Source organism: Triturus cristatus, chromosome 5_1 (assembly GCF_964204655.1).
Source record: "Triturus cristatus chromosome 5_1, aTriCri1.1, whole genome shotgun sequence".
Taxonomy (NCBI): Eukaryota; Metazoa; Chordata; class Amphibia; order Caudata; family Salamandridae; genus Triturus; species Triturus cristatus.
Window position 1 is genome coordinate 173,272,372 of NC_140587.1, and position 288,358 is coordinate 173,560,729.

At 45.3% G+C, this 288,358-nt stretch overlaps 1 protein-coding gene across 2 annotated transcripts; it reads right to left on the minus strand.

Moving 5' to 3' along the window:
- Positions 1–19,835: 19,835 nt before the first annotated feature.
- Positions 19,836–235,859, minus strand: LOC146830574 (lymphocyte antigen 6E-like). Of its 2 annotated transcripts, none has more exons than XM_085604776.1 (4): positions 235,711–235,859; positions 225,351–225,467; positions 192,932–193,152; positions 19,836–20,456 (listed from the first exon to the last, which is right to left on the minus strand). In XM_085604776.1, exons 1-3 carry the CDS (start codon positions 235,760–235,762, stop codon positions 192,947–192,949), a joined length of 375 nt encoding a protein of 124 aa, XP_085460902.1. In that variant the 5' UTR covers positions 235,763–235,859; the 3' UTR covers positions 19,836–20,456; positions 192,932–192,946. The 2 variants fall into 2 exon arrangements, with proteins under 2 accessions (XP_085460902.1, XP_085460903.1); XM_085604777.1 differs by lacking the exon at positions 19,836–20,456 and adding an exon at positions 106,496–106,616.
- Positions 235,860–288,358: the final 52,499 nt, after the last annotated feature.

A 288,358-nucleotide genomic window follows, 5' to 3' on the forward strand; every position in this document is an offset into this window, starting at 1 on the left:
TGGCTACTTCTAAAATGGTGAATTCCCCCTCTATTCCTGATCTGGGTGCTTATCCTAATTGGGATAATCATACAGATCTGTCCCTTGATGCGTTGCGGTCATACATTACTAATACATCCTTCAATATTTCCAAATTAAATCCGGAAGGATGGTTAACTTTGCAGATGAGCTCAGATTCCTGTCAACATCGTTTTCTGGGTCTGCAACCGGGGAATACGCAGGTTCGCGTAGACCCCCGCTTTGAATCTTCCCATTCAGTTACTACCTACTCTGTAGGGAAGTTATGTCAGAACTGGCTGCAACATTCCACCTTGGCATCTGTTAAACTTCACTTATCTAAATTACATGACAAAATAGTTCTGAATGATTTTGTTTAGGGTCCTGTAGGTAGCAGGTCCAAAAGATGGGTGTATGCTGTTTTTACCGAAGTTTGGAAATTATAGCAAATTGAAGCGGCTTCCAGGTTGAGAGCCATTGATCAATCCAATTTGGAAAACGTACTAGCTGTTATCGATAATAGCATTAACACCATTTCCTCCAGAATTTACACATTAGATCATATTGTTTCATCGGTTGTTGATATTGTGCAGGATGATATGTCTGTTTTGTATCATGGTCAAAATCAATTACGTTCTATAATGCATTTTGCATGGACTTTGCAAACGTTAAAGGCTGGGAAGGTCCCCTGGGACTACATGAATACATCGTCTTTATTCCTTCCCTTTAATCTGACTGTGAAACAACAATTCATGTCCATGAAAGATGCAACATACTCATTACTGCATATTGAAAAATTAGAACCTTTGCCTTTCTCTGTGGCCGAATTGAACTCCGCTGTGTGGCTTATCCATGGGTTAATCACAATACCATTTCCTTTGTTTAAGTTCAGTTTGTGCATGAAACATTATGCCCTAGGTAGATATGAACCGTTGGGTACTGCTTTCCTGCATGAAGTTTGGTCACTCCCATTTACATACAGATGCATGAGAGACGGTAAAGAAGTTTATTTGAAAGGTGAGGACTGCACTTCCACACTTGATCACTCAGTAGTTTGTAGGCACATCCATTTGCATGGAGCGTGCAACGTTCAGGCACCAAATTTAGCATGCGTCCTGAAAGGGATTCCAGTGCCAGCTATTACACCCTCTTTCACGTTGTTAGCTAATGGTAGTTATTTGCTTTTAAATAACGAGTCTTGCTGTGGGATGCTAGTGGGGATTCCCTACATTGTGACTGTATCACAAAGAGTAGTCTGCTGTAAAAATTTCCTTTTCCCGCCCCCGCATGGGCGGCTGGATGTATCCATCTGGCCTTCCATTCCAACCTTGAAAGCAGAGTTCAACAAGATGAGCAGAATAAGGGCTCTATTGTCTCAAAAAGAAGTCGCTCTAACTTCATCCCGTGTAACATTTGTCCTTCACGTAGCAAACACCCGCACTGAGGTGCATGCGCTGTTAAATACTGATCTCCCAATTCATTTCGGTGCCCTGATTCAAACTATATTTAATGTCTCGTCAACAACTGGCTTGGCGCATTTTTTCAAAATTGTGGGCTCCGGCCTTGTGACATTCTTCCAAACTATTTTTGGTGTGATACCGGCATTTTTTCATTCTATTTTTTCCAGCGTCTTTGGTGGGTTCCGCTTGATTCTCGCCCTCACAGCTGGTGTGCTGTTGTTGGTCTGCTTACTGTGCAATGGCTGCACAATTTGTGTAACACGACAGCCTGTGCCGGCTGCTCCATCTTCGTAACCGGATGCTTGAATATTATGCAGGGATTCTGCTCATGCACAGAACTATGCACAGGAAACCAGGACCTCAGTGAATTGCGGTGTACCAAAAATTCACCTCAGTACCTAGAACCCCTATCCGACCAGCATCAGTGTCTCATTCGCTCTTCATACCATATAGAAACTACCAATGATTAGACAACCCAGAACATGCGACTTTAGAGTAGGGAAGGAATAAAGACGATGTATTCATGTAGTCCCAGGGGACTTTCCCAGCCTTTAACGTTTGCAAAGTCCATGCAAACTGCATTATAGAACGTAATTGATTTTGACATGATACAAAACAGACATATCATCCTGCACAATATCAACAACCGATGAAACAATATTATCTAATGTGTAAATTCTGGAGGAAATGGTGTTAATGCTATTATCGATAACAGCTAGTACTTTTACCAAATTGGCTTGATCAATGGCTCTCAACCTGGAAGCAGCTTCAATTTGCGATAATTTCCAAACTTCGTTATAAACAGCATACACCCTTCTTTTGGACCTGCTACCTACAGGACCCTTAACAAAATCATTCAGATCTATTTTGTTATGTAATTTAGATAAGTGAAGTTTAACAGATGCCAAGGTGGAATATTGCAGCCAGTTCGGACATAATTTCCCTACAGAGTAGGTAGTAACTGAATGGGAAGATTCAAAGCGGGGGTCTACGCGAACCTGCGTATACCCCGGTTGCAGACCCAGAAAACGATGTTGACAGCAATCTGAGCTCATCTGCAAAGTTAACCATCCTTCCGGATTTAATTTGGAAATATTGAAGGATGTATTAGTAATGTATGACCCTAACGCATCAAGGGACAGATCTGTATGATTATCCCAATTAGGATAAGCACCCAGATCAGGAATAGAGGGGAAATTCAGCTTTTTAGAAGTAGCCAATCCAAAGCAGGTGGTTTGAAATATAGCAGAATTCAAAAATAGCATGTGGTTTGGGATGAGGCAGGCACGATGCAGAGCTTCTGTTCCTCGTACCTGCCACGGCTTAGAACCCCAAACAGATTAAGATCAATAGTAGCTTTTCACAGATCATAACCCCTGATAGCCAAATCATCCATAAAAGATTTGGAATACAACAATTTAGTGTGTCAGCCTAACCTTCGAGGCAGACTCCTCTGCCACCTTAAAATAAAAGGCGGCAGGTTTTGAAACACTGAAATCAGTAAAATATGCAAATTTGTTCACCAATGTGTTGGAGCTGCCTTGCATTGGCGTCGGACAATGTTCCCATTGCGTATAATTTACAAAATTTCGAAACATTATGGGCCCGATTCACAGAACTAACTTAAGACAAAATCCTAAACTTACTACCATTTTGGTATTCACAGAAGGCACTTACTCATTTTGGTATTCACAGAAGGCACTTACTCATTTCGGTATTCACAGAAGGCATTTAGGAGTCCTAAAGTTAGGAGTCCTAACTATACTACTACTAAACTGAAAAAATCCTAATTTTAAGGCTTTCGGTAGTCACAGAAGGCATTTAGGAGTCCTAAAGTTAGGAGTCCTAAATTTAGGACTACTAAATTGAGAAAAATCCTAATTTTAAGAATTTCGGTATTCACAGAAGGCATTTAGGAGTCCTAAAGTTAGGACTCCTAACTTCTGTGAATACCGAAATGAGTAAGTGCCTTCTGTGAATACCAAAATGAGTAAGTTTAGGATTTTGTCTTAAGTTAGTTCTGTGAATCAGGCCCATTGGCTTTATGTAGGAAATGATTGACATAATGTTGATAGCAAAACAGTTCCCCATAATTAGCAGTGTCTAAATACAAATCTTCAGCATCAAAGGCAGCATAATATTTCAAATCAGAAATGAGTGCCTCTATGGCTGAACATCCCAATCATCAGAGCGGATGTTTTGTTTCACAACATCACCCATAGAAACACGAAGAACATTGGGAACATTAATAACCTCAGTGGGTACATGAATTTGAAATTTAACAGCATCCCACACAATCCCATCTAACACAGGCCAGGCAGTAATATTCACAAAAGTCTGGTCCCTCTTCATGATGTGTGATGAGCAGTGGGGGGCCAAAGTTCCATCAATTAGTCTAATTGTAGATCTTTCCTTCAGGTAGTGTCCATTCACAAGACGAAAAAATACCACCACAAATCCAACGGACATAAACAAAAAAATGCATATGAGCACCAGCCAAATGTAAGTCCAGGGGGGAATTAAAAAAATGTCTTTTAAACCAAACAGCAAAAATAGAAACTTTCGATGGAGCACTGGAAGTCATAGAATTAGTGTCAAAGGAGAAACGTGACTGGTTAACTGCGGTTGATTGTAAAACAGGCAATGATACATCTGTGGGATAAGCATACTCAGTATCTTCAGGTGGACCACCAGCCGGTGGTTTCAAAAAAGGATTAGTAACTGTATGCATCTCGATGGCAATATCAGGCATGGTGAAAGAAGCCAAAGCCAAAACTGAATTTCTCAGCATCGCAGGGCAAGAAACCGCTGGAGTCATACTAAGAAGAATGTGCCACTCGCTGTAGTTTGACATTGGCAATGGAGAAGCACCAGTTATCCTTGTGACCAGGAAGTGGAGGTAAAATGACTGTTGATGTACCCAGCACGCCAAGCACTGGAACCGGTGCACGATAAGAGGGGCCAAACTCCTTCTTGTTCTCCACCTTCTCACGGACCAGGTCACCAACTCGAGGTAGCCAGCCGACTACCGGAATCTGAAGCACAGCATCCAACGTGGAGGGCAAGTGTTCCTTTGCAAGTCTGTCTCTGGTCTCTTGTAGATTCTGTAATACAGCACAGTGATCATCTACGTCAAAGGGTGCAGCTGACGCCGCCATGTCTAGACCATCAAGGCCCGGGACAAACATTTTTATGCCAAAGAGCATCATGTACGGGGTCCGCCCACCCAGAGACCTTCTAGGGAGATTATTAAGTGCACGTTGTATGTTATACAGATGGACTAACCAATTCCTGCCAGTGCCTAAAACCCTAGCTGTCAGGGATTGCTTTAAGTCACGGTTCATGCGCTCCACAACACTATTGCCCTCAGGCAGGTATGGAGATGAAAATTTGACTTGGACCCCCAAAGATATCATGGCTTCTTTGTATGCCTTAGAGGCGAACGCAGGGCCCTGATCAGAATGAAGGGTACCACATGCGAAAATTCTCAAAAAGACTCGCAAATCCCTGATGACAGTACGAGCATCAGCACTCCTTTGTGGCCATACCCAAAGAAAACGTGTGCACAAATCCACTGCAACTAAGACATACTTGTACGCAGTATCAGAGGAGAAAGGACAGCAGTGATTTAGATAAACACACCCAAGTGGTTTATTAGATATGTACAACTGAGTTTGTGGTGAGCACACAGCAGTCGAAGGTTTAATCTGCTGGCAAATGTCACAATCAAGAACATAAGTGCGAGTCTGTTTATACAACCTGCGCCACCAGTAACGCTGTTGTAAGAGAGTAAGAGTAGCTGAAATGCCGGCATGGGCAGAGGCCATACCCTCGTGACCCGCTGTTATCAAGGAAGGCCTGCAGTCTGCGTTGGGAATCAATCTGTCACCAACGTCGTTGATTCTCACATAGGGGACTTTATCAGGACTTAAATGATACGAGTACCGAGAAGGGAAACCTCTCGGGTAATTACTTCCCTTCTCTGTAGCAGCAATAGCTGCCAAGATGTCATCATCGATCTTACTTTTGGATCTTGTAACTGCTGCTACTAGATATGTCGCCACTGCTGTTTTCGCTGCTTCATCAGCTAAGCTGTTGCCGACAGCGTGGACACCAACTCACTGGTGACAAGAGTGTGAATTAGATTCACGAGTGGCAGATGCTGTTTAAGTTCTGCCACCCGAACCCAAAGCATTTTATGCTTGATTGTGCTACCTTTGGAATCGCGATATTCATTCTGAGACTAAAAGAATAGATTGCCGTTAAAAGACTGAACACAGTAAAACGAGTCACTCACTATAAGAGTAGTAACCCGAGGATCAGCAAACTCCAGTGGAAGCACCAGAGCACGGAGCTCTGCCAACTGTGCGGTACAAACACCCAATGACTGTGTATGCACGACATCAGACTTGAATTCTCCATTCATGAAAGTACCCACAACAATTGCGCAGGCCGCTGAATAGGCATGCTTCGATTCCGTCGCCGGTTGCGCCGATCCGTCAGTGTAAATGACACAATGGTAATCCTCAAGCGGGTGCAAAGACAGAGGAGCCGGATGAACTAATTCATACCGCAAGTACTCCTGAGTCTGCAATGAGGCATCAAAGATATAGGTGACATCTGGCGATGTCAAGGAAGTGGCCCATTGTATCCAACGTGGATGCAAAGCTTTAGAATTAGGTACACTGGCTTTCGTCACTGCCTCTAGAGCAGGATATGGTGTAACCACCAACATGCGTTTCCCTTGCGACAGCGCTCGTTCTTTAAGAATCGCCATCTGCACTGCAATCAAAACGTTTTCAACCGTGGAAAAGCGCAGTTCAGCCGAAGTGTACAGGTGTGACTTGTAGGCAATGGGGACTGTGTTGCCCTCATTGAACGTTAAGTACGTGAAACCCACTGCACCAGGCACAATTCTCATTACCAGGTTTGTGTGGTTATCACGTGTCAGTAAGTATTTCGAAGCAAGAAGATCAGCCTGCAAAGATTGCAAGATAGCTGAATGCTCTGGCAGCCAGCTCGATTTGGAAAAAGTAGGTTGTACCAAGGCATATAGCGACTTGATACGCTGGGCATATTAGGGAATGTAAGTATGCCCGAAATTCAGAAAACCCAGCAAAGACTGTATTTTTTTCAGCGTTGTCGGAGCACGCAAGCATGTGCACTTCTCCAATAAGTGAGAGGCTAATCCTCGACCTTCATTGTTGAGCTCGTAGCCTAAAAACAACACTGTATATTCTGGAATGTGAGACTTCGCAAAGTTGAATTTGTAACCGAAGTCTGCAAACATAACAATGATGTGATCAACGCGACACAGATGAAGCCATAACTCGTCGTTCGTGAGACAGATATCATCAACATACGAGTACGCATCAGGGTCAATGCTCTCTAACAGAGAGACAACACGAGCTGCAAAGACGCCAGTGCTGTTTTTATAGCCCATGGCTAATCTCTTAAACTGTTTTTGTTTGCCACCAGAAGTAAACGCTGTCCACTGACTATTAATAGAGGACAGGTTATGGCTGTAAAAGCCATTGGATATGTGAAGTGTGGTCTTAAACCTTTTTCTCACGAGACTATCAACGAGGGAAGAACTGTGGGTATTCTGTACAGCACTCATCCGACAATGAGAGTTCAAATGCCGGTAATCCAAAGCTAGGCAGTACGACCCATCAGGTTTCGTTACAGTGAATATAGGATTATTCATTGGTGACACATGTTTCAATAACACCCTGATATTCTAATTGCTCAAGGATTTCCGCGACGTGAGATCTAGCTTCGCGGGGCATGGGATATTGGGGCTGTGGCTGGGTCATAGACCGTAAAGGAATCTCATGGCTTGGAGACAATTTATCCCACCCAACCTGAGTACGGTATAACGCCGGAGCAAGCACCTGAGCCCACTCTTTGGCAAACCTTTCAGCGTGCTCCTTTGGCACTGTGTGCGCAAAGGACGGGAGGATTACCTCCTCCCTTCTAGGAGCATCCAAAATGAAAGCCGGGGGCCAGTCCGCCTCCGCTAAGAGAATATCATAGGAAGAGGTCAGATTATCCCAAAAAATCCCTTGTATTGTACGTTGTATGTCACCTTCAATTAAGAGGACTATGTCATATAGTCTGTCAGGGGGAGCCACTCTAGTATCAGCAGTTTCTACAGTTATGAACGTATCAGTTGCTGTCACCTCCAGATATGGACGCAGTGCTTGCCGCACTACTGAAACCTCCGCTGCACTGTCGAGCAGCGTTAGTGCCCATGTCAGGTTCCGAAGCTGCGTTCTCACTATTTGTGTCATACCTCGCTGTTAGCGCAGCAACTTTCTTCTTCTGAAACGGGGGACGTTGACGTGCAAACTCGTCCTGCTTGCCTTTACCGTCAGGCTGACGGGGTTGTTCACATCCTTGTTGGGCACATCGACCTTTTCCACGTTCTCCGCCACCGGACTGTGAGGCCGATGTTTCCTGTGAAGAACCAGGAGAACGTTGTTCAGTAACCTGAAATCTATCAGGTGACCTAATACTAGTGTGATCGCGCAAATCATATGTGCTTTTACCAGTCGCCTGTACCGGCGACGCAGGACGAGACCCCTGTTTCTGTTACTGCTTTCCCTGTTTCTTTGTTCTCCAATTTTGTTTAGGAAAAGTTGGACGGTCGTCTTTAACAGACGAACTCACCTTAGTTTGCTGTTGTATGTCTGGAATGACAATAGTAGGGTTAATCCCTAAACTACTGCGGCCAATAGTTCTATAAGCCTCTGCAATAATTTTAGGCAACTCTCTGGGCTTATCGAGTTCGTCAACGGGGGCTAAACCATTAGCCACTTGGAAGTGTACTGAATTTCCCTTGAGGTTACCAAGGATGAGAGTGGCAACTACGTCGAACACACCGACAAGCCGCATTCCCAACTCGACCGCCGCCTCCGGACTGTGTTCATCTTGAACACGCTTGATGACGGAGGGAAGCACGGCCATAGATGGGGTGCCGAAGCACTTCGAGTAGACCGCTGCAAAAACCTTACCCCAGTTGTCACAATCGGACACCTCCGGGACTAAGTCTTTCTGCAAACTAATGGTGAGGATCCTGTGTTTCTCCATAGGAGTAGAGTGCGGAAATACTGCCTCCAGCTGGTCAAATTTCTCAGCAAGCCAATAAGGTAAATCATCCTTATTCTGGGGGCGCTTGCCCGTTATCGAATTACCCATGACGGGACTAATGACAATGCCGGCCGGGCCAGCTGGCTGTCCCGCAACAACGGGTGCCCCCACCTGCACATTTCATGAAACGTATTGCACTAAAGCCCAATATACAGTGATCAGGGCTGTATGGAGGAAACGCAACTCATCCACCGCAACATTCAGATACCGAGGATGAGGTGTAAATCCGGCTAGTACCGGCCAAGTGGCCCCTGGAATTGATAAAGGGCCCACTCGAACCGGTGTAACCGTATGGAGAAGGGCGCCATTAAACCAAATGCGATGCTGCCAAGCTGAAATAGGAATTTCTTGCGTCCTATATGGCGTATAATTTGCTGGGATCCGTGTGGGAGTATAGGTGTGAAACGTGTTATCATCCGCATTCACCGCCATTATAGTCACCCAAGAGTAAAACAACTCGTAGGGGTAAGATGCATCAGCACTCACCACAAAAATAACGGCCATCCCAGTGTTTGGCTATGCGCTGCAATATCGACCGCCATAAGAACACAGAGAAGAACAACAATGTATATTTTAGTAGCACAAGGGTTCAAAAATATAAAAACCTTTTTAATTGACAAGCTTGATTGAACCTATTGTACCAATAGGTAGGTTAAAACCGTCCCTCCCGCTATCCGGAAACAAGAGTGAGGGTGTCGTGGACTAATATAAGCACTACTAAGGCGTCTCAAATCAGAAGACCAAACGTTAGGTGCGCCATGTTGCCACAAACTCATGTTCAATGGGAGACTCTGACTTTACCTTGGGAATAGGGTGGACTGGCAGCGCCAGACTTTTGAGTTTAATTGCTATTGCGGTCAAGCGCATTTTGCACACTACTGCATATGGCTGCCCCCTCCAATGGCATATATAGTAATTTAACATGACATAGGTGTGAGAAAATCAGCCTTTTTGCCTTGATCATCCCAGTTCTTTGACCGATACTGGTGGTAACTGTCTCTGAGTGTGCCCTGGGCTCTGCTAACCAGGCCCAGGGCCAGTGCTCTGAATAAAAGATATAAGGTAATTAGGTATAATTACAATTGATATGATGGATTTAATGCGCTTAAGAGTGTATGGCTGTGCTGTAATGCCTGCTGTCTTTATAAAAGCCAGCCCAGCCTTGCAGGCTGCTTTTAAATTAAAACGATGCCTAATTTCAATTATGGAATTAAGGGTACTTCCAAAGTCTTAAATGACCTTATCTTTACTTATAGTTCACCCCTAACGTCTACCCTAGGTACCCCAGGAGTAGAATACAGTATAATAATAAGCATGAACATGTTAAAAGATGTTTATAAGCTCGGATGAGGGAAAAGCTGCCAATTTTGTTTTTCCCTATTGTAGTACATTAGCTCCATAGGCTAATTTGGGATGACTTTATTAAACTTTAATGAAGTCTAACTATTGAGTGGAGTGATCTCAAAATAAACTTCAAGGAATGAAAATGATAGAATAAATACAACTTGCCAAGGTTATATTTTTTATAACTATATCTAGCTTACCACAATCTACAATGGAGAAAATCCCTAACACGTCCCTTTTAGACGCTCAGATAACTCAGTTACTGGGAATCCTATCTGGCTTGGGGTGCAGGAAGTGGGGGTGAGCCTGGTTTCTGTATTTACAGTGTTTTTCTTTATTTGAATTCCAGTTTGACTTCCCAGCCCCTTTCCTGCCCTTTACTCTGCAGCCACAGATCTCCTCCCACTAGGTGTCCCTTTGTCTGAATGCAGGACACTTCAGAACTCATCAGAGCAGTTTGGCTCAGCCTGTCAATGGCAGGACAGTCAGGAGAGACTGGATTATGGCACATCAGAAAACAAGTTATATAACTTATTTTGTGGCCCATGTACTAACACTATTTTGTGAGTCGCAAATAAATTGTGACTCACAAAATAGTGTTTAGCGACTCGCTATTAGGAAGGGGTGTTCCCTTGCTAATAGCGACCCCACAAGCCATGTATGAATGTTTTGCGACCGCAATTGTGGTCGCAAAACACTAGAAATTTACCGCCCTCTTCAAGAGAGTGGTAATGCAATCGCAAAAGGGAAGGGACCCTTCCTATTTGCAAATGGAAAATATTGTGAGGGGAAGGCAGTGGTCCCAGGGACCACTACCTGCCCTTAAAAAATCGCGTCGCAAATTGCGAGTGCCTCATGAACATTGATGAGGCACTCACAATTTGCTACCCCATTGAGAATCGCAAATGGGTTATCTGACACTGTTGTACATCCCAATTTGCAAGTCACAAATTGTGAGTCGCAATTGCGACGCAATTTGCGAGTCGCAAATTGGGTGGTTGTATATCTGGCCCTTAAAAATCCAACACCAATTCATAAAACTAGGAAATATTTTTATGATTAAAATGACACCAAAAGAACTCAAATCCAATGTAGCAAAGCTGATATATGTATTTCTGGCACTTACAAACCACAGCTATAAATGTATATATCAGCTTTGCTACATTGGATTTGAGTTCTTTTGGTGTCATTTTAATCATAAAAATATTTCCTAGTTTTATGAATTGGTGTTGGATTTTTATAGTGTGTTGTTTCTTACCCATTTAGTGTATTGGTGTTTTTAAATGCATAACACATCTGTCTCCTAAGTTAAGTCTAGCTGCTCGCACCCAGCTACCCAGGGATTAGCGGGGGAATATTGAGACCTTGACTGGGCCTTATATGTGATTGTGTGGAAATGTGTGATATTTTACTCAGCATAAGCGACAGCCATTTTGGCTGTGGTGTCCATTTCGTTTCCTTCGTAATTCTTCCTGACTCAGCTAAAGCAATGTACGTGCTGCGGGTTTGTAGCTGCCAGTGCACCTGGTCTCAGATGTTAACTGTCGACCATTTACTGCTGCCATAAGCATTCCTGCTCCGCCTCCCACTTTGCTGACCACGTAGTTATTCATATGCCCTTGTTTGCTGATAACTATTTCTAAAATGTGTTCTTCCTATTTCTGTTCACATGCTTACATTGCAGAAAACCAGTATAAAAGAGACGATGGTTTGTGAATTCAGTGTACTACCTCCTGCAGCACAGCTGTGTGGATGTGGTCCCACTCATGAGTGATTAATAAACTTGTTATTTATTCCAACTCCAGTGCCGATCTCTATTTTGTTGGTCTCTGGACCCGTGGATAAGAAGTTGACCCTGCACCAGTGTGCCCACTTTTAGGCACATTTCCACAATTGTGGTGTTGATACTAGCTGTAGGATCCACCTGCACCTACTACCAAACCACCTTTCAACAGTAGCACTCCCCAATCCATTGGGGGACCTACTGGGCAGACCCCACGCCGCAGCCAATTAGAGATGGAATCTGTCACGTGCACACAGTTGACAAAATAGGAGGAGCTCCGTAGATGACTGGGTTGCCCAATACTCTGTACAATTCTTGCATCACTTCCTTTAATTCTGTTGACTAAAGATAAAGTTATTCTGCAGAGGTTGACTAAATGGGGAATCCACTCGGTGAGTAAGCTATTCCCTATCATCACATTTTTGGGTTGCCCAAAAGCTGTCCCTGATGGGACACATTCACCTATTTTTGCCTTCGGTCCTTCAGCTTGGAGTACTACTATCTGTTTCCTGAGGCCAAGATATTAACCATGATCTTAAATCAGATGTGCAACTTCCATAGGGCTAAAAGGGCTTTACCCCCACCCCTCACATTTCGTGTGTCTCAGCCCAGGCTGCTACACCTCCAGCTGCTGTGGCATCGGCCGGGGAGTGTCTGGAGTTTAGGCTCCTAAACAACAACAGACGGGTAGAACGCAGGCTGCCACAACATAGAGGTGAGTTGAATCACGCCGGGGAGGTCAACGATTCATATATCCCTCGAGCGGGTCATCATAAAAAGTCCTGTGAGGAGAGGTATCTATAGAACCTCCCAAGAGAGCTTTATTTCGAAGTGGTGGGCAAGAGGAAAAATACCCACAGAAACACGGAGGAATAGATTGTGGGACACGCACGTAAATCAAGTAATAAGGAATGTGCAGATTAAGAAAACAGTTTGTTGAGAAAACCATATCATTTGTCTTGAAGAAGATGGAATAAATTGGAATGACCCATCGAAACGCGTCGACGCAATTTTAACTCACACAATCTCTATTGGAAGATGGTCGGGTTATTGCACAATTAGAAGTGTTTAATGGACCATTCATTCACTGGCATAGATGATGTGTTGTAACAAAGACCAACGATAGTAGTCTGTGTTTTTGTTTTCTCTTTTATTTTATTTTCTCTTTTATGTTTATGTTTGGATATTCATGTACTTGAAAATAATAATTTGTCTTGTATGTCAATATGATTAGTATGTTATGAATTAAGTGTATGTATAAAACAAAAATTGTTTAGGTGTGAATTGATTAATCTTTATGCAATTTGAATTAAAGAAATATATTTTTAATATAACATTTTTATTTGTTGTGTTAAATATTGATCATAGGTTTGGAAAAACGATGTTTATTTTCATGCTGTGCTTGAATGGTGACAATTGTGCTTAAGGATTAGTCCAGAGGGAATTTATATTTCACTTGTTTAGAGTACTCTATCCCTTGTAAGGGGTCTCTCTCTCTTTTACTTACAATGTACCTAGTCCAAACCAGTTCTGATCAGTCCTGGAGCACTTTGTTGACAGGACTCCTTCTTTCCTTTGGCAGGGCAGGCCAGGGACATCAGACGCACCACAGGAGGTGAAGCCAGCATTGTGGAAAGCAGGCACAGCCCTATTCAGACCCAAGTGCCACCCCTCCTATCACTCTCCAGGCAGATATCTCTATTCAGCTATGTGCTGACTCACCCTGTCTCCTGGAATCCCATAGCCCCTGTCAGTCAACTCAAACCCCAGACATGGAATACACAACCTAGCAGAGGCAGGCTTGGATAGTTAGGCAAGAAAATTCCTACGTTCTAAAAGTGGTATTCTGAAACACAGAATGTTAAAACCAACTTCATTAAAATATGTATTTTATCATTCTGAATTCAGGCAAACTAAACTCGAATTTCTACCATGTTCCATGGGTCAGTTAGGATTATAAGGTGTTATAATCAAACTGCCCATTCTGGCCTATGGGGACTGGTAGCCTTGCAATAGTGAAAAACGAAAATGGCTGTAATTCACTATTAGAACATGCCACACACACCAGGGCATGTCCTACCTTTTACCCAACCTGCCCTTGGGCCTACCTTAGGGCTGTCTGATATGCAGAAACGGGAAGGTTTGGGGACTGGCAAGTGGGTGCACTGCCAAGTCAACAGGCAGTACCAGACTGCACACAGGCTCTGCAATGGCAGGCCTGTGACACACTTTACAAGGTGCTCCGGTGGGTGGCATAATCAGTGCTGCAAGCCCACCAGCAGCATTTGATTTACAAGCCCTGGGCACACGCAGTGCACTGTACTAAGGTCTGACAAGTAAACCAAATAAGCCAATCATGGAGTCACTAATCCTTACATCAATTTAACATAGGGAGCACTTGTACTGGGGCACTGTATAGCAGTGGCACAGTGCCCAAAGCATCTAAAACCAGCAAAAACATCATAGGCAACAGCGAACAAATGGAAGGGAGACCCACACCAATAGTGCCAGGTCTAACAATATTCAAGATATTTCCTCCTTTAGTTTGTTGAAGCATTTTGTTTGGGAAGATGTGGCAATATCTCCTGTAAAGACTTCTTACTTCTTCTTACGTTTTGGTGCCGAAGGTGAACCCGCTGGTGAGGATCCATTGAGGGCCCTTTCTGAGTCTGTGGGGCCTGAAGGCACTCTAGAGGTGCTGGGCGACCCAAATATGATGTACATGACCTTAGAAAATTCTTTCAGCTGGGCGGAGGTTGATCTGGAACAGGGAAAGTCATGAAAGCACGGAACGGAGTCTGTCTCAGGCTCTGCTTTAGCGCATGGCCTGGAGGGCCGAGGCTCCCGCGCCTCGCCTGATGACTTAGATCGGTGTGACAAAGTCGAAGATCTCTTCGGCTTCTTGGTTTTCTTCTTGCGTTGGGACTTACCCAACAACTTTGAATGAGATGACGCCCGCTGGGTGCCGCTCGACTGTGATCTTGAGCATCGTGGGGTCATCTGACATCAGATGACGAGGAGATTGAGTGAATACTCCCATAGTGCCTTTGGGTCCTTGGTTCGGCAGTACTCATAGATATTAGAATCATGGTCTTTATCCAAGCACCATAGACAAGCCAAGTGTGGGTCTGTCACAGATATATGCCAGTGACAGGCACCACATGGTTTGTAAATAGTAGGTCTTTTTGGGGATATCCTGTCACACCAGGAGAGAAATCTTTCAAACACTGTTCAGTAAAATACAAGAAAGAAGTCAGAAAGCTACTAGGGTAGCTCTAAATGGATCAGTGGTATCTGGCATGGAAAGGAAAGAACTGAAGTCAGCATGCTGGAGTGCCTCCTATATAGGCTCAGACCATGCAATTTCCGGCGCAGCCAAGGCATAGGCAGAGCAGAATGACGTCACATACCGCCATGCAAGGATACTGCTCAAAATCCTCCAAGTTCAGTCTGACGCTTGGGAAATATTGTAAGGTGAGACATCTGCAGCTAGAAGCCTCTATCAGATACACCAGTTTCTTGTGCCGTTCCCTGCCCTTACCCTTCCCATACACCTTGTTGTTGCTTTTACCTCTTCCACCCTGGCCCTACTCAGTCTGCACCATTCTAATTTCCAATCTCAAAACCCCCCATCTTCCTTTTGGTATTCACTCACATTAGTTCTGATTATGCTTTTATCTTCTACTTGTGCCGTTTTGTATATTTTGCATGTCCCCAGCCATACAAGGCCTAGATGATAATCTGTGTTACATCCTGCCAATAACCTTTGGTTGTTTCTTCTTGATAGCTCCATTCTCTAATTCCACTATTCTGTTCCTTCCCATTACTGGTTGAACACCCATGCACTCTATCCACAAATGATTATTATTTTTTCAGTGTTTGTTCGCCTATTCTGGTTTAACCTTTTGTGAGCCCAGGAGTTTGTCTCTATGCACCTTACTATTATCTCTCCTGATTATACTGCACCAAATTATCACTAAGACATCTTCTTAACAGTGAACCCAGATATATTCCCTCTCTGATCTGTAGGCCTCTCTGAGACTGGCTGCATGGGTCACAGCACCATGGCGTTCAACATCCTTATCAGTGGCTTCTCCCCCTTGCTATGGGTCTCTTGATGCATGTAGCTCAAAGCCCAAGAGACCTACATAGGTTGGATCTCTTTCTCCCCTTGCCCAAGCTAGAGAGTTAACTCTGCAGGACTGAACATATAACATTCAGGTATTAGATTACTTTACATATAAACCTTACAAACCTTTTTTGCAGATCTCAAATCTGCACGGTCTCAGAAACCCGGCTATCTAAATTTAATGCTAGCAACACTAGGGCATCCTTACAGATAACGGTGTCAATTATCTGTTAATTTATCACCATTATCCGTCTGGCGCGGGTGGGCTGCCATTGATCTGACTGCATACCATAAATTTAAAAAAAATAATTTAAAAAAGAATTGGCACCTTCATAAACACTCTGACCTTGAGAATCAGTCCATCCTTCCCTTCCACTGTGAAGCACTCCTTAACTAATCTGTTACCACTACCATTCCAATAGACTCCACTCCCAATTAAATATCATCGAAACTACATTTACCTCTTCTTTCCTCCTATGCTACTCATTCACTAATTGTGTTTTCTGTGCTGGGTAGAAACAGCTATTTAATTCCTGTATCTATAACTATAAAACTACAAATTCTGATTGCTGTTTTCCTCTATTGGAGAAACACAGTTTCCAAAGGAACATAAAGGAAAGGTCATCTAACATCTTCAACCTCAAACAGAGGTGCCTCCATCTATCACAATTTTCAGACAACAGCAAAGCCCATGAAATGACACACAATATCCCAATTTACCATATTAACCAGTAAGTATCAGTACTACTTATCCCTTTCCCAATATTCTAGTTAATCAGATACCTCTGAAGATCAAACAACAATCCAGCATTCAACATTGTAACTTTTCAGTTCTGTCCAGATATAGTTGTTCTTTCCAGTACTCCAAATAAGAATGTTAGACACACCACTGTGGACGATCAAGGGTGCATCATGGCACCACAGACATGCAGGGTATGAAGCTCAAAGCAATTTGCATATGATACCACTAGGTCAACAACTTATAAAAGTTGACAGGAGTACCTGCAATGCTAGCCGTAAACCTGGGATATATCCTGTTACCATATTTTATTAATTTTTGTGGCTGTGTCATTTCTCCTCTAAAGTAATATTAAGCAGGAGCAAAGTGATTTACAGCTGTTAAATAACTATTTCGTGTTCTGTCCATTTGTAAATCTTGCCATTAACATAAATAGAATTGTGAAACAGATCAATAGTATATTAAAAGTTGCCATCTCAACTGCAAATGCACATGAAGCTATTTATTTTTCACCCTCCACCAACAGAACAAACTCCGCACACCAGTTGGTCATCATTTTCTCGAGAAAAGCATTAACGCAATTTTTTGTCTTTAACATCTAAATATTTCATTACCATAGCATGTCTATTCCATATCAGAACCATTTAGAATAAGTGAACCTAAACATGGCAACTGAACTGAAGATTGGATCAGATAGTTCTACCTCAGCCAGGCACTACTGATTAGGTATCACTATTAAACAATGGCAAACACAACACTACAATGTACTATTACAACGTTAATTAATATTCTCATAGCTGAAATGAGCGTACTGTACCAGGAATCGCCACAGGACCATAATAAGAGTAAATGTTCTACAGAGATCCTCATAAACCAGTACAGCACCATAATACACTCTATTAATGTTATGCTGTGTATGCCACATTTAAAATAGAATTTACTGAGGATTCTCAGCTTCTTATTAGTGAATATTCAACCAGCACCTCAACTGTAAAAGATGCAACACTGGATAACTGGCATTGTCTCCCGTTATCACGGGGAAAGGGTATGACAATTGTATGGAGGTCTTTAAGACTAACCATGTTTTGTGTTAAACAGTGAAAGATGTAACTTTTTTTTGTATTTCTTTTTTTATTTGCATTTTCTGTAAAGAACAACAGAGAAGCAGAATTCTGTATAATCATTGAAACAATTTATCATCCCATAAAACTTATCATTCAAGGAGCCACAACATTGAATAAGAGCAAATTCACAGTAACGGCGTCGATGTTCTGTTGGAATGTCTCTTACATAGCCCAATAGACTGACTAGTGGAGTTGGCTATAGTGAGTGACCAGTTATCTGGTGAGTAGTATGATGTATTTCACTCCAATAGTCAGCGATTTTGGGGCACTCCCAGGCTAAGTGTAGGAAGGAGGCCTGGGGTACTGAGCATTGCACACAGCGCGCCTCCCCCAGAAGGCCTATACGATGCATCTGTTCAGGTGTACAATGTAGCCTGTGTAGGAATTTGAAAAATAGGAGTCTAAGTATGTAACTGGACAAAAGAGCCCCCGGTTGTTCGCAAGGTACAGTTTTGGGAAAGAACACAGGCCCTGGGAACCTGATTGGCAGGGACCCAGGGCACATCAAGTCAAAGGACATCAGAAATCTGGCAAAAAGTGAGGGGTTACTGCAACAGAAACCCAGCTTCCTACACTAATGCTTTGAATGGTGATAATACTTAACAGAGTGCAAGATGGTTATATTATTTTTGAAGCAGTTAGGCTTTACTCACACCAACAAATATGACAGCAGCGCAGCAGCGGAAACTTCAATTCAGCTGTTCAAAGAGCTATCTGTAAAGAGCAGCACTACAAGGTCATTCAACCCAGAAAAGAGCAACTTTGGAGGCATGTTTCGATACATTTGCTAACCGTTCAGAAGTGCCTCCAACTGAGGCATTGCTTGTTCTGTGGTACAGATACGTGAGACTGAACGACAACTTCCACACACATTTCAAAAGAGAATTATTGGGGAGAAAGGTATAAACAGACCTACGAATTTGGGCGGGGAAGCCAAGAGGATGGGTTGCTTGTCGGAAATGCGTGCCCAACTGCAAGCTTCAAATGTATTCAGTGGTACGATATGAATTGGCGTTAAATAATTAGGAAAATACTACTCATACTCCAATATAATAACTGAGAAGCTGCTAATATTATAGATATAGGTGCTAGGTTTGGTTTAAGCCAATTAATTACCAATAGTAGCGATGTGCAAAATAAAATGTGTTTGGTTTTTCTACTCTTCTTTTTATTTGATAGTATGACTGCTGGAATCATTATAATATATTTTCCCTTATTCTGATAGACAAGGTTTTTGTGTGCAGATTGTCCATATTACATATCCTATTATTAGAAAACACCAATAGCTATGTATGTCGACTGCTTTCAGGGACCAGGTTGAGGCTCTACTAATACTCCTTACAGATAAGAGCTTCAAAGGCAGGACTCTCTGACTCATAAAACTGAGGATCTAGATGAACATCACTTATTGCAGAGAAGGGTGGGATACACCTGTCTTTTTTCCTGTTCTCTGAAGGTAGTGTGAGAACCAAGTTCTCCTTGGAGTTATGCGATCTTTGTGGGTGCGCCCTGTAATATGGGGGTTCACAACACAGTGCAGTAGGTCCCTGCTGACTACTCGTGGTGGGCTAAACCAATTTTACTCTGGTGGGAACTGACACACTGGTCTGCTTGAGATTATTCAAAAAGGTAATCAGCACCTGACCCTTGTTACTTCCCTAGAGAGCTCGAACCCAGAAGGATGGGAACACCTGGGGGAGGAGGACTAGGCACAATGCACAGTAGCTCAGTAAAGTAAGTGTAGCTATAGCCTGTTCTGTGAAGCGTTAAGTTTTACAAGTGTATAAAACTATTTTTCCTAAGCAAAGTAAAGCAATGGATTGGACGATCAGTAATTGCGCTGCAGGCCAATTGATGACTTCTGGGTTTGCATACCCTCACATTACCTCACTGAGAAGCCCACAACTGCTTGCCATTGCTACAACTGAGAGAGAAGTGTTACAGAGATTGTACTTAGCCCATTTTGCACAGGCAAAGGTTCACTGTACCCCTTTACACCAGCGGCAAATGACCACAGGCCACAGGCACAGTAGCCCCTGCTTGCCCTGTGGCCACCCAAACAGGGTCTGACACAAGAAACACCAAAAAGATTGAACCGAGAACTCTGTCAATCTGAAGAACTTCTATTTATTGACAACCATTGTCGAATGCACTGTTATAGGTAGTTTAGGGAAAAACTTTATTCATCATTGCAACAACAAACATTGGTAAAGTTTCAGGAAAAATAATGTTTTCAATAGTCTTTTCTAATATGCCATGACAAACGAGCCAGGAAGGGAAAGAAATGTGCTGTTCTAAAGGCACAGAGGCCTGCACCATTCTATTAGATGATTTTGCAGAAGTCTAAGGCCCTTGAGTTTCACAAGCTTCCACAAAACTATCACACCTTCCTAGACAACAGCATGATCAATCCTTTGTATCTATTACTACTTCGTCATATATGTATGCATTCTGCCCATCATCTAAATATGATCACTTGGCCCGCCCAAATCAAGGTGAATGCAGTATCCCAAAGTCCATGTTTGTTTTAAATTCTTCATAGGATATTGAAAGGGAGAGGCACAACACATTTCCACAGGTGTTTGCTTCTGGGAAGACATTTGGACGTCGCCATCGCATGCATGCAGAAACTCTATTGATGGTTGAGGAATAAAGCAGAGTGGTGGAACTGTGTTAACGCCAGCCACAAAACACAGAATGTCTTCTAATTTGGCTTCACATGTGAGCTCTAAAAGAAGAAAAAAATATATGTGAGTCAAAGTAGCAAAATTGCAATTATTGCAACAATTTTATTGCATCTGCTAAATGAATACTTCAGTAACGGTTGATACATGAATAATAAAACCACTGATGATTTGCTAGGTTTCATTTCACAAAAAAACTTCAAGAACTGGCATTAGGGTATGACACCATCCCCACAATCCTGCTCGCCTTCCTCTCCCTTTAATAGAAGTTTTCCCATTGTTCAACATGAAGTAAGCATCCGTGTCCATGCTGCTAGGCCTGAATCTGACACCCTCTCTGGGTCTTCACACACACCATTGTTTATACAAACACTGCCGGCAGGCCAATAAACTTATCTCAATACTTGGGACTGGAGGAAGCTGCCATCTCCGCTGTGCAAATGCAATGCTCTATCAGAGACCCACACAGCAGACCCAATCATGCTCTATATCTATTTGTATTACTTTTCCTTGATGCAGTACATGAAGCAGCATTACAATGGGATAGCTACCGTTTTACTGCCATGACACCACAATTAAGCTTGAACAACAATGTTAACAGACATATCGTGGAAAATGAAGAATGAATTAAAGCTGGCACAGACTTTCCAGTTTTGGATGCATTTATACTTTTGTCCTTACAATAGATTTTACACTGTGAAAATAAAACAGGGAGGCATGTCCCTCCTTATCTCTCTTTCGCTACAGTATCTTTAGGAATTCTTAGACACCATGCTTGCCATAATAGGCTGGTTTAAATTATAGTTTTAACGGATTTGTCTCATCATTATTTGAGCTATAACATAATGAAACAATGTAATTTGTATTCGCAAGCTTGGAAATAATCTCTCCGGTAACCAATGATGTATTCTTTCTGTAACCTCTTCCTGTAACCGGTAGTTACTGCCTGATGAACTACATTTAATGTTAAACATTCCATTAATGATATCAATGCCTCTTTAAAAAGTTGTTTATGAATTTCCATGGCCAGAAGTACTCCCAGATGTTTTTAAGCCCTCCTTCAATCAGCAATAAAGAATAAATAATACCTAATTATAATTAGTCAAACTATTGGTCAAATTATAATTTAAAAGTAATTCAAAAATGAATATATGTCAATGACACAGCTAGAGGTCCTTTAATGCCTTATGTTTAAGCTGTTTGTAAAAAGTTGAGTCTAAATAGGGAAATCTGAAGCTAGCAGCTGGAGACCACTGACAGAGGCCAATTTTCGTTCTCCTGGGGTTTTGTGATGATTTCCCAGCTGCAAGGTAGCACACGACCTGCACCTTCTCTTCAAAACATTTAACCAAACCAAGCATGCACATTATTAGAGGGCAAACTGTGGTTTTTCTGAGTCTTTTGGGTGCCAATTTTCAACTTCGAACTGTGGACCCGGTGGAGTCCTTGAATGGGACCTGAGAGACTGTGCATGGACTTTCAGCACGGACTGGCCCACCCTGCATAATACATTTTTATTTGATGCATTCATTAACAAGACCACCTGGGCATGGTGATTTGTAGCTATTAATGTCTTCAGGCTTCACGCTCACATCAACCATGGGAGTTAATTGGAAGGTAGCAGCTGGAAGTGGCAGTAGATGTCAAAGAATTGATTTCCACTCCTAATTCTGGGTGAATCTGTACTCCATAAGCCATCTTATAGAAAGAGTTGTATTTCCAAATATTATTTTTTAATAACCTGTAAAAATATTGTATAGAATGTTGAAATCAAAAATCTAGTCAAGGTAAACATTTAAATGGAAGCGCAGGTTTACTATTCATAGCTCTGCATCTAATTATCTGCACAACATCTATTTATTGATATTGTTTCAGTTGGATGGACAAAATACTACTTATAGCGATAGAATACCTTACAGAGTTTGCAAAAAACCTTTGTGGTAAACAAGCATTGCGATACCAAAGGCAGCTTTCAGTGTCCCTGTTGATCTGCCAACAAAATTTTTTGTATGCAGGAAACACGCATGTGTCAGCTAGCTCACTACGAACCGAGGGAGGGAAGATGGTATCTGAAGTCGAAAAATCTTTTTTGAACATTAGAGAACAGCCTCAAAGAACACTTATTGCGCCAAAAGCTAAAAACATTGGCAGCAAAACTTTGGTCACAATTTGCGACCAGTAATTTTATGATTTTCCGACCGATATGTTGGTTTTTAAAATTCCACTTTAGAGTGGGTCTTAATTTGACGTACATCATGACTATTAAGGAGGTAAATAGAAAACTTCAACTTATTACAATATGTGGCTGTCAAACCATGAACTGATCACCTGGCCAAAAATGTATTGTCCACCAACACAAACTTATGTCGAGCAAAGTAAAAACCAAGACAATGTCCTCCTGGTTATCAAAAGAGTGCAGATCCCTAAAAAGACAGCTGTCCCTTGCTCTACGGCATGGGGATATTTCGACAATTCGGGAACTGAGGAGGCAGTACAAATTGGCCCAAGTGAAGGTCAAGAGGGACTGGGACGAAAGGAGGTGGGCAGAACTTGGCGAGTCCATTTCAAGTCCAGATGCCCGACTGTTCTGGTCACTCGTGGGCAAGGGTAACTACGAAAGGTCCCCACCTCAAGCTAACAACATCCCGGCCCACCTGTGGCAGGTACACTTTGGCTCTCTTTACTCATCCCTCACAAGTTATCCTATGGAAGCTGCAGTTCCTGATCTAATGCAATTACCACACAATCTAACATTTACTAGAGAGGAAATATTGGCCTCACTGGATGCAATTACACCTGCCAAGGCCTCTGGCCCTGCCGGCATTCCAGGTGATCTCTTTAGATCTGACAGGGAAAACTGGGCTACATACATACTAACCCTTGCCAATGATATTGCAGGAGAAGGGAGCATCCCAGAATCTTGGAAACGAGCTGAAGTGATCCCCATTTTCAAAAAGGGCAACAGGTTTATACCTGCAAATTACCGACCGATTAGCCTGATCGACTGTGTCCAGAAAGTTGTCTGTCACTCGGTATTAGCTAAAATCATGGATTGGATGGAAGAAAATTACATTCTTTCTTCCCTCCAAGCGGGCTTCCGGCGAAAAACTGGCACAATCGATCAGGTATTTCGACTGTTTATGCTATACTGGAAAGTGGATTCTGGGCAAAGGGAGCCTGTACATTGCATTTATTGATTTAAAAACTGCATTTGATCTCGTTCCAAGGGACAATTTATGGCGGGTCCTCAGGGAGATGGGCATGCCTCCGGGCATCCTTACACTCCTTATTAAGCTCCATGATGAGAATTTCGCTAGGGTCAGGTGGGGTAGCCAGGGACAGGTCACCAATCCCATCAAGGTCCAGAGGGGAGTCCGCCAAGGAGGTGTCCTTGCCCCAACTCTATTCTCATTGTGCATCAATCAAATTGCAGAGGTTCTATCTGCCATCCCAGTGGATGCCCTGTCCTTAGCAAAGCAAAGAATAACTACCCTCCTATTCGCAGACAACACTCTTCTTGTCTCGAAGACCCCAAAGGGCTTGCAAAAACTATTAGATCACCTCAAGCTCTTTTGCAATAGTAGGGGGCTTGAAATGAATACATCAAAAACCAAGCTTATGCTTTTAAATCCCCATAAGTCCTTCAAGGGCAATCTGCTCCTAGACAATGTTCCATTAGAGAGAGTCAGTTCCTTCGATTACTTGGGAATGAAACTATCCGAGGATATGGCCTGGAAGCACCATCTTAACAAGGCCTTCCTCAAATTCTCCCAGGTAACCGGGGAACTGCGCAAAGAACATCGCCTTTCTCACACCAAGCCTGTTGCACCGGCATTGAAACTATATAGTTGCAAGGCCGTGATCAGTGCACTCTATGGAGCTGAGTTGTGGGGCATGGCAAGAACAAATGACCTAATATCCCTGTAGAACAGGTTCTTCAAAAATCTGGTTTCCTTACCACAGAGTACCCCCACACGCCCAATACTGCTCGACATGGGCATCAAACCAATAAATGACCTAGCCAAGCACCGTCCCTTACTGTTCTGGCAGTGGATAGTGTCCACCCCAGAACAGTCACTCTATGCTGCTGTTTTCCAGCAGATTTGTGCCCTAGACACCATGCGCAAAATCGGTTGGACCAAACATGTCAAAAGTCTTTTATCACACATAGGTCTTGCAGGACACAACACTGGTTGCCCAATACTCCTTGCTAGAAGACAGATCAAATCTCTCTATTGGGAAGGAGTTGAGTGCATCGCCTACTTAGCTGGCAACCAGGTGAGACTGAATGAGGAATTCAGTGACTTTATGCATAGCTGCACCCTCGAAAGTTACCTCGACATCATTAAAGTGCCGGCCGATAGGAAGTTGTACATCCAGTTCAGAGTTGGCAGCCTGCCTATCAATGCATTCACAAATTCTTGGCTGCATAACAAAGCTCAGCCAAAGGGCTGCCCTTGTTGTCCCTGCCCAAAAGAATCCATGCCCCACTTCTTTTTTGCATGTATAGCATACACCAAACCTGGGAAGAGGTGTGGCGCCACGGCCAGGGTGACTGACTACGGAATCTGGGGATCACGGCTCGATCCCAGGCGACAGATTAGCCCAGCACCATGTGACTCTGGGCAATAGCTTGCTTAATCTTCCCGACGGCCCCCAGCGCCTACAGACCCTTACGGTAAATGTTTGTGCTTTACAAATGTGGATTATTATTAGGAGTAGATGGCTTTCTCCTGTCTGCAGAGAACTGGGTACCTGACACTTCAGAGCGGCTCTGCGCATACTAACATCGGATGCAAGACCCCGATTTGTGTGCACAAAGTATTTGGGAAATGCATGGGCAATCTGAAGGAGGGCGTTGACTCCCTCTCGGCTCAGCCCTGTGAGCAGCGTACACGTTTAAATCCCTAGTAAACATATTTGCCACACAGAACAGTAAACTTAGAAATTTAAAGTAATACTTTTTAGTCTTTTTTATATGTTAGTATGAAATGTTTTTAATGTTTCTTTTACATTGACATGAATCCTTTAGCACTTGCCTTTTTGATAACGGCTCTTTGCCAGATTTTGCACACTTATGTTCCACGTGGACATGAACCTGTGATGGAAAAATGACTTGCTTAATTGAAGAATGTAATTTATAGCAGCCAAGGCATCTGCATCAGACTCTGGTTCATGCCAAATTTGTAATCCCAAAGTTTACCTGCACCTTAGCAACGGGACATTGCTAAATTAGCACTTGAACCCTTTTTGCGGGATGGTATTTGTGATGAACACTACGGCCTGTTGCACTGGCGAATATAATTGATGTCATCAAATATGTCTTTACCTCTGAAATGGGACTTTGCTCAGGTTGCATATCTATCCTTCTAGCAGGTATGAACTCGTTATGATAACTGAGACCTACAAAGTATCCGTAGGTCCTAATTTCTTCTTTTTTTTTTTTAACGTCTGCTTGTAAAATTTTTATACCTAATGATATTTTTAGACTTTATTGTTTTTATCATTGAAATGTATTGTCCTATTTATATTGATATGTACGAAACTTATCCTTCGATCCCTTGTGTCTGCTATGGTATTTTTACTGAAATAAAGACTTTAATGATGATGACCTTTAACTAAAGTAAACTTTTTTTGTTTTTTTTTGTTTTAAAGCAGTCCATTTTCTTTAACCCCTTCAGTGCCCGCCCCTTTCCCCGCCCTGTGCCGGCCGTTGCATTAGCGGGCGGGGTCTATGACGAGCTGGACTCGTCATGGGCACAGCGCAACCGCGGCCCATGACGAGTCCAGCTCGTCATGGGCACTGAAGGGGTTAAAGGAAACAGGTAAGTAAAAAAAAAGGTTATTTTTTCCCAAGTCTGTTTGAGATTTAGCAGTGGATCTTCAGCCCACAGCCTACTCTAGAGCAAACCTTTTTTTTAACCTTCACAAAGGGAATCAAGTATTATTGTTGTGAATGAAATACTACCTCTATTTGGGACCCAATAATTTCTCAATGCTTTAAACAGGATTTTATTCAAAAATGTTGAATCATCTCATACAGATTCAGTATTTTGAAGGGACACCTACAATACGCTCCCTCAAAATATCAACTTGGTATGGAATGACAAACCCATTTCAGGAACTAGTACATACTGTTTTATGATATTGAAAACAGTGGTTTGTGACCATAGAAAATGTACATCTTGCTTTTGGTTAGTAGAGTAGCATTGTCAATAAACAACACTGACTTTAAAGTATTTTAACAGTATGACTGAAATTAAATCAAAGTAAATTTGAAGAAATGGGTTTTGGCATTCTGGCAAGACAAACATGAGCCTCTGTGGGCCTAAACTCATCGGTTTGCTTTTGGGAAGCGACTGAGACATCCAGCGTTTGAACTGACTTCATCAAGAATTGACCAAGGCAAAGGGCTCATGAATGTATCTGGATCGAGCAAAGATGACATGTTGATAGTGAAGAACCGGAGTGGGACACACAATATCGCAACAAACATGTCAGGCACCACAGAGTAAGTGCCTCACTCAGCCAAATTATAATGCAGCCAGAGCATGGTCAGCACCTTATTCCCTGGCCTTCGTTCTGCTGACAAGTGATGTTTAGTCACCCTGTCTGCTGGCAGGGGGGACAAGTAGAAAATACCTGGGCTGCAGGCAGCCTATGTCCAACCCTGATAAGATGGGGCCCGGTGGCTGAGTAATGCAGGGCTCTCTGCGGCAGACTGCAGGGGAGAACCCGCTTGGTGGATTGAGGGGACAGATATTTATCATGGCTGGGATCAGCGGTGACCCGAATTGGCTGAACAAAAATATTGTGATGAGGCAAGGCAACCTGGCACAGTGATTGCCCTGAATTAAATCTACAATTTCTTGCCTGCCTGATGCTTCCCTGTAAAACAGATGCAAAAACAACAATTGATGGACAGAATGCAGACTAATGTCATACATTCACCCCAGTACAGATATCTGGGCCTAAATCCATTGTTTTTTTGTTCACCATGCCATTCCAGTTTGAACCCAGCCATATGCAAATCAGTCTTGACCCTGTGACTCATGGCAACAGTCCAGCCGGAACTGCCAAGCCAGGTCCTCCCAGGACTGGAAACAAGCATCCTAGGACCGGTTTCGGGGTTTCACCCCTCTTCAGCCAGGATAGCTTGATCCCAATGGCATGGAGAGCACGGAACCCACGTCTGGGCATACCTGTCCCACTCCGAGTGACAAATGCAAAAACAACAGTTGATGGACAGAATGCAGAACATTGTCATACATTCATTCCCTGAGGCACATGGTCAAGACTGATTTGCATATGGCCAGGTCTAAACTGGGGTGGCATGGTGAGCAAAAGAATGATGGATTTAACCCAGATCTCTTGACTGGGGTTGAATGTTTTGATTTGTTCTGCATTCCGTCCATCAATTGTGTGTCTTTTGCTTTCTCCCCCTGTAGAACAGAACCCTACACGTTTTGATGAGGACATCTGCTTCTGGTGCTGGAGCAAGGGCTCCCCTTAAAAACAAGCTCAGACGGGGGTCCGTTTTGTAACTCACTGACATTGCCGGTCCGACAGGGAATAGCTAATTAGTGGAGAGTTAACACACCCATGTCCTGATACAGAATCTCTTGCCACCTGATAAGGCAATTAAGGAGCTTAAGATGCACAAGGCCCCTGGTGTCAGCGGCATTACAAGTGATTTCTATGAGACATACTCAGCGGTGTTGGTACCAGACTTCACAGCCTTTTTTACTAGTATCGTGCAACATAGCACACTTTCCCAATCAACGTGTGAAGCCCCACTCACACTAATCCCTAAACCCAAGAAAGCTCACAGGCTCTTTGCTTCCTACAGACTGATAGCATTGTTAAATCCTGATGTCAAATTTTACTCTAGAATTCTAGCAGAAAGGCGGAATAACTCCATTTCACAGCACAGTCAGGATTAGTCTAAGTAAGACAGATGCATGATAACATTTGAAGAATTGTCCAGCTTGTGGAAAAGGTCAACAAAAATAAGATCCTTGTCATATGGTAGCCTTAGATCGAGAAAGCCTTCAACTGGGTCTTCCTCGTGAGGATTATAGAGAGGTTTGGTCCCAGATTTATTGCGATGGTTTGGTTGAATTACAAAAATCCTATGTCCCACATCCTAGTGAATTGCAGAAGAAAGAGAGGGTACCAATGGGTAGAGAGACAAGGAAGGGGTACCCATGCTCCCTGCTTCTTTATGCTCTTAGCATAGAACCCTGTGCAGCTCATATCACAGCCGACAAGGAGGTGGGAGGCATAACCTTTGGACAGGAGATTCATAAAGCATTCTTGTTCGCCGATGATGTCCTTTTATCTTTTACTGATCCCTCAAGATCTCTACCTTGAATTGTCGTACTTTGGTATTTGGGACCACGTAGGAGACAGGGCCCTACCCCTGTTTATTCATGTATTAGCAAACCGCGATTGGTCAATGCGGTATTTACAAGCGCTTTGCATAACGTCCCATTGCCAAATGCACTATGTATACGTTATTATACATTGACTCCGTGGGTTCCATCTTGGAGTGGTGGCCATCTTATAAGTTGCCCTCACATAGACAAACACATTATAAGCAAGTACGGGCCTTTAGAATACATGTACTTTCTGCTTGACTTCTCCATGACCTGGGCAGCTGGTCTCCGCTGCCCCAGGTCAGTCCGGTCTCACGAGCTCCCCTTCCTCCGGCCACCTGTGATTAGCATCAGGGCTTGACACACCATAAAGTCCTTTCATCGCACACAAGCCTCCGGCTAATCACTTTCGCACCTGCTTGTTCCTACTTTATGGCCTGTTTCTCAAAACAGGAGATGCTCATGTTTATTGGGGTCAGATGTGGGATCTGAGCCTTGCTGGGTAAATAATTGCGGGCTGGCTGAACTGAAATGTGAGATTGCAATCATGACTCTGCTTGTTCTTTGAAGTAAAATATGTGAATGACCAGCTGCAAGAGAAGGGCGGTGTTGCCCAGAGCATAATATGCATTATAAAAGAGAACACTGGTTTTCGTTCTGGAGACTGCCTCATTCAGTTGCTAAGGCTTCTGTGCGACGTAGTCTCACTCATTTAATGTTTAATAAAGATGTCTTTTTCATATTTCAGCTTCTTCTGCCAGTTTCTTTGTTGCATTACCATGAGAGCGTCTTTTATAATACTACAGCAACAGGATAACCCGAAGTCATAGGGTGCTATCCCTGGCACCGCTGGGGTACTAAAATCCCCGGTACTTCAGTTGGCGCCCGACAGCGTGGCATCAATACAAGTGACTATCTGGAGGAGCGATCTTGTCGGAGGACAGAGATCTACTGGGGAGAACAGGACAGAAATCCACTAAGCAGGTACCGAGGTTCTGGGGGATTCTTTGTCTCTGCGGCCCAGTATATCTCTGATCTTTCTGACTTTGACTCTCCAAAAGATGTCACTCCCGATTAGAACCCTTTTTGGCGTGAGTATTATAAAAGACGTTTTGTTATGAAGAACTTGACAGTTAGAATTTGGATAACCTTTTGATTAATAAAAGTAAGAGTTAAGTATAAATGGGTCGCTCCCAGTCCTTTGGTTCTTTGGGTCTTTAATTTGGTTATCGCAATTACCAAAGCCGAGGGGTTGGTTTCTTGGTTTCTGATTTGGTCATTGCAATTACCAAAACCGAGGGTCTCGCATATTTGCGAGTGTATTGGCAGAGATAACCCCTTGAAGTTTGAAGCTAGATTAGTGAGCTATAAGATGCCTGATCTTAGCAAATTTGGAAATGTAGCTTTTGGTTTGTATAGGTTTTGATATGCGAATTGCAATTTGCGTAGGCAGGTAATGAGGAGATATTTCTCCATTTGGTTTTGATTATAATACTTGCGTTTTCAGCAGTATTTTTGGCATGCCTGTTTTGTAAGCTCACATGGAAAAATTTGTTGCTTTTTGTTTTGAAAGGTACCATAGTGTAGGAAATATCTAAATAGGTAAATTTAAAAACATATTTCTTCCTTGGTGATTTTGTATCCCCAGGGAATTAAAATATGACATAATACAAAACAAGGATCCTTCGTTCTGCGCAGTTTCATGAATGAAGATATGCAGAACGATTTTGTGTGGTGTTCTGCTAGGCAAAGCTAGTGAATTGAGCGCATTCACTACTTCTTGGACATGCATCTGTCTGTGGGGCTGTTTATGCAGCCTTTTGGAACACTATTGAAAAGCGTTGCTTGTAAATATGACCTACAACTAGTATTTGCAAATGGTTTGTTTCAAGTATAGTCTGTGAGCTGTTCTTTCTTTCTGTCATGCGTATTGATTTGTAAGTCAACTGTGTGTTTAAATGTCTGTGGTTTTTTTCATTAGTGCAACTTCCGTAAGTAAATTGCGACGGCGCTATTTATGAAAAATGGCTAAAGCGCGCTGTATTGTCTGTTTGACCCCTTTATGTTTATGTCTGAAATGAGCTCAATATGTGTTTGTGGGTCTTCTGATGTTTTCAGTCTGTTAAGTAAATTGTTGGTTAATTAATATCAAGTAGAAACTTAGAAAAGAAATCCAGAAATGAACCATGTGATGTGCTAAAATAGCTATATGGTGCTCTTTAATTTATAGTATGAGCGTTTGTGCACATATACAAAACTGCCGTTAAATGCTTAAAGGATAAAATTAGAAACACATGCAATAGATATAAACAAGGCCCCAAAAACGAAATTATCTATCAAAATTTATAGCATTTTCCTTAGATGCAGTTTATTAGATGTTCACAGGCAAACTTTTCAGCTGCAGTTAAACACGGGTGGAATTTTGCAGAACCGTCCTTTAAAATGAAAGTGGCGCAAAAATGTGGCGCGTTTCAAATTCGGCTTATGCGCTTAGGCTTGTGAGTTAATGTGTCCAAAATGATAGGCAAGAGATGCAGCTTGTTTTTTATACATGGAATTATCACAAAAACGAATAATTGGGATTTTTTTTAAAAAAAGCATGGAAAAATTATTTTTAAAAAATAAGTGCTTTTCAAAATCGTTTTTTGATATTTATAAAGCTTAATACTCATACTATGAGCTCCTAGCATTAAAATTTGATTTAAGTTGTGTTGCATCACTAAAATGACAAGAATTTGCGCGTACAATTCTCCCTTGGCGCAGGCGCAAACAAGCTCATTTTTATAAAGTATAAGTTATTATTTCCAATGCCTGACTCATGGGTTATGTAATAGACATTCTGGTAATGCATATTATGCAAGAAAATTGTAGGATATTCATTTTTTAATGCTTAAAATATCAAAGTCGAATAAGGGTAAAAAGACTGTATGAATTGCATTTTCTTTTCATTCAGAGTACTGGTTAAAGTGTCTCAGGCTTCAGTAAATGCATACGTTTAGGTTTTGATATATATTTACAGGTTGTGCCTTCTTTTGATTCAATGAGTCAATGTGCCAGTACAAAGGCTTGTTTTAATGTCAGGGTTGAAGGTTCTAACTTTAGCTGTGTCTGTCACAATACTACTGAACACGCTATGAAAAACAGGACCTTTTTAAAACTTTGAGAAATTAAATAAAATATGGCGTCACAACCCGCAACTATTTGATGTTAATAAAAAACGGCCTTAATGGAGTTAGCACCCACATAGAGAAAGAGAAATGGAGAATTGTTTTTTGATGAAGGAAAAAGAGGATGTTTGTGAGCAGGTATGTGATGAAGTCAGTAATGATAGAGGGGTGGAGAAATGTACAACTACGGTTATAGGAACTGGGTAATACATAGGAAGGAGAAGAACAATTGGGAAAATACAATGCCGTGGAGGGAAGAGAGATGATGAAGGGGAGTAATAAAGACATGAAGAGTAGCGTGAGGAAGGTTGTATTGACGAAGGGAATGAAGAGGAATGTGGTACCGGTTTGAGTAAGTAGGAGAGGAAAGATGAGATTGCAGGTTCTAGCAGTAGGGGTGAAAATATTGTAATTACCTGGCGGGAGGCACTGAGTTTCATATGCTAATATAAAAGGGACTAACAGAGCTCGAATAAAGGCAAATGACTAAATGATGAAGAAAATATCAAAACTCATTGTGAATACAATTCACTTAAGGTTGATGAAATGTATACCATTGCATAGGATTACAACAAGCATTTATTCTAAAAACTGGTATGTGTGTTATTAAATTTTGTGAATTATTCACAGTACATGTAGTTTAACAATCTGGGAATAGGGATAATTTTTTTAGCGCCTAAAAAGGAGAAATTATTTTTCAACATAGAGCGAATTATTGCAAGTTAGGAGGGATTAGGAAGGCCTTCTGGCTTTGACGAATTCAGAGTGTCAGAAGCTGGGGGTTGGGAGCTGCAGAGGCTGGCTCGGTCAGGCTGCTGAGATGCTATCTTTAGTGTAAACAATGAGTAGACTGCCACGTTGACTTTTATGACCTTTTAAATTAGGGCCTTGCCTCTGTGGAATGCAGAATGACCTTGCTACACGGGCCTCTAAAGGTGGGGTTTCTGGTTTCTCCATAGCATCACTAAAACTAAAGAACTTAATTCCACCGGGAAAAGGGGTTTTCTTTGAAAGTCCAAACATCATGTTAAATGCTTTGCTGATACATTGGTGCTCTAAAAAAAGAAAATAGAATGATGCCTGCTATAGTTGCTCTTTAACAGAAAACGAAGTGTTGCATTAAGTCTTAGACAGAAAACAAGATGCGGCCTTTTTCTAAAATTTCTTTAAGGCTACATGCCTACGTGAGAATGCATTGCCAATTAAGACTTCTTTTTCACAGTGGAAATTGTAGGTGCCAAATTACTATGGAGTGTCAGTGTAACGATTTTTTATTTCTAGAAATGTAAAACTTAAGTGGCTGGATGTTGAAAGGACTGACAAGAGGGTAACAGTTAAGTAATGCAATTTATTTTTGTGTATTTGGTTCTCTCATGAATTGTTCTTGCTGGTCCTGTATATTAGAAGAGAAACAGTAGAGTTATGTTTGACAGCAGATTTCCATTGCCTGGTGATCTACTGTCAAAAAGGAGGGTAAGTATTTTAAACCTGACAAATTAAACAGGCCCAAATATTGGGTTTTGGGCTGCAGTTTTACAGTGCATAAAGTACATGACATGGTGTTGTGTGTCACCGTTTTTTACAAATGCTATTGTTTTGTCTATGCTTTTTGTGCTTGATATACAGCAAGTATATCTGATGGCTTGATGTTTTGTGCGTTTTTATTATTTTTTGCATGTTTTCGTTGTTTTTGTTGCTGCTTTTTATACTATTACAAGTTTACCTGTGTTGTGAAGGGGATGGTCATGACGATGCCCATCGCTACGCAACAGTTGGTTGAACTTGTTCTGGTTACTAAATTCCACAGCTAATGATATTTCATGCTGTGAACATGAGAGGCAACACTTCACCAGTGCATGTCTAAATTGGCTATAATGGTATTACAGAAAACTAAAAGAGATCTACAGGATCAAAGTGTGTCACCTGTCACCTGTCACGTTATACTGCCCTTCCCTTAAAGGAACAGGCAGCCCTACATTTATGTATCCTTGATTGGACCTAAGGATGAAATTATAGATCTGTGACTCAAGGTGGCTTAATTTCTATATTACATTAGGTAATGGTGTCCTGTCTCCTAAGTAGCATATGGCCTTTGCTTCTTAAAAGGAAACTAGGTTTTCATTTTTCCCTGCAGAAGGAACTGGAACATTAGCTAAGATTACCGTATATGGTGTAGTCGCCAGCGGTAGAGTTAAAACGTATGTGACTTTGGCCTTTTGTGTATCACCCGTACTCTTGGTGATGTCACATGCCTGACTACCACCCAAGTAAATTATTGTCCTTCCTATAGATTTTTATTTTTTATTGCTTTTGTTTCTTCCCTGCCCAATGTCGCATTATGCTTAGTGATTGGGGATTTTAGTTGTGTCCTAGTTCCAATTCCCTTTTCCGTATTCCTTTCATCAGTCAACCCATTTATTATTGTAGGTGTATTGTTCAGGTACATACTTCCAGACTGCAGTGATGCACCAAGAACCCCCATATTATGTACAATTCCCTTTTGTATGACCAGACTGGTTTCCAAGAATTTTCCTTAGGCCTGCTGCAATGTTTTCCAGCCTGACTGTCAGGATAGCGATAGACTGGCTAACTGACTCAATATTATAGTAAGACAAGTTTTCCATACCAATAGGAGATATTTACGTTTACCCTTTTGAACATGACGAATTTTCAATGTCTATTTTTAATGTAGCTTTTACCCTTTTGTTCCTGCTGCTTTAATTTTCGGTGGGATCAGAAGTTTCTAATCATGCAAATATCAGGACCCTCTAGTTCTTGTCTTTTGTTTTTATATCTGACTATTAGCCTGTGTATTGCCTAGTGCACCTGATGTGAAAGGTTTCTACATGCCTATGATAATCTGTATCATGTGATTTCTCTATTGAAATGTCCTAGATAAGGAATTTAGAAACATTTATATGTAATCATTCAGGAAAAAAAATGTGTTTGCCCTATTAGAAAATGCCACCATATGTGAAGACATCCATTTTAGATAGAATTCTCGTGTAGTTATCTACCCTTAGATGATGGAGGCTCTCACACGGAAACCCAATTGAAAAGCTTAGAGGCACTGTTTTGCCTACTGCCTTTTTATTTGTGTTGCTTCCTGAGAAAGACAGTGTATTCTGGACCAAAATTGTCCCATGGCGTGTGGCCCCTCCCTTGAAGGACCGCAGGCCACCTGTTTACAGTCCCCTTGTTATACAACAAACTGTTTAAAGCATCGCACTTGCTTCATCAGAAGGCGTTCAACATCAGAAAGGAAGAAGGAGCTGGTTTTGCCAAGAACCAGAATTTCAGTACAAAAGAGCGCCTGTCATGTGCTGGTAACCTCTGACAGTGTGCAGTCCCTTGAGCCCCTTGGCCTGAGTTTTTGGCCACACACACCCCCTCTTTTCCTTTGCTTCAATGGAAGTGCAGTGCACCGGCGGATCCAAGATTGACAGAAGGCACTACATTCCAGTGCCTATGGAAGAGCAGCCTGAGCGTCCTCTGACACTGAATGACGAGTGTTGGAGTCTGAGAATGGTCCCGAATCTGCACGAGATGACCTGTGCCCTTGATCAATGGAGAGCACACTACCTGTAGGGCCTGCTGCAAAGGAAAGATACTGGCGCACTGCCTTGAAACATTGAGACTCTCGAGTGAGCTGTGAGGGCACTCCAACTAAGCAGTACTTTCTTTTCTCATGAAAGGCTTGAATGAAGAAGCCCATGCCAAAGAAAACAACAGAAGAAGATTTGATGGACAATAGAAGCCTGCCAGTGAGGCTTTTTGAACGGACTCTGGGCATAAGTGGTTTCACGAGAGGTTTCCGTGTGATTGTATAGACTAGGTGTTAGAAGATGTTTGTTTTGCTGGCATTGTCTAGTATAAACAGAATAAAATCCATTTTCTGTGGAAAGGTGCCCCCTTTTCACCTCAGAGCATTGATGAGGGTCACCACTGTTTCACCTGAACATACAAAATGTATAGGAGCCCTAAAATGTTACTAAATATTTCATTTGTAATAGTGGTCGCTACTTTCTCCCGTTGTCTAAATATTCTTAATAACGTGTTTTCTAGTGGGTTTTAAACATGACGTTGTCATTTATGGGTGGGATTGTTTTTCTCTACCCAATTGACTTCTGCACCCGCTTCTCAACCTATGTCTTTTTTCCACTACTGTTTCTTTGCACTCTTTTCCTGAACATGAGCAGGTTAAAAGATTAGAATTCGTAAGCAACTTCTCTATACAGCTTCTGCATCGACACTAGTTAGTAGTGAACATCACTAGATAGAGGTATTGCTTATTTTGGCCTGCCATATGTGGCCTTTGTGCTTCTTCGTGTTCAAGGAGACCTGTCCAGAGAGAGAGTCCAAGTACTAGGATTTTGCTCCATCAGCAACATCTTGATGATCTGGTGAATATAGACCTGGACTAAGATCAGTATGAGTATAGTGATTGCCTATGTAAGGGCAAAAGGAGGGTCTGTCGTACTTTGGTATTTGGGACCACGTAGGAGACAGGGCCCTACCCCTGTTTATTCATGTATTAGCAAACCGCGATTGGTCAATGCGGTATTTACAAGCGCTTTGCATAACGTCCCATTGCCAAATGCACTATGTATACGTTATTATACATTGACTCCATGGGTTCCATCTTGGAGTGGTGGCCATCTTATAAGTTGCCCTCACATAGACAAACACATTATAAGCAAGTACGGGCCTTTAGAATACATGTACTTTCTGCTTGACTTCTCCATGACCTGGGCAGCTGGTCTCCGCTGCCCCAGGTCAGTCCGGTCTCACGAGCTCCCCTTCCTCCGGCCACCTGTGATTAGCATCAGGGCTTGACACACCATAAAGTCCTTTCATCGCACACAAGCCTCCGGCTAATCACTTTCGCACCTGCTTGTTCCTGCTTTATGGCCTGTTTCTCAAAACAGGAGATGCTCATGTTTATTGGGGTCAGATGTGGGATCTGAGCCTTGCTGGGTAAATAATTGCGGGCTGGCTGAACTAAAATGTGAGATTGCAATCATGACTCTGCTTGTTCTTTGAAGTAAAATATGTGAATGACCAACTGCAAGAGAAGGGCGGTGTTGCCCAGAGCATAATATGCATTATAAAAGAGAACACTGGTTTTCGTTCTGGAGACTGCCTCATTCAGTTGCTAAGGCTTCTGTGCGACGTAGTCTCACTCATTTAATGTTTAATAAAGATGTCTTTTTCATATTTCAGCTTCTTCTGCCAGTTTCTTTGTTGCATTACCATGAGAGCGTCTTTTATAATACTACAGCAACAGGATAACCCGAAGTCATAGGGTGCTATCCCTGGCACCGCTGGGGTACTAAAATCCCCGGTACTTCAGAATTCAAAACCTTCTTACTTGCTTTGAGGGGGTATCAGGTTTCAAGGTAAACATAGCAGAGTCAATAATTTTCCACGTTTCACTATCTTGGAGCAAGGTTGATGAACTAGCACTGAACACCCAGTACCAATGGACAAATAAGGCAAGCACATACCTGGGTGTTATACTAACTCATAAGATTGAGGCCCTTTACAAAGCTAACTTTCCACCTCTTCCACAGGTTATTTGAGAGGACGGTCGAAGGTGGTCCTCTTTTACCTATCTTCGTTGTGAAGGCTCAATTCCATTAAGTTAAACTTACATCCTCTCGTTCTCTATATTTTCCAGGCACCTGCTATAATGGTCTGGAGGGAATTGTTGGCCTCCCTCAATCAGTTGAACAGTTGTTTTATTTGGCAGGCACAAATGGCTACACTCTCCTACAAATATGGGGGGCGACTTGTCCTACCAGACTTGACCTAATACTACAGGGTGGCCCAAATGAGGGCGTTACTCAATCAATCAATCAAAACATTTGTAAAGCGCTCTACTCACCCGTGAGGGTCTCAAGGTGCTGGGGGAGGGGGAGCTGCTACTGCTCGAATAGCCAGGTCTTGAGTAGTCTTTTGAAGGTTAGTAGGTCCTGGGTCTGCCGTAGGAGGATGGGGATGGTGTTCCAGGTCTTGGCGGCGAGGTGGGAGAATGATCTGCCACCGGCGATCATTCTTTGGAGGCGGGGGACGGTGTTGAGGGCGAGGTCGGCGGAGCAGAGCTGGCGGTTGGGGGTGTAGAAGGTGAGTCGTCTGTTGAGGTATGCTGGTCCTGTGTTGGGGAGTGCCTTGTGAGCATGGGTGAGGAGCTTGAAGGTGACCCTCTCGTTGACAGGAAGCCAGTGCAGGTCTCTCAGGTGAGGTGTGATGTGGCTGCGGCAAGGGATGTCGAGGATCAGGAGTGCAGAGGCGTTCTGAATGCATTGTAGGCGTTTCAGGAGTTTGGCCGAGGCTCCTGCGTAGAGGGCGTTTACGTAGTCAACCTGCTGCTGATAAGGGCCTGGGCAACAGTTCTTCGTGTTTCGGTGGGGATCCACCTGTAGATCTTGCGGAGCATGCGGAGGGTGTTGAAGCAGGAGGATGAGACAGCGTTGACCTGTTTTGCCATGGAGAGAGTGGAGTCGAGGATGGACCCCAGGTTGTGTGCGTGGTCACTGGGTGTTGGTCCTGTTCCCAGTGCGGTCGGCCACCAGGAGTTGTCCCAGACCAAGGGGGTGGAGCCGAAGATGAGTACTTCTCTCTTGTCCGAGTTTAGCTTCACATGGCTGTTCTTCATCCTCTCGGCGATGGCTTTCATTCCTTCGTGGAGGTTTGTTTTGGCGGTGAGGGGGTCCTTGGTGAGGGAGAGGATCAGCTGGGTGTCATCGACATAGGAGATGGTGTTGAGGTCATGCAGTCAGGCGACGTGGGCGAGCGGTGCCATGTAGATGTTGAATAATGTCAGACTGAGGGATGAGCCGTGGGGTACGCCGCAGATGATCTCGGTGGCTTCGGAGTGGAAAGGGGGTAGGCGGACTCTCTGGGTTCTGCCGGAGAGGAAGGAGGTGGTCCAGTTCAGAGCCTTGTCTAGGATCTCGGCGTCGTGGAGGCTTGTGCGTAGGGTGCGGTGGCAGACAGTGTCGAAGGCAGCTGACAGGTCCAGGAGGATGAGGGCCGCAGTTTCGCTGTTGTCTAGCAGGGCCCTGATGTCATCGGTGGTGGCGATGAGGGAGGTTTCGGTGCTGTGGTTGCTGCGGAACCCGGACTGGGATGGGTCCAGGATGCTGTTCTCCTCGAGGTAGCGGGTCAGTTGTCTGTGACGGTCTTCTCGATGACCTTCGCCGGGAACGGGAGCAGGGAGTTGGGTCGGAAGTTCATGATGTCCTTAGGGTTTTTTGAGTAAGGCGTTGATCTCGGCATGCTTCCAGCTCTCCGGGAAGGTCGCTGTCTCGAAGGAGATGTTGATGGCTTTCCGGAGATGGGGTGCGATGCTGGTGCTGGCTTTGTTAAAGATGTGGTGTGGGCATAAGTCTGACAGAGAGCCGGAGTGTAAGGCGTTTATGATTTTGATGGTGTCGTTGTTATGTTGGTCCAGGAGAGCAGGGGATCGGTGCGGATGGTGGTCGTGGGTGCGTAGGTCTCAGTGGCTGTCGGGGCGGTCGTGACGTTGAAGCTGTCATGGATGTCTACGATCTTGCGATGGAAAAAGGTGGCACGTGAGTTGCACAGGTCTTGCGAGGGTGGGATGTCGTTGGTGTTGGAGCTGGGGTTGGGGTTGGAGAGTTCCTTCACAACATTGAAGGGCTCTTTGCTGTTGTGTACGTTGTTGTCTAGGCAGTCTTTGAAGGAGGGTCTTTTGGAAGATCTGATGAGCTGATGGTGTCTGCGGGTGGTGTTCTTGTGGGCCGCGTAACTGTCCGGTGTCTGTTCGCGGTGCCATTTCTTCTCTAGTTTTCGGCAGGTTTGCTTGGAGGCCTGGAGGTCATTGGTGAACCAGCGGGCTTTTTTGCTGGTGTGTCTGTTGGACGGTTTCTTGATCGGGGCGAGAGTGTTGGTGCAGTCTTCGATCCACTGTTTGAGGTTGCAGGCGGCGGTGTCGGTCGGGTCGGCAGGTGGGCTCCGGGCAAGGGTGGTGGTTAGCTGGTCTTCGGTGACTTTACTCCAGTAGTGGCGGGGGATCTGTTGGGTGCGGTGGTACGTGGTGGGTTTCCGGAAGGTGAAGTGGATGCAGCGATGGTCGGTCCAATGGAGTTCGGTGGTGTGGCTGAAGGAGACATGGGAGCTTGCGGAGAAGATGGGGTCAAGCGTGTGGCCGGCAGTGTGGGTGGGTGTTGTGACGAGCTGTCTGAGTCCGTGGTTTGAAAGGTTGTCAATCAGGGTGGTGGAGTTAGTGTCATTATTGTTCTCGAGATGGAAGTTCAGGTCCCCGAGGAGGATGTAGTCTGTGGAGGCGACGGAGTGTTTACTGATGAAGTCGGCGATGGAGTTGCTGAACTTTGGCCGAGGTCCGGGGGTCTGTAGACGAGGGTTCCTCTGAGGGTGGTGTTGGGATCGGTGTGGATCTGGAAGTGCAGGTGCTCGGTGGTGCTAAGGGTGTCATTGGTACTGGTCGAGACTCAGAGGATTCCTCCACCTGTTCCGTTGGTGCGGTCCCTGCGGGTGATCTTGTAGCCGTCCGGGATGGCTATGGCGATGTCGGGTGCCGAGGAGGCGTTCATCCAGGTCTCCGCCAGGAAGGCGACGTCTGGGGAGGTTGAGTCGAGTAGGTCCCAGAGTTCAACGGCGTGTTTGCGGGCGGAGCGGGTGTTGAGAGGAATGCATCTGAGGTGGTTGCATCCTTTCACGGTGGGTGGATTGGCGGGTCGGATGCTGGTGAAGCTGTAGTTCCGGCAGGAGAAGGGTCCTTGGGTGGGCTTCGGGGCAGACAGGAAGCAGGTGTGGGATCGTCCGGTGTTGCGTGCGAGGAGGGTGCTGGCATTATAGTGGAGATGGGCATTGTGGCGTTCACGGGGGCCAGGGGTTCTGGCGCTGGGCGCGATCCCGGCACGGACGGGTGCAGATGGGCTTGCCATAGGCACGCCTTTGGCGCGCCTTCGGCGTGCCAGCGTCGCGCCCGCTGCACGCGGCCACGCAGGGGCCACCTTAAGAGGGGAGGTGGGAGGGAGCAACAGCTGGTAGACTGGTTGCTCTGAGAAACAGAGAAGCATTGGCCACATATGGAAAGGGTTGTGATCGGATGTGATGGGATGATAGGTGGTGATAGGATGCTACATTTGGGACTGCCCTTTAGAAACCTTATCTCTTTAGTAACTGGTCTTTGGGACTATGTGATCTAGCCAGTGTCGACACTGAGCTGGCACTGATACATTTGAGACTGCTCTTTAGAAACCTTATCTCTTTAGTAACTGGTCTTTGGGACTACGTAATCTAGCCAGTGTCGACACTGATCAGCCACGGATTTCCTCAAACCAAAGCAAGACAAGATTTAAATCCTATGCACTTGTTTATTGCACCAGTTGCATGCCAGCTGTGAGAAACCCAAAATTCACGCCCAGCTCCTGCATGACTCACTTCAATTTATAAATGATAAATTATAATTTATTTATTGTGCTCCCTATGCAACTGTTTCCTCTCCAAGAGCTCTGTAAGGACCTGGACCATCATGTCTTGGGAGTTATTGAGGGATCCCAATACTTGGTCTATGGTGGCCTGGGTGAGAATGAGCCCAGTGACCTCACTTTTCTGGCCCACAGCTTCCCTCCCACGACCCCTACCCTCAGTATCCTGAGCTCTTGACCCAGTGTGTCCCATCCCACTGGGGAGTGACTGAACTAGAGGTGGTGTTGGTGTTAGTGGATCAATAGCAGTCAGCACTGGAGGGGCACAAGATTGGGGTGATGTTGGTTTGGAGACAGGAAGTGGAGGTATCCGTAAGCTGAGGTGTGGTAACAGTTGGGGTGGGAGGTGTGGGTGTGGCTGAGTAAGACTCACTGGAGCGGTCTGCCCAGCCAGACCAGCTAGACCAAACAGCTACTTATCATAAGGCAAAATGTGGAGTCCACAGTGAAGGCTTGCTCCTGGTCTGGAGTGGAGGTATCCTTAGTGGCAGATTGTTGGCCACGTACTCTGGGTGTTGGACCTATTATTAATTACAAAAAATGTTATATTGTCTGGAGTATACATCAAATGAGTCTGAAACCAAAAATTAAGCAACCTAAAAATAAAATAAAAATTAATATAATGATTGTACCTTTCAGTGGTATTATAATATATTACACAAACAGTTTTAATTACACACAAAACTACATTAAACAAAACAGGTAAAAAGATGTCCTGCAAGGAAAACAATCATTAGAATGTACTGGTACTTAGGCTACCCTACTGGACAAATTAGTGATAAGGTCTTATAAACAAACCTTCCGGCTACTCAGATCGGCCTCACCTGCGCAAGTTTGTTTGGAATTTTCATCAACCAAACAGTCACTTGCTAGACCTGCAGCATTTGTTCAGTTCTGCTACAATCTGCGTGCATCTGCCGACGACACGCTGTCTAGGAAAGTTTGGTCTGAAATCAATTTACAACGGGGGAATGGTGCCTACAAGAAATATCTTGAGAACAGCATCAGGATCATAGAATTGGGTGATCTATGGACCTCTAATACATCTGTGCAAGCCTTCAAGAAAATGGTAAAAAAATCGACTATATCGCAAAGTTGGACTGCAGATAAAGAATGATTGACCAGGCATCTACACGGGTGGCTGATGTTGAAATCATATACAACCCTAAGGGAATCATCCATTCTCGCACCTCCCTACCACTGGAAGGTCAAACAGTCATTCTTGGTCCTTAGGCTTAGTGAGATACCCACACTAGATTTTCTGCCAAAATGGAGGAAGGGCGTTCTAGACAAGGACATTAACGGTTGACTGTGCCATCAGGGTATCGAGTCTCTCCAGCATGCCATATCTATCTGTCCAGTACAGGTCATACAATGAAGAAGTCTATTGAGGAGAGAGTTCATCGATTTATTTATTGAGAAGTTTTATATAGCGCTGGCCAGACCCGAGGGTATTGGAGCGCTTTACAAAATATTTAATGCAGGGTAACACAATAGGTCATGGTATATAATATTGTTTCGGAGGTCCCAGCGTGTTGTGCAACATTGAGGTCGGGAAGTCCTAAGAAACCTCAATGAGTGCACGAAGTCTTGGGTTGAACCTCTTTCAGGGAGGAGGGAACGAGGAGGAGGGGAGCGAGGAAGAGGTAGGTTTAAGTAACACAGTGTCAAGATGCTGCAGAGAGCAGGCTTGTGCGCTTTGTCCGCTATTATTGGCTCGGGAAGGCACGATTGAGGAAGAGGTATTTTAGGAGTTTCTTGAATTTGACAAAGGAAGAGGTAGTCCTGATATCGATTGGGATGAAGTTCCAGATTTTGGGTGCATTTCCGGCGAAGGACCGTGCAGCAGTTTTTTGTTTGCGTGTTTTCATGGGGATGAGTAGAAGGGTGTTAGAGCTCCTGAGGTTCCTTGTCTAACCGGCTCTCTTGAGTTTTGAGACTAGGTAGTCGGGTTTCCCGGTGTGCAGGGCTTTGTGCGGGAGGCAAGCAGTTCTGAAGCTGGCACGCATTTCAATGGGGAGCCATTTTAGTTCTCTGAGTGCAGGTGAGATGTGATCATATTTCTTGACTCCGGTGACCATTCTGGCTGCTGTGTTGAGGGTTGTTTTGAGGGGAGCAAGGTGGTCTTTTGTTGTACCAGTAAGGACTGCATTCCCATTGTCGAGTCTGGATAGCACCAAAGATTGAGTGGCTAGTTTGAGGTATTTGGGAGTGATGTATGATTTTATTTTGTTAAGTAGCTTCAGATTGAGGGAGGCACTCTTAGCAGAGTTCTTAATGTGTTTGGCCATGTCAAGTTTTGGGTCTAGGGTGATTCCTAATGATTTAACCAAGTTAGCCAGAGTGAGATTGCCATTGAGGGCGTCTATTGCTTTTAGCCATTCTACGAATTGGGGGTTTTCTTCTTTGTTAGAGATAAGGAGGATTTCTGTTTTGTCTTGGTTGAGTTTTAGGTGGTTTGTTGATAGCCAGTGTTGGACTTCTCTTAGCGTGTCGTTGAGTCTCTGAATGTCATCAATGGAGGAGGTTTCCAGGTAGATCTGGGTGTCATCTGCGTAAAGTTGGAAGGAGATGTTGGCTTTTTTGAGTAGGGTAGTGAGGGGTTCCATGTATATGTTGAACAGTTGAGGAGAGAGCACTGAGCCTTGGGGAACACCTCTGCTGACGGGGTGAAGGTCAGACATAAAGATTTTGATTTTCATACTTTGGGATTGGTTCGATCTGGGAATCAGGTCCTGCAGAACTGCACTGATGGAGTCATTGGACCCATGAAACGTGATGTTGAATATTAGATTAGTGCAGTTCTTGGCTGCTTTTAAAAACCTAATAGGAGTATAGATCTGGTCCTGGGTGGACTCGTGGGGATAGGGGGGTTTTATTATTATTATTTTTTTTTACGGAGTTTCATATAGCCCGAACTTGACCTGAAGGTATCGGGTATCAGAGCGCGTTACAGAGCATCAGTTGTGTTACATGAGGACACATTCATTTTAGATGTGAACTGATAGGCACCAAATGGGTTCATGGATGTGTTGGTACGGGCTGCTAAGAAATTGATAATATGGCCTGGTCAATCCGGTCAGATATTGCTAATAATCATGAATGGGTAAATTGGTGTGTAAGAATGGGCTGCTAGGTTAAGTGATATAAGCTGTTCCTGTAAAGGCATGGTCATATCTGCCTTTCAAGCAGTTATTTTTTTCACATGGGCACTTTATCTGATCTGTAGAACTGCACATTGGCTCTTTCCTGCTTATAACTATGCACACTTGAACTTTATCGGTAGATTTACCATTATCCGTACAGTCAAGTAGATATACTTTCGCTAATCAGGGAAAAAGTTACCTTATGGGGAATTTCTTTAAGATTTGTAGGTAGGTGTTGTTTTGATCCGCTTTATCTGATCCCCAATAGCCTTTTTGTACGCTGGTACTTTCACTGATATGCCCACAAAGGTCTGTAACTTACAGTCAAAAAGTGCAACGGTTGCTTTGATACTTATTAGTTTTTTAAGATCTTTTTTGCTACAAATGTTAAGGTTTCAATTGACTAATAAACTATTTTCATGAAATATGTTATTTGGTGTAAAAACACTAACAAGCACATTATCATGTGAAATGTAATGGAGATTGAAACATGTAATCTTAAATACAACAAACTACATTCAAACAAACAAACAAGACCAAAAAAATGATTCAAATATATTCTGGTTTCTATGTTTCTGAAAGGTGCAAAACACATTAGCAACTGCTAAATAAAAGCAAAAAAATGTTTTGGGGGGGGTGGGGGGGAGTTTTATATATCGCAAACTCAACCCGTAGATATCAGGTATCAGAGTGCTTTACATGAGGACCAGTTTTGTTACCAATGGACGCATTCATTTTTGTTAGGCACAGGGAAATTAAGCGATTTGCCCAGAATCACAGGATGTTGAGCGACATTGCAGAGACTCGAATCCGGTGCCCCAGCTTCGAGGGAGACTGGTCTAACCGATAGGCCACATTCTCTCTGACATTTAGGTTTAGTGACACATTCAAATGTATAACTTACCAGGCTCCACTCCACCAGAGATTACTGTCAAGACTTCAGGATGTAGGATCTGCAAAACCTTTTCCTCTCTGGGAAAATGTTGTAAGGGGGGCTGGGAGAACCACCACCAATCCTCTGGGTCTCCATGTGAAGGTTGGAGGCCAGGGAACACACTCTCCCCCGCAAGCCATTCCACTCCTTCCTAATTTAATTTCCTCCACAGTTTGTTTGATACAGCATTCACTCTGTCAACTATTCTTTTCAGGGCCATGGTTGTATTTTTTACTTGGGCTCCAAACAATTGTGGCTTTACTCTAATAATTTCATCCACCATAACTGACAATTCTCCCTCTGTAAAACGGGTATTTCTTCTCCCTGCCATTATCAAAATCAAAAACATTTAAATAAATTTTATGACCCACAAGAAAATAAATGGAAGAAGAAAAAAGGGACAAGAAACAGAGAAAGCAAAAACAATACCTGACTTCACTGACAAAAGTTCTGCTTGACAATGTTGTGCTTCAGTGGAATGGCAAAGGCTCATGGTCTGACATGGAGTGTGTTTTCTAGGGTGGTATGTAAGTGAAAAGTATTAGCCAAAACACATCAGGTGTGTGATGCTAGCATCCATCAATAAGCCATAGGAATAGTAAAATGTTGAACATCTCCCACAACGGAATCACTCCATCTGCAATCCGCCGGTAGAACAACTCCAGCACAACTGTGAAATCTATATAGGCTTGGCACAATCCTGCCACCCTGACTGCAACGGAGTAATGTAGGGCAGCTCAGAAGTCCGCCGTGTCAACAGCGGTGAACTGTTTAAGCAGCGGTAACAGTCTGACAACGCAGACGGCAGATCAGCCAGCCAACATCTAAATACAGATAGCCGGAATCCCTCAGCTTGATTGAGTACTTGTAAACTTCACCAGGGAGGGATGACTGGAGTCTCACCAAGATCTAAATCAGGCCCTAGGTCTTTTTCTGGCCCTAAATGATTTGATAATGGTGTTGCTCAAGCATTAAGAAATCTAAAGAGATCTTTAAAGGAGAAGCCTAGAGATCCTGCTAGTATTTTGTGTCCTGTCATAGGAAGTACAAGCTTGAAGTCAGTAGTGGAAGAATGGAATAAGGGGCACAGCTTGGGAGCTGCCTAAAGAACAGTGCTAAAATCTGGAACGTCATTAATCAGCTTTGTTTTGCCCCGGATGTTGCGGCCTCACTATCACATCATATCACCGCTGACAGCTGGGTCTCCCATTTTGAAGGAGTCTAAAATGGGGTATTCATTAAGGCACACCCCGATGACACTCTTTCCCTGGTGAGGACCTCGAACTTCCTGTGTACAAGAGGTGAGAAATGGCATACTGGGTCTACCCAGAAATAAGGCTCTGGGTCCTGGCGGGATACCGCCTGACCTTTGTTTGAGTGACATTAAGACCTGGGCGCTTTTATTGACAAACACTCCAAATGCTGCAGTCAGGGTGGGACCCCCTTCCTCATGGGCTACTTCCATCATTGTCCCAGTCTTCAAAAAAGAGAGATAGGGATAACCCTCATGCTACAGACTGATCTCTATGATGGATTCTGTAGTTAAGGCTGTGGGATGGGTTCTCTTGGATAGACTTCTTTCTTGGGCTACCGAACATAATACCATATCTGGCCTTCAGAAAGAATTCAGGCCTGGGAGATCTACTGTTGACCAGTGTCTGAATCTATACATGGTCTTCAGTAAATGCACAGTGGAACATAAAGGCTCCATGTTAGACCAGACTGCCTTAGGGTAGTCTTCCTCCAACTTTTTGCCTGCCTTCCTTCATTTTTCTGAACTCGTCGTTGCTGGCTAAACAGTGCTAAAGTGCTTGTGCTCTCTCCCCTAAACATTGTAATATTGGTTCACCCCAAATTTTCATAATCAATTTGCTTATAAGTCCCTAGTACAGTGCACTCCATGTGTCCTGGGCCTGTAAATTAAATGTCACTAGTGTGCCTGTAGCACTGAATGTGCCACCCACATAAGTAACCCCTTAACCATGTCTCAGGCCTGTTATTGCTGTGTCTGTGTGTGCAGTTTACTACCACTTCAAGGTGGCATTTAAAGCTACTTGCCAAGCCTTAAACTCCTTTTTTATTACACATGAGTCACCTCTAAGGTAGGTCCTAAGTAACCATAAGGGCAGGGTGTTGTGTAAGTAAAAGGTAGGACATGTACTTTTATGGTTTGCATGTCCTAGTATTGACCAACAGCTACATTTGTTTTTCACTGCTTTGAGGCCTACTCCTCTCATGGGTTAACATTTGGTATTCGTTAATGCACTTTTAAGCAGTAATTCCTGTTAAGAAGGGAGTAGCTGCATCATGTTTCATATCTTTGGAATGGTAATGATAAATATTCTTTACTGGTAAAGTTGGATTTAACATTGTTATTTCAGGAATGCCACTTTTAGAAAGTGCACAAAAACACAGATGCCAAGCCTGAATACAAAAAGAAAATGATTAAAAGTTTGTACCTGGTGCCCAGTTTTGCTCTGACAGGAATCCGATATTCAGAAAATTAGGGAGCGTTTTAATTTATATTTAGAACTACTTAGGGGCTTATTGTATTTGCCCTGTGAGGTAGCTCCTGCTTTTGTATACAATGAACTGATGTTTTGATGGATTCATTCCACGTTGAGATATGAATTGATGTATTATTTTGTTAAATGCATGTTGATTTGTGTGTTTAATGTGAGATTATTTATTGTCATATATGTATTATTGTGGGTGGCAGAAATAAATACTGTTCATAATTTGTGTTTGATTCCCTGTGCGACAAAAGTTTTTTTCAAAATAAATTAACTCTGGGTTATAGATACTTGTTAGCAACCGCTGTTATTGACTAAAGCGTGTGCAAGTGAGTGTGGTTTTTGAAAGAGTGTCAGGTTTGGCATCTGTGTTTTTGTGCGTTTTGTAGTGGCTCAGCCAACCTGACGGTAAGAGCCCAAACCCTTGATGTGTTAGACTTTTAGAAAGTGGGCATTTGTCTGCTCTTACTGCTCTGTGTGCCTTGCAGCCTGTCTCCAATACACGTCTGGGGTGGGTGACAGCTACACTTTGTGCCTTCCCTCTAGACAACCACAAACACAGGAAGGGTGGGTGTGTCTAAATAGCCATCTACATAAATCTGCATTCTGATGGCTCTTCCTGGACTTGAAGGGAGGGAAGGGCTGACACTTACACTTCAATAGGTAGTGTTCTGTACTCACAAAAAGGGCTGATTACTCCCCACAGATAGGGGAGCCAGGACAGGGAAGAAAGGACCTGTGTGTGCTCCAGGGACACTTTTTCGAAGTCTTCCCCACTTCAAAGGCACATTTTGGTATAAGTACTGGGACTCTGACCCCCTATAATCGGACCCTTCTGAATTTACAATTGAACCTCTGTCAGAAGAACTGGTGGGCTGCTCAAATGTCTCCTTATTGGACTGCTGATCTGGAAGGTCTGTTTTTATTTTGTACTGCCCTGCTACCTGCTGCTCTTTGACTCTGCTTAAGGAGAGCTGGACTCTGCCTTTACATCTAAGTGTGCTCCAACGGCTTGTTGGTTTGCCTCCTGTTGCTTGAGACTCAGGGATTTCAAAGTGTCTACTCCTGCTCCTTTTCCTGGTTCACTGGAAGTGGACCCAGATACATACATCACACAAATCAACACAACTCCTGTCTGTGTGCAGCAGAACTGGTGTATCAACCCGGTTGCGGGATTAGAACCGGTTCATTGCTCTCGGAACCAACGCTTTGCCTTTGAGGGCCCTGATGCATCAGAACCTTGCATCAACCCCATTGCAGCAGGTAAAGATCGACGCATCCCCACGACTGCGTGGAAAAACCTGGTGCTTCACACTTCAGAACTAACCCATCGCTGCTTGGCTTCTCGTTGTCAGAACCGACACATGCCACCACTGAGGGATCGACATCAAAGCATCACTTGACTGCCCCAGCATCTCACTGTTGCAACCAGGACTAGGTACTTTGTTCACTGGGGCCTGCGTGGGTCCAGTAGCTGGCCTGCGCTCCATTACAGAAGGCCCAAACCTTTGCTACGTTGTCCTGTTCCAGCATGGCCTAAAGTAACCCCCAAAGCGATATTGGCTTCTAAGCCCCGGAACTCTTTTTATTATTTCAAAATTCACATTTCAACTTCTCCGTATTGAAGTTTTGTTGTTTTTGGTCGTTTTAGTTTTAAAATCACTCTTTATTTTTCTGAACTGTTGTGGAGTCTTTTTGTGGTGTTTTCACTGTTTTACTGTTTAAGTGTTGCACAAATACTTGACACATTGCCCCCTAAGTACACTGCTCTGTGCCAAGCTACCAGAATAAGAGCACAGGATAATTTGGTTTATGTAGTGACCTACCTCGACTAGGATTGTGGTTCCTGCTTGGACAGGGTGCATACTCTGAAAACCCTCCATACATCTTACCTTCATGGATCTTACCTCATCTTTCGACCGGGTAAACAGAGACAAATTATGGAGGATTATGCTAGCTATGGGCGCTGATCAGGATATAATTTATTTTCTGAGGGATCTTCACTCCCATACTAACGACTCAATTTGTACGCGCGGTTTTTAATCCGGAAGGGGACCATACAGGGTTGTATTTTGACGCCCTTTCTATTTACTTTATTGATAATTACGCTCAAACAGGTCTTAGTGCATGCCCAAGCAGACTGCCTCAGATAGGAGTCCGTTCCCTGCCCATCCTGCTTTATGTGGGCGATGAAGGGGAGAGGATGTGGCCTAACAGAGAGTGGTTGACTTCGAAGCTGTGGAACTAGGTTTGAGTCTCGGCAGGGAAGCTCAACATCCTGTGATTCTGGGCAAATCACTTAATCTCCCAGTGCCTAACAAAATGAATTTGTCCATCTGTAACGCAACTGATGATCATGTAAAGTGCTCTGATACTTTTGGGTCGAGTTTGCGCTATATAAAACTTCCCAAAAAATGGCAACAATTGCAATGGGTTTGCAAACTCTTCTGGATGCCTTTGCGGTCTTCGTGGATGAACTTGAGCTAAGTATTAATATTAGCAAATCTCATGTGATGGAGGTCGAACCCAGTACAACAAAATCAAAAACTTTTAATGTAGGGTCTCAGACTCTATCTAGGGTGAAAGCATTTTCATATTTGGGTGTCATGTTCAACCTAGACTTGTGTTGCAATCCACTACTAAGTGGAATAAAGATGGATTTGATAAGAACCATTGCGTTCATATCAGCCATGGTCCATGCAAGTAACAGCGGTGAGGAGGGGGATCTGCATGAAGGGGTATTTTGAGAGACGATGCAAAGGGAAAATTAAGTAAATAATTAATTTTCCCTCAGCACCGTCCCTCGAAATGCCCCCTGACGCTGCCCCACCGCTATTACCTGCAAGGACCGTGGATGGTTCATATGGAAGTTTGCCTCTAGATTGAACTGTCCAGTTAGGGCATTTGTGCAGGTTTATTTGACCAAATGTGTCTCCAAAGCTTCATATGGGAGTGACATTTGGGGATATACCAAGCACAGACCTTTACAGTTGATCGAAAACAAATTCTTATGACGTCTTCTTTGTGTTCCTCAATGTTCAGCTGTTCACTCTCTCTTACTCTAGGTAGACATTTGGTCTAAAGGTGGAATTCAGCTGAAAATGGAGGTCTCTTTTAGACTGCCTCTCCTTAAACCATGCCCTCCATATTCCCTGACTCAAACACATCAAAGAATCGCTGCAGAGTTTAAGGAGGGTGGAGCTATTCACAAACCCAATGGGGGGTGTGGGGGTGGTTAAAGCGGACCGGATTTGGGTCATTGTCTTTCGTAAATGCTGCCCTCTGATTATTTATGAGGCTTGTTAGTCCCTCCTTAATATGGCCATGTCGTCATTTGTACCCTTCCTGGAGGATGCTTCCTTCAGGAAGGACTGGTCTCAAATTGCATGGCACTGCACCAGGGACTGGTTGGTGCTCATTATCAAAACCGCCAAGCGCCTCTCCGATGCAATGATCATTGACATCCAGACCACTGAGAGCCACTTTAAGACGATAATCACATCCTTTAAGAAAAAACTGGATGAATCAAACAAAGACCTAAGGAACATTTGACCCAGGCCAAAATCAACAAATTCCAAAAAGACCTAAAAAGATTTGCCTACAACAAAGTGTACCCATATGCGGATGACAACTATACCATTCCGAGCCGGCAAGACACTTCTTCTGACACAAGTGGGGATGACAGGTCACACTCAAGCAGCTCCACATCTGGCAGCACATACAAACGAAAAGGCAGGGGTAGAGCACCTAAATGGCAGCAACAACCCTGGGGCAATTACCAACACCTGGGCCTCAAATATGGCCCACCAGTGTTCAATCACCCCCCACAAAATCCCTTCTTTGGATGGCCACCGTTGTACCCCTCCCACCCCCCGGACAACAAGCCTTTTTCCAACTCAACCAGAGGCCGCCTTTTTTAGGACGAGGCTGCCCTGCATGAGGAAGGAGACGGAACAATCAACAGGTGCATTGGTCAGACGACGAATGACCAGTAGGCACCCACACGAGGAGCAAAACTAAGGAACCTTTACCAGGAACAAGCGGAATGAGACAACCAGTAACAATCAAAAGCACAATCACTGGTCTTCAACCTATCCAACATCACTTTGACCCCCCCAGAGGAAGATGTCCTCACCAAAGGCCTTTCCTTTGTACCGACCACACGCCTGGACAAATTCCAACTTCATGTGGAATTAGCTCAATTCTTTCCTAAGCTGAAACTAAAGGCGTTTTTAAAAAAACAACCACTAACGGAATCCAATGAACAAACCAATGAGACAGGACTGAAAGTTAAATCCTCATTTTGCCCACCACCTTCCTGCATCCCTGTGGAAACCAACACCTTGGAGTAGGCAGTCTATCACTAAATTGAAAATCTTGATCCACCTAAGCCCTTCAACAACCTGACTACCAAAGAAAGAGAGGCCATAAGTAAACTCCAAGAAAACCCCCTCATTGTTATAAAACAAGCTGACAAGGGTGGGGAGATAGTCGTTCATAATAAGACAGACTACACCACAGAGTTTAGGAGGCTACTAAACGACCCTCGGAACTACAAACGCCTGACAGAAGACCCCCACCACCACCTTGTAGGACACTATCATCTCTCTGGTAGAAACTGCAGAGACCAACAACCAGATTTCCAAACAAGAGGCTGATTACCTCTGTGCTAAGAAGGCAAAGGTACCATATTTTTATACGGTCCCTAATATTCATAAAGAGACAAGACCACCACCTGGATGCCCGATAGTATCTGGGATCAATTCCCTCCTAGAAACGCTATCTAGGTTTTGTGATTTTTTCTTAAACCCAATGGTCCAAGTGTCCTCAACATATATAAAGGACACAAAACATCTCCTGAACCTCATCAAGGATACTGATTTTGACCCCACTGTCCAACTCCTAGTAGGTTTGGATATCGAGAGTTTATATACAAGCCTTCCACAGGATGATACCTTACAAATGCTCAGGAATATGCTCTATGAAATGACCTGGGAGCATACGACACCAAGGGAATTTATTCTGCAGTGAGCCACCCTAGCACTTAAACAAAAAAAATTCGAATTTGAAGGAGAGCTCTACTTGCAGACTAATGGGAAGTCTATGGGCAGTGTTTTTGCCCCCAGCTTACCTGGCCTCTACGTATATCAGTTTGAGAAACAACACATCCTGGCAGCTACCAACCCATACAGCACCAACATCCAATTTTGGCGACGCTACATTAATGATCTCCTCATGATATTGATGGAGCGGGTAGAACAAAATTTTGTATACCCCCCTATTCTGCATGAATATACTAATTGAATAATCCATTAATTGTAATATTACTAAATACGTTTGCTTGTTTTTAATCAACATTACTAATATATGAAATATACGTGAGATTTGCATTTCGCATGGCTAATTAACTTCTATAACTAAAATATGTACGCCTATTAACAGTAGTATTGTAGTAAACAGAATACTGCATGATATATGTTGCTTTTGTGACTTTTTCGTTATGTTGCCCTAGATGACATCAAATTGGTGAATATGAACGCTTTAAATGTCGCTATATGCTAGATAATTAGAAGCACATAGAGGGATTAGTAAGGGGTTAACATTTTATTAATTATTTCTATGTATTAATTACTTTTTGTGTTTGTTTCGCTTAAGTTGTCCTTTCGACCTAAATACAAAATGGCTGCCAACGTGACACGACGTGATGGCCACCATTCCACAAGATTTCGGACGAAGTGCGACTGCGCATCAGTTTTTTCCTGTGAACCTCATCATGACCCTTACCACACTGTGGCCGAACAAGGCCACGGTGGGAAGTCATCCAAGTACCAAAACAAATGACATTTACAAGAAACCGGAAAAATCCAAAAACCATTACGTAACCTCTTGTACTGTGTGAAACCTCACCGGATGATCCCAACCGACCAATTAGAAAAGCCCAAAACTTGTAAAATGTTACATCTTGACATTACTTTTATTATAAAAATGACTGTAGAATAGAGAGCATATACACTTTCCCTTTTCCTTCTTCTGACGGAGACGACGGTGACGCTACGCGACGCTACTATCTAGAGTGACTGCTGCGTTCCTGAATCTTTGACAGACTGAATGCTGCCCATTTCCCTGATGAACTGCGGACTTTATAAAATTTATGGGCTTTGATAGATGCTTGCACGTCTCTGGTCCTTGCCCATTCTTGGGACTGTAGCGTGCTGCATGAAGAACTTTTGAATTCTGACTGATTGACAGCTAATTTGTTGACTTAGAGGACGCCCCGCTAGCCAGATTAGGTAAATATGGTGTTCTGTGTTTTACATAAAATGTAATAAACTTTCTAGATGTAAACTTAACTCTTTGCGATATATAGATAAACAAATATTGATTAACAAACAAATGCATTTGTGATTTATTGAAGGAGGGTAGATCAAAATCTTAGATGTGTTTTAGCTGGTTATAAATCACCAATAACTAATCCAACTAAGGGGCCGATTCCGATCCTGTATTCCTGTATTTTTTCTTCCCGTACGACTCATATCGGTAAATTTTTCCATACAAATCGTACAAGTCCCGTCCGACCCATGAAGTGTGATTCGTATGGGAATAACACAACTTTTCCCGATCCGATTTGTACGGATCGGCCCGATCCGTACAAATCGGATCGGGAAAAGTTGTACGAGACGGACCCGGACACTTTTCCGTACAAATTGTAAAAATGCAGTCCGACCGTACTAGTACGATCTGGATCGGCTTTCCTATTTACGATTTGTACGGAAAACGTCCCGTACACGGGGAATGCCATTACCCGCTACGAAGCGAACTTTGTACGACTCGTATCCCGGGAAAAGTTGTTCCCGGGGTGTGTATGTCATACAGGGGTACGAGTCGTACAGGCATACACCCCCATGCGTTGTGTATGTACGGTCCGTACCCCCAGTGCGCATGTACTATGAGTACCCCCAATTTCACGTACCCCATCATTGCGTACCCCAACATCGCTTACCCCAACATTGCGTATGTACGGTGCATACATACGCGATGTTGGGATACGCGATGTTGGGGGTACGCATAGTACATGCGCACTGGGGGTACGCACCGTACATACACAACGCACGGGGGTGTATGCCTGTACGACTCGTACCCCTGGGGACTCTGCTTTTACGGTTGTTTTTGGCTCCTGTAAGAAAAGAGCCGTACGGAGTGCCGTAGGGACGAATCGTACTTGCTGGGCCGGAAACCACTGCTTAAATACATACAGACGTCGCGTACAAGCTGTTCCGGATCAGAATTGTTGGTTTATTTTAGCCGTATGGTCTTTTGTATGATTTGTATGGAAAGAGGCTTTCTGTACGAATCCTACTTCCTAGGTTGTAAGAAAAGTTTACCGGGTACGAGTCGTATGGGAAAAACGCTCCATACAACGATTTGTACAGCCTTTTTCCAGGATTGGAATCGGCCCCCAAATGATCCATTGATCACGTGGGAGGAGTGTCTTGATGTTTAGGATTGAGATCTGTAGGTGTAAGGATATTAGTGTATAGATGTGTAATATAACTTTTCTTCCTATAGGTTATAAGGTATTCATTTCATGTCAGCGCATGAAACACTCTTCTCTCCTGTAACTGCAGACCAGCATTAAGTGATGTGTGAATGTTGGTGTTATGGGCCCCACCAATGACTGCATGAGTGAAAGTGTTAATGTAATATCTGGTCTGTGACGAAGGGAGGATATTTGGTACGGGTTTTGTCCTGTTCCTCGTTACCTAAGTTTCCGCGCTTCAACAGTTTTTCTGGTAGCAGTATGATGGTTTTATTGTTTTGGTTTGGTGATTATTGCTTGTAAATTGATTATTGATTATTGATTAGTATTTGTTTATGTATTAACACTCTATGTTGAGTCGCGTCAGGTTCTATGTTGTTTGCACGGCTTCTGGGATGTAGGAAGTCGGAAGTTTGTAATGGTTCCATAGTAGAGCAGAGGTAAGCGCTGCTCTCGGGAAAGACGGAATTGTTGTTGCCCTGTAGGTACACAGGGGAAACGTGTAACGATTGAAGTTGCACGACGCATTGTCTGGGTTCGATTCGGTGACATCGTCGTGTGTTGCCATTAGAAATATCTCCTGTATGAAAGAAGTGTATGGTAGCGAAGGTCACCTGTGAAATTTTGGTCTTAGGTACCAGGAGTCCAGAAGGAGCTCTGATAACGCTCATCAGTAGAAAGGTAATAGGTATTCCCTAAGCTTGTTAGAAGGATAAAGTAGAGGGAAGTGCTACTTTGTTAACGAGTGTCATGATTCTGTAGTAGGACAGACTGTTCTCTGTTCTCGGGAAAGACAGAATTCTGTGTGAATGAACTACATTTTCCGTGTGAAAGTGCGTGAATGAAAAAGGCATTCAGGTTAATTGCGAAACTCTGGTTTTATTTCTCAGGAGCATTGGGTCTCCAACTAGGTGTCTTAATTCTGGAGAAACAGTTAGCTAATGGTTGATAGAAGGGTAAGGTAGAGGGATGTGCTACTTTATCAACGGAAGTAACGATTCCGTAGTAGGGCAGAGGTAAGCGCTGCTCTCGGGAAAGACGGAATTCTTGTGAAAAAGGTCATTAAATATTCTTTGGTTAGCGAAGCAGACAATGGTGGCGTTTTTATGTAGTTACTAACAGATTTGTAAATTTGAAGAACGTAAAAAGCTTACAGAGAATTTTTTTGTAAAGGAAGGTGTTGAAATTCAAAAGAAAATACGCTCCAATAATGTAAGTCAATAGTCTTTATTCTGGCCATCCGCTCTCACAACAATGAAGGCATCAGCGTCAACATTCTAGGTTCAACTCCCCAGGGTCGTACCATTTGCAGGACAGGGAGGGGGAGGTGGAACATACCAAACCAGGACACATATAATAAGATTACAACACATCTCCCCCTGAAGGGAATACAACTAGGAACATAGTTCACGTAGTGTCTACAACTCTGTCCTTGCTCCATGTTTGTCCATTTTCCAAACTGACTGTGCTTCTTCCTGCTTTTTCCACCCTAAGAGGTACCCCATACTTACTCAACCCTGGTTGCACTTTGCCAGGATTTTTGATCCAAACAGGAGAGTTAGCTTTTACCTCCATACCTTTTGCTCCATGTTTCTCGTCATACCACAACTTGTATTTCTGTTGATGTGCCTCAACTCTCTCTTCACTTTGTCTTAAGTCAGGTGCCACACTCTTACCCCCAACCAACCATCTTGGATTCATTTTGGTGCTGGGTTCCCTTCCTCTGAGAAAAACAAAAGGGGATATCCCCGTGACCCCATTGGGCATGGTGCGATATGCCCAAATGGACTCTCTCACTGAATCCTCCACATTGAACCCATTGGTGATGGCTAGCTGTATGTGTTCCTTGATCATACGATTCACCCATTCTACCAACCCGTAGAGAGCAGTTCTTTCATGCTTTATGTTATGTTCCTCCAAAAATTCTTTCATCGTCTCCGAAACGAACTGCACTCCATTCTCCGTTACCAGGGTGGCAGGGATGCCTTCATACACAAAGATGTTCTGAAGAAATGATATAAGACTGTTCGTTGTGGTGGACGATGTAAACTTAAAGATTACCCAATGGGAAGTGTAATCCACCAGAACGAACATGAACCTCTTCTGAGGCCCTAGAATTTCCATAGGGCCCACGATGTCCATAGCCAGTTTAGTCCATGGAATCGCTGGCACACTGACAGGAGCCAAAGGAGCTTTCTTGTCGCTTCTCGCACAACTGACACACTCTTTTACTTTAAGTTCTACCTTGGAATCCATTTTAGGGAACCAAAAACAGCTCCGCACTTTGTTTTTTGTGAGGCTCCTACCCAAATGTCCTCCATGGGCCAGATCTATGATCTTGTCCCTCAACCCTTCGGGTGGAATGATTTTGTCCCCCCGATGCATGCGACCAGACATGAAAGAGAGTTCCAATCTCACCTCCCAGAAGTCTCTAACCTGGTCGGGAACTTCTGAGATCTTCTCTGACCACCCTTTGACAATGAGATCTTTTAACATGTCCATGGCCTTATCTTCCTTCATGCCCTTGTCCCACTCTGCATCCGTTAGAGAGGGTAGATGCACTGCTAAAATGGGTACATCTAGTGCTTCCTCACTTGGTGTATCTTTGAGTGGTAACCTTGATAGGCAATCTGCAATGACATTTTCTGGACCTGGTAAGTACTCAACTTTGAAGCAGATGTTTTCTAGCCCTAAAACCCACTTGCTTATCCTTGGAGACACGTTTTGTGCATGTCTAGGCGAAAACATAAAAGTTAAGGGTTTGTGGTCCGTATGAATAGTAAAGTTTGTTCCCCACAAAAAATTTTTTAAATGATGTACCGCCCGAAAGCAAGCCAGCGCCTCCCTTTCAATGACTGAGTAGTTGCGTTCTGACTCACTCAAGGTGCGGGATGCAAAAGCTATGACTCTTTCTTCCCCTTCTCCTTTTTGGGATAACATAGCCCCCAACCCCTTGCTTGATGCATCCGTGGTCAAAATCGTTCTCTTTTTGGGATCAAACGACCCCAGTGCTGGTGACTCCAACATGCTCTGTTTTATCACTTCAACCATTTTGCTGTGTCCTTTCTCCCAAACAAATGCAGTGCCTTTCTTTAGAAGGTCACGTAAACCAACACACAAATCTGCAACATTTTTGACAAATTTAGACATGTACTCCACCAACCCCAGGAACGATTTTAGCTCCTCCTTGTTCGATGGATGCGGGGCATCCCTGACTGCCTGAATTAAGCTGTGATTGGGTCTAAACCCATCTTTGGAGATGGTGTGCCCCAAATAGTCGACTGACACAACCTTAATCTTACACTTGTCTAAGTGTACCGTTAACCCTGCATCAGATAGTCTGCGACAAACTGCATTGAGGGTGACATCATGTTCTTCCTCTGTCTCCCCACACATTAGAAGGTCGTCCTATAAACAGAGAGTGTTCTTGACACCCTTAAGCACTTGCTGCATTATTTTTTGAAAAACTGAGGCCGCTGAGGCGAGCCCAAACGGCATCCTTGCAAACATAAATGCCCCGAAAGGCGAAGTGAATGCCGTCAATGGTCTCGACTCAGGATGCAGCTCCACCTGATGGTAGGCCCTGGACAGATCGATTACTGAAAAAAAACAAGCCTTGCCCATGGTACTTATCATCTCATTTATATTGGGGAGCGGAAATCTCTCTACCCAAATATTCTCATTTAAGGAACGAAGGTCCACACATAGGCGAATACCTTTACCATTACCCTTAGATGCCAAAACCAAAGGCGCAAGCCATTCTGTTGCTTCAATGGATTGTATGACTCCTATCTCACACAGTTTATCTAACTCCATCTTAAGTGTCTCTCTAAGGTGGAAAGGTACTGACCGAGTTTTGTGAACTACAGGTTTGGCACCCTGTCTGATTTTAATTTTATGCTGGTAATCCCGTAACTTGCCCAGACTCTCAGTGAAAAGTTCAGGGAACGTATCCTGTAGATCTCTCTCGCTACTGGATCTGTCAACCATAATGACCTGGTTCTCTTTATTGGGATCTAAAATGATTCCCAGCTCTCTTTGATGTTGCGATCCAAGAAGATTGGCGCCTCTCTCTACGATGTACACATTCCCCACTGTGGTCCTACCACTGAAATCAATTTGACTACTCAACATGCCAACCAGATGAATGGGATCTCTCGTGTATACTTCTGGTGTGATATCGGGCGACTCTAATTCTTCTCTGGACCCGCCCAGTGACTCTTCAAAATCATGCACATTTACTAACGTGAAAGGAGAACACGAATCTGCATAAACTTCCAGCGGTCTGCTATTGAATTGTTCAACACATTTAGGATAGTTTTGTTTCCCATCCCCAGCAGTACTTTTTACTTGGAAAACATACTTTGCATGAGATTCCTCGCAAGTACTCACCACACTAACAGTGTTGCTTACCCCTTCTCTGCACACCCTTGCTAGATGACCCCCCCTATTACATTTTTTACACAAGACGCCTCTAGCTGTACAAATCGGGTTATTAACAAGATGGTTGCTACTGCCACATCTAAAACATTTTAAATTATGCATTTCCTTGTTTGATTTATGGACTTGCACATCTTTATTGCTCCATTTGTCTGATACCTTAAGTACATCCTTACTCTGCTCCTCCACTTGTACTGATGCTACTATTTCATCTCTAACTTTCATTTCCTTTACACATTTCGCGGTATGTTCAATGGATTGAGCAATCGCCACTGCATCCTTCAAGGTAGGATTTTTGCCAGAAGTTTCTCTTGTACCCTACTATTGTTTGTACACCTAACTAATTGGTCTCTTATGAGGGAGTCATTTAGATCCCCAAACTCACACAGCTGAGTAAGACCCCTTAGAGCTGCAATGTAATTACTGATCGACTCACACTTCCCTTGCACCCTGCTGAAAAAAACTTATGACGTTCCAGAACTACGTTGATCTTATCTCCAAAATGCGCTTCCAGCTTCATCAATGTGACATCAAATACATCACACTCATCCTCATCATCCAATTCAGGTTCAGAGAGAGTTTCGTATACTTTGCGCCCATGAATGCCCAAATTATGCAGGAGAATGTGCTGTTTCCGCAATGCTGAGAACTTCTCACCACCCATGGCAATGAAATACGATTCAAAAAGCTTAGCCCAATCCTTCCAGTGAATTTCTGGGTCCCCACAGTCTTTTAAAAAGGACGGGTGTTGACTCATGCCTGGCGTGCCCATCGTAAATAGACGGCGTAAGAGCTTCACAGTAAAAGAAAGCACACTCCCTAAACACACTAAACAGGCGTAACAACCCTCTTGGAATACCCCAGATAGCTCCCTGACACGTATCCACATGGAAGTCCACAAAAATTCACTTAAAAAAATAACCGCTATCCCACACTTATGCTCAGAATAAGTGGCCCAGGATGTTCCCCAAACATTAATTTACTTAGCTGCGCCAAATCCTGTCATGTCCCCCAGCATCGATTTATGTCCCGACTGTCTCCTCCACTGTAACACCAGAATAGTAGTGTGAACTCTACTAGTACCCACACTACCGCTCTGATGCAACTGATGTCAGAATTCGCGCCGAGTAGACTCACTGTACCGCACTGCATACAACACGTTCATTCTTGACGCCCCACACACGGCTGGAGCGCCGGACCTCCAAGATGCACACGAACTTCCCTCGTAGCAGCACGGCCCTCAGAAGCTGGCGCGCCGGCCCTTCTGACAGGAAAATTGCCTCATCGACTGGAGCGCCGGACCCCCAGGATGCACTTCCCTCGTAGCAGCGCGGCTCTCAGAAGCTGGCGCGCCGGCCCTTCTGAGAGGAAATTGCCTCACAGGACGTCCGCCTTCGACAGGAACACAAGCCCACAGCAGAGGATACCACTGGAACACGGCTGCACACCCTGCACTCTCCTCAGAACGGGATACCAACACGTCCGCAGAACTGGACCTCCGCCTCTAACCTCTGACTGGGATGTGGCTGCACTGCATTTAGGAACCACTCGGCCTCCTCAGAAGCTTCCGTTATGATCAGGGAGGGTCCGACCACGATAACTCCAGTATCAGCTGACTGGAATGTGGCCACTGTGCCTTCCACCTCCTCTTGAGCAAGGATGACTCCACAGGCAACGGTCATCCACCCAGATTGGGATCTGCTAAGAGGATCTCCTTACGTCCGCAATTTCCCGAAACACTCCAACAGCCTCAATTTTCACCAGGCGCTTGCCTGAAGTAGACAAGAAGGCTCGCAGCACAGCACCCTTGACGCGTGATAACAAGATTTTCACAGAAGAGATTCTCCTGACATTGAGCCACAATCAGTCTTCCGCTTAGAGAGAATACACAGAGGGGAGATGGCCAGCTGCCCCTTCACAGCTCGTCGCCAGTGTTGAAATTCAAAAGAAAATACGCTCCAATAAGGTAAGTCAATAGTCTTTATTCTGGCCATCCGCTCTCACAACAATGAAGGCATCAGCGTCAACATTCTAAGTTCAACTCCCCAGGGTCGTACCATTTGCAGGACAGGGAGGGGGAGGTGGAACATACCAACCCAGGACACATATAATAAGATTACAACAGAGGGGTCAACAGGAGCAGGAGTGGGAGCCGCAACAGCGAGAAAAGCTGACGTCAGAAAAGTCGCGCTGGGATTGGTCAGTCAGTGAGAGACGTAGACGCCCTTGAGTGATGCACTAGTGTATGCCGCGCTAGGAGTGGAGAATTACAAGGTGACGTAGACGTTGCTGATTGGTGCGTAAGTGTGAGACACGCTGGGATTGGAGAATTACAGAAGTGACATAGACGCTCTGGATTGGTGCGTTAGTGTGAGTCGCACTACGATTGGTTAGAACAACAGAACAGTCGAAAGAGAAAAACTAGCGATACACAAAAGACAAAATGATGTATTACGATCCACCAGAAAGGAGAAAAAGTCCTGGTTTCGGAAAATTAAGAAATTGTTTAAAAAGGACAAACCGATTGAGACTAGGGAAGGACAGTTACTTCCACCACCGAAAACTCCCGCATCCTTTATGGTTGCGAAATATGGATATCATACTTGTATTTGGTTAGACAATTGGGTAAAATACACAAAGAATGATGGAGTTTTGGCATTTCCAGAGCATGGTTCGTTTAATTTAGCGGTTTTGAGAAATTTGAGAGAGAAAATGATGAATCTAGAACCAAGACCTAGACCAACACAGTTTGAAGCACTGACAGAATGGGAAGATGAGATGCATGACAGAGAAAGACAGAGGAGTGGCGGAAGATATAGATACATGTTTGGTAGATATGGGCATGAAAATCATGATGACAGAATGAGGAGGTGTCGGAATGCAAGTATGACTGAAGGTTTATTTCCTGTAACAAATGCTGAAGAAGTTGGAGGTAGAAAATGTACGGAAAAGAGACATAATATAGAATCAGGAGGGTATGGAGTGCATGAATCAGAGGATGATGTTCTTGATGACATGTTTTATAAAAATCCACCCCCGTATCAACCAGAATCTGAAAAGTTGACACCAAGTGCTCCAATGAGAGAAACTTTGCGAATCATTAAAACTGAACCAGTACCCCAAGAATTAGGCAAAAATAATTCCTTCAGAGAAATAGAGAGGAAATCAGATGATAAAATGAGTGGTGAAAATTCAACAGAATTAGCAAAAACAACTTTAGAATTAACTGAAAAGATAAGAGAATTGACAAAAAATTTAGAAGCTGTGACTGTTCCAGTGACTATAGGCCCTGTTATGCCTATTTTTGATAAACAGAAAGATAGTGAACATTGTTTAACGGTTCCTTATAACAGTAATAAACAGACTGAGAGGCCAAAGCAAAGCATAGATGAAAATCCAGGGAGACAAACAGTGAGTACGATCGAGCCAAATGCTTAAAAAAACCTGATATTAAGTCCAAATATAGCAGAAAGACATGCAATGACAATGGAATCAGTATTAGAGACTCAAAAAGACTTAGAAAGAAGTAATGTTGAGAAACCAGTGGGTCCTACTTCGGAAGAATTAAGCGAATGGTTGAGAACCTTCCAGAGAAAAGACAAAGAATCTCAATCAATAGATGTGGCCAAGCTACGAATGGTTCTGGAAGAATTAATAGTAGGAACTATTCCTACAGAGAAGTAAAAAACTTATCAGGACGAGGAGTTACTATTTCTGTGTAAAAGTATAACTTGGAGAGCAAAAATCTGCATGAAAGATTAGAAGAAGTAGCAAATGAAATGGGTATAGATATTGAAAAGGTAAAGGCTCTACAAAAACCATATCGAAAAGATTTTACTGAAAAAGATATTGAAAATTTGAATACCACAGGACGAATAAGTCAGATTAAGGAAATAATTATCTTGTTGAGAAAATGGGGAGATGTGGATAAATGGAGAAGCAGGTGGTATCGAAAACGAGATGATGCCTCAGATAAAACTTTTGCAGCTTTCCCTGTAAGAGAAAAAGAAAAAGTAGTAACAGAATGCCCCATGAGAGAAATTCCAGGAGGAGGATATGTACATGTTCCATGGACTTGGCAAGATATTTTGTCATTTACCAATGATTTCTCTCGACTACGCGAAAAGCCTGTCGAGTGGTATAGGCAAGTGGATAGATTTGGGAAATTATCTAAATTATTATGGATTGATCTAAACAGTCTATTTGACATAGTAGTACCAGCAGATTTATGGACAGAGTGCAAACTTATGATAAATTGGCCTACACAAGAATACCCTAGGGATCCAAAGACAGGAGCCCCTGACCCAGAAGTTATGAAGAAATATGAACAGGTTATTGCCTTTCTGAAAAATAAAGTACCTCCCAAAGAAACTGATTGGGTAAAAATTGACAGAACTCATCAGGAAAGTAAAGAGACAGTACATGCATATTACGAGAGATTAATCCTGGCCTTTAAACAGTTCAGTGGTGATGAAAATTTGAGTGAAAAGGATTTGAGCCATTTTGTATACAGATTTGTATATGGTTTACGTCCAGAAATTAGTGAAATGATCAAGCGACATACTGTAGATTCGCAAAACAAGAAAATAGATGAAGTATTAAGACATGCAAAATATTTTAGTGATGAGATTGAAGCCAAACAGCGTAAATTAAAAGAGAAAGCTATGTGGGCACAAGTAAAGGTGGCAGAAAGACAGGAAGCTCAGTTAGTGGAACAAGTGAATAATACAGGACCCAGACCAAAATTAATTCCTGGGAAAGGTAGGGGAAATTTGAATATAGAAGAAGCTAAAAAGAAATTCCCATGTCATAATTGCGGAAGAGCAGGGCATTGGAAATCCGAGTGTAAATTTCCCCCAAGTACTAATAAAGAAAATGCATCATTGAATCCACAGGTGCAGAATGAGGTGAGTGGTCAACCGCAGCGACAGCAGCAGGTTGTTACCCAACAGAATCAGGTGCCAAAACCACCTTTTCCACAAAGCAAAAATTCACAGAAATACAGTAATGAGACTGGATTCTACAAGGAAGAACAGGTAACTAAGCTGCTGCTGCGCGCTAGCGCTGTTTCGCAGTATTGGCTACAATGCGATGCGAGCGAGTCAGAAGAAGGTTATTGACGGTGCCGAGGGGAGGAAGAAGAGTGCGTACTTGGCGCAACTCTAGAAGTAGACCAGACAGGCCCATTTGTGGACGGAAAAATAAATAATGAGAACATTACTTTTCTAGTAGATACTGGTGCCACTCGATCAACTGTTAGGTCAGCTGATGTTAAGAATCTTCCTCTCTCGGATGAAACAATCCAAGTAGTTGGTGTCTCCAACAGACAGATTAAAACTTATCTTACAGAACCAGTGAAAGCTAGCATAGGGAAATTTTCTGAAATGCACCGCTTTGCTGTGTGCGATACAAGTCCTGTGAATTTGTTAGGTAGGGATTTGCTGTGCAAAATGAATTGCACTATTTTCTGTACCCATGATGGTATAGCATTTGAGACCCCTGATGAAGACGTGCTGTATAAAATGACTATGGCAAACAGGGAAACTGAGGTTACTGAAGCTTATGCTGTATTTAACCCTGATGAATTACCTAAAGAATTGAAACAGACTGTAAAGGCAGAAGTCTGGGATTTCACGGGAGAAGATGTGGGACTAATGAGAAATGTGGACCCAGTAAAAATAACAATGAAGGAAGGAATAAGCTATCCAAATGTCCCTCAATATAAATTGACACCTGAGATAATTGAAGGAGTTACTCCTATAATTGAGAAAATGATAAAACAAGGCATTTTGAGAGAAATAATGAGTAGTCCATGTAATTCCCCAATTATGGGACTGAAAAAGCCTAATGGAAAGTTCAGGATAGTGCAAGATTTGAGAAAGATAAACAAAATCGTTGTGTCATGTTGTCCCATTTTACCAAATCCATCTGTAATTTTGTATCAGATTCCCCATGATGCAGAATGGTATTCTGTGATTGACTTATGCCATGCTTTCTTTTCCATTCCATTGCACCATGACAGACAGCAACTTTTTGCGTTTCATTTTGGCAAACGTATTTTGGCTTGGTGCCAAATTCCACAAGGGTATACAGAAAGCCCCTCAATATTTAATCAGATATTGACAAAGTCCTTAGAAAGCCTAGAAATGGCAGATTCAGTGTTAGTACAGCACATCGACGACCTTCTTGTCGCGTCGAAGACTCGTGAAGCTTGTGTAATGGACACTATAGCCTTGCTGAATCATCTGGCAGATGGAGGACTTAAAGTGTTACCATCAAAGTTACAATTTTGCCAAAAAGAAGTACAATATTTAGGCCATAATATCGAAAAGGGACTGAGGAAAATAACAATAGACAGAATCAGGATCAGGATCATAAAAGGAATGAGAGCCCCCATGACGCAAAGAGAGGTGAGAATGTTTCTTGGAATGGTTGGATATTGTCGTCAGTGGATAAGCAATTTCTCCCTGATTGCAAAGCCCTTGGTACGTTTGACAAGAAGTGATGTGAGAGATCCCATTGATTTGAACAAAGAGGAACTGGCAGCTTTTAAATGATTGAGAGATGGTTTGTGTGAAGCGCCAGCATTAGGAATGCCTGATTACGAGAAGGAGTTTGAGTTGTATTGCAGTGAGAGGAATGGATGTGCACTTTCTGTATTAATACAGAAGCATGGAAAACTGAGGAGACCAATTGCATACTTCTCATCAATGCTAGACCCAGTAGCTGTAGCCTTACCTGGGTGCTTGAAAGCAGTGGCTGCTACCTGCAGGAGTTTGGAACAGAGTGAATGAATTGTGATGGGATATCCTGTGAAAGTGTTTGTACCTCATGATGTGGCAATCCTTTTAACAAGGAATCGCACTCAGTTCATGACACATAGTTGGCTGACTAAATATGAGAAAGTCATATTAGGTGCAACAAATGTGAGTCTTGTGAGATGCTTGAACGTGATTCCTTCAACGTTGTTGCCTGATGCAGAGAATTTGGAAGTTAGAGACGAAGCGGATCACGATTGTCTGGATGTACTCGATTTCTGTACCAAACCACGTCCTGACATAAAAGATATACCATTGCCAGAGAGTGATTTTGTAATGTTTGTAGATGAGTCTTGCTTGAGAACAGATAATGGAATGTTGAGTGCAGCATATGCAGTATGCACGTTTGCAGCAGTAATGGAAGCATCGTATCTGAAAGGAGTAAGATCAGCCCAAGTAGCTGAACTTGTTTCTTTGACTAGAGCATGCAAGATTGGAAAGCACGTGAGAGTGACTGTGATAACTGATAGTCAGTACGGTTTTGGTGTGGTGCATGACTTTGGCCAAATATTGCTACAGAAGAGAGGATTTTTGACATCAAGTGGAACTCCCATCAAGAATGCTGAAGTGGTTGGGAAGTTGCTTGAGGCGATACAGCTGCCTAAGCAATTGGCTGTTGTGAAGTGTGCTGCACATAGTCAATCTGGCGATTATACTGCCATCGGCAACAAATACGCCAACGATATGGCCCAATACTGTGCACGTAATCAGAATTCTGTGAATCGGGCGAAGGAGAAAGATATGAATTCTTGCACCTAAATGTTTACTAACATTGTGGGTACCTGGGAGGAAGTGAGGCAATTGCAGGAAGAAGCAGGAGATGAGAAAATGAAGCAGTGGGTAAAAGCAGGATGTGCACCAAGGGAGAAGGATCATGTGTGGGTCTATCGGGATGGGAGACCAGTTATGCCTGATAGCATGGTGTCTGCCATGGCACGGATGTATCATGGACAGGGAACCATAGGGAGAGATGCTATGACAAGGTCATTTAAACAGACTTGGTACAATGCAAAGTTTAGACTTGTAGCAGAAAGTCTTTGTCAAAGATGCCTTATATGTCAACAGTACAACCCTGGAAGAAAAACAGTGGTGAGTCTAGGAACAATAGGTCGAGAAGGAGGGCCTTTCACCAGAATGCAAGTAGATTTCATTGAGATGCCTCCCTGCAACAGGTTGAGGTATGTTCTAGTCGTGGGCTGTTTGTTTTCTAGATGGATAGAAGCATACCCAACAAGAAGTAGTGATGGAATCCCAGTGGCAAAACTGCTTTTGAGGGAATTCATTCCCAGATTCGGGTGTCCAGAAACAATTGAGTCAGATAGAGGAAAACATTTTCATAATGAGATCGTAAAATTGATTTGTGAAGCATTAAATGTACAGCAAAAATGACATTGTGCCTATCGCCCAGAGGCTTCTGGTGTGGTGGAACAAAAGAATGGTACTATCAAAAACAGAATAGGGAAAATGTGTTTAGCCACAGGTATGAAATGGCCTGATGTCTTGCCTCTAGTACTCATGACTATAAGATCAATTCCAGACAGAACTACAGGGTTGAGTCCCCATGAAATTATCATGGGTAGAACAATGCGTCATGTGTTCATACCAGTCAACAAGCTGTTGCCTATAACTGATGACATGGTGTTGGATTACTGTAAAAGTCTGGCTGACGCAGTTCATTCTGTGTTTGATCAGGTTGGAGCGGATGCCACCACCCTTGAAAAGAAGCCAGCTCATGATCTAAGCCCAGGGGACTGGGTGAGAATCAAAGTACACAGAAGGAACTGTTTGGTCCCAAGGTGGGGAAAACCACGACAGGTGATTTTGACTATAACAACAGCTGTGAAGTGTGCTGGAATCAAGAACTGGATTCATGCAAGTCACACATTGAGGATTCCAAATCCAGTGGATAACAAAGAAAGAGAATATTTCGATGAATCAGAATCAAGTTCTGAATCGGATGATGAAGAAACAAGAACAAGAGAAAACCCTGAAAGGGGGGAATCAGAGCCAGATCTAACTTTTATCCCAAGAAGTATTTCCTTGAGAAGAAGGTTACAAATTTCTGATACCAGCTCAGACTAAGAGACTGAACAAGTAACTTTACATTCGAGAAAAGAAAAAGACAGTGAAAAGACAATTAAAGAAATTGTTGATAAAGAAGTTCCAGATGAAAAATTGAGAGAAATTTCACCTGAAATAACAAAAATAGATGGACAGGTGCCAGATACAGAGAGAGAGGGAAAGATTTTTGCGGAAGACCCCCGAGGAGGTGTAGGGAACTCCAACATCCAGTTAGAGGAAGGGACAAGTAGTCAGCAGGAAGATTGTGCGCAGGAAACTCGAGGAGGGACAGAAGTAGGGAAAACGAAAGAAGCAGTAGAAAGAAAAGCTGTTGAAAGTAAAAAGCAAGTTGAAACAGAATCGGAGGAAAGTGAAGACGAAGTACCAGAAGGTCGAGTCTTAAGAAAGAGCATGGAGAACTGAAAAGAATGACAAAGGAAGTAAACTGAAAAGATCAGCAAAAGATGAAGTTTGGCCGAACAAAATAAAGAGGCTGAGATAACGACTGACACGAGTAAATTCACCAAGAGCTGAACAGGTGAATGAAGTAACTAGTCAAGAGAAATCAAAAGACGAAGAAATAATTGTAATAGAGGAAAGCAAAAGAACGAGAAAACCTAACCAGAAGTATAAGTCGCCGGAATGGACGTAAGTGGCCCTGCCTGAAATGAAAGAAGAGGCGTATAGCCAAGAAAATCCAGCAGTGACTGTACCGGAAGTGGTTGAGGAAGACGAAGAATCAGAAAACCTCAAACTTATCTTGTCCGACATTGGAGAAGAAACGGATGTTCAGGAAATTCTGTATTCAGATCATGAGGGAAAGGTGAAGGATGATAAGATGCCAAACTGAATAAGACAAGAATGATGCTAATGGAAAGACAATAAAATACGGGGAAAAGACCAAAACTGGTAGACCCAAGTAGGTGCTTAGAGCCTTGGGTTAGACAAACTAGTTGTGAAGTAGAAGAGGCTAAGTCAAAAGACACTGTTCATTTTTACAAAGATGGCAAACACAGATAGTAGCAAAGATAGATGTATATTCTTGAAGCGATGGTGTAAAATGTGTTGTTGTTGCACAGGATTACTAATGCTTCTGTGGAGTGTACTAGCTCTAATGAACTCATTTAAAGTTACCATTGACACAATAGAAGGACATAGTGAAAACAAAACTAATATAGAAAAGATTAAGAAAGTAGTTCCGACAAAAATAGATAGAAACTATTTGCATAAAGACAGGTCTATAGCTGATTTTTCTAACAATGTATTTTCGAAATTACTGTATGAATATGTAAAGACAATGGACGTAAGGGACTGCTACGTTTGTATGCAGTTACCTGCATCTGTATCGGAGAGAGTGACTTATCACCACCTTCCAGTAACCTATGGAATAACATGTAGTGTAATAGCTAGTTTATTTTACCAAACAGGGAAGTTAGAGTATTATTTCTCAGATGTAGATAACATATTTTCACAAGTACCCTCAATTAACAAGCTAAATGAGGTAAAACCTGCAAAGGTATTAGGTGAATTTTTCTTAGAGACTAAAGAACGAACATTAGAATATATATTTAGAAATAATTTGACTTGCAGTTTAAAGAAAGAAGAAAAGACGTTTTTGGATATGGTTGAAGAAAGGAGATTGAAAATGCAAAGGAAAGCATCTGAGGGAAAAGTGGAAAAGACAGTTTGGGATGTTGAAATGGAAAAACACTTGAAGGGAGAAGCTAGTCCAACTATGGCTTTAGATTGGCCTCAGAAAGGAAAATTGTGTATTAGAAGGAATCAAATGGCATATGATAATTACTTTGTAGGTAACAGCGAGTGCCATGATACATACCGAATCATGGGTGGATGGGGATTTAAAGGAGGAAATGATCCAGTTTTTCCTGGGTTATATTTTATCTGTGGGAGCAAGGCATATTATCGTTTTGCCAGACCATTGGTATGGCACATGTTGTGTAGGCCTGGTTTTCCCAAAGATTTTTCACATGGGAAGAGGAGAAGATGGTGTACATAAGTTAGGTAGTTATTTAGCACGTAGAAAGAGAGAATCTTGGTCAGAAATTGTAGGTGACATCTTTGGAGCATTAATACCAGCAGTGGGAATATATCTGAATGCAAACAAAATTAGAAGACTATCAACAGTAGTGGATCGCTTGTCAACAAGCACCGCTGGAGGATTTTTATTGGTAAATACTGAAATGGTTGCCATGCATGCCATGGTAATGCAGAATCGACTTGCCCTTGATATAATATTGGCAAAAGAGGGTGGAGTCTGTGGAATGCTGAAAGTTCAACATTGTTGTACTTACATTCCAGATGAGAATAAAGATTTGAAAATTTATATTAAAAATATAACTGATCTGCATGATGAAATTGCACTACTGGAGGTTGAAAGTGTTTGGGAAAGATTGGAAAGAAAATATCTTCTATTAAAGATTACCTAGGTAGTACCTTTTTAGGTAAGATCTTATTTCCATTCACGTGTGTGGTTTTCATAGTATTAATATTAAGATTAGGTTGTCTATGTCGCAAAAGAAAGAAAATCCAGAAAAAGTTAAAAAAGAGAAAATTTAAGAAGACAGGATAAGAGACAAGAGAGGGAATTTGAAAAGTAGAATTAGAAGACAGCCAGAAGAGAAGAAATTGGGGAGACAGAGATGTAAAATCAAAGCAAGAATTAATTTCAACTCCATGTAAATTAATAAAAAATGTTATTGGTGTGGTGATAAAATCACCAAAGGGGGGATTGATGGAGCGGGTAGAACATAATTTTGTATACCCTCCCTATTCTGCATGAATATACTAATTGAATAATCCATTCATTGTAATGTTACTAAATAAGTTTGCTTGTTTTTATTTAACATTACTAATATATGAAATATACGTGGGATTTGCATTTCGCATGGCTAATTAACTTCTATAACTAAAATATGTATGCCTATTAACAGTAGTAATGTAGCAAACAGAATACTGCATGATATATGTTGCTTTTGGGACGTTTTTGTTATGTTGCCCCAGATGACATCAAATTGGTGAATATGAACGCTTTAAATGTCGCTATATGCTAGATAATTACAAGCACATAGAGGGATTAGTAAGGGGTTAACATTTTATTCATTATTTCTATGTATTAATTACTTTTTTGTTTCGCCCAAGTTGTCCTTTCGGCCTAAATACAAAATGGCCGCCAACGTGACACGACTTGATGGCCACCATTCCACGAGGTTTCGGACGAAATGCGACTGCGCATCAGTTTGTTCCTGTGGCCTCGTCATGACCCTTGCCACACTGTGCCCGAACAAGGCCACGGTGGGAAGTCATCCAAGTACCAAAACAAAGGACATTTACAAGAAACTGGAAAAATCCAAAAACCATTACGTAACCTCTTGAACTGTGTGAAACCTCACCGGACGATCCCAACCGACCAATTAGAAAAGCCCAAAACTTGTAAAATGTTACATCTTGACATTACTTTTATTATAAAAATGACGGTAGAATAGAGAGCATATACACTTTTCCTTCTGCTGAAGGAGACGACGGTGACGCTACGCGACGTTACTATCTAGAGTGACTACTGCATTCCTGAATCTTTGACAGACTGAATGCTGCCCATTTCCCTGATGAACTGCGAACTTTATAAAATGTATGGGCACTGATAGATGCTTGCACGTCTCTGGTCTTTGCCCATTCTTGGGACTGTAGCGTGCTGCATGAAGAACTTTTGAATTCCGACTGATTGACAGCTAATTTGATGACTTAGAGGACGCCCCGATAGCCAGATTAGGTAAATATGGTGTTCTGTGTTTTACATTAAATTGAATAAACTTTCTAGATGTTAACTTAACTCTTTGCGATAAATAGATAAACAAATATTGATTAACAAACAAATGCATTTTTGATTTATTGAAGGAGGGTAGGTCAAAATCTTAAATGTGTTTTAGCTGGTTCTAAATCACCAATAACTAATCCAACTAAATGATCCATTGATCACGTGGGAGGAGTATCTTGATGTTTAGGATTGAGATCTGTAGGTGTAAGGATATTAGTGTATAGATGTGTAATATAATTTTTCTTCCTATAGGCTATTAGGTATTCCTTTCATGTCAGCGCATGAAACACTCTTCTCTCCTGTAGGTGCAGGCCAGCATTAAGTGATGTGTGAATGTTGGTGTTATGGGCCCCACCAATGACTGCATGAGTGAAAGTGTTAATGTAATATCTGGTCTGTGACGAAGGGAGGATATTTGGTACGGGTTTTGTCCTGTTCCCCGTTACCTAAGTTTCCGCGCTGTAACAATATGGACAGGGCCGATCGACACCCTCGACAATTTCCTGACGTGGCTTAACCAGCGGGATCCCTTCCTACGGTCACCAGTAGTGCTAGCAACTCCAAGATAGGACCTAAACATCGAGGCAACAGAGGGCAAACTACAGACTACCACATATCACAAACCTACTGCACGTAATTCCTTACTGCAGTTCGGTAGCTTCCACCCGAGGCCCCTCGGAGAAAACCTGCCATACGGCCAATTTCTACGGATACGCCATAACTGCCGTCTCACCAGAGACTACAAACATCAATCCTCTGAACTAGCGGATAAACTACGAGCACGCGGGTACCCGGAGAAGATAATCAATACCACCAAAAAGAGGGCCCGCAACCAACAGAAGGACGGCCTCCTAGAGGACACCACACAGGACAACACCATGACACGTTTGGCCTGCGTCACCACCTACAATGTGGCCTCTAATCAAGTAGCCAAGATACTTAACAAGAACTGGCACATTATAAACAGTGGCACCATGAAATAGGAATGCCCACTATTGGCATATAAATAGCGTGTGGCCTTCGAGACCGCCTGGTGTACACCAGACCACCTATACCCAGAACTCCAGCACCTAACACTGTACTTAATGCATGGGGGCTCCCCTGCATTAAATGTCACTACCCCTGCAGTGTCTGCCACCTTACAAAAGCAACTGAAAACTTCAGTCTGGAGATGGGAAAAACGTGGCAACAGCTCTACCACACTAACTGCAACACCAATAATGTCATCTATTTGATCACCTGCTCATGCGGCCTATGTTATGTAGGCATGAAGAGTCGCAAAGTCAGAACCCAAATTGTGAAACATCGCAGCACCATACGGTGTCGAAAAAACATAAGTAAACTGACAGACCACTTCATCCAAGCAAACCACTCCCCAAATGACCTAAACTGGACTGTAATAGAACATATCAACAGCCAGACACTTTCAAATGACAGGATCCTACTACTTAAGGAGCAACGTTGGATCTATCGCCTTTCCACGAATGTCACAGGGTTAAATGACAACTTACCCTGGAATAGCCTGAATCCAACCTGAACCCCAACACCTTGTGTAAAATCTTCCTGCCTTACAAAAAGGCTAACCTGGACATCATATAATCACCTCAGTGTGAGCAACACTGTTTTAACTTCCAAACAGGCCACCCCAAAATGAGAAATTACATAACCAAGAGCACCACGTGACCTAATAAAAGAAACATCCTTTTTTCACATGACAGTGCGAATCCAAGTGTATGTCTACACTACACTCAACCTTTCTTCTCTTTTGTGATATGTTCCAAATTAACACAAAACATTCTCATGTTTTTTCAAGCTAAAATTAGTAGGGACACTTGAATTGAGAATAACAACACCTGCTGAATTTAGCAGTGCATCTGGGTCTTTTATGAGTTAAATTTTATTTTATTTTTCTGCACACACAAGCACTCGACACACCCACAGGGGCATGTCTTTTCTCTATGCCTATTCTCTCCAGCAGACTCATCAGAAGACAGCCTAAACCAGCACCTGAAACCCATTGAACCAGTCACAGCAGTTCCCAATTAACCAAACTTGCTGACACCTGTTGGAACCAGCAGAGTATTTAAACCACCGCCCAGCTCCACTCATTTTCTACTATGGAGCTCCATGGCGGCTGAAGCAGGTACCGAGAAGGGTCCTAGACTTTGATTAAGTAAGTGGAAAAACCTCTTGAAAGGGGTATGCTTTAACACTGCCTCTCCACCCCGATAGTAGCATTCTCTCACGCCCCGAGGGATGGCCAGATGGCGGTTGCCAACCCGGGTCACGTGTCAGAGACTAGAGAACCTGGCGCAGCCCCACAGACTGAGATGTTGGCAGCTAAACTGGATTTGGTGCTGGCCGCGGTGGAGCGGATCGGTTCCACACTCGAGCAGACGAAATCATCGCTGGAGGCCCGCATCGATAAAGTCACGGTCGACTTCACCCTGCTTCACGCAGATCACTGCAAACTGGCGGATAAGGTGATTCTGCAAGGGCAAACTCTTCAGGAAGTTCAGCCTGTAGTGAACACCCACACTGCCGCCTTACAAGACTTAATAGACCGCATCCATGCCTTAGAAGACCGTGTGGACGATGCAGAAGGACGTTCTCGACGCAGTAACGTGCAAGTGGTGGGCCTGCCAGAAGGCGAAGAAGGGCGTCAACCGGAGCACTATGTGGAAGAGTGGCTGCGAACTCTACTCGGACCTGAGAAACTCTCTCCGCAATTTGTAGTGGAACAAGCCCACAGGGTTCCAGCGCAGCGGCCCAGCCCGGGGGCTCGACCCCGACCCTTCCTGTTTAAGCTTCTTAACTATCGAGACAGGGATGTGGTGCTCCGCGAGACCAGGAAGATTGGGGAAATCACTGTGGGCAGTGGAAAGGTGCAATTCTTCCCGGACTATACCGCAATGGTACAAAAGCGCCGAAGCAACTACCTGGCAGTAAAACGTCAACTGCGCCAACTGGAGATCCCGTATACGCTGCTGTTCCCCTCACGTCTACATGTGGCTACCAGTGAAGGCACTCGTTTTTTTTATACCCCATCAGAGGTCTGGGACTGGCTGGAAGAAACCGGGTGCAGCAATGGCCAGCGGCCGCAGGTCTTGGAGCCAGCCACACAGCGAAGCAGGAGATCTCGGCGGCGCAGGGGGAAAGGACCCCGGCGGGAGGAGGGGCCGGGGCTGGGGATAGCTCCCAGTCCGGAGAGGATTAGACTGGAACGCCAGGAAGTGTTGGCAGCGGTGGCCACACTTGGATCCCCTGAGAGTCGGAGAGGGGAGATCACCCGGGATCGGGGTGACCCAGGGACCAGCGGCTCGTCTTCCCCGTCCACTGTGATCTCTGATGACCAACTGATGCCACTGGTGACCCCCCAGACCTCGGAGCATATAATGTAGCATATGGACAAGGGGGAGACTGTGTTTGCTGAGATGTGTAAACCCCCAGAGACAGGCCCTGGAAACTGAAGGGTGGCGCCTCTTGGCTCTAGCTCGTGAGGACAGTGGAGTGGCGAGATGAGGAGAGGAAGGGTCTTGCGGGTGGATCTCTGAGGGGTCGGCAGTGAGGGGGAGATGGGAGGAAGACATGTTAGCACTCATCTGGGGAGGTGCAGGTACCCATGTTAGTGTATGCTCACACCTGTAGGATAAAGTAGCGCGAGCCAAATACTCCCCTGGCGTGCTCTGGGCCACGGTTAAGGGAGTCCCTTACACCACATATACACAGGCACCTTTGTTGGGGAACACCCGCGCGCGGCTAATACCACACGCCAGCCCCACTAGCCACCATTGGGCTTAGTTACACTTTGTGAGCATTGAATCATGGTTTGGATGAATACCCGTAGAGGGGTTTGCCCTGGCGGTTACTTTGGCCTTGTTGGCTTGTTTATGCGCACGGTTCTACGTTTGTGCGTTGTTGATTTGTTGGTTTTTACTGCAGCTCTCTGGATTGACATGCGGAGGCCCTCTGCTCCTCGCCCTGGGGGGGTGTCCCTAGGCACTGCCACAGGTATAAACCCCAAAATTTTCGCATGGCCACCACAAATGTAATTACATGGAATGTTTGAGGTATGCATACACCAGCGCGTAGATACTCCGTCTTTGCCTACTTGCAGCGACACGCAGTGGCCATAGCTCTCCTGCAAGAGACACACATGACACCGAGGGAACTGGACCGGTTGCGCACACGCTGAAGGGGGCAGGTGTATGGCACTACATGTTCGGCGCACGCTAGGGGCACGCTGATATGGGTAAGGGCGGGAACCCCGTTTGTCTGTTTGGAGGCGCTGGTAGACCCAGGCGGGAGATATACCCTAGTACACGGGCGAATTGATGGACAGCAGGTACTGCTGGGCTCCCTCTATGCGCCGAATGTGGAGCAATCCTCCTACCTGACTAGTTTGTCAGCGGTGCTGGTGCCGTGTGCTGGTCTTCACTGGCTCCTGGGGGGAGACTTTAACTCAGTACCTGATGTACACATGGACCGGTCCTTCCCACCGCTGCGGGGCACACAAATGGGATCGAATGCACAAGCTCTGACCACCTGGTTGTCGCACTGGGCTCTGATTGACTTGTGGCGGAGCGTTCACCCTGATGACCGCGTATATTCATACTATTCAGCAGTACACGGCCTCCATGTCCGGTTAGACAGGGTGGTGGGCACCCACTCGGTGCTCCCATGGATGGTTCGTGCAGAATACATGGGCCGGACACACTCGGACCACAATCCCCTCATCATGGGACTCCGGTGGCGACCTGACAGGCCTCCGGTTCCTACGTGGCGCCTTCAGACGGTGGCCCTGGAGGATGCAGAGTTTCGCGCCTCCTTGGGTACGGCGATAGAACAATATTTCGACCTTAATGAGGGCTCCACCGATAGCGAACTGATAGAATGGGACGCCCATAAAGTATACATTAGGGGGCATTGCTTGGGCGCGACATGGAATATTCGAAAGCAGCTGACGAGTGCTCTTGCTGCCCTGGAGTCCCGACTCCTCTCATGCGAATTACACGGGGAAGGTGGGGGTACAGACTCGGACTGCCTGCTGGAACTCCGGGCGCGCCATGCCAAATTACTAGACCGGCTGCGTTGCCTCAATTATGCGGCCCACTCGGCCCGAGTACATGCCACATCAGATAGGGCTGGGAGACTACTGGCCTGGCTGATACGGCGGGAGACTGCTCACGATCCAATAAGCGCTATATGTGGGCCTGACGGATCACTGGTGCACACACAGTGGGAAATCCACCAGACATTAACGGTTCACTATACCTCTTTGTACCGGTCGACGGGAAGGAGACGAGCATGTGACCTGGACGAGTTCTTAGAAGCCGTGGAGCTGCCCGTGGTCCCGGCGGAACACCACGCATCTCTGGAGGGTCACCCCACTCAAGACGAGATAGGGGATGCAATTTCCTCTCTAGCTACGGGGAATGCGCCGTTCCTGGATGGCCTTCCGGCAGAATACTATAAATCTTATAGGGAATCATTGATACCTAAACTCCACACCCTTTACCTGGCCACCCTAGAGGAGGGCGCTCTACCTGAGTCGATGCGTGAGGCCTATCTGATTTCCCTACTCAAGCCTGGACGAGACGCCACTCAGTTGGGGTCCTATTGACCGCTTGCCCTGCTCAATACGGACTATAAAATCCTGGCGAAGATACTGGCGGAGAGGCTGACACCAGTGGTGCCCACGCTGGTACACAGCGATCAAAATGGCTTTGTGCCTAAACGCAGTACCTCTCTTAACTTGCGGAGGTTTTTCCGAGTAGCGGCTGACAGTGTCCAGCGTTGGCCCAGAGCAGGCTGACTGGTCTTGGATCTGGAAAAAGCATTCGATTGTCTGGAATGGGGATATCTGGTGACGACGCTGTCACATTTCGGACTGGGGCTTGGCTTTCTCCAGCTTGCGGCTCTTCTGTATAAGGGCCCTACGGTGCGAGTGAGAACTGGCCCGTACATCTCTAACCCAATCCCGGTCGGCCGCGGCACTAGGCAGGGATGTCCGCTGTCGCCCCTCCTGTTTGCGCTCGCGATGGAGCCATTGGCGGCGACGCTTCGCAAGGAGCTGGCGGATGGCATCCCACTGGGTGATGCGACACACCAGGTGTCCCTCTATGCGGATGACCTCCTGGTGTTTGTCAGAGACGTGTCTTGTGTTCCTGTGGGGCTGGAGCGTATCCTGTCCGACTTTGCAGAGCTCTCGGGGCTTCGAGTAAATGCAGGTAAGTCCTGCCTATACGCATTCGGAGCTGACACTCGAGACCCTGATTACCACCTAGGCGGAGTACAGTGGCAGCCCGACACCTTTCGCTATTTAGGAATCCAGATATATCGCCGCCCGGCGGATCTGGTAGAGGGTAACCTGGGAAGAGCTGTAACTGCGATCAGGTCTCAGATTAAATTCTGGAGCACACTTGCCCTCTCGGTCACCGGCCGAATATCACTGGTAAAAATGGTAGTATTGCCTCGTCTGCTGTACTATTTTGCTAATCTGCCATTATACGTCCCGGCGTCCTTCCTCACGGGCTTCACGCGCTCCCTCTAAGATTTTATATGGGGAACGGCGCGACATAGGGTCGCGCTGCCCAAATTATATCTCCCCGTAGGCCAAGGTGGGCTCGCAATGCCATGCTTTGAACATTACTATCTGGCGGCACAATTGCAGTGGGTAGCTCGCTGGTTGGCAGACAGAAGTCGTGAGGACACGGCGACGGCAGAGGATCCCCCGCTGGCGTTGGCTGAGATACTTAGGATCTTTCACCCGACGGCGGGCGCGTTGAGACCCGCGCCGCTGCTGTTAGTAGTGGCTTGTAAATGTTATCATAGAAGTCTCCGGCTTACCAGCCCTAGGATCCCTTACGCACCAGCTGTACCCTTGAAAGTCTCCCCCAGTGGGCAGGGAGTACTTGGGGCTGTGGAGCTGAGGGATTGGCATGCAGCTGATATTCACACCTTAGCGGACCTTTACAGTGATGGAGCCCTTCTACCATTCACGACCCTTGCAGAAGAGACTGGGCTAGCACGAGGCCAGTTCCTCCGACATCGGGCTCTGGTGGAGACGCTAGCAGGCCACTGGGGAGACCTGCGGGAGGAACCGGAACAGCACTTAGTGGTGCAATATCTTCATGTCATGGGACGTGGGAGACGCCTGATTAAATGGTTTGCCGCAGCCTTACGAACACACGCGGCGCTGAGCCTAGAGACATTGCGTGGGAAATGGGAAGTGGACCTTGCTCACCCTATGACTGATACGGAATGGAAGAGGGTGTTGCAGGGTCCGAGGAGGGTGCCCAGGAACATGAGATTCCGCCAAATACAATTCTTCATCTTACACAGGGCTTCTTCTTTAATTCTATCCAAAATCGCCCCCATCTTGATCCCTCACTTGACCAAAATGTTTAACCTATCACTCTCTCACTCGATGGTTCCGCCACACTGGAAAGAAGCCATCGTTAGACCCATCCTGAAAAAGCCTTCAGCTGACCCAATACAACCGCCGAATTACAGACCCATTTCCCTTCTTCCGATGTTCGGCAAGGTTTTGGAATCCTTGATTAACATCCAACTCACTAAACTCCTGGAGTCTAACAAATTACTAGACCCTTCCCAGTCAGGATTTAGGGCATTCCACAGCACCGAAACAGCCCTACTTGAAATGGTTGACAATATCAGGTTAGCTTTGGATGCTAAACAGTCCGCTATCTTGATATTACTTGACCTATCTGCTGCCTTCGACACCATCTCACACAGCATTCTGATAGAACGGCTGACTGAGATTGGTGTCGAAGGTTCAGCTTTAGCCTGGATTAAAAATTACCTGACTGGACGGAGCTCCAAGGTCCAGATTGGCAAATTTTCGTCAGCAAATCAGGAAGTAGACAAAGGTGTACCGCAAGGCTCCATATTGAGCCCCACGCTTTTTAATCTTTACGTCTCTCCCCTTGCAAGATTAATTAAAGCCTGCGGATTTGAAACCGTGTCCTATGCAGACAACACTCAAATCCTTATCACTCTGGGACCCGACCCCACCAATGCTAAACTAAGGTTCCAAAAATGCATGCTCGCAGTAAAGAATTGGATGTCAAATAACTACCTTTCACTTAATGCGGCCAAAACAGAGATTTTGCTTTTCGGACACGCTCATAGGCATTGGTCAGACGAGTGGTGGCCAGCATCACTGGGGGCTTGCCCCCTTCCCAAAGCAGCAGCCCGCAACCTAGGGATAATACTAGACAATTAACTCACCTTGGCTGACCATATGAACAACATCTCTTATACCAGCTTTGGGCTCATGCGTAACCTAAAGAAAATCTTCAAGTGGATTCCTCTTTCCTCTCGTTTGCCTTTAATCCAGGGACTAATTATTAGTCGGCTGGACTACGGCAATGCTCTCTTTGCCTCTATAAATGAGAATCTTTTGAACAAACTCCAGGTCCTCCAAAATACTGCAGCCAGGATGGCTCTTGATCTCCCCTTTCGTACCCCTTCCGCTCCTTGCCTGAAGTCGCTCCACTGGCTTCCCCTTAAAAAGCGCATCAAGTTCAAAATGTGCTGTTTAGTTCACAAATCTTTGAACGGTAAAGGTCCAGCTTACCTAGCAAAAAAGCTGACTGACTACCGTCCGACCAGAACACTCAGATCCTCTAGCATGCACCTTCTTGCGGTCCCGAAAGTACTAACTGTTAGAAATGGAGACAGATCCTTCTCCAAAATTGCCCCCGAAAATTGGAATGCTCTCCCCTTACACATTAGACTTGAACCGAGCCATCAGAACTTTCGCAAACTCTTGAAAACATGGCTATTCTAACTCTGCTTGACCATACGCCTATCATCTGAGTATCTGCTGGCGCTATGAGACCTTCGGGTGATATATGCGCCTTACAAATGCCAATACAATACAATACATACCTTACGCCGGCTGCCATTAATAGATATTTCCATCGCGCGGACGCATGCTGTCCCCGTTGTACGTAAACAGGTGCTGACCTAATCCTTATGATGTGGGGCTGTCCGGCATTGGGCACATACTGGCAGGCAATACAGGAGGCACTCCGCAAGGGCATCACATTCGGATTACATAACTTGCAACCATAGACTTAGTCACTAGAGGGCGCTGCACTCCTTGCTGCAGAACACATGCTCCAGCCGGAGATTTCTTGAAAACTGAAGAGAATCCCTGGTTGGTCCTTCCTTCTTGGACCGTGCAGACTTAGGGTAAGTACTACTTGTAAAACGTCCTGGGGGGTGGTGCCCCTGCCATTCTGGGGGCCACTACATCGTGGAACCATGCTGGCAAAGCAAAGCCCCGCAGGACATAATGGGGGGGGCTCCCTCATGACTAATTAAGCAGCTCCAGGCGCCGGTTTCAGTTTTGCCACGTGGCCTCGCTCTGCGTCCCTAGACCTTTTTGGTTTTTTAAAAATCTTTTTTCAGGGATGCCGGATCCCACCTGGGCAACGCACATACTGTCAACCGTGGGGGCAGTTCAGGGAGACCACCCTTGGCTCCCTGCATGGCCTGCACCTCTGGGTGTGGCTGCAAACGCTGGTAGTCTCTCCTTCCTTGTCCACTCATGTGGACAGAACAGGATGCTGTCTCTCCTGGAGGCTGCTCGCTCCCCCTGGACACAGGCACAGGGAGTGGGACTGAACTTCTCTTGCACCTGCCTGGTGCCAGAACCCAGAGTGTGATCCCGGCCCTCCCTGCATTTCACGGGAGCCCGATGGTGCTCCTGGTTTCTCCTCGGTGGTGGTGCCCCACTGTAGCTCCTTGTGGGGAGGAGTGTGACGGCGCTCCTCCCGATTCCTTCTGGCTGCAGGGGTCCGAGGATGGGGTCCCAGCTCCCTAGTGTCTAACCTAGTGGCTCCCCTGTGCCTCTTGGTCTCTTGGAAGGGCTCTACACACCCCCAACCACGATTAATCAAAGGGAGATTCTCGCTGGTGACCCCGAGGAAGTGGTCCGCCCCGGGGGGCTTTGAGCAGCTGAGAAGCAGAGCTCATGCTCTCTGATGATGCTGGGAGTCAAAGATCAGAATCTTTCTCCTGCTGATATCTCAGGGCCCGTTGGGTCATTTTGCATGCTTTTGGGCTCATTTTGCACCTAGCCACCTGGAACACTTCCCATTGCGTATCCCTCCACTCCACATGGGAAACTTTGAGGGGAGATGGTTCCACTGGCTCCTTGCACCAGCCTTTCTCCTTTTTCTCCTCTGGGACTTCTCTCCTCCTTGGCACAGAATTCCAGTCTTTCCCCATCTAGTCCTAAGGTGGTGCAAGAAGGCCATTGTCCTTGGTCCTGGGGAAAGCGCCACTGGTCTTGGGGTGAACTGCAGTCGGAGTACTTAGTCCAGATGGCCAACACGGGGTTCCTCTTTCCAGTTGTCCTTGGCTGCCACCTCCAGTCCTAGTGTCCAGCAACAAAACACAACAAAGAGAGAACACCACCTCTTGCACAAGACCTTTTAAGTGGGGACTGAAAGTTCTAGAAGCAAGGTACCTCTGGCCTATCCTGGGTTTCCCACTAAGACTTCAAAGGGAAGCCCCTACTGGGTTGGCTCCAGTTGTCTGGGCTTCCTCCTTTGAGCAGTGGGCCTGGGCTGGCCCATCCCTGGAACAGTGTGAAGGCTGATTGTTTGATGAAGATGCTTCATCCCCACTTCCCTCTTCAGAACTGAGTCAAGCACTGTTAAATGCTCTCTTTGTGTGGAATGGACTTTGTTCCTGACTGCTAGAGAGAAATGTAATTAGCTTGTCACATCAGGCTTACAAAAGTCCTGGGCTCTGATCCTGAGCTGAGCCAGAGAAATATGACAATCCTGGATGATTCATAATCTGTACAGATATCTATTTTTGAACTCTGATATTTTGGTGTGGCATACAGGCTCCATCCCAGTTCAGTACATCACTGGTCTCTGTAGACCAAAGGGAAGCATTTCCCACCCCAGCCGGTAGCAAGTTAATGTCCTGCACTGCAGGGAGCTGCAAGGGCTTATAACTAAACCTACGCAGCCACCTGTTAAACAAAGCTGTAAGAGTGAAAGGTTATTTATGGTTAACACCCCCAAACTTAGGCCTAGGGCTTTTGAAGATGGTGACTCTCTTGTCAATAGGAGTGGGTTACATCACTTGTGGTAACAAAGTAATTCCACCTACTACTGGTAGACCATCAGGCGGTCTGATAATTTGGCTTAAAATTACTCTCCTTTACCACATCAACAAACTGTACATTCCTTGCTAGACATCTTGGGGTTAAACATTAGGCCTTGCAAAGGGAGCTCCATCAACATCTTGAACATGTACAACCTTTAATTCCCCAAAAACAAAGGGCCTTATTCACAAAGATAAACTAAAGTTGAACTTTATGACTTTCGGTATTCACAAAGGGCATTTATGAGTAGTAAATGCCCTTTGTGACTAAGGAACTTCGTAAAGTTATACTTTCATCTCATTTTTCCTTTGTGATCGGGCCCAAAGAGTCTCATATTTTAGTCACTTTGGAAAATGATCTTTCTTCTTATAGCAAACTGTGTTCATGATCTTAGCAGGAGAGTTTCAAGTACAAAACTAAAGATTTTATTACATCTATTATTCAAAGTAAAGATAACATCTCTGGTGTTCCCCCTCTGGAGGCCAATCCTATTAAAGTTTCTTGCCTCATTAACCCTTTGACTTGGACTCAGGGCATGTAATCCGGGCCAGCTTTAGCCCTGGTGGTGCCCGGTGCTACAATCTCTTTTGGCGGCCCCACATCCCATGACCACCTCCTCAGATTCTCTCACTACCACAGGGCAAAAGTGCCCCTCATCTCTCCAATCATAAGTTATTGATAAACACAGCGCTCCCTCCACAGATCAGCAAACAGTGCAGCCGCACTGATCGTACTGCCCTAAAGCTGGCCCTGCATGTGAGGTTGAAGTCCGATAGATCTAGGGCATACAGATTTAATAACGGTGACAAGAAAAGCTGAATTGATTATTGCATATTTAGATACTAGAGTATGGGGTGATTTATGTGATTTCAAGGTATTACCCAGAGGTGATAGGGGTCATAACGCTCTTGAACTGCCTCTCTCTGGCAATCTCTTTCGTGACTTGTCCCCCCCTTCGGAAAAGGCCCTATCCTGTCCCAATGTCCCCAAAAACAGGAGGGGTATTAGGTGTCCATCCATAGCCAATAATCATGCTCTGCTGTCCCAAATTTATACTGTCTTTTCTTCTATTCTGGCTCCATTAGAACATTGCTCTTCTGACAAGTTAGTAATGGATAGCCACTCTTCTCTCTTACAGACTTATTTTCAAGGCCATTCTGGCAAATTACTGGTAAACCTTTGAAAATCAATCTCTGGAATACTAAAGACTGCAGCTGGGCTAAAGCGTGTCTTATGAAGATGATGAAAGCCCATAATCCTGCTGCTGTTTGGGATGCCAGACAATCTTATAAGCAAGTCCTTAGAGTGAAGCAGCCTGGGTGGGATGAAACCATTTGGGAGGATCTGAACGAGGCTGTGTTCTGGCAGATCCTATCCCATGGTAGCAATGGGGCTTGTTCTCCTACCGATAATTTCATTCCACCACTTATTTTGGAAAAGCACTTTCTGGAGCTTTATGCTGACATGCAACCGCAGCATACCAACTCACGTTTTACTCCTCGTACTACCCCTGCAAGTAATTCTCTGTTGTTCTCACTTGCAGACACTAGGTCAGCCATTGAATCCTTACAGCAGGGGAAGGCCCCAGACCTAGATGCCATCCAGGGAGATCTTTACAAATTGTAGGTGGTCATTTGGGCCCCTTACATCAATTGCCTCTCTAACAAAATTCTACAGGGCCCTGAATTTTCCCCTACTTGGGCTGGGGCTCATATTATCCCCATCACAAGAAAGGTGATAGGAGCAGCAAAAAAAATTACAGACCTATAAATCGCCTTGATAATTTGCAAAAAATCTTCTGTTCTAAGTTTCTTACTAAACTTCAGGACTGGTTGGACAACGCCGAAATTCTCTCCACTTTCTAGGCTGTTGTTTGTCATAGGCTCAGCACCATTGATCAAGTTTTACGGTTTTTCCTTATCACTTCAATATATGTCACCCTCTTAAAAGACCACTTATATGTGGCCTTTGTTGATCTGAGGGCCGCTTTCGACCTTGTCCGTAGAAATACGCTCTGGGTAGTCTTAGGTGATTTGGGAGCTCCTTCCCATACATTTGACACTCATATTAGGCTTCATCAATCAAATTATGCACAAATTAGATGGGTAACAGGTGTAGAACTGGCTGAGCCTATCCCGTACGCAGGGACTTTCACCAAGGGTGTGTACTGGTGCCTACATTATTCTTACTAGACATAAATGGGGTAGTTGACTATCTTTACTCTGGGAGTAATGACGCCCCGGAGAGCTGAGCAGAAAAAAAGATCCCTGCAGTCCTATTTGTGGACAATACCCTTCTTCTGTCTGGGGCTGCATCTGGCCCTCAAAATCTTTTAATCAAATTTAAGGAATTCTGCCATGCCAGGGGCCTTGATATCAACATACAGAAGACCAAACTTATGGCATTTAGATCTTACACCAATTGTAAGAACAAATATACCCTAGGTAATATTGCACTATACCTTCGACTACCTAGGGATAAGGGTTGCTAATTCCTTTTCTTGGTCTCCCCAGATTCTTAAAAGCAGCCTGATTATTCCACACTATTCATCTGGCATTTTAAAAATGCACAGATCCACTCAACTCCAAGCGGTTTCTCCAGTACTGAAGGTTTATAGGACAAAAACTCAGGCAGCAGCTCTCAATGGAGCAGAGCAGGTGACTGTTCTGGAAGAACTTCGAATGCGAGCAGACAGGGGACAATCGGCCATACTTATCTTACTGGACCTGTCTGCCGCATTCGATACAGTCAACCACGCAGTCCTCCTGGACAGGCTGGAAACAGTCGGAGTGGGAGGGGTAGCACTGGAGTGGTTCCGATCATATCTGACATCTAGACGTCAGGCGGTGGCCCTCCACCCCTATCGGTCGGAATTTGCGGAGATTAGGCATGGGGTTCCGCAGGGCTCAACAATTAGCCCGATATTATTTAATACCTACATGAGCCCCCTGATTGCAATCATTAAATCATATGGGGTCAGCTTGGTAAACTACGCTGACGATACTCAGCTCATTGTATCACTGGAGGGAGACCAAGCGGGCTCTCTGGAAAAATGTCATGCCTGTATGCTAGAAACAGTACGCTGGCTGAAAAACAATTCTCTGCAGTTTACCTGCGAAAAAAACGAGATTCTTTGCTGTGCAGCAGGCAAAGTTCCCTGCTCTCTCTCCCCATGATTCTGGCCCATGCCCACAGAGACACCTCTGTTACCCGTCTCGACGTTACGCAATCTCGGGGTTATTTTTAATGATAAACTAAACCTTGAAAGCCAAGTCAACAGAATTGTGGGAAGTAGTTTTTCGCTCATTAGGGTCCTTCGGAAGATCCTCCCCACTACTCCCATATCAGGCACGAGCACTTGTAATAAGGAGTGTCATTCTGAGTCGCCTGGACTATGGTAATGCGCCACTGCTGAAATCCCCTAGGTACCTGATTGGGAGACTCCAGAGAGTCCAGACGGTTGCAGCCAAACTGGCCTTAGCCAGACCAAGACAGTCATCCACATCCCTGGCATTGACGGAGCTTCACTGGCTTCCGGTATTCCAGAGGATACAGTTCAAATCACTGTGCATCGTCTTCAAGGCCCTGCATGGGATGGGACCGATACCGATGCAATCGAAGTTTAACTGGTATAACCCTACCCGCAGCCTTCGGTCCTCCTCGACCAGGCTGGGTAATATACCCCGGATTAAGAAAGCTAAATCAGGAGGAAGAGCCTTCAGCTATGCTGCAGCACGTCTTTGGAATAGCCTACCAGCTGAGCTAAAGACAGATACAAGATCTGATGAAGGTCAGGGGAAAAATAAAAACTTGGCTTTTCCCTAGAGTGCAGACTTAGCATATTAATTAGCTAGCTAGGAAGCAGGGTGGTAGAAGTATCTTACCGCAGCACCAGGATGCCCGTTAGGTTACAGTGCGCTCTACAAATACGAAATACATACATACGTACATACATACAGCAATGAAGAGTTTCCAATCTTAACTCACTGAAGGCCAAAGAACTTAGGTTTGTTAAAACACTACTTGATCTCCCGTTGAGTGCACCGTCCATACCCATAATTTTTGATAGTGTCCTCAAAGGAGTTGAACATTTTGCTGCTCTCAAATCTCTTTTGTACTGGGCTCGACTTTGGTCCTGTCTAGAACTAGACCAGTGCAAAAAGGATCTTCTGGAAGTTAAAAAAATCTTGATACTGGAAATAAAATCAAGTGGTTCTTGCACCTAAAGGTATGGTTCCCCAAACTGGGTCTCCAGACAATGTAAAAATACCCGAGGGTGTAAGACCTAACATGAAAGCCCTTAAAACAAAAACCTACTGGGACCTCATAGTGACACAATGACACCATTCAACTATTCATGACCCCTCTCTGATCAATTTTTATCCCATAAACCGCTTCCGAAATTTGAAGTATTCCTTGCGGAGATATCTCCTCCCCCTTGTGAACAGTCTCTTTATTAAATTTTGATTTGGTATTTTACTCCTAAACGCTTTTACTAATAAATGGTATTCAGGCTATTCTATCTCTATAAGTGCACTAAGGGCATGATTACGATTTTGGCGGTCTGATGGCTCAACTGCCGCGTCCACGGCCTCCAGGACACTGCAGTGCCTTACGAGTTGTGCTGTCTGAAACGCCGGCTGTGGCAACGGCGCTGTTCCCGCCGGGACCACTTCGATCTGCAAAGTGGTGCTGCGTCCTCCAACACCTTCAGGGCTGCAGTGTACCTGACGAGCATATTATGACTAAACAGTCATACTGGCTGTCTCCCATTGACGGTTACCCAACGGCGGTGGGCCGCCGCGGTTAGGTGTGCAAAAAATCACCACAACAGTGGCCATTGGGTGGATTTAAAAACTACACAGCTGATGTGCTATTGCCAAGTGTACAATCCTGCAAATAACACTGTAAAACCCACCCCATCATTCTTTGCTTCTCACCTACAGCACAGAATATAGGAGACACCTTTATGACTCAAGGCAGACCCCTTATTTCTTTCATCTCACCATTTAGCACTCTCCGCCACCTATCATTTTAAATTTGCACGTTTTTACCTGTATCACTTGTTTGTTTTTCCGTGCATGTAGTCATTCACATTTTTACCAAATGTTCACTGAGGCGGAGTTGACTGTCATGGTGGGTGAAATCATTAGAGTAGAGCCCCAACTTTTTGGTTCTGAAGTCTAGCATACTCCTCTCAGTAGGAAAATGGAAATGTGAGACAGGATAGTCACTGGAGTGAATGCTGTCGGTACCACCCTGCGCACACTGAACGACATTAGGAGGAGGTGGACGAACCTCAGGTTGAGGGTGTGCACCTGGTACAACAACCACCACCTGCAGGCCAAGAGGACTGGCGGTGGCCCTCCAAAGTGCCTCATTTCTTTCCCTGGGAGGAGAAGGACATGGCCACCCTTCATGCTGAGGGCTTGACAGGAATACCTGGGGGAGTGGACTCTGGTAAGTTACACGTTCCTAACTGTCACAATATCACAATGTCTTGTTTGCTCTCAACTCTGCTTTTGATCTGGATGGATAATCTAAACAATGGTTTTATTCATCCTGTTTGCTAAAGGTTTGTTGAAATGTTGTAGTCTACCTTTAGTAGGCTTATCTGCCTATAAGAGTTGATATTTTCCTTATTCTTATCTTTCTTTAAGAAGCTAACTACCACAGGAATGCGAAAAGATGGCATAGGTTCCCCACCTTCCAAGATATGATTAGTCAGCTTTAAAATTTTAGCAAACAAGATGAATAAAATCATTGGTTCAATTATTAGTCTAGATCAATGCGGATTTGTGGCAGGTAGACAGATTTTTACTAATACTATTTTTTTAATAGAAGCTTTGGACAATATGACCCAGAATAAAATACCGACTCAGGCGCTATTTTTATATGCCGAAAAAGCTTTTGACTTGGTGTCCTGTGAAAGCCTTTTCTTAATCCTTGAGAGATATGGGTTCCTGAAAAATTTGATACAAATGATAATCTGTTTATATAAGGATGCCAAGGCGCAAATAATTATCAATTCCAGGAACATTTGTAGCTACAGAGTAAACAGAGGCACCCTCCAGGGGTGTCCCCTCTCCCCTATTCTCTTTGCCCTGTTCATAGAATCATTTGCAATAGCCATTAGGAACAAGGATTGGCATATCCAATAGGTCTAGCCTTTGGGGCCTTATAAGTGTTTAGATAGAGCTATGGGCTTTGTTAACGTTTTTAATATGTGTTGTAGAGCATTGTGAAAGCTGTGCAACATGTTTAAAAGTTAAAAGTTATAATAAAAAAAGTGTTATAACCATTTTTGTCACCTTATATATAACCTAGAAAACATTATTTACAACTAATAAAAACCAGAATTAACACCAAAAATGTGTTCTAGCTTTTTGTTTATGCAAATGCTGCACAATTTTTCCCTGCCTGTTCTAATGCTTTTTTGTAATAGTGTTTATTGTTAGGTAGGGGCAGTTCATCATAGTAACATAACATAATGTGTAATTTGTAAAGTGCACTTTCACCCGCAAAGGCGCATCTTGGCGCTGAACAACAGCTCAACAGTACTCATTTTCTCAACCTCAGAAAGGATGAAAGGCTGAGTGAATTTACCGGGATTTGGACTTGTGACCATGAGGTCGAACACAGTCCCCTGCAGTGAGCACAAATACATGTAAAACCCGGGAAACATGGTGTAAGTTGAGCAGAGTGCATGTGTGTATAGCACAGAGTAAGTGTAGAACACAGAATATACACCACACATGGAGCACATGGCAATATATTGTAAAATATATGTACAGCAAAGTTCACAGTAGGGCCCTGTTGTGGCAATACATACGTAGAGCTTAGTGTTCGCAAAGCGCGGGGTAGAAAGGGTGCATGTAAAACACAGGTAAGAGGGCGGTAGATGTACAGCACCGAGACCACAGAACAAGGCAGGCCACGAAACACAAGGTAGTAGTATATTGCAAAGAAACCATGCCGAGAACAAAGCACACGCTCACGACTGCCACACAGCACAGAGTACACGTACAGCATGCAAGGTCGACATGGAAGTCATTCAGGTGGTGGTAGCGCATTTTAAAAGGGTGAAAAGACATAAAAACATCCAAGTACATGTAAATCAAGTACCAGTAGAAGAGAGTACACAGAGTTAAGCACACAATACAAGGTAAACACGGAGCACGTGCTACACGTGCAACACCGAGGACACAGAATGGATGAAGGAATGAATGGGCGTGGAGTAAGTTAGTATGATGGGGAGAAAGGGATGAGTGGATCTTAGTGGAAGAGAGCTGGGTATGAATGAGGGCATGAAGGGGTGATTGATGGCTGGTGGAACAGGGAATGGAGAGTAAAGAGGATGAAGGTGAGTGAAGGAATGGGCATGGCTAATAAGGATGTGGGGAGGTGGTAAAGGAGGAGATGAGGGAGGTGAAGTAGGGCGGTGAGGATGGGGCGGGTAGTAAAAAGAGGGGGTAAATGCACGAAGGGAGGGGCGTGAAAGTGAGATGGGGACCCAGTGAGGGTTGTGGAGGCAAGATAGGACTCAAGCAAAGAACTGGAGCGTTGGGAGCAAATGAGTACTGGAGGGCAGTGAAAAGGAGTGCAGGAGGGAATGTGTGGAAGGGAGTTAGAATATATTTTCAGGGTGAGGGGTAAAAGGGTAGTGCGGAGTAGTTTCGTAGAAGCGACGTGGGAGGGGAAGTTAGGGTTCTTAAGTAGGTGAGGAAAGCATCTATGGCTGTGGGAGTGGGAGAGAAATTAGTGGGATAGACGGAAGCTGAGTGGGGGCAAGGCAGAGCCGAGGTAGGAATCTGTGAGTGGAAGAAAAGACTGAGTTAACATGAGTGGGCAGGGGGAATGAGGGTGAGGGGAAGTCGTAAAGGGGGCATTCATTGAACATGTAAAGGGAAATCAAACCGAGAAAAGAGGTAGAAGTGAGAGAATATGGATGTGAAACTGCTGGAGAAGGTCGCGAGGCGGGGGGGAGGCGGAAGGAGAGGAGTGAGGCATGGTCAGAGAGGAGAGCTGGGGAGTGAAAAAACACAAGCGCCGCTGCTAAACTGAAAGCGACCACGCTGTGTTTAATGATCCACAAAGAGGAATGCAGCTGGCACCCTGCTCGCCGCTGCTCGCTCCCGACAGCTGGATCCCATGGGAGTGAGGTGGGGAGTGAAAAAACAAGCACAGCCGCTAAATTGAAAGAAACCGCGCTGTGTTTAATGATCCACAACGAGGAATACAGTTGGCACCCTGCTCGCCGCTGCTCTCTCCCGGCAGCTGGATGCTGTGTGAGTGAACATTTACAGAAAAGATGGGATATGCACCCGTCTTTGGCCAATTGCGTGCTTTCATTTTTGAAAGCCACACGCAAAGGCCAATAGAATGTGTAGAAGTTGAAAAACCACACGGACAAGTTTCGAGAAAGTCTGCAGTGATTCCAAGAGGCCTTCTAGTGCATGCGCGCTGCGCTAGGCCTGACCTAAAAAAGCACCAATGTCATCACCAATGAATGGTATGTCTAATATAAAACTGTATGCTGACGATAGCGTTCTGTTTCTTAAACACGGCGAAAATATCTAGAAGGAAATATTTGCGATTTTTAGGGAATTTCAAGAATTAGGCGGTTATAAGATAAAAAATGCAAAGACTGAAATCTTACTATGTAGTTCCACACAGGACACCTTAATCCTCGAATTTCAGTTTTTAATTAATACTAAACTGAAGAGCTATTTAGGAATATTTGTTTCTGAAAATGTGAATGACCTATATGCTTTAAACTATGTGCCATTAATACAAAACATTAAGCGGCTATTCGCTAAGTGGAACCAATTACCTATTTCATTAATAGGATGTGTGGGTCTAATTTGCATGTTAATTTTACCACTCTGTAATTTTCTATCTTAAGCAATTCTATATACGTTGCAAATTTCGTTTATTTTTAATTAGAAGGCCCATTTACATCTTTGAATCTTGAAGTCACACCTGCTGCAGGTCGTACTCCGTGCGGTAGAAGTCTGGAGCGCCGGCGTCGGGGCTGCTGTGCGAAGTGTAGAGGTGCAGCGTTCAGTGCCATCAGGCCGCGGTGCAGACAGCGGCTCGGTGACGTTCAGCCAGCGGTGTCAGTGAGACAAGAGATGCGGTGAGAAGTGGGGTGGAGCTCGGCGCGATGGTTGCAGGACATGGTGTAGGCAGCGGCGTCGGTGGACGATCCGGAGTCAATGGCGCTAGCTTGTGGGGCATGACTGCAGTGTGGGACGGGGCGGTGGGTTGTGTAACTTACGAGCGGTGCCCCCAAACCGTGGTGCATCCAGTGGCGTAGAGGTCATCTAGGAGCGGCGGCGGGGGTGACACCAGGGCTGCAGTGCGAAGCGGGAAGGTGCTCCATGTTCCACAAGTGGCGTCCACAGGTCACATTGCAGGCAGTGGCATCGGTGACGGCATTACAGCATCGTTAGGGATACCAGGGTGGCAGTGTGAAGAGAGGCGGTGCGGTGCCCACAGGTCACGGTGCAAGCAGCAGCTCAGTGGTGGTGTTGAACGTCATCGGCGGTGAGACCTAGGTTGTGGTGCGCCCTGCGGTGCTTTCAGGCCATGGAGCCAGCAGTGGCGTTGGGGAAGGTTTGTGTTGCTTTTTCCTCTGTGGCAACTGAAACACCTACTTGCAGAAGCTGGTACCCGGAGGAGCTTGAAGCCTTTTTTGTTCCTGTTCCTCTACCTCAATCCCTTGGAGACACAAAGAAAGAAGTTGCAGAAAGTTCAGTCCAGTCCTTTCTCTGCCCAATCAATCAATCAATCAATCAATCAATCAATCAATCAGAACATTTGTAAAGCGCACTACTCACCCTTGAGGGTCTCAAGGCGCTGGGGGGAGGGGTGCTGCTACTGCTCGAATAGCCAGGTCTTGAGTAGCCTCCTGAAGGTTAATAGGTCCTGGGTCTGCCGAAGGAGGATGGGGATGGTGTTCCAGGTTTTGGCGGCGAGGTGGGAGAACAATCTGCCGCCGGTGGTCGCTCTTCAGATGCGGGGGCCGGTGGAGAGGGCGTGGTCGGCGGAGTGGAGCTGGCGGTTCAGGGTGTAGAAGGTGAGTCATCTGTTGAGGTATGCCGGTTCGGTGTTGTGGAGTGCCTTGTGTGCGTGGGTGAGGAGCTTGAAGGTGATCCTCTTGTTGACAGGAAGCCAGTGCAGGTCTCTCAGGTGGGGTGTGATGTGGCTGTGGCAAGGGATGTCTAAGATCAAGCGTGCAGAGGCGTTCTGTATGCGCTGTAGTCGTTTCAGGAGTTTGGCCGAGGCACCTGTGTAGAGGGCATTTCCGTAGTCCAGCCTGCTGCTGACGAAGGCCTGGGTGACCGTTCTTGTTTTGCTGGGGATCCACCTGTAGATCTTGCGGTGCATGCGGAGGATGTTGAAGCAGGAGGAAGAGACGGCGTTGACTTGCTTGGTCATGGAGAGTGTTGAGTCAAGGATGAATCCCAGGCTGCGTGTGTGGTCGGTGGGTGTCGGTGCTGCTTCCAGTGCGGTCAGCCACCAGGAGTCGTCCCAGGACGAGGGGGTGGAGCCGAGGATGAGGATCACCGTCTTTTCCAAGTTCAGCTTCAGATGACTGTTCTTCATCCACTCGGCGACGGCTTTCATTCCTTTGTGGAGGTTGGTTTTGGCGGTGAGGGGGTCCTTCGTGAGGGAGAGGATCAGCTGGGTGTAGTTGGCATATGAGATGATGTTGAGGTCGTGCAGTTGGGCGACGTGGGCGAGCGGTGCCATGTAGACATTGAACAATGTTGGGCTGAGGGATGATCCTTGGGGTACGCCGCAGATGATCTTGGTGGCTTCGGAACGAAAAGGGGGAGGCGAATGCTCTGGGTTCTGCTGGAGAGGAAGGAGGTGGTCCATTCCAGAGCCTTGTCTCTGATCCCTGTGTTGTGAAGGGGTTTGCGTAGGGTGCGGTGACAGACATTGTGAAAGGCGGCTGATAGGTCCAGGAGGATGAGGGCCGCGGTTTTGCTGTTGTCCAGCAGGGCCCTGATGTCATCGGTGGCGGCGATGAGGACTGTTTTGGTACTGTGGTTGCTGCGGAACCCAGACTGGGATGGGTCCAGGATGCTGTTCTCCTCAAGGTAGTGGGTCAGTTGTCTGTTGACGGTCTTCTCGATGACCTTCGCCAGGAACGGGAGCAGGGAGATGGGCCATAAGTTCTTGAAGTCCCTCGGATCCGCCTTGGGTTTTTTGAGTAAGGCGTTGATCTCGGTGTGCTTCCAGCTCCCAGGGATGGTCGCGGTCTTGAAGGAGATGTTGATGGCCTTGCGGAGATTGGGTGTGATGGTGGCGCTGGCTTTGTTGAAGATGTGGTGTGGGCATGGGTCTGACGGAGAGCCGGAGTGGATGGTGTTCATGATTTTCAAGGTGTCTTCGTCGTTTATGTTGGTCCAGGTGAGCAGGGGATCGATGTGGGTGGTGGCCATGGGGTCAGAGGTCTCGGTGGCTGTCGATGCGGTCAAGTTGTGGAAGCTGTCGTGGATGTCTGCGATCTTGCGATGGAAGAAGGTGGCAAGGGGGTCGCACAGGTCTTGCGATGGTGGGATGTCGTTGGTGTTGGAGCTGGGGTTGGAGAGTTCCTTCACGATGTTGAAGAGCTCATTGCTGTTGTGCGCGTAGTCATCTAGGCGGTCCTTGCAGGAGGCCCTTTTGGCGGATCTGATGAGGTGATGGTGTCTGCGGATGGCGTTCTTGTGGGCTGCATGCTGTCCGGCGTCTGTTCGCGGTGCAATTTCTTCTCTAGTTTTCAGCAGGTTTGCTTGGAGGCCTGGAGGTCTGCGGTGAACCAGCTGGCTTTCTTGTTGGTGCGACTGTTGAAGGGTTTCTTGATCGGGGCGAGAGTGTTGGCGCAGTCTTCGATCCACTGTCTGAGGTTGCTAGCGGCGGTGTCGGTGGGGTCGACGGGTGGGCTTCGGGCATGGGTGGTGTTTAGCTGGTCTTCGGTGACTTTGCTCCAGCTGAGGTGGGGGATCTGTTGAGTGCGGTGGTACATGGTGGGTTTCCGGAAGGTGAAGTGGATGCAGTGATGGTCGGTCCAGTGGAGTTTGGTGGTGTGGCTGAAGGTGATGTGGGAGCTTGCGGAGAAGATGGGGTCAAGCTTGTGGCCGGCGAAGTGGGTGGGTGTTGTGACGAGCTGTCTGAGTCCGAGGTTGGCGAGGTTGTCAATCAGGGTGGTGGAGTTGGTGTTGTTGTTCTCGAGGTGGAAGTTCAGGCCCCCGAGGAGGATGTAGTCTGTGGAGGCAAGGGCGGGCATGCTGACAAAGTCGGTGATGGAGTCGCTGAACTGTGCTCGGGGGTCTGGGGGTCTGTAGACAAGGGTCCCTCTGAGGGTGGTGTTGGGATCAGTGTGGATCTGGAAGTGTAGCTGTTTGGCGGTGCTGAGGGTGTCGTCGGTGCTGGTTGAGACTCTGAGGGTGTTTCTGTGGACGATGGCAATTCCTCCTCCTGTTCCGTTGGTGCGATCCCTGCGGGGGATCTTCTAGCCGTCAGGGATGGCTAAGGCGATGTCGGGTGCCGGAGAGGTGTTCATCCAGGTCTCCGTCAGGAATGCGACGTCTGGGGAGGTGGAGTCAACTAGGTCCCAGAGTTCGATGGAGTGTTTGTGGGCGGAGTGGGTGTTGAGTAGAATGCATCTGAGGTGGTTACGTCCTTTCTCTGCGTGCGGTTTGGTGGCTCAGAGGCTGGTGAAGCTGCAGCTCCGGCAGGATAAGGGTCCTTGGGTGCGCTTCGGGCGGCCAGGAAGCAGGTGTGTAATTGTCAGATGTTGAGTGCGTGGAGGTTGCTGGCATTATAGCGGTGTCGGGTGTCGTGGCGTTCGCGGGGGCCGGGTGATCTGGCCCTGGGCGCGGTCCAGGCACGGACGGGCGAGGACAGACGCAGACAGGCTTGCCCTAGTCCCAAGACAGAAGCAGCTACTGCAGGCCAACACAGCAAAGCACACAGCGAAGTGGCAGTCTCTCCTCACAGCTTCTCCAGCTCTTCTTCTTGACAGGTTCCTTGAGCCAAGAGTTCTACAGTCCTGGGGTCTGAGCCCCAATATTTATACCACATTTCCCTTTGAAGTTTAGTGGTGTTGGCACAACCAAAGTTCTCCTGACACACATAATCCAGTTCGGTCCTGCTCAGGCAAGGTTCACTATAGGAGGTGGAGACAGCATTGTGGAAGTCAGACACAGTCCATTCAGGTGCATGTGACATCTCCCCCCCACCACTCTAGATGCATGACAGACTCATCAGCTAGGCTATGAGTCACCCAGGAAAGGCAGGACACACCTCAACCGCCTTTTTGTCCCTGTCTAGTGTGAATGCACAAAGTCTAAAACTTAGACAGCTAATACACAAACAGGCAGAGACACATAGATGATTAGATAAAGAAATATCCACTTTCTAAAAGTGGTATTTCCAAACACACAATATAAAAATTATCGGCTAAAAGATGTATTTTTCCAATTCTCAGTTCAGGGATACTACACTCCACTTTTCCATCAGCTACCCCTGGCCAGCTACATTTGTGAAAGTGTTACAAAGCAGCTCCCATGTTAACCTATGGGAGAGATAGCCTCTCAACAGTGAAAATGAAATGCACAGTGTTTCACTATTAGGACATGTAACAAACACTGGTACATGTCCTACCTATCCCCCACACTGCACCCTGCCCACAAGGGTACCTTGGGCTTACCTTAGGCGTGTCTCATATGTGGGAGAAGGAAAGGTTGGGGCCTGGCAAGTGGGTGCATTTGCCAGGACAACATGGCAGTAGAAACTGCCTACAGACAGTGGAGTGGCAGGTCTGAGAACCCATTGAAAGGCTGCTTGTGTGGGGTGCGCAATCACTGTTGCAGGCCCACTAGCAGCCTTTGATTTACAGGTCCTGGGCACACAAAGTGCACTGTACTAGGGACTTACGAGTAAATCAAATAAGCCAAACACTGAAATACCAATCCATAAACACAATTTACAGTAGGAGCATTTGCACTTTAGTACTGATCAGTAGTATTCGAGGGAGTCATGAGCTCGCTGGCACTTCATGAGCTGGTTGACTCCCCCACTCATGTCAAAGGCCGTATTCTGGACCTCTTCTGGACTAGTCAGACGCCGGCTAGCCTCATAGACATCAGCCCATGGATCTGGTCAGATTACTCACTAATCAGCTGCTGGGTTCCGTTGGCCAACCAAGTGTTACACCCACCTCCTGAGTGGAGAGTGGTACGCAGCTGGAACAATATTGAGGCCATAACTGCTTAATCAAATAACTCCTGTTGGAAGTTTCCTCCTCCCCCCTCTCCGAACTATACAGGTTAAATCGCCTTGGGGTAATCTTGTTGTTTGACATTTTTCATTTTTGTAGAGCGGTGCCTCAAGTCCTGAGCGGATGCCAGGCGAGGCGAGGTGCGTACCCAAAACTTTTCGGGTAAGTGCACAAGTTGAATGTTGATATGATTATCACCCTGTAAAACAATACATCATTTAGTATTGATTTAATGTTGCTAGCACATTATATCTAGCTTAGTTCTGTGATTAATACTGATATTTTATAAGATTGAGTTGATTTCTTTTTTTCATTGTTACCAGGTCTCTTTCCCTGTAAAAACCCAACGGGAACGTACTTGAACAATCAGGTTGTATTGGGTATCAACCCAAAACCTTTTTTGTGTTTATAAGTTTCCTTTTCACACGTTTTGCAGTAGCGTCAGCATGGTCCTGATGAGAGCTTGGACTCCCAAGTCCAGTAGCCGAAACATGTAGACCGACATCTTGACAGTTATTTGTGAAGCTGTCTACGCACTGTTTTTAAAGTGGCATCAAGACAGCACCAGAATAAAATGTATTGTGTCTTGTTAGCCATTTTTAATAGCACCTTTTTCTTTCATACTTTTTGCACTGCAAACCATCACCCCATCTTTGGCATCCACGCCTGGGACTACCACATAACCACCACAATCATCCATGTGGTTGGTTTCTATGGTTAAGTCCACAGTTCCCAGATGATGATAAGCCACCTCAGGTGGGTGATGGGAACTTAACTTTTTGGGCAAGCCCCAGATGGTCTTTTGCTTTACTCTATCCATTATATCAATTTTTTGTCACACAGAACTCTAGACCCACAGTATTCTTTGTATTATATTATATAAATACAATATTGAGGCAGCCAAGCTAATAGGCACCCTGCTCAGTACCTCCCGTAATGAACCTACGAAAGATAATCTCGACCAGGAGAGTGAAGGCCTCACTGGTAACCTTCGTAGGGCCGTAGATCAGATAGCACCGGCCCGGAGGAAAAGAGTCAGAGACAAGGGCAAGGGGGCTCCCTGGTTTAATGAGGATCTGCGGGGTAGGAAGCAAATCCTCCTTCAATCCGAGAGGCTATGGTGCAAATCTCTTAACCCAGCTGCATTTGCAAGCTACAAAACCATGCTAACCCTATATAAAAAGGCCATTTATGGCCAGAAAAGCTGAATATTATGAGGCTAGAATTACAGATGTTACAAATAAACAGAGGAAAATGTTTAGAATTCTCAGAGAGCTCAGGCAGAAGTCAGAACAGAAATTAGCACCCGAGCCGGCGAATTGAAATAAATTCCAGGACTTTTCTCTTCAGAAAGTTAGGGATATCTTAGCTGAGATAGATAACACTCCTTCAAATCAAGCAATCCTAGACCAGACCGTAGCACCCCACACTCCGGGCGAGCAACTCACTTTTTTCCTTAAATTAGATTCAGCGACCCTGACATACCTGATGAACCGCGTTAAATCAGGCCCCCCTCAGAGGCTTGCCCCCCAAGGATTTTCCGAATGGCCCTCCCCGGGCTAGAAAAAGAGATCCTCTCTCTTCTTAATCATTCTCTGGAGACAGGCTATCTACCCACCACTATGAAGGAAGCTAGGGTCATTACCCTGCTGAAGAAACCAAGGGCAGAGGCGGCCAATCTTAAAAACTACAGGCCCATTTCCCAGCTCCCTTTTCTGGCAAAAGTCCTGGAGCAACATGTCCTCAAAACACCTTCAGCCTTTACAGGAACACCAGTTACTTCAGTGGCGGCAGGCAGGCTTCAGAGCCCACCATAGTACTGAACTGGTGATGTTGGCTGTACTCGATGAGCTCAGAGTGAGGGCTGATAACAAAGATTCGAGCGCCCTGATTTTGTTAGACCCGTCACCGGTGTTCGACACGGTCAATCATGCCCGACTCTTGTTTCGGATTGCCAATATGGGCATTTGCGGATATACTTTCCAGTGGCTTGAGTCCTTTTAACTGGGGCGATCCCAAAGCATCAAACTGGGTGAGCAGATGTCAAATAGTGGCGCCCTCACCTGTGGTGTCCCTCAGGGCTCAAACCTGTCCCCTCTCCTGTTTAATGTGGATCTCCAGCCTTTGGTGGCTGCCCTAGCTGGCAAGGACTGTCAAGTTTTTAATTATGCAGACGATACCCAACTTATCCTGCAGATCAACAACTACCCGCATGCCCACACTTACGTGCAAAACATTCTTAGACACACTGTGAGCTGAATGACAGCCAGCTCATTAAAAGTCAATCCAGAAAAAACAGAGGTTCTCGTAATCTCCTCCAAAGGCAACCCTTGGAACTACCTTTTCTGGCCACAAGAGCTCGGCACCGCACCTACGCCAGATCCTGTTGTAAAAAGCCTGGGCATCAAAATTGATGTCAATCTCTCTATAACCAACCAAGTCGCTACTGTGGTCGGCACTTGTCTGGGTCTAATAAGACAGCTGCGGAAACTTTCCCCTCTTCTCTCACCCACCACTCTACAGACGATTGTATCCGCCATGATTGTGTCCAGGCAGGACTATGGCAATGCCTTATATATTGGTCTCCCTGAGATTCTAATTCGCAAGCTGCAGGTTACCTAGAATGATGCAGCTAGGCTGATCTTTAGGCTGCACAAGTTGCACTGGCTCCTGGTCATCAGAGAGCAAAGTTTTAGGGCCTCTGTATTGCCCATAAAGCCATCTATGGCCAGGCCCCAGCTTACATCAAGGAACGCCTGGTGAACTATGTGCCGGAACGCACACTTCGATCTTCCGAGGCAGGTCTCTTGGCCTTCCCACGGGTCAAAACTGCATCTAAAGGTGGCAGAGCTTTTTCTGTTTTAATTCCCAACTTTGGAATCAATTGAATGAGAATCTCCACAAGGAACCCGCCCTACTTCCTTTTAGGAAATGCCTTAAGACCCATCTGTTCAGGGAAGCATTGGACATTGTCTAACTCCTCCGCCTAGGTGCTTCCGGGATTGACAGATGGTTCCTATGTCTTCTCAACAAGCGCTAAGAGACCTTCTGGTGATTATGCGCTATACAAATTGTAGTTAACATAACATTACATTAAAGTGCGCAGAAACACTAAACCAGCGCAAACAATATCCAGAGTACCACCAAAACCAGGAGATCAGAAGCAAAAAGACAGGAGCAACTCGCCAAAAGATGCCAGGTCTTACACACAGCAAAAAGGAAGGACTTGCAGTTCCCGTTGCATGGAACCTATGACATGGCTGGGTTGTCATATTTAAGGCAGATGTTGATATTGAAAGGGCCAAGGGAGTGGAACTTCTTTTGGATGTGGGACTTCAGCTTGCGGTATTTGTGAACAACTACTGATGTGAAAGAAAAGGTGCATAAGGAGTTGATGGAGTTGAAAAAAGGATCATGGAAAGAGGCAACAGATCAGAAGGTAAGGCAATAGTAGAGAGAAAGACATTTGAATGGTATTGGGGCCTTCCCCTGTATTTCTGTGTCAAGTGCACAGCTTGAGGATGAAGGGGTAAAGCAGACCCAGTGCTAGAAGGCTTAAAAACGGGTCGGATGAGGAGCGTCCCTACGGCTACCCTTCCAAACAAAGAACATGGGGGCATATTTACAAGGCGGCGATAGAAAATTATCGCCGCTTTTGCGGCCGTTTTCGTCCGAAAAGCGGCGATAATTTTATCGCCTAATTAGCAAGGTCACGCTAATGCGTGAAACCTTGTATTAGCGCACAAATTCTTAACGCCCAGCTTTGCATCTCTAATGAGATGCAAAGTGGGCGTTCCTGACCTGACATGACAGGAGAAATGTCGCTAAGCGACATTTCTCCTATCATCAAGCCCCACGCTATGAAGCATAGCGGCAAGAAAAGTAGCGATAACCCCGGTTATCGCTACTTTCCTTACGCCTGCTTCAGGACTGACTTAGCCATGATATCCTGTGGAAGGTGGATATCATGGCTAAGTTTGTGGGGACCTATCAACAAGCTAACACCACATTTCGTGAGATTATCGCTGGGTTGCCAGTGATGATCTCATGTTAGGCAGTTAGTGCTAGGATTTTTATCGCTTTTGAGATAAGCATTGCTAATAGCATGCTATCTCAGCGATAAAAATCCACGCTAGCCGGCGATAATTATCCTAGTGCTAAGTTGCTGATATGCCCCATGCACAGGGATAGTTTGCCCCAGGCACTAAACTCACACAGCTAACTACAGAAGACGAGACCGAGAGCCGTGCCCTGAAACAGCGAATCGTAAATAAAGAACTAACAAAAATAGGGGCATATTATCAAGACAGGCGATAAAATTATCAACGCTTTAGTGGCAGAAAACTTCTGCTAAAACGGCGATAATGGGCTTGATAATATGCTCAATGGAATTCCAATTGAAGCCCATGTTAGATGTGAAGGACATCTAACATGGGCTTCAATTGGAATTCCATAGAGCATATTATCAAGCCCACTATCGCCGTTTTGCCGCTAAAGCGGCGATAATTTTATCGCCTGTCTTGATAATATGCCCCATGGATCTTCATAACATTTTGAACCTCCTCTCCTTTTCAATAATAAGAGAGGAAACGGCATATGCCGCCTACAAACTGAGCAAAAAATGTGACCGACTGGAGGAAACATGCAAAGGGAAAGGCATAATGTTGCCAAGATTAATTATCTGTGTGACGACATGTATTCCACGATGGGTCTTCAGACCATACACTGGGCCGCCAGGTAATGCGCACACTGATTTGGGACCTTTGTACATATGCAAAACATGCAGTACACTATACGGCAACTATAGAAGAGGCATATAATAAACACACAAAACAACTGGAGGACGGAGGGTTGGCATGACACAGACCAGCTCCCGGCCCAACACCCCTGCACTCCCCAGCACCACAGATTAGGATGCTTTTAAAAAGCAACAGATCAAAGTGTACTGTGCTACTAAATGCCCTATTAGAGGGCAATTTACAAGTAGATGCACTGGCTGAAAAGTATAACAGACCACACCAGGATGCAGTGTTGTGTTTGGTGCGAGCTAGCTTAATGCAAAAGGGTCCCAGGAACATTGCTTCTATGCGCAGCATGTCAAGGCTGTGATCACGGACAGAAATTCAGCCCCCCCCCCTTCCCTACCACAGACATACGAATAGCACATATCTAAATTAAAGGGCCTCATTTACAAGAAAGTGCTGCAGAGCGGCACAGCAAGACCTTTGGCTACGGTACTTTCAAAGTACAGGGGTGTGACATATTTACAACTATATGTGGCATCCCTGGGCTTTCCCCTGTGCGGACGCACAATTGGCTGCCATGCGCTGATGCAGGCACCTTTGCCCCATGGTGCAGGGATGCCTGCATCATGGGGATAATTGTTTATGTGCAGGAAGGGACACCTTCCTGTACATAAACAATCACAAAAGGTGATTTCCTCATTCTATGTGTGCTGCAGAATGCAGCACACATAGAAAGGGGAAAAAAATCGAGGAGAAATGAATACATTTCCCCTCGTTACGCCTCGCTACGCCTTCCCAAGGGACGCAGAGCAATCAGACGCATTTCCAGGTTTACAATTTCTCGTAAATCTGTAAATGGGTCAGTTTCCATGGGTGTTGCATGGAAAAACCCACAGCAACACCCTTGAAACGCCCCTTTCATTGAAAGTGCTGCGTGTAAATGGGCCATATTTGCAAGGACAGGAAAAGCCACACTCGGTGTCTTTTCCTGAAAATACGCTGTTGGTGCGGCACAAAAAGTGACGCACCAGTGGTGCAAGGGGCTTGTAAATAAGCCCCTTAGCTTTCAGGATTCAGATCTACCGTCTAGGGAAGATGCCTGGATGACAGACATAATACAGTATCCCATAGACAAGTTGCATCAGTGGAAATAACTAGTGAGCTCCCTGACGACTAGAGGTAGCACAAACATTAGAATCTGCATACCCAGTCGTTACAAAACCTCTACTGAATATGCCCCTACAAGAAGTACCATGTTAGACCTGGCATCTTTTGGTGTGTTTCCCCTGTCTTTTTGCTTTCTGACCTCCTGTTTTTGATGGTATGCTTGACTTTGTTTTTGGCTGGTTTCTCGTCTCTGCACACTTTACCCCTGCTGATCAGTGCTAAAGTGCAAGTGCTCCCTCTGTAAATTGTGTTATGGATTGGTATTTTCCATCATTGGCTTATTTGATTTATGAGTAAGTCCCTAGTATTGGCCACAGGTGCACCAAGGCCTGTACATTAAATGCTACTAGTGGGCCTGCAACACTGATTGTGTCACCCACACAAGTAGCCTTTTCAAATGTGTCTTAGTTCTGTCACTGCAGTGTCTGTGCACACAGTTTAAACTGCCATGTCGACCTGGCAAGTGCACCTACTTGCCAGGCCCAGACCTTCCATTTTACTAAATGTAAGGCACCCCAAAGGAAGGTGGGCATTTTCTTGCTTTACCATTCTGTATGCCTCTTCCTGCTTGTGGAATCATCGTCTGGTTTAGACTGAAAGGGGCTGTTTTGTGGATTCACTCTAGACAGTCACACAAAGGGAGTTGTGGTTTGCCCGAGTGGTGGGAGTAGCTGTCACCTGTACCTGAATAGGGCTGTGTCTGCCTTTCACAATCATGTCCCTATCCACTGTAGTGTGGCTGGACCAGGGAGGACAGAACTGGTTCTAGTAAGCAAGAGAGACTTTCTTTGAAACATGCACACTTCAAAGGGTGAAAGTAGTATAAGCTGTGGGACCCTGACCCCAGAACTTTAGAACTCTTTTGAACTAAGGAACCAGCCAAGAAGAAAGTCTGAAGAAGCTGTCGGGACGTACTTCCACTTTGCTATGTGCTTTGCTGTGCTGGCCTACTGCTTGCTGCTTCTGTCTTGGGCAGCAAAAGGACTGATTTGAACTTTCTGAAACTTATTTCCTGAGTTTCTCCAAGGGCTTGAGGTACAGCTTGTCTCCTGTTGGAAGTCTCAGGAACATCATAGACTTCAAATTAATCTGCCAACAGCTCTGGGAACTGTGTGTTTTGTGTGCAACAGAAAAAAACAACTATTACGCTGTCAACAATGCCACTGCCAACTCCGTGACCTGAAGGCACCACCCGGAGCATCTCCATGCTTCACAATGCGGCCCTGGACTTTTTCCAATGTTGGTTCAACACCAAGCTCCATCAAACTGCAGAACACTTATGCAAACAATGCACTGTTTGTGCACAATACAATACCCAGAAGGGTACACCAACTGCACTTGGCCATTTTCCACTTCAACACGGACCTTTTGAAAGCTTACAGTTTGATTTAATCAACATGCCCCCTGTTTACAAATATAAGTATGTGTTGGTCATCGTATACATGTTTAGAAAATGGACTGAGACATACCCAGCAAAGACCTGTGATGCACTTACTGTTGCCAAACGCCTTTTGAAGGAACTTATTTCACACTTTAGGTTCTCAGTGCTCCTGAGTTCCGACAACGAAGCAGTGTTCATCTCTCATGTGATTGAGGGAATGTGCAGAGGGCTAGGGCCACATAGAAACTATATTGTGCATATCGCCCACCAGCAGCAGAGGCCGTTGAGTGAAGAAATTGCATGTTGAAAAACAAAATAGGGAAGAACTGTGCATCCTCTGAACTGTCCTGGAATGATGCACTACCATTAGCTCTGTTGTCTATGAATACTCCTGACAGAGCCACAAAATTGAGCCCACACAAGATTGTGTTTGGCTGTCCATTGAACATTCCAGGCCACATGTCTATGGTTCCTCTGTCAGTATTGAATGATTTGCTCCTGCAGCACTGTAAAAGAGTTACAGAGACATTTCATTATCTTTATCGCCATGTGCTGCAGGCTCTTCCTGAAGTAGACACACCACGAGCCCATAGGCTCTAGCCTGGCGACTGCATCTGGGTCAAGGCTCACACCAGACAGCACTGCCTTCGGCCTTTGTGGAAATGGTCAAACTTGGTCCTCCTTGCAACTGCCACAGTCATCAAGTATGAGGGACTGACCTCCTGGACCCACAGCTCTCACACCCAGAAAGCATCGGAACAGCAAGAGCCCCAGGCCCGACCCCTCTGTCCCCGGTAGCAAGGGCCAGACATCATTTCATAAAATATTATCACCTCATGTAACTTCATTTTAACTATATGCACACACATACACTTAAGGGTAAGTCATTTAAAACCATAATAAGCATGCTTGCCTGCAAACTGAAGTGACACAATGTAAAGGTTCTGAAATTCTATCCTCCAAGTACGGTCCTGCAGTGTAACATCCCACGATGTAAAAACTTAGATGTAATGGTAATATATCGATTGAGACACTAAAGTATTAGGCACTGAGATGTGTGAATCCTTTATTTAATAATGCACAAATCACAGCTATACAATTTCTATTCAGGTGCTGTCCATTTTCAATACTACTTGTACTAACGTGACCCTCTTGAAAAGGGCTCTCCGTCCACTGTAGAGAGAATAGAATAAGGCAATTTAAACAGCAAAACTTTATTAATTTATAACAAACACTCTAGTCTTATGTTACATAAACCACTGAGTGCAAATTCTTAAATGCGCCCACATCAAGGTAATAAAAGCTGTGGACCACACAACCCCTACTGAAAAGGAAACCAAACTCATTTCCCACTTGCATGGATGAATGCGGATCACATTGCGTGAACCAGGCTACAAAGCAAACAGCGCTGCGCACTATAAGTGGATTATTGTGAGTAGTGCAAAGAAAAGGGAGACTAGGGCAGAGAGTGGATACATGAAGGGGTTTACTGCGTAGAGGGAGAGAGGCTCGGGGGAGAAAGACTCATAAAAGAAACACTTATATGGGTTGTACAACATCCAGGTGTTACTCTTTGATGAGGTGCTTCTTGAAGATATAGTAATTCACCTTTTTATAGAGCGCTGGAATCCTCTACATAGTCTCTCCTTGTTGCACAGCAATAGCACAACAACTTGTCCCAAGGGACCAATAAATCATTCAGATATTTGCTCTAACATGATACCCACCTGCAACATTGGCTCAATTTCCCTGATTAGGACTACAGACCAACTACTCACACCCTAAAACTGCTAGCCCATACACAGAATGTGGGAGAATGGGGCACTGGCATAACCAAGTTAGCAGTTAACAATGAGAAAAAACACATTGTTTACAAGCCCCATTGGATAGCTCTCCTATTTCACTGTATTCTACCAGAATATCCTATATTTCATATCATTCACAAAACTATTGTACCTAGAATATCAACTATAACAATATCACCAAGGTAAGTATTTATAGGTAATAATTGGTTAATGGATTTACATTCTAAGCTCAACTTATATACCTATATATACTTTGATGCTAAACATAGTATCCTCTACAATATAGTAATCAGAACATGGAGAGCCACATTATCATGATGGTAGGTATATACTGTTTAGTAGAAATCCACTATTTTTAACTCCAACTATACACTCCTTGACAATACATATAACTGTGAAATATTATAGACAAGAATATTGTGAAAGTAAGTATACATAAGTGAGTGCATATTAACTATAGGGTCCTGGGTGTATCGATGGAATAAATAATCCAGCACAAAGTCACTTGGTCCGTGTTCGTCATTCCAAGTCATTGGGAGTATCGGGCGGAGAGTCTCTCTCTCTATCTATATACACACACAGGGCGCAGCTTCGGGGGTGTTACACCCCCCTAAACAATGTACTATGTAGTAAATAGTTGGATACCAGTGATTTGAGTTGGATATGGGGAGGTGTTCATCTTTCCAAGTCATTGGGAGTATAGGGCGGAGTGTTCGTTCTCTCTCGTTCTCTCTCTCTCTCTCTCTCGTTCTCTCTCTCTCGTTCTCTCTCTCTCTCGTTCTCTCTCTCTCTCTCTCTTGTTCTCTCTCTCTCTCTCTCGTTCTCTCTCTCTCTCGTTCTCGTTCTCTCTCGTTCTCTCTCGTTCTCTCTCTCTCTCGTTCTCTCTCGTTCTCTCTCTCTCTCGTTCTCTCTCTCTCTCGTTCTCTCTCGTTCTCTCTCTCTCTCTCGCTCTCGTTCTCTCTCGTTCTCTCTCGTTCTCTCTCTCTCGTTCTCTCTCTCTCGTTCTCTCTCGTTCTCTCTCTCTCTCGTTCTCTCTCTCTCTCGTTCTCTCTCTCTCTCTCGTTCTCTCTCTCTCTCGTTCTCTCTCTCGTTCTCTCTCGTTCTCTCTCTCTCGTTCTCTCTCTCTCGTTCTCTCTCTCTCTCGTTCTCTCTCTCTCGTTCTCTCTCTCTCTCTCTCGCACTCTCTCGCTCTCTCTCTCTCTCTCTCGTTCTCTCTCGTTCTCTCTCTCTCGTTCTCTCTCTCTCGTTCTCTCTCTCGTTCTCTCTCTCTCGTTCTCTCTCTCTCTCTCTCGCACTCTCTCGCTCTCTCTCTCTCTCTCGTTCTCTCTCGTTCTCTCTCGTTCTCTCTCTCTCTCTCTCGTTCTCTCTCTCTCTCTCTCGTTCTCTCTCTCTCTCTCTCGTTCTCTCTCTCGTTCTCTCTCTCGTTCTCTCTCTCTCTCTCTCTCATTCTCTCTCTCTCTCGTTCTCTCTCTCTCTCTCGTTCTCTCTCTCTCTCTCGTTCTCTCTCTCGTTCTCTTTTTCTCTCTCTCGTTCTCTCTCTCTCTCTCTCGTTCTCTCGTTCTCTCTCTCTCTTGTTCTCTCTCTCTCTCGTTCTCTCGTTCTCTCTCTCTCTTGTTCTCTCTCTCTCTTGTTCTCTATCTCTCTCTTTTTCTCTCTCTCTCACGTTCTCTCTCTCTCTCTCTCTCGTTCTCTCTCTCTCTCTCTCACGTTCTCTCTCTCTCTCGTTCTCTCTCTCTCTCTCTCGTTCTCTCTCTCTCTCTCTCTCTCGTTCTCTCTCTCTCTCTCTCTCTCTCTCTCGTTCTCTCTCTCTCACTCTCTCTCTCTCTCTCTCGCTCTCTCTCGTTCTCTCTCTCTATATATATATATATATATATATATATATATATATAGATATACACACACACAGGGCGCACCTTCGGGGGGTGTTTGGGGTGTTACAGCCATCCTTGGGGTCCAACAACCCCTCCTGTTATCTCCAGCTAAGAGGTCTTTGGAAGCCACGCTATTTTCTTCACCGCTCTACAAACACGGCCTGTGGTGCACTAATGCTTCGGAATTGAAGTCCACCTTACTTGTGAGGCACTTTGTGGGTCAAGAAGCCCTCCTGGTGCCTCCGGTGATTCCTACACAGCAGGATTCCTGAGTACTGACCTGTTGCCCAGCCCCCTTTCTCCACAAATCTGCAAACATGACTGCTAGTTAGAAAAACCTTAGAAATTCACTAAAGAAACGAAAGTTTATAGGGACGTTATAGTTAGGAATTAGCATTTAAAAAACCTTAGAAATTCTCTGAAAAAACCTAAGGTTACAGGAATGTTATAGTTAGGAATTAGCGTTAAAAAACCTTAGCGATTCACAGAAAAAAAGGAAGGTTACAGAAACATCACTGGTGACATCATCCACAGACTCTCTGACACACCAACTCACACCCCAATATAACCTTTCATACACCCACTCCAACCTCCACACTGCCATTCTGGAAACCATTGGCACACCCATACAAGTACTTACATACCCGCTCACTGATTCATAGGTCTGCGCACACATTCACTCAGTTACCCATACAGCCCCTTGTACACCAACTCACTCACTAATACAGCCACTGATATATCCACTCAAACACCCATATAGTCGCTCACACACTGTCAGTCACCCATAGAGTTACTCACACAACTACTCAGTCACCCATAGAGTCAATCACACAGTCACTTACTCACCTATATAGTTATGTACACACCCACTCAATTATTCACACAGATACTAACACATACTTACTCACCCATACCATCGCTCACACAAACACACACTCACCCATACAGCCACTATCACAATCCCTCAGTCACACATGTAGTCATTCATAAACTCCCAACACACCCATTCACTCAACGCACCCATACACACACTCAGTCACCCATAGAGCAATTTAATTACACACTCACTAACCCATACAGCCACTGACTCACCCTCTCACACATCCATGTAGGCAGTCACACAGCCTCTCACCCAACCACACAGACACTCATTACAGGTACTCAGACAGACAATCAGTCACCCATACCCCCACTCACATGCCCACTCACCAACCCATACATCCACTTAGATACCAACCGGCAGACTGATACAGACATTCGCACAACCTAGTCACTCACCCACACAGTCACTGAGACACCTAATCACTCACTTCAAAAGTCAGTCACACACCCACTGAATCATCCATACAGGCACTTAAGTACCCACTGATACACCAGTACACCTTGGTGTATATATATATTTAACACTCACAAACGTTTTTAAAAACACTTGGAGTCACTGAATAATGTAATCAGTGATGTCATCCGTGAAGTGATCAGGGATGGCACTGACCATGTCATGAGTGATGTAATATGTGAGGTCATAAGCAGTGCATTGCAGGGTTCAAGTTAACTATAACTGCTGAATTTCCCAGGTTTTATATGAGTTAAACATGAGCCTAATTATAACAACTCAGTCACCTTTGTTTTTTTCAGTGAATTTCTATGGAGTTTTAAATGCTATTTCCTGCCTTTGAACGTCTCTGTAATCTTTGGTTATTTTCAGTGAATATATATATATATATATATATATATATATATATATATATATATATATATATTACCTACTGGCGGTCGCCAGTAGGTAGTTATAGTTAGGACCACGTTTCCATAGGAAAACCTCAACATTCTATTTTGAATAACTTTGGCGCCGGTCGACGAATCCTCGCGAATTTCTCAAAATAGGTGGGGCGCTACGCTCCGCTCCTACCCTGAAAGTCTCGGGGGGATCCGTCAAGCGGGGGCTGAGATAAAAGGGGGGTCCCAAAACGCGTTTTTCCCATGCATTTTTCCATAGGACCTTTAGAACGAGCTACAGCCCGAACGGCTGAACAGAATTACTCAAAATTTGGCAGAGAGGTAGTCCCTAGGTCAAGGAAGTGCCTTTTGTAGGTTTGGTGTAAATCTGTTCAGTAGATGCTGAGAAAATAGCCTTTAAATCAATATATATATCTGAGCCCGCTTACGGTACGCTTACCGTACGCTTACGGTAAGCGTACGGTGGCGTGCGCGAGCGCGATTCTGATTGGCTCTTAGATCTTAGTAAACATTCAAATCGGCCGAAACCAGGAAGCGGCGGCCGCCATTTTGTGTATTTCACTCTGAAAAAAAAGAGTGAAAACAAGGAAAGGGGGCAATGAGGAGAGTTACAGACCCCCTAACATTTGTAAGGGGGTCAAAGAAGGACAGAAAAGTACAAAAAAAACATTTATTGATTTTAAAAAAAATCACGGGGTACGCGTACGGTAAGCTTACGGTAAGCGTACGGTAAAAAAAATAAAAAAAAATAAATGAAAAGCAGATTTAAGAGTTTAGAAATTAGGGAGCTCTAAAAAGAGCTGTTGTGTTTATGAAGTCATTTTTTTAGTGGTACCTACAAGTAAGTACCGATGCAGAGTCTAAGGTTCAAGAGGAAGACTCTGTTCCCTTCATCATTGAAGTGCACACCATCTCCTCTATAAATGTCTTGCATGTCATAACGCAAGTTGTTGTGGTAAATGGCACCCATACCATAGTCACGGAGGAAAGCAGAAACAGATTTGTTGACGTGCTTTCTTGCTTTGTCAATCTGTGGACAGAAATGATTGGACCAGTTCCATTTTTGCCTTTGGCATATGTTGGAAAACACAAAGGCAGTTTTAGGGAAAAGTGTAAACAGTTGTGCAAAGGTGTCCTTCATAAGCATTTCCAGACCTACCCCAGTCAAAGTGCCTAGGTCATTGCCACCACAGTGCACTATTATGAGGTCAGGGTGTTGGATTTGAATGAAGGATTTCACCAATGGCATCAATTGGTGCCACTTTAACCCTCTCTGACCAATCCATTTAATGTCTACATTTGGCAAAGCAAGGTCTCTCACCATACCTGTTTTCTCTGCAAACTTTTCACTCCAGAAGACATAGCTGTGCCCTACAATCCACACTGTGAACATCTTCAAAGGAGAACTGGATGCACTCAGGAGGTGTCTTTCAGTAGAATGGCAATATGAAAAGAAAGACAGTTTGGAAATGGAGGCATACATATTTTTTTCAAAACAAAAAGAACTGATTGGCTGTTTCATACCATTCTAGAATAAAAACTAGGCTGTATGTGTAAATTAATAGAAGCATGTTTTGTATTGGTAAAAAAAAATGTGTAACCAAAGAACAGTACTATGGATTTGCTGTTAGGTTTGAAAAGTCAAGCACTCTTGCTCTGTGGAATTGAAACATTGTTTGGCGAACTTCTGACCTAACTCAACACAGCAGTGTTCCATGAGCTGTTGCTATGGTAGCAGGCAGAAGTCAAGTTGGGGGAAGGGTACTAGGCAGAAGTCAAGTTGGGGGAAGGGTACTTTTGGAAAAGGGTTGGTTTTCAACCAATAGAAATGTGTGATTACATTTGAAAAAAAGGGGGAAGCACTGAGATTTGAAACTTACAAGTATATGTGTGGAAAAATAGAGGGAAAGTTTGCCATTATCTGGTTCTGCTGAGAGGAGAGAGGTGAACACAACAGAGATCCTGGCTCTGATAATCTGCTGTTTGAGTGTCACATTTCTTTCACAACTAACTAATTTTAAAGGTGAGTTTACAGTTTGAGAGGGGATGTATGTGGTAACTTAAGAAATGAATAATAGAAATGGAAATTGTTTTTGTTGTAGTTACACATGGTGGTTTCATAATGTGTCAGTCTGTAAAAGTGATTTTCACTTGCCCCGAAAAAAAAAAGAGCAGTAAGTGTGCTTTCAAATTGGCAAAGAAATTTCGTTTTGGGACTAATGTGAAAACATGACTCTGTGTGCAGATAGGAATTATAGGCAGAGATTTATTGCGTATTGCTCTGGTGATTTCACAGTTGCATTAGATGGAAAGGGGGAGCGAATTTTTGGGGGAAGAAGCAGAGTCTTAGCACACACCCATGTGCTTGCCATGTATAGTCATGCACAGTATTTACAAGCGAGTGGGGTTTTCAGGTTTCAGTCTGTAATGCAAATACATTCAGCATCACTAAGGCTGGTTGCCCTTGCTGGAGTGTAGGCAGTCACCGAGAATACACATGGTGGTGGTCTGAAAAAACAGTTTGGACATGTGCATTTAAATAAATCAAAAAAAGTGGTTTCATAATGTGTCAGTCTGTAAAAGTGATTTTCACTTGTAAAAAGTGATTTTCACTTGCCCCGAAAAAAAAAAGAGCAGTAAGTGTACTTTCAAATTGGCAAAAAAATTTCGTTTTGGGACTAATGTGAAATCATGACTCTGTGTGCAGAGAGGAATTATAGGCAGAGATTTATTGCGTATTGCTCTGGTGATTTCACAGTTACATTAGATGGAAAGGGGGAGCGAATTTTTGGGGGAAGAAGCAGAGTCTTAGCACACACCCATGTGCTTGCCATGTATAGTCATGCACAGTATTTACAAGCGAGTGGGGTTTTCAGGTTTCAGTCTGTAATGCAAATACATTCAGCATCACTAAGGCTGGTTGCCCTTGCTGGAGTGTAGGCAGTCACCGAGAATACACATGGTGGTGGTCTGAAAAAACAGTTTGGACATGTGCATTTAAATAAATCAAAATAAGTGGTTTCATAATGTGTCAGTCTGTAAAAGTGATTTTCACTTGTAAAAAGTGATTTTCACTTGCCCCGAAAAAAAAAAGAGCAGTAAGTGTGCTTTCAAATTGGCAAAGAAATTTAGTTTTGGGACTAATGTGAAAACATGACTCTGTGTGCAGAGAGGAATTATAGGCAGAGATTTATTGCGTATTGCTCTGGTGATTTCACAGTTGCATTAGATGGAAAGGGGGAGCGAATTTTTGGGGGAAGAAGTAGAGTCTTAGCACACACCCATGTGCTTGCCATGTATAGTCATGCACAGTATTTACAAGCGAGTGGGGTTTTCAGGTTTCAGTCTGTAATGCAAATACATTCAGCATCACTAAGGCTGGTTGCCCTTGCTGGAGTGTAGGCAGTCACTGAGAATACACATGGTGGTGGTCTGAAAAAACAGTTTGGACATGTGCATTTAAATAAATCAAAAAAAGTGGTTTCATAATGTGTCAGTCTGTAAAAGTGATTTTCACTTGCGCCGAAAAAAAAAAGAGCAGTAAGTGTGCTTTCAAATTGGCAAAGAAATTTCGTTTTGGGACTAATGTGAAAACATGACTCTGTGTGCAGAGAGGAATTATAGGCAGAGATTTATTGCGTCTTGCTCTGGTGATTTCACAGTTGCATTAGATGGAAAGGGGGAGCGAATTTTTGGGGGAAGAAGCAGAGTCTTAGCACACACCCATGTGCTTGCCATGTATAGTCATGCACAGTATTTACAAGCGAGTGGGGTTTTCAGGTTTCAGTCTGTAATGCAAATACATTCAGCATCACTAAGGCTGGTTGCCCTTGCTGGAGTGTAGGCAGTCACCGAGAATACACATGGTGGTGGTCTGAAAAAACAGTTTGGACATGTGCATTTAAATAAATCAAAAAAAGTGGTTTCATAATGTGTCAGTCTGTAAAAGTGATTTTCACTTGTAAAAAGTGATTTTCACTTGCCCCGAAAAAAAAAAGAGCAGTAAGTGTACTTTCAAATTGGCAAAGAAATTTCGTTTTGGGACTAATGTGAAATCATGACTCTGTGTGCAGAGAGGAATTATAGGCAGAGATTTATTGCGTATTGCTCTGGTGATTTCACAGTTACATTAGATGGAAAGGGGGAGCGAATTTTTGGGGGAAGAAGCAGAGTCTTAGCACACACCCATGTGCTTGCCATGTATAGTCATGCACAGTATTTACAAGCGAGTGGGGTTTTCAGGTTTCAGTCTGTAATGCAAATACATTCAGCATCACTAAGGCTGGTTGCCGTTGCTGGAGTGTAGGCAGTCACCGAGAATACACATGGTGGTGGTCTGAAAAAACAGTTTGGACATGTGCATTTAAATAAATCAAAAAAAGTGGTTTCATAATGTGTCAGTCTGTAAAAGTGATTTTCACTTGTAAAAAGTGATTTTCACTTGCCCCGAAAAAAAAAAGAGCAGTAAGTGTGCTTTCAAATTGGCAAAGAAATTTAGTTTTGGGACTAATGTGAAAACATGACTCTGTGTGCAGAGAGGAATTATAGGCAGAGATTTATTGCGTATTGCTCTGGTGATTTCACAGTTGCATTAGATGGAAAGGGGGAGCGAATTTTTGGGGGAAGAAGTAGAGTCTTAGCACACACCCATGTGCTTGCCATGTATAGTCATGCACAGTATTTACAAGCGAGTGGGGTTTTCAGGTTTCAGTCTGTAATGCAAATACATTCAGCATCACTAAGGCTGGTTGCCCTTGCTGGAGTGTAGGCAGTCACCGAGAATACACATGCTGGTGGTCTGAAAAAACAGTTTGGACATGTGCATTTAAATAAATCAAAAAAAGTGGTTTCATAATGTGTCAGTCTGTAAAAGTGATTTTCACTTGCGCCGAAAAAAAAAAGAGCAGTAAGTGTGCTTTCAAATTGGCAAAGAAATTTCGTTTTGGGACTAATGTGAAAACATGACTCTGTGTGCAGAGAGGAATTATAGGCAGAGATTTATTGCGTCTTGCTCTGGTGATTTCACAGTTGCATTAGATGGAAAGGGGGAGCGAATTTTTGGGGGAAGAAGCAGAGTCTTAGCACACACCCATGTGCTTGCCATGTATAGTCATGCACAGTATTTACAAGCGAGTGGGGTTTTCAGGTTTCAGTCTGTAATGCAAATACATTCAGCATCACTAAGGCTGGTTGCCCTTGCTGGAGTGTAGGCAGTCACCGAGAATACACATGGTGGTGGTCTGAAAAAACAGTTTGGACATGTGCATTTAAGTAAATCAAAAAAAGTGGTTTCATAATGTGTCAGTCTGTAAAAGTGATTTTCACTTGCGCCGAAAAAAAAAAGAGCAGTAAGTGTGCTTTCAAATTGGCAAAGAAATTTCGTTTTGGGACTAATGTGAAAACATGACTCTGTGTGCAGAGAGGAATTATAGGCAGAGATTTATTGCGTCTTGCTCTGGTGATTTCACAGTTGCATTAGATGGAAAGGGGGAGCGAATTTTTGGGGGAAGAAGCAGAGTCTTAGCACACACCCATGTGCTTGCCATGTATAGTCATGCACAGTATTTACAAGCGAGTGGGGTTTTCAGGTTTCAGTCTGTAATGCAAATACATTCAGCATCACTAAGGCTGGTTGCCCTTGCTGGAGTGTAGGCAGTCACCGAGAATACACATGGTGGTGGTCTGAAAAAACAGTTTGGACATGTGCATTTAAATAAATCAAAAAAAGTGGTTTCATAATGTGTCAGTCTGTAAAAGTGATTTTCACTTGCGCCGAAAAAAAAAAGAGCAGTAAGTGTGCTTTCAAATTGGCAAAGAAATTTCGTTTTGGGACTAATGTGAAAACATGACTCTGTGTGCAGAGAGGAATTATAGGCAGAGATTTATTGCGTCTTGCTCTGGTGATTTCACAGTTGCATTAGATGGAAAGGGGGAGCGAATTTTTGGGGGAAGAAGCAGAGTCTTAGCACACACCCATGTGCTTGCCATGTATAGTCATGCACAGTATTTACAAGCGAGTGGGGTTTTCAGGTTTCAGTCTGTAATGCAAATACATTCAGCATCACTAAGGCTGGTTGCCCTTGCTGGAGTGTAGGCAGTCACCGAGAATACACATGGTGGTGGTCTGAAAAAACAGTTTGGACATGTGCATTTAAGTAAATCAAAAAAAGTGGTTTCATAATGTGTCAGTCTGTAAAAGTGATTTTCACTTGCGCCGAAAAAAAAAAGAGCAGTAAGTGTGCTTTCAAATTGGCAAAGAAATTTCGTTTTGGGACTAATGTGAAAACATGACTCTGTGTGCAGAGAGGAATTATAGGCAGAGATTTATTGCGTCTTGCTCTGGTGATTTCACAGTTGCATTAGATGGAAAGGGGGAGCGAATTTTTGGGGGAAGAAGCAGAGTCTTAGCACACACCCATGTGCTTGCCATGTATAGTCATGCACAGTATTTACAAGCGAGTGGGGTTTTCAGGTTTCAGTCTGTAATGCAAATACATTCAGCATCACTAAGGCTGGTTGCCCTTGCTGGAGTGTAGGCAGTCACCGAGAATACACATGGTGGTGGTCTGAAAAAACAGTTTGGACATGTGCATTTAAATAAATCAAAAAAAGTGGTTTCATAATGTGTCAGTCTGTAAAAGTGATTTTCACTTGCGCCGAAAAAAAAAAGAGCAGTAAGTGTGCTTTCAAATTGGCAAGGAAATTTCGTTTTGGGACTAATGTGAAAACATGACTCTGTGTGCAGAGAGGAATTATAGGCAGAGATTTATTGCGTCTTGCTCTGGTGATTTCACAGTTGCATTAGATGGAAAGGGGGAGCGAATTTTTGGGGGAAGAAGCAGAGTCTTAGCACACACCCATGTGCTTGCCATGTATAGTCATGCACAGTATTTACAAGCGAGTGGGGTTTTCAGGTTTCAGTCTGTAATGCAAATACATTCAGCATCACTAAGGCTGGTTGCCCTTGCTGGAGTGTAGGCAGTCACCGAGAATACACATGGTGGTGGTCTGAAAAAACAGTTTGGACATGTGCATTTAAATAAATCAAAAAAAGTGGTTTCATAATGTGTCAGTCTGTAAAAGTGATTTTCACTTGTAAAAAGTGATTTTCACTTGCCCCGAAAAAAAAAAGAGCAGTAAGTGTACTTTCAAATTGACAAAGAAATTTCGTTTTGGGACTAATGTGAAAACATGACTCTGTGTGCAGAGAGGAATTATAGGCAGAGATTTATTGCGTATTGCTCTGGTGATTTCACAGTTACATTAGATGGAAAGGGGGAGCGAATTTTTGGGGGAAGAAGCAGAGTCTTAGCACACACCCATGTGCTTGCCATGTATAGTCATGCACAGTATTTACAAGCGAGTGGGGTTTTCAGGTTTCAGTCTGTAATGCAAATACATTCAGCATCACTAAGGCTGGTTGCCCTTGCTGGAGTGTAGCACTCTGGACATGGGCTTTTTAAAAAATCTGAAAAGTGGTTTCATAATGTGACAGTTTGTAAAAGTGATTTTCACTTGCCCAAAAAAAAGAGCAGTTTGTGTGCATTCAAATTGGCAAAGAAATTTCGTTTTGTGACTATTGTGAAAAGAAATGTAGTAATATATTTAAATACAATAAAGGATTTTTTTTTTAGTTTTTTTCAGGTATTGCTGAAGAGCAGTGAACAAAATTTAAGATGCCTACAAAATCCAGAGTTCAAAAAACGCTAAAAAAAAAACTATATTTGAAGACAACTGGAGGACCAAAGTTAGTAGAAGATGCTCATGTTGGGAAAAAGAAAAAATCTTCTGGTAAGCAGAAAAAACAATTTCTTAAAAATATATTCAAAACAAAGAAAAATGTACAAAATGTCTGTACTGGAAAGAATGTTACAAAAGGAAGAGAACAGGAAAAAATTGAGAATTTAGTTAATGCAAATATACCTTCTGCAACTGAAAAGATTTACATAAACAGAAAAACAGCGTTTAAAGAGATACGTAGAAAAATGTTTCAGAGAAGAGTTATATCCAATTTGATAAAGGATGTGAAGAAATATAAGCAAAAGGCAAAATATTACAAGAGAAAAAAAGAAATTGAAGCCATTGCAGCAAAGGCATTAGAATTAAAAAGGAAACTATTCATATTAATTTTGAATAGGATGCGTACATTAGATAAAATGGTTAATGTACTGAAATCACAAAGCAAAAGCAAAAGAGTAGTGAACAGAACAAACTTTTGTAAAGTGTTTTTAGGAAAGTGGATGCATAGTTCAAGTAGTGAACCTTTTTTTAATGAAGAGAGCTATTTTCAAAGTAATAGTTTGCTGCATGCAGTTGACACCAGAGGTCGTGCTTACGAAGTGAAAAATGGTTGCATAATGGAGAAGGAGATAATGGTTCCAAGAGATGAGGTACAAGTGATGGCAGATGAGGCAATGGGGAGACGTCCTAAAGCCCCAGTGTACACTTGGAATTGTAGTAGTATTTGCACTGTGCGTCAGGATTCTATTGACAAATTTCGAGAGTTTCTTAGAGAATATAGTAAAAAAAGTGTAAAACAGAAGATTAAGGTGCTTCAAAGTCTGGATCCATGCAGAGTGAGAGAGAATACTGGTTTGCAGGGTCATTCTCTGGCTTGTCTATCTAGAAAAGTGTGCAATAGTGTTTTCCATCATTTTAGGATGCTGGCTGTTCATCATACTGAAATGAGAAAGTTTGTGAGACGGTTGTATTTTGCCAAAAGTCCAGCAATAAAGTTAAATGAATTGAATAGGGCTCTGTTCCGAGGAACGGTATCAGATGTAGAGAAGGTTGTTGATGAAATTCAGTTTTGTTACTTTGGTCCTGAACAAAACAGTGCAGAGAAGGACACAGTAAATGAGGAAGAAGTGGAAGAGAATGTAGAACCTTCTGTAAGTAAGACATTTAATGATCACATAACAAAATTTGCAATAGTCTCTAATGAAAGACCAAATGTTACTTGTATTTGTTGCCGCAGAACTCATTATAGAAAACAAACTAGGAATGTTGATCTCTACAGAAAGAGTGAAAATGAAGATAATTATAAGTGGAAGGATTTTGCCACATATATATTTCTAGAAAATTGTTTTGAATTGGGTGAAGATCAGCGTATTTGTAAATACTGTTACAACAAGTTAGAGGAAAATAGAATGCCGACCAGAGCTGTACATAATAATTTAGAATTGGATGCTATTCCTGCTGAACTTTCTGAATTAAATACATATGAGTCTATACTCATTCAATGTGTTCATCCGTTCCAGACCATAGTACGTATGGAGCCCAAAACGGGTAAATTACCTCCTTCAGATTTACTGAGAGGTTTAAAAGGTAGAGTGGTGTATTTGCCCTTGGATTTGAAAAAAAATATGGAAACTATTGATGCGGATACTTTGGAAACTGAACCATTAATTATTCTGGTTAATGGTGTACCTACAAAGAATAAGAAGATTTGGCAGGAGCTGGTAGATGTGCGGAAAGTACAAAGAGCAAATTTGTATTTGAAAAAAAATAACAAATGGTATGAATCAATTTATATAGAAGAAGAAGAAGAAGAAGATTTTCAAGAAGACACAGAAACACCAACTGGACAAATTGAAAAAGTGGACAAGTCAAAGGAAGAAGAAATTTATGAACATTTTAGCATACATCCTCTTCATTCGAAAGAAGTTATGGGAGACAATATTGATCTCTTTCAGATGAAGAAAGCAAAAGGAACTCCTGTGAGTGTATGGGAGGAGAGCTTGGAAGCTCGATGTTTTCCTCAGCTGTTTCCTAAAGGAAAAGGAGGACGATACGATGAACGTCCAGAACAGATTCCAGCTTCAGAGTATCGGACTACAAGACTATATGCTGAAGATCCCAGATTTCGACAAAGTATTCCTTATTTGTTCCATCTTTTATTTGAAAGCGACTTGTCTGCACTGTCTTATGCAGTAAATCACATTTTAAAAAGTGGAGTACATTTACAAAATGTGTCTGCTAAGGATTTTATGGAGAAAGTGCAGCACCGAGATGATCATTTGGAAACACAACTGATCAATCTGATGGCTTGTCAGCGTGGGACAAATGAATATTGGTACCGACGCCATGGTGAACTAAAATGCATGTTACGGAATTTAGGAACACCAACATGGTTCCTTACCCTAAGCTGTGCCGAGTACGCTTGGGATGATTTACTGGATTTTCTACGAGAGGCCAATTCAAACATTAAAAACATCGAATACAAGACAGCAGGAGAACTGTGCTCATTGGATCCGGTTAATGTTTGCAGATATTTCAATCATAGATTTGAGGCTATGATGTCCTTCATCTGCAATAAAAAAAATCCACCCCTTGGAGAAGTAGTGGATTTCTTTTGGAGAAAAGAGTACCAGGCAAGAGGTGCTCCTCATATTCATATGCTGTTGTGGATCAAGGATGCCCCAAAGTTTGGAACAGATGCTGATGAAGCAGTGTTATCTTACATTCAAGAATATGCAACATGTGCTATACCAAAAAGCACAGAAGAGAACAAGTTAAAGGAGCAAGTTTTACGTTTCCAAAGTCATCGGTGTGGAAAATACTGTCGACGGAAATACAAGAGCAAAGAAAAATACTACACTAAATGTCGATTTGGATTTCCTAGACCTGTTCTTTCAAATGGAAGAGTAAACAGTTTTATGTCAGCTGTGAGACATACTATCACAAGAAAATCACCTAAGAATACCTACAACCTTAAAAGAAAAGAAGAATCAAAAAATATAAATGACTACAACCCAGTCATTTTATCCATGTGGAACGCTAACATGGATATACAGTATGTAGCTGACAATTCCATTGCTGTTGCACGATATGTAACGTCTTACATTACGAAATCAGAAAAAACAGAATTGAAGGAAATGTGGAAAGAGATTTCTCACGAGAAGACTGTCAGTAAGAAGCTGTACAGTTTCAGTTTGAAGATGTTATCGCATCGAGAAATTGGATCCTACGAATGTTCAGATAGGTTATCTTCTGCAAGTCTCTACTCGAAGTCAAGAAGAATAATTTGGGCAAGTTTAGGCCTTGCAGCAATGAGAAATCGGGTACTAAAATCTGTAGGAGAAATTGAATATTTGGTCGAGAATGACCCAGAAAGTACAGATATATTGAAAACAAACATGTTGGACACATATTATCCCAAGAGAAGTCAACATCTGGAGAACATGTGTCTCTATGAAGTGCTGCAGAACTACATTTATTCAAGGAAAGCCACAGAAGACATCAATAATGGAAAATATAAAGTCGTTGGTGAAGAAGGATGTTTGGTGAAGCAAACAAAAGGAAGTTTGATAAATCACCGGAAGCTGAGTTGCGACACTACTGACAAGAAAGAATTTTACTACTTGGCTCTTTTACAGTTGTTTAAACCATGGCGTACAGAGGATGAACTACTGGGAGAATTTCAAAGCTATGAAGATTCATTTAATGCTTGCAAAGACAGCATACAATGCAATACATTCACAACTTATCTGCAAATGTTAAATGAAGAAATTGAACAGGAAACTACAATTGCAGCAGAAATAGCTAGAGACAGTTCTCAGGACAGCCAAAGTTCAGGAACACACAGTCAAGATCCCCTAGGACAACCAATCATTGAAAATGAAGCATCAATAGCCATGAATGAAGTGGAAACGGCTATGAATCAAGCTCAAGAAGAATTTATAGACTTAGAAAATTTGGAAAGACAACTGAATCAAGAGCAGCAACAAATTTATGAAGAGATCAAAAACAAAATTGATCACGGATTTCTACATGTAAAAAAAGAGTGCTCATGCACATCATTTCATCCAATCAGGGTGTATGTAAGCGGACAAGCTGGAACTGGAAAAAGTTTCCTAATAAAAGTCATCAGAAGCTACCTACAGCAAAAAACGGATTCTACTTTGTCTTGTGTGGTTACTGCTCCAACTGGGTTAGCAGCATATAACATAAAAGGAATCACCTTACATCGTTTGCTAATGTTACCAGTGGAGCATGAGAACAAAATACAATTCAACAAACTAACTGGAGAAGCATCCTTGGAAGTTTCAAGAGTATTGAAGAAGATGCAAGTTCTCATTATTGATGAGGTGAGCATGGTATCAAACTTAATGCTTGCCTTTGTGCATTTAAGAATGCAGCAAATTTTGAAGACAGACTATGACATGTTATTTGGTGGAAAACACGTCATAGTTTTTGGAGATCTTTTGCAACTTACTCCAGTTAAAGGACAACCAGTGTTTAATACTGTGACACATGAAGACACGAAGAAGTCATTGGGAAGCATCGGAAATACAAATATTTGGTCCTTCTTTGAGTACAAGGAACTTACTACTAATATGAGGCAAGCAAACGATGAAGAATATGGAAGTATTCTGAAAGATATCAGGATTGGACTACTGACAGAAGTTGGCAAAAAAGCATTACAGAGTCGGCTGCTACATAATTTATTTCCAAAGGAAGAAATAGTTGCAGAGAAGATATACAAGAACATTGCAGAAAACAAAAGTGTCATCTGCTTAATGCCAACTCTACGTGAATGCTCAATATTCAATGAGGAGCTTTTGAAATTGGAAAAGGAAGAGATCAGGAAATTGGAAGCAGTGGACAAAATTGAGGATGGAAGAATTACTGTCACAGTAACAGGCAAACTGAAAAATAAATTGGACTCACTAGAGAAGAACATCTCCAAAACAGCTGGATTAGAAAAAAATCTATATGTTTGCATGAACTGTAGAGTGTTTTTAAGGAGAAATTTGGATGTTGAGAAAGGTTTAGTTAATGGAGCGATGGGAAGAGTTGTGGGTTTTATTAATTACCAGAAAAAAGAAGGAGTTGAATGTTTAAAAATAAAATTTGATCAGATAGATGAAGTTAAAGATATTTGTCGTTGTACAGTTCGTTTTATGCTTGTGAAAGACTTATATGTACGTAGGAAGCAGTTTCCGTTTTCTCTAGCATATGCTGTAACTATTCACAAGTCTCAAGGATTGACTGTAGATTGTGCATTTGTGAACATTGGTTCAACTGTGTTCAAAGAAGGTATGGCATATGTTGCTTTGTCACGAGTCAAAACATTATCAGGTTTATTCATGATAGACTTTGATGAGTCAAAAGTTAGTGCTGATACAAACTGTGTAAAGGAGTATAATAGATTAAGAAGAAGCTATGCTCCTCATTTAGGTCAGTATCCTGTGTTGGAGAAACGTGTAGTTTCTCGTAAAAGAAAAAATGAGAATATCTGTAGTGAAGATGTAGAGAAGAGGGAAAAAAAGAGGAGTGATGTAATTGCAAGCAAAAAGAAAAAGGAAAATGAAGAACAGGTTGTAGGATGTCATTTTGAAAATAGCTCTGGTGTCAACTGCTACGCAAATGTAGTGCTGAATGTTGCATTTTATCTGGAAAGTTTGCAAGAGCAGATAATAGTAAATCAGGGAAAAAGATTCTGTTCAGAGCTGAGTCTCCTTTTTCAAAAGCTGAGTAAAGATAAAACTCAAATAGAAAGTGCTACTGACATTAGAAAACTTTTAGATGTATGTTCAGGACGAACACAGTTTTCTCAAAATGAACAGCAAGATGCACATGAATTTTTGATGTATTTTCTTCAGGTAGTGGAAGAAGAAGGAGTTCCCATTGAAATTTTTTTGGTCTCTCTTATAAATGGGAACATAGTTGTGATAATTGTTATAATATATGTGGCTCTATTGTTGATAATGAAAGGTTTATTTATTTGACATTGCCAGAGAGTAAAACAGTCACTTTTGCAAAATTAGTTAAAGATGCTAATCATAGCATGAAATGTGGTGAGTGTAATTCTGACATGTTTTCAACATTAATTTTAAAGGAATACGGACAGTATGTAATTTTAATGATGCAACGATGTAGAGCTGATGGTTCAAAATTGGATACTTTAATAAAGAAGTTTACAGGACAGCAATTATCAATTTCAGGAAAAACTTTTGTAACTGTTGCAATAATTTTCCATGATGGACCTACTGTTACTTCTGGACATTACACAGTTTATCTTAAATGTGAAAAAGGCTGGACACTGTGTAATGATTCCCAATTGATTTTCAAACAACGTTTGCCTTTTGATTTAGCAAATTCCTATCTAATCTTCCTGAAACCTAAATTTTAGAGAGACTTGGCAAGATCTGGACAAAACAATTTTACCATTTTACTGGATTACCATTGCAATTTTGTAAAAAAAAGATTTTTTAAATTATCATTTGGCCTAATGGAAAGATAACCAATTGTAATGTGGACTTTTTTAATTTTTAATGAAACTTTGAAAAACCAATAATTTAGAGATTATCGGTAACTTCTGCACATTTTAAATTTTGGAATGTTATTGGACTGCCATTGGAAATTTTTTCAAAAATGTTTTAAAAAATTACTATTTGGCCATGTGGAAAAGTAACCAATTCTATTGTGGACTTAATAAATTATTCAAAAAATTTTCGTGAACCAAAATGTTACAGAGAATCGGTGAGATCTGGACAAATTAAACTTTAGAATTTTATTGGATTACCGTTGGAAATTTATTCCAAAAAAAAATTTAAAATTACTATTTGGTCTAAAGGAAATGAAATCAGATGTATTTTGGAGTTATTTGAGATATAATATTGTGATTATACTTCTGAAACAAACATATCAGACGGTATTTTAAAGAAATAAGTATTGGTATTAGATGATATTTTTTTACAATATTATGCATTTCTATAATGTTAAGTTTAAGTAAAAAAAGAATCAGGGCATTTTTAATACAATCTTTGTGATTGGTATTTTTTTTTGCCCGCTGTAAAATGATGAATGCAATTGCTTTCACAATTTATAGTGAAATGCAATATATTCTGAAAACAGCAAAAATAAGGCAAAAATATTTTTTGGAAAAAAATGTAAATACGTGTACTGTATTATAAAATGTTTTAAAAATATTAATACTTTTTTCTTTTTTTCCAGATAGATATAGAAAATTTTCGAAAACTACAAACATTTTTAAAACTATTTTTTAAAAAAACAAATGAATAAATATTTTTTCAGTGAGTATGGTAAGTCAATAATAATAATTGTAGTCTCTCAAGGACAATGTAATGTGATAAATGATTTTTAGTGTTTTTTTAAAAAAAAAAAAAAAAGTACGCGCACCGTACGCGTACGGTAAAAAAAAAATAAAAAAAAGTTTTTAAAAACATATGTAAAAAAAAGATGAAAGATAAGGTTGGCTCTTAAAAGAACCGTTGTGTTCATGCAGGGACAGAGGAAAGGAAGCATGGGAAAATTATTCAAAGCGACAAATGTGCTGATCTATTTTGTTGTTCACTAGGGAAACACTGGTCTCCCTATGGCAAATTAGATCTTTACAAAATGTGCAATGAATATCAACCTTCCGAAATCGAGGGTTCATTTCCAGAGGGCCAGCAAAAGGAGATTCTCCCCCCACAGATGAAGGGCTCACCTGACCTGCAGAAGAAGGAGTCAGCCCTGCAGATGATGGTCCAGGCTGAGCTGCTGTGGATGTACTGGCTCGTCTTTCTGAAGAGTTACCTCCAAAAAGATGACCATGTGTCCTTCTGTGTGCATCCTGGAGGTGTCTCTTCATGGTGTGATTCCCAAAGGAATACTTCCTGTCAGGATTACCTCTAGAAAGTACACGCTGACACAGCCTGCAAGTAACTAAGGGTGCATTCACCTTTTGCTGGCCTTCAGGAAAAGTAAAATAATCCCATACATAAGAGGGCTTTTGTTTCCTTGCTCTCTGCCTCAAGACAGTGCTGCTGGTGCTAGCCTCACTCTCAGAAGGGCTCTGCTGTTCTGCCATCGTATCCCAAAGACAAACCAGCTCCTTCTCCCAAGGGATCACAAGCAGAAATGAGGGGAATGGGTGTGGTGTAGGAGAGTTCTAGAACTGAAAGTAGTTTCAACCAATCAAAAGTTGTGTTTCATGATCACATGACCTACCGTACGCTTACGGTACGCTTACGGTACGCTTACGGCAAAAAGTACGCATGCGCGTAAAAAAGACACGCGCTTGCGCGCATGCGCATAACAGTCACTACCCGACACTTCCGCGTAACGTGGGCGTGTGGCGTCAGCGCACACGCGTCCCACGCGCAGTACGCGCGGCTACGCAAAGTGCGTAACTATACGAAAGCAGCGTAGATAGATTACGGACGTTGCGTAAACCGTACGCTTACCGTGAGCTTACGGTACGCGTACTAAAAAAATATTATTTTTTTTAAAAAAGTACTGCAAATAAATTTTACATGTTTATTTTAAAAAATATATTTAAAAAAACATATTAAAGAATTTTAAAAATTTAATCATAGTCTTTATAAAAGGTAAGATAATTAAATTAAACATATGTTAGAAAAAATAGAAGAAAAAAAAAAAATGAGCATTTAAAAAACCTTGCAAATTCACTGAAAAAACCATGGGTTTCACACCCGTTATAGTTAGGAATTAGCATTTAAAAAACCTTAGAAATTCAGTGAAAAAACCATAGGTTTCACACACGTTATAGTTAGGAATTAGCATTTAAAAAACCTTAGAAATTCAGTGAAAAAACCATAGGTTTCACACATGTTATAGTTAGCTGGACATTTTACTCGTAAAAAACCAATGAAATTGCCCCGTTATAGTTAATTCAGCTAACTATAACTCGCGCGCCCGCAATGCACTGCTGATGACGTCACATATTACATCACTCATGACATGGTCAGTGACATCACTCATGACATCACTGATGACATCTCAAATGACATCACTGATGACATCACTGATGACATCATCCTTGTGATAGAGTGGCAGACCTCCTCTCACCCTAATATAACCTTTGACACACACATTCAAAAATAGAGACTAAAATTTTCAAAAACAATGGACATACCAATAACAGTTACAACAACCTCTTCAGTAATTCTAAGATCCACATACACATCCACTCATTCACCAACAGTCCAATACAGTCACTCATACATGTACTCACTCATCATATGTACTCATACACCTATACATCCTGTTACACAATGCCACTCATCCATAGAGTTACTCACACACATAGTCACTCGTGCTAATAAAGAATCAAACATACATTTACTTGCATATACAGTTATACACACACCACCATACTTACTTCTACGGAAACTTACACATACTTAGTCTTTTAAACAATCACTTATAGAAACACATACTTATTCATACAGGAACTCTTCCAATCTCTCACCCTTGCATATACTCACATATATACACCAATAGTCACATATACTAGTTTTAAACATATGTAGTTACTCATAAAGACACTATTGAGACAGTCATTCACCCACTAACACACCCATACACACACTCATCCACCCATGCAGTCCTGCACACATGGTGCCGATCACGATCCGGCAAAAAATTCCCCCGTGCGACTCGTATCGGGTCTTTTTACCGTACGAATCGTACAAGTGCCGTACGAACTGGCAATCACGATTCGCATGGTAAAAAGTCCATACGAACCGCACTGGGAATCATTCCCCACACGTCCTCGGGTCGGAAAATGTGTCCGACACGTCCTCGGACGATTTACCTTACAAACGTGAAAAGCCAAGTCCGACCGAGGAATCACGATCCATCCCGTGCGTCCGAGCGTACAACCGTATGGAAAAAACACCGTCCGCACCGAACACCTATAGCAACCATGGAGACATGTGCCCGCATACGCGCCCAACACTCCCCCCAGCCCCCGTACGTCCGACACGTACCCCCCGTGTATGTATACCTCCACCCGTCTAGGTACACCCCAGTACGTTCCAGTCGTACCCCCACCCCAGTACGTGTCGTACCACCGTCAATGTACACCCCCCACCCCTGTACGTGTCGTACCACCGTCAATGTACACCCCCCCACCCCAGTACGTGTCGTACCCCCCGTGTACCTACACCCAAGTACGTTCCAGTCGTACCCCCACCCCTGGACGTGTCGTACCCCCCGTGTACCTACACCCAAGTACGTTCCAGTCGTACCCCCACCCCTGGACGTGTCGTACCACCGTGAACCTACACCCCAGTACGTTCGAGTCGTACCCCCACCCCAGGACGTGTCGTACCACCGTCAATGTACACCCCCCCACCCCAGTACGTGTCGTACCACCGTCAATGTACACCCCCCACCCCTGTACGTGTCGTACCCCCCGTGTACCCACACCCCAGTACGTTCCAGTCGTACCCCCACCCCTGGACGTGTCGTACCACCGTGAACCTACACCCCAGTACGTTCGAGTCGTACCCCCACCCCAGTACGTGTCGTACCACCGTCAATGTACACCCCCCACCCCTGGACGTGTCGTACCCCCCGTGTACCTACACCCCAGTACGTTCCAGTCGTACCCCCACCCCAGTACGTGTCGTTCCACCGTCAATGTACACCCCCCCACCCCAGTACGTGTCGTACCACCGTCAATGTACACCCCCCACCCCTGTACGTGTCGTACCCCCCGTGTACCCACACCCCAGTACGTTCCAGTCGTACCCCCACCCCTGGACGTGTCGTACCACCGTCAATGTACACCCCCCCACCCCAGTACGTGTCGTACCCCCCGTGTACCCACACCCCAGTACGTTCCAGTCGTACCCCCACCCCTGGACGTGTCGTACCACCGTGAACCTACACCCCAGTACGTTCGAGTCGTACCCCCACCCCAGGACGTGTCGTACCACCGTCAATGTACACCCCCCACCCCTGGACGTGTCGTACCCCCGTGTACCTACACCCCAGTACGTTCCAGTCGTACCCCCACCCCAGTACGTGTCGTACCACCGTCAATGTACACCCCCCCACCCCTGTACGTGTCGTACCCCCCGTGTACCCACACCCCAGTACGTTCCAGTCGTACCCCCACCCCTGGACGTTCCTGGCGCACCCCCAACACAACCTCCTAAGTACGGAGCGCACCCCATGCCCCAACATCACAACCGCATGTACGAGTCTTACAAAGCCACACACAAGGACAAAATCGTACAACCAAATGGCCCATGTACACACCGTACACACGCTCAAAACGCACGTACACAACCAGGACAAAATAAAACAACACAAGAATACACCAGTCCAAAGGCACACAGCCACTAAACATGGCCAACAACCACTTAAATAACACAATCACTGACCTGCAACTGCCAAAAACAAACAGAGGCCCAATACACCACCACTCCTTATAACACACCCACCCAAAATTCAAAAACTGCCACACCCACCCATGGACCAATAAAAAGGGCCCACACACACAAACCATGAGCCTTTCCAACAGACTCACTGCTGCCAGACACCACAGAACCAGACTACAAGCTACACCACACCTTACACTTGCACACCTTCAAACGACCACCCTCACAAACACCCTCTCATCACATTCACACACACACACAACCATCCACACCCCCCCCCCAACATCCACACCCCCCCCCACACCCACACCATCCCCACCCACACCCCTCACCATGCCCACTACCAAGAATCCAAAGTTCAGTCACCGAGAGTTGGAGGTCCTTGTTGATCAAATCCTCAGAGTCGAGCCACAGATCTTTGGAACATTGGTCAGAAGCACCAGCCAGGCAGCCAAAACAGCCATGTGGCAGACCATCGTCGATGCTGTGAATGCTGTTGCGGACACCAGGAGGACCAAGCAGGATTGCCAGAACAGGTGGTACGATCTGCGGAGGAGGGTCAGAGCCAAGAGGCAGGAGGAACACGACCAGGCCAACGCCACCGGAGGAGGGCCCTCCCGCAGAGCCGTACAGTACCATCCCTGGGAGGAGAGGGTGATGGCCATACTGCCGGTGGAGGCAGTTGAAGGAGTAGAAGGACTCCGAGAACCGGGTGAGTACACAAACAACGCACCTCACATGGGGGGAACTGCAACCACAACCAAAATTAATAACAGGCACGCAACCACCACAAGCCATCGCATTACTCAACCACACTCCATGAGCAGGCACATGCCACTGCTGCCACCATGCCCCATGCACCCAGCTGGACAATGTCAAGTCACAGGCCACAGAAGACAACAACACATGACACGGTAACCCGGATGGCGGGAGGCTGGGCACCAAGAATCACATAGTGCGACTCCAAAGCAGACAACAATGCCCTCTGCCCATATGGCCTAGGTCACAGCCAGACAAACACTGTGTCCCAACACAGGAATGACTTGCCAGCAAATGGCGGACGCCTTGCATCAACACATGGGGGTGAAGGCACTGTTTTGCACATGCCAGCAGCTAATGAACAGCCAACAGTGTGAAAGAGTGGCAGCACACACCACCACAGCAGCAGCGCACAGACACACAGCAGACAAAATGGGTGCCTGGAGATCAGAAACAAACTCACATCAACAGGCCAAGGGCCACTCAAAGATCTGCTAACAGTGTGTGCCCAGGAAGCTGGGCCAAGGTGACAGAGGGTGACACACGGAGGGAGGGAGAGGGGGACACAGAGGGAGGGAGAGGGGGACAGAGAGGGTGGGAGAGGGGGACAGGGAGGGAGGGAGAGGGGGACTGAGAGGGAGGGAGACGGACAGAGGGAGGAGGCTGACACACGGAGGGAGGGAGAGGGGGACACAGAGGGTGGGAGAGGGGGACAGGGAGGGAGGGAGAGGGGGACTGAGAGGGAGGGAGACGGACAGAGGGAGGAGGCTGACACACGGAGGGAGGGAGAGGGGGACAGAGAGGGAGGGAGAGGGGGACAGAGAGGGAGGGAGAGGGGGACTGAGAGGGAGGGAGACGGACAGAGGGAGGAGGCTGACACACGGAGGGAGGGAGAGGGGGACACAGAGGGTGGGAGAGGGGGACAGAGAGGGAGGGAGAGGGGGACTGAGAGGGAGGGAGACGGATAGAGGGAGGAGGCTGACACACAGAGGGAGGGAGAGGGGGACAGAGAGGGAGGGAGAGGGGGACAGAGAGGGAGGGAGAGGGGGACTGAGAGGGAGGGAGACGGACAGAGGGAGGAGGCTGACACACGGAGGGAGGGAGAGGGGGACACAGAGGGTGGGAGAGGGGGACAGAGAGGGAGGGAGAGGGGGACTGAGAGGGAGGGAGACGGACAGAGGGAGGAGGCTGACACACAGAGGGAGGGAGAGGGGGACAGAGAGGGAGGGAGAGGGGAACAGAGAGGGAGGGAGAGGGGGACAGAGAGAGAGGGAGACACAGGAAGATGGACAGAGGGAGGAGGCTGACACACAGAGGGAGGGAGAGGGGGACAGAGAGGGAGGGAGAGGGGGACAGAGAAGGAGGGAGACACAGGGAGAGCAAATCAGTCCTTTGGTGTGTGGGAATGTCTGCTCGTCAGCAGGTGGACTGCGTGCATGTAGACAAGGGTGGCCAGTGCCAGAACCCCCCCTCTTCATCATGGCAAAACGCAGGGCCATGTTACAACCTGTACACGAGCACAAGGACAGCCACCTGCATCATATGAGTGTGTGGATCCACTCCATGTGCACATGTACAGTGCTACAAGGAAGGCGCAAATGCATAGCTCGGCACACATGCACACTCCACTGCTGACTGCAGTCACACTTGACGCAGCAAGTAAGACTGTGCCACACATAGTTAAAGGGGCCAAATTGGTGCCCAAGGGACACACACATGCACAAGTGCACTGTGAGTGGAATGCAAGACAGATCCTAATTCCAAGAGGAAATGTGCCAACTTTGTAACGGATGAAACATGGATGTTGCATGGATCAAAATTAACATTGTCTCTCTCACACACAGGTCAACGTCGTGCTGCACCCCCCAACACTGGGGGGGAACACTCACCGGACCCGGATCTGCAGGAGACCGATCCCACCGGCAGCGACCACTCTCACCACTCTGCGGACGACCCCGACCGACCTGGCCCCTCTGGTGTCCAACCACCTGCAGCACCTGCGTCAGGTACAACCGTGCCAACCACCACCCCCACTCCTGCCACATCCCAGGAGACACCCAGGATCCCTGCCCCAACACCACAATGCAGCCAGGCTCGCCAGGAGGGACACGGTGTCCCGGGCACCCAGGAGGAGGCAGGCGACAACGCCAATGCCACCCCTCAGGGGTCCCGGAGACCCCATGTGCCCACAAGTGCAGGCCAGACGCAAGTGGGCAGGGGTGGTGGGAGTGGAGAACGGCGGAGGCGCGAGCCTGACCAGTTGGCTGGGGATCCGGTATTTTCCCATGTCCGTAACATCCTGGACTCATACCGGCAGGACACCACGGGCATGGCCCAGGTTGTGTCCGTCCTCGAGGGGATCAAGGTCCAGCAGGCCCAGCAACATGCGGAGCTAATAGCCTGTCTACAGCTACACCAACGGAGGATGGAGGACAGACAGGCTCAGCAAGTGACGGCGTCCCAGGGGATTCACGCTGAACTCCGTCGGATGGCCGACACCATGGCCGACCCTCCCTGTGCCAGAAGGCGGAGAACATCACCACCCACAGGGAGGGATCATGAGGAGGAGGAGGAAACATCCGACGGAGCATCCCAGACGTCGTCACGGCCTGCTGCTGAGGTTCCCCGCAGGAAGCCGGGTCGTCCACGGAAAGGACCGTGAGGGTGGCTGCTACATCACCATCTCCCAGGACACCTGGCCTGGCACCTGGCCCACTGGAGCAACAGCATCACAGCATCAAGAGACATTCTCTGCCACATGGCCCTGCTGGTCACTGGCTGACCAATGTTGACAAAGACTGTGGCATGGACTCTGAGGATTTCCAATGGCAAGGACACCAACTCCCCTACTGAACTTTGGATTCCCTAATCCCGGAAAGGCCCTCACTTGCCCCCCCCCCCCCCCCAATAATAAATCACACTATTAAGAGTAGATGCCTGCTGGTAGCATTATTACCTAACATGTGTCTTGTACAGTCTAAACATGCCTGAGTCATCTGTTCACTTCAACCATCCACACCCTGGGGCCTGAGTCTGGCACAGGACACATGGGTCACAGTTTTCTAGGCAAGACAGACATGGAGCACCATACACACCCGTGATGGTCAGAACCAGCTGAGGGGGTGGCCGAACAACCGTGCTGACAGACACATTGAGTACAGCAACAGTCATGCGCAGAGGTCAGGGATCCTGGCCCGTGTCCTGGGGGGCACCCAGGTACGTGTAGACAGGTGGCAGAACCATGTCCTGCAAGCTTGAGTCCGGTGGATGCAGAGAATGGGGTCATGGACAACGTTGGATGCATGGGGATGGCACATGTCACAATACCCACACAGTCATGGACATCATGCCCATTACACAGTCTCAGCACACACACACAGCTTGCATCTTGCCACTCGACACATTGACACATAGCCACAATCAGGGAATACCATGCCAGACATGCAGGATGCACCGTGCCAACACACCAGCATTGACTGAGAAGAGGCACCTTGGAGGCATAGGGACACCTTTAATAGTCATGTGTTTGGGATTGCAGAGGCAACTTGAAGTACACATGAACACATCATGTGGAGTAACATGTGGCTCCAACACTGGCACCCCCCTTCTGCAGCACAAATGCGTGATAGCCATGGAACTGGCACACAAGTGTCGGATAACAGCTAAATACCCACAGCTGCTCACGGAGAGACTGCCATACACCATACATCCGCTGATGTGGAAGTCCCACGCCATGTCAAGACAATGTTAACCGTATGTGTCCGAGGGCAGTGTCACACACATTGATGCCTTCATCACAATCCACTATCCCATCACTGATGACTGACAACCAGGCAGCCCATCTATTCAGGTGTACCCAGCTGCATGTCGTGTCCCATGGGGATGCCACATGTCTGCAGAGGACCCAAACCCCGACCGGGGCAGTGTGCACACATCGTGAACAACTGCCACACCCAATACACCCCAGATGCATCCCTTACCCCATGGAGACTTCCAAACGTGTCCGTGCCTGTAACGCTGAGTCAGCCCACGATGCCATGTCCATGAGGAATAGCAGTGCCACAACAATGCAACCAGCAAACGGCATGCGCAGGTACCTGGGGAAGAGAGACACACAAGAAGTCAGCCACAAGAAGCACAGCCACTTGCATGTGCATTTACTCGACACATGTATGTATGACAACATGCTAGGTCACAATTATGCCTGGGGAAATACTACCATCACTGCCACCATCACTCCAGTGACACACCCACACACACCTCTGACCCACGTGCCATACATGCAGGTGGAGACACACATCACAACGCATGCCACACGGGGACCAAGGCGTGCACACTCAGACACTGGTACTCACCACTAAGCAAAGAAGTCGCGTATGAGCCGAGTCCGGATGTCCTCTTGCGGCTCCACATCCTCCACATCACTAGCCCCATTGTCAAGCCCTTCGTCCTCCACGGGTGGATGGTCCTCGTCATCTTGATCCAGGATGAGGGGCACAGCTCTTTCAACTGCCATGTTGTGCAGCATGCAGCAGACCATGAAGATCTTGCAGACCTTCGCCGGGGCATATGGGAGTGCGCCTCCGGTCTTGTGGAGGCACCTGAATCGGCTCTTCAGCATGCCAAACGTCCTCTCTATCACTCGCCTTGTCCGGCCATGGGCGGTGTTGTAGCGGAGCTGGGCCGGCGTGATGGGGTTGCGGAGAGGTGTCAGCAGCCAAGGCATGTTGGGATAGCCAGCGTCCCCTAAATGGAAAGCACATGGATATCGTTAGAACTGGCGAAGCGGTAGTGCTGCTCGGCCAAACAGAATACAGGACAGACAGACTGTACCCACCAACAACACATGCCCGTTCGTTGCGCAGCTGCATCATCATATCAGGCATCCCGCTACGCCTCATGATGTAGGCATCGTGTGCTGATCCTGGAAAACGAGCACAGACATGTGAAATCACCATGTTGGACAGACACACCACAAGGGCATTGATGGAGTGGTAGTGCTTCCGATTGCGGTACGCCACCTCCCGTGCGTGTGGTGGTACCAAACCTACATGTGTCCCATCTATGGACCCAATGACATGGGGCATCCCTCCCAGGGCATAGAAACCACGCTTGACCTCAGTCATCTGTTCAGGGGTTGGGAACTTGATGAAGTCATCCAGGTGAATCAACATGGCCTCCAAGAAATCATGCAGCACACCGCTGAACATGCTCTGGGACATGCCACCAACATGAGCTATGGTATATTGGAAGGTACCCGTGGCAAGGAAATGTAGGGCAGCCATTACCTTCAGCTGGGGTGTCAGTGCCGTAGGATACCTGTGCTGCGGTTGCAGGTGTGGTGCCAGTCTCGCCGTCAGCTCCAGAATCAACGGTTGGGTGAAGCGGTAGAGCCGGATCCTGTCATTCTCCTGCATGGTGGCCAAGTCTGGAATTCTTCGGGCAACAGGAGGCGCTCTGCAGTAATTTGGAAGTGACAAGGAAGAGTGAGTGCACTACGAGAACAACTCATGTCTACTGAGCACATGTAAATCTGGCAATACACACATGCCACATAGGGAGTCAGGCATGTGCTACATGCCCAGGACACGTATGGATGCAAGGTGACACTCCTTCCAAGACCCAGCTACACACGGTGATTGAGAACCTCCCCATGCCACGCCATGAAAATAGCTGTGTCCCAGTGCAAGTGCACTGCCCGACGCAAGACAGGAGTGACATACACCCACACATCAGCAGAAGTGTGATGCTGATTGCAGAGACTGGCAGCGGAACACTTGAGCCACAGGTCACATGACATTACACTAGTCCAGCCCACACACCTTGCCATGAAGGTGCACATGTCATGACTCCCCACACATTCCTTGTGAGTTTGCTGACATGGCCTTGTCACGCTACTCCGTGTCCCTTGCATACATGTGCACCTCACATCCGGTAACACATGTGGCATGGTGTTGGGAACAGTGTGCAATGACAATCTACACACAGCCACATGTTGGTTGCTGCAACGGCTGCAGCTTTTGAGGGTGCTACAACATCAACCCGATGTAAATCCCGGACACATATATGGCATAGTCACATTGTGCACTGTGGGTAGTGATGAGTCATGTGTCATGACCCCTGTACCGGGCATCATGGGACACTTCCGTGTGTTGGTGTCCGTGCCATGCCAGTGACGCTCACCCCAAGTGCGCAGTCCCACATGCACACATGTCAAAGGAGTCAAGGGCATGCCTGGCACACATTGCACCCTCACACAGTACACATGTACACATCTCATCATACATCTGGTGCCTTCTCCACTCAGGAGGCATGTTCCACATCACAGCCTGTGACACCTGTGCCCCACACATGTGGTAATGCACAGACGATGCCTTGGTGTCCATTCCTGGACAAGTATGTCCATCCATGGACAAGTATGTCCGCCCTATTCCGACATGTGTGTCGCCTATCACCACAGTGATGTGTAAAATCCGCCGTACTGCTGCTGAGAGGGCCTGTGCATGTTCCCAAATCACTGTGGGAGTGCTGCCGTATGTGTACCCATCGTGATGGCGAGCGTAGATGCGAGTGTACGGTCCGTACCACTACGGGTACGCATACGCGTGCAGACCCATAGTGATAGAGAGCGTAGATGCGAGTGTACGGCCCTATCACTATGGGTCTGCACGCGTATGCGTACCCGTAGTGTTACGGACCGTACACTCGCATCTACGCTCACTATCACTATGGGTCTGCACGCGTATGCGTACCCGTAGTGGTACGGACCGTACACTCGCATCTACGCTCACTATCACTATGGGTCTGCACGCGTATGCGTACCCGTAGTGGTACGGACCGTACACTCGCATCTACGCTCACTATCACTATGGGTCTGCACGCGTATGCGTACCCGTAGTGATAGTGAGCGTAGATGCGAGTGTTCGGTCCGTACCACTACGGGTACGCATACGCGTGCAGACCAAAAGTGATGGAGAGCGTAGGCATGCATGTACGGGCCGTTGCCATGCATTTGGGGTGCCCTAGGGCCCCCACACGCACCGTACCTGTGTGTGATGCTCCAAATTACATAGGGGACAAGTATTAAGGCCTACATGCATGCTGGTTGTCATGGAGACCAAGTTCAAAATTCGAAATTGTTCTGGAAGGTGCACAGCAGAAGTCAGTTGGGATTTGTCTACTTTGTTGCAATGTGTTTGTGGGGCTGACATCATGCAGGAGAATGAAACCGATAGAGAACACACAGACTGCTAGGTTTGAAGGGATTGGTGGAAACATAGGATGCAAATGTGAGTGACCAATCTCTCTGTACTCCTGTGCATGAGACTGGGCAGAAGGGCACATATAAGGCAGCCAGGTCCCATGAGGGAGCACTTGCCTGCACATCTTTGCATTCGTCGACCCAGCTGCTGCTACTGATTCCCTGGAACCATGTCAAGGGCTGTGGAGAGGACACAGCCATTCACCCTGGAGGAGAACATGGCTCTGCTGGATGTGATCCTCCCACAGTACTCCATGCTGTATGGGCGACCAGGTTATCAGGTGAGTGCATAGGCCACTGCCACAGACTGTCCCTATGTGGTGACTGTGACTTCTGCCATTGCGTCCAGGTGTAACACACATGCCATGTACTGTCGGGGGGGTCCCAGGGGGGGGGGTGCCTGATGTCTCCCAGCAGTGCCCTGAGACAGGAGGGGTGGGTGCAGAGTCCTCCCAGCAGTGCCCTGACACAGGTGGGGTGGGGGCCCATCACTCCCAGCAGTGCCCTGAGACAGGAGGGGTGGGTGCAGAGTCCTCCCAGCAGTGCCCTGAGACAGGAGGGGTGGGTGCAGAGTCCTCCCAGCAGTGCCCTGAGACAGGAGGGGTGGGTGTGGAGTCCTCACAGCAGTGCCCTGAGCCAGGAGGGGTGGGTGTGATGCACAGTGTGAGCCTAGATCATTGATTGTGACATTGCCATCATTCCACCTGTGTACCCACTGTGGCACGTAGTGCTTTTCCCCTCACCAGGGGATGATGTCCCTATGACAAAGGTGCAATGCGTTGGCTGCATGACATGCCTTGTTGTTACCAGCTAATTTGTACCCATATGTCTCTCTGTGACATGTGGCTGGTGTATTGATGTGGTGTCACTTGTTCCTCCTCACAGGTAGGCGCCACTGCCAAGGAGCAGATCTGGCTGACCGCCGTCAGTGCCGTGAGGGGTGTGGATGGTCGGAGGCGGCGCCTGGCCCAGGTGAGGAAACGCTGGCAGGATATCCGGTGCTGGACGCGGAGGATTGCACGGCTCCTGCTGGGGGACTCACCTGAGAGCCACAAGAACCGCGGCCGCCGCCGTCTGAGCCACCTCCACAGGCGTGTGCTGCCGGTGGTCTTTCCAGACCTTGAGAGGCGCTTACAGGCGATGCAGCAGCCGGAAGGGGGTAGGTACATGTGTGTTTGTTGTGTGTCACCGGCATTTGTAAGGGCACAGTAGCATGAATCCACTGGCAGGGTTTAAAGGTGCTGTGCAGATCCTGTTTGCCCCAGTATAGCGCTGTGCCCCTGCCACCCTTCCCCTCCTTGCAATGTGTTCCCTGGTCTGTGTGTAGTCACTCCTTCACAGGGTAATGTAGGCTGGCGCTTTGTCCACGGGAACAATGTCTGTAGCATCATGTGTGGGGGTGGTGTGTAACAGGTTGTGGGACCTTGCCTGTGCACTGTCAAGTTCACTGCATGTGGGTTCCATGTCAGTTGGCACTGATGCTGACTCCAGACATGGGAGTTGGTCTCTCATGTGTCATGCCTTACAGCGCGCATGTCCTATGTAGTGGCCTGTGACATGATGTGCATGACTGTGCGATACACATAGTGCAGGGATGGTGACGTGTGTTGCTGTCATTACCATTCAGTAGCATGTAGTTGCGTGCCCACTACTGTCCCCTGGGGCACCTTTTCCTCAGTGGTGTATGTGTCATCATGAACGTGGCCACTGTCAGTGTCTACAGCGTAAGTTGTGCTCTGTGCCATTGTCCCCTGTCACCATGTGTATAGACGTGCTAATTTGTACAGGTGTCCACTGTGCAGCCTGACCTGATTGTCCTTCTTCATACTCACAGTTGCCAGTGCCTGTGTGTCTTGTTATACTCATCTGAGGATGGGCACTGGTACCTCATTATTTGTACAGGCGCACCTTGGCTGTTTGGCGTCCAATCTTGCTTTTTGCCTGCCCCTGTGTGTATCACCCAGACCATGAGATGTTGGTGCCACCTGTGTCTCCACAATTTGCCTCGTGTAGGGTCTTGTTGGGGCGGGCAATGCCTATGTGTTAAATCCTGATTACCACTTGCTGGGTCTGGGCAGTGTGTGATGTGCCTGGACACACACGCAATGTGCAGTGACCGAGTCATGTTGTGCATGTTTTCAGCATTACCTATGCAGCATGTGTCTCAAGTTCATGGATATGGTCCCTGGTCATCGGTATTTTCGCCAACGCTGTGTGGTGCAGATGCAGTGCTGGATTGTCCCCAGGACCTGGGTGCTATGTCAGACTCCTTTTCCTGTGTTTAGCTATTGTCTCATGCTCTCCATGGTATTTCAGTGGCATGGTGGCTCAACCAACTGTGTGTTTCATGCCCTACATCGGTACCCTGTTCAGTAGATGTTAGGGATCTTCCTTTTCAGGCCATGCAATGTTACCTATGTAGATTGGACTCATGTGACAGATGTGTACAGGTGTCTGAATAATTTCTGTCTCTCCACCCTGCCCACAGCATCGTCGGGGGACACAGAGGGAGACCTGGACACAGACCAGGCGGAGGGACCGAGCACCAGTGCCAGCCGTGACATCGGGTCTGGCACATCGAGTGGGACAGAGGCGGAGGAGAGTGTGGCCGAGGACCTGTCGACTGGCACATCAGACTACGAAGCTGACAGGTCCGGGGACGATGTCGCCGAGTGGGCGGAGGCTGCACCAGCAGCTGACAGCGGAACAACACCTCGCACCGCCCCCTCAGTTTCCACCAGCCGCCTCCCACTTGCTCGTGTCCCTTCCCAGCGTGCCCGGTCACAGCATGTCTCCTTCCTGCCAGGCACCGCGCCCCCTGCCCCTGTCTCCACTGCTGCCGCCAATGCAGAGTCTGTGGACATCCAGCGGCAACTGCAGGTTGGTCAGGCTGCGATCCTTAATGTCCTCCATGCCCACGGCAAAACCCTCACCAACATCGAGGCTTTCTTGGAGGGCATTCATTCATCGCAGGCTGACCAACGCAACTTGCTGAGGTCCATCGACTCCACACTGACTGCAGCAGTGGGTCTCCTGCAGCGCGACCTCCCCCCACCTACCCCTGCCCCATCCACACTTCCCACTCCCATGCCTGTCACACGTACACCCAGACGTCGGCATGCACCCACATCAACGGACACGGGCACCACACCAGCAGGGAAGGTCCACCGCACTCCTCCTGACACGCACACACAGGGTGAGGTAGGCACACCCACTGGGTCGGGGGGCAAACGTGTGACACGCAGCCATAGTGGGAGTCCGCATTCCACCCAGTCCACTCCCTCCAAATCCCCTCCCCTCAGCTCTCCTGGCCACATCTCCCCCAAGGACTCCTTCATGGCCGCTCTGTCCCTGAGCCCCACAGTTACACCACCACGCAAGCGGTCACGGAGGTCCCCGGTCAGGGTGGTTGAGTCTCCCCCCCTGTCTCCACCCTCCCCCGGTGGCGCTGCGACCCATCCCTCTGACCCCCCCCCCTCCTTGGGGCCTGAGGTCCCTTCGGGTGCAGGGGACTCCCTGGAGGACCTTGCAAAGGTGTGTAGTGCCATCCTGGCCTCCGCCTTTGGCACTGACCCACCCCCTGTGGTGGACTCCTCCATCCCTGCACCCACAACGCCGCCCCTTTGCCCTGATGTCCCTGCGGTGCCTGTTGCTCCCCCCCCCCCTGATGCCCTCACCAGTGTGGAAGACGATGCCATTTGACTGTGCAGGCAAGGTAGGGGACACGCATCCCACTGTGTCCCCCATCCAGCTGAGAATCATTGACTGCCCTATGGTCTTTGTGAAGATTGAACTGCCTGCGATCCACGGACATTGTGCTCCTGCTGAATAAAGCTTAATTTTGTTTTCATTATCACACTACTGCTATGCTGGTATTGGTGTTGGTGGGGCTGCTACATGGTTTTGGGTGGTGTGTAAGGGTTTGGGTGTGTGGGATATGTAGTAGTGTACTGCTCATTGGTGGGACCCTGTGATCTGTGTGCCATCACAAGGTGTTGGCTAACTTTCTTTGTTCATGTAGGCAGTTACTGCATGGTGCACTTGTCCAAGGGTGTATTCCTTCCTCTGTGTACCCAGCTTTCTTCCCTGCAGGGTGTTCCCAATGTTTAGCGCAGAGCTGTGTCTACATGAGCTGTGTGTGTGACGGAGCCCTTCTACTTTGGCCATGCATGCAGGGCCATGTCTCCACCTGCGACAATCGTGGCATCCTTGGTGATCACTGTACTTGTGTGTGGAGTCTGTTGACATGAGTTCATGGGGACATGTTCCCTTGTAGCCAGTATGCATGTGGATAATTCTGGCCTCACACACATGTGTTACACCCCTCCAGTCTCAGGGCACTGCTGGGAGTGATGGGCACCCACCCCTCCTGTCTCAGGGCACTGCTGGGAGGACTCCACACCCACCCCTCCTGTCTCAGGGCACTGCTGGGAGGACTCTGCACACACCCCTCCTGTCTCTGGGCACTGCTGGGAGTGATGGGCACCCACCCCTCCTGTCTCAGGGCACTGCTGGGAGGACTCCACACCCACCCCTCCTGTCTCAGGGCACTGCTGGGAGGACTCTGCACACACCCCTCCTGTCTCTGGGCACTGCTGGGAGTGATGGGCACCCACCCCTCCTGTCTCAGGGCACTGCTGGGAGGACTCTGCACACACCCCTCCTGTCTCTGGGCACTGCTGGGAGTGATAGGCACCCACCCCTCCTGTCTCAGGGCACTGCTGGGAGGACTCCACACCCACCCCTCCTGTCTCTGGGCACTGCTGGGAGTGATAGGCACCCACCCCTCCTGTCTCAGGGCACTGCTGGGAGGACTCTGCACACACCCCTCCTGTCTCTGGGCACTGCTGGGAGGACTCTGCACCCACCCCTCCTGTCTCAGGGCACTGCTGGGAGGACTCTGCACCCACCCCTCCTGTGTCTGGGCACTGCTGGGAGGACTCTGCACCCACCCCTCCTGTGTCAGGGCACTGCTGGGAGGACTCCACACCCACCCCTCCTGTCTCAGGGCACTGCTGGGAGGACTCTGCACACACCCCTCCTGTCTCAGGGCACTGCTGGGAGGACTCTGCACCCACCCCTCCTGTGTCTGGGCACTGCTGGGAGGACTCTGCACCCACCCCTCCTGTGTCTGGGCACTGCTGGGAGGACTCCACACCCACCCCTCCTGTGTCTGGGCACTGCTGGGAGGACTCTGCACCCACCCCTCCTGTCTCAGGGCACTGCTTGGAGGACTCCACACCCACCCCTCCTGTGTCAGGGCACTGCTGGGAGGACTCTGCACACACCCCTCCTGTCTCTGGGCACTGCTGGGAGTGATAGGCACCCACCCCTCCTGTCTCAGGGCACTGCTGGGAGGACTCTGCACCCACCCCTCCTGTGTCTGGGCACTGCTGGGAGGACTCTGCACCCACCCCTCCTGTGTCTGGGCACTGCTGGGAGGACTCCACACCCACCCCTCCTGTGTCTGGGCACTGCTGGGAGGACTCTGCACCCACCCCTCCTGTCTCAGGGCACTGCTTGGAGGACTCCACACCCACCCCTCCTGTGTCAGGGCACTGCTGGGAGGACTCCACACCCACCCCTCCTGTCTCTGGGCACTGCTGGGAGTGATAGGCACCCACCCCTCCTGTCTCAGGGCACTGCTGGGAGGACTCTGCACCCACCCCTCCTGTCTTAGGGCACTGCTGGGAGGACTCCACACCCACCACTCCTGTCTCAGGGCACTGCTGGGTGGACTCTGCACACACACCTCCGATTTCTGGATATGTGCGCTTGGCACATACACGGTGGGGGTACGCACACTGCATTCGAGGTGAGGGTACGAGTCTACTGACACTGGTGTGGTGGGGGTACGCTCCGTACGTCCGCGGGTGTGGGTACGGGTCGTACTTACACTGTTGGGCAGGGGGGTACGCTCCTTGCATTCGCGGGTGGGGGTACGGGTCGTACTTACACTGTTGGGCTGGGGGGTACGCTCCTTGCATTCGTGGGTGGGGGTTCGAGTCGTACTTACACTGTTGGCATGGGGGGTACGCTCCGTACGTCCGCGGGTGGGGGTACGGGTCGTTCTTACACTGTTGGCATGGGGGGTACGCTCCATGCATACGCGGGTGGGGGTACGGGTCGTACTTACACTGTTGGGCAGGGGGGTACGCTCCTTGCATTCGCGGGTGGGGGTACGGGTCGTACTTACACTGTTGGGCTGGGGGGTACGCTCCTTGCATTCGTGGGTGGGGGTTCGAGTCGTACTTACACTGTTGGCATGGGGGGTACGCTCCGTACGTCCGCGGGTGGGGGTACGGGTCGTTCTTACACTGTTGGCATGGGGGGTACGCTCCATGCATACGTGGGTGGGGGTACGGGTCGTACTTACACTGTTGGGCTGGGGGGTACGCTCCTTGCATTCGTGGGTGGGGGTTCGAGTCGTACTTACACTGTTGGCATGGGGGGTACGCTCCGTACGTCCGCGGGTGGGGGTACGGGTCGTACTTACACTGTTGGGCTGGGGGTACGCTCCGTACGTCCACGGGTGGGGGTACGGGTCGTTCTTACACTGTTGGCATGGGGAGTACGCTCCTTGCATTCGCGGGTGGGGGTACGGGTCGTACTTACACTGTTGGGCAGGGGGGTACGCTCCTTGCATTCGCGGGTGGGGGTACGGGTCGTACTTACACTGTTGGGCTGGGGGGTACGCTCCTTGCATTCGTGGGTGGGGGTTCGAGTCGTACTTACACTGTTGGCATGGGGGGTACGCTCCGTACGTCCGCGGGTGGGGGTACGGGTCGTTCTTACACTGTTGGCATGGGGGGTACGCTCCATGCATACGCGGGTGGGGGTTCGAGTCGTACTTACACTGTTGGCATGGGGGGTACGCTCCATGCATACGCGGGTGGGGGTACGGGTCGTACTTTCACTGTTGGGGTGGGGGGTACGCTCCTTGCATACGGGGTGGGGGGAGGGTCCGTACATATCCGTCCCCACGCTATGTGATGTTTGTGCGGCCCGTACCCAGGCCTTTGCCACGTGGGTGCGATCCGTCCCGCCATTGTTGGGGTGACGTGTGTGGGCGTGGTCCGACTCGTACCCACGCTCTTCAGGCGTGGGTACGGGACGTACCTGTCTGGTTGTGTTGCCGGTTCGCGTGGTGACGGACTTCCGTTGTGGCGGTCGCTGGCTTATCAGGACACGCCCCCACCCCCTCGTGGTGACCAGGGCATGGGAGTCAGGTATGTCCAGGCCATGTGTAGTGTGTCACTCATGTGGTTGTTTTGTGGCCTGCCCTGGTGGTGCCACCCCCACCCCACCCCACTTTCCCCCCTCCCTTAGTTATTCTGACCTTCTGCGGCGTCTGCGTCGTAACCTGTAGAGGAGGTGGACTGCTATGAGGGCAGGGATGACTCGTAGGTTCGGGTCCATGTCTGTCCGTCACGTACTGGTCCTCCTTGTTCGCGGCGTCGTCTGTCCGTCGCGTACTGGTGGTCCTTGTTCGCGTCGTCCTGATTTCCCGGCAGTTTTTGGCTGCCGCAAAATATTCACCGTGCGGGGTGACGTCGGTGCGAATCGTGATTCCTGGGTCGTGAATGGCTGGCTGCGTGCGTCCCGACGTCAGGTCGGCGCTTTCCCGGATCGCATTGGTAGGTGTTTTTTGTTCGGTCTGGCTTTTTTACGAATCGTACGGTAATGGTGTACCCGTGCGAATCGTAATTCCTTGTTTGTAAAATTTGACGACCGGGTACGCGTCGGGCGGAGATTATGCTCCGTCCGACGGTTCGTACCCGGTTTTTGCCGGATCGTGATCGGCACCCAGGTCTGTTCAACACATACAAACAGTGAGTCACTCATTCATGCACCTATGCACTACGTAATACCCCCCACCGAACCATGCAGACACTCAGACTGATACTCAAAAAACCAACTAATAACCTATATAGACACCCATGTAGCTACTCACCAACCCATGCAGCCACTTATACACAAAGTGAGAGACTGATACAGATATATACATATTTAAACATTACTCACTAAAACATGTATTCACTATGATACACTTAATCAGTCAGTTAAACAATCAATTTTTTAAAAACAAATCATCCATTTAGACACTTATATACCCATTTATTCTTCCATCGACCTTGAGATATACATATATAAAACATATTTAATTTTCAGAAAACCCCACATTCACTGGATGATGTCATCAGTGAGGTCATCAGTGATGTCATTTGAGATGTCATCAGTGATGTCATGAGTGATGTCACTGACCATGTCATGAGTGATGTAATATGTGACGTCATCAGCAGTGCATTGCGGGCGCGCGAGTTATAGTTAGCTGAACTAACTATAACGGGGCAATTTCATTGGTTTTTTACGAGTAAAATGTCCAGCTAACTATAACATGTGTGAAACCTATGGTTTTTTCACTGAATTTCTAAGGTTTTTTAAATGCTAATTCCTAACTATAACGTGTGTGAAACCCATGGTTTTTTCAGTGAATATATATATATATATATATATATATATATACGAATCACCCCGAGACTTTCAGGGTAGGAGCTGAGCGGAGCGCCCCATTAGTTTTGAAAATTTCACGAAGATAAGTCAACCGGTGCCAAAGTTATTCAAAATAAAATTTTCAGATTTCCTATGGGAACTCGGTCCTAACTATAACTATCTACTGAGGACCGAGTTCCCATAGGAAATCTGAAAATTTTATTTTGAATAACTTTGGCACCGGTTGACTTATCTTCGTGAAATTTTCAAAACTAATGGGGCGCTCCGCTCAGCTCCTACCCTGAAAGTCTCGGGGTGATTCGTCAAGCGGGGGCTGAGAAAAAAGGGGGGTCCCAAAACGCATTTTCCCCATGCATTTTCTCATAGGACCTTTAGTCAAAGGTACAGCCCGAACGGCTGAATGGAATTACACCAAATTTGGCAAAAAGGTAGCCCTTGGTTCACACTCGTGCCTTTTGCTTAAATGGTGTAAATCCGTTAAGTAGTTCCTGAGAAAATCAAAAGTAAAATCACATATATATCTGGGCGGAGCCTAACCACACATCTCATCGTGAGATCTGATTGGCTGTCAGCACTTCATCCAAGAAGTGTTGCCAGCCATCTTGGGACCAATATACATGATAGCACCTCATTAAAAAGCATTGCGGTTAATAGAAGGTTTTAAGACTTGAGTTACATTATAAATCATTTGTTGATGGTACCATACCCATTTTAGGAATTGTGGTGTGTTCTAAGTGATTTTACCATGTGAAAAAGCCTTCTGCTGTGATATCATGAATCATGTTTGCGAGAAAACTATTTTCTCATGCTTTTCCCACAGAGGTTTGGAATGTGATCTATAAGCTAAACTGAGAGCATATTTTCTGTAAATTCACATTATCTTTCTCAGTCATGTGAGAATGAAGTCTGACATTCTCAGTAAAACATGTACATCCAACAAGGGCAGAGACTGTCAGTTGATTCCTTTGTGTTCTACTGCAGCTTCCCAGAGTGTTCTAAAGAACAACTAGAGCACTAACAGTCCTACTTAGGACAAACGTATGGCACACCTGAAGCCATCTTGATTGGAATAAAGTGGTAACTCTTAAAACATTTAATTTAAAAAGGAACCAAATGAGGGGGTTCATTTTGCCATAGAAAGTAGGATTAGTGCTGCAGAAAGAAAATTTGGGCACATTTTGAGTGACTTCTCAAATCCTCTTCTATTTCATTAAAAAATTCTGACATGCAGACTGAAACATGCACTTTCAATACCAGCAGCAGACTTCACTGGTGAGCAGTAGCTTTACTATAGTGATCTAATAAGCAAGTAGAGTGCTAAAATTCTGAATTTATGGCAAATGTGTGACACATCTGAATGCCTTCTTGATGGAATCAAAGTAAAAAACTGAAAGTATTTCCTACTGAGGAGACTGTAGTAAATGAGGAAATTAGGAAACATCATAACAAATAAGTCTCCCAAAATGGCCACCAGAGACAAAAGAGCCCAAATGTAGCCCAAATATCACCCAGATGTAGCCCAAGTATAGCCCAATGACAGAAGTGTGCAAAACACTTATTTGTTGTGTATTTGCAGTTTTATATAGTGCAGACTTGTCAGGTATTGGAGTGCTTTACATGAGCATTGGTTACATCACACAAGATCAAATTCATTTTGGTTGTAGACATGGGGAGACTAAGTGATTTGACCAGAATCACAGAATGTTGAGCTGAAGCAGAAACTCCAACCTGGTTCCCCAGTTGCAAAGTCTGCAGCTCTGGAAGTAACACCACATCCTCTCCCCTAGGTGCAACATTTAATCAAGTGGTCAACTGGATAAAAAAACATAAAGATTACAAATAATTTAAAAGTTCTTTGTCCCTATTTGAAAACTCAGAAAATATATCCTCATTTTAGTTTTTTAGAGCACCTACCATAATTTTGATGCAAATAAGACCCTCTCATATATGTAATTTCTAAAGGAAACACTCTAGGTATTACAGTTTTGATTACATCAAGATGACGTCAGGCGTTCAACACTTTTGTAATAAATATAGAATGTTAGCAATCTAGTTGTTCATTGGGATACTGTTGAGAGGCAGAGGCCAGGGGCACGGACTCTGAAAATTGAAGGCAGGTAGGAGAGTGCAGATGCAGAAATTTGACCACACTGGGTAGGCAGGAAGGGCAGTGGCAGCACAACAGACTATGGAGGGCAGTGGAAAGGGGGGCAGGGGCAACAAACCAACAATACAGGACTGGCAGGAGAGGCTGTGGCAATATAATAGACAATTGTGGGCAGAAGGAAGAGGCAGTGGTAGTACAACCATACATGCCAACAGACCCATTTAAGCCAGGAAACGTCCAATGTTTATAAGCTCAAATGGGCTTAATTTGATCTGTCTCCTATCTACAATCTCCTCTTTTTCAATGTAACTCAAAGGGGAAAATCAATACCCCAGTTTTTTTATCAAAATCTCCCTCTTACCAAGTTCAAAATGTTCGCAAGCATGGTACATTGGATCATGGTAGGCAGGAGGAATTTGGGGTAGGAACATGGACTCGGATAACAGAGGACAGGAGGGACATGGAGAGGTGCACCAAACTGACCCTACAGGGCAGGCATCAGGGTTTGCAGCAGCACAATACACCACACAGCGCATGCAGGACGGGAGTGCAGCACAACAATCCATAGAAAGCAATAGGGAGGGGACAGGACCATGCACATGGACAACAGAGAACAGAGGGGAAAGAGGCAATGGTAGCTAGCTGACCATAATGGACAGACAGGAGTGAAAGCTGCAGCATAACAGACCATAAAGGGCAGGAGGGACGGATCAGGGGCATTACAATGGAACAGACAAGCCAGGAGGGAGGGAATAGGGGTCTGCACATGGAAAAAGAGGGCTGGGGGCAAGGGGGCAGGGCAGGAGCAACAAGATTACTATGGAGGTCAGGCAGGATGGGCACTAGAAACAAGACACACCATGGAGAGCAACAATGAGACTATGATGGCATACACACAGACCATGGAGGGAAGGTGGGAGGGGGTCAGGGGCAGCTAGCTGACCACACAGGGAAGGTGGGAGGGGCCATGGCAGCACAGAAGACCATGCATGGCAAGCAGGAGGGTTAGTGGCAGCACAATGGCTATGATGGGCAAGAAGGAGGGTGCAGGGGCATGCACAAAGGACCATGGAGGATAGAAGGGAGGGTCAGGACCTGGGCACAGACAAGAGAGTTCAGGGGAAGGGGCCTCACAACAGACCGCGCGGGCAGGCAGGAGGAGCAGTTGCAGCACATAGACCAGGAAGGGCAGAAGGGTGTGGCAGTAAAATGGACCATGGAGGACAGGAGGAAGCAGATAGGGGCATGGCATGTGGACTGGCAGTGTTGAGGTGGCAGGGACAGGTTACAGTCATCTGACAATGCTAGGCAGGTGGGAGGGGAGTGGCAGCTCAACAGGACACTCAGAGTAGATAGGAGTGGCAGGTCCATGGAACATGGTGGGCAAAAAGGATGGAGCAGGGGCATGCACAAAGACATCGGAGGGCAGGGGGAAGGAGAATAGGGGCAGCAAGCTAAGCACAGAGGCTAAGCAGGAGGTCAATGATGGGCCATAGAACTGGGCAATGGAGGGCAGGAGGAGTGGACTGGTACATCATGTTAAATGGAGGGCAGTGGCAGCACATCAGACCATGCATGGCAGGAGGGAGCAGGCTAGTCCATGGATTCAGACAACAGAGGATAGGGAGGAGGTGGATGGGGCAGCAGGCTAACTGTTCAGAGAAGGTGAGTATTAGGAACTTTATTGTTTTTAAAATGTGTGTCTGTGCGTACTACTTAAAATATAAACAAGTATGCAGCATAATCTCACTTTTATTCAGGAAGAAGAGGACGTTTGTGACTGTGACTCCGGATTCACTTGGCAGAAACACCCCCTGACCCTCCACCCCATCGCAAAATGTAATGCCCGTGAAAAGGGTAGGTGGACGCAGTGTTGTATAGAACATAGTCCTGAGAGCACGATTGAAAATGAAAACTAGATATAGTATATGGTATAAACTATGCACCAAAAAGTGTGATATAAGATGAACCGGGGCGTAAAATATAATATGCAATACATTTTGCGCAATGACAGATTCATTGGAGAGCGCGAGATAGCACAGGCACTAGCGCGTGCTATGCGATATGCGCCTTGGAGTGTAATATGCACAGGGTAGTGTTGTGTAACCTAACTAGTCTCTAAAGTTGTAATATAAAATATGTGCTGGGGAGTGTAACGTTGCATATGTACTGTGACAAAGATATGGATCCCAGATTGTAATATGTATGGCATAGCGCTGTGTGTTATAACATAGGCATCGAGGAAGGCACGTTAGATGGTGCAATATAACCCGTGCGAAGGCAAGTGTGGCATGACATATTCACGGGGTGGTGTTACAGTGCACATGTGTCATAGCATACGCACTAGCTGGTGGAATACAACGCAGAGGTGTGAGGCACTCGGCGGGCACTGGTGGGTGTAACACAGCATTGGGCTCAGCCAGGAGCATGCTGTGACTCTCAAGTGAGGTTCGTCTCCTTTCCAGAGAGTAAAATAAAAAGTATTACACATCCGGCAGTGGATGTGTGTTTTATTAACCGTGAGGGGGGTTTCTTGCATAGTTTGGTTGAATTTTTGTCGAATCCGCTTTGAATGGCTTGGTGTGCGAGTATATTAAATGTGCCCGTCAATAGCTACACATGTTTGTATAAATAAACAACAAGGGTGTCTACTTGCAGAGTACCCACCGGTGGGGGTGCCGGGATTAGGCACGGTAGGGCGTCAGACACGTCAGAGCTTCACTAGCGGTGTAAATACATTCCATGTGGATTCATTCTATGCATAGTCGCCTTTTAATGAATATCACGCAAATCGTCATGGTGATAGGTACATACGGTTTGTCCAGCATGTCCTAGGTTTTTCTATAAATATATTTATTAAAAAAATAATAAAAAACAAAGGCCGGCCCCGGGGGATGGGATCCCCGGGGCCATAAGTGGCCTGAGGAGGGGGGCAACGCAGCCCCCTCCTAAAGAATAAAAAAAAAAAAGGCCATGACCCGGGGGTTGGGGTCCCTGGGGCCGATTAAGGCCTTGGGAGGGCCAAATTAATTTTCAACAAAAAAAATGAGGGTACAGGCCCTGGGGGATGGGGTCCCCAGGGCCAGTAAATTAGAAAAAGAAGGGGGGCCACACAGCCCTCCTTCTTCAAAAAATAAAATAAATAAAAGACCGGCATCGTGCTGGAGGCCACGCCCCCTCCGCGCAGCACTCTGCAAACGCGCCCCCTGGCCAGTTGTAAGTTGGGGAATTAATTCCCCTTCAATACTACGGATCCTTGAGGGCCAACTAGCCCAACAGGTATCTCCAGTATGCGCCAGGGAGCTGCGTTGCAGACAGGTGTTCTGAGGCCACGCCCCTTTTTACACCTCTCTGCAACGCAGCTCTGTGGCGCTTACTGGAGGTACCTAGTGGGCTAGTTTGACCCTAGGGACCCTTAGGATTCAAGGGGACTTAATCTCTCAACTTAGAACGGCCACAGGGTGCATTTACATAGTGGTGAAGGGAGGGGACGGGGCCTGAGGTGACGTGTGCAAACACGCCCTGTGGCACGTTTTAAGCTGGGGAAATAATTCCCCTTCAATCCTGAGGGCCCCTGGGGGCTAACTAGCCATCCAGGTGCTTCCAGTAAGCGCCACTGAGCTGCGTTGCAGAGAGGTGGTCCAGGCCATGCCACTTTTTACACCTCTCTGCAACGCAGCTCTGTGGCGCTTACTGGAGGTACCTAGTGGTCTAGTTGGACCCTAGGGACCCTCAGGATTCAAGGAGACTTAAAACGGCCACAGGGCGTGTTTACACAGTAGGAAAGTGAGGGGACAGGGCCTGCGGTGACGTGTTCAAACACGCCCTGTGGCACGTTTTAAGAGGTAGTTTTAATCCCCTGCCCTATTATATACTAGGGGCTTACAGAGGAGGTCATGCTGATCACAGGAGGACCCCAACGCATAGTGTTCCCTAGTGTATGTAGGTGTTTTCACTGTATTCTGAGTGTCTTTTAACATAGCACTGGCTCTAGGACTGGTTAGTCAGACTCAGTTACCACCAGTATCCGTCTGAAAAAGTTGAGGGTACAGGATGATTTTGCAACAAGGCTTCTTTCTGCTCTTCTGTTTGTTCTTTCTGCACGTTATCCTTCTTCCTGCACTTTTCTTCGTCTTTGAGGACTTCTGTTGCTTCTTTCTGCATTTCTTTTTTTTATTTCTGTGCGTTTTTTCTTCTTTCTTCACCTGTCCTATCTCTGTAGGCATAGTTAGAAATTAGCATTTAAAAAACCTTTGAAATTCACTGAAAAAACCATAGGTTTCAGGCACGTTATAGTTAGGAATTGGCATTTAAAAAAACCTTAGAAATTCACTGAAAAAACCATAGGTTTCAGGGGCGTTATAGTTAGCTGGACTTTTCACTCGTACAAAACCATTGAAATTCCCCCGTTATAGTTAGTTCAACTAACTATAACTGGCGCGCACGCAATGCACTGCTGATGATGTCACATATTACATCACTCATGACATGGTCAGTGACATCACTCATGACATCACTGATGACATCTCAAATGACATCACTGATGACATCATCCTTGTGATAGAGTGGCAGACCTCCTCTAATCCCTAATATAACCTTTGATACACACATTCAAAAATAGAAACTAAAATTTTCAAAACAATGGACATACCAATATCAGTTACAACAACCTATTCAGTAATTCTAAGATCCACATACACATCCACTCATTCACCAACAGTCCTATACAGTCACTCATACATGTACTCACTCATCAAGGATTTATTTAACCGCACAAGGCTTCGTTTTTCTTCCGGATATATTGGGGAAGATCTTTCGAGTTATTTAATAGAGACCGGCTTCCGTGCGGTCCATCGGCAACGAAGCAACTCTCGCTTAGGAGGAGGCATCTCATATACGGAAGACCTCAAGGCATATATATATATACATATATATATTATATATACATATATATATATATATATATATATATATATATATATGCAGAGCAGGCATCTCTCCAACTTCCAACTAAGGCGAATGGAGAGAGACGGGCCACTGGAAGGTATGGCTGTAATCAATTGTTTAATTTCCTCAAGGGTGACTCGTTTCGGACTACAACAGTCCTTGTTCACATACAGGGGAAATGTTGTTCGCCATTTTTTTTAACTAGTTGAAACACCACGTGATTAATAACATAGTAAAAATACTTAAACATTTCCTACATTTTGTATATGTATGTGGTCTGTTTTTCACAAGCCGATAAAAGCACATTTGATATATCAGTAAAATACCGTAAAACGCTGCAATTTAAATATATAAATAGACATAAATACATAAATATTCCAATAAATATATAAATATTATTTGTCATCCATAAATAATGTTGTTCCAACAGCAAAAATAAAACCATGAATTAACGTAGGTTAAAAGCATAGTTAGATGTCTTTAATGTGCAAAATCTCTATTTATATAAACCAACGGAAATCCAAGTGCAAATAGATTAATTAATTTGCATTTAATATGACTTGGAATATAATCTAAGAAAAACTATGACTATCATACATTTATCAATCTTGTTAAAATGTGGAAATGTTATAATGAAATCTAAGGTATCATGTATTAATGAAATGCTCAAAAATACCTACATGATCCTGAATAAAGTGCAAGTGCTAACTTAATAATTGTGATAAAAAAAATATAATAAAAAAATTCAAACTATACATACGTAGTGTGCTAAAACAGTTAATGTGGTGAGAAGCGTACAAATTCAGTTTTTTTCTCTTTTTTTTCCTTTTTTTCACTGCATTGATGCATATATAAGTTTTTAAAATGGTCATATCATTATGTTGGACAGGTTATCTATGCTGGGAATCTAATAAAAAATGATAAATATATAATGAGGATTTCCCCATATATAGCAATATTTATTTATAAGAAATGGTGAAGATCCTCAGTATTGTTTAACCCATTAGGGACCTTACTATCCAATTCTAAGATTGTTGTTGATTCAAGTTTTCGCAGCATTTTTTCCCTGTCCCCACCTCTACGTGGTTTCGTACCGCTTTGATGACATAATACCTTAGGCAATTAAGATCGTTGTTATTATCTGTCTTAAAATATCGTGCCACAGGGTACATCGGGTTTACAATTGCACGTAGGTGCTGTAATATTCTGACATGGACCTGTAGTTTGGCGCTGCCTACATATCGTAGGCCACAGGTGCATGTCAGAACATAGACCGCAAAATCAGTCCGGCAACCAAAGTTGCCCTTGATTGCAATTGCTGTGGGGCTGAATGGCGTAAAGTACTCAGTGGTATTCACCCCAAACTTGCATACCTGGCACGAGGTACATCTGAAAAACCCTTGTTTGGTTGTTAACCAAGTACTGGAGGTAGTAAGTTCTGGGCTGCTTTTCACAATTTGTGTACGCATCGAGGGCCCTTTTCTGAAGGTGATGGTGGGTTGGTCAGGGAGTCTAGAGGCTAATACGCCATCCGTCATTATTATCGACCAAATTTTTCTCTCCTGTTTATTGTAAGTAGTGATAAGTCTAGGTATTTCATCTTCTAAACTTGCAACATTATCATCTTTAGGTTTAGGAAGTAAAGATTCCCTAGATCTCAGATCGACCTCGTTCACTGCCTCCTGAAATCTTTTTTCATTATATCCTCTTTCTCTAAACCTGCTCAATGCTTCTTCACAGCATGATTCGAAGTCTTTGTGATTGGTAAAGATTCTTTTGAGACTTAACAATTCCCTATAGGGACTATTGTCAATAAGGTGTTTGGGATGTGCACTGCTGGCATGCAATATACAATTGCCAGCAGTGGCTTTTCTATGCAATGTAGTGGCAATTTTTCCATTTTTTACAAACACCTTAACATCCAAAAATGCAATACCTTCATTGCTCATCTGGGAAGTGAATTTCAGGTTAGCAGTATTTTGGTTGATCTTATGAATAAAATTAATAGCATTTTCAGTATTTCCACTCCATACAATAAAAATATCATCAATGAATCTAAACCAGTGGCGTACATGGTTGTTGAAGTCCATAGAGTGCTCGCGTTTGAGGACCTGCTCCTCCCACCAGCCTACGTGAAAACACGCATAGCTGGCTATGTTGTATTCTCGATAACTGTTTTTTTCATAACATGCTGTATCATCCAGATGTCTATGGGCTTCTATGACATAATCTGTCCGTGGCCAAATCACAATGTTTCCACCATTATCTGATTTAGTGACTACTATCTCCTGATTGTCACTCAATTTCTTCATCAGATTGTTGTATAGTTTTTCTTGATGTGTTCTAATTCGTTTTTTGTGTTTCACCTGATGATGCAACTTTTTAATCTCTCCTGTCGCACATTCATGAAAAATATCTATAGCATCTTTTGGCATAGTAGGAACAAAGGTAGATTTTGCTTTGAATGGACTCATGCCTGCTCCTTGTTGTCTAATACTGGCATCTGTGAGTATATCTTGTGTTGATGGAGTATTGGGCATATTGTTATCTCCTTCTTCACCCTTGTTATCCAAATCATACAAAGTACGCAGTGTCGAAACATCAGATGATTGGAATGTCATAGTTGTTGTATTGATGATGGCTTTTTTAGATTGTGTGTTTTTTAAGCCATCCTTTATGGCAAAGAATTTTTTCAATTTTCACTTTCGAATGAAACAAAAAATATCCACCCTAGTGCTGGTGTAATTAAAGTCACTTACTGGACAAAAGGATAGTCCTAAAGCAAGCAGTTGTTTTTCTGCTTCTGAAAGAATTAAGGTAGAGAGATTGATTATAGTGTTATCATTTACTTTTTGCGCCATTGATTTTTTCTCTTTGATTTTGCTTTTTCTCTTTTTGCGCCTTTCTCTCCTTTTTGTTGTTCGTCTGGTTCTCTTTGCTTCTGCTGATTCCGAGGTCTCAGTGTTTGGCGGCGGTCTAAGGCTAAAAAATCAACCTCTTCCCCCAGATCAAGTACTCTTGTGATTCTATTCTCACCCACACTGCTGATGCTTTCATTGTCTGATGCTGTATCACTGGTGAGTGATTCTCCTTCAGTACTAGATGTAGCTATAGTTCTGGTATTATTGTTGCTCTGTATTTGGCTGGTTGCCGCTTTCACTGGTTTTTCGCTAAATTTTGTTTTTTTAGCTTGTTCATATTTACGTGCAAATGTGTAAATTCATCCCTCCTCATAATCAGTTTTATCTCGAGCAAATTTAAATTGCTTGCGCATTTTGATTTTCTCCTCTTGTTTGTTTAGACGATCTTGAATGTCTTTTTTCGCTTTAGTTAGGAAGTCATTGGGTTCTAATTTGCTTAATGATTCTTCAATCTTTGCTATTTCGATAAGTAAAGCATGATGGTCGATTTCTGCATACTTAATAAGTATTTTAACCAAATCCATTGATGCGTGTAAATTACTCTATTACAATATATATAAAACAAAAGAAACCTCTGATCCACTTCGGAAAAGAGCACACACACGAGGGCTATTTGGGTTAGATAAGCCTCCTCAGACCCAGCAAAAGAGATGCGTTTCAGCTGACACAGCAGCCTTCCTCAGTCAATATTGAATATGCTACTTACCAGTATGCATCTGTTCTTGGCATGTAGGGCTGCTGACATTCATATCTGTGCATAGATCGCCGCCTAGTGTTGGGTCCGGATGTTTGCACGTTGTTGTCCTGGAAGAGTCTTCGAAGTATCCTGAGATAGGTGACTCCTCCCCTGGACCACAGTGCGCATGGGCATCCTCTCCATACTCAGATTGTTTTTCGCCATTGTGGCAGTGATGGAGTAGATACAGAAAGTGATGACCATGCTATACAGTAATTCTGAGAGCTGCAGCTGCTACAGGCGCCGGGGAGGAGGGTGGGCGATATGAATGTCAGCAGCCCTACATGCCAAGAACAGATGCATACTGGTAAGTAGCATATTCAGTTCGAGGCATGTGGGCTGCTGAATTCATATCTGTGCATAGAATACATAGCAGTACCTCCTATTAGCGGCGGCCACCAGTGCCAGCTGCAGCGGTCTGAAAAAGATTTTGAGAACAGCCTGTCCTACAGCTGCCTGCTGTTTTGAGTGTACATCTACACAGTAGTGTTTGGTAAATGTATGTATAGTGGACCATGTGGCTGCTCTACATATTTCCTGTAAAGGAATGTTTCCCAGGAAAGCCATGGACGCCCCTAACTTACGTGTTGAGTGGGCTCGTGGGGGAATCGTTAATGTGCGTTTAGCCTTTTGATAGCAAATTTGAATACATTTAACGATCCATCTGGCTATACCTGCTTTGGAAATGGCGTTGCCCTTGTGTTGTGGAGAAAAGGCAACGAAAAGTTGTTTTGTCTTCCTAAAGACTTTAGTTCTGTCTATATAGTACATGAGGGCCCTTTTTACATCTAGTGTATGGAGCATTCTCTCTGCTACATTTTGTGGATTTTGAAAGAAAACAGGCAGTTCGATAGTTTGATTCATGTGGAACTGCGATATTACTTTAGGCATGAATTTGGGGTTGGTACGTAGTACGACCCTGTTTGCGTGAACCTGTATGAATGGCTCTTGAATGGTTAGTGCCTGGAGTTCACTAACTCTTCTTAACGAAGTGATTGCCACTAGGAAAGCTACTTTCCAGGTGAGGAATTGAATCTCACATGAGTGGAGAGGTTCGAAGGGTGGACCCATGAGTCGGGTGAGGACCAAGTTGAGGTTCCACACCGGTGCTGGTGGGTGTCTTGTGGGAATTACTCATTTAAGTCCCTCCAAGAAAGCTTTGACGGCAGGCACTCTGAATAAAGAGAGGTGCTGCCTGTTCTGGAGATAGGCTGCTATTGCGGTCAAATGGATACGTATTGAGGTGTATGCCAGATTGCATCGGTATAGGTGTAAGAGGTAACAGATTATATTTTGAATGGATGCGTCTAGCGGGTTAATGTCATTGTTGTTGCAATAAATGACAAACCTCTTCCATTTAGCTGCATAGCAAGCTCTGGTAGTGGGTCTCCTGGCCTCCTTAATGATGGCCATACAGTTAGGTGGCAGGTTTAGGTAGCCAAACTCTAAGACTTCAGGAGCCAGATTGCCAGGTTCAGCTGTTGCGGATCTGGGTGCTGAATTTCGCCATGGTTCTGCGTTAAGAGTGCAGGTTTGATCCGCAGCCTTTGATGCGGCACCACGGAACGTTCTAGAAAGGTGGTGTACCATGGCTGGTGCGCCCATGTGGGAGCAACTAGGATGAGTGTCAGTGAGTGCTGTCGCAGTTTGCGTGCCACCAGCGGTATCAATGGCGCTGGGGGAAAAGCGTACGCAAATCTGCCGGACCAGTTCATCCATATCGCATTGCCCTGCGACTGTGGTTGTGGGAACCTGGCAGCAAAGCTTTGGCATTTTGCGTTTTCGTTTGTGGCGAATAGGTCTATCTCTGGGTGACCCCACTGTTGGAAGTACGGTTGGAGTACTGCCGGGTGTAGCTCCCACTCGTGCATCTGGTGGCTGTGTCTGCTGAGCAGTTCCGCCATCTGGTTGTCCTTGCCGGGGAGGTGTTCCGCCATGAGGAATATGTTCCTCTGAATGGCCCACTTCCACATGCTCTGAGCCAGATGAGACAACTGTGGAGAGTGTGTTCCTCCCTGCTTCTGTATGTAGTACATGGCAGTCATGTTGTCCGTCCGGATCAGCACGACTTTGTTGCACAAGTGTACTTTGAATGCCTTTATTGCCAGGAAGATTGCCATCAGTTCTAGAAGGTTGATGTGCATCTTCTTTTGTTGTATTGGCCATAGTCCCTGCACTGTGTAATTGAGTACATGAGCTCCCCATCCCTGGAGAGACGCGTCCGCCGTCAGTATTATTTGTGGAGCAGGCTCTTGGAACGGTCGGCCCTTGCAAAGGTTTTGTGGATTCCACCAATGCAGAGAGTTGTATGCCCGATCGCTTACCAACACTAGGTCTTTTAATTGCCCGTGAGCCTGATTCCATTGACGTGCCAAGCACTCCTGAAGCGGGCGCATATGTAGTCTCGCGTGTGGGACTATGAAAATGCAGGAGGCCATTATGCCCATCAACTGCATGAACACTCGCGCAGGAAGGGAGTGTTGAGGTTTGAACTTTGAGATCAGCATTTGCATGCTGTTGATCCTCACTAAATTTGGCTGAGCTGTGGCTGCCAGAGTGTCTATGGTCGCACCCAGGTACTGTTGTACGTGTGCGAGTTGGAGATGTGATTTTGGGTAATTTAGTGAGAATCCCAGACTGTGAAGAAGGTGAATGGTGAGGGACATATGGTTGGCACATTGCTGGGCTGACTTTGCCTGAACAAGCCAGTCGTCCAGGTAAGGGTAGACGTGAATGTGTTGTCTCCGTAGATGTGCAGCCACTGTAGCTAGGAACTTGGTGAAAACTCTGGGTGCTGTTGTCACACCGAAGGGGAGGACTTTGAATTGGTAGTGCTGCCCCTGAATAGTGAACCTGAGATATTTCCTGTGTGACGGGTGTATGGGTATGTGGAAGTACGCATCTTTGAGGTCTAGTGTGGATAGGAAGTCTCCCTGGCTGAGCAGCGGGAGAACCTGCTGTAGGGTGAGCATATGGAAATGCTCTGAGAGAATGTAGTGGTTGAGGGGTCTCAGATCTAGTATAGGTCTGAGTGACCCGTCCTTCTTTGGTATTAAGAAGTACAGAGAGTACACCCCTGTCCCCTGCTGGTGGACGGGCACGACCTCTATTGCACCTTTTTGCAGCATACTTAGCACTTCCTGCTGCAATAATGCTAAGTGCTCTGCGGACATAGGACGGTGCTTTGGCGGTATTGTGGGTGGAGTGGAGGTTAATTCGAGACAGTAACCGTGCTGGATAATATCCCTGACCCACCTGTCCGTGGTGATGGTATTCCACGTGGACAGGAACCGCTGGAGTCTCCCCCCGACAGGTGTTATGTGGTCGGGGGGAAGGGAGAGGGCGTCACTGTTTGTTTTTGGGTGAGGACCTGGTGTTGCCGTAACCGCGTCCTCTGCCCTTGGTGCTGGAGCCACGATATCCACCTCTGTTGTTTTTATCGTAGGTACTCTGTGTGCCCCCTTTATTGTATGTCTGCTGTGACCCCTGTCCTCTAGGCGCTCCCCTATTCCCGGGGCGACGAAAGGAGCCACTACAAAATGTCTGCGTTTGCAGAGCCCCCATTGACTTTGCAGTGTCAGTGTCCTTTTTGATCTTTTCTAAGGTGGTGTCAACTTCTGGTCCGAATAAGTAGTCGGGGTTGACAGGCTGATTTAGTATGTTGTTTTGAATCTCAGGTTTGAATCCGGAGATTCTTAACCAAGCGTGTCGGCGTAACATGACGCTGGTGTTTATCGCCCTTGCAGCTGTGTCGGCAGCATCTAGTGCGCACTTAATGGATGCGTTTGTAAGAAGTTGTCCCTCTCTGATGAGGAGCTCCGCTGCCTCTTTGTACTCGTCTGGTAGATGTTGGAGTAGTGACTCTAGCGTGTCATAGTGTGAACGATCGTAGCGAGCCAGGAGGGCCTGTGTATTGGCAATGCACCAGATGTTTGCTGCTTGGGCTGCAATCCTCTTGCCTGAGGTCTCCAGCACCTTGGACTCTTTGTCTGGGGGAGGAGCGTCACCAGTTGTTTGCGAGTGCGCTGGTTTGCGAGCGTTAGCAACCACCATGGAGTCCAGAGGTAACTGACCTCTAATGTACATAGGGTCCCCGGGCGCAGGTTTGTATTTTTTTTCAATCCTGGGGTTTATCACCCGTGCCCTGGTTGTTTCCTTGAAAATGTCCTTTGCTGGCTTGAGAACACCTTTTAACATGGGCAGAGTCTTGACAGTCCTCTCAGAGGAGGCGAAAGTGTCCACCAAGAAGTCGTCCTCAACTGTGTCAGAGTGGAGTTGCACTCCATGATTGGCTGCAGCACGTTCTATGAGGGCATTGAAGGCAGCAGTGTCCTCTGTGGGAGATGTTTTTGCGCCGTAAAGCTGCGTGTCCTGGGTATCTGTTGTGGCACCCGGGTCTGCAGGGTCATCCCAAGCTTGATCTGGGTCCTGCTGCTCCTCAGGATCTATATCCCTACGGTAGGTGGTATCATCACCCATGTAATCCTCCATTGCGTCCGTGTCGGAGGGCGTCGGAGAAAAGGACTGGGGATCCGGATAGGAGGTGTGCAGGCGTTCGTATAGAACCGGTTCCGATTCTGCTGGCAGTTTCTGCTTTAGAGGGATTCTGTAAGAGTCTAGAGCCTGCTCTGGTGTGACCTTCCGTTTTCGGAGCATGAGTCTGCCGGTGTAGGCGTCGATGAATTGGGACGGTGAAGGCCCAGTAGGAGAGTGTCCAGTAGATGGGGACCTTGTCTTCTGGCTGACACGTGTTCGGATCTCGAACATTTTTGGCGCCGTGGACGGCGGCAAACCAAAAGTGATGTTGGTTGGTGCCGAAGGTGCCTTTGGAGCCTTTTTCAGGTCGGGGCCCGACGTGGACTGGAGGGCTGCCTGTTCTCTGATGCGTTGCAATGATGCCGCAACTTGTCGCACCGAGAACGCCGAAGGTTCTTTGGTGCCGAGTGGTTCTGCAGAGGTAGGCGTGGACTGCTTCGGAGCCACAGGGTCATCGAGTCGAGGAGAGGTAGTAGCGGTCGACGGAGTCGATGACTTGACCCTAGTCGATGCCTTCGAAGTGGACTCCGATGGAGCGGCCATTTTAACCTTGGTGGTTGGGCCGATTGCTTCGGTGCCGGGGGCCGAGGCGCTTTTGTGGTACCGATGGCCTTCCTTTTCGGGTCGGTACCGACATCCGCTGCAGCGAGTTCGGCGCCGAAATCCCTTTTTGTGCGTTCGGAGCCGATGGTTTTGGCTGGCGTCGAAGGAGTGGAGGTCTTCGAGCCGACCACTGCTAGTTTCACTTTCGGTTTCTGTTGAACCGGTGCGACGATTGGTTTCAGTTTCGTTGAAGGGAAACCAGTCTTTTTCGGTAATAATGGCTCTCGCTGGATGTTCGAGGCCGGGCCTGAAGGCGGGGCCGAAGAACTGCGGGATTGATCTCGGGTAAGGCCCGGAGGCGATCGCTCGACCGGAGCCGTAGAATGACGCACTTTGATAGCCTCCGTTTCGACGGGTAGGCCCTGCTCTTCACCAGAGCTATCTCCTTCGGCCCCAAAGGCCTCATGGTAGTCTCCTACCTCATCGTCGGCTTCTTCCCTGTGAAAAAGAGCTTCATCGGCGTCTTCCGATCGAGAATCGTGTTCGGAAGCGGGGCTGGAGTTCACGTCTTCCACGCTTTCAACATCTTCGTCCTCGGTGCTGAAGATGTTGGTCGGGGCCGGTGCCGATTGCTGCGCTTCTAATCTCACTGCCCGTCGATTCCGGAGAGTCTTCTTGGATCGGAATCGGGCACAGGCCATACATTTCGATTCGTCGTGATCCGGCGAGAGGCATTTGTTGCACACCGGGTGGACGTCGATATGTGGATATTTGGCGTGGCAAACAGGACACCGTTTGAATGGGGTCCTCGATTCCATCGTCGATGTAAGGTCAATGGTCGGATTAAACGGATCCGAAAAAACTTGAATACGTTTGCTAAACTAAGCAAGAAAGCTGTCGATACCGAGCGGGAACAGTACCGACGAAAACTAAAGGCCTTTTGGCCTTAAACTAAATTTTCCTAACTTGAGCTAAGATAAGCACATCCGAACCCAATGGCGGAAAAAAAAAATCTGAGGATGGAGAGGATGCCCATGCGCACTGTGGTCCAGGGGAGGAGTCACCTATCTCAGGATACTTCGAAGACTCTTCCAGGACAACAACGTGCAAACATCCGGACCCAACACTAGGCGGCGATCTATGCACAGATATGAATTCAGCAGCCCACATGCCTCGAACATATATATTCACTGAAAATAACCTGCACCTTCCGGACCGTGTTGCTGCTGCTGCGAACTCAGTGAGACGTGAAAGGAAGTCTCTACTATGCGGGAGGTAAGCCGTACTTGCAGCAGAAGCAACACGGTCCGGAAGGTGCAGGACCCAAACCCGTCCCACTGCGGTGTTTTACTTGTGAAACATAACAGTAAGCAGAGACCTTCTCGCTATGAGTTTGCACTTTGACGTACTACACGTACCAGAAGTCTGTGCTGGCCACACCTACTGTAAAGGAGTTGAAATAACGAACTGAGTCTCGCAGAAACAAATATGCCATTGACAAAGGGAGAACTTACCCGAAACGTGTTTGGCAAGAATTAAGGTGATTTGGATACTGCATCAATGGATTGTAGATCCAAGTAAATTGAAGGCTAAACAAACTTACCTGATTGGCTCTTCATTGTGTGGCAACCTTCGTTTGGAATATATATAAGTATATATTGACTGAAAAAAACCACAGGTTTCAGGGAAGTTTTAGTTAGTTGGACATTCCACTCATACAAAACCAGAGAAATTCGGCCCACATGATGCAGTAAAAAGCCCGGATGGGCATAATTGCTTCATTTGAAAAAATTGGTACATTCATCAGCCTTATCATGGACAGAAAAGTAAAGTTTGTTGAATCAAGGATAACATGGAATAAACATGGATTAAAGTAAAAGGAGCTTTGTAACTAGTTCTTTTGGCTGTGCGATTAGAAATGGAGCGTCTTTACGCTGCATGTGTTTTATATATATATATATATTATCTACTGGCGGTCGCCAGTAGATGGTTATAGTTAGGACCATGTTGCCATAGGAAATCTGAAAATTCGATTTTGAATAACTTTGGCGCCGGTTGACGAATCCTCGCAAATTTTTCAAAATAGGTGTGGCGCTCCGCTCCGCTCCTACCCTGAAAGTCTCGGGGTGATTAGTCAAGCGGGGGCCGAGAAAAAATGGGTTCCCCATGCATTTTTCCATAGGGACCTTTAGTCCAAGGTACAGCCCGAACGGCTGAACAGAATTATTTGAAATTTGGCTAAGAGAAAGTCCTCAGGTCAGGGATGTGCCTTTTGAATATCTGGAGTCAATCTGTTCAGTAGTTCCTGAGAAAATGTCAGTTAAAAGTATATATATATCTATAGGCGCGCACCGTGCGCATACGGTAAGCATACCGTACGCGCACCCTGCCGTGCGCGAGCGTAATTCTGATTGGTGGTTACATGACTGTAAACATTCCAGTCGGTCGAAATCAGGAAATGTCGGCCGCCATTTTGTATCTCGCAGTCTGAGGCAGTGAAAAACAAAGGTGGAGAATGTGAAAAGGGGGCAGGGTGGACAGTTCCTTACCCCCTAGCCTTTGTCAGGGCGTCACTGAAGGACCCCCAAGGATGAAAAAAACATTTATTTATTTTTCAAAAAAGCGCGGGGTGCGCGCACTGTGCGCGCATGGCAGGCACAACGCATCGTGGGTGCTCGGTGCGCGAATTGCACCGAGCGCCCACAGAGCGCGCACGGTGCGCGAACCGCTCCGTGCGCGCACGGTGCGCGCACGGTGAAGAACCTGAAAAAAAAAATATTAATAAATACATAACTTAGCATTTAAAAAACCGTACAAATTCAGTTAAAAAAACATAGGTTTCACACACGTTATAGTTAGGAATTAGCATTTAAAAAACCTTGCAAATTCACTTAAAAAACCATAGGTTTCACACATGTTATAGTTAGCTGGACATTTCCCTCGTAAAAAGCCAATGAAATTCCCCCGTTATAGTTAGTGCAGGCAACTATAACTCACGCGACCGCAATCCTCTGCTGATGACGTCAGATATTACATCACTGTATTTAGACACCTATTTACCCATGTCTTCTTCCATTAATCTTTAGCTATACATATATTACAAATATTTATTTTTCAGAAAGACACATATTTAATCAGTGATGTAATATCTGACGTCATCAGCTGAGGATTGCGGTCGCGTGAGTTATAGTTGCCTGCACTAACTATAACGGGGGAATTTCATTGGTTTTTTACGAGGGAAATGTCCAGCTAACTATAACATGTGTGAAACCTATGGTTTTTTAAGTGAATATATATATATATTCACTTAAAAAACCATAGGTTTCACACATGTTATAGTTAGCTGGACATTTCACTCGTAAAAACCATTGAAATTCCCCCATTATAGTTAGTGCAGGCAACTATAACTCACGCGACCGCAATCCTCTGCTGATGACGTCAGATATTACATCACTGTATTTAGACACTTATTTACCCATGTCTTCTTCCATTAATTTTTAGCTATACATATATTACAAATATTTTTTTTTCAGAAAGACACATATGTCATCAGTGATGTAATGTCTGACGTCATCAGCAGAGGATTGCGGTCGCGTGAGTTATAGTTGCCTGCACTAACTATAACGGGGGAATTTCAATGGTTTTTCACGAGTGAAATGTCCAGCTAACTATAACATGTGTGAAACCTATGGTTTTTTAAGTGAATTTGCAAGGTTTTTTAAATGCTAATTCCTAACTATAATGTGTGTGAAACCTATGTTTTTTTCTGTGAATTTGTACGGTTTTTTAAATGCTAAGTTATGTATTTATTTTTTTTTTTTTTTAAAGTTTTTTCACCGTGCGCGTACCGTACGCGCACGGTGCGCTTCGCGCACCGTGCGCACGCTGTGGGTGCTTGGTGCGCACCAAGCGCCCACGATGCGTTGTTCGTGCTGTGCGCGTACGTTTTCCCCCTTTGTTTTTCATTGCCTCAGACTGCGAGAGCCAAAATGGCGGCCGACACTTCCTGATTTCGACCGATTCGAATGTTTACTGACATCTAACAACCAATCAGAATTGCGCTCGCGCACGTCACCGTGCGCGTACGGTATGCTTACCGTACGCGCACGGTGCGTGCTTATAGATATATATATGCTTTTAACTTCGATTTTCTCTGGAACTAATGAACAGATTTACACAAGACCTGCAAAAGGCACATCTCTGAACTGAGGACTACCTCTCTGCCAAATTTCAAGTAATTCTGTTCAGCCATTGAGGCTGTAGCTTGGACTAAAGGTCCTATGGAAAAATGCATGGGGAAAACGCGTTTTGGGACCCCCCCTTTTTCTCAGCCCCCGCTTGACGAATCCCCCCGAGACTTTCAGGGAAGGAGCGGAGCGCCCCACCTATTTTGAAAATTTCGCGAGGATTCGTCAATCGGCGCCAAAGTTATTCCAAATAGAATGTTGCGGATTTCCTATGGAAACACGGTCCTAACTATAACTATCTACTGGCGACCGCCAGTAGATTTTATATATATATATATATATATATATATATATATATATATATATATATATATATATACACACATATATATATTTATATATATATTTATATATATATATTCACTTAAAAAACCATAGGTTTCACACACGTTATAGTTAGGAATTAGCATTTAAAAAACCTTGCAAATTCACTTAAAAAACCATAGGTTTCGCACAGGTTATAGTTAGGTGGATATTTCACTCGTAAAAAACCAATGAAATTCCCCCGTTATAGTGAGTTCAGATAACTATATCTCGTGCGCCCGCAATCCACTGCTTATGACGTCACATATTACATCACTCATGACATGGTCAGTGGCATCACTGATGACATCACTGATGACATCATCCTTGTGATAGAGTGGCGGTCGCGCGAGTTATAGTTATCTGAACTAACTATAACGGGGGAATTTCATTGGTTTTTTACGAGTGAAATATCCACATAACTATAACCTGTGTGAAACCTATGGTTTTTTAAGTGAATTTGCAAGATTTTTTAAATGCTAATTCCTAACTATAACGTGTGTGAAACCTATGGTTTTTTAAGTGAATTTGTACGGTTTTTTAAATGCTAAGTTATGTATTTATTAATTTATTTGTTTTTGTTCAAGGTTTTTCACCGTGCGCGCGCTTTGGGCGCACCCCAAGATTTTTCGGGAAAAAAATAAAATGTTTTTTTTTCCCATTGGGGGTCCTTCTGTCACCCCCTGACAAAGGCTAGGGGGTCAGGAACTCTCTTCCCTGCCCCCTTTTCACGTTCTCCACCTTTTTTCCCCCTTTCCTTTTCAGTGCGAGTGACAAAATGGCGGCCGACACTTCCTGATTTCAACCGATTCCAATGTTTACCGACATCTAACAACCAAATCAGAATTTCGCTCGCGCACGGCACCGTGCGCGCACGTGCGCGCGTATAGATATTTATATGCTTTTAAATGCTATTTTCTCAGGAAATACTGAACAGATTGACACCAGACCTGCAAAAGGCACTTCCCAGACCTGAGGACTACCTCTCTGCGAAATTTCAAGTAATTCTGTTCAGCCGTTCGGGCTGTACCTTCGACTAAAGGTCCTATGGAAAAATGCATGGGGAAAACGCGTTTTGGGACCCCCCTTTTTTCTCGGCCCCTGCTTGACGAATCACCCCGAGACTTTCAGGGTAGGAGCTGAGCAGAGCGCCCCATTTGTTTTGAAAATTTCGCGAGGATTCGTCAACCGGCGCCAAAGTTATTCAAAATAGAATTTTGAGATTTCCTATGGAAACACGATCCTAACTATAACTATCTACTGGCGACCGCCAGTAGATAATATATATAAATATATGCCAAGTTGTATTGAAGAATGAGTGGGTGTCTAAGTGTCTGAATGGATGATTTAGTGGGTGCGTGAGTGCAGTGCTTAATTAGTAAAATATGAAGTGCAGGTGCTCAAATTATTTTTAGGAGGCCACACCCACTTCCCTAGGCTCCACCCACGTCCACCAGTGGCTCCACCCACTTACTCTAGTTGCGCCAACCACCTCCTCAACTGACACTGCTGACTACTTGGGAGGTAATTTTCTTCTCTGGATTATGGCCTGGGAGGCCCAGGCTACTCACTTCACCTTTACTCCCCATCTTCTCTTCACCCTTTTTGTTTTGCAGATTATTTTAATGGTTTACATGAGCACCAGTTACGTTACACTAGGACACATTCAATTGCTTGATAGTCATGGGCGGATGATGTGATTTGCCCAGAATCACAGGATGTTGAGCCGACCCAGAGACTCGAAGCTTGACCTGGTTCCCACATTCCAAAGTGGGCAGATGTGACCATTATGCCACATCCTCTTCCCTTGACATGACATCAGAAATGCTCCTTTCTGTCCCCCTGCACTACCACAGTGTACATTACAATGCATTCTAAGTTTTGGTCTCACGCTCTTCCCAGCTTCTGACTGGACGTCCCAGAGCCACTCATCTCTCTTCATCATTTAAGAAGCGACTGAAATCCCTGGGCAGGACTATTCTGCAATTACCACACTGGACAGTGTTGTAAGGCAATAACAATGGCACACACACTAAACAACAAATACTATACAATGTATCAGAACTGCACAACAAAAACAGAAGCGGATGAAAAATGCCTCTCTTCCACTATTAGACATAGACGGGACACTGGCCCTTTCTAGAGTCCAGTTAATTAGAGATGCACTTGTGCAAATACCATGTCAAAAACAAAATGTTCCTTACCGCTTGACAGGTTTCATTTTGTAATTTTGTGTGTGTTTCCTATCATAACATTAATTGCTGTTTTTGAGTGCAAATTTTAGGGCAGTCGCGCATTGCAATCCTAAGGCCAATCGATGCAAAAACGCACAGCCAACTTTTTAGGGTCATTAAAGATATTTTTGCTGCATGAGCTTCTGCAGATGTTAAGCTTTTAAACATTTTTGCTGACATGGTTAACCTCCAGAAAGATTCTGTACCGCCTGACCTTGTCTGAAAAGTTGAAGTGGTGTCTCAAGGCAGACTCTTAATTTAGATGGCACATGCAATATTTTAAGAATACCTGTTTTAAAGTCAGCTAGCAGTGTCAAAGGGCGGCAGTGGAGCAAAGGGCTCCGTTACCTGTTGAGGTCTAATATTTAAACTGTGTTAAACAATTGAGTAAATAAAACATATACACAAGCAGCCTTGTAGGGTGGTGAGGACACAGAGAGGAAAATTCAACTAGGAAGCCAGACATGCTCTGCAATAAGTATCGCCCATGAGTTATCAGCCCATTCCAACACCACACAGATCTTGCATACATTCTGATATTTTCCTAAGCTACCCAAGATGTTCTGTTTTTGTCTCATACCAAGCCGATCTGTCGTTTTTAATACCCACTACTCCCTGCCCATCTACTCGATGAACTTGTTCAGCATCTGTGCAGCATGTCTGGCTGGCACCATAGTTTAAACACCTAAAAATTAAAAACGCGGTGCTATTGTCCAGTGCCCACAATAATTAGGAAATATCACCTCAAACAAGAGACGTGGAACGGGAAAGTATCAAGCACGCTGCCATGGTATGGGATAAACCCTCATGGGTCAGCTGAGTCAAGGGGTGTAACGTCGCCTTCTTTAGGAGAAGTGTTTTAAAAGAAGGATGCCCTCTATTCTCCCAGGCCTATGCACAGTGCCTTTTACAGCATACATAGTGTGAGCAGCTATTGTCACATTCCGGCATTGCCTTTCTTACTCATCTGTGTTCCATCCTTTAAGAGTTCAGACACAGACCATTGGTAACATGCTGACGCTGACTAGGTTTAAATCACCTACAAAATCATCCTTAAATCATACCATTTATAGGAGACTTCACCATTTTGGTATTGTACAGTCTGCTTAAAAATTGGTTAAACATCTTGGTCTTACGGATAATTTGCTGGGCATATAAAAGCAAAATATTGGTTGCATATTGTTTCAAACTAGAATTGACAGTTGTAGCACTGCGGGTTGTGTTGGCACCAGGAGCCGAAGTGTTTAGCCAAGGAACTAAAGTCAATAAGATATATGATTTCTCGTTCCACTTCCCTTTAAACATTGTTTACTCAGCCGTTTGATGTTACTAAATGTCTCTGTTTGCTTTATATTTCTGGATAGCTAATGTGTAACCCCGGGCGTAGCACTACGCTTCGCCCATGTAGTGTACGTAGCGCTGCCTGCTTCGCACTTTCCGAAGTAGGCGAAGCAGGGCAGCGCTACGCACACGCCGAGGGCGAAGCGTAGCTGCCTGCCACCCGCCACGCACCTCCCGCCTGCCCTCCTTTTAATAATATCAGCAATGAAAAATAAATTAAAGTAAAGCGACTTACCTTAAGCGCGGCGTCTCCGGGGCTCCCTCTTTCTCGTTTCTAATTTCTTCTGGCAAATGCGCATGCGCGGACACCCGCGCATGCGCATTTCTTGCGAGAAAAGCGCATGCGCGGATGCCCGCGCATGCGCATTTGTCAGAAGAAATTAGAAACGAAGAAGAGGGAGCCCCGGAGACGCCGCGCTTAAGGTAAGTCTCTTTACTTTAATTTATTTTACATTGCTGATATTATTTAAAAGGAGGGCGGGCAGGAGGTGGGTGGCACGTAGTGGGGCTACGCGAAGCGCGTAGTGTGCGTAGATTTGGGCACACTACGTGCTGCTTCACGTAGCCCCACTACGCCCACTACGCCCACCCTTACTAATGTGCCGCACTGTGCAGCACCAGTGCCATGCTGGCTCTTAGCGAAACTGAAAAAAATATGTAAAAGTTTATACTGACTTTCAGCAGCAACTTGTACATATGTATATGCCATGCAGACCCTCGAATCTTAAACCATTAAGCACATCACCATGGACGGTGATTGCTTTGCAGTTTTGTGAATCATTTTAATGTCATGAACCTTGCCAGCACAGAGGTGCCCTCCTCTAAGGCAGTGTTCATTCACTTTACCATGGAATGCATAAAATGTTCTGAAAGGGGAGTGCGAGAGAGTTGGCCTTTGTCACCTTGATAACTTGTATGAAGCCCCGTGTGTTTGTTTTCATTTATATTTTTTCCGTTGCTGACATCTCCCTGCGCGTGCCTGCCCGAAGCAAGCACCTTTGCACCCCCTCTGCTTTGGTAAATAATGGCTAGTGTGATTATAAAATCCTGCGTGGGGTCCGGTCCAAAACCATCCTGCTTTTCTTTTAAACGAACAGGAGCTGGAAAATAGTTTGTAATCTCTTGGCTCCAAAAAACATAGCTTAGCTTTAACATATTGTTCAAGCGATTTCTCTGACCACATTTTTGTTATGTAGACGGCCTGACGCCTCTACTTTTTGTTACCTACACCTCTTGAGGTGAAGTGTTTTGCCAAAGATCACACGGCTCAAGCTAGGGCGAATGCTGGTATTGGAATTCGGGTCCCCGGTGACACGATCGATAATTTAGCCGCTATCAAATAAATGCCACCTCCCTAAGTCTCCTGCATTGCTTATGTATAAACTGGTATAATGCAGTGATGGGAGTGCAACATTTCACTGGACGTGGATGCTTTCCAGAACGTTCTGGAAAATATTGCCCCTCTGAAAATCTATGTAAAATCAGTTTGAATAACCGATTGCTCCTGCTTCATGGTGTAGACATGCTCTGCTTCCTGTCACCTTGCCGTGCCCTCCCTGCCCTGAAACCTCAGCACTCACCATCAGTAGCAGCTGATTCTCGTACCACAGGCCGCAGCGTAAGGAAGCAGCACCAGGCTTGGGGATGTTCAGCTCGGAGGCCCGCCAGTGCCAGGAAGAGCAGCGGGAGCAATCAGTAACAGAGGATGCCAGCGATGTGGAGCGCTGCGTGGCGGGGCCATGATGCTCTCAGTGACGAGACACACAGAGCCCAGGGGCCCCTCAGCTACCCAGCGAAGCAGCCAAGCCAACTGCTCTGCCTCAACCCTTTGCTTATTACATTGGTTGCTCCAGGGGCTTGTGAAGGCAGTCCTGTGGCACCGTGGCAGGAGCGGGCCGGAGCCACTGTATTTTTAATATTTTCAAATGTCCCTTCATAAAAGAAAATACATGCCGTGTGCCGCTATTCAAGTGATGTCAGAACAGGGGCAGGAAGCGGAAGCGGAGAGGCGGGCAGAAGTTAGGGAGTGGGGGGGAGGTGCCGGTTCGAGAAGGCTGATCTTCCCTGGAGGGAGTGGTGGCTGCGCTGCTTCTTTTAGGCAGGAGGGATAGGACGTGAGTACAGGCGGAGAGAACGATGTATGTTGCCTTAGGCAGGAGCCTGGGCAGGCACTGCTTCCCCGTGTGCTCTCGGGCAGTCCCTCCAGAGAGAGGCGGAATGTGCCTCATAATAAGGCATGCGTCCATGCGGCATCCAATTTGAAATATTTGAAGGCGTTCACTGGGAAGACCCGTGTGAACTTGAATGAGTCAATATTGAGTGTAGACCCGGCCCTGAGAAATATGTGCCGGTGCTAAGCACCGGAAAGCACCGGCACAAATTAAGCTGTATAAGTGAGTGATTAAACGTGTCTTACTGAATGCATAGGTTAGTGACCAAACTGTGTAAATGTCTGTATCAGTCTGTCAGTTGATGTGTAAGCGGTTGCATGGTGTGGGTGAGTAGCAAAATGAGTGTCTATATGGGTTACTGATTGGTTGTCTGAGTATCTGTATGGGTGCTTGAGTGTCTGTGCAGGTGGGTGGGGGGTGTGACTGTGCATAGATGTGTGACTGGGTGATTCACTGGGTGTATGGGTTCAAGAGTGCATCTGTGTTGGGATGTATGGGTGGGTGAGTGTGTGTATGACTGTGTTGGTGAGTGAATGGATGTCTCAGTGGTACATGAGTGAGTAACTCCATATGTGAAAGGCAGTATATGTGAGTGTTGGAGTATATAAATGACTATATGTGAGAGTGAGTGAGTGATTGTGAGAGTGGCTGTATGGATGAGTGTGTGCTTGTATCAGTGATTGTATAAGAGAGTAAGTATGTGTTAGTATCTGTATGAATAAGTGAGGTGGCGTGTGTATAACTGATAGGTGAGTAAATGGGAGTGTTATTTATTCTTTGCATGACTGACTAGGTGTATGAGTAACTCTATGGATGAGTGGTGGTGTGTGAGTATCTGTATAGGTATTTGAGAGCAGATGATAATGCTGTATTGATGAGTGACTGCATGTATGAATGACTGCATGGGTGAATGAGTAGATGTGTTTGTAGACCTAGGAATCCGTGAGTTGGTATGTAGTACCTTGTATTGGTGTGTCCATGGTTTAGAAAATGGTAGTCTGTATTTTAGAGTGGGTGTATCAAAGGTTATATTAGGGTGTGAGGAGGTGCATCAGATTATAACGTGGATGATGTCATCAGTGATGTCATTTGAGACGTCATCAGTGATGTCACTGACCATGTCATGGATGATGTAATATGTGACTTCATCAGCAGTGCATTGCGGGGGCGCGAGTTATAGTTAGCTCAACTAACTATAACGGCTGAATTTCTCTGGTTTTGTACGGTTGGTTTGTAAGTGAGGTGCAGAAAACAGCAAGAGCAGTGCAGAAAAAAACAACAGAGGTGCTGAAAGAGGAGTGGAGGGTGCAGAAGGAGCAAGAGAAGTGCAGAAAGAGGAAACTGAGGTACAAAACGAGGCAAAAGATGTGCAGAAACAGGCAGGAAATGTGCAGAAACAGGGGACAGGGTGCAGAAAAAGGCAAGAGAGGTGCAGAAAGAGAAAAGAGGGGTGCAGAAAGAGGCAAGAGATCTGCAGAAAAAAGCAACAGACTTGCTGAAAGACGCAAGTGAGGTGCAGAAAGAGGCAAGAGATCTGCAGAAAAAAGCAACAGGTGCTGAAAGACGCAAGTAAGGTGCAGAAAGAAGCAAGATAGGTACAGAAAGAGGCAATAGAAGTGCAGAAAGAAGCAACAGAGGTGCAGAAAGAGGAAAGATGGGTGCAGAAAGGGAAGAGTGAAGAGCAGAAAGAAGCAAAAGAGGTGCTCAAAGAGGCAAAAGAGATACAGAAAGAGGCAAAAGCAGTGCAGAAAGATCTAAGAGAGGTGCAGAAAGAAGCAACAGAGGTGCAGAAAGAGGGAAGAGAGGTATATAAAGAGGCAAGAGAGTTGGACAAATAGGGAAGAGAGGTGCAGAAAGAGGCAGGAAGGGGAGCAGAAAGAAGCAACAGAGGAGCTGAAAGAGACAAGAGAGGTGAAGAAAGAGGCAAGTGAGGTGCAGAAAGAAGGAAGATGTGTGCAGAAAGAAGCAACAGAGGTGCTGAAAGAGGCACGAAGGGTGCAGAATGATACAAGAGAAGTGCAGAAAGAAGCAACAGAGGTACAGAAAGAGGCAAGAGTGGTGCAAAAAGAAGCAATAGAGGTACAGAAAGAGGCAAGAGTGGTGCAGATAGATGGAAGAGAGGTGTAGAAAGAGGCAAGAGAGTTGGACAAATAGGGAAGAAGGGTGCAGAAAGAGGCAGGAGGAGTGCAGAAAGAAGCAATAGAGGTACAGTAAGAGGCAAGAGTGGTACGGGAAGAGAGGTGTAAAAAGAGGCAAGAGAGTTGCACAAATAGAGAAGACTGGTGCAGAAAGAGGCAAGAGAGGTGCAGAAAGAGAAAAGAGGGGTACAGAAAGAGGCAAGAGATTTGCAGAAAAAGCAACAGAGGTGCTGAAAAAGGCAAGTGAGGTGCAGAAAGAGGCAAAAGATCTGCAGAAAAAAGCGACATAGGTGCTGAAAGAGGCAAGAGAGGTGCAGAAAGAAGCAAGAGAAGTGCAGAAAGAGGCAAGAGGCGTGCAGAAAGAAGGAAGAGAAGGGCAGAAAGAAGCAACAGAGGTGCTGAAAGAGGCACAAAGGGTGCAGAAAGATGCAAGAGAAGTGCAGAAAGAACCAAGAGAAGTGTAGAAAGAAGCAAAAGAGGTGCAGAAGGAAGCACAAGGGCTGCAGAAAGAAGGAAGAGAAGTGCAGAAAGAAGCAACAGATGCTGAAAGAGGCATGAAGGGTGCAGAAAGAGGCAAGAGAAGTACAGAAAGAAGCAATAGAGGTACAGAAAGAAGCAAGTGAAGTGCAAAACGAGGCAACAGAGGTCCAGAAAGAGGCAAGGGGCGTGCAGAAAGAAGGAAGAGAAGGGCAGAAAGAAGCAACAGAGGTGCTGAAAGAGTCACAAAGGGTGCAGAAAGAGGCAAGAGAAGTACAAAAAGAACCAAGAGAAGTGTAGAAAGAAGCAACAGAGGTGCAGAAGGAAGCACAAGGGGTGCAGAAAGGAGGAAGAGAAGTGCAGAAAGAAGCAACAGAGGTGCTGAAAGAGGCACGAAGAGTGCAGAAAGAGGGAAGAGAGGTGTAGAAAGAGGCAAGGGAGTTGGACAAATAGGGAAGAGGGGTGCAGAAATAGGCAGGAGGGGTGCAGAAAGAAGCAACAGAGGAGCAGAAAGAGACAAGAGAGGTGCAGAAAGAGGCAAGTGAGGTGCAGAAAGAAGCAACAGAGGTTTAGAAAGAAGCAAGAGAAGTGCATAAAGAGGCAAGTGAGGTGCAGAAAGAAGCAAGAGCAGTGCAGAATTAACCAACAGAGGTACTGAAAGAGGAAACAGAGGTGCAGAAGGAGGCACAAGGAGTGCAGAAAAAAGGAAGAGGTATGCAGAAAGAAGCAACAGAGGTGCTGAAAGAGGCACGAAGGGTGCAGGATGATGCAAGAAGTGCAGAAAGAAGCAACAGAGGTACAGAAAGAGTCAAGAGAATTGCTGAAAGAAGCAACAGAGGTGTAAAAAGAAGCAACAGAAGTGCAGAAAGAGGCAAGTAATGTGCAGAAAGAAGCAAGAGCAGTACAGAAAGAACCAACAGAGGTGCAAAAAGAGGCAAGAGGTGCGCAGGAAAAGGTAGGAGGGGTGCACAAAGAGGCAAGAGAGGTACAGAAAGAGGCAGGAGGGGTGCCGAAAGAAGCATAAAAGGTGCAGAAAGAGCAAGAGAAGTGCAGAAAGAGGCAAGAGAGGTACACATAGAGGCAATGGAGTTACACGAAGAGGAAAGGGGGGTGCAGAAAGAGGCAACAGGGGTGCAGAAAGAAGCAAGTGAGGTGCATAAAGAAGCAAAAGAGGTGCATAAAGAGGCAAGAGAGGTGCAGAAACAGGCAAGAGAAGTGCAAAAGAGTCACGAGAATTGCTGAAAGAAGCAACAGAGGTGTAGAAAGAAGCAAGAGAAGAGCAGATAGAGGCAAGTGAGATGCAGAAACAGACAAGAAAGGTACAGAAAGAGAGAAGACGAATGTAGAAAGAGGCAACAGTTTGCAGAAAAAAGCAAGACAGGTATAGAAAGAAGCATGGAAAGTGCAAAATGAAGCAACGGGGTGCAGAAAGAGGCAAGAGAAGTGCAGAAAGAAGCAATAGAGGCGCAGATGGAGGAAAGAGAACTGCAGAAAGAGGCAAGAGAGTTGCAGAAACAGGCAACAGAGATGCAGAAAGAGGGAACAGAGGTGTAAAAGGGGTGCAGAAAGAAGCAAGAGGGATACGGAAAGAGGCAAGTGAAGTGCAGAACAAAGAAAAAGAGGTGCAGAAAGAACCAACAGAGGTGGGATAAGAGACAAGAGGGGTGCAGAAAGGGGTGAGAGAGGTGCACGAAGTGGCAAGAGGGGTACAGAAAGAGGCTGCAGAGAGAAAGAGAACTTCAGAAAGAAGCAACAGAGGTGCTGAAAGAAGCACAACGGGTGCAGAAAGAGACAAGACAAGTGAAGAAAGAAGGAACAGAGGTACAGAAAGAGGCAAGAGTGGTGCAGAAAGAGGGAAGACAGGTGTAGAAAGAGGCAAGAGAGTTGCACAAAAAGGGAAGAGGGGTGCAGAAACAGGCAAAAGGGGTGCAGAAAGAAGCAAATGAGGTGCAGAAAGAGGCAAGAGAGGTACACAAAGAGGCTAGAGAGTTACAGAAAGAGGCAAGTGAAGTGCAGAAGGAGGCACAAGAACTGCAGAAAGGCAATAGTGGGGCAGAAAGAGGTAATTGAGGTCCAGAAAGAGGTAAGTGTGGTGCAGAAAGAATAGGCCTGGGCGAAGCACTACGCTACGCTCGCGTAGTTTGCGAAGTTCGCGCTACTTCGCACTACGCGAACTGCACGTAGCACAGTGCGAACACGCGTAGCGTAGTGTTGCGTAGTGCTGCGGTCATTTTTTGCTTGCTCGCGGTCCTCAACGTCAAGTTGGCGACCGCGAGCAAGAAAAATGACATCCTGGCGAGACTTTTTCCTTGTTCGCGATCAGCAACTGCAAGTTGGCGATCGCGAGCATGGAAAATAAACCTCCCGGCGAGATTCCCAACGCGAGGAGGTCAGGTTTCTCATTGCGAGTGGTCGCGTATGCTCGCGACCGCTCGCGATGAGAAACTACCAGTTCGCGTTGAGAAAGCTGAAGCTCGAGTAAAAATCTACTCGAGCAGCAGAAAACTACAGCTCGCACTGTGCAAGATGCCATTTTCAATGATTGCACAGTGCCGGTTGCTTGTCCGCACTGTGCAATCATTGAAAACAACATCTTGCACAGTGCGAACATGTTACTACGCAGTTCGCGAAGTGCTACGCGTAGCTCGCGTAGTGCGAACTTCACTTTGCGTAGCTTCGCGAAGTGCTACTTCGCGAACTACGCCCACCCTTAAGAAAGAAGAAAGCTAAGTACAGAAAGAAGCAACAGAAGCGCAAAAAGAGGGAAGAGGGGTGGAGAGAGAGGCAAGAGGGGTACAGAAAGAAGCAAGACAGGTGCAGAAAGAAACAAAAGAAGTGCAGAAAAAAGGAACAGAGGTGCAGAAAGAGTCCAAAAGGTGCTGAAAGACATAAGAGGGGTACAGAAAAAAGCAAGAGAGGGGCATAAAGAGGGAAGAAGGGTACAGAAAGAGGCAAGAGGGTACCGAAAGAAGTAAATGAGGTGCAGAAAGAGGCAACAGACATGCAGAAAGAGGCAAAAGAGATGCAGAAAGTAGAAGAGATTTGCAGAAAGAGGCAATAAAAGTGCAGAGAGAGGCGTAGAGTGGCTTGCACACCATTAGTACCAATTTAACACTCACATTTAGCAATAAGTAACAGGTGACCATTCTAGGTTTGCAAAGGGCCATCCACCACGCTGTAATACTTGTCACTGCATTTTTAGTAACATTTGAGCCGTTTGGGCTAGAAACAAGGCTTTTTTTGTTCAAATCTGCAGATTAGGGAGCAGATGATGAATTATGTGGCTAATGCGGGAAACTTATATTTGTGTTAAAGTCGGTGCAGCCAAACAGTTGTGTAATTCCAGTGGCCCTGCTCATACCTCTGACTAGGTCCAGAAGTGCTCCTCAGTGATTTCTTCTTTTTTTTGTCTCATTGAGTTCATAGTTGAGCTTCTATGGAAATGAGGAAGACTAAACCTGACGTTACCACAACACAGACTACCATTCCACATAATTACTCTCTATAACACATAATCCCACTCTACATAATTACTATAAAGTAAATACCACATACTTTCTATCCACATAGTTTCACTGCACAACTTACCACATAATTCCACAACACACAACGTATATCCACTCCACTAAGAAAAACAATAACATTTTTACATTTGCATTGCCAATAGCTCTAACTCTTACAAATGCAAAACCTATAACATGGCAAACACTTTTTTAACTAGTAGTCACGTTTGCAAAGTGGTGTAGAAAGGGTGCTGGGCCTCCGACCAGTATTCAGGAATTTAGCTGCGTAGGACTTACAGGAGGTACCAGGAGGGCTTCATGGCCTCCAAAGTACCTCAGGAGTAAATTGGACTTCTTCTCCCATCACGTACTCTCCCAGGAAGCGTGTTTGCAGAGTGGTGGAGAAAGAGGGGCATGGCCTCCGAAGACATTTTAGCAATCCCACTGTGTGGGATTTACTGGAGGTAACAAGAGGGGTAGTTGGCCCCAAGGACATCCTGTGGGCTAACTACTCCTCCTATTACCTCCAGTAAGTCCCACACACCAGCATTGCTAAGTTGTCATAGCAGGTCACGCCCCCTTTCCCCACCACTCTGCAAACACACTTCCTGGCACGCTCTTGGATGGGGATTGAAGTCCCCTTCACTGCTGGGGGTCCTTAGGGGCCAACTAGCCTTCCTGGTACCTCCAGTATGTCCCAGATAGTGGGATTGCTGAAAGCTGGACACAGGCCATGCCCGCTTTCTCCACCACTCTGCAAACGCCCCTCCTGGCGAGTTCCAAGTTGGGGAAATAAGTCCCCTTGAATACTGAGGGTACCTGGGGGCCAACTACCCCAGCTGTTACCTCCAGTAAGCCCCATCCAGCTAGATTGCAGAGTGTGCTCAAAGGCCACGCCCCCTTTTTACACAACTCTGCAAATGTGACTAGTTGCGCACTGCTGTTCGGGGGATGAAGTCCACTTTTGTCCTGAGGTCCTGAGGACAAAAGAGGACCTCATCACCACACCCGCAGTGAGCCAAGAGGCCCGCTTGCAGAGTGGTGTAAAAAGGGGCATGGCCTCGGACCACCTTTCTACAATCCAGCTCTGTGGTGCTTACTGAAGGTACCTGGTGAGCTACTTGGCCCCAGGTACCCTCAGTATTCAAGGGGAATTAATTCCCCAACTTACAACATGCTAGTGGGTGGGTTTGCACAGTGGTGCAGGGAGGAGGAGGGGCCTACATCGAGATGCCGCCTTTTTTTTCTATTCTTTTTTTTTTAGAAGGGGGCTGTGTGGCCCCCTTTCTTTTAGCATTTTTGTGGCCCTGGGTACGCCATCCCCCAGGGCCTGACCCCTCTTTTTATAGAAGAAAAAAAGCAATCCTGCTTTGCTTGGTTGAGCAAAAGCAGGTTATCTCAGTGCCGGGGAGGTGGCGGACCCCGGTGCTGCGGGAGGGCCACGTGCCCCCGTGCATTAATAATAAAGCCCCGGGGAGGTGGCAGTCCCCGGGGCTGTGGGGGGCCCCCGTGGGCCCTCGCAAATCCATTTTGGCATTGCCACCGGGACCTGGCCCACCCGGGAATTTAAGAAACAAAGCACAGGAGCCCTCCGCGCTTCGTTCCAAAAAAAAAAAACAAGTGGGTGTAATTCCGTTCAGCAGTTCGAGCTGTAACCTGTTTCGAAATTCCTATGGAAATTAACATGGGGAAAACACTCTTTGGGACCCTCCTTTTTTCTCGGTCCCCGCTCGACCAATTACATAATATGTTTGCAGTATAAATCTCCATACGATCAGTTAATTAATTGTAATGTATCAGGTACAATTGCCTGTGAAAATGAGGACTTTTTAAACTACGTTTCCCAGAATGCCTCATTGTGGACTATACTGGGTAAAAGTATCAATAAATGCACTATGGGTATTATTCCTCCAACCGTGAGCAAGGTCCCTGTGGCTTAAAGGTGGATTGAAAATAAAAACTATGAACTGTGAATCTTGAGTGCGGCGCAAACTTTGATTACAAAAAAATATATATAAATATTATATTATAGTAATCATGGCATTGTGGGACTCGTAGTTCCATGGGAGTGCACCGCGTCCTTTGCAGATTTAAGCCCGCACTGATCCTGTCTACCTACTAAGGTTGAAACTAGCTTTTAATTAAGGAATGACATTGAGCCTACTAAGGAACTTAATTGCACTCCCATGGAACTACGAGTCTCACAATTCCATGATTACTATAATATTATCAAGCCTAGCCCACTGGGGGCGTGTTTGTCAATTAAAACCTGCTTATGGGAGTGACTTTTCAATGCCGTTTTTCTTTCAGAGCCCATGAAGAAGAGGCGTCCAAGCCTCGAAACGCGTCGGCGACATGAGGAAAGTAAAGGCAGTTGATGAGCGAGCTGCAATGAGGCTTACACTTACCTGGTGGTACAAGAACGCCGTTGAGTGCTCTTTCAATGCTGGGGCATCTTTGGTGAATATATATATATATATATATATATATATATATATATATATGTCATCATGTGATCAAGGCCCGAGTGGGGGCTGAAACGCGTCATGTCGGACAGGCTCGTTTTAATTCTAATAAACTAATTTTGATTGGCACTGATTCTTGGGTCCGTTCCTCATCTTTTCTACAGAGACAGCAACATAGACGACTTTACCTTCATATATATATATATATATATCCTGCTCCTCTGCACCGTTAGACAGCGCGTCACTCCGTAGGCGGGTGCTTCCTCACGGTGGTGCTCCGCGATACAAAATTTTAGCATTGATTGCGTCCCAGTGAACATCAGAGGGGGAGACAGGGTTCTTAAATTGAGACGATTAGAGTCACGTTATATCATTGACCTCCAAACAAAGACCCCTTATGGGCTCAATAGCGGGCAAGAATTAATAGTACATCTGGGGACCTAGAGTGTGAGATGACCAACACATTTTAAGTAAAATGTATGATCTTTATACATGTGGTTTAATAAGATTTTTTATTTATGTCACAATAGGGGTATTCAAAAATAAGCCGATACACGGCATAATATTCTTTAGAGGGGGTTCAGGCATTCACGAGTGAGTGACTACCTTAAGCCGATACACGGCAAGATTAATTAGTTTCAATGGCACATTGATTATATTTAGGACCATCATGGTACACAAATTGGTTGTATATACTATGAAGTGTGAACTGTTTATATAAATACTAAACTTGAGCACCAATGCCATTACTTAAACACCATTATAAAATGGCGCTGATAGTTTTACAAATATCACCCCTCCTCTATTTTCATGACCATAACTGTGACGATTTAAAAGAAGTTGCTGAAGCTCGTCAATTGCAAACACGGACGAAGGACAAGCTCCGAAACGCGTTTGTTTGTTGCGCTTTCGAAATAAAGGATATATGCTGCAATCTGACCCCGTGAGTGCTGGTTTCTTTGGATGAAATAGGAATCGGTAGAAAAAAAAAAATATATATATATATATGTATACATATATATATATACACACACACATATACACATACATATACATACATATACATATATATATATTTTTTTCCAGGCTGAGCGGCTGAGTATTGTGACCAGAATATCAATGTTATGTTATGTTAAAAAGACTTATATAGCGCTCTGTTACCCAGAGGTGTCCTGGCGCCTGAGGAAATATGAATTTTATGATTTTATGATCAGTTATGTCCCCTATCTTAGACCCCAACGGCTCCATGTACATGCTACAAGTACATGTATGTTCCCTCCAGTTCCAGCTATGAAGACGCAAATACATGTGCGTCCAACGTTAACATGTCCTCTTTCAGATCCGCCATGAATGGGTCGGATATTCCATTCCTAAGTATGATTGGCCTCCGACTTTATATGGTACACTTTTTACGTTTTACAGTTCAGACGAGTAGGCCCTGAATCCTGTCATCAAGTCTATTTCCTGCCTTCTGCTTCTGAAAGCTCCAGTCTGAACCTGCATCTGTATCCATGAACTTTGTCCTACTCCCTGCGCGGCTAACGGTGCCTGACGCGGCCTGTCGCCTGCCAAAAACTGTATTTCACCTTCAAGTTATCTGCTCCGCTCCTCATCCAATGCATTCCTGTCTAGTAGTTTAGGTAAACATCCTTCCAGCTACCGAGCAAAGGGCCCGGCCTCACTGTCTTCATGCAAGTAATTCATAGCCTCCGTTTCCATGGAAGGCCCATGCCCCCTCGCATCTCATGTAGACACTTAGACGCTTGTACACGCACTAACAATCAGTATAGAATAGATTCTGTCCGAGAGACCTTTCCTTTTGGATAATACAGTTCCTTAAACATAAGATATTAGATATGATTTGGGATTAGGTTGACCTGACCCCCCAGACTTCTGTCTCCTCACGTAGGGCTAAATGTCACGTTCCCTTCATCCCCTAGTTACACGTCAATCACACGTCATGCGGCTGCGCGCGTATCTCTGCCACATATTTCTGCTGACATTGCAGGATTCTCTTATGGATCCACCCACCTGTGACATCATTTTAAATGACGTTTCTAGTATACGCCTTTATGCACGCCTATTGTAACGCCTTTTTCATTACGTATGTGTATTCTTATCTGTATTATCAGCTGTTACGCCTCCTGCATCTGTCTTACTGTAATGCATTTCATATATATACGATTACTTGTCAATAATGTATTGCCTATCCCTTCCTGAACCTTTGTGGTGATGGAATTCGATTGCCTGGTTCGAACCATAATTCCTTTGTAAGGAATGAATCCTTTTTAGAACCTCTAATACCACGGATTCTGCCTCTTATTTTTACTGAGTTATTCTTCCTGAATTTTACCGCATAAAAATAGTACAGGTAATTTAAATATTTACCACATAAATTGGCACCCGAATAGGGACACTTTCCCCATCTCACGCGCCGGAGGTGCGTTGCAGGCCCGGTCTCCTGCCACAGCTGGACGGACAACTACGCGTACCCGCAGGATTTCCTGTATCTCCCTCCGGCCAAGCGGGGGTGACTGAGGCTGCGATCAACACCCAGACGAGGCGGTGAGAAGTGCGAAGGATCCCGACCAGAGCCTAGCTGAGAGAGCAAGATCCGAGGTATACAGAGGCCCACCAGGTTCCGAAGTTCCGTGTCGAGTCAAGTCCAGTCCGGTCCAGTCCAGTTCAGTTCCGAGGCCTTCCGTTCCGTGCTTCCCGGTGAGTACCGTTGCTGGGGACGCATTTAGACGTGCACATTAGTTTGTGCCGGTCAAGACGGGTTTGGGTACACAGATCCGGTCTGCACTGTTTCAGCAGTGTATCTGTACTGTTTAGCAGTATATCCAGTATATCTAGTGTATAATCCAGTATTATCTAGTATTAGTATTATGTCAGTAACTAGTTTTCTTCTAATTATCATTGTTCGTTAAATGTTAAATGTTTTAATATGTTCTAAAAATTGTGGTATGAATGAGTGTTCATTATTGTGTTTATTGTATTGATTGTGCGCAAGTCCAGGTATTAAGAGTTTGAGTAAGAATCAAGTAGCAAGGTTTAAAGATGCCGTTCTTTTCAAAATTAAGACAGATCAAAACTAGAAAAGGGGTACTCGAAGAAGCTGTTCCCATTCCACCTAGGGACACTCCAGGGTACTTTATGTACCATAAGCATGGCCTAGATGCCGTATTATATCTTGATCTATGGGTGGACTACACCAAGGATTTAGCAGAAAGTCAGAGATGGCCCGCAGCTGGGACATGGGATGCAGATTGCATCATGAGAGTAGAAGAAGAATTATGGAAAAAGAAAGCCAGACAGTCACAGAAAGATGCCATTGAATTATGGCGTAAAGAATCGCATAGACGCACAGAGAAAGCGCTCAGAAAAGAAGAGAAAAGTAGGGAGAATTCAAATAAAGCCCGAGAAAATATATTAATTGAGGAAGGTATCCGAGTAAAAACAGAACAAGTAGACAGACAACGAAACACTCTTATGAATGGTATGTATCCTCTTCTGGCCGAGGGTTTACCTAAGGCCACCCCGGAGGTACCGAAAGATCTGCCACCTCCATTACTCCCGATTAAAGCACATCCCAAGACCGCAAAAGATATTTTCCTTTCTTCCTATTTAGACGATGTAGCTCCCGAATATGTTAATGTTCCGCCACACACACCACCTGTCGATGGTGCTCAACCCCAAGATCATCCGCCCCCAACTCCGCAACAACAAACTCCCCCTCACATTCCAACAGTTTCATCTGTTTCTACCGCTTTTCCTGCATCTACAGTCTCTACCTTACATTCAACAAATCCTTTCGCGCCTAGCACCTCAGAAGGTGCGACAGGAGGTGCGACAGCAATTTTTTCCACGCCACCGCCAGGAAATAAATTGACTTTTAGAGATTTAGCATACCAACGTACACCTCAAACAGCAAAATCCGACATGTTTAAGGAACATCTTGTGGATTGTAGATATGATCCAGTGCCCGGTAAAAATGACAGAATGCTGCTGTCATCACTACGTATACAACGAGCTTCAATATATTTAACGACACTACCAGGAATGGTTGCTCATCTAGACAATATATATCACTTTGTCCAATCAGGGCGAGGCCCTGAAAGTATTGACGAGGCCATGGAATACCAGAAAGTGGATATACAGAGACTACTGTTACGCTTCTTCATTAACTGCTTGATCAGAAACAGAGATAGGCCTGAGGTAGATCAGGATGAAATGCAAGTACTTACCAGATGGGGTCAGAATATATCAGAGGGAAAACATGATAAACAGAAGTGTATAGTAGCTATGTGCCGAAAGATCCGCAAAGAAGTAGAACGAATACATAAAATCAGATTAGAGGCAGGCAAAACTGAATCAGAGGGAGAGGAGGAGGAAGAATCAGAAATGTCCACAGGACAATTAGAACTACAAAACAGAGAAACGATAGCTTATGTAGGTAGGGGAAGATCTTTTAATAATACCAGATACTTTAATGATCCAATACGTCCGATACGTCCAGAATGTAACAGAAATTTTCAAGCCCCTATGTTAAATACGAGGTCCCCTGAACACTTATTCCAGGCTGCTGATAAATTACTCCGAGACCGAAGGGGGTATCATATGCTCGATTCTATGGATGAGCAAGAATTAGCCAGGTCAGCAGTACAATGGGCTGACAGTTCTGAAAAATACAGTGATGATGCGTTAGCACACACGTTTTTGAATCTTACCCCAGACGAACAGCGTTTAGCTGGTATATACATGATACAACACCTCCTTATATTATATAAAAGCCAACACTCCGATCCTGGTCCCCTACCTGACATACTGATAGAATTACTCACGAATAAATGGAGAGGTTCAGGTACTGATTTAATTAAAGAAATTCTAGAATATCGACACCAGTACATTGTCTTCGTATGCCCAGAACATGTTTCAGCTCCCACCATGGAAAGAAAAACGTATCACATAGACAGACAGAATCCCTTACGCGAAGTGCACCCAGTCAAAGGTGAAGACAATATTTTTAAACGCGTGTTTGTGTACACGCCCATAACTAAAATAGAATTATTGGAAATGAAAAAAGTAGTACCCAGCCATGATAAAGATCCAGCAGGTTTCCACCGTGAGATAAAAGACATGTTACTCATGGGAGATTATACCTATCCTGACATTATGAAAATATTAAAAGTATTATTGCCTGCCGGTATTTACGAGAAACTCAAAGAAAAGGAATGGGAGGTGGGAGACCAAAAGATTGATTGGACAGTACTAGAAAACGAAGAAAAGGCCCGAACTGCAGGCTCAGGGCTTGGGGAAAAAACTACAGCATTACCAGGATTATTAGTGCAAGTACTGCCACGTTTATTAACTACGAAAAAGGAAGACTGGGGTGCAATTTCAGCCTGTAAACAAAAACAAGATGAAGACACTAGTGATTTTTATTCCCGATTTGAAAAATGTTTTGGTATTAATAGTGGCATAAAAGCAAATAGCGAGTCGTATCCACATCTGTTCGTGACAAAACTAGTCGAAAATTCCCTGCCCCAAGTTAAGAATAGAGTATTGAAATTCGAGAGTACTTGGCAAGGTAACACCCCTTCACAGATGTTACAAATGTTACAATATCACCACAATAGAATTAGAGAAGAACAAGAACATGAACAAAGACGTATGAAAGACACGAAAATGAAAATGCTTGTTGCTCAGTCAGTTCCAGCTGACAGTCATAAAAAGGGTACGACACAGTCCAGTGATTCAGCGGTTCCTGTAAAAGGGACATGCAACTATTGTAAACAGCCAGGTCATTATATACACGATTGTGCAGTACTGAAACATAATATCTCTACGGGTAAAACCAAGGAGAGACCATGTCCACCTAGACAGGATCAGATCCAACAACAAGTACCTCAGCATGTGCAACCTATGCCAGTTCCACAACAGACCGTAGCAATATCACAGCCGCAGCCTATTGCTGCAACACAAACCACGACACAACAGATGTACCAGTATGCACAAGCTGACTATCCCGATTATCAGCGATACACATGAAATAGCCTAGAGAAGGAAGTTGGCTTACCCCTTATTGAGGTTCCTGTAGACCAAGAGGGACCTTATGTACATAGTCAAGTATTAGGGAAAGACAGAAAATTTCTAGTTGATACAGGGGCAAGCAGAACAACTATAAGTCACAACGAAGTTCCAGGGGCACCCCTCTCAGGCTCACAGAATATTTCCCTTGGATTTTCAGGAAAGCCTATTATTAATGAAGTATCGCTACCTCTTCCACTTACGGTTGGTCCATTGACACGAACTACAGATTTATTGCTTACTAAGTCATGTCCAGAAAACTTGTTAGGTATAAAGACACTGAAAGCTCTAGGAGCTATAATATGTTGTTCCCCGGAAGGAGTACGATTATTTTTGCGTGACTTTAAAGGTCACTACGTGTCCAGAGACATGGATCACCGGTTACAGAATTTACCTGCACAATTATGGGCACAAGGTCCCACTGATGTTGGTTGCATGCACATTACACCATATCGAATCACACTCAAAGCAGGAGTGGTACTACCACGAATGCGACGATACAAGTTACCTCCAGATGCTGTAGTGGCTTTGCTGCAAATCATTGACGAGCTCATTACACAAGGAGTGGTTGTGGAAACCGACTCCAATGTATGTAATTCTCCGATAATTCCGATTCTTAAACGAACTGATCCAAAAGCACCGCCAGTATATCGATTAGTTATTGATCTGCGCGAATTGAATAAATGCATTGTACCACAATACCCCGTGGTCCCAGATATCTCTTCATTACTAACAGCTATTGATTCAGAAGCAACGTTCTTTACTGTAATTGATCTCAAAAACGCCTTCTTTAGCGTCCCAATCGATCCGGAAAGTCAATATTTGTTCGGATTCAGTTTAAATGGACGTAGTTTTAAATTCGCACGCGCACCTCAAGGATTCACAGAAAGCCCCAGCATCTATAGCCAAGCACTGAAAAGACAACTTGACAGTATCCACATGCCAGTTAACACTGCCCTGCTTCAGTATGTCGATGATCTGCTGATCACCGCCCGAAGCGAACCTGAATGTGAAAAAGCATCACTGACGGTTTTACAATTCCTAGCCGACAAGGGGCACAAGGTGTCCCCTTCAAAGCTGCAATTCTGTGTCCAGCAAGTTGTGTACCTTGGGCACTTGCTGTCCAAGGGGGGAAGACAGCTTACACCTGACCGCATCCAGTTAATTGTTAACATGCCGCCACCCAAGACACAAAAGGAGGTGCGGGCATTTATAGGTCTCACTTCGTACTGTAGGCAGTGGATCCCCCAATATGCATTTCTAGCAAAACCACTCATTCAGTTGACAACCCAGGAGGCAGCGACATCGACTGTCCTCCCTTGGACTCAGGAACATACACAAGCTTTTGAAAGCTTAAAGAAAGCTTTATGTCAAGCACCTGTTTTAGCAACACCATGTTACAGTAAGCCTTTTACACTTTTTGTTACAGAACGCGAAGGTACTGCCTTGTCAGTACTCACTCAGGAACAAGCAGGATCACACAAACCATGTGCTTATTTTTCTAGTACGTTAGATCCCGTAGCTCAGGCTCTTCCTGCGTGCCTGAAATCAGTCGCAGCAACAGCTTTAGCGATCAGACAAAGCGATGCCATAGTATTAGGACATCAATTGACAGTACAAGTACCACACGCAGTAGAGGTTCTCTTGAACCGGACACAAACACAACACTTGACTATAGCAAGATTGACGGGTTACGAACTAACATTGTTCCAGCCACACATAGAAATCAGACGTTGTAGTACATTAAATCCTGCCACACTTTTGCCATTAAGTGGAACAGACCCATTGGCACGTGATTGTATTGAAGTCATTACTATTACGACGAAACCCAGACAAGACTTGACAGATATTCCATTACCAGATCCAGACCTGACATTGTATGTAGATGGTTCATGCATGAGAACAAGTACAGGAGAGTTAGTGGCCGCTTATGCAGTCACAACAGACACTGAAGTTGTTGAAACAAATTGTATTAATACCTTGTCAGCTCAAGCAGCAGAGCTCATTGCTCTGACACAAGCCTGTATTCAAGCCAAAAATAAGAAAGTCAACATATACACAGATTCACGTTATGCATTCGGAGTCGTCCATGACTTCGGCGTTCTTTGGCGCGAAAGAGGTTATTTAACTTCTCACGGTGCCCACATCCAACACGGACCCCTCATTCAAGCTTTATTAGACGCAATTCATCTGCCTACTGCAATATCGATTATGAAGTGCAAGGCCCATACGAAAGTGACTGACATTATTTCTCAGGGTAACGACCTAGCTGACCGAACAGCTAAACAGACTGCTCAGAATCAGACTCATACACCTGACATGACAAAGGCAATAGTTCCGACACCAACACACTGCATGACAGTTAAGGATCCCGCCCTTGATGTAATTGACATACAGACACATGCTACACCAGAGGAAATAAAGAAATGGACTGAACTAGGAGGGATCCAAACGGATCAAGGATGGATGACGAAGGGAAAATCTATATGGTTTCTCCCCGACTCCATGGTTCAAGTTATCATTAACACAATACATAGTCCAGCGCACCTAGGAGAAAAAGCTATGCTAGATAGTATTCAACACATTTGGTTCAACAAACACTTGCGAGCAGCAGCCAAACAGAAAGTACGTACCTGCATGATTTGTTGTCAGTCCAATCCCGGTAAAAGCATTCCTGTAGAGCAAGGTGGATTTCAACCTCCCGATCACCCTTTTGAAGTCCTCCAGATGGATTATATCCAGATGGAACGATGTCGAGGATTCAAATATGTCCTCGTAGTTGTATGTGCTCTTTCCCGTTGGACAGAGGCTTATCCCGTCTCAGATTACACTGCCCCGACTACTGCCAAACAGTTAGTTCAAGAATTTTTCCCACGGTATGGTTTGCCCCGTGTCGTGTACTCAGATAACGGCCAGCCGTTCTCATCCGAGCTAATGAAACACGTTTCACTTCTGTTAGGCTATCAATGGAAATTCCACTGTGTCCGACATCCCGAGGCAGCAGGTCTCGTGGAGCGTCATAATCAAACTCTGAAAATTAGATTGTCCAAAATCTGTAGAGAAAAAGGTGTCGACTGGATAGTAGCCTTACCAGTTGCGCTCTTTTACATGAGAATGGTAGCACATTCTCGAACAGGGCTATCCCCGTATGAGGTGGTCTTCGGTAGGCCACCAAATATGTGGGGGACGCCTATACCTCGTAAAATTACTGACGTTGATTGTAATATGCTGACAGATTACCTGGCTTCCTTGATGTCTGCACTACAATCTTGTCATTCACAGGTAGCTGCAGCTTTTCCCGATAACACTGAGGTGAAGCCCCATGAAGTGGTTCCAGGTGATCTAGTGCTTGTAAGAAACTTCGACAGGAGGAGCCCGCTGGAGCCTCGTTGGCAGTCGCCAAAGCTCGTTCTTCTCACAACAAGGACAGCCGTGAAGATTGAGGGTCGCAAGGGTTGGCTACACTCGAGTCATATCAAGAAATTTCATGGACTACCGTCGGATTCGAACTTTCAGCCCTGCATTCCCTCACAGACTGACTCAAAACTCCCCCTGGTTGAAAAATCCGAACAAGAGAATTATAAACTGAAACTAAGGTCTAGCAATTCAGACAATTTGATTGTTTAAGTCCTCTCCAAGGTGAATCGGTTGAATTAGTCTCTGACATGTATCCTCTAGACCAAAATAGAGAGAGAAATAGACAGAAACAGCTCAAGAAACATACGTACTGTAAATCACTTCGTAGTCACTGCATAGTGACATTATTAATTATGTTTTTTCTAAGCATTCTGATTATTGCTGTAAGTATACTGTTACATATGTATTATCCTATTTCCAAGCGTGCTTTCAATACTACTGCCGAACATTCTTTTAGCGAATTACCTCCGCATGAGTTGTCCTATAGATTTGCGCTGCGCAACAACACATTCATTAGTATGTTACATCATTCCCATCAGACCAGCAATGCTACAAATTGTTGGATATGTGGCCGACTCCCTCCCTATCAGAAATACAAGGGAGTTCTGCCCCTCTTTCCGTATCCATTCACACACAATGGCTCCTGTGGAGCATGGTTTAGTTTGATTAATTCCCTAGATTCAAATTCTGTAGTTTACCAGGACAACTGGGTATGGGGAAACCTGAACCTAGTTCTGCTTAAAGTCTGCTACCCTAACAAGGAGGGACTTCCCAAAAGAACAGGAACTGATCTAGAAAATGAAGTATATGGATTAGGTAACTTTACACTTAACCTCATGATTCTGAATGTTGAATCTGAAGCTGTACCAGTCTTGCCCGCTATGTCAGTATTTCCAGTTAAAGGTGAATTATGCGTAAGAAAGAATGGTTCAATATACATCTAATACCACGGATTCTGCCTCTTATTTTTACTGAGTTATTCTTCCTGAATTTTACCGCATAAAAATAGTACAGGTAATTTAAATATTTACCACACGCCCCCAAGGTAAGTATAGACAGCTGATAATTGGATGGATTTACATTCTTTTTTTTTTTTTAAGAACAGATTTTATTAAGCGATTGCATTACAGTTGCTGAGCCCTGACCTCCAGGTACGTCAGCCAGGCGGGTGTATCACAATAACAACATCACAATCCGATTTGTTTTACTGTTAAACTAAGAACATGCTACTCCTACTTTCAAACCTATACTATCCCCCCACCCTCCTCCCCCCCTCCTAACCCCCTGCCCCCTCCTCCCGGTTCCCGCCCCCGGATCGCATGGTCACTGTTGCGGCCCCCCTTCCTATCGCTCGGCCCCCATCCGTAACGTGGTGTGTTCCTGGCCTGCCCCGTCTCCTCATAATTCCAGCACTGGGTCCTGGTCCACTGGCGGCTCCAACCAAATGCCTCTGAAGTCTGCCCACCGCTTCCAGATTTTAAAATGTTTACGCGGGCATACCCGAGCCACGAAGATCGGTTGCTCCATGCCCATGCAAAAATCAAGTCCCCTTTTCCAGGCTAGCACCGAAGGGGGCCGCGGGTCCTTCCAGGCCTGAGCAATGTCCCTCTTGGCCAGGGTAAGACCCAGTAGCATCAAATGTCGCTTAAAGACATTACCCCCAATTCCCTCCATGACGTGCAGGAGTCCCAACCTCGGCGTGCGAGGGAGCTCCCACCTCAGGACTTCCGACAGGCTATCCCACACCCCCTTCCAGAAGCGAGATAAGGACCCACAGCTCCACACCGTGTGTATAAGTGTCCCCACTTCCGATCCACATCGAATGGATTTACATTCTTAACCTCACTTATATACTTATATATCATCCTCTAAAATACTGTAATCGGAATATGGGGTGCCACATTATCATGAAAGGTAGGCATATAATAATAATAAGTAGAAATCCACTATTGTTAACTTGACATATACGCACCTTGACAACATACGCATAACGTTGAAATATCGTAGACAAGAATATTGTGAAAATAAGTATAAATAAGTGTCAATTTACTATACATATTTTCTGTATATGTGTATATATATGTTGTCCAGATGAATATTGTAAGCAGAATATCCACTGCCACAATATTGCGACAGTAAGAATATCTAAGCAAGTATGGATTTACTATTCTTAACTCTACATCTATATTGTCTCTATTCCGACAAACAAGCAGATCTCACCTTTCTTTCCTTGGCCTATAGTTTGTCTCTCAACAGGAGACAAAGGAAGCCCATGCAAGTGGCCAGAAGCAGGTAGCTCATCTTCATGCAGGTTGCTCCATTGGTCGCTCCTCTGGCATTGCATAGAGTTGTGTCGCAGCAGGTGGTGGAATAATCAATCCCAAAAGTGTAGTCTTTTGCAACACATGATGGGTTACATGACTTGCTAATTGCGACCGTCACTGCAAGCAAAGAGAAATAGGATATTCAGGAGCAGTAGCTGTAAACATTGTGCTTCATAGCATCATAGTCACCTTCCATAATTACACCTGAAACACACCTAGTGCCGCTATTTGCGTTTACCACTAAGTCAGATCGGTAATGCCTCATGTAAAATGCACATCCTCATTTAGAACATCAACAGATGACAAGTAAGCTGCCAGGCCTGTACTCCGAGTTTGAGGGAGCTCCAGGGCAACCAAGCAATGCTTGTACCTAGGAACAACACTTCTCCTTGGTCAATGTAATAGAAAGACGATAGAGGCCTGTTATATTCTGTGCAGTTCTCTTTAATTACTTTTTGTATTCAATTCTTGTCTCATGCAAGGTTTGATAGGGTACTAGACAAAGTTGTTTGGGAGTGTGAGGAGTCTGCAAATAGTGAAAAATGTAAGAATTGGCTCCTGCACCGTTAAATTGGGTTGATTGGCCAGAGTTTCTATGGTAGAAGATTGGGTTTGATATTTCAGGACCTTTCATTTCCTTGCCTCAAGATTGTAGGTTTGCCATGGATCTGGTTGGCTATCACTCAAAAAGGCCTGAAGTAAAGTTTGTGCCTTGTTTGAAATGGGGTCTTCACTTGGTAGAGGTTTGCACCGTGTCCAAGTAGGGACCACCAGTCTAGTCAGGGTAAGTCAGATACACACCCTAAATTAACCTGTTCTCACCCTCTGTTAGCTTGGCACGGAACAGTCAGGCTTAATTTCAGAGGGAATGTGTGAAGTATTTGTGAAACACTTACATTTCAGTAACCCAGTGAAAAAAAACACAAAAAGATTCCACACCAGTTTTGAAAAATAGACATTTATCTGATTAAAACAAGATGAAAATGACAAAGATCCAATCAGTAGAAGTCGAGATATGAATTTTTAAAGAACAAATGTGAAACCAGTGCTTAGAAGTCATTAGGGGACAACTTAGGTTACATGAGGTTACGAGGAACTGGTGCAAATCCAAAGTTCAGGACAACTGCAATTGACAGCAGGCCGGCTACAGGACACAGACAGGTCCCACTAACAAAGTACCTTAGATCGAGCAAAGTGTCGACATCAAAGGCTCAAGAAGAGGAGTCGAAGAGGCACTGCGTCGTCATAGAATCCTAGGATGGATGGAAGCCTTGGTGCCGATCCATGCCATCGATGGAAGCTTTGATGCAGGCGCTGCGGCGATGTTGAGCCCCACAGTCCATCGAGTTGATGTCATTGATCAGCCCCTGCATCGGCGTCAAAGGGCAGTGCATCGGTTCCGTTCAGCGGAAAGTTGCTGTTGCGTCGATGTGAAAGAGGCTGCAAGAACCAAATCTGAGGCTCAGCACTGGAAGGGGCTCCTCAGGTAAGGGTAAGACTCACAGATGGTAGAGTCCAGCAGCATCATCAGAGTTGCAAGACGTCTTTTGTGTCACTGAGACTTCTAAAACAGGATGAAAGCCAACAAGACCTTGGAGAAACTTGGGTTCAAGGATGTAGACAACAGGTCCAGTTGTTCTCACTCTCAGGCAATTAGCAGCAGGTCAGCACAGCAGTGCAAATTGCAAAGTGGCAGTTCCTCGTGTAGCGCAGCAATAAGCAGGCAACAGGCCAACACAGCAAAGCAAGTAGCAAAGCTACTGTCCCTCTTGCAGCACAGCAGCTCTTCTTCCTGGTGGAGTGTCCTTGGTTCCACATGTTCCAAATTGGTGGGGTCAGAGGCCCAGTATTTATACTTTGGTGCCATGGTCCTGGAAGATGAAAGAAGCTTTTGGAAAGTCCCTTTGAAGTTCTAGGGGTTTCCTGCTTCCCACAGCACTGGTCTCAAGCTGGCTACTCTAACAATACAGGGATGTTAGGCCTATAGTGAGGAGACTGGGCACATCCTATTGAGGTGAAAATGTCAGTTCCTCCTCTTAGCTCAGGAAGGCCCATCAACCTGCTGATGGCCCACCAGGATGCAAAATGACTCACTCAGCACCCTTTGTGTGTGACTGTCTAGAGACCTAGATGCTACCCAACCTAGACATGTAGTGGAGGCAAGCAGAGGCACACAAGGCTTAAGAGCAGAGAAATGGCAACTTTCTTAAAGTTCAATAATTAATAATGGGTTGGGCCCGTTTAATGTCAGCAAGGATAGGCCACTATCATATCTCCAAGGAACAAATAGGCACCAGTACTGACTGCTTTCACAACATAATGATTTCAATTTGTGATCACACAACTTAATTATTGTGATCACCCATTAATTCTCACATTGCACTTCAAAAATGATCCATTCCACATATAAAAGTCAATGACAGAGGAGAAACATCTTAATGTAACAGAACACAAAATCATACATTACATCACCCACAACAAATAGACATCAATGCATTGAAACTCCTATGGATTGATCAACACAACATTTAAACACATGACAGAAAACATGTAACAATCAATATGCCAGTTCTGAAATTGGAAAAAAACAAAAGGGGCACAAAGTGGAATATCCTTACTCAGCCCCTGCTGAATTATAACCTAGGAGTGTTAACTCAACCTTTCTTTTAGTTTGAGGCTTCACGGAATCTGACCATTCAATTTACTCTGCACCAATCATTCCCTCTCAGCCTATAATTGCCTTTTACAAGAGCACACTCCCTGGGTGTCAAGTTCCTGACGCGTCTTGAACCCAATGTTGATTAGGGGTTCTCTTCAGCACTCAGAACTGAAGGGCAGTGGGTTTAAATAGTGACCTGTAGCAAAATTCTTCATGCCTGTATTTTTCTTTTTTGAAATTGTTCTATTCAGGTCAAGGCACGAAACATTATGGAATCACTAATCGCCAAATGCAGTGTGGGTTGTGCGAATCTCCTCTCAGATTTTCCAACGCAGTTGTTGGCAGTGCAGTGCATCTATTTTTTCAATGGAGTAAGCCTTCTATTTGCTGTATTTGAACTTATTGAAAAGAGTCTATAGTTTGCAGGATTGACTTGGGGAAGTCCCTATTTCTTTAGTGTTGATTTAGCATAGGATGTTTACAAGTCAATTGGGGATTCACTATTTGATAGGGAGGAGGTAGTTCGCTCTCTCCCGGGTATGATAGCTGAGGATTCTAGTTCTGAAAAAGGTTGGCGGGAAAGGGTCTGCTAGGGAGCCTGCCATGCCTATGGCTTTTATTAGATAATGTGTTTCTTTTTCTGGTGGTAGACTGAAAGAGCAGAATCTTGGATGGCGAGTTCAAGGAAGCCCCTTTTGTCTGGGAAGGCAATGAGAGGCTTTCGTACCTGTGTAATAGAGAAAGTAAGATTCAAAGTTAGCAGCTGTTTCAAGGAAGTAGTTTGCTCAGCCACTGCGAAGTACCTGAGAGAGTTGAATGCTTGTTGTGATAATGGACGAGATACAGAATCTTATGATAGTGTTGATGAGCTCTTCGGGTGGCGCATATAGCGCCAACAATGCATTACATGTAGTGGGGGCTTTAATGTTATCGCTGAGGTTATGTTTTTTTACTCTAGAGTCTATCAAGGGATCTGGTTTCTACGTTTGGAGATTTTACATCATATTTTAACCACCTACCTTACTTCTGTTAGGCTGTAGTCATGCTGTCTTGAATGTAGCAGCTAACTAATGGATGTGCTGTTTAACTGACAGTTTGGGGTACTGGGAAAGCAAGTGGAGAGTTTTTCTTGTAATGAGTTTAGAGCGAACTTTTTCCACAGTCTCAAAGCTATGACTGTGCAGGATCTCTAGATGCAAGGGAGGTTGCTCATGGACTCGATGAGTTGGTGGTCACTCTATAAAGTGTGGTTGTTTCCTGTGACTGAAACTAGACTTATTTCAGGAAAAATAGTATTTGCGGTCTGCCTGCTAAGCGGGTGGGTCCAGTGACCAATTTGCGAAAGTCAAATGCTTCGATGGTAGTGAGTAGGTATGATGTGATGTTTAATGCAGATGTTGAGATCTCCTAGGGAACAAAAGTTCTTATTTCAAGATAGCCTTTAATGTTGGGTCTGGATAGTGTGTCATTGAGGCCCATTAAACTCTCTCCACCATTCTTCCATTTGGTTGATTTCTGAAGAGGGTCAGGTAGCCATCAGAGATTGCTTTGTGTATCATGGGATCCACATTGTCGCCTAGCCCTGTTTCTGTGACAAAGAGTACATCATCATGAAGATAATCTTTAATCAGTTAATTAAAACCATAAAGGATACACACAATACATCAGAAACAAAATCCATGTAAGAGATTAAAACTCCAGGACAACAGATAAAATACAAGTGAAGTTAAAAATCATTAACAATTATACAAAATTACAGTAATACAGTAAGAGCACATTTAGCTTCAGGTATGCTAGTAGATTGTAGATATGATTTTTGCTTTTGCTTAGTGACTTTCCACTATTACTTATTTTGTATCCCATGTGACAAAAGTTTGGACTAGAAAGGGGTGAGATAACTGGATGTCTGTGTCCTGCTGATGATAGATCTTGCCACAGGGCTAGTAGGGAGCTATTGACACGTGTTGATGTTACACCTAGCTCTATGATATCTGGTGACCATTATGCACCTTTGTCGAGCTGGCAAAATACTTGTAGGTGAGTTTTCAGGTCAGATAGTTTCGAATTCCCGTGGCAATACTGTTGCCAATGTAGATAATGGCCTGATATATTGGACTGTGAGAGTAGGGGAGTTTTGCTTTTCTTTTTCTCGTATGTGCAAGATGAGTTTAATAATTCTGATGACTGGCTGGATATTGCTCAGGATGCAGCTTTGGCTAATATTGCAGCAGACATGGAGAGGTCTTGTAGTAGGAATGTCAAGTTGATCCAGTTTGCAAAGGAGTGACTTTGGTGGATATTGTCAGATGGAAGAAATACATGTATTAGGAATGATCCGAGGGTATTGGATGTAGGAGTGAAAAAAGGGTATTGCTGGAGTCTTGCATAAATAGGAATATGTCTGAGGAACAGAGTGATGGAGGGGAAGGAGTAGAGTTTGAAGTACTGTAAAGGAATTTGAGATAGTTATGGCTTGAGTACTTCGCTGCTTCTGATGGGTATCTTGTATGATGACTGATGTGTTTGGGGGAAGAAATAAGTGGAGGTGGGGGTTGGTGATTAGGAAAGTGCTTGTAGATGTAGACAGAGTACAAGAGATAAGAGGGTGTTTATCGAGAGGGAGGAGGTGATGGGTTTAGATGGGAGTGGAGCATTGGGGTACCATGAGAAACTGGTAGTTATATCGGGAGTTCTGTTACATTATGTTACATGCACATATTCCAATTATCACATGCCACTGCTTGCTGGCGTAGGGGGTACAGCAAGGAGAAATGAGATTCGATATAAGCTATAGATAAACTAGACTAACCTACATCTAAAGCTCTCCTTAATTGTAGCACTCTCCTCAAACAATACTTATCCTCAATTTTACAAAACTGTTTGGGAAAATTATTTTAGAGCTTATACTGTGCCACACCACCACCCTGCCACCTGCTCATATTCCTGGACATCTTGAGATGGTCTCTGTACCCTTGTGGTCTGATATTTCCTGACTGGCATGTTTAATAACTTGTAAACCTTGCCACCCTGGAATGTAAGGCACACTGAAAAGTTCTTCCTAGGGGCCAATTTCCTCCAGATTGCAAAATCAATCAAAAACGACCTACAAAAAATGTCCCAAACCTTTCCTGCTTTGGAACTATAGCCATGGTCAAGATGAGGATTGAAGGAACTACTTTCATGATTACCCCCACTTTTTGCTGGTGTTATTCTGTTTCCTGACTAGTCTAACTAGGCTCCTGCTAATCAGGAACCCAGTCACTGTTCTTCCTCCCTAAATTGGACAGTGGTAAGTACTTTGGTAACTTCCCAATTGGCTACTGGTGTACCCATGTAAGACCCTAGTATATGGTACTAAGGTACCCAGGGCATAAGTACACTAGGGTCTCCCATGGGCTGAAGCATGTATTATGCCAACTAAGAGTGACCACTCAAACTGTGACCACAGGCCTACCATTGCAGCCTGTGTAAGTTGGTGCTAGCACCACTTACCACAGATATAAGTGTCCTTATATCTGAGGTCACTGCACTTAAACCCTATAAGTCACCCCGTAGACAGACCTTTCAATCGTGAAGGCAGGGTGCTAGGTTGTGAGTGTGAGGGTGCCCTGCATGAGCTAAACACAACCTACAAACCCCTGAGTCAATTCTCCAGGCTTTGTATGTGCAGTCAGCCATTTAATACATATAGTGGACATCAAGGCATTTAGAAGATGCCCAACTATAAATTGGCTGCACCGAAACTGGTCATGTTTGGTTTCAAACATGTTAGAGTCCTACCCCAACACCAATTCCACTGTTGGATGTAGGATTCCATGTACTGGGAGGCTCCCCTGGGGTCCCCCTCCCTGTATTCCCGGTACCAGCCTTTCAGGGTCTAACAGCAAGCTACTGCTGCTGCCGACCGCAGACACATTTATGCCTCTGCTGCTGATCTGAGCTCGAGCAGGGGAAGGCAGAACAATAGGTTTCCTGTCACAGGGAGGTGTGACCACCTCCCAGACAGGACTTAGTGTATTGGGCTGGGGTGTTGGCGCATGCCAATGCCACCAGACTGCTTTGAAGGGCACATTTGGTGTCCTCCTTGCATACTCCAGTTTGAGCCAGTTCAGGGAGCCCTTGGATTCCTCTCTGGCGCGAAACTGGCATTGCAGCATTGTGATTGGTCAGGAGAGCTTGGGAGCCCGGGTGATCTCCCTGCTGCTGACCTCCAGGTAAGAACAAGGCAAGATGCAGAGGATCGTAGGAGAATCGGCGGCAACACCGGCAGTAGTCAGGTAAGTGTTTTTTTTAAATGTTATCCTTTTCACTTCTCTGACCTAATCCACCCCCCGCCCTCCCCTCCCCACCACCCGAGTCCAGTAGCAGCCACTACCGCTCCTGGTCACCTCCGAGTGGCATAGACTCTGTCCCCTTTGCTTGCAGGTACTTCTCTTCAAGAATCCATCCTTGGATTCCACCGGACTCTTGCACAGTCTTCTCCGGCGCCACCTTTCCTGAAGTCCTCCATTGTGTTCTACGGCAGTTTCAGATGTCACTTTGCACCTAAGCACCTGGTTTCCCTGGTGTAGGTATCCTGGTTCCTGGGGTACCCACGGGTGGGGTGATTCTCCAACCTTCTGTTTTCCATGTGGTTTCTTCAGGGTTCACTTAAAAGGGTCCTTCTTAAAAACTGCAACCACTACTTTCCCATTGACTTGCATTGAGTATGCAGCTGTGTTTCCATTCTGCACACAGCCTCCGTGGGGTTGCTGGGAACTTACCTGGGTTGGTTCCTTGTGTCCCCAGCTCTTCTGAGTCTTCTGGTCCAAGTCCCGACTTCGGTTGCAGTTCACATTCCTCTTCTTTAGTATATGGTTTGGTCTCCCCCTGGAGACCACTGTTTATTTGTGCTTCTTTACCTATTTACATTTGAAGTGTTGTATGTATTGTGTTGATATCTCCGGGTAGGAGATATACCAATGTGCTAGTGAGTGTGTATAATAAATATACTTATATTTTCATAACTACACTTTGTGGTTCTTTTTCATTTTAACCTACACTATATGACTAGTCTGGTAAAGCAAGCTGCTTAACACTCCTTCTGCACTAAGCCTGAAAGCTGCTCTCCACAGCTACCACTTAGAGAGCCTTCTATGGTTGTCTCAGACTGCTAAAATCACCATAAAGGTTGCTTGCATTAGTTCAAGGTGCTTCAGTTAAATAAGTGTGCTCTGTATGCTGAGCCAGCCTCCTACAAGGATCCTGCCCCGATTCTTCTTCCAATTCCAAACAATACCCATATGGATTGAGCATAAGTATATAACCCAACTACGGCACATATGCAGCACCTTTATCAAGGAAGGTAAGAAGAACAGAACTCTGGAAAAGTGGGAAGTGCAGCACGAGCTAAAGGTGGCCTGGGTATATCAAAATTGGAAGTATACTTCCAGGAGGCATCTCTCCATTACATCCTCAAATGGTCCATTGTGGAAACAGAAAGTAATTAGTGCTTCTTGGACTGTACTTTGGTGGGGAATCCCTTGGTAAACCCTTGGCTGCCTTCCAGGTAGATACTCACCAATACGTCCAGGTCTGCAATAATTTGGGCCACCCTCAAGGTTTGGGACAAGACTGGGATTGAGTGGGGGTGTCTAGTTTCCCTCTCCTTATGTGCTTAGCGTGGGAAATCTTGAATTTGGCCAGGATTAGTGAAGGAAGGCATTCCAGAAATGGCAGGAGGATATATGTAACAAGGTGGGCAATTGGTTGTTGTTTGTGTTATGTCTGTTGTTGTATTATGACTATTTGCAGAGTGCACATCTCACCCAGCAGTGTTAGCCAAGTGCTAGATGAGAACATGACTGAGCTGGCATAGTCCGAAGTCTAGGCAAAGAGCCATGTCTTCAGTTCCTTGCAGAATTCAAGAACTGAGGAGGCAGCCCTGATGTGCAGCGGGATCTCTTAAACAAAATGGAATTAAAGCCCTTTGAGTAAGGGTAGCCGGTTAACTCCGCTCCACCAGCAAAACTTGCTGGGATTTATAGCTCCGCACTCCATTTGGAGTGTGAAGTTTTCCAAAACTGCGCAATCGCAGCAGAGCGGAGTTTACCGTTGCTGCTGGGAGACTTATCTTTATCCCCAATCAGTGTCCTGCCCTGCTGCTGGCTCCACTCGGCTTCCGCTGCTCCGGTTCAATTAACAGGAAGAATTGCAGTGCACATGGCTTACTGAGTGACGGCATGCCTGACCCTGTCATGGGATTTCATAGGGTCAGGCATGACTTCACGCAGTACGCCATGCACACTGCAGTTCTTCTTGTTAATTGAACTGGAGCAGCGGAAGCAGAGTGGTGCCAGGAGCAGGACACCGATTTGGGAGGAAGGTAAGTCTCCCTGCAGGCCTTACTACGTGGGAGGGGGGGTAGGGGGCCTGGGGTTTAACGGAAGGGGGATGGGATTTAGCAGAGGGGTTGCTGGAAGTAATGAGTGACTCCACCAGGCCACGGAACTCTGTGGAATTTCACTGAATTTTCCAGTAACTGTGAAATTCCGCGGAGTACCACTCCGCAAGCTCCGCCCAGGGTTACTTTTGAGCATTTGAAAGATAAATTCGTCCTGAAGGAGTCAGAAATGGCCAACTACACACCGTTATGACCCTGGGCCACAAATCTGTAAAGCATCACTTACTCACTTCGAGAAGCTTCTAAGGCCCGTGAGGCCCATGCCACTTCCAGAATTTACATGCTGCCGCTATGCAACGCTATTCAGAGCAAGAAACGCTACCCGCTTGAATGGAGTGCGAGGTGGGCCTGTCATTTACAGTCTCGCAATGACACACAATCTAGCTCCACACATACAAGGGCATGTGATGGGGCAGGCAGACGGCAGCTACAACTCTACTTCAGTGGCATTGGATACTTACGTGTCTGCACATGACAGATGCAACCAGGCCAGAGTCTTTCTAGAGGAGATATGACCAAGAGGCAAGAATAACTCATGCTCTATGGAACCCCGGGATCAGCCTTTTCCAGAGGGAGAGAAGAGTAGATGAAGCGGTACAAAGGCATTGGCATAACTTGCATAATTTGCTGTAGCATGATTATGCAAAATTACAGCAAAAGTATGTGGAATTAGTTAGCGAGCATAATCCAGGCAAATGCAATGCAGTAAAATGAACCCAAGGAAGCATTTTAAGCTAAGAAAATAGAGCTAAATGCAACAGACCATAAAAAGAACAGCCGCTCACAGTCTGTTCCTGTGCTTTTGCAGTAGGCATTTTGCCCCAAATCACTGTAATTTACGCAAATAGGTTTTATTGCATAATTTTTGTTAATTGTGTATCACAAGAGTAACGCAAAATGACTCTGGCATAATTAACATTTCACCCTGGCTAGTAAAGACGTGTGTTTTGTGCATTATGCAGGACCGGACAGGCCTTTTACTCCACAGGGCAGATCCTCAGTGGCTGCCAGTTTGTAGGGCAGGGCAGGGGCTGCTCATGGTACCTCTGGCTCTTTCTGCAGCACCCCAAGGTTAATTGCCGCAGGCACAGGAAGGATTCAAGAGAGAGAGAGGGAGCAGAAAGGTAGAGAGAAAGCAATGAGAGGAACAAGAAAGAAGAAGAGAGAATGGATGGGTGGAAAGAGAGAGATTGTGCGAGGAGGCGAAGGAAGCCGGGCTGGTTTGAGCATTTTCACCAGGGCTGCTTTGGTTTCCTTGTTCAGACCGGAAGGTATGGAAGGCTGCATGAATTTGAGCTTGCTGCAGCCAATGTTTGCTTTATTATTAGGGAAATCAACATTGAAAACTGGCCCAACAGACCATTACACAGGCCCACTAGCAGCCAATATACCGTCCAACACATTAACCTGCAGACCAGTCGGTCGGGCACCGCCTGATTGCCCTACAGACAGGGCTAGCAGAGTTTTGTGATTCTGCAATGATTTCGGCATAGTTATGGTCATGCTACATTTGCCACATAATCTATGATCTGCTTCGTAATCTGCAGATTTTTAGCAACAAAAAAATATTTGTAGCTCAAACGGATCACATGTTGCAACAAAAAAAATATGGTGACTCGTGTTTCTGCGCACCAGAAGGTTTTTTGCAAAGGTTGAGTGGTCATCTTTCAGTTGCTAATTGCTACATTGGTACTAATTAAGGTGAACTCTTTTTTCTGACACTGTTACCAGTTGTAAAAATGTCAAAATAATGAAGTAAAACTGACAAAATGTGCTGCATTATTCTGGATAATATTCCTTTTTTTGATGCATGCTTTAGCCATAGAATTCAGGTGGCCCTGCCCAAAGGCAGTCTGCCTCTGCCCAGGATGAAAAATATCCCCTTGTCCCCCGCCTTCTCTAGTGATTACCCTGCAGCTACTACTTAATGACCCTCTCTGCTGAGTCACCCCCAAACGTTTTGCCTTCCTTCTTCTACTTTTTACTGAATTCATTTTTGTTGGCCTTAGAACTAAAGTGCCTGTGCTCTCCCCTCTCCTTATGGTGTAATTGGTTTACACCCCTTTGGCATATTTATTTTACTTGTAAGTCCCTTGTAGAGTGGGATACCATATACCCAGGGCCGGTAAATTTATCATTACAATTTTGAAAATGGCACTTTTAGAAAGCTGAAAAAAATGTTTCTAAGACGACATGTCCTAGACATAGCCTGCACTACCAGAATTGCCACTCTTAGAGTGTTAATGAATATTGTACAATATTGGGAGACGTATAAACAAAATTTCATCCAGTACAACCAATTTAAACATAACAAAAGAAACCAATATACGTCAGCAAAAACAATGAATTCACAGTCCAACTTAGTTCGTTGCTTCTTTAATTCAAAAGCGTTGTTTTCCAATACTGAATATAGAACTCCACTGTTACATTAACATATGATGTGAAGTCTTGAATTGTGATGTTCCCAATGCATTTCGGGTGATTCATACACCCTTCATCAGGGTCAATCTACAGAAAACATATACGAGTTATATTCATACAGTTAAACACGAATATTAATGTCGTACATTTGTAATTTACCGGCCTCCAAATTACCGGGAAAAGAGAATTTGCATAATATCTAGAGAGTATATTCATAGATGATATCTCAACAGTTCAGTGTTGCAACCTTAACACACCAACCCAGGAACATGCCCAACAGAAAATGAGCGTGTGATCCAAGTGTGCTAAAAAACGAACAAATAACACAGTGACCATAATCCACTTGTGAGATATACACCATTCTATAAGTGCTGATCAAGTCCAGTCTAATAGGTGAAATTACCTATGTGAGCCCCCTGGCTCAGACATATGGTGAGTCTCTAATGTCGGTGGTTCTATTGATCTGCTACTATCACTTTCTGATACTGAGGAATGTCGAGACAAATCGTATTGCGCCAAGCACCCGAAATTATCAACAGAATGTCCTGTGGAATAAATGCAAAAAACCTCACTTAGGTGATTGCCCTGAAAAACGAGACAATGGTGTTTCACCTCTAGTGTACTTCAACCTCGTGCATCTCACCTTACGTTTCCTGTCTTGGTTTACATTCCAAGTCGTTCGAAAACTGCTCGTACTTTCTGAAAGTATGCGCAAAAAATTAGGTGCCAATCATGATGTGAGTAAATATAAGTGATTTCCCTGTATTAAATAAGTCTCCACTCTGAACTACCAACTTACTTGATGAAAAATGAGGGGCCCTTAACGGTGTAGTCTCGCCATCAAGTGGCGTCTGCGCTGTTCCTAGCCGTTAATGAAGCTTATCAGTGTTGCCAGATTTTTAGACCAGTCCCAAGCCCAATGCAGCTGAAATACAAGCCCAAAACAAGCCCATTCAGACCAGTTCCAGCCCAAAAACCAGCCCAAATTAGCAAGTGTCCAATTAAGCGCAAATCGATATCAGAACCAATTTTTATGACAAATATACATTCTATTCAATATACAGATGGTGGGAGGGTGTTAGCAGCAAGGCACATACTTTGCATATGCTTCATTTAAATTGTTTTTATCATTAACATGGATGCAAGGCAACAATAAAAAATGTCCAGCGAACTGGTGAGTAATGATCCTGCTGGAGAGCAGCCCTTTGCTCGTTTGTAGTTTTGAAATGCAGATAGGCTGTATTTTATTTGGATAGCTCAGTGGGTTACTGCCTTTGTCACAGAGATTCTTGTGTTACTTGCAGTTCAGAAATTACAATCCTAACATAGGACAGTGATCTATGAACTGTCATCAAAGAGCTGCATACAAACATGGATGGTACAGTTAGACCTTTTTTTGCGTTACTATATAGTTAGAAATTCCCCAGTCTTTCATTATTTTAATGTTGCTCAAATGAGTGTGGGCCGATATACATTTTTATTAGTAAAGCCAACCCCCAACCACTGGGTCATTGATGAGGCGCAAAAAAATACTTCGCACTAGCGCGCCGCTAAAACACGGATGTTCAGAAATTACAATCCTAACAGAGGACAGTGACCTATGAACTGTCATCAAAGAGCTGCATACAAACATGGATGGTACAGTTAGACCTTTTTTTGTGTTACTATATAGTTAGAAATTCCCCAGTCTTTCATTATTTTAATGTTGCTCAAATGAGTTTGGGCCGATATACATTTTTATTAGTAAAGCCAACCCCCAACCACTGGGTCATTGATGCGGGAAATAGCCCAATCTGGCAACCTTGAAGCTTACTAGCGCGTTAGCGAGTTCGTGCGAAAACCACTGAACATGAAAATAGGACTAGTGTAGCTAACGCGCGCTGCAGCCATGTCAGAGTGTCTGTGTGTATCCATGAAATAAAGGAAAAAAACACCCAATGTGCTCAAATAAGTGCAAATGCAAAGTGTAAAATGTGGATAACTAATACTAAAGTGAATCCAATCGCTGAAATATGATCGTGTCACCCGCGAGAGTCTTCTAGAGACAATGACGAATATACGAAGTCATTCACTTGCACAGAACCTGATGGTTAAAGATGGCATGAACTAGTTAGCAGCACTATCAAACTGAAAAGCATCCTGGTATATTGCAAGTCTTTGTATATATGACATTTGTGCAACACATATTAAAAAGATAACATAAATAATGGTATTCATGTAACCATCAAGCAATCGAAAAATTAAACAAGACTAATATCATCCACCTTAAGACGTTCAAAATACATTTCTTCAAAAACATCAGTCAATGTTAATTACATATGTTGGTTTTACAATTGCATACAAATAATACATGTACATCAATTTTCAAGAACTGTACTGCAGTTTCAGCTGTAACCATAATGCCTAGTTAATAGAATACACAGCCTGTACCCCCTAGAGAACAAGAAGCTATGCATAAACGATCGTTCATAAAAACAATTCTTGTGTGACATCCTAGAATCAAACATACTGTGTTAATGTGTTATTAAAATGAATGTATTTAAGTTAATCTTGTGCAGTCAAGATGGCTAAACGCCATCAGCCCTATGCTAGTCAATAAACAGACTTCATAAAGTGCAATACATGATAGAGTCAACGTTGGTTCCAATGAAATGGGATAAAAAATAAAAGTGAAAATGAGAGTGTGAGAAAGAAAGTGCTCATACTTATAGTGACATATCATCCAAAACTGGGTTGCTGTGTGGAAGGTGCAACTAGTACCTAAGGAAGTCAGTCTGTTAGAAGTTTAATCTCACATCATCTGGTGCAGAGCATAAATGCCCTTATAGGAAACACGACAGTTCCAGTTTGTCATTGAGGGCCTTGGGGGCGAGAGTATTCAGATATTTTATCCAAAATGTTTTTCTCTGCGTGATGACCTTGGACATATCTTTGTCATCACGATGTTTAACTATCTCTAAGATAGTGAATCTGAGCTGGGCTATAGAATGATGAGCTGATGGCCAATGAGTAGCTAGTGGCGAACTTAATGTCCGTGTTCTGATTCTGCTTTTATGTTCTGTAATACGAGTCCTTAAGGCCCTTTCTGTCTTCCCTACATAGTAAAGAGAGCAAGGACACTTGATCAAGTAAATTACATTGCTGCTGTTGCAGTTGCCTGTGTATTTTAAGATTATTGGTTTACCTGACCAAGGATGTGATAATGTGGATCCAGTAAGGACATTATTGCAATGAGTGCAATTAAAGCATTTTTGCATTCCTTTGTGTGTTTCTCCAAGTGTCAAAAAATGTTTTTTGTTCAAAATCTCACGCAAATTGTTGGAACGTTTATATGCGAATATGGGAGGATTTTGAAACAAATTTTGAAAGTCGGGTTCAGTTTGTAAGATGTCCCAACGACGTAAAATGATTCTCTTGATTGCTGCCGACTGGGTCGAAAATGTAGATACATAAACCGCCCGTTCAGGGGGTGGTTTTTTAGGTCGAGGACTGTCCGGTCTGCCGAAGGCAGAACCGGAAGTCGGAGATTTAATGTTTCTGAGAGTGGCTCCTTAGCCCGCCTCTCTTTTTGCCTCTCCTCCATTGGCTGGCTTCCTAAACGGAGGCCAGCCATTGGAGGAGAGAGCCGTCCCTCCAAATAGGCTCCGTCTTTTTCAGATTCGGGGGCGTGTTCCTTGCTGTTCTGTCCACTTTTTAGCCACGCCCTTTTAGAACAGCAGGAACACGCCCCCGAATCCGAAAAAGTTTCTAAGCTTCCATCCGCCATTTTTTTTGCTATAGTCAGGCGTGAGGATCCATCCGTCCGGCGCCGTGTTGTTGTGCTGGTGGCGGCGCTGCCGGGGCAGGCTCCAGTTTGAGAGCAGGGATCCGCACCGTGCTTTGGACTTGTGCCACCGGATCGGGTTTGTGTAAATCCGGGAGGGAGCTCCTGAGTTCCGAGTTTGCTTTCCGCGGTCACAAGATTACACAGTTGGCGGGAGGGAAGCGCTGTTCTTTCCGTGCGGCGCAGGGCCCGTGTGCTCGTCGCCGGAGCAGGATGCGGTGTACCTGGCGCAGCCCTTTGGCCCTCCACCTATCCCGGTTACTCATTAATGGGGCTGTTTGATGTAACTTCAGGCAGCGCGCGGATCCTGGCCCGTCAGCATTCCACGTCCATCCGATCCCGGCGCAGCCTGCACGCCGCCGACGTTCTGAAGCGACCAGGCACTCCTGAGCTGGAATCGGACAGCCTCATATTAGAGGAGCGCTACGGGTACCTTCCGGCGTGAAGCTGACTCCCATCTTAAAGGAAGCATTCCTTTACGGGACTGTGACACTTTAATCGGAAAAGCTCCATGCTGCTAAACTCCCCCTTTTGCAAGAACGGTGGCGCTTGGCAGGTAGGCAGGAGCTGTACCGTAAAGGAGTGCACCGGCAGCGGATCTACACAGATCGCCCCTACCTCACGTGAGGTACTCCACAGAAGGGGCCAGTCCGCCACTCTTACCTCTGTACTTCTCGGTATGCTTTCCCTTGAAATGCCCGTTCCGCTGCCTGTCACAGGACGCACCAAAGACCATCGGCCCCATCTGTATGGATTGAAAAGCCGGCGGGCACACAGGACTCTTGTATCGGCCAGACCCCAGGAAGAGCATGCAAGTCCACGGAGGACCCGGCCTCCACATCTGCCGCCTCCGATTAAACAGGCCGCAGAGCTGAAGTTCAGGCAATCATAGGGAAGGTTCAGGTCTATAGCGGGTAGCGGGACGCATTGACCGGCTGCTATGACGGGGGGAGCCCAGGCTTCCGTGCCACACAGCATTCTGGGCTCCCGCCTCTGTCCCCACAAAGTCCCACGGTGCCACACCAGAAGGTTCCCAGCAGGCAGTTTGAGCCTCCGTGGCTGCTCCCAGGGCCCCGCTTTTCAAGACAGCAGTTTCTGCAGCCGGAACCCCTGGCTCCGCAGGCCTCAAAGCTTAGTTTAGATACGGGTAACAGGCCCAGTGCTGGGAAGATTGGGAGCGGCAGAACTACAAGGCCGGCAGTCACGATTGCGAAGCCCAGGCGCTAAAGTGCATTGAACCTCTTCGGGCTCGCACTTCAGCCCCTCGCAGCACTCCTGGGGCTATAGGAGCAGCCTGCTACCGGGTAAGCGGGACCCAGCTCCACAAGATCGCGGCGTTGAGTTGGCGTGCCCCCACTCCGAGGTCTGCTGTGCTAGTGCCAGGGCGTCGGAAAAGCTCTATTACAGCCCCATGCATGAGGCGTTCAGCAGTGTAACCATACAGTGAGGGCTTGGAGATCGCCGCCCCGATGTAGGAAGCTCGGCGGGGACCCGGAGAGCAGAAGGAGCACATTTCACTACATTCCCTGCTGGAAGCCGCGTCTTCGTTTTTAAACGTTTGTAAATGTTAGCTTGTCACCTTAGAGTGGTGACAAAGTAATTATTAAATATGTACTACAGAGGTAAACTTGTTTGCCTTAAGTCGGTTCCACGATCTTTTAAAATTGTTTATATTGAAATACAGTGGTTCCTACTGAAATACTTGAATAAAGTATATATGTTGTGTACAAGATTGGTATATATCTTAATAGGACAGAGTACTTCGAGAGTCTGTATTGTGGACACCGAATGAACTGTACTGTGTGGCCATTGAACGAACTCTGACTGAAGAGCAGTTGATAAAGAGATTGTTAATGCACAGAGTAAGGTGCATGAATCGCTATCATGTTAGTGTGCGTTTAGGGTGGTTTTCGCCTGAGTGCACCACTATGTTTACAACTATTTTGCCCGGTCTCCGAAAGGATCGGCCTTAATAAAATATCGCTGTCGTGCCAGCCAAAACCATTTACTGTTCGCGAGTATGTTTTAGTAGGATTGACTAAAGTTGTCTAGTTTCATATCTTAAGAAAACCTTTGCATTTTCTGGAGCACTGTGAGCTTTTTATTTTATTCGGTACGTGATAAAATTTCACCGAAGTAAGATCATGCCAGCCACAGATTTTGCCTTCTGTTGCTTTTTAAATTAGTCTGCACTGCTACATAGATTAGGCCTCTATTGGTGCATCATTCCAGTTGCCCTGCCTATACACTACAACAGTGAATCTTACTCTGTCTGTGATGCCTACTCGGGGTACCTTTTAATGTTTAGAGAACTAAATTATCAGATTAAGGAAGCATAGATGTATAAAAAAGCAACATTGACGATGTTCAAATACTCCGCAGAAAGGAATTTGAAATTGAAAGCTGAAAACTAAGTTGGTATCCTTTTCTTGATTTCTGGGAGCAGCGCAAGAACAGCAAACTCACTCTCTAGCTCACAACCTCACAACTTCACTCTCTCTCACTCACTAACTCAATCACTCTCTATCTCACTACCTCACTCTTTCTATCTCACTAACTCACTTTCACTTTCTCTTTCACTACCTCTCTCTCTATCTCACTACATCACAACATCACTCTATGCTTATATATCACTACCTCACAACATCCCTCTCCCTCACTACCTCACTCTTTCACTACCTCACTCTCTCTATCTCACTACCTCACTCTCTATCTACCTCACTCTCTATCTCACTCTCTATCTACCTCACTCTTTCTCACTACCTCACTCTCTATTTCAATACCTCTCTCTCTCTATCTCACTACCTCACTCTCTCTCTGCTAATGCAATAGGTATCACATATGCAAAAAAAAAGCTAATGCCAATAGAAATGACAATGCCATTTATTTAGGGATACAAAAATGATAAAAAAATAATGAGCAATACCAATAGCTCTACCTATAATATTGCCGAGACCATTGCATTGTAAATGCTTGTCTTTTTTCTCAAGGAGCTCTTCTCTTGTGATTCCTTGTAACCTCTTGGCAGAAGCGTCAATCACCTCACAAGGATAACCTTGATCCAAAAAGTTTTTTTTAGATTCACCAAGAGCTTGGGCGAATTGGTTGTCATTGGATGAGATGCGTTTAATACGTAGAAATTGCGAAAAAAGTAAGTGCTTTTTCAGGGAATCAGGGTGAAAACTACTATAGTGCAGTGTGTTATTGCGGTCAGTAGTTTTTTTGTAGACCAATGTGTTGATGTTGGATCCTGTTATTTCTACGTTAACATCCAAGTAAGATATTTTATGAGGATCAAGTGTGTGAGTAAATTGAATTCTCGGGTTTTTGGTGTTCAAGTCCCTCAATTTGTTTTCTAAAGACTGTTTAGAACCCTGCCAAATAATGAAGATATCGTCAATGTATCTGCGATACATGATCAGCTGATCAGTCCAAGATGAATCATTGAGCACGTGTTCCTGCTCGAATTGCATCATGAACGTATTCGCATAGCTTGGTGCTCCTGCAAAACCCATAGAAGTATAATGGGTTTGCAGGAAGAACCTGTCCTTCCAGCTGAAGAAGCTGTTGAATAAGCTGAATTGTAGGAATTGTAGGAGAAAAACCTTATTGGCAGCTAATTCCTCTTGTTGTAACAAAGCCCACTCAATGGCCTCAATTCCCTCTGAGTGTGGTATAGAGGTGTAAAGAGATACCACATCCACTGTACCTAGCCAGATCTCTTTTATAAATGGCAGTCGGAGATCCCTGATCAGTTTCAAAAAATGAGTGGTGTCTTGAATGTATGTGTTACCCGTTTGTACAAAAGGTTGTAAAAAAGTGTCTATGTACTGCCCTAAAGGTTCATGTATTGAACCGCACCCAGATATTATGGGTCGGAAAGGCGGGTCTTCCAAATTCTTATGGATTTTGGGTAACATGTAAATTGTCGGTCTCCGAGGAAACCTGCTATACAAGTAATCACGCGTTTTCATTGTAATCCATTTCATGTCCAAGGCGTGCCCTAGTAATTCCCATAAAGAGTCTTGAAACTCTTTAGTGGGATCATTCTTATTCTTGTTATCTTTTTAATATGTGTTGCACAAATGTCATATATACAAAGACTTGCAATATACCAGGATGCTTTTCAGTTTGATAGTGCTGCTAACTAGGTCATGCCATCTTTAACCATCAGGTTCTGTGCAAGTGAATGACTTCGTATATTCGTCATTGTCTCTAGAAGACTCTCGCGGGTGGCACGATCATATTTCAGCGATTGGATTCACTTTAGTATTAGTTATCCACATTTTACACTTTGCATTTGCACTTATTTGAGCACATTGGGTGTTTTTTCCTTTGTTTTTTCCTTTATTTCATGGATACACACAGACACACTGACATGGCTGCAGCGCGCGTTAGCTACACTAGTCCTATTTTCATGTTCAGTGGTTTTCGCACGAACTCGCTAATGCGCTAGTAAGCTTCATTAACGGCTAGGAACAGCGCGGACGCCACTTGATGGCGAGACTACACCGTTAAGGGCCCCTTATTTTTCAACAAGTAAGTTGGTAGTTCAGAGTGGAGACTTATTTAATACAGGGAAATCACTTATATTTACTTACATCATGATTGGCACCTAATTTTTTGCGCATACTTTCAGAAAGTACGAGCAGTTTTCGAACGACTTGCAATGTAAACCAAGACAGGAAACGTAAGGTGAGATGCACGAGGTTGAAGTACACTAGAGGTGAAACACCATTGTCTCGTTTTTCAGGGCAATCACCTAAGTGAGGTTTTTTGCATTTATTCCACAGGACATTCTGTTGATAATTTCGGGCGCTTGGCGCAATACGATTTGTCTTAACATTCCTCAGTATCAGAAAGTGATAGTAGCAGATCAATAGAACCACCGACATTAGCGACTCACCATATGTCTGAGCCAGAGGGCTCACATAGGTAATTTCACCTATTAGACTGGACTTGATCAGCACTTATAGGAATGGTGTATATCTCACAAGTGGATTATGGTCACTGTGTTATTTGTTCGTTTTTTTAACACACTTGGATCACACACTCATTTTCTGTTGGGCATGTTCCTGGGTTGGTGTGTTAAGGTTGCAACACTGAACTGTTGAGATATCATCTATGAATATACTCTCTAGATATTATGCAAATTCTCTTTTCCCGGTAATTTGGAGGCCGGTAAATTACAAATGTACAACATTATTATTCGTGTTTAACTGTATGAATATAACTCGTATATGTTTTCTGTAGATTGACCCTGATGAAGGGTGTATGAATCACCCGAAATGCATTGGGAACATCACAATTCAAGACTTCACATCATATGTTAATGTAACAGTGGAGTTCTATATTCAGTATTGGAAAACAACGCTTTTGAATTAAAGAAGCAACGAACTACGTTGGACTGTGAATTCATTGTTTTTGCTGACGTATATTGGTTTCTTTTGTTATGTTTAAATTGGTTGTACTGGATGAAATTTTGTTTATACGTCTCCCAATATTGTACAATATTCATTAACACTCTAAGAGTGGCAATTCTGGTAGTGCAGGCTACGTCTAGGACATGTCGTCTTAGAAAAAAAATTTCAGTTTGAATCAGTGGTTTGGTAGAACCACATTGAAGTCAGCACACCTACCCAGATGAAAGTGTATAATTGTTTTATTACTTTGATTACTTTCCATTGTAAAGAGTGCACCACAGTTGATAGTATTTACACTTTTAGAAAGCTGGCATTTTCTGCTCTTAGCCCCGTGTGTCTACAGGCTATTTATGATACACATATGGGGAGAGCGACAGCTGGTATTTGTGTAACCCCCCTAGACAGTCACACACGGTGGGAGCTTAGGTGTGGCTTGAAAGGCTATCTTGGGATGATGGGAGGGAGGAGCTGGGCACAGCCTCACTCTTATAGTTGTCCCCACACAAAGGGCTGCATACCCTCCTGTAGTGAGTCTGGAGTCAGGGCAGGACGGTAGGACCTCTGTGCACTTCAAATACCCTTCTTTGAAGTCTCCCCCACAGCAAAGGCTGGACCTCAGACCCTATCACTTCAGTAGACTTCTGGGCCTGTGGATACCCTGCCAAGAAGGAGGAATGATGCGTTGTTGAAGGACTGCCACTCTACTGTACTGCTGCTCTGGGAGAACTCTGCTTTCTTGCTGGGCTGACCTTCTGCCTCCTGCCCTTTTGGGCTAGGTGAGAAGAACTGGACCTGGTTCACTAGACCCCCAGATCCCAGATTGACTCACAGGGTTATTTGGCTAGTCTTTTGATCTGAAGTCTCAGGGACATAACAGACATCTAAGTATCCTGCTTCTGCACCTTGACTATGCCATCTGGGAGTCTACCCTGCCAAGTGGTGGTACCCTAAAACTGGACCCTTGGAAGTGGGCCTGAGGTGCTTGGTCAACTGAACCAACACATCTTTGCCGCTGAGGAGACAGAACTGCGTATTGCCGTCACTGCAAGATCTGCACCGGTGCATCTTCGCTTCTGCGCGGATCTGAAATGTTGCATCTACCCTGTTGCATGAACCAGAACTGGTGCATCGCTGCCTTTACATGAATCGGAGATTCCGCTCCACCTTCAGAACTTCTGATGCGCGACGCTTTTCAAGTCGAGTCCTCGCATCTCCGTCGACGACAGCACTGACTTCGAGCTTAACCTCCACATTGCAGCAACCCACTCATTGAAGTCGAAGCATGGCTGCTTTTGCGCGATCAGGACCAGTGCATTGCCGTAGAAACGTGGATCAACATCAATTTTTATTCACTATTTATATTAGTGGGCTAGAAGCCTCCCTCTTGCAATTACAGTATGATTGCCCCAGAGTCGTCAGGAAATTTTTGGCAGTGTTATTATATGCTGATGACGCTCTACTTATGGCGCGCACAGCTCTGAGCTTGCAGTTTTTAATTGATGGGTTTGTTGATTTTATGGACAGACTGAGCCTGTCAGTCAACTTTACAAAGTTGTACGTTTTGGAAGTTGGCCATTGGACTCTCTGGTCTAAAGCTTTTAAAACGGGATCCCAGATTCTTGCAAAGGTCCCGGACTTCCCCTATCTGGGAATTCTATTTAGTGAAAAACTAAATTGGAAAACATTGATGGAGAGAAAGTTGAGTGACCTGAATAAATCTATAGGGCTAGTGCCAGCTACGCTCAGAGACAGGGTTCTTGGGCAGCAGATGTGATTTTAAAATTGTATTAGTCTATATGCACCAGAAAGATTTTATATGGTAGTGAAGTTTGGGGATATACTTCAGCATATAAGCTAGAGGTGGCCAAAAATAAGTTCTTGCGACTAATGCTGCTGGTGCCTCAAAGCACGCCCTCCTCAGCTTTGAAGAGCTAGGCATCAACTTTTAGCTGACCAGGTGGCAGTTAAGCCTTTGCTGTGTTCGGTAAAGATATGGTGAAGAGAGGATAAGGATCTAAATCAACTGATCATATCAGACTGATTGTCTCTTGAGCATGCTTTTTACGGTTATGGTATGTCAAGAAGTCCCTTTCTGCTATAGGTAGGGCAGATATTGTTCTTTCACAGGACACAGTTTGACCCCCGGACCTTAACAATGTAAAATAATTGTTTTTTAAACTTTGTTTGGGCATTTGCTGGTGTTTTACCCTGACTAGGATTTTGGTTACTGCTTGACCAGGGCTCACATATCAGTCAACCAGGAACCCAATTTCTAACAGACTAGAAAACAGTACCAGTCCACTTTGAGGATTGTCAAGAAACTATCCATGAACACACGTCTGTTGCAAATGGACAGAAGAAAATCAACCTTAAGCTGTGTTAATAATTGGTGCTTTGCCCATAATTATAACACTTACGTGCTAGCAATTACAGCATTGACAGAAGAGGAATAAACACACACTACAAACATTTTCAATAGGCGCAGATCCCAACAAGTTACCCAGAACACGGGCTTTCTTCCCCCTCATGAAATTGCTGGCCCCCGGAGGAGGTGAAGGTCGCAGACCAGTCTTCCTCTGGGGTGTTTTGTGCATAGGCCGAAATGACAGGGTGGAGATACGGCAAGGTAGGGGGAGGTGCGGGTGTTAGGCTGTAGGATAGAATGTTAGGATTACGTCACAGGGGCCTACCTTCTCTTTGTGCGATGAGTGCAGGAGGCGGTCATGGCTGCGTCGGACAACGATACGGTTCGGGCGGCCCTAATCAGTTTAGGCCAAGCAGGCAGGGAAGATCTGCTGCTACCGGGCATCCTCGACCAGGCCTGGGTCGGGATGCGATGCAGCAGCGGTGGCAGCTTGTCTTCCCTAGCCGTTGCCAATCTCAAAGACGATGGGAGGCCGCTGGCCGTTGGCGGGGCAGCAAGCGGATGCTGGGGGAGGGGGCCATTAGACCTTTCAGAGAGCCCCCCCCCCCCGGGATTGGTGCAGCACAGAGAGAGGGACCACAGGGCCCAAAACTTTTAAAAAATGGGCCATGCCTGGGCCCAAAATGGAAGGGCTGTCTGGGGAGGGGCCCCCTCTGCGGCACCAGAGTGAAGGGACAGGGAGCTTCACAGGGAATGGGGAGGCCCCCAGAGTCCTGTAGGTCAGCCAATGACAGGCTTTGGATTTGGAGGCAAGGGTAAGAGAGCAACGCCTCCTTATCCAGAAAAAAAAGAGGAGAGGTGGGCCTGTATGTGTGAGGCCAGGGAGAGGGGGCAGCCATCCCACAAGCGATGGGGCCCCCATACCCATGGAGACTCAGGGAAACACAGGCTTGGTAGGTGGGCCAGGGGTCAGAGGGCAATGGGTGTGGGTCCCAGGAAAGCAAGCCAGGGAGGGAGTGAAGAGTAACCCTGGGCATAGTTTACGTAGTAGCGCAACGCGTGGCTACGTGAAGTGCAATTCACACTACGGGAGATACACATAGCACTACATGAACTGCGTAGTATGCTGTTCGCGATGATTGCACAGTGCTGGATGCTTGTCCGCACTGTGCAATTATTGCAAACGGCATCTTGCACAGTGCAAGCAGTCGTTTTCTGCCGCTCGAGTAGATTTTTACTCGAGCGGCAACTTTCTCAATGCGGACTTGTAGTTTCTCATCGCGAGAGGTCGCGAGCATAAGCGACCACTTGCAATGAGAAACCTGACCTCCCCGCGTTGAGAATCTCGCCGGGAGGTTTATTTTCCACGCTCGTGATCGGCAACTTGATGTGGTGGTGGTGATGCAAGATGGCCTCAGGATGCTTGATTCCGGTCCAGGGAAGACATGGCTTGGCAATTCGGGCTGGACTGTTCCCATGAGGCACAGGGTCAAGACTGATTTGCATATGGCCATGTCTGAACTGGGGTGGCGTAGTGGGCAAAAGAACGATGGATTTAACCCAGATCTCTTGACTGGGGGAGAATGTCTGCATTGTCAGCATTCCGTCCATCATTTGTTTGTTGTAACGCTTTTCGCCCTAAGTGGGATGGGTATTCCCAGACGTGGGACCCGTGCTCACTACGCCACTGGAGTCAAGCTATCCTGGCTGATGACGGCTGATAGCCAGAAACCGGTCCTAGGATGCTTGATTCCGGTCCAGGGAAGACATAGCTTGGCAGTTCGGGCTGGACTGTTCCCATGAGGCACAGGGTCAAGACTGATTTGCATATGGCCATGTCTGAACTGGGGTGGCGTAGTGGGCAAAAGAACGATGGATTTAACCCAGATCTCTTGACTGGGGGAGAATGTCTGCATTGTCAGCATTCCGTCCATCATTCGTTTGTTGTAACGCTTTTCGCCCTGAGTGGGATGGGTATTCCCAGACGTGGGACCCGTGCTCACTACGCCACTGGAGTCAAGCTATCCTGGCTGATGACGGCTGATAGCCAGAAACCGGTCCTAGGATGCTTGATTCCGGTCCAGGGAAGACATGGCTTGGCAGTTCGGGCTGGACTGTTCCCATGAGGCACAGGGTCAAGACTGATTTGCATATGGCCATGTCTGAACTGGGGTGGCGTAGTGGGCAAAAGAACGATGGATTTAACCCAGATCTCTTGACTGGGGGAGAATGTCTGCATTGTCAGCATTCCGTCCATCATTTGTTTGTTGTAACGCTTTTCGCCCTAAGTGGGATGGGTATTCCCAGACGTGGGACCCGTGCTCACTACGCCACTGAAGTCAAGCTATCCTGGCTGATGACGGCTGATAGCCAGAAACCGGTCCTAGGATGCATGATTCCGGTCCAGGGAAGACATGGCTTGGCAGTTCGGGCTGGACTGTTCCCATGAGGCACAGGGTCAAGACTGATTTGCATATGGCCATGTCTGAACTGGGGTGGCGTAGTGGGCAAAAGAACAATGGATTTAACCCAGATCTCTTGACTGGGGGAGAATGTCTGCATTGTCAGCATTCCGTCCATCATTTGTTTGTTGTAACGCAAGATGGCCTCAGGGCATTGCCCTGAAGCAGCAGGGAGGTCTGCGGCAGCCTGCCCCCATCAAAGACACACACACAAGGATCAGGGGCTAAAGATGGCCTGTCATGGAATGATGCCTTTATGCAGTGGATGAAAGGAGTGATGCAAGAGCCTGTGTGTGGTGCGCTTGAAGGTAATGCTGATCTGGCTCTGGATTATTAGAATGAAAGTGACGAATGGGAGGAAGGCAAATTGCGTGATGATGAAGAGGAGGCTGTGGGGGGGACCAGGGGCGGCGGCACAGACAGGAAGATGTTAATGTTTCGTAATGGCAGGTGCGGCCAAGGGGAATGCCAAGCACACGGGGCAATGGAGCAGTCTTGGTCTATGCAAGGTCAGAGCCGTCAGCACTGACATGATGCCAGGTAAAGGCGAGTGGTGGACGGCATGGGAAGTGGGGGAGGAGGGTCATAAGGGGAAAGCATGTAGGTTAATGGGGTTGGGCGATAGGTTGGTGGGGAGAACCAAGGACTGTGAAGGTTGGGGCAATAGCGGCACCTGAGGAAGACAAGAAGGGAGACAATTGTAAGCAGCTGGCATGTACCAGAGTCCAGACGGATGATACCCTGGGAGCACAAAGGAAAGACAAAAAGGCGGAGGACAAGCATAACAAGAAATTGTCCTGCATGGGCCTGACAATGCAGTTAGGGTCTTGTTTGTCAGAAAAGACTAAAAATATGATTTGGAAACATGAATATGTTGACATCTTCAAACTCCTGCATAGGGACATACAGGCCAAAGAGGGATCTAAGGAAGAGGAGTGGGAATTGACCAGGAGGCCTAGGGTGCCCATCAACATGGAAAATTGGACTTCTGCCGTCTAGATTTATGCTAGCATATACTGCAAGCGCCATTTAGATAGGGCAATCGCCTTTGTGAACTATATGAATATTATTCGCAAGGCATCGACGCATTTTGGGGGATATACCTGGCTGAGCTATGACTAGGAATTTAGGGCGAGGTTCAGCATTAACCCAGACAAACCAGGGAGGGAAGTGGATTCAGAGCTCTGGATGCAGTGGATGTCGTCCACCCAATCCTTAGCATCTATCCACACAGCTAGTGGCCTGCCCGTGACTTATCGGTCTGTTCAGTCACATTCCTCTCCACAGGGGGCTGGAGGGGGGATATACAAAAACCAACAGGACACAACACAGGGGTTTGTTGGGGTTTCTGCTCCAGGCTTCTCTGCAACTTCAAACACGAATGCTCCAAGTGCGGCGGATGCTACCCTATTATACAGTGCTTCACTTTGGCCATCCCAGCAGAACAATGGAAGGCCTCAAGAGGCTGGGGGCAGTCTGTAGTGAAGGGGGTAGTCTTGGGGCAGAATTCGCCAGATTGGTAGATGGAAGTCGAGATGCTGCGAGTGATATGTGCGGAAGTGAGAGGGCTGAGTTGTGGTATGAGTCAATTAGGTGCTGCAGTTCTCATTGCTGAGAGGTGAAAGGTGCACGGGTATTGTGTTACTGGTGGGGTAGGTAACCGCCCTGCAATGGTTTTCTAGTTGACGGTACTTTGGAGGGGTAGTAAGTCACATATGGGCAGATACACCCCTCGGGGGGAGGGAAGGGTGCACGGGTGACTGATGCCAGTGCGCTGGATGCAAGGAGCAACAGAAGGAACTTTAAGGGAGGATGTTCGGAGGGCAAGTGAAAGAGATTTGGTATATGGAATGAGGTCAGCGAGTGAAAGGGGGAGGAGTGAAGCGAATGAGATGGTGAGTTCTGAATTGAGCAGGGAGAATGAAACTGTACGGTTGTAGGAGAGAAGGATCTGCTTCACATGGGTACCCCCACTTTTTGCTGGTGTTTCACCGTTTTTCGACCTAAGTCTGGCTGTGGCCCTGCTAATCAGGACCCCAGCCTAGCTGCTTTCTCTCTAAAATGGTTTGCATGTACATTAGGTACATATCCAATTGGATTCTGGAGTGCCTTATAAGCCCCTAGTATATGGTATACTATGTACCTAGGGCATAGGTACCTCAGAGGCCTACCAGAGGCTGAAGCATGTATTATGCCACCCCTGGGAAGCACTCCAAAATGGCACCACAGGTCTGCTACTGCAGCCTGGGTAAGCGTGTGCTTGCACCCCTTACAGTGGTATAGGCTACCTATATCACTATCATTGCACACACATATAAAACCTATAAGTCACTCCCACGGCAGGCCTTAACAATCCTGAAGGCAGAGTGCTTGGTTTTTATGTGAGAGGGTGCCCCTGCATCAGCAGAGCCCCTCTGCAGCGTTTGGAGTACCTCCTCTGAAGCGGTTTGTGGTGCAGCCTGACCATATACTCTGAAGTGCATTATAACCTCACGGTAAATGCTAACTTTGGGATGGCTGCACGGAAACATGTTGTGTTTGGTGTCAAACGCTTTGGAATACTACCCCACCGCCAGTTCTGGCGGTGGGGGTAGCATTCCACCCTTCTAGAGGGAGAGACATGTTCACACTGGTCTAACCCGGTAGGACTTTCTAGAGCCCTGGCATCACAAAATGGATGCCTCTGCAACAGACACGGGTCTGGCCTCCTGCTGCTGACCAAAACTCTGGCAAGGAAGGCCTGGACAATAGGTTTCCTGTCCCAGGGAGGTGTAACCACCTCCCCAGACAGGCAGATGTGTATTGGGGCTGGGCGGGAGCACTCTCTGGTGCTTTGATGTCCTGCACTGGGGGCACACTTGGTGTCCCTGTGCATAGTCCAGTTCAAACCGGTTGCAGGGGCTACCTGTCCCTGCTCTGGGGCGAAACTGGACAAAGGAAATGGGTGTAACCACCCCTCTTTCCAAACCCTCCCATGGGTGGGTCCCTAGAGTATGTCCAACCCCCAAACTTTGTACAAGTATGGGAACCCAGTCCTTGTGACTTTAGATTATCCTGGACGAAACTCTGCAACATATATCCTGGACCTTCGACGTTCTACTTTGACTAGAAGACTGAAGAAATCTCCCTTGGGGTCAAGGAGTGACTCCCCTGCTTGGCAGACACCAAAGAAGCAACTGACCGGTCTGCATCGCTGAAGCTCCCGCCAGACGCTGAAGTCTTTGCATCACCAGAGGTAGATTTCCAAACTTCCCCGAGGCTACCCTGAGTCCACAGCAAAGCTGAGGCCCGTGGCTATCGTGGGTGACGTGGAACCTTGACCCCTGGACACCGTAAACCTTTGCAGCAACACTATCTTCCTGGTCTTCCTCAAATTTGTGCTTTGGGCTTCGAGTAGCCCCAGCCTTGAGCATCTCCTGCACCGAAGATTGCTGGCCTCCACTCTATGAGTGACCCGTGAGCCAGTTTCAAGTGCGACCGCTTGAGGCTCCTTCACGATCGCTAGCCCGTTGGTTAGTAGGTCCCCACAAAGGCAAATCCTCTTCTAATTGGGCTTCCCATTTTGCTCCAGATGTGTCCCAACTTATCCTCGCTGGATGAGTCCCTCAGATCTTGCTGTTCTGCTCCGCAGTCATTTCTCTGATTTCCAGTAACTTGCCGTTGCCAAGGCTTGTTGGATCCAATCTGGTCGCCGACACCGCAGCACTCAACAGACTTTGTGGGACAGCTTGAATCCAGCTCCTGGTTGTCATCGGCTCCTCCTGGACCTCGTGGCTGAAGAGTCAAGACACCCGTCAACTCACCTGAAGCACCCAACATCTGTGGGCATTGGTCCATCCTGCCCTTGGTCACTGGCAAGTGACCCAGACTCTGTACCCTCTGCTTTCAGGTTCCTTCCATCCTAGATCCAGGCTTGGATCTCTTCGGACACTTCTCCTCTTCACGGCAGCAGCACTTCTACGCCAGCTTCCATTGAAATAGATGACACGACCAGACGCCAAAAGACACCTATGCACCCGGCTTCCCTGGGTGAGGTAGCACGATTACTCCAGTGCTCCCGTGGGTGCTAGCCCTAGTACTTCCTAAGTCCAAAAGGGTTTGGTCCTAACTCAATTCTAAGTGTCCCTAATCTTTAAATTTCCAACCATGACATTGCCCTTAGAAGCTAACAGGAACCCGCGGTTGTGTTTACACACTGCACGCGGCTCCCGTGGGTCCCCTGTGTCACTACCTTGGGTGGTTTCTTGGGGTCCCAGCGATTCTACAGGCTCTAGGCCTTGTGTCTAGTTCAGTCGTGATTCTTATACCACTTTATTGGTATATGGTTTGGTACGCCCCTAGGGCCCAAACGTGTATTTGTGCTATTACTGTTAATTTCTAACTTGGAAATTAAGTACTTCGAACACCAGTCTCATAAAGAGACTAGAGGGGTGTGTTTTATCTTAAATACATATATTTTAAATATATACCTGGTGTGGTTGTCCTTTCATTTGATCATTCAAGAGATTATAGACTGGTAAAACAAGCTGCTTTACATTCCTTCAAGACTTAGCCTGAAGGCTGCTCTCCATAGCTACCACTAGGATAGCTTTCAATAAAGTTTGTCTTTAACCTATTCACCATAAGGGGTTGTTTGGACTGATACAAGGTGCCCACTAGAAACTGGTGTACAGCATATATCAGGCCAACTTCTCACAACGGTCTGATGTCAGTTGGATTTAGTTGAAGTTTTAAAAGTTTGTTAGTTTGTTTGCAATCTTGTCCTAATAAATGGCCTTTTACGCTTCAACAACAGCGTGGAGTGTGATTATTGCACGAAGAAAATGTCTTTGCAATCAATACGCATTCACAAATCAGCACACAAAAAAAAATATCTTAATTTTATGATTCAGGTTGGAACCACTTCCTTTTCACAATACAGCCAACTTGTGCCTGACAGGGTCAATTTGCTGGCTTTGTGCTTGAAACACTCCTCCTGCTTAAACATACACAAATGGCACACTGGGATCCGGCGCGCGCGTACTGAGTTGAGCATGGAATAAAAAACACACACGTCATTCATGGGGCAGACTGGGAATTCGGCCTTGTGTGAAACTTGTATTGCACAATTACGCCAGGGGTGCAGAGACCTCACTTGCCCAAGAATCCTCAGGGCTCCTTGGATTCGTGGAGTGAGAGCTAAAAACAATAATTTGGAAATCAGGACCGTTTTGAACTTTTAATGACACGTTGCATTGTTATTTTGCAAAGTGTAGTAGGAGACTGCATGCATTTGTGCTTGCAGAGGGCAACGTTTGTGGCAGTATCTGGGAAATCAACAGTAAAAACCTGGCCATAAAACCGGCCCACACACTAATTTGACAGACCAGACCCTTGAGAACTGGCTGATTGTCCAATCAGACCAGACCCTTGAGAACTGGCTGTGGAATGGGGACAGGAAAGCCGATATGCCCGCTTGAAGTAGTTCTTTCATCTTTCTTCCTTTAAACTGTAATAAAAACACATTTAACTTTAACATTCAGGCAGTAGAAAGTTACAGGGGAGTGACATGGCGTAAAACATTAACGGATAAACGCGTTCCAATCTCATCTTTTTAGTTTGACCAAACATTTTGATCCTGGGCAACACATTTCAAGAGCATCAACCCCAATGTCTTCCCAAATTGGAGCGCTTCGAAACTGGACAGACGTTGTTACCTAAACATTTAAAATGGCACCCACAGAATGCAGGACCAAGGCAGGGCCGGCTTCAGTGCTGGTGGCACCCTGTGCGAGAATGTCTGTTGCCCCCCCCCCAATGACCACATCTGCCACGGATTCCCTCACCACCGCCCTTTAACAGTGCCCCTCAAGTCTCCAGACCCACTGTCTCTCGGATTCATGTAGTTTTATTACACTGCTCATACCAGTGTAAGGTGTCAGAGCACTTTACATCACGCACATATAGCACAGATGCAATCACAGGTGTGTAAATCAGTGTATAGGAAATGTTACATCAGACAGGACCACAAGGTGTAGTGTAGGAGTGATGTCATCGATACTAGTAGGCAATATAATTTAAGAGTCCTTATGACGGAAAAGCACATAGTCAGAATTTAAAATGTAACACCATTGTTAGGGGTTCTCTTTACTAACAAGAATTGTTTTCCACCCAAATGAACCCTTTGGCAAGATTAGGATAATGAAAGACTGGGCCAAAAAACGTATAGCTCTAACATATACACACAGCTGTTTGATGACAGTTAATAGCTCAATGTTCTATATTACGATTTTGACTTACAAACGACAAGTAACAAAAGGATCTTTCTTGCAGAAGCATTAAACCACTGACCTATTTACATTACATGCACTTTTTTATCTGCATGGTACACGTTGTTAGCAGCAGGCATTTTAACCCTCTGCGCTACCTTTGGATGAGTCAAAACTTCCTCTAAACAAACCTCCAGTCTCTTTCCAGGAACACGATAAACCACCGGAGTTATCTTGACGTTTTAATTGATGCCTGAAAAATTATTGGAGGCCAGGAACACAGCAGCAGGTGCTTTTAAAATGATAATATTACTTGTAAAAATGACGCCCCCACCCCAAGTCAGCGCCCGGTGCGGTGGCACCAATCGCACCGCCCTAGAGACGGTCCTGGACCAAGGCGGCGGTGCACCTGACATGCTGTGATTCACGCAGGAACCCGAGTAATAACATCTCAGTAGCAGCCGGTACTTACCCAGATAATTAAAAACATCTGTTTGACAGGTGGTGACGCCTGTGGAGCAGTTGACAGGGGTCTGACATTCGCTGTTGTGTCTCTCGTATTTGCATGTGTAGCACTGGAAGGAATGCACTGGAAAGAACAAAATAAATTCATCAAAAGAGACACAAAACGTTACTTTTCATACACACGCAATCCAGAACTTTGCCAAAATAATAATTTGATAGCTACCTTCACAGACTTTTACAATATACCAGGGCATCCAAGGGGGGTTCAAGAGGTTCAGATACACGCATAATTTTCACGTGGATCAGCCGCCTCCTATACAATGCATAGGGCACATTGACTTCTCTGGATTCGCTCATGACGATGTCTGGAATGCCGCCAAGTTCATGTTTGGAATCTGCACTTTCAATAAATGTCACTCAATGAGGTGATGGAATGGGAGGCACTAAACTGGACCAACCATGCACCTAGTTCAATGTTCCTTCCACTCGCTGGGCCTTTAAACATGTCACAGCCCTCCTCTCGCCACACTCCCCCACCACCACTCTGCCCTCTCCACCTTCTCATCCCTCCTCTCAGCATACCTCAGTGCACTACACCTACCCTCTCCAGCTCTTCTCTCACCCTATCATGCACCTTTCTCGTCCCTTCTTTCACTAAAACTTCCTCCAGCCCTCCTCCTGCTATACCTCCCAAGCCCTCCTTGCACTGTACCTCCGTCAGCCCTCCTCTCGCTATACCTCCCTCTGTCCTCCTCTCACTTTACCTCCCACTGCCCTCCATTTTCTATACCTCCCTCAGCTCCCCTCTCACTATTCCTCCATCATCCCTCCCCTTAGTATACCTCCTCAGCACTCCTCCCACTATACCTCCCCAGCCCTTGGCTAACTATACCACCCCACCCCTCCTTTCACTATGCTTCCCTCAGCCCTCCTCTCACTAATACCTCCCTCAGCCCTCCTCTCACTATACCTCCCCCAGCCCTCCTCTCACTATACCTCTCTCAGGCCCCCTCTCACTATACAATTCCTCAGCCCTCTTAACCATACCTCCCTCAGCCCTCCTATTACTATACTCCCCTCAGCCCTCCTCTTGCCATACCTCCTCAGCCCTCGTCTCGCTATACCTCCTCAGCCCTCCTCTCAGTGTACCTCCCCCAGCCCTCCTCTCACTATACCTCCCCATCCAACCATTCACTATCCCTCCCTCAACCCCACTCTGGCTATACCTCTCCCAGCCTTATTCTCACTACATCTCCCCATCCCTCCTCCCACTATACCTCCCCAGCCCTTGGCTAACTATACCACCCCCACCCCTCCTTTCACTATGCTTCCCTAAGCCCTCCTCTCACTAATACCTCCCTCAGCCCTCCTCTCACTATACCTCCCCCAGCCCTCCTCTCACTATACGTCTCTCAGGCCCCCTCTCACTATACAATTCCTCAGCCCTCTTAACCATACCTCCCTCAGCCCTCCTATTACTATACTCCCCTCAGCCCTCCTCTTGCCATACCTCCTCAGCCCTCGTCTCGCTATACCTCCTCAGCCCTCCTCTCAGTGTACCTCCCCAGCCCTCCTCTCACTATACCTCCCCATCCAACCATTCACTATCCCTCCCTCAACCCTACTCTGGCTATACCTCTCCCAGCCTTATTCTCACTACATCTCCCCAGCCCTCCTCTCACTATACCTCACCCAGCCCTCCTCTCGCTATACCTCCCTCTGTCCTCCTCTCACTTTACCTCCCACTGCCCTCCATTTTCTATACCTCCCTCAGCTCCCCTCTCACTATTCCTCCATCATCCCTCCCCTTAGTATACCTCCCCAACACTCCTCCACTATACCTCCCCAGCCCTTGGCTAACTATACCACCCCCACCCCTCCTTTCACTATGCTTCCCTCAGCCCTCCTCTCACTAATACCTCCCTCAGCCCTCCTCTCACTATACCTCCCCCAGCCCTCCTCTCACTATACCTCTCTCAGGCCCCCTCTCACTATACAATTCCTCAGCCCTCTTAACCATACCTCCCTCAGCCCTCCTATTACTATACTCCCCTCAGCCCTCCTCTTGCCATACCTCCTCAGCCCTCGTCTCGCTATACCTCCTCAGCCCTCCTCTCAGTGTACCTCCCCCAGCCCTCCTCTCACTATACCTCCCCATCCAACCATTCACTATCCCTCCCTCAACCCCACTCTGGCTATACCTCTCCCAGCCTTATTCTCACTACATCTCCCCATCCCTCCTCCCACTATACCTCCCCAGCCCTTGGCTAACTATACCACCCCCACCCCTCCTTTCACTATGCTTCCCTCAGCCCTCCTCTCACTAATACCTCCCTCAGCCCTCCTCTCACTATACCTCCCCCAGCCCTCCTCTCACTATACCTCTCTCAGGCCCCCTCTCACTATACAATTCCTCAGCCCTCTTAACCATACCTCCCTCAGCCCTCCTATTACTATACTCCCCTCAGCCCTCCTCTTGCCATACCTCCTCAGCCCTCCTCTCAGTGTACCTCCCCAGCCCTCCTCTCACTATACCTCCCCATCCAACCATTCACTATCCCTCCCTCAACCCTACTCTGGCTATACCTCTCCCAGCCTTATTCTCACTACATCTCCCCAGCCCTCCTCTCACTATACCTCACCCAGCCCTCCTCTCGCTATACCTCCCTCTGTCCTCCTCTCACTTTACCTCCCACTGCCCTCCATTTTCTATACCTCCCTCAGCTCCCCTCTCACTATTCCTCCATCATCCCTCCCCTTAGTATACCTCCCCAACACTCCTCCCACTATACCTCCCCAGCCCTTGGCTAACTATACCACCCCCACCCCTCCTTTCACTATGCTTCCCTCAGCCCTCCTCTCACTAATACCTCCCTCAGCCCTCCTCTCACTATACCTCCCACAGCCCTCCTCTCACTATACCTCTCTCAGGCCCCCTCTCACTATACAATTCCTCAGCCCTCTTAACCATACCTCCCTCAGCCCTCCTATTACTATACTCCCCTCAGCCCTCCTCTTGCCATACCTCCTCAGCCCTCGTCTCGCTATACCTCCTCAGCCCTCCTCTCAGTGTACCTCCCCCAGCCCTCCTCTCACTATACCTCCCCATCCAACCATTCACTATCCCTCCCTCAACCCTACTCTGGCTATACCTCTCCCAGCCTTATTCTCACTACATCTCCCCAGCCCTCCTCTCACTATACCTCACCCAGCCCTCCTCTCGCTATACCTCCCTCTGTCCTCCTCTCACTTTACCTCCCACTGCCCTCCATTTTCTATACCTCCCTCAGCTCCCCTCTCACTATTCCTCCATCATCCCTCCCCTTAGTATACCTCCCCAACACTCCTCCCACTATACCTCCACAGCCCTTGGCTAACTATACCACCCCCACCCCTCCTTTCACTATGCTTCCCTCAGCCCTCCTCTCACTAATACCTCCCTCAGCCCTCCTCTCACTATACCTCCCCCAGCCCTCCTCTCACTATACCTCTCTCAGGCCCCCTCTCACTTGACAATTCCTCAGCCCTCTTAACCATACCTCCCTCAGCCCTCCTATTACTATACTCCCCTCAGCCCTCCTCTTGCCATACCTCCTCAGCCCTCATCTCGCTATACCTCCTCAGCCCTCCTCTCAGTGTACCTCCCCCAGCCCTCCTCTCACTATACCTCCCCATCCAACCATTCACTATCCCTCCCTCAGCCCTACTCTAGCTATACCTCTCCCAGCCTTATTCTCACTACATCTCCCCAACACTCCTCCCACTATACCTCCCCAGCCCTTGGCTAACTATACCACCCCCACCCCTCCTTTCACTATGCTTCCCTCAGCCCTCCTCTCACTAATACCTCCCTCAGCCCTCCTCTCACTAATACCTCCCTCAGCCCTCCTCTCACTATACCTCTCTCAGGCCCCCTCTCACTATACAATTCCTCAGCCCTCTTAACCATACCTCCCTCAGCCCTCCTATTACTATACTCCCCTCAGCCCTCCTCTTGCCATACCTCCTCAGCCCTCATCTCGCTATACCTCCTCAGCCCTCCTCTCAGTGTACCTCCCTCAGCCCTCCTCTCACTAATACCTCTCCCACCCCTCCTCTCGCTATACCTCCCCTAGTGCTCCTCTCACTACACCCCCCGGCATTCCTCTCGCTACACCTCCCTCAGCCCTCCTCTCGCAAAACTTTCCTCACCCCTGCTCTTGCTATACCACCCTCAGCCTTCCTTGCATCATTTCTCCCAAGCCCTCCTCTCACTGTACCTCCCCAGCCCTCCTCTCACTATACCCCAAGCCCTCCTTTCATTATACTTCTCTCAGCCCTCCTCTCACCATATCTCCCTCAGCCCTCCTCTCACTTTACCTCCCCCAGCCCTCCACTCACTATATCAGGAAACAACCTTTACAACACAGTCATTACAACGCACTACATTTACAACGCAGTCATTACAACGCAACATCCTTTACATCACATGCCATTAAAACAGAGCCATTACAACACGTCACTACAACGCATGCCATTACAACGCATTATAAGGTAAGTAATGGGGAATAGTAATTTTTACCCCTACACTATCCAGCACGTACCCTACTGTTGCACTCACTGGAGTGGGAATAATAATTTATACCCCTAAACTACCCAACATTTACCCTACTGTTACACTCACTGGAGTGGGAATAGTAATTTTTAACCCTACATTATCCAACATTTACCCTACTGTTGCACCCACTGGAGTGGGAATAGTAATTTTTACCCCTACACTATCCAACACTTACCTTACTGTGGCCCTAAAAGTAATATGCGTTGTAATGGCATGCGTTGTAATGGCATGCATTGTAATTGTATGCATTGTAAATGTAGTTTCTGAAAATGCGTTGTGATGGCATGTGTTGTAAAAAAATGCGTTGTAAAGGATGTTGCGATGTAAAAACTGCGTTGTAAACGCATGCGTTGTAAATGTTTGCATTGTGACGTTATACATTCCTATCCCTTACCCAACCCTCCTCTCATTATACGTCCCTCAGCCCTCCTCTCACTTTCCCTCCCTCATCCCTCTTTGCACTATACCTCCCGCCTGCTCTCACTATACCTCCCCAGCCCTCCAATGACTATACCTCCCCCAGCCCCCCTTTCACTATACCTCCCATCCGTCACCCACTATACCTCCCTCAGCCCTCTTCTCACCAGACGTCCCCCTCCCTCTGTTCCCTATTCCTCTCTCAGCCCTCCTCTCGCTATACCTCCCTCAGCTCTCCTCACGCTATACCTCCCCCTCCCTCCTCTCATTAAACCTCCCTCAGGCCCCCTCTCACTGTACATCCCCAGCCCTCCTCTCAGTATACCTCCCCCAGCCCTCCTCTCACTATACCATCACCAGCCCTGCTCTCGCTATACCTCCCCAAGCCCTCCTCTCGCTATACCTACCCCAGCCGTCCTCTTGCTATGCCTCCCCAGCCCTCCTTTCGCTATACTTCCCTCAGCCCTCCTCACATCATACCTCCCCAGCCCTCCTCTCACTATACCACTCCCAGCCCTTGGCATTCTCAATACCTCCCTCAACCCACAGCACTCACTATACCTCCCACAGCCCTCGGCTCACTATACCTCCCAAGCCCTCTTCTCACTATACCTCCTAAGCACTCCTTTCATGACACCTCACCCAGCCCTCCTCTCACTTTACCCCACCCAACCCTTGTCTCATGATACTTTTCCCAGCCCTCCTCTCACTATACCTCCCTCTGCCCTCCTCTCACTATACCTCCCCCAGCCCTCCTCTCACTATACATCCCCCAGCCCTTCTCTCACTATACCTCCACCAGACTTCCTTTCAGTATACCTCACCCAACCCTCTTCACACTATACCTCCCTCATCCCTCTTTGCACCACACTTCCCCATCCCTCCTCTCACTATACCTCCTCCAGCCCTCCTCTTGCTATACCTGTCAGCCCTCCTCTCGCTATTTCTCCCCAGCCCTCCTCTCAGTATACCTCCCCAGCCCTCCTCTCACTATGCCTACCCCAGCCCTCCTCTCACTTTACCTGCCCCAGCCCTCCTCTCCCTATACCTCCCACATCCCTCCTCTCACTATACCTTCCACAGCCCGCCTCTCGCTATACCTCCCCCACCCCTCCTCTCGCTAAAAGTCCCACAGCCCTCCTCTCGCTACACTTCCCTCAGCCCACCTCTCGCTATCCCTCCCTCAGTCCTCCTCTTGCTATACCTCCCTCAGCCATCCTCTTGCTGAACCTCCCCCAGCCGTCCTCTTGCTATGCCTCCCCAGCCCTCCTTTCTCTATACTTCCCCCTGCCCTCCTCTCGCTACGCCTCCCTCAGTCCTCCTTTCGTTACGCCTCATTCAGCCCTCCTCTTGCTATACCTCCCTCAGCCCTCCTCTTGCTATACCTCTCTCAGCCCTCCTCACTATACCTCACCCAGCCCTCCTCTCACTATACCTCCCTCAGTCCTCCTCTCAATTTACCTTCCTTAGCTCTCCTATCACTATACCTCCCCAGCCTTCCGCTCAATATACCTCCCCTAGCTCCCTCTCACTGTGACTCCCACAGTCCTCCTCTTACTGTACCTTAGCCAGCCCTCCTATCACTATACCTCCTTCTGTCCTCCTCTCACTATACCTCCCCAACGCCCCTCTCACTATACCTCCCCCAGCCCTCCTCTCACTATTCCTCCCCCAGCCCTCCACTCACTATACCTCCCTAACACCTCTATACCAAGCTTTTGTTCTTTCATCTCCCCTCTCGCAATACCTTCACACCTCTCTCATGTTCTTATCTCACCCCTCCACTCACCATACCTCAGTACCATACAACTAATCTATCATCTCTTCTCCCACCAAATCTTCCTTAGCCTTACTCTCACCATTGCCCTTATGCCCCAATACTTCTTTCACCCCGCCTTCTACAAACATTCCCTACTACCATAGCTCTCACCCCATTTTAGGTTTCCCCTGTGAAATCTCTTCTAATTAATATATCTTAAATTGGGCTGTTATCAGTTCCCATATCTGAATTACTGTGTTCATTCGCTTTTGTGTGGAACTTTGGTTTTTTGCTAAATTCCCCTGGCTGCACGCATTTACGATCTTTCTACTAAAGCTGTTCACACAGTTTAAGCCCCATTCACTGTCAGGATAAGATCTCCTCCAATTGAAAAGGCAGACAGCTTCTAACAGTATGCTGGAATGCTTGCTTTTTATTACCTAGTTGTGTATGGCAGATTCTTTGGCCTTAGAACGTTTGTGGCATTTCCTATACATGCCACAGTACCTTTCTTTACATTTTGAAGGCATCATCGGACAGATTTCTTTCAACATAATCTATTTGGTCATCATGATCAAATTCTAAATGTTGTATTAAACACTGCATGTTAAAAATAAAGGTAATATACAAGAACTATGCCACATTTTGCTACTAAACAGGCAGCCACTGGTACAGTTACCTTGCAGACAACAGGGTCATAATTTGAATGGTGCAGCAGGTGCATTAGCACCGAGCCCAAAAGTTTTCATAACTCCTCTAAACATTTAAAATTGCTATATTTTACTACTAAACAGCCAGTCACCATCGGAGTTACCTTGCTGGTAAAATGGACTTGATTTGAATGGTGCAGCAGGTGCAGTGGCACCGGGGCCAAAAGCTCTGGAGACCCCACTAAACCCAGATTATTGCTAAAATTAAAACTACACAGGCAGTCACAAGTGCAGTTACCTTGCAGACAACAGGGTCATGATTTCAATGGTGCAACAGATGCAGTGACACCAGGACCAAAATCTCTAGTCACACCACTAAACACCTAAAATTGCTAAATGTTGATACTAAATTGAGAGTCACAAGTGCAGCTACCTTGCAGTTGAAAGCGGCTTGATTGAAATGGTGCAGCCGGTGCAGTGGCACCGAGCCAAACGTTGTAATACCTCCACTAAACACCAAATATTGCTATATCTTAACACTAAACAAGCAGTCACAAGTGCAGTTATCTTGCAGGCAACAGGGTCAATATTTGAATGGTGAAGCAGGTGCCAAAAGTTCCAGGCACCCTACTAAACACCTAATATTGCTATAATTTACTAAACAGGCAGTCACAAGTGCAGTTATCTAGCAAGCGGTAGGGTCATGATTTCAATAGTGCTGCAGGTGTAGTGGCACCGGGACCAAAAACTCCAGGTACCCCACTAAACACCTAATATTGCTATATTTTACAACTAAACAGGCAGTCACATGTGCAGCTATCTTTCAGGCACTAGGGTCATGATTTGAATGGTGCAGCAAGTGCAGTAGCACCGGGCCCAAAACTTGTCAGAACTCCTCCAAACACATTATATTGCTATCTTTGACAACTAAACAGGCAGTCACAATCGCAGTTACCTTGCAGTTAAAAGGGACTTTATTTTAATGGTGAAGCAGGTGCAGTGGTACCGGGGTCAAAAGCTCTAGGGACCCCACTAAACCCAGATTATTGCAACACTTTACTACTAAACAAGACAGTCACAAGTGCAGTTATCTAATAGGCAATAGTGTCATGATTTCAATGGTGCAGCAGGTGCAGTGGCACCAGGGCCGAAAGTTGTCATGACTTCTCTAAACACCTAATATTGCTATATTTTACTACTATACAGGCAGACACAATTGCAGTTATCTTTCAGTGAAAAGGGGTTTGATTTCAATGGTGCAGAAGGTGCAGTGGCACCATGGCCAAAAGCTCTATGGGCCCCACTCCACGCAGAATATTGCTAAATTTTACACCCAAACAGGCAGTTACAAGTGCATTTATCTAGCAGGCACAAGGACTATGATTTCAATGGTGCTGCAAGTGCAGTGACACCTGGATCCAAAGCTCTAGGAATCCCTCTAAACACCACATTTTGCAATATTTTACAACTAAACAGGCAGTTCTAACTGCAGTTACCTTACAGGCAATAGGGTCCTGATTTGAATGATGCAACAGGTGCAGTGGCGCTGGGGCCAAAGGTTGTCATAACTCCTCTAAGCAACAAATATTGCCATATTTTACTACTAAACAGGCAGTCACAAATGTAGTTATCTTGCAGGCACTAGGGGCATGATTTGAATGTTGCAGCAGATGCAATGACATCACACCCAAGGGTAGTCAGAACTCCTCTAAACACATAATATTGCTATTACATTAATGAATTCTATTTTTCCCTCTTTCATTTCCTTTTTTCAAAATTTTGCTAGTACTTACCCGTTCTATACTACTAGTAAACACAATATATTGCCCTTTTGTACATGAACAAGTCATAATTTCTTTAACTTATATTGTACAAATACACAGCAAGCTACAACTTACAACAAATAACAGCTCATTACTAATCACATAGGTGAAACCTGATGCATTTACCAATGCTTGTTCACATATGCATCCCACCAGCATATCCCACCACCCCTCTCTCACCCTCGCCTTCCTACCCTGTCTCCCACCATGATTCACTTACCCCTTCTCTCACATCTCCTACCATATCTCACATCTCCTACCACATCTTTCACCTCCCCTCTCACACCTTTAACCCCTTTGTCGCATACACCCATACCACCATCTCATACCATCTCTCACACTTCTTCTCACATACACCCCATACCACCATCTCCTAACACCTCTTACCCTTCCTCCCTCACACATCTCATACCACCTCTCACCCTTCCTCTCGCATACACCCCGTACCACCATCTCCTAACACACCTCTCACCCTTCCTTCCTAACACACCTCATACCACCATCTCTTACCACACCTCTCACCCTTCCTCTCACATACACCCCATACCACCATCTCCTACCACACCTCTTACCCTTCCTCCCTCACACACTTCTCACCACCATCTCTTACCACACCTCTCACCCTTCCTCTCACACATCTCATACCACCTCTCACCCATCCTTTCACAGCACCCCATACACCATCTCCTAGCACACCTCTCACCCATCCTCTCACATACACTCCATCGACCATTTCATACCACAACTCTTACCCCTCATCTCGCATACACTCTATACCACCATCTCCTATCACACACCTCTTATCCTTCCTCCCTCACACACCTCAAACCACAATCTCCTACAACACCCCTCACCCACCTCTCACATACACTCCATAGACCATCTCCTACCACACCTCTTACCCCTCTTCTCGCATACTCCCTATACCACCATCTCCTATCACACCTCTTACCCTTCCTCCCTCACACACCTCATACCACAATCTTCTACCACACCTCACACCCATCTCATACCACCTCTCAACCTTCCTCTCACACACCTCATACCACCTCTCACCCTTTCTCTCACATACACCATCTCCTACCACTACTCTCAAACTTCCTCTCACACACACCACATACCTATCCCCACACAGAGGGCTGCAGCTAGCAGGGCGACAAGAACCACCTTCATGCTGAGAGGATCCTGGGAGTTTCCTGAAGTGCTGCTTGTCCTGGCCCTGGGTCTTATATACCCTCGCAGTGTTTACTGTTGGATACAGTGGACGCAGCTGACTACGTAGAAAACTGGATTGCACCGAAAAGCTTTTGCTCCAGGCACAATAGCTTCCAATTACTCCCCCCCGCTCTTGCAGGGCAGGTTTCCAGTCTGCTATAAATGCATTCCTTGCGTTCTCCTCTTGTTCACACCGAGAACAGCAACAGCTCCTACAACTGCAATGCAAGCAGCTTTACACAAAGAGATCAGGCACCGTATATTCAGCTGCAGAGTCGCCTGCACAAAGATAACAGGCAGCTGCAGGGCAGACTTCCATTACACACAGGTAACAGGCACAGCATAGCCAACTGCAGGGCAGACTTCCATTACACAAAGGTAACGGGCAGCTGCAGGGCAGACTTCCATTACACACAAGTAAAAGGCGCAGCATAGGCAGCTGCAGGGCAGACTTCCATTAAACGCAGGTAACAGGTGCAGCACAGGCAGCTGAAGGGCAGACTCCACTACATGCAGGTAACAGGTGCAGCATAGGCAGCAGGAGGGAAGACTTCCATTACACAGGTAACAGGCTCAGCATAGGCATCTACAGGGCAGACTTCCATTACTCACAGTTAACAGGCGAGGCATAGGCAGCTGCAGGGCAGACTTCCATTCCACTGGTAACAGGCGCAGCATAGGCAGCTGCAGGGCAGACTCCCATTACACAGGTTGCAGGTGCAGCATAGGCAGCAGAAGGGCAGACTTCCATTACACGCTGGTAACAGGCGCAGCATAGGCAGGTGCAGGGCAGACTTCCATTACACAGGTAACAGACACAGCATAGACAGCAGCAGGGCAGACTTCCATTACACGCTGGTAACAGGCACAGCAAGGGCAGCTGCAGGGCAGACTTCAATTACAAGCAGGTAACAGGCGCAGCTTAGGCATCTGTAGTGCAGACTTCCATTACGCAGGTAACAGGCTCAGCATAGGCATCTACAGGGCAGACTACCACTACACACAGTTAACAGGCGAGGCATAGGCAGCTGCAGGGCAGACTTCCATTACACATGTAACAGGCGCAGCTAAGGCAGCTGCAGGGCAGACTTCTATTACATGCAGGTAATAGGCGCAGCACAGGCTGCTGCACAGCAGACTTCCATTACACACAGATAACAGGCGCAGCACAGGCAGCTGCAGTGCAGACTTCCATTACATTCAGGTAACAGGCACAGCGTAGACAGCTGCAGTGTAGATTACATTACACACAGGTAACAGGCGCAGCATAGGCATCTACAGGGCAAACGTCCGTTACACACAGGTAACAGGCACAGCATAGGCAGCTACAGTGCAAGCTTCTCTTGCACAATGAGAACATGTAGCACAATCACTGTTTACCCACAGAGAAGAGGTACAAATCCGACAGCTGCAGTGCACGTTTCCCTTCACACAGGGAACAGATTCAACTCCGGCACCTGCAATGCAAGATCCCTTTACACACAGAGTACATAGTCTGCACAGACAGCAGCAGAGCAAGCATCTCTTACACAAAGCCGGTACGACATAGGTAGCTGCAGTGTGAGCTTTCCCTACATGTGGCTGAGAGGTACAGTGAAGTGTCCCTTAACATACACTGAGGAGCACAGTCAGCTGTAGTGCAAGCTTCTCTCACACACAAGGAACAGGTACAACAGAATAAGAGACCCAGTAATCACACATGCAATTTTCTCTTCCACACAGACACATACTGCAGCAGTTAGCTGGGCTGCAAGCCTCTCATTGAAGCTGAGAACAGCCACAACACAGAAAGCTGTAATGCAAGATCCCTTTACACAGAGAGGACAAGCATTGCACAGGCCATCAGATACAGACAGGACTACATTAGCACATCACTTCTTTGCCCACGGCCAGTCTGGGAACAGCAACTAGCCCTGGCAGATTGCTGCTCAGCCGGCCACGCATGGGGGAGGAGTCGGGGGTTGGTGCTAGTGAGAAGCACCGCTCCTTTTATTACAGGGGCTGATATTGCAGCTCTGCTGCAAAACAGGTCCCCAATAGCAAAACTGGTCACCACGAATACAAAACCGGCCCCCACCCCTCCAGCCTACCTTTGCCCTTGAAAACCATGATGTATATACCTGTACCTCAAGAATAGCTGTCAACTGGCCCTATGCCTATGTCATGAGAGTGATATTCCACAGCGCCTTCTGAGGATGGATGTAATGCTTTAGCTCAGTTCTTTTCTGACAAAGTGGCAACTATTTATGCTTATTTTCCACTAAATTCTAGAGATGCTCCATGTCTCAGCATCTGGTTTGAACCCTCAGACCAGACTTAGAGTGCTTCACTTCAAACCTATAGAATCTGAGGCGTTGTCTCCTCTTAGTGCATCAGTTAAGTCTGGCTCCCCTATTGACCCATTCTGGAGCGAGGGGCAGAAGTTGTACAGCCTATGCTTTGAGAGCTACTTAAATGCTCCCAGGTGTCAGACCTGGTCCCAGTAGGATGGAATGCCCACTACAATGGCCTGCGATGGTGGTCCCATTGCTTAAAAAAGCCTTTGTTAGATCCCACTAAGCCCGAAAACTATTGGCCCATCTCACTTGCTACCATTTTCTTCCAAGGTTGCAGAAAAATATGTTAATCTGCAGCTCTCCACTCTTATCGAGGCTAATAATCTACTCCCAGGATGCAGTCAGGCTTCCGCCCTTCATATAGTGCGGAGTCTGCCCTATTAGTTGCATAAGAATCTATTTCACAAATCTTGGACAGCGGTGAAACTGCCACACTGTTAGTGCTAGAACTTAGTACGGCTTTCAACATCATATCCCACAACCTCTTGATCGAGCGTTTGTGGAGTTGCAGTGTTGGTTATCAAGCCCTTCGATGGGTTGATCCTTTCTACAGAATCTCATCTTTCTGGTGTTTCAAAAACCCTTCCTATTGCAAATCTTCTTACTGCAGCAAGGAGTGCCTCATGGCTCATCTTTGAGACCAACGCTATTTCACCTATACATGCATCCCCTGGCAGTGGTCATCGAGTGGCAAGGTTTTAACATCATTAAGCATGCAGATGATACTCAGCTCATCATAACCCTGTCACAAAACTTTCAACATGGCTATCGCGTTGAGATTTTGCCTCCGTAGGTTACTCAGTGGATGAATCTGAATTGTCTCAAATTGAATGCAGGGAAAACTGAGGTTCTTATTCTGGGAAAACAACCGTCCATCTGGACCACCGCATGGGGGCTGAACTGTCTTGGCCCTTACCACGCCCAAGCCCTGGGTTGAAAACCTGAGCGTTTGATCTGATGAGAAGCTCAATTTTGATGGCCAAATCACAGCTCTGGCAGGGAAATGTTTTGGGGTTTTAAGACCCATAAAAAGTTTTTTTGTTTCCTGCCAGAGTCTGCAAAAAACAGTAGTCTAGGCACTAGTTATGTCTTGTATTTTTTTTAAAAAAAAATTGGGGGAAGTTTTATATAGCACTTACAAGACCCAAAGGGGTATCAGAGCGCTTTACAGCATACGTGTAAAAGAAACAAACATTTGAATACAGTGAGTAGCATCAGAGTACTGGAGGTCCTATATATCGAGGTCATTGACCAGATGCATGGAGAGAACGCTTGAGGAGAAAATCTTTTAGTTGTCTCTTGAAGTTCGTGAAGGAGGGATTGGTTCTGATGTGGATGGGGAGGGAGTTCCAGATTTTTGGGACGTTCCCTGAGAAAGAGCGGGAGAGGGCTTTTTTTTTTTGTCTTTTTGGGGGGATTAAGAGGAACGAGTTGAAGCTTTTTAGGTTTCTTGATTGCCCAGCTTTTGTGAGCTTGGCTGCGAGGTAGTCCGGTTTGCCTGTGTGTAAGGCTTTATGGGTGAGGCAGGCCGTTTTGAAAGCACAGCGTGCTTCGATGAGTAGCCATTTTAGGGTCTGTAATGCAGGAGTGTTGTGGTCGTATTTCTTGGTACCTGTGACCATTCTTGCCGCTGCGTTCAGGGTGGTTCTCATGGGGTCTATGTGTGTTTTAGCTGTCCCAGTTAGCGTGGCATTTTCATAGTAATGTCTGGACAGAACTAGAGATTGGGTTGCAATTTTTAGGTCGTTGGGGGGTATGAAAGGTTTGATTTTGTCGAGGTGTTTTAGGCTGTAGAGGGCGCTTTTTGCTGTAGAGTTTATGTGGGAGCTCATGTTGAGATTTGAGTCTAGAGAGATCCCTAGTGATTTAGCTGTTTTCGCTGGAGTAAGTTTGCAGTTTAGAGAGTCAAGGTTGTTTATTCATTCTTGGATCTGAGGGGGTTGTTCATGATGGGAGAGGAGAAGGATTTCGTTTTTTTCTTGGTTGAGTTTGAGGTGGTTGAGTGTTAGCCAATTTTCTACTTTAGGGAGTGTGGAGTTGAGTCGAAGGATGTCATCGAGGGAAGATACCTCGAGGTACAGCTGGGTGTCGTCAGCATAGAGGTGGTAGGCGAGGTATGCTTGTTTTAGAATGGCAGTGAGTGGTTCCATCCAAATGTTGAAGAGTGAGGGGGAGAGGACTGAGCCTTGAGGAACACCTCAAGTTGAGGGGGAGGTGTCGGACATCGAGTTTTTGATCTTTATGATTTGGGATCGGTTATGAAGAAATGAGGAGATCCATTTTAGGAGGTTGCCATCTGCTCCGATACGCCTTTGTAAGGCGTCTAGAAGTAGAGTGTGGTCAACCGTGTCAAAAGCAGCAGATAGGTTGAGAAGGACAAGTAGGCAGCATTTGTTAGAGTCAAGGGAATTGTGAATGTCATCAGTTATGCTCAGTATAGCGGTTTCTGTGCTGCATCCCTTTCTGAACCCAGATTGGTGTGAGTCAAGTAGGTTGTTCCAGGTGTTTGTTCAGTTGGGCGAGAACACATTTCTCCAGGATTTTGGCTGGGAAAGGAAGGTTGGTGATGGGCCTAAAGTTTTTGAGGTCATTTAGGTCAGCATCGGGTTTTTTAAGAAGGGGGGTTACTTGGCCTTGTTTGAGGCAGTTGGGCATCAGACCATTGTTTAGGGAGCTGTTAATGATCTTTGTCCACAGTGGGGTTAGGATGGGGTTGAGGTTCTTTGCCAGTAATGTGGGAAGAGGGTCTGCATAGTGGTTGGAGGGTTTGGAGTTGGCAATCACCTTGGAAATGTCCTCTTCGGAGAGAGGTTTGAAGTCCTTCCAACGCTTGGGGGAAGATGGTCGGCTTGAGTGAGTGTTTATTTTGGTGGTTGACAAAAGGGGCGTCTCAGGTTCAGGGAGAATGCCGTGAACTAGGGTTGGGTTAGGTCTCGTTGTGGGTGAGGAATTGCTGTGTTCGGATTGAGGGTATAGGTCTAGAGAGAGCTCGGTATTGGTGATTTTGTCATTGAAGAATTTGGCCAGGTTGTTGCACTGAAGTTTGGAGGCGGGGGATTGGATCTGGTGGGTTTGGAGGTCTGTTTCTGGATGATGTCGAAAAGTTCTTTGGGGCGGTTTTTGGCTTTGTCTAGTGCACTCCCGAAGAAAGAGGCTTTTTCCTTGATTATGTGCTTTTTGTAGTTACTGCGTTATTTTCTGAGCTGGGAGAGGTTGGTTGAGGATGGGTTTCCTCTCCAGAGTCGCTCCACAACTCTTATTGTGTAATGTCTTTTACTTATCCAGCTTTTTTCGTGCCATTGCAAACAAGCATTTGCAAAGACAATAGGTCTGGCATTTGCCAGCAGTCTTTTGGCAATTCTTTTTTTGCTCTTTACATTTTACAAAACTTTATTGTTCGGGAATCTGCCAGTCAAAACGAGACATTGGCTAAGAACAAAAAATGGTTTAGGTCTCAAAAAGCATACATTACCGTAGTGTTACTTGGCACGGAAGGGAAACTACTCTGTGTGTGGATGTGCTCCTTGTGAAAGGGCAGCAAGCCATAACTCATAGTGATGTCGGTCACTAACTTAAGTGGGCGGACATATTGCATACTGGTGTGGGTGAAAGAAAAATGTGACGGACAGAATCAGAGACTAACGGATGAAGCCTGGCTGTAAACTCCTGTAAGTAACTAGGTTATCCATACTTTATTAAAATGAAAAGCTCTTCGATAACATACCTAATAAGCCAATTGGTCTGTCAGTCCCTTGCCTTTGAGAAAAAAGGTAAGAAAGGCAAATACTTTTATTTTGGTCTCAAAAAAGAAACCCATTACCATAGTACTTCGTGGCATTGAAGGAAACTACTTAAAAAGTCAATCCATCTGACAATATCTGAAAGCCTCCTGCCTTTGAGAAAGAAAGAAAGAAAGAACGAAAGAAAGAAAGATATAAAGAAAGCAGGCAAGAAAGAACACAGGAAAGAAGCAGATAGAAAGAAAGTAAAAAGGAAGGAACGTGAACAAAGAGAAAGATGGAAAGTAAAAGAAACAATGAAAGAAGGAAATACATATTGAAGGAAAAAGAAAAGGAAAAGAGAAGGAAATTGAGAAGAAAAGAAAGAGAAATGAGAAAGAAAGAAGAAAAGAGAAAGAGAAAGAAAGAGAAACAGAATGAAAGACAAAGAGAAGGAAGGCAAAAAATGAATGGAAGAAGGGAAGAAGAAAAAAGGAAAAGATAGAACAAGAGAGGAAGAAAGAATGAAGGAATACAAGAGAAAGAAGGAAGGGAACAAAGAAAGAAGGAAAGCAATTAGGAAAGAGAAAGAAAGAAAGTAAGTTAGTTAATAGAGGTTAACTTAATACTGAGCAGATTACCGGACTGCTCACCGGACTATCTGTGCCTTCTGGCTTGGGTGGGACTATATCATCAATGTCCACCCTTGGCTGTCAGTTAGAGGAGGGGACGCGCACATACTGTATCCTGCAATAGCACTTAAAAGTAATCCTGGGCGGTGAACTCCACACAACTCAAGGAGTTTGCAGAGTTTTCCGCACTCCACGTTACGCAGAGCTCACATGATGCTGTTCCCGATGATTGCACAGTGCGGGCAAACACCCGCCACTGAAAATCTCTGCGAACTGCATTTATGTAATGCACTCCACCGCTTGCAGAGCTCAGCGTAGCGCAGCGGAGTTTTTTTTGCACTTCGCCAAACTCTTGCAGCGCTGACTGCTTACTGGACTCTATGTGTCTCTTGGCTGCGGTGGGACTGGGTCGCTCAGCATCTCCCTTGGCCCTCAGTTTGAGGAGGGGGCAGACTGCAAGCTACACACCACAGTAGCACTTAAAAGTGCTCTACAATTCCTGCAGTGTGGGCTGCCTACCAGACTCTCTGTGTCTCTTGCTGGGGCGGAACTACGTCCCTCAGCATCACCTTTGGCCCCAAGTTGGAGAATTGGCCGCCCGCCTAATGGCGCAATAATGCTTAAAATCGCTTTACTACTCCCCCAGCTTGGGCTGCCAGCCGGACTCTCTGTGTCTCCTGGCTGGGGTGAGACTACGTCCCCAAGCATCACCTTTAGCCCTCAGTTGAAGGAGGGGCCACCCTCATGCTGCTCACCGCAGTAGCGCTTAGAAGCACCCTACAACACCCACAGTATGGGCTGCTTACCAGACTCTCTGTTGGGGTAGGGCTACGCCACCCAGCATCCAACCTTGGCCTTCAGTTGGAGGAGGGGGTCGCCCACACGCTGCGTGGGTGGCTAAAAGGGCTCTGCAACTCCCACAGTGCGGGACACACCCGGGCTAGACTGGATGAAGAGCGGGCCCATCTGCACCCCTAAGTGGCCGGAAGATGCCAGTCTTGCCCACCCCTCTTGGTCCCGTTTTTCCATCATAGTACTTTAACCCCAGCTTCTGAGAATTTAGGTAGGACAGACACCCTCTTTAATATCACTTGGGGCTCAGTTTTTGTGGTCCTCTGTGAATCACAGGGAAAGAAAGGCTGTACCCCATAAAGAAAATGGTAGTGACCAATCCGTACCAAAGTCTTCCATTTTCAAGTCCTTGACCATGGCGATGGGCGGGGTAGTTGGTACCGGTAGACTTAGGTACCCCCAGAACCTCGGTTCTGAGTGTAGGAATCATACCTCCCACACCAGTTACTGGTGTGAAGGTATGATTCCAAGGTGTTTAACACCAAACACAACATACTTCGTTGCAGTCCTTTTCGACATAGCATTTACCGCGAGGTTATAATGCACCGCTACCTATATGTCTCGTAGTATCACGTACAGCCCGGGAGAATGGACTTCGAAGACTGCAGAGGGGCCCTGCTCATGCAAGAGCAGCCTCTCACATAAAACCCAGCACCCTGCCTTCAGGATTGTTAAGGTCTGCTATAGGGGTGACTTACGAAGTTTTAAGTGTAGTGATATATGTAGATATAGTGAACCTATATCTAACGTAAGTGGTGCAAGCACCATCTTACACAATATCTAGATGAGATCGAACCTGCACTGGCTAGCTAGGAAGGTATTTATTCAGTTCAGACTCTGGACCCTGCCCCTGCACTTGTTTACTGCTAGCTGGGCCCACTCCAGTAGAACAACTGAGTGGGCATGTCTGTCCTGTGGAACTGCAAATGAATCAGTAGAACATGCCCTTTTCTTTTGCACAACGTGCCAGAAGGCCAGGGCAAAATGGTTAATTCCATGTCGGATTTTAGGAACCAAGCAGCATATGAAAGCTCACACAATTTTTCAATCTGAAACAAGTTAACGCCTAGTATTTGCTGTACTAAGGTACTTATGATCAATGTGACGATTCAGTCCAAAACTTAGTTTGCTAACAACCAACTTGAGTGACACTGAGGTTGAGCCAGCATATTGGTAACCTCTTATTTCTAAAAAAAAAATCTATTATGCGCCTAATGTACATGGGAAGATCTGTATTTCTTCTACTTTCATTGTTAAGTAAATGTGTTGCTACTGATTTGCCCTCTTTTACCTAGTATTGGACTTTATGAAGACGGGGGAACATTGCACACTGCATAACTTTGCACAGCTTTTTAACTGATTTTGGAGCCCAGACCATAGCTCACCCACGCCTGGTCGGGGGATTAAGTGCTCTGCATACTGAAATGTTTTTATTCTCCTTTTCTCTATTGAGTTTTTCTAATAATTAAAACTGATTTTTCTTAATGAATATAATTTCTTAATTTTTTTATGTTTTAGTGTACCATTTCTGTTTCTCTATTCTTTTACGGCAGCTTGCCGAAATAAAGATCATTTGATTCATTGACTAATCATACAAAAGTAGATAAATAAACAACATGATCAAGTAACTACAAAAATATAGAAATTATAAATCAAGTAGGCAAAAATTAATAAGAATCAGCAAATTCATTCCATCCAAATTTTAAAGGTGAAGTTCTGACTCTTCCATTTTGTTTTAGTCTTGCAGTATTAGAATCTCTTTCCAAATACGTATGTGACCTAACAATTACTTTATCTGTACTCAACCTCACAATGGGTGGAGTGTCCACACCATCCAGAGACAACTCTGCAACATTTGGTATTCCAGTCAAATCCAGACAATGCACAGTACTACTGTACTCTCTCCTCTGACTGCAACAGAAGTAAAACGTCTTTAACCCACCTCTAAAGAGTTTGATTGTAATTTTACCTCAGACTTATCTCTTTCCTCATCCCTCCTCACAACACGTTTCACATTCCACACAAACCCACAAATATTCCACTGTGAGTGTTGGCCTTAAACACTTTGGTAGGCTTGCCAAACTTGGAACAACCTTTTTGGATCCAACCTGGTTCAAAATGTTCACTAAGTCTCTCTCCATGGACTTAGGTTACTTCACTTTGTTAGTCAAATCCTGTTTCTGCTTAATTATTTCCTGTTTGTCCTCAATATTTTACTAGCTTAATATTTAGAGACTGCAATTGAACCCACCCTTCCAGTACTCCAATATGCTCATAATATCTTCTCTACCGCTGTGCAACCTAAATAGGCTCACTTTGGTTAGACCTTGTGGAGAGTCTTAATATATCCAGATCTTTTCTTTCACAATCTCTCACCACTCTACACTATAACTGCATGCTCCAACCACACAATATTTGAGAATCATATTAAATCCCCCCATCTGAGCATTACCGTTTGTTGTAAAAAGCTGTAGTAATATGTCTGTCTCCATACCCATCCAAATACTCCTTCATTTCTCCTGACATCTATTGTACTCTATTATTAGTGACAAATTCCCTAAGATGTTCTTCCTCACGAACAACCTCCTTAAAAACTTAGTCACAATAGCTGCTGTTCGCCAGGTAAGACATTTCACTTTCAGGCCATTTCGAGTGATAATCTACCAACAATAGTGCATACTGAAAATAACCAACATTATTGAAAGGCCCAGCGATATGGAAAGCAATTTCCCCTTGGCTGTTCTGGCCAAGGAACAAGATTAAGTGGAGACGGTCTAACCTATCACAAGTTCCACACTCTGCACATTCTTTCACCCATCTGGCTGCCATTAAATCCTGCCTACCAACTTGACTCTACATGGATGACACCACTAGTTGATCTTTGTGAGGTAATCACAGGATTTTATCACAAATGGCAAATGGGGAAACATATTTACTGGTTTTAAACACTAATATTTCTTCTACTTCTAGTTCATTGGCCACACTCAAATACAATAATGTCTCTAGAGGTAACTTTTTGCGATTTGACCAACTCTCAATTGTCACTTTTTTGACCCTACAAAGAATTACACCATTCTCATCAGTGTTTCCTCCTCTTCTTCTGTAACTGTACTCATAATGAGTGATATACCCACCCCAAATTTGCCACTGCTTGTACGTCTCTTTTGACTGCCTTCTGGCAATAGTCAGTATGAAGAGTTTCATCAACGAGAATCCTTCAATCAAATGTCACATTGACTTTGCCTCGGATGTACCTCACCCAGAAGCCTTACTTCTGAGGTATTTGCATTTCCACCCACTACCCAGAGATGGAATGAGACTCAATGGGTTATGGTACACAGGAGGAAACAACAAAGACAATTATGGAAATGTTCTACAGCCATACAGTCACCAACAGTGACCGCTCAATCAGGTCATATCGTCTTTCAGTGGCATTCAGAGTAGAATCCTGGAAGCAAAAAACAAAACACATTCCACTCATTCTTTCTAGATAAAGATCAGCCACCCACATCGTAAAAATGTGTTCAAGGTAATCACCTGTTCTTTTCCCACACAAAATGTCTTGAGAGAACATAATATATCTGATTTAGCTTGTTCAATAACCTTCTGCTACACATCAGTCCACAAAAATTGGACATTAATTCTCAACATGGCTTCATTGAACTTATATCTCCTTCTCATTCCAACTTCTCGTTCATCATCCTTACTTCTCATCCATCATCCCTACTTCTCATTCCATGCTTCTCTTCCATCATCTGTACTTCTCCTCTCTCATCCCTGCTTCTGTTCCTTCATCCCTACTTCCCATCCCTAATTCTCTTCCATTATCCCTACATATCTTCCATCATCCCTGCTTCTTAGCCCTCTTTGCTGCTTCTCATCCTACTTCTATCCATTATCCCTATTTCTCAATCATCATCCCTACTTCTCATCCCTGCTTCCATTCCTACTTCTCATTCATCATTCCTCCTTCTCATTCATCATCCCTACTTATCATCCATCATTACTACTACTCTACCATCCCCCACTTCTCATCTACAATCACGAGTTCTCACCCATTATCACTACTTCTCATCCCTACCTCTCACATCATCCCTACTTCTCATTCTTCTTCCTTACTTTTCATCCATTACCCCTACCTCTCATCCCTACTCATCATCCATCATCCCTACTTCTCATTCCTTGTCCCTCAGTCATGCCAATACACATTCAATGTTGTGAAACACACCTTAACACGGATAGGTTTGCAACAGCCAGAGTTAAGAGAGTCAGCTGCATTTGATTTGTCCAGCCACTTCAACAAACAGCCTTCTCGTTTTCACAGTGCAGTTAGTTTCCAGTGAATCCAAGGCTGTACAGCATTTTATTTTGTTGAAGTGCTTTTCTGTTTACACAGGCCTTGGTAGAAAGCCCCAATGATTTGGGATAGACAAGGGTCCTGGCTTGCGTCATGAATCAGGGATTGAATACAGGGATACACAGGTCATCAGAAACCTTGTCTGATTTTAGTTTAATATTGTAACAAAGACAATGTTTGTAATTATCTCTTGGAGACAGGGTAATAGAGTTAATCAGAAACCTTTTCTGGTTACAATTTAATTGGAACCTAGAAACTAAAAATGTTTTAGTCTGAGGCTGCCTTTATCTTTGAGAGCTACTATTCATTTTCTTTCCCTGCAGTTTGCTGATTTCAGGGGCTGGGCTTCAGTTGTGTAGGAAACCAGAAAGAGCAAAGCCTGGACAGAGTTTTTACCTATACAACTGAAACCAGAAAATGTTTTGTATATCCCTCTCTCCCAGTAGCGGCTGCTACTGAGTGCAGGCGGGTGTGGACAAGCAGAGGGCGGGGTGGGGGGGGGGGGAATGCAAAACAAAATGAACTTACCTGGGTGCCGCCGCCTCTCTGTCGTCTTCTGGCAGAAACAGCTCCCCAGAATCCCCTGTCCATTCACAACGCTGCCTTACAGCAGCGTTGTGATTGGTCTGAGCGCCATGGTTCGGAGCTCTGACAGGGCCTTGGAGGCTGGGCATGTTCCCCACTAGGCTGTGTAATGCAGCCCGGTGGGTTAGATGCAAAGTGCGTAGGTTTGTTTGGCCAGCCCAAGGGGGCTGGTCAAGCAGTCATGCACACTTAGGGAGTGTATTTAACACTCCTTCCCCTGTCCCCTGCACTGGCCAGCCCAGCCCCACCTACTGTTAAAAAGTGATTTCTTGAAGTGAAGAAAGATGCTGAGGCTTGAAGTAAGAAGTCTTAGGTTTATTCTTAGTTGTAGGTACAAACAGCACATCCACCCAACTGTCAGCAGGTTAATGATATCCCTGCCCTCCAACATTCTACAGCTGGCTTGGTCCTGACATTCCAGAACACCAAGCATCCCAAAGTGAGATATACAGATACACCTTAGCACAGAAGAAAGAAAGCTATTACAACATATCTCCCTCCTTTACACTACACATCTAAACATATAATACCCATAACAAATCCTCTATATATACACATCTAACATCATGTGACATAATCCTTCAAATGAGAGGGAAGACATGAAACCCTCTTGGGCCTCATGGGCCTCATGATGACTTCAGGAACCACTTTTCCCTCTGTGATGGTGTGAGAGAAACCTGTTCCAGCGTTTGTATTACAAAGGGCAACACGACCCAGATTCCATACCCTGTGATCACTCGTTCTTTTAGCATTGTTGAAAACCTTAGTGATCCTTAAAGGTTTAGTAAATTTAGATCCAGAAACAGCAAAACCCGGCCTTTTAATTCGAACAAAATAACCCACCTTAACCTCTGTGGACTTAACAGCATGACGAACATCATAGTTCTCTTTACTCTTAGAACATTTCAAATCTTCCTTCTCTTGCCATGACATAGAATCAAAATCTTGAGACCTGTTATAAAGAAACTTATTTACCCATGGTGGTTCTAAGAAGGTATCAGGGTCTCTTCCTCGAAACAAAAGAAAAGGAGACTTCCCTGTAGTGGTATGCGGAGCAAAACGATACACACACACACCCTTTTTAAAACCTCATCCTGCCAATTGAGCCCATTTGCTTTTGCTAAAGATACAGTTTCCTTCAAGACTCTATTCAACCTTTCAACAGTGCCATTGGATTCAGGGTGATACAAAGCACATCTTTTATGAATAATACCACAATCACTGAGAAAGATCTCCATGTCTCTGGAAACAAGTTGTACCCCATTATCTGTGAGTAAGGTCTCAGGAATACCTTCCCTGGCAATGATGTCTTTTAAGCAATTAATAACCGTATTGGTATTTATACTTTTTACAAAAAATACTTCTGGCCACCTTGAGAATAAATCCATGAAAACAATAATAAATGTGTCTGAACCTTCTCCATGAATAGGCCCTAAAATATCAAGAGCAGTGTCCTTCCAGGGGCCACACGGACGAGTTCTTTTCTCCATGGGCTGTGTCCTAGTTTTCAAAACCTTCTCGCTAAGAGAACATTGGACGCACTCCCTAACCAAATGTTCAATCTGTGTATCAAGTCCTGGCCACCAATAGCTAGAGCGTACCCTCTCCTTAGTTTTGGATATGCCTAAGTGTGCCTCATGTGCTAAATCCAAAATCTCCTTCCTTAAAGAAACCGGAGGTACTAGCCTGTGCCCTCTCAACAAAAAACCGTCACACCTTGAAAGTTGATCCTTCACTAACCAGAAATCCCTCACAGAATCACCACCTTGTCCTTTATGGTGCCAACCTTCACAAATCAATTTAGAGACATCCTGAATGATAGAATCACTCTTGCAAGCATCCAACCACCGCTCACGAGAAATCACTTTATTAATCTACTCCACAAACAAAATCAAGAGGATGATCAAAAGATGGATCTGAATTTGTGTCTATGTCTGGTTGATTAGCTGGAACTAACCTCGAAAGAGTATCTGCAACAATGTTATCTGAACCAGGAACATGTTTAACAATAAAATTAAACCCCTGTAAACCAACCACCCACTTTGATATTCTAGGAGATACAGAGTCAATGCCTTTATTAGTCAGTACCTCACAAAGCAGTTTGTGATCAGTTCTTATGACAAATGACGTGCCCCACAAGAATTTTTTTAATTTCTTGATAGCCCAATATACAGCAAGGGCTTCACGTTCAATTACAGAATATCGACATTCCGCTCCCTTCAAACACCTAGAAATAAACATAATGGTGTTATCAGGCAAGACACCCCCTTGATACAGGACCGCACCAATCCCCTTCAGACTTGCATCTGTAGAAATGATAGAGCCTTTGCTCGGGTCAAAGTTCTTGAGATTAGGTGCATTCTGTAATTTCATTTTTATGTCATTAAATATCTCTGTCACACAAATTATCCCAAATAAATTTCTCTCCCTTCTTTAATAAATTTCTCATGTTGAACATTACCTCAGCAAAATTCTTTATGAACTTATTGTAGTACTCGGCCATTCCTAAAAATCGCATGAGCTCCTCCTTGGAAGAGGGAACCATAAGGTCTTTAATGGTGTTTACAAGATCAGCTTTAGGAACAACTTCATCAGCACTTATGGTATGACCCAGATAATCAATTTTACTGAGGCCAAATCTACATTTCTCTCGTTTGATAGTTAAATTGTGAGTAGTAAGCCTATCCAGCACTTGTCTAACCCTTGTTTCATGTTCAGCCACACTAGGCCCATATATCAAAATGTCATCCTGGTAAACACAAACCCCAGGAATGTTGACTAAAACCTTATCCATGACACGTTGAAAAACTGAGGCAGCAGAAACCAACCCAAACAGGAGTCTAATGAATCGAAATGTTCCAAACGGCGTGATAAAAGCAGTCAGATCCCTTGAGGACTCATCAAGCAAAATTTGGTGGTACGCTGATGTCAGATCAATGGTACTGAATATTCTCGCCTCCCCCACCATACTCAACAGCTCTGATATGTTTGGAAGGGGATACTTGTCCACCAGCACACATTTATTGAGCTGTCTGAGATCAACACAGAGCCTCAAAGAACCATCAGGCTTCCTCGCGGCCATATCAAAGATTGAAGGCCTTGATTATGATCCCGAGCGAGAAATTCTGGTAACGCTTGATGTTGAATCGCTTTATTCTAATATTCCCCAGAGGGAGGCCTGTAGGGTGGTAAGTAACATCATTGCCTCTGATCAATCCTTATCCAATGGCACTTTTTTGATACAATGCCTCGAGATTGTTTTAGAGGAAAACTTTTTCGAATTCAACGGGCAACTCTATCAGCAAGTGCAGGGAGTAAGTATGGGGGCGGCCTGCGCACCAAGCATTGCATGTCTATATATGGGCGACTATGAGAAAAACAACATCTTCAATGAAATTGCTCCTTTCTTCGAGAATGCCCGACATTGGTCGCGCTATATTGATGATGTTTTTTTCATCTGGACTGGCGACCAACCATCTCTGAATGATTACATTGAATGGTTGAATGCGGCTGATAATAACATCAGGTTCACTGCCCATTTCAGTACCGTAAAACTGGAGTTTCTTGACGTTTGGATAGAACACCATGACTGCAAGCTTATGGCGTCTCTATACACGAAGCCCACCGCTAGAAACACACTGCTTCATTTTGAAAGCTTCCACCCTAGAAGTCAGAAGGATGGGATCCCCTTTGCCAGTTTGTACTTCTATTAAGGATTATCTTCGCAATGCGGAAATTATGAAGCTGAAATTTATCAGCAGAGGGTAACCTCCCAGGATGGTGAGAGATGCTTTTAAAAGGGAGCGATTCTACAATCGTGACTCTATGTTCCAACCTAAATCGCAGGAACAAGCAGACAAACTTGTTTGTGTCACCAAGCATTCTCCATTCAACAATAAGATCAGACAAATCATCAATTCAGAGTGGCATCTGTTGAATTTAGGTGAACAAACATCTCCTCTGTCAAAACCTGTTTTTGCGTTTCGCAGAAATAAAAATCTCAGGAATCTTTTGGTGAGAGCAAAAGATTCAGATCAGAAAACCTTTTTGCAAAAATCCATTGAGGGCTCCTCTCCTGTTAGAGGTAATCACAAATGTGGCACAGGCCATGCATGTGCTAATGCTATTGTTGGCACTTCCATCTGCATCAATGGCTATACTGCTGAATTGAGAGAGATGACCAATTGCAGGACATCTAATTGTGTTTACGCTATACAATGTCCCTGTTTATCCTCCTATGTAGGTGAAACCTCTAGAGAGGTCAGGGTTCGGATTGGGGAGCACAAATCTAATATCAGACGGTCCAAACATACAGCACCCCTGGTTGGCCATTGGATCGAGAAAAATCATAAAGATGATGAACTGCGTTGGACTATTCTTGAGAAAATCCACCCACAGAAGGGGTCTAATTCAGATAACATACGCAAAAAACGCGAGGTTTTTTTGATTTTTGTCCTTAACACCAAGGACAGGGGCCTGAATGAATCCCTTCAATGGGAGAATACATTTATGTAGTTTTTCCATTCAGTTCTTTATTGCTCTCCATGACTTGTTCTATATGTTTGGTCATATTGAGACTTCTCTTGTAGCGCCTCTTGTCTCTGTTTTCTGCTATTATTTTTATTTATTTTCTTCTGTTATTTATCTTTATCTATGCGTTCTTTCAGGATTTTTTTATTTAGTTGCTGTCTATTATTGATTTGCTTTTCGTATTCTTCAATATCATTTTTTCCTCTTTTTATCTCCTTTTTATATTTTTTTATATTATGGTCTTCTTTTTGTCCCTTTTTTCTTTTTATTTATATCTCACTTTTTTTATTTCCTACTATGGCTTAACTCTTGACCTTGTCGTATATCTTTATATAATTTCGGTTTTTATTCTCTCTTTGGTTTGATCTCTGGCCCGTTCTTGATTTGAACTCACCCCCATACAACGATTTCCTTACGAGTGCAGGCTCTAATAGCGACCTGGCCCTTTTATTTTTACTACGGCTTGAAGTCGGGCTAATTGGTATTTTGAACACACCCCTAATTGACTTGTGTTTGATTGGACGGTTTAAATAGCCTGATTCGGGTGGGCTCTCTCTCGCAAGCGATCGTTGTTCATGGACGCTTCTGTTTAGACGTCGTTTAATGGTTCCAGACGCTACGCTGATTCCTCAAGGTATTTTGCTTTGCAGTTCTATTCGGCCTCGTTTAAGTAATTTACATGTTGGTCCTTTTTCTCTGAACGCAATTCTTCTTCTTTTTTCTTTTTTCCTTAAACCCGCCTTGTTCATTCTATAGCGATCTCTCTGTTTCTCTGCTTGTTTCCAGCTTATTTAAAGTTTTCCGCTGATCTGTTCTGAATCTATACGAACAAGTTGACGCTTCTGCTTCTTTCTGGGTCGTGCTTCGACACTAGGTGAGCTAAGTACTTTTTTGGCCCTCTGTTTTTATCTATTGTTTGCAACTCGGCACTTTTGTTGCAATCTTGCATGTTGTTGCAGACTGTGGTATTATGTCGTTTTAAACAGCTGGCTACAGTCCGTTTATATTCCTTTCTTCTTTTTGCTTTCTTCACTCGCTGCATTAGAATTGAACCCGCTGGGAGGGTGTGTGTGTCTCTCTCTCGCTCAATAAAGATCGAATCCTGGCGCATGGGCCCCTTCCTGCCCATTAACCTCGAAGATTTTGTGTATCCTCATTGATTTTAGGTAATCTGCGTTTTTTCCGTTATATATCAGTAATAGTTGGATATGTAGTTTGGCTTAATGCTTATTTATCTATTGCTTATTTTTGTTATAGACTTATTGAGTTTTCATTTAAAAAAAATTCTGATTAGAATGATAGTCTTTCTTCATGGTGAAACTCCGGTCTAGAAGTAATTACGCTGAACAGTCTTCCTTCTATCGATGCAGGTAAATCTTCTTTCTGATACTTAGCCTAGGACAGAGAGCGACATTCTTCACGTGGGGTGATTGCTGTATTTTTCTTTGTTTTTCTTTTCTTTGTTTTTTCTTTGTTTGTCTATCTCTCTCTGTCCCTCTATTTCTCGTTGTGTCTTCACATTATTTCTCATGGCTCTTGGTGCGCATTAATAACCACAATATTTTAATAAAAATAACGTTTATCCGTTTCTGGTTTGGCTCATTGGCACTCTGTATGAATATTTATTTATGAATTTGTTCCCTTGCTCGATTTATATATGTACACATATATATATTTTACTTGTTTCTTTTATGTTCCAGGTCCCGATTCAATCTATGCGGATCTGTTACGCCCTGAAGAAGGCGGTACTCCGTAATTAGGAGTTGTCTCACCGAAACGCGCGTCGGCGTTTTGCACAGGGCCCCACCCTTTCTCTTCATTGGATTTAACACAAAAAAAACTGTGTCACTAAGAAACCTTTGATTCCATCGTTCGTCTATATAGGCTTATATACACATCTGTGTTTTTGAGTAATTCTTTGTTGTGATAAAAAAATTAAAAAAAATTCTCTGGGTGGGACTTTTCAGTGCTTTCAGTTTGCACTAGTATTAATAGTGCATTTGTGTGATTTTTTGGATGTGAATGAATGTATGTGTGATTAGTTTTCTTTTTCCTATTGGGAACCTGTTTTCTCCTTTCCTTTTTTGTATAGAATTTATTAAATGTATAAATATGATTTGTATAATTTGAAATAACAAAACAAGTGAAATAAAATTTGTACAAAACACAAAAAAAGTAGTTATATATGTGTGTACACATATTCTATGTTCGGTTCTATCAGAGTGTCTCTAGCCTGTATTTAAATCCTTGATACATTGTACTTTTTCTGATATTAAGGGTAGAGTATATTTTCTTTGTGTTGAACTCGTCTGTTCCCCTGAATCTCTACCTATATTATACCTTTAGGGGGCCCCTCTGTTTATTGGCTCTTCCTCGCGGCCACCACCGGGGCGAGCCATGATGTTCCTTCTACCTCTTCAATAATTCCTTGGGACTTTAGTTTATTCAATTCTTTGACCATATCCTCTTTGACAGTGAATGGAACATTACGGACTTTACAGGATACTGGAATTGAACCAGGAGAAAGTTTAATCCTATGACAGTAGCCCTTAAGACAGCCTAGCTTATCGCCAAACACTTGTGGATATTCACTTATTAAAAGAGTTTGTAGCGAAGAACTCTCCACCACAGACTCTACGCTTTCTCTCTCTTTGATAATGATTGGAGGAGTACTGTTTGTGTCTAACATGACACCAAGATCTTTTTGGTGCCATCAGCTGATAATGCTATCACCTTTTTTAGAAACGTAAACTTTCCCAGGAGTGAAACGCTCTCCATACTCAATTAGCCCATTAAAATACCCCCTTAATTCAATGGGATCCCCACCATATGCAGTGGGACGAATGTCTGGTTTTAATAATTTGACTTTCCCACACAATTTATCATCAAAGAATTTACTAGAAACAATGGTTATCTTAGCCCCAGAATCAAACAACACTTTAGTTTTGTGGCCTTCCACAAAAATGAAATCAAGGGGTCCCTCACCACCAACCTGGACCACAATTTGTCCACACTCAAAATCATGGTGATCAGATAAGTTACCATCAGAAACTGCACTCACATTTTTTTTTAAGAGTTTTGAACCTGCAAGCACTCACAAAATGCCCTTTCTTTTTACAATGAGAGCATGTAACATTTAAAGCAGGACACGACTTGTCATTAGCCCAGTGTGAAGTGCTATTGCACCTATAGCACTTGCCACCTTTGTTAAAATTGTTACGAGATTTACTAGCACTCTTCTCTTGTGACTTTGCCTGAGAGTCACTACTACTTGTTTCTTTTTTTGAATTAATATTGGTATTGATTATCAACACCTCTTTATTGATATCTTTTTTGATCACTTTTACACATTGAAGAGAGTGTTCTATTCTCTTGTCTACTACTAAAACCTCATCCAAAGACGGTTCGTCTTTCAGCCAGAGCTCATCACGTACTTTCTCAGATACACAACCAAGCGTAAACTGATCTCGTGTCCTTTCATCCACTAGGGCATCAAATTTACAAGTGGACGCCAAGCGTCTAAGCTCTGTTATATAATTCTCTATGCTTTCCTCCTATTTTTGCATACGCTTGCCAAAATGATAACGCTCCAAAATTGTGCTAACCTTTGGCAAGTAATGAGCATCAAGTTTATAAATACATTGTTCATACTCGTTAAGACCAGAACCAGTACCGTTGGGGACGTCAGGTTAACAGTTGACATGCAAACTCTATGAGAAGCGGCTGTGCATGTCAGCACTGTAAGGTAGATGTCGATTGACCCGCTTGCAATACCAAAAACTTGAACTGTGTGTCAGTGATAAAACCATAAGTAAACATGCAGCATTATTTCACTTGAGAACCCCAAAGAATGGACACACTTGAGCAAGGAAATTCAAACGGTTGTGTCCAAAAGTGAATAGGTATCTTTAAATCTAAGTCCGAGCATGTCAGCGTTAGATGCTCTGAAAAATAAAGTTACAAAGAGCATTGAGCGCTGTTCCGCCTTTAGAGACACTGCGCGAATTGTTATGGTAATGTTGCCCGGCAACGGCCAAACTCCATTATTGCCGCGTTTACCATGCGTTTCAGCGAATCAGAATAAGGTGTGCCTGATAACTAGACTTCCAACCAATCAGGACAAAGCTTCTTCAGTATCCAATCAAGCACAAGCACAGAAAACGAGCAAAGATGCGTTCCATACCTCGTTGTAGTCACAATGCGTTCCAGATAAGCGTATCCTGGCAAGTGACGAGAGAGGCATTCGGGACGTTAGAGCGTCATGGCAACATCATGTAGGAGATCGCGCGGGAGAAAATGAAGATGTGCGCATAGCAGCTCGAGGGCTAACGTGAGTTTTTCTTCTTCGCTTTATTTATATATATATTTTTTAAACGCGAAGATGTTACAAAAGGAGAAGCATGACACGCTACACGTTATACTCTCTTAATTCTATGATAGGAAAAGAAGAGAAAAAAAAACAAGTAACGCTACTGCAATTGTCTCATGAAGCGCAAAAGGTTAAATTCAGCGTTTGGAGTTAGCAGTCTGATCAATAAAGTATCAGGATAGGGTTAGAATAGTTGCGCTATGTAGAGCCGAGGCAGGAATATTGATAAATGTCTTTTGAGCGAAATTTAAGTAAGGAAAGTTCTTACTTGATGTAATAGTCCCCTTGAAGGTAAAAGATGAACTTTGTTGATTTTACCAGAGAAAAATGAGAGTTGGAGTTAAGCTGATGATGATCCCAGTCGTCGCCAGTGTTAAAAAGTGATTTCTTGAAGTGAAGAAAGATGCTGAGGCTTGAAGTAAGAAGTCTTAGGTGTATTCTTAGTTGTAGGTACAAACAGCTCATCCACCCAAATGTCAGCAGGTTAATGATATCCCTGCCCTCCAACATTCTACAGCTGGCTTGGTCCTGACATTCCAGAACACCAAGCATCCCAAAGTGAAATATACAGATACACCTTAGCACAGAAGAAATAAAGCCATTACAACACCTGCCCAGCACCCTGCCAGGATTGAAAACAAAAATGATAATAGCGTATTAACATTTTAATTTTCCTTTTAACATTGCTCGCAGAGCCGTGGAACGCCGCTCCTCCTCCCTAGCAGAGGAGCTGCCGCTGCTCTTTCCAAGTGGACATATATGGCCCAGGTGGGGGCACCTTGTGTTCCTCAAACTCTGAGCTGTCCGCAGAGGCCTGAATACATAGAAAAACACTTACTATACAGCCTTGGATTCACTGGAAGCAAAGACCAGTTGTATGTCCACTCCTCTGTCCTTAGCCAGCATGTACAATGAAAAGACAGTTTTTTCAATGGCTAGACCAATAAAATACAGCCCTCTCTCTTAACTCTGATTGGCTGTTGCCAACCAGCCAGTGTAAAAGGGTGTTCTAAAACTGAAAGTGTGTTGGTATGACTGAGGCATGAGAAGTAGGGATGATGGATGAGGAGTAGGGATGAGAAGTATGAGTGATGGATGAGAAGTGGGGCTGAAGGATGATGAATGAGAAGTAGGAATGATGGATGGGAAGGAGGAATGATGGATGAGAAGTAGGGATGAGGAGAAGGGATGAGAAGTATGGATGATGGATGAGAAGCAAGGATGTTAGATGAGAAGTAGAGATGATGAAAGAGAGGTAGGGATGATGGATGAGAAGTTGGGATGATGGACTAGAAGTAGGAATAAGAAACAAGGATGAGAAGTAGGGATGACGGAAGAGAAGTAGGGATGATGGATGAGAAATAGGGATGAGATGTAAGGATGAGGAGCGAGGAATGAGGATGTCCTAAAATGGATGCAGTACACTTGAGGCATAATTTCCGGCACAGTACTGTAGACAACCTGGCCCTCAGAACCCAGAGCATGTAGAAATAATTGTTTCCTTCTTTCTACTGACACATTATCTGCTTCAATAGTCTTCATGTATATAAAGAATTCTTCATTCCTCTCCTTTGGGCAAAATGCTGAAATGTAAATTTAAAGTAGGGCGGGGCTTACGGCAAGGATGTGTGTTAGCACCAATCCTATTCTCCCTTTTTATTAACGGGGTTGATAATCATTTGCAATCGATACAGGCTGATGCCCCGAGGGTGGCTAGTCGTCCGATACCCATCTTGGTATATGCGGATGACCCAGTACTATTAGCACGGACCCCATTAGGCCTCCAGAGACTGATGAATGGTTTCTCAGATTTTATGACACAAAGGAGAATGATAATCAACAAATCAAAAACATTCACCATGATTTGCGGGGCCAAACAGAAACCCTGTAAAATCTTTTTTACTGACAGCACCCCAATACATACAGTGAAAACCTTCTGCTTCCTTGGTTTTTTATTTTTGAGAAATGGTACATGGAACCAACATATTTTGAATACAAGAGCAAAAATGAGCAGGGTGAATCAAGGGATCTTTAAATTCCCTTCCAAACTAGGTAATCGACCAACCAATGAAATGGTAACCATATACAAAGTTAAAGGAGTAAGCACAGCCCTTTAAGAGGCAGGTCTTTGAGGTTACACTAATAGCTTGGCCCTGCAAGCAGAAGAAAATAGTTTTTTAAAACGCCTGTTGTATATACCGCCCTCTGTCACACAGACCTCCGATTGCAGTGAGCGAAGGGAGGAAGACGCCAGCCACCCGCAGCTCCGCAGCTCCCTGCTCCCAGCCCTTGCTGATCTCGATACAGCTGGGGCCTGCAAAGCAGTTCCATCGAGCATGGGAGCGCTGGAGACCGCCTTGCCGTACCTGCCGTCCTGGCAAATGAGTTGCAAACGAGGCAAGCCGCAGCGTTTCCATCTCCCCATGGCTCTGTTGTTTCCGAGTGAGCGTGAGCGGTAGCAGCGGACACAGCTGAGGTAGCGGCCCAGCCGGGAAATCGGGAAGACGGAGGGCGGAGGTCAGAAGAGCTTCGTGGGGTGTCAGCGGTAAGTGGCAGGCGCGGCCGCCATAGCAGGCGGCCGCAGTGAGAGCGAGCCCTCGGCAGAGGTAGAGACAGCATGATCGTGGTGCTGCCGCGACCTCGCCCCGTGCGCCCCTCTTGCCTTCGCTTTTACCTTCACTTTTGCCATTCCTTTTCTTTTGTCCCACTCCTCTGTGGCTCCCGCTGACCACTCAGCAAGTAAAAAGTCAAAGTAAGACGGTGTAGGGCACTTTGGGAGTGCACAAAAGATGAAATCTGGGAGTGTCTAAAGTAATCAGTAAATATCCAAAGAAAACACCACAAGATCACCTCGCCCCAGGACACAGGGGTGTTTAGGTGGCAGGAAGTAAACCTATAAGCAAACCAATAAGTGCAAGGCAATCACACCCAAGCAAGTCGCACTGCCCCCAGGGGAACCAAAAACTGAACAAACTGAACAAAATCTGTGCCAATAACCCACCATGAGATCAGGAAAAGTCAGGGTGGCGCCAGACGACCAGCAACAGAAACCCAAAAAGGAGGGAGAGCACCAACAGAAATGGGAAACTTCAGTAAGCCACGGAATGTGGAACAGGAAAAGGAACCGGATTCGGAATCAGACCAAGACCAAGAAAAAGATAGGGAGAGCAAAACAGACAACATTCAAGAAGACTATCACACCCTTACTATTGCCACTTGCTCCCCCATCAAAATCAACACCAAAACCAACAAGCGAGCTCACATTACAGACTTCTTAAAAGTATGTTGCGGTTTATCCCCGGGGAAGCAAAAGGCTCACAAAGTAGTCAAGGAAGCAAAGGAAGCAAAAGAAGCCAAGAAGTACAAGCAAAGGGGGGCAGTCCAGGCAATGAGATACATAAGGATAGTGCTAGCTAAACAGCAAATAAGGAAGGTACAGCACAAGTGGACTTTAAGCCTACCGCATCAGAAGACGTAAGCTGTGCCAGTCCTACACAGGGCTGTTTGAGCTCATTAATTGATCATCACGGATCCCATCAACAGCCTGTCCAGGCTGTAGTCCACATTGACCCGGGATCTAATTGGGAGTCCATGTCCAAACACTGGACCTGCCAGGCTCAATCAAACCAACTAAGTCAACAACACCAGCAACAACAAACCGCCCAGCAGCGCCTTGAAGTACAGAGCCCGGAGGACAACCTGGTGCTCTGGCAGGACAGCATCGATAGCTCCTGCGCATTTCTAAACACATCGGCAGACCCTTAAACCTTTTACCAACCTCTTGTCCGATTTGGGGTCAAACAGTCTACGTACAAGAAAAATCCTCCACAAATTTGAAATCACCAATTAACCAAACTCAAATTGCACATCAGTTGGAGCAGGTGCCATTTCAACAAAAGAAAAATAGACCAGTGTCCAACGACTTCCATGAGGCCGAACAACTTAGCCTACTCAGTCACTTTGAAGCACACAACATATCTGCACAACGACGAAGCATTAAAAAACAAGAGGGACAATACTCAACGGATCAACAAGAAGGCCCATCAACAGGATCCTTTTTGGAATCAGCTACTAGGCACTATGAAAACGATTGGATCGGCTATGACATATCACGCCGACAAGCTGGATACTCAAGTTGAGCTATTAAATGTTCTAGCTTTATATGTTCAGGGGATAGACCAAAAATTGCATGACTTAAACGCCATGATAATAAAGGAACAACAAGCGCAGGACACCACATACCATACATGCCATTGCTACCAAATAATCGGTAAGCTTGCAACTGTCCCAACCATAATGTCAGAACTGTTGGGGACGGTTAGGGACACACAACTCAATTCTATAACACATACGGAAAGAGTCTCCAAGGAAGCAGACAGAATTAATGGGGATATCTCTAATATTAATACCAAACTATTAAAAGGGGAAATAAAGTCTCAAGAAGGTGAATGCAGAAATGTACCTGATGCCGAGAAAGAGTCTGAACGACCAGAGGAACAGCCGCATTTAGAAGGCTCATCACCAATTCTTAAAGCAACTCACTGAAGGAAGCTGCAGAAAGTAAGGAACAAAAAACCTTGAAAACATCCCTCTCAAAACGGGAACGAAAACGCTTGAGGAAAGCAAGGAAAAGTAAATTAAATAAAGTCATTCCACAACCATTATTGACACCCCCCCCAGAAAATACAAGACAAAAGTGATGAAAGTAATAGCAAAATAGTCAGTACGCTGGATCATAACAACCTGGCAATAAAGGAGGCCGCCGCTTCAAGGAACCACGAAGCTCAAAAAAAGGAAAATTCATCAACAAGTAAAATATATGACATTCAAATCCTCGGTTAAGAAGGAACAAAACAACGCAAAAAGTAAAGAAACCGTAAAAACAGATACAATTCAAATATCACAGAACTCAAAGATAAAGACAAGCAAAATCGGCATGCAGGACGTAGCACTAAGTGGGAAAGGAGCCACACAGGCACGAACCGCCAAGAATGAAATTAAAACCAATTTACAGCCCCAGAGGTTTAGAGAGCCCATTGAAAACATACAACAAGACCAAGTCAAACATATCCATCACGTTGAAATACATCACCAAGACCCAATAGAAGCATCAAAACGAACTCCGATCGACCACAGCAAAATACAATTGCTGACTACTCAAGGCCAGATAGAATTGGTCCCACATTATAAATCGAGGGGAGCCCATGATATACTGAATCGAAGCGCAATAATAAGGTTACTCAAATCTCTTCCTGCCCTGAGACATATCACATCCAGTGACCTGAAAAAAACCCCAACCAAATAGGGCCCGAAATAACAACAGCTACTTGGATAAATCACTCTGTCATTGAACAGATCTTCAGCACAAGGAGGTATTTGCAGCATGGGGTACAGAACTTAAAAAGGTGGAACCTCCTCGTTATCCGACTCCCCTACAACACCCCCATTGCACAGAGGGCGTATTAAAAGGAGCGAAAGGCCCTGAGAACCTGGACCAAACAAAGGATGACGCCCAATTTACAAGACCAATCACGATTACAATTTCACACTTCGAAACAGCTAATGAAGAGGACGACCAGAATTGGAGATCCCTAAACACACAACAAGGAGCAGCATGAATAAAAATCCATAAAAACCCAAACGCATTGCAGGACTGTAAAATATGTTCCTGGGACGTGAAAGGCCTAGCCTCAAAAATAGAGGAAATCGATTTCGCTGTCTTCATCCTACAGGACGATATACTGTTATTACAAGAAACTGGGCAGATAACACATACCCCAATTGTAGGTTACAAAGAACACTTTATCCCAGCTATAAAGGAGTCAGCATACGGAAGAGCCAAAGGCGGCCTATCAATCTACATCTCTACAGACATTTTATGGGAAGAAGTAAACATCGACCTAGTCTCCTGTTGGATGCAATGTATTAAACTTACAGTCTCCATCACCTGCACCTTATTCATTTTGAACATCTACATGCACCCAGCTTATAGGCATAAGGGGAGAGATATCTAACAACTGGTAGCTGCCATTAAAACCCTAAGGCTTATCTACCCACACGCCAATATAATACGGTCTGGGGATTTTCACATGAATTTGATGCAAGCCCAAGAAAAAAACCTATCCACCAATATAAATGTCAGGAATGACAACACAACTAGACGTGATACTTTGGGTAAGAAATGCGCTGCACTATTGGATAAACAATCATTGTACACTTTAAATGGTCGAGACCCCCAAGATAGTCCGGCAGCTTTTACAAGAGTGACGGCAAAATCAGGAGCAACCATCGACTTCACTCTAGTAGACCCAGACCTATTTCCCTTCATTACGAACTTTCAAATAATAGAAAGAGTAGATAGTGACCACTATCCTCAATCTTTTATATTAACCAACTTCCGAGAAAAATCCCGGCCAACCAGTGCCCTGACACAACTCACCCAATTGTACAATTTAAACCGATTAACATGGAACGATAATACCGTAGATGCAATCATGGAACTTTGCTCAGCCTCATTGGCCGCCACCGATGCAAAACCATTAGGGATAGAGGCCTGGGAGACTCTGATCGACAACCTGAACAGAAAGTTTTCACACAGTTCTAGAAACCAAAAAACTGTCAGGATTAGCGGGTCAGAATGGTAGACTTTAGCTCTAAGGATAAAAAAAAAGACAACTAAATAAAGCTCTCAAAGAAATGTGAACTCATGGCCAACAACCCTCTCTGCAGGCCCGGACCATAATTAAACAAATGAAAAGCGACCTAAAAAAAAAGAGATTCGTGCAGCAAAACGCACATATAACAAGCAGTTTTGGATAAAAATGCTTCATGTCAGCCGACAACAAAATTCCGAAGAGTTTTGGGCACAAATCAATGTCTTATCAAATGGAAAAAATTGGCATTACAACTCCGACATAACCGAGCATGCATGGAGAGCTCACATAGAAGCTACATATAATCCCCAGAAAGCCTCCAGGGTTACCGCCAAAAACGACACATTGAAGGCGAGACGGTTCAGCGCCAGTACCTCCAGAGATACTCCAATTAGAGAACATTGGACGGCCGAGACACCAAAACCAACCTCTCAGGCCCTAGATTTCACGACTTGCAAACTGAATTTGAAAGACCACAGTAACCTACAAGCCAAACAAACTGAAGGTAAACCTCAGCGAGGCAGTTCTGATACACCAGGGTCAGATCAATCAACCATCAATATACAGATCAAACAAAAACAAGTACTGAACGTCATAAAATAACAGAGGTTTGACGGGGCACCGGGACCAAACGGCTTGCCCAATGCCCTATTTAAAAAAGACTCTGCATTTTGGTCTAACCACCTAGCAATTCTGTTTGCCCACATTTTGGAATCTCACACTATCCCAGATTCTTTGCGAGGGAAGCATATCACACCCAATATTTAAATCAGGGTCTTGTTAAATCCCTCAAATTATAGGCTAATAGCCCTCATTGATGTTGAGACAAAAATCTATGCTGCAAACTTGCTGAAAGACCTAGAGGATTGGGTAGACAGCATTAAATTGATCCCCAACACACAGACAGGCTTCCGAGCTGGAATGGGCACTTTAACAAACATATCTGCCGTTACGCTTTTGGCCATTCAATCCATTGCCAACTCAAAGGTTCTGTACACATGCTTTGTGGATCTCAAGGCAGCCTTTGATAAGGTCCCCAGACGAGGCTTGTGGGCAAAAATGGAATCCTGGGAAGTCCCCACAAACTTACTGAATGCAATAATTAACCTTTATTCAAAAACATGGGTTCAAATAAAAATGGGAGACGGTCGAACATTAACAAACAAAATTACCACCACCAACGATTTAAAACAGGGGTGCATTCTAGCCCCCTGTTTATTTAATATATATACAGCCGATAGATAACTTACGTTCGACATTAGGGGACCCCCCAAAACTGGGGAATGAAAGAATAGCAAGTCTGCAATATGCCGATGACATTGTGCTGCTATCTCAAATGCCCTGTGGCCTCCAACAATTGATAAACAAACTAGTAGAATGCATAGCTTCAAATCAACTACATATAAACTTTAAAAAAACAAAAAGGTTATGTGTTTTTCAAGCCCACACAAAAAAACTAAAAGAATTCACTTGGAAGATCAACAGCGACTGCCTGGACCAGGCGGGAACATATAAATATCTGGGAGTAACTTTGGATCGCCACCTTAATTACAAGCAATATATAGAACAGGGGAAAACAAAAGCCAAACAGCTATTATTTGCCTTTAAAACCTTGCAAAAAAACTCAGTGACTGTTCGACGACCCACCTATTAAAGGTTGTGGCAGCAAAATGTTTACCTTCAATTTCTGATGGATCAGAACTCCTAAAGACAAAGGATGCAATAACTCTGAACATCGCCCAAACCAGTCTTTTCAAAAATCTATTTAAAATTCTGCGACATATTTCTCAAGCCCGGATCAGATTAGAATTTGGGTTAAAAAAAAACAGATCATGTCAAGACAAGGAGCGCTGGTAAAATACTATGGGAGAATGCGGGCAGCAAAGGAAGAGTCTCTGGCACATTATTGTTGGCTGGAGGTTGAAAGGCAATCTAGATTGAGTAATTTGGTTTATCCATTCTTAAAGCAATCAATAGAAGCCTTAAAGTTAGAGGAAGCCTGGCACACAATACCATCCTACCCGGAGTTTAAACAAATAGTCAACAAAACGACTAATCAAATATCTTAAGCAAAGGACAAAGCCTCATTGACGATGAAAATAAACGCATGGATTGTGTTGCCAACATACAAAATATTAAATCATATCTGTTGGAAAATTTTGCAAATCGCATGAAGCAGCAACTGACCTTATTGAGACTGGGAGTTTACTCAACTAAAGATCTAATCCTAAAATGGAAACGGACCTGGCCCTCAATGGACTGCCGCCTTTGCGGACATGGAGACGAATCACTGTTCCACTTATTATTATTATTATCCGGCATTATTATCCAAACGGAAAGAACTTTTGCGGCCATTAATGAAAAAAGAACAAATAAGGACTTGCAGATCCGCCGTAATAAAATGTTTAGGAGGCTCGACAGTACAATTGGCATGTAAAGCAATAAAGTTTTTGAGTTTAGCAGCAAACGAACTAGAAACGAGAGATAGAGAACTTGAACCAGCAAATCATGTTAAGTGAAAAAGTGTAGATAATCAGCCTGAAGCCTGTATAAGAACAACATATCTCCTACCCAGACTCACTATTACAAGAATGAAGGAACCAATTGCACTCTGTTTTTAAAAAAACAGAGTGCATTTGGTTCCTTCAGAGTGCAATTGGTTTTTTAAAAAGTTTATCACAAATTTGAACGAGAATTTATTAATTAATCTGTATTTTGCTCATGAATTTTATGTGTTTTAGCGGTTAAACCGCTCTTTTATGATTTAAATAAAATCAAATCAAGAAATACTACCCTCTGTATTAAATACCATTGTACATCATGAGGTGGGACTTACATTTTTTGCAGACTCCTTAATGGCTGGGCCATTGGTATTATGGGCATCAATTTGGAGATGGGAAAAGACGGCTTTTACCAGGTCAATTATTTTAAACTGTTTAAATTTTGAATGAGGTTTTAAAAATTCTGTGTTATCCTATATCAATGCTACATTAGGAAATTTGTTTAATATATCTATATGGTTGGACCCTACAAAAATATTGTCCTTCACCAAGAAAGAGATTAAAGACTCCTTCCTCCTACAAAGGCAGGATCTTAGAGCAAAATCGGAGCTAAATAAACCGACCGTCACCTTAAATAAATCTTCAATGTTAACAGAGGGATCCAATAACTATTTGTCACATGTGACTTATGTACAGCACCGTTTTGTGCTATTGAGAACTGAGATGTGGTATTGCCCATTATTTTGTCGCATTTCTCAAAATGAAATCACACTCACCAGATTTGGTACCATGTCCGTGTGACAACAAGAGTAAACAAAGCACATTAAACTGTCTATTATTCTGTAATTTTGATCGTAATTTTAGTTGTTTTTATCTTAAGCCCCTGCAGCAACCGTTTTGTGCTGTAAGGTTCGAGAAAGTTGGTACCGGTAGACTTAGGCACCCCCGGAACCTCAGTTCTGAGGGAAGGAATCATACCTCCCACACCAGTAACTGGTGTAGAGGTATGATTCCAAGGTGTTTGACACCAAACATGACATACTTCGTTGCAGTCGTTTTCAAGATAGCTTTTACAGCGAGGTTATAATGCACCTCTACCTATATGTCTGGTAGTATCACGTACAGTCCAGGAAAATGGTCTACGAAGACTAAAGAGGGGCCCTGCTCATGCAAGAGCACCCTCTCATGTAAAACCCAACACCCTGTCTTCAGGATTGTTAAGGTCTGCTATAAGGGTGACTTACTAAGTATTAAGTGTAGTGATATATGTAGATATAGCGAACCTATATCTAAGGTAAGTGGTGCAAGCACCATCTTACACAGTACCTAGATGAGATAGAACCTCCTCTGGCTAGGAAGATATTTATTCAGGCCAGACTCTGGACCCTGCCACTACACTCATTACTGCTAGCTGGGCCCACTCCAGTAGAACAACTGAGTAGGCATGTCCGTCCTGTGGAACTGCAAATGAATCAGTGGAACATGCCATTTTCTTCTGCCCAACGTACCAGAAGGCCAGGGCAAAATGGTTAATTCCATGTCGGATTTTAGGAACCAAGCAGCATATGGAAGCTCATAGTATTTGCTGTACTAAGGTACTTATAATCAATGTGACGATTCAGTCCAAAACTTAGTTTGCCAACATCCAACTCAGGTGAGATTGAGGTTGAGCCAGCATATTGGTAACCTCTCATTTAAAAAAAAAAAATCTATTCTGCACCTAATGTAGATGGGAAGATCTTTATTTCTTCTACTTTCCTTGTTAAGTAAATGTGTTGCAACTGATTTGCCCTCTTTTACCTAGTATTGGACTTTACGAAGACGGGGGAACATTGCACACTGCATAACTTTGCACGGCTTTTTAACTGATTTTGGAGCCCAGACCATAACTCACCCACGCCAGGTCTGGGGATTAAGTGCTCTGCATACTGAAATGTTTTTATTCTCCTTTTCTCTATTGACTTTTCCATTAAGAAAAAAAGATTTTTCTTAATGAATAGACATTTTTTAATGTTTTAGTGTACCATTTCTGTTTTTCTCTATTCTTTTATGGTAGCTTGCTGAAATAAAGATCATTTGATTCATTGACTAATCATACAAAAGTAGATAAATTAACAACATTGATGAAGCAACTACAAAAACATAGGAATTATAAAATCAAGTAGGAAAAAATTGATAAGAATCAGCAAATTCATTCCATCCAAATTTTAAAGGGGAAGTTCTGACTTTTCCATTTTGTTTTACTCTTGCAGTAATAGAATCTCTTTCCAAATAAGTACGTGACCAAAAATTACTTTATCTGTACTCAACCTCACAATGGGTAGAGTGTCCACACCATCCAGAGACAACTCTTCAACATTTGGTACTCCAGTCAAATCCAGACAATGCACAGTACTACTGTACTCTCTCCTCTGACTGCAACAGAAGTAAAAAGTTTTCAACCCACCTCTAAAGAGTTTGATTGTAATTTTACGTCAGACTTATCTCTTTCCTCATTCCTCCTCACAACAAATTTCACATTCCACACAACCCCACAAATATTCCACTCTGAGGGTTGGCCTTAAACACTTAGGTAGGCTTGCCAAACTTGGGACAACCTTTTTGGATCCAACCTGGTTCAAAATGTTCACTAAGTCTCTCTCCATGGACTTAGGTTACTTCACTTTGTTAGTCAAATCCTGTTTCTGATGAATTATTTCCTGTTTGTCCTCAATATTTTACTAGCTTAATATTTAGAGACTGCAATTGAACCCACCCTTCCAGTACTCCAATATGCTCATAATGTCTTCCTCTGTGCAACCTAAATAAGCTCACTCTGGTTAGATCGTGTGGAGAGTATTAACATATCCAGATCTTTTCTTTCACAATCTCTCACCACTCTACACTATAGCTGCATGCTCCAACCACACAATATTTGAGAATCCTATTAAATCTCCCCATCTGAGCATTACCATTTGTTGTAAAAAGATGTGGTAATATGTCTGTCTCCATACCCATCCAAATACTCCTTCATTTCTACTGACATCTACTGTACTCTATTGTCAGTGCCAAATTCCCCAAGATGTTCCTCCTCACGGACCACCTCCTTAAAAACCGGGTCACAATAGCTGCTGTTCGCCAGGTAAGAAATTTCACTTTTAGGCCATTTCGAGTGGTAATCAACCAACAATAGTGCAAACTGAAAATCACCAACATTATGGAAAGACCCAGTGATATGGAAAGCAATTTTTCCTTTGGCTGTTCTGGCCTAGGAACAAGATTAAGTGGAGACGGTCTAACCTATCACAAGTTCCACACTCAGCACATTCTTTCACCCATCTGGCTGCCATTAAATCCTGCCTACCAACTTGACTCTACATGGACGACATTGCTAGTTGATCTTTGTGAGCTAGTCACAGGCTCTTATCACAAATGGCAAATGGGGAAACATATTTCCCGGTTTTAAACACTAATATCCCTTCTACTTCTAGTTCATTGGCCACACTCCAATACAATAATGTCTCTAGAGGTACCTTTTTGCGATTTGACCAACTCTCAATTGTCACTTTTTGAGACCCTACAAAGAATTACACCATTCTCATCAGTCTTTCCTCCTCTTCTTCTGTAACTGTACTCATAATGGGTGATATACCTTCCCCACATTGGCCACTGCTTGTACGTCTCCCTTGACTGCCTTCTGGCAATAATCAGTATGAAAAGTTTCATCAACGAGAATCTTTAAGGACAATCAAATGTCACATTGACTTTGCCTCGGATGTACCTCTTTTTTAAAAACTTTATTTACATTTTTTTTATTGGGAAAGGTAACTACTTAGATCAAATTCGTAGACAAGAGACATTGGTTATTTGACAAAGAAATCTGTTGCCAACATGTTCTATACATAGTCACATCGCTACACACAATAGTTTGTGGATCATCCCTGTTCGTTGACCGATATTCCTGAACGTGGATATAGCATTATAAAGCATTTGAGGGGGGCTGCGCTTCTGTATCGTGCGTTTTTCCAGAGAGAGCCATCTCCAGAGGGGCGGGGAGTCTACTGCGACCCGATCTACGTGGGCGCATCCTCGGTACCAACAGCCGGGTGCGCCAGTAAATATGCCTGAAGCGGGTCCCATATATCCCGCGGGCGTGAAGCAGTTGGGAGTAACTCCGCATATATGCATGTCTGATCTTGCCACAAAATCATATCTTTGAGCCAGTTCTTAAATGTGGGTGCCCTCCCTCTACCCCATCGACGGACCACCCGCCGTTTTGCCAACATGAGGCCAAATGACAGAAATTTGTGATGTTTTGCCGGGATCTGGTCCATATAGCCAAGCAGCGCCACCAAGGGGGACCTCGGAATGTATATTGGGACCATGCGGTCCAGTGCAGTTAAGACCATGGACCAGTACTCCTGTACCTCCGGGCACGACCAGGCGAGATGGAGAAAGTCAGCAGAGTCCGCCCTGCATCTATCGTACCTGTTCGTGTCTCGTAGCCCATATCGGTGTAGCTGTAGTGGGGTGTAATAACTGTGTTGAAGAAATCTATAATGAATAATGCGCAGTCTGCTGTTTGAGGTAATCTGTTCAATGTACTTGCAGCAAAAACCCCACTGCTCGTCCGTGAGAGGTTGATCTAGTTCAGCGGACCATTTGTCCCGGGCAGCACATGCTGAGTATATTGTATCAGTGTACATAGTGCGGTATAATGCGGATACTAGGTGTGCAGCTGTGGGTGTGAGTAGTATATGGTGCAGTGGTGCAAGTGTCTCGGGCTCATCTGGATATGCAGGTATACAGTCTTTCATTCCATGTCGTAAGCAAGTATTTAAAAAGGTTTCCATGGTGGTGGGTGGGGGGTCCGAGAAGAGTTGGTGTAGTGTGTTTACCGTTTAAAAATAAATCGTTCCAATGGTGAATATTACGGGCCCTTATCACTTTGCGAAACACCCCTTCCTGCAGCAGTGGCATCTGTGGGTGATATACCAGTGGGAGAAGTGGCGAGTAGATGCACATTACTTGTGCTGTATGTGTTGCCAAGCTTTGAGTGTACATTCCACAGAATTGGGCCGTGGCTCTCAAGGTCTAGTTGTTGAGAGAAGTACACCCTCCAGCGGGGTGGGGTGCTCAAGCCAGTGCTCCATTGCTACATGAGGTGTGTAGCGTGGGGGGTTGAACCAGAAATGTGCAAAATGTGCCTGAGCGAATCGGTAGTAGAGTTCGAAATTGGGGATGTCAAAGCCCCCCGGTGCGTATGGACGCACTAGCATGTCCCAATTTATCTGGGGTTGTTTGCTTCCCCATACCAGTCTAATGAGCTCGGTGCGTAGGCTAGCAAAGAAATGTCGCCCCGGGTCATATGGAATATTCAGGAATAGATAAAGAATTTTCGGTAATATCACCATTTTTATTAGCCATGGTCAGTGGGAGCGCATTCCACCGGGTCACACATCCAGTAATGTGGTCCATGGCACGTCCATAGTTCAGTCGCATTAGCTCTTCCTGATCTGCTGTAATCGTGATACCCAAATACTGCACTTCACCATCGCACCAAGCTATGGGATAGTCTATATCAAAAGGTGTGGCAGCCGCTGTCAAAGGAAAAACCTGGGATTTAGTCCAGTTAATATGTATCCCTGATTTACCACCAAATCTAACGAATTCCCTGAGTAATGGGTTCAGATTTCGCCCCGGGTCCTTCACATAGAGCGTGACGTAGTCTGCATATAGGGATATGAGTACCAGGCATAAGAAACACCGCAGCCCTTTCTCAGCATGGTGCTGTCTGAGTTTGGCAGCTAATTGCTCCATTGCAAGGGCAAAAAGTAGGGGGATAGCGGGCATCCCTGACGGGTGCCCCTTGATAACGCGATGGGTGGCGAGAGAAGCCCATTTATTTGTACCCGAGCTGTTGGTGCCGTGTATAAGAGCTTGATATAGGTCATGAACCCAAGGAGGAGCCCCATATTTTGGTGTATGTTGAATAGGTATCCCCACTCTACCGAATCAAAGGCCTTCGTGGCATCTAGGAAGACCGCCGCTAGGGCCAGTTTAGGGTCGACATTTTGGAGTATGGAGAACAAAGTCCGCAAATTATGAGCGGTGGCTCTTCCAGGGATGAAACCCGCCTGGTCTGGGAGGACCAATTTTTTTCATAAGGAGCTTAAGCCGGTTTGCGAATAACTTTGCCAATATCTTGGTGTCGGTATTTATTAGTGAAAGAGGGCGATACGACTCGCACTTGTCCGCAGATTTGCCTGGTTTTAAGATTGAAATTATTAGCGCCTCTCTCATTGATTCGGGAAGGAGCCGCAGTTCTTGCGCCTCCAAGAACACCTCTTTTAAAACCGGGATATGTTGGTCAAGGTATGTTTTGTAAAACTCGATCGGGATGCCATCGGGCCCAGGGGCTTTCTACCATTAACATCTGCATGATGGCTTCGCGGAGCTCATCATCTTTAAACGGGGCCTCTAGGAACTGCCTTTGACCATCCCCCAGCCACCTCAGCGTTACATCTGCAAGGTACTGTGACAAATCCGGAGGGGCGTATTGACGTGTGGTGTATAAATCCGCATAGAAGTTGGTGAAGGCTCGCAGTATGTCCCGGCTATCCCTATGTCTCGTCCCGTCTCTTCCCACCACCTCCAACACATAGTTGGAGAATCAAGGTGGCCTGATCTCCAACGCCAGCTCTTTCCCCGGCCTTTCCCCCTCACCGCACCGCCGTGCTGTGAAATATTTGCCTTTAAACCTAGCCTCAAGCTCCTCTGTGTCCATATATTTGGACATTTTTTTCTCGGGGGAGCGCCCTGGCCAAGTGCTCAACCGATTGTATCCATGAGCTGACCCCCCTGGAACAGACCCAATAGTCTAGCCGTGACCAAGTGTGATGTCCAGCCGTACAATACGTGCATTCTCTAGTAGCTGGGTGGGTGTATCTCCAGGTGTCTATAAGTCCGTGGTCTGAAAATAATTGTGATAGGGTATCTTGTGTGTTGTTATAGTGCTGCGGGAGGGGATTGGACCTATCTAGCGTGGGATGCAGTGCAACATTAAAGTCTCCTCTCCATATGATGTGAGTGGACCACACTTTGATTACTTGTCCCCAGAGGGTGGTGAAGTAGTCTGGAGTGTCTATATTGGGGCCATAACAGGAAACCAAAGTAACTGACTGGGTGCCTACTGTACCCCACAGCAGACAGCTGCGGCCAGAGGGATCACTATAAGTGCCACAGAGTATGAAGGGCATGCCTCTCTTGATTAATATGAGTGTACCTCATGAATATGTGGAGAAGGAAGAGAAAACCCTTGACGCATGACCCTCGACGGGGATCTATATGTGTTTCTTGCAACATCACTATCTGTATGATGTGCCTGTCCAGGTACGCCAGGATGTGACGTCGTTTGCGGGGGTCGCCCAATCCTCTTACATTTCACGTGAGTGGTTTAATTTGTACAGATTCAGTGTGTGTCGCCATTCCGAATGGGTGACAGAAAGTTCGGGTAGTTACTGTTGGCAACGCACGTAACCTCGAGTTTGCTTGGTGCATCTGGTCCGCAAGTGTCAAACATGACATGCCGGGCATTCTTAGTCTCTTGATACCAATATCATTTCCTAGCAGCCTCCGCCCAACCTTCCCCTCCCCAACAGTCCCCCAACCCTCGCCAGTTAGGCGAGCGTCAACGACCCTGCCCACCCGCTCCCACAACAGCACCCCAAACGTGCCGGTAATAAGATACCCTCCCATACTCCCAAATAGCCAAAAACAATTCAACCCGTGCTATGTAAAGTCCCAACCGTAACCCCGTATAGGCGGAAGTTACACTATATAGAACGTAGGGTGAAAATGAACAGAAATTGGGATCTCCCATACAGTGGGGCGCCAGTGTGCGACAACAACCCTTCCCATAGTTCCGCTCTGCTGCCGTGCAGTACCCACCAGGTCCCGCAAGGTGGTGGGAAGGGAGTGTTAAGGGAAAGGGGCCTGGCGATAGGTATCATCGTATGACCACTATCTTTCCTAAATTAACTTCAGGGATCTACAATTATTAAACATAAGTAACCAATAGCTCTGCCAACAATCCTAGTAAACTAATAAAATATTTCGCCCAAAGGGGCACTTAGCTGTTCACAGAAGTCTCAGTCTGGAGGCAGTGCCGGTAACTGAAAGGTGTCATTCAACTCCGGAGGTCCCACAGCAGCAGCCAGGCCATTCGAATTGCAGCATCCCAGCGGGTTCTTTTACTGTTCCCTTGCTTAGTGAGGGCAAACCCCCTCCCTAACCCAGCCAACTTGAAGAACACATCACATTCTGGTTAATCGTCCGTTAGAGAGGGTGATCTGGAGACGCGTTCCTGCTGCGGCGATTTCCGCTGTATGGTTCTGAGAAAGTCTTCCACTTGCTGGGGATTGTTGCAGATAATCTGTTTGCCATCGTGCAATACCCGGAGCCTTGCAGGATACATTAGGGCGTACTCAATTTGAGCCTTACGTAGTTTGAGCTTTACGGGCAGACACTTCCTCCATGCTTCCTGTACTGCCATCATAAAATCCGGATAGATGGTGTAGGTGCTCCCTTCGAAGTGCAGCTGTTTTGTTTCAAGAGCTTTCCGGAGGGCCACGTCTCGATCCCAGTAATTTAGCAGATGTGAGATTATGGGTCGCGGGGCGCTTCCTGGGGGTGGCCGAGGACCCAGGGAGCAGTGCGCCCTCTCCACCACCATGTGAGCTGAGAATGATTCCGCTCCAAATGTAGTGACCAGTAGCCGCTCCACAAATTCTTCCAGATGGCCTGTATTTGTACTTTCTGGTATTCCAAGAATGCGAATATTGTTGCAGCGACTTCTGGCCTCCAAATCTTCGTTCTTTGCTGCTATAACCCTTAAAATGTTGTCCATGTGCAACACTTGCTTTTGTATCTGGGCTGCGGCATCCTCATTATCTGATATTCGCCGTTCCGCTTCCTTGAGTTGGCCATCATGCTTGTCTACCTTTTGCACTAGGAAGTCAAGTCTATTATTCATAGTGTCCATCTTTCCTGATAAATCATTTAGACTATGTTTCATGGCAAGGAGTAGTGTCTTTAAGCCATCTTCTGGAGGTGGCGGGAGGAGTGAGGCTGCTCCATGCTGGTGGATTCGGAATCCGCCGAGTTGGACCTGGTGGATGTTTTCTTGTTGTCAAAGGTGAGACGAGTTTGGCGACCATCTGGTTTTCCCATCTCGTAGGTAGGTGGTACTAGCCACCAGCCCTGCAGTCAGAAGATGCCTTGGTGCAAGTTGTTGGTGCCTGTCCGCCGCCGGCTTCACCGTTTGATAGTGGTATTTTCTATTGGCTCTGGCCAGCAGTTTCCAAGTCAGTTGTAACGTCTGAGAGGGGGCTGGAGGGCCCGAGGTGACAACCGCCATCAGATAGGGCATTGGGTCTGCTGCACCGCATCCAAGCACGGGGCCCAAGGTCAGAATCAGAGCCTCTCCTTACCCAACCGTGGTAGTCACTTATTATTCATTCATGCAGGGGGGCCACTTGTCTGTGGGGGGCCGTTATATCTGTGCGCCGCTTCTGTGTCCATCAGCGACTATGGTACGCCACCTCTACCACAATTTTCTATGTGATTCGGGTGCGGGCCCTTCCTGAAGAAATTATTGTGTGCCGCTTTGTATAATCCACGGCAGTTGCCGGTTATGCTGCAGTGGGCCCAGTGCAGTCCCAGAGGGTAAGTTATGAGTGAGCACAGTGGGGGCCCACGCTGTCCCGCAGTGCAGAGCCGCCTACCTGGGGGGGGCAGATCCCGCTGCTATCTCGTAAGGCCTAACTTGCTTAGCGGTCCAAACAGTCTCATGCGAGGGGGGGGAAAATTGCGCAGATCGGGGTTTCCCCCACCCCGGCCTCTTGCCCACACCCCGGGCTGCTGGTACAAAAATGGCGCCAAGTTCTTTGTGGATGTTCGGCCTCCGGCTCCTTCCCCCTGTCTCACCCGATTTGTGGCTCACCCCTGCCTTTCTTCCAGGCGGATCCGCAGCCAATTGTGTGTCCGCTCTACGCCCAACCTCCGCAGTCCTGCAGCGTTTGCAGACCTGCCGATGCGAGGCGCAGCGTCCCAGTCCCCCAGCAGCTTCTACACGCTTTTGTCACGCCACAGCTTCTCGGTGAGTCTGGATTTTTTTTACTACAGCTGCCCCTTCACTTCAGCAGACAGATCTCCGGTTTTCAGGCCGATCTTTAGTGGTGCTGGAGGATAAATAACGGATCTAATTCGCCAGGCCACCAGAGCCTCACAATAGTGCAGCCATGTTGGATGTACGTCAACTAGCGCCCCCCCTTGCCTCGGACGTACCTCACCCAGAAGCCATACTTCTGAGGTATTGGCATTTCCACCCACTACCCAGAGATGGAATGAGAACCATTGGCTTATGGTACACAGGAGGAAACAACAAAGACAATTATGGAAATGTTCTACAGCCATACAGTCAGCAACAGTGACCGCTCAATCATGTCAGATCGTCTTTCAGTGGCATTCAGAGCAGAGTCCTGGAAGCAAAAAACAAAACACATTCCACTCATTCAGTCTAGATAAAGTTCAGCCACCCACATTGTAAAAATGTGTTCAAGGTAATCACCTGTTCTTTTCCCACACAAAATGTCTTGAGAGAATATAATATATCTGATTTAGCTTGTTCAATAGCCTTCTGCTACACATCAGTCCACACAAAATTGGTATTCTTTTCTTAAAAATATCTCACAGTATCCATTTTTTTCTGCACAATTGTTGACAAATCATAGTACTTGCTTGGGAGCACACAATCTTGGTGATCGACACCCGGGCAATAAGCGATAAACACAGCAATCTCCAGAAAGCGGCACTGGACAGCAGGGATCACACCACTCTAGCTAGATTCCCTTCGCTCACATCATCCAGCTAATGGTATACCTGGATACCCATATATTTAAAGGTCACAGAAGACCAAGTAATCCCTGCTGGGAGATCTATTAGTGCAGGAGTATCTCCATAACAGGGGAACACACATGTTTTCGATCTGTTCACTTTCAGCCCAGATTGTACCTCAAAATCGTCTAGATGCGAGTTTGCTTCTCTGGCACCAGCAGAGCCTCCAGACTAATAAAGAAGGAGTTATCTGCATAAAGAGAGATAATATGTTCACGGCCCTCTACTGAGATCCCACTGCCCTTCCCCTCTTTCCGAAATAGTTCCATCGCTGACTCAATAGCTAGTGTGAAGAGCGGGTGTGACAGAGGACAGCCCTGTCTGGTGCCTCGGAAGATAGCATAGGAAGCAGAGATGGTAGCACCTGTTTTAACACACACGGTCGGTCTCATATATAGTAGGGATACGCATCTAATCCAGGCTTCGCCCATACCCAACATGTGCATAACCTCATCCAAATAGTCCCATCTCGCCGAATCGAAGGTTTTTTTTTTAAGGTCCACCGACATAAGTAACTCCCCTGTTTGAGCTTGAACCTCAGGGTGCCAAAAGAGATGATCAAGCCTTCTAAGATTTAGGGACTTTATTACAGAAGAGGATGAATCCATTCTGGTCTTCACGTGCCATGTCTAGCATGTGGAGGAGCTGTCTAGTAGCCAGGACCTTACTCAGAGTTTTCAAATCCATTTTAAGCATGGACATGGTGCGGAAAGAGGTAATTGGCGCCGCAGGGCTTTTCGTTTTAGGAAGAGGGATGACGGTCTCACTTCATGTAGTATCTGGTATGCAGCCATCCCTCATGGATGCTGCATATAGCGCCACCAACATAGGGGTCACTAGACTTGCACATGTCACATAGAATTCTGCTGACAATCCATCTAGACCCAGGGTCTTGCCAGTGGCTATTTCTTTAATAGCCACTTTAATCACCTGCGTAGTCACTGGGCCTCCTATGGTTTCCTGCACCTCTCGTGCTAATGTAGGGAAGAAGAAGAGGTCTTAGAACACAGCTAGCAAATTGTCCTGTAAGGCTGCTGGGCTGGCATAAAAGGTCTCATGGTATTGTTTAAACTCATCATTTATACCTGGCGGGGAATAAACAGGTGTCCCCATCTCTGATGTCAGGTGTGTGATGGGTGCACCTCACAATTCAGGGTGAATCAGCCATACTAAAAGCTTCCCAGATTTGCCTTCCTCATTGTGTGTTTTCTTGACATATGTCTTGGAGTAATGACAGTACAGTCTCTCTAGGATGGTGTGGTACTGCTTCTGTATCACGAAATAGCTGGTGGTTGGCCGGGTCCACCCCCAGGGTGTTTTAAATCGTGTGAAATGTGGCGTCCAGTGTACACAATTCCGCATTAAGTTCCCTACTAACTCCTACTGACTTCCCTATACAATGACCCTGGATAACTACCTTAAAGGCCTTCCACTCCAAGAGAGTAGATGATGCAGTACCTATGATTTTTGTCAAAGTATTCCATTATAACTGTCTGTAACATTTCCCTTTAGCACAGGTCTTCTAGCGCCACCAGTTGTAGGCGCCATGTTAGGGTTGCCGGCCTTCCATTTGACAGTCTAAGCCGCAAGAGAAAGAGGCTGTGATCAGAAAAAGTGCATCCCATTTACTCTGTGAAAGTGGCGTGGTGGCTCAATCCCTCTGAGCAGAGTAATTGGTCTAATCCTGCTATCTACCATGCAGTGATCGCCAGATGTATGTATGATGGAGCCACTTCCGTAAACCCGTCACAATCTTATGGACAGGTGTCCCTGGTAATGGGGAGTAGAGTGGTCTAAAAGGACATCGGCCACACAGTTACAGTCCTCCCGCTAGCAAATCTCCGTTCACCAATTTTCCCAGTGGGGCAGAAAGCATATGAAAGAATGACAACTGGTCATGGTGAGGTAGATATATGCTTCCCAGTATGACTTACTTTCCCAGCAGCCTACCCTTCCCTAATACATATAGTCCCTCCATGTCCATAACTGTATATAGGGGCTCAAAAGGGGTTCCAGCTCTTATCAATAGCAATACATCCCGGGCATATGCAGAATAACAGGTAGATTATAGTTGTCCTCACCACCTACCTTCAATCCTCGTAAGGTGAGTCTCCTGCAGCATAGTGATATGAACCCATCTACATCTCAAATATCTATTAATGTGGTGTTGCTTGGTGGCAGACCTCATTCCCCTCATGTTCCAGGACATGCACAATAGCTCTGTGTTGTTATTGGCTGTGTGTGTATATGCATCATCTGTAGCCTCCACCTACTTTCCAACCGGATTCCCTGCATCCCTTCCAGTGACAGCTCACCAGAGATCGGAAACAATATACGTCAAAACAACAAACTCCCCATTCCCAGAGACGCATGGCAATGGCGGGTGCACAAACTTACAGTAACCAATTAACAAAGTCATAAGCTGAGCTTCACAAAACTTCTATGGGTTGAGTGGTAGGGTGCTGGAGAGGGTCCTTGTTCTGCTCCGCCCAAAATATGTCGGGCCCTCCTGAGGCTGATCTGGGTCCTGGTTCAGCGGGTTGTAGGCCCATAGTACAGTTAATCCAGGAGGTCATCTCTAGTCCAATATCGCTGAAAACATGCAATGCAACTCTGGGGAGAGGTGACCACCCCCCTACCCTCAGGTTCGCAGTCACACAGCCCATTCAACGATCAGCAGTTCTCAGCTATACAATCCCGGAGTCGTCAGTCCCCACTCCGCTTCAAGCCTGGCCGGTTTCTTAGTGGCACTCCTACTCCTGGCTTCTGACATCTCTTCCTTGGTCTATATGTGTTTTCCTGTGTTTCACTGCAGGAATCCGCAGGGGGCTGACCCTCTTTTATAAGTGTCAAACAAATCTCATGCTGCTCTAGGGTCTTCATTAAAGTGGGTCTTACCATTGAGCATAATTTTCAATTTAGCCGGAATCACCAGGGAGTTTTGGATCCCCTCGACACACCTCCACAAGCCCCACCTTCTTCACACTGTCAGCGAGTTTGTGAGGTTCCGCTCTGCGGAGGCCCAACCCCACAGAGATGGCGCCAATGTCCTGCTGGAGTATGGCCTTTGTGTCAGCTATGGCGACCAGTATCCTATCAAATTGCAGTTGTAGGGGAGGAGCCGCTCCTTCAGAATCCTCTGTGGCTCCCCATGAGGTCAGATCAGGATCTGTTGCCCCCGCTATGACACCCATCTGCCTAGTTTTAGGTTTCCCCATATCTGTCTAGCAGGACACAAATCAGGCAGTGTGCCCCCAGTCATGTGCAGGCGCACTAGCCCAGTAAGGGAGACCCCGTGTTGTTCACCCTTAGTAGAACCTATGCAGATCGATCATCAGTGGACTCTCAACCACACTGGTAAAAGCAGTCCCGCAGTGCTTCACCTCAGGTCCCAGGGGGTATGCAGCACCACAAAAAAGGCAGTCTATTCAGCCCAGTGTGCCTACATGGAGACACTGCCAGTACCATCCAGGTCAGCCTCGCAGCAGTATGTTCTTCTGCGGTGCAGAAACTATACCTCCAACAGCACGACTGCAAACCACAGGGTGGCGGGTCAGTCACTGAACCTCTGTCCACACCATAGATCCCAGCTATCAGGCGATGGCCCCCAGCTCACCCACCTGGGTCATCAATGTGGGGTGCAGCTGCTTCACATCCCAACATCCTCAGGGACCAGGGAACTCTCACCTGGTTAACCAGCGTTAGGGCCAGCAGCAGCTGTAGCAGAGGTGCAGTGTAGAGTTGAGGGGCACAGAGTGCAGTGGCATGGAGTGGTGCAGAGTAGAGTGGCGATAGTGCTGTCGAGTGCAGTACCATAGAGTGCAGTGATGCAGAGTGGAGTGCTACAGAGTGCAGTGGCATAAAGTGGAGTGATGCAGAGTAGAGTGCTGTAGTGTGCATTGGCAAAGAATGCAGTAGTACAGAGTAGAGTGGCATAGAGGTCAGTGCCATACAGTGCTGTGTTGCAGAATAGAGTGTCATAGAGTGCAGTGATGTAGAATGGCGTAGAGTGATTTGGCTTAGAGTACAGTAGCATAGAGGGCAGTGGCACAGAGAAGAGAGCAGTGGCAGAGAGTGCAGTAGAGTAGAGTGCAGTGGTGCAGAGTAGAGTGCAGGGGCGTAGAGTGGTGTGGACTGGTGTAGAGTGCACTGATATGGAGTGCTGTAGTTTATAGTGGTGTAGAGTGCAGAGGCGTAGAATGGAGTGATGCAGAGGGCAGTTTTGTAGAGTGCAGAGATGCAGAGTAGAGTGGCAGAAAGTGCAGTGATGTAGAGTGGAGAAGAGTTCAGTGGCACAGAGTAAATAGGCACAGAGAGCAGTGACAGAGTACTGTGGTGCAGAGTAGAGTGCAGGGACAGAGTGCAGTTGTGTGGAGTGCATAGGCATACAGTGCAGTGGCGTAGAGTGCAATGGTTTAGAGTAAAGTGGAATATAGTGCAAAGGCACAGAGTGGAGTGGCGTGGAGTAGAGTGGCATAGAGTGCAGTGGCGTAGAGTGCTGTGGCACAGAGTATGTTGTTTTCGAGTAAGGTGAAGTTGCATAGAGTGGAGTAGTGCAGGATAGAGTGCAGTGGTGTACAGTACAGTGGTGTACAGTGCAAAAGCATAGAGTAAAGTGGTGTAGAGTGCGGTGGTACAGAGTAGATTAGAGAGGCATACAATGGATTGACGTAGAGTGCAGGGGCGTAGAGTTGAGTGTTACAGAGTAAAGTGCATTGGTGTAGATTGTATTGGCATAAAGTGCAGTGGTGAGGAGTGTAGTGTTGCAGAGTGGCATAGAGTGGAGTGGTGTAGAGTTTAGTTGTACAGAGTAGATTGGAGTGGCCAAGACAGAAGTAATGTAGAGTGCAGTAGTGTAGAGTAGAGTGGCCTAGAGTGCATTGGCATAGAATAAAGTGGTGCAGAGTAGAGTAAAGATGCATAGAATTAATTGGTGTAGAGTGGAGTGGTGCAAAGTAGAGTAGAGCGCAATGGCACAGAGCACAGTGGCATGGAGTGGGAAAAAGTGGAGTGGTGCAGAGTATAGTGGAGTATGCATGGTTTGGCAGCCCACTGCCATTACGAACAGCACATTTTCCATTGACATGACAATTACATTTGCAGAGATGTACAGTTTCACTAACAAAACGATACAGCACAGAAACGATAACATGTGGAAATGGCATCACCTAGTGTATTCATTTGTTTTGATCATCTTAAAGTATTTGTTTCCAACACACTTCAGATTTAACCAAAATTGTGCTTCATTTGTACGTTCCTATTTCTAATATATTCTGAAATACTCCCACAGTTCATTTAAATGTTGTTCTCTACTAGAAAAAAACCTTTACTACCACCAGTATCCAGCAAGATTGTCACATAAATCCTCTCACTTTGAAGTCAGAGAAAGACAAGTAAACAGAAGAGCGGGCCTGACATGTGACCTCTGTCTTTGAATGCACAGCAAACATGACAAGTTAAGAACAAGATTTACAGGCCTGTTTACAGAAAGGAGCACTCCTGGAAGAATACAAGGGGAGTTGGTGTGAAAAGGCTTTGCTTCTTTGAAGGGACAAACTCAAGCTGGGCAGCATAAAACAAATAAAGCCTTCAAATAGAAGGCCAGAAAATGGGAGTTACAAACCACAAGGCCAATGGTAAGCAATGGACGAAATGCATTCCCAGGGAAGCTTTCTGAATGTCCCAAGATGTCTTCAGGCTTCGACCTAAAAACCACAAGGTACAGACAAAGCACAGAAAGCGTAATGCAGAATACGGAAGCAGTCTGTGTGCAATACTGCTTTGGCTGTCATCTGTGGCTTTTGTTGCCACCTCTTTTACTGTTACCTTTTTTGCCCTCTTTAGTTGATGCCTACACTGTTGAAGCATGTGCTGTATCAGTTCAGTGTGCAGGTGAAGCTTGCTCGTACCAGGGCACCATGAACTGCTATGAACTGTTCCGTCCCTTTCACCTTTTCTGTGGGTACAACTTACAATTGATCTCAGTAATAATGAGTTCTAAGCGCGAATGCCACAGATAAAACAACCTATGCAGATTAGAATACTAAGGAGCCAAATTATCATTTGATAATAGGAAGTCAAGCCCACACCTTTCCTGTGTGTGAGAAAAGCCTGCTTTGCTTGTACCTTGACCTTTGTGTTTGATGGAAATATGTGATGTTACAGACAGTGCTGTAACTAAAAATAATAATGTATGAAGCTTGCACAGGTGCTAACCACATATTTGGCAAAAGGAAAAAATAGGCAGCACATCTCTGCAAGTAAATTGAAAGTAAATTAAGAATAATCACTGATAGGTGCAAGGCAAAGTGGGGGTATTCAGTTGCCATGAAACGCCCTGCAGTTCTGTGCCCGTGATAGCTAATAACACTTTTTATCTACCATCATTTATTGTTCATAAAGTTCCTAGTAAGTCAGGGTTCGCAAATTCATCAATGTGCCTCATTATTCAGTTCCCCACATTTACAAGGTTTTCAGCTTCTAGATCAGTCTTTCTGATAAAATGTCAAACATTCCCCTCCAAGAATGGCAATTTTCCTGCCACCATATGTTTCAGCCCATGTACAGATAGAGATCCAGGACTTCCTCAGGGCTCCAATTCAAAATGTATTGCATCAAAATAAACAAAGTATATGTGTTCAGTATTTAGTGCAGCATTTACCAGCCAGCATCTTACAAGTCCCAATATCCAGAACTGCTTCTAAACCACAGCGATGGGAGTGAGATTCCCCCCCCACCCAGCACTTTGAGACCCTTACAGGTGAGTAGTAGCGCTCTACAAGACACTTAATTGATTGATATGTGGCATACATTTGTGACGTTCACTGCTCCTCCTTTTTAGGTCTCGGCTGGCGTTGGATCGCGCATGCGCTCCTCGCCTCCAGACTTACAGTGATCAAGTCAGTTTTAGAAAAGGGCTTCGAGCCCCGCCCCTTATTTCCATTGGCTTGCGTCACCGTTTATGTTAAACGGTGCGCAGCCATTGGAAATAAGGTGCCCAGGGTGCCTACTATTGGCTTTTTAGTCTGTCCCCTCTGGACACGGTCGCCTGCTTTACGTGTGCCGTGAAGACTTTTCTTTTTTTTTTTTGCAGAGTTTTATATAGCACGAACTTGACCCAAATCCAATCAGGTATCAGAGCGCTTTACATAGCACCAGTTACGTTACATGAGGACACACAATCATTTTTTTTTTGGCACGGGGAGATTAAGTGATTTGCCCACTTGATGTTCAGCGTCATTACCAAGACTCAAACCCAGTTCCCCAGGTCCGAGGTCGAGCGCCCTAGCCATTAGGCCAACTCCTCTCAGATAAGAAATGTCTTTACAACAGGCACGGAGCTCAGAGGTGCACGGGGAGGACAAGGCAATGCTTCAGTTATGTCCACCCCATCCCAGCTTTTCAAATCAGTTAGGCCCACCCCATCCCAGCTTTTCAGATCTGGTTATAGAAAGTTTTAAGTCCCCGATATCACAAAGCCGTTGTTATTTTATTAAAGTAATACAAGACAAGAAAAACCGTGTTCCAGACACACATCACATCCCTTCACACGCAGGCCTTCAAAATAAAAATAACTTTCGCAGTTTTCGCTCGAGAGGTAGGTCTCGCACGAGCAGGGTCACAACACAGAGCTCCCCCAGGCCCCTCCCAATGCCTGGTCTGTGTAACATCAGGAGCATGGGGTCTGGATCCAGTTAGTGATGGAGCCCGGGGTCTGCATCACATGCGCACAATGTGGAGTCCACAACCCACACCGACGTGCAGACACGGAAACACAAAGGACAGCCTCTCCCGCGCACAAGACTAAACCACAGGGCACGTGGATGCACTAATGAGCAGCGGCTGCAAATCAAAGACACACGGTGTGGGTGTGTGGCGAGAACAAGCCAACCCACGTGTATGCACCAACTGGTACCACAGGAGGCCACAGGGCAGATGGTGACCCACAGAGGCGAGAGGCATCACTGCTCGTGCCTGCACCGACTGGTGTCACAGCAAACCACAGGAGAGATGGTGACCCACTCAGATGCACAAGAGAGTCACTGCTCGTGTCTGCACAAACTGGTGCCACAGCAAACCACAGGACAGATGGCAAACCCACTGAGAGGTGAGAGAGAGAGAGTCACTGCTCGTGCCTGCACCAACTGGTGCCACAGAACACCACAGGAGAGATGGTGACCCACTGAGAGGCAGGAGAGAGAGTCACTACTCTCTACTACTCACTCCCTACTCTCTACTACTCTCTCTCTATTACTCTCTACTACTCTCTCTCTATTACTCTCTCTCTATTACTCTCTACTACTCTCTCTCTCTACTACTCTCGCTCTACTACTCACTACTCTACTACTACACTCTCTACTACTCACTCTCTACTACTCACTTTCTACTACTCACTCTCCTACTAACTCTCTATTACTCACTCTCTACTACTCTACTGCTCACTCACTACTACTCTCTACTACTCACTCTCTACTACTCAACTCTCTACTACTCAACTCTCTACTACTCAACTCTCTACTACTCAACTCTCTACTAGTCACTCTCCACTACTCACTCTCTACTCTCTACCACTCTCTACTACTCACTCTCTACTGCTCTACCTCTCTCTCTGCCTCTCGCTCTACTCTTTATCTCTCTACCTCTCTTTACCTCTACCTCTCTACCTCTCTCTATCTCTACCTCTCTCTATCTCTACCTCTCTCTACATCTACCTCTCTCTACGCGCACATATATATATGTATATGTATATATTTACATACCTACATATATAAACATACATATACATCTGCATATCTATAAAAATATAAATACATGCATACATATATGCATACATATGCATGTTATGTACATAAAAGTTTGAAAACCACTAATAAAAGCAAAGCTAAAAAGCCACCTAATTACAAACAGAATTGCTTTAACTTAAACAAGGCCGAGACCTATTGCATTTTCAATGCTTGTTTAAAAGTGTTCTCAGTGTGACTAAAGGCTTCACCGCGGCTGCCCCAACAGTATGATCACTGCGCTACTGGGAGGCTCGGCTTAGATTCAGGAGTTGTGTGGTCACTGGAACAATGTACGAGTGATCATTTTAGTGTTTGTGTGTGTGCACGTGTGCCAGCGCACATGCATGAGTATGTCTGTGATTCACTTCATGAGTAGCCCAGCATGTGAGACTGAATCAGTCATTGTAAGTGTGCAATTGAGTATTTGAGTGTGTGGGGTGGTGTCACTGACATTTCTGAATGCAGCTACGTCAATGAATTAGTGTGAGTGACTGGCTTTGGGAGTGCCTGTGCTACATAGTAACTGAATAAGTGACTTTGTGTGTGCATTAGCTGTTGTGTCTAGTAATAAAAGAGAGTGGCTTAAGGAGCTCATGATTGGGCCAATCGATCGGTGAGTCGCCTTTTGCTAGTCAAACAATTAATCGTTTCAATGTGACAGCATATTGTATAACCTGTTTTAATATTTAAATAAAAACTGATAGGAAAAACACAAATATTTTAGTTAACAACTTTTGGTCTATAACTCTACTGAAACGATTGGTTGTGTAAGCCACCTGTTGCTGAAAACTGCCATCAGAGTTCTGCATTTTTTTAGCATTGGGTTGTTATATGTTCTTGTATATGGAGGGGGAGGTGCACAGTTCACTATACGACCACATGGTGATGTGTTTACAAACCCACCCAAGGCCTGGTGCACTGGAAGATTTAACCTTTTTGACGGATGTCAGGGCGGCTCCCACTCCCTCTGAGAAGCCCTTCAACTACTCTTTACAGGAGGACTCATGAACATTGCATTACCCTCTGGATCAACAGCCCAAGCCAGACAGATGTGGAATGCTGGCTCTCGGGAGCAAGTATTTAGGGCTAAGCTGGGTCCATTGGAAAGAAGGAAAGTCCAATCAAATGAAGTGACAATATGAAACCAGTATAATGCCAGCCAACCAAATCAAAGAGCAGCTTTGCAGGTGTGTTCTCAGGCTCCATACACCAAAGTGAGACGGCTCGCCAACTGATCGGAAGGGTGGGCGGAGCCTGGGGCGTTGCAGACGACATGATATTTAGGGTTGTGTTAATACTGGGCAGATCTCGGAGGGAAACGACTAAGAGAGCCAGAGCGGTTTATGTCGATGCATTACACCTTTATGTGGGATGAGTGTGATTGCAGCTCCCAGGTGTGAGGTGCAGCCGAAACACAGGTTAGCCGCAGTGGTAGCCGAGCAGCACAGACGACATGCACACATAGTGCCTCACTCGACAAGTGACCTTGAGCGACCACCGCTCCTTTATATATCCCCCACGAGAAGTGTGAAATGATACATCAGGGAGAGCCCGGGTGGCTCTCTACATCCCTCCAGTCTTTTAATCAAAGCATATATATATATATATATATATATATATATATATATTACCTACTGGCGGTCGCCAGTAGGTAGTTATAGTTAGGACCACGTTTCCATAGGAAATCCGCAACATTCTATTTTGAATAACTTTGGCGCCGGTCGACGAATCCTCGCGAATTTTTCAAAATAGGTGGGGCGCTACGCTCCGCTCCTACCCTGAAAGTCTCGGGGAGATTCGTCAAGCGGGGGCTGAGATAAAAGGGGGGTCCCAAAACGCGTTTTTCCCATGCATTTTTCCATAGGACCTTTAGACACAGCTACAGCCCGAACGGCTGAACAGAATTACTTGAAATTTGGCAGAGAGGTAGTCCTCAGGTCAAGGAAGTGCCTTTTGTAGGTTTGGTGTAAATATGTTCAGTAGATTCTGAGAAAATAGCCTTTAAATCAATATATATATCTGAGCCAGCTTACGGTGCGCTTACGGTGCGCTTACCGTACGCGTACGGTGCCGTGCGCGAGCGCGATTCTGATTGGCTCTTAGATCTTAGTAAACATTCGAATCGGTCGAAACCAGGAAGCAGCGGCCGCCATTTTGTGTATTTCACTCAGAAAAAAAAGGGTGATATCTTGAAAAGGGGGCAAGGAAGAGAGTTACAGACCCCCTAACATTTGTAAGGGGGTCAAAGAAGGACAGAAAAGTACAAAGAAAACATTTATTGATTTTAAAAAAAATCACGGGG

Bases quoted from the DNA above. Each gene is read 5' to 3' on its own strand.
- LOC146830574 (XM_085604776.1), bottom strand. From the start codon at position 235,762: ATGAAGGTGGTTCTTGTCGCCCTGCTAGCTGCAGCCCTCTGTGTGGGG. The intron at 225,468-235,710 runs GTATGTGGTGTG...TGTTCTTTCCAG, and splicing joins AGCCCTCTGTGTGGGGATAG to TGCATTCCTTCCAGTGCTAC. The intron at 193,153-225,350 runs GTAAGTACCGGC...CTTTGCTTGCAG, and splicing joins AGATGTTTTTAATTATCTGG to TGACGGTCGCAATTAGCAAG.